The 288358-nt window shown below is 40.8% G+C and overlaps 10 protein-coding genes across 18 annotated transcripts; 4 read left to right on the forward strand and 6 right to left on the reverse strand.

The window, feature by feature from the left end:
• Nucleotides 1-2193: 2193 nt before the first annotated feature.
• On the reverse strand, nucleotides 2194-10451 carry LOC140279596 (NEDD4 family-interacting protein 1-like). 3 transcript variants are annotated; one of them, XM_072374753.1, is made up of 8 exons: nucleotides 10281-10451; nucleotides 9308-9395; nucleotides 8697-8827; nucleotides 5531-5590; nucleotides 4962-5049; nucleotides 4737-4861; nucleotides 4389-4455; nucleotides 2194-3085 (listed from the first exon to the last, which is right to left on the reverse strand). In XM_072374753.1, the coding sequence occupies exons 1-8, from the start codon at nucleotides 10308-10310 to the stop codon at nucleotides 2982-2984; spliced, it is 693 nt and encodes a 230-aa protein (XP_072230854.1). In that variant the 5' UTR covers nucleotides 10311-10451; the 3' UTR covers nucleotides 2194-2981. The 3 variants fall into 3 exon arrangements, with proteins under 3 accessions (XP_072230854.1, XP_072230853.1, XP_072230855.1); XM_072374752.1 differs by having other exon boundaries at nucleotides 5531-5593; XM_072374754.1 differs by lacking the exon at nucleotides 5531-5590 and having other exon boundaries at nucleotides 10281-10447.
• An 823-nt stretch (nucleotides 10452-11274) lies between these two features.
• Nucleotides 11275-16414, reverse strand: endou2 (endonuclease, polyU-specific 2). Its single transcript, XM_072374773.1, has 7 exons — nucleotides 15971-16414; nucleotides 14555-14715; nucleotides 14104-14209; nucleotides 13356-13477; nucleotides 12207-12319; nucleotides 11759-11912; nucleotides 11275-11624 (listed from the first exon to the last, which is right to left on the reverse strand). The coding sequence occupies exons 2-7, from the start codon at nucleotides 14654-14656 to the stop codon at nucleotides 11370-11372; spliced, it is 852 nt and encodes a 283-aa protein (XP_072230874.1). The 5' UTR covers nucleotides 14657-14715; nucleotides 15971-16414; the 3' UTR covers nucleotides 11275-11369.
• A 1902-nt stretch (nucleotides 16415-18316) lies between these two features.
• rnf14 (ring finger protein 14) lies at nucleotides 18317-23418 on the reverse strand. Of its 3 annotated transcripts, none has more exons than XM_072375233.1 (9): nucleotides 23348-23418; nucleotides 22576-22734; nucleotides 21987-22117; nucleotides 21575-21764; nucleotides 20852-21237; nucleotides 20511-20739; nucleotides 19995-20167; nucleotides 19789-19919; nucleotides 18317-19694 (listed from the first exon to the last, which is right to left on the reverse strand). In XM_072375233.1, the coding sequence occupies exons 2-9, from the start codon at nucleotides 22724-22726 to the stop codon at nucleotides 19637-19639; spliced, it is 1449 nt and encodes a 482-aa protein (XP_072231334.1). In that variant the 5' UTR covers nucleotides 22727-22734; nucleotides 23348-23418; the 3' UTR covers nucleotides 18317-19636. The 3 variants fall into 3 exon arrangements, with proteins under 3 accessions (XP_072231334.1, XP_072231332.1, XP_072231333.1); XM_072375231.1 differs by having other exon boundaries at nucleotides 21987-22120; XM_072375232.1 differs by having other exon boundaries at nucleotides 21987-22112; nucleotides 22568-22734.
• Nucleotides 23419-24528: 1110 nt separating this feature from the next.
• Nucleotides 24529-37191, reverse strand: hspa4a (heat shock protein 4a). The gene is made up of 19 exons (XM_072374684.1): nucleotides 36885-37191; nucleotides 35368-35425; nucleotides 35080-35220; nucleotides 34314-34436; nucleotides 33332-33431; nucleotides 32736-32869; nucleotides 32250-32494; nucleotides 31083-31159; nucleotides 30650-30801; nucleotides 29603-29709; nucleotides 28827-28960; nucleotides 28288-28469; nucleotides 27978-28061; nucleotides 27426-27581; nucleotides 26921-27046; nucleotides 26700-26807; nucleotides 26093-26212; nucleotides 25786-25947; nucleotides 24529-25541 (listed from the first exon to the last, which is right to left on the reverse strand). The coding sequence occupies exons 1-19, from the start codon at nucleotides 36989-36991 to the stop codon at nucleotides 25341-25343; spliced, it is 2517 nt and encodes an 838-aa protein (XP_072230785.1). The 5' UTR covers nucleotides 36992-37191; the 3' UTR covers nucleotides 24529-25340.
• Nucleotides 37192-38055: 864 nt separating this feature from the next.
• zcchc10 (zinc finger, CCHC domain containing 10) lies at nucleotides 38056-43218 on the forward strand. The gene is made up of 4 exons (XM_072375418.1): nucleotides 38056-38164; nucleotides 39651-39812; nucleotides 40556-40597; nucleotides 42532-43218. Exons 1-4 carry the CDS (start codon nucleotides 38124-38126, stop codon nucleotides 42767-42769), a joined length of 483 nt encoding a protein of 160 aa, XP_072231519.1. The 5' UTR covers nucleotides 38056-38123; the 3' UTR covers nucleotides 42770-43218.
• Nucleotides 43219-44376: 1158 nt separating this feature from the next.
• aff4 (AF4/FMR2 family, member 4) lies at nucleotides 44377-70017 on the forward strand. Of its 3 annotated transcripts, none has more exons than XM_072375673.1 (21): nucleotides 44377-44677; nucleotides 55267-55396; nucleotides 58017-58805; nucleotides 59408-59446; nucleotides 59624-59710; nucleotides 60075-60102; nucleotides 60195-60258; nucleotides 60440-60529; nucleotides 60800-60944; nucleotides 61138-61888; nucleotides 62011-62144; nucleotides 62489-62568; nucleotides 62807-63041; nucleotides 63459-63550; nucleotides 63940-64003; nucleotides 64286-64422; nucleotides 64762-64833; nucleotides 65005-65098; nucleotides 65226-65269; nucleotides 65519-65736; nucleotides 66368-70017. In XM_072375673.1, the coding sequence occupies exons 2-21, from the start codon at nucleotides 55271-55273 to the stop codon at nucleotides 66493-66495; spliced, it is 3417 nt and encodes a 1138-aa protein (XP_072231774.1). In that variant the 5' UTR covers nucleotides 44377-44677; nucleotides 55267-55270; the 3' UTR covers nucleotides 66496-70017. The 3 variants fall into 3 exon arrangements, with proteins under 3 accessions (XP_072231774.1, XP_072231775.1, XP_072231773.1); XM_072375672.1 differs by lacking the exon at nucleotides 44377-44677 and adding an exon at nucleotides 51730-51980; XM_072375674.1 differs by lacking the exon at nucleotides 55267-55396.
• Nucleotides 70018-71729: 1712 nt separating this feature from the next.
• shroom1 (shroom family member 1) lies at nucleotides 71730-99552 on the forward strand. 2 transcript variants are annotated; one of them, XM_072375735.1, is made up of 9 exons: nucleotides 71730-71938; nucleotides 88942-91841; nucleotides 91939-92125; nucleotides 92229-92281; nucleotides 92682-93302; nucleotides 93481-94065; nucleotides 94696-94804; nucleotides 95506-95778; nucleotides 97257-99552. In XM_072375735.1, the coding sequence occupies exons 2-9, from the start codon at nucleotides 89149-89151 to the stop codon at nucleotides 97509-97511; spliced, it is 4776 nt and encodes a 1591-aa protein (XP_072231836.1). In that variant the 5' UTR covers nucleotides 71730-71938; nucleotides 88942-89148; the 3' UTR covers nucleotides 97512-99552. The 2 variants fall into 2 exon arrangements, with proteins under 2 accessions (XP_072231836.1, XP_072231837.1); XM_072375736.1 differs by lacking the exon at nucleotides 71730-71938 and adding an exon at nucleotides 78467-78806.
• A 3306-nt stretch (nucleotides 99553-102858) lies between these two features.
• sowahaa (sosondowah ankyrin repeat domain family member Aa) lies at nucleotides 102859-104960 on the reverse strand. The gene has a single exon (XM_072374645.1). It carries the CDS (start codon nucleotides 104867-104869, stop codon nucleotides 103472-103474), a length of 1398 nt encoding a protein of 465 aa, XP_072230746.1. The 5' UTR covers nucleotides 104870-104960; the 3' UTR covers nucleotides 102859-103471.
• Nucleotides 104961-106124: 1164 nt separating this feature from the next.
• Nucleotides 106125-138814, forward strand: septin8a (septin 8a). Of its 2 annotated transcripts, none has more exons than XM_072375683.1 (10): nucleotides 106125-106488; nucleotides 113690-113804; nucleotides 113972-114167; nucleotides 115757-115943; nucleotides 120175-120336; nucleotides 121493-121589; nucleotides 127409-127577; nucleotides 127758-127890; nucleotides 128892-129061; nucleotides 135656-138814. In XM_072375683.1, the coding sequence occupies exons 1-10, from the start codon at nucleotides 106459-106461 to the stop codon at nucleotides 135819-135821; spliced, it is 1425 nt and encodes a 474-aa protein (XP_072231784.1). In that variant the 5' UTR covers nucleotides 106125-106458; the 3' UTR covers nucleotides 135822-138814. The 2 variants fall into 2 exon arrangements, with proteins under 2 accessions (XP_072231784.1, XP_072231785.1); XM_072375684.1 differs by lacking the exon at nucleotides 135656-138814 and adding an exon at nucleotides 130449-131564 and having other exon boundaries at nucleotides 106208-106488.
• ccni2 (cyclin I family, member 2) lies at nucleotides 138563-140981 on the reverse strand. The gene is made up of 5 exons (XM_072375685.1): nucleotides 140684-140981; nucleotides 139805-139961; nucleotides 139222-139356; nucleotides 138874-138948; nucleotides 138563-138757 (listed from the first exon to the last, which is right to left on the reverse strand). Exons 2-5 carry the CDS (start codon nucleotides 139916-139918, stop codon nucleotides 138563-138565), a joined length of 519 nt encoding a protein of 172 aa, XP_072231786.1. The 5' UTR covers nucleotides 139919-139961; nucleotides 140684-140981.
• Nucleotides 140982-288358: the final 147377 nt, after the last annotated feature.

Raw genomic sequence — 288358 nt, forward strand, 5'->3', positions numbered from 1 at the left:
ATTATGCATCTTATGTTCTGTGGCCACACTGACAATAAAACTGATCGCAAAGCTTCCTCATATTCACTGATCGTACAACTGTAAAATGAAACATAATCACTTCTAATTTCATGTGGAGGTAACAGTTTTATTTAATCGTTATGCATACGGCCTTGTTGCAAAATGTTAGAAGCACTTAGATTCTGTTTTTAATTGAAATTAGTACAAAGCTTAGTAAATAATTAGTTGTTTTTTTTAATTGATATGTCTTTGAATTTCCAGAAAGTTGGCAGTGCACACGGACAGGCACATGCACTACTCTAAATGTGAACCGAACTCTCTTCCAGTGGCCTGGTAAATGGCCACAGCGAATTATTGATTAAGATACAGCACCTAAAACTGTTTTCATACATTGTTTTGGGGACAGATTAAACTAAGCAGACAGTACAAGGTAAGGTTAGCTTGTTTTGTTATCTTCACATAAAGCCAGGTTGGCAAGTTCCATTCCTCATGCTAAGCTATCCAGTTAAAAAACTCAAAACTCTTAACAAAGTTGTGCATTATTCAACAAGAGCTGTTTAAGCTCGCCTGTCTCCCATCTGTCTGACACACCAGGCTTCTTGTATCGCGAATAAATCTGCATTTGAACAAAAAGTCTACTTAACAGAAGCCAGAAAAGTAAAGCATGTCTTTTTGGAAAGATGGCTCACTCCCACGCTCTCTGTAAATCATAAATACTCCTCTTATCTTCTGATAGCTAAAACATGCAGCCATCACAAGCACTTGGCGAGCACGCCTAATTCCCATCTATTACACCGAGAAATACTTCAGTCTGTGTAAATCGAGGGCAGCTGACAAGACATAGACTGGTCTTGGCACAATGGAATTATTTTATGAATGACATCTGGATAACAAGAAGACCTGCACCGGGTGACCCGGCGGGTGCAGAGGAAGGATGACGTCACTAAACGGCTTCAAGTGAATTAAGGCAACTAAGATGTAGATGATAAGGAATTTTGTCATTTGTATGCTTTGCCAGGGTTTCCAGCTAAAATTAATCTGTCAACATTTAAACCATCTGCACCTGGTAAAGGGAAGTTTGTTTGTCCAAGGTCATCTGTGGACGTGATGTGGACCGGTGCTGAAGGTCTGGTGGGTGACCTTTGTCTTTTTTTTTTCTCTCTTCTGCTGGCCAAATGCATGTCAAGCTAAAGTTTAAAGTGTACATTTAACAGTATGCAGTAAACCTGATTAAGTTCTTTATCATTTAAATCACAATGTGACATGAGACTGAATACACTTTCCAACTGCATAACAATCGGATTTACTTCAATGATTTCCTCTTTAATAAACTAACTAAAAGGATGCAAAACAATGATAACATATCAAAACGGAACCAATGTCAAGTCATCTGATGCATCAGGAAGCCAATAGTCATGGTGTGACACGGTGTGACACGAGGCGTCGGTGTGACACCAACAGTTTCCAGTGAGGCCAAAGACTGTTTCAGTTGGTGTGACATGTCTTCCAGGTGGGGTGACCTTCACTTCCTGTTTAACTGCACAGGAAAACACAGCTGACATGTGTAATTAGCAGCCACAGTCAGTAAATCATCTCCATACTGCACGCATCCACACGTGTCCCATGTGTTAAATTTAGCACAGCTCTGCCTCATGACACAACGTAGGATCTTAACCTTTCAGAAATCTCCTCAAGCCGAGCAAGATCATCTGTGTGAAGTTGAATTCAGACTTAACTGTAAGAATACTTTTAATATAAGAGTGACACACCCCTGGCCTGCATTGGTGTGTCACAATTTATCATCCACCTCAGTGAAATGAATGCATGATAAATCACATCTGGAAGAAAATTAATAGATTTAAATAATCCTGCAATGAAAAATAGCTCTTACAACATCCAATAGTTGAAACAATTCTCTGCAATTTAAAAGCACTTTCATTTTGTCCAACGTTTTTGTTTTGAGCTAGCTGAACATTTATTACACCAAGTATAATTTTCAAGCTTAGTACCAAGCATTTTATTCTGAACATCCCACTTTCCCTGTAATTCGTGTCAACTTAGAACAAAATGACTTGTTAACTCATTGTATCAAAGTAAATGCATCAAACTTTTCTCTTTACAAGGAGGGAAAACCCATCTGGCTGTATGGTTTCCCCCTTACCACAATGGAAACAAAAATACGTGTGCCTGATGTAGGGTGTCAGATTTATTTATTTGACCAAAAGTGTCCAATTGTACATCGTAGTCCAGAAGCAGAGTATCAACTGTCAGTCCATCCCAAAAAGCTCTGGTCCCAAGTAGCCTGAACATCCCTGCAGGTTTTGTATTGATACGCATATGTAACACATAAAAAAAAATATAGCAAATGTATGGACAGTTTATAAATACACAAGGAGACATTATTTAGGAGCACCTTACTCCTGAGCTTAATTATGAGACATCAGCTCCTAAAAAAGCAAACATTTTCCCTTTACATCTTACCTGAAATGTATATTGTTTCACAAGGATAAAACAGCACTGGGAGAGGTTGAAAGCACATTAAATTGAAATGTTTTATCTTGGATTGAGCAAATCAACTTAAAAACCCTAAATTTCTGATCCCTGGGCTGAGAAACATTTTTCTGTACAAAAGAGAGCCGGCTTGTGAAAAATAACTCAAACAAGACTGCCCCCTGGTGGCTGAACGGGAGAACAGTATATGCTGCTGCTATCAACAGGTAATGTAACAGTAAGGCATTCAATTAAACATTACACACTTCTTAAATGTATAAAGCACTTCATAGTTCACTGCTAACAACTGAATGGTTTGACTGATTTCCTAGTATACACCGTTTCACACCAAAAGGGGGCAACAGATGTCTCATTGTCCAAATTGCGTCAAGCAGCAAGAAAAAAAAACAATTTACCTCTCCGACTGGATAACAAACAGTACGTCTCACTGAAAAGATGAAGAAGAAAAACAAAATTGGTCATTTGTGGGCTCAGTAGATGAAGAGGACACGGGTGCGGGGGAGAGTGGAGAAGGTGTCAGCCATCTTGCGGATTCTGGCATAATTGATGAATCCTCGGAGAAAGAGCATGAAGCCTGAGGAGCAAAATGAGGAAGCAGTGAGACTATGAGCTAGTCAGAAATAAATGGACTAGATAAATGGAAAAACTGCATTTAAACATTTTTAAAGCATCAGATGAAGTTGCACTTGAAGGACAAACAGAATCATGTCTGCTTGACCTGAACTTCAGATAGAAGACAACTTAATGAACCTTTGTGACATAACCAGGATAACATCAACACAAGAGCCCTTCATGGACTAGTCATTATCGCCCTTGTTATGAAGTTAGAAACGGCTGAGTTCAACACTTTAGTGTTTTTAACAAGGGAGCCATAACTCCTACATGCAGTACAAAAGCATAAAATGTTCATTAGAAAGGACAGATCCAGATGTTAGGAGGTAAAAAAAAACTATTAAACAAAATATTTAAAGTGAACTGCTTTGATTTGTCAACAATTCAGGAAGAGATGATTTTATTTTAATAGTCTGAAGCCCTCTTATTTGTCGAGGTTTAGCTGTCCAGCATCAACTGCCAAGTGAGGCACATCTGGTCACAATTCTAAGTGTGTTTTAGTCTGAACAACCTAAGGAAATGTGTTTGACACATTTTGTATCTGTAGTAAAAGTTACTGGATGCTTCCTGGAGCTCAGCGAATGTGTTCAGAGACACTTGTTGCCCCCTGGCCTGCGTGTTTAACATGTTTCCCTGCTCAGCCAACATGGTTAAAATGACATATCCCTCAACATCTGATGCCGTAGGACAAAAATATGGATTCCATTATTTGCACTGATTACAACAACCGATTAGCAGACAAAGTTTGCCTTCACAAGCCAACCACAGATATAATCTTACACTGCATTTGTGCAGAAGTAATTTGATTTAACTCATTACTGAGGCAGCCTTTCTGAGATTACCACCTGAAACTTATATTTTGTTGCTTTTTTTCCTCTTAAATTCGAAGCATGCGCTGCAGGTTTGTTACTTTTACTCAAGGCAAGTTGATATGGATCAGTACCAAATTTATCCGACCCTCAACTGCAGCAGAGTGTGTATGGGCTGAACTGGAATTGGGCTGCACCGAGGCCCCTAAAAGCGGTCAAGGCTGCTAAACTGTGACAAAAAAAACAAACACTTGCAGTTTCAAGAGAGAGAGACAAATATTTTAGAAATACATATGTATTGTAGAAATGATCCCGTCCGCCCTGTTATTTCCATTGATCCTACCCATCCTGTTCCAATTACTCTGTAGTAGAGACTAAACTCATGAGAGAGCTCAAATGCATCATAATCTGGACTAAGCCATGTGACTGATTTAAATTCAGAGGTTTGCTACTTACCCAACACCAGGAAGACCCACCACAGCCAGTACTGTCCATCGAAGTAACCAGGGAAGTATGTGGAGAACTACAGCCCCAGCACAGCAACAGAAATGACTGGTTAGAACAAACATGGCCTGCGTGGTTTTCACTCAAAGAAGTCTTGCATTTTAAAAGTGAATGAAGAAAGCAGCGCTATCCCCATGAGATCTTTGAGGAAACAGCTCAGTTCCAACAAGCAACCACTACAGAGATGACATTAAAACACCACAGTGATGTTTGGGGCTTTTCATTTGTTTGTGCGTACATAAAACCACATTTTATGTGCTTGCGTGTGCGCTATGCGATGCTGGTTTCTGTGTCATGTACCCTGACTATGAGGATCCATTTGATGAGGGAGAGGCCAAAGCCTGAGATGGCCCCGTATCGTCCGGCTGCAGAGGTGGTCAGACAGAAGGACAAGAAGAAACCAATCCAGTTGAACAGGAATGCCACTGGAGATGGAGAGATGCAGGGAAAGAAATGGTGAGAGAGCTTCTCTGCACTGGTTTAGGCTAAGTGTAAATGAAAGAAGTTAGATAAGAAAAGACTAACTGAAGAAAGTGAGCATGAAGATTCCATCATTTCCTATCCTCAGCTGATCAGCATCTTCAAAATCATCTCTGGTCACAAAGTCCTCATCCTTGATAGAAGAAGCAACAGAGAAAAAAAAGAAAAGAAAGATTAATCACAGAAAAAGATGTTATCGCAGCAAAGATGGACAGTAGCAGAGCTTCCCAGAGCTGTACTTTGCAAATATGAATAAAATTCAAGCCAACAGATGGCTTGATTGAATCATTTTGATCAGGTTGTGGTTAAGCCTGGGCAAACACTTGCTAGGACACCAAGCTTTGCTGAAAACAAAGATTAAATGGAAACTACTGACAGACAAATGGAAACAACACAACACAGCAAGCTTAGTTAAGTGACTTTATCTGACCCGTCAGATTCAACGGAGGACAGCAGCAGAACGTGGGGATCTTTCAACTAAGGACAAGCTGGCACGAGTCAAACGCACAGGAGGGGTGGGATGAAGAGCACATACAGTGTAGGCACATCTGTGATTTCACCAAACTGGGACCAATAACACTTCCTCTCATCACACACACTCTCCCCCAAGTTACCTCCAGTGAACTGCGAATAACATCATCAAAAGTCTCCAGACGTTCCCTGTGCTGAGGCTGCTGCTGAGCGCGAGGCGATGTGTGGCAGAGAAAACAACCAGCAGTCAGCACAAAGTCAAGAAGCACACAGGTCAGTTAAGAAAGTCTGTTTGAAGTAAACCATGGGATATTCCTGTGTATGGAGATGTTCTGCACTGCCTTACTGTGGTTAAACTGCGCATTGCTTTAATCCAGTTAGTATTTTTTCAAAGCCAAAATGCTGAATGGACGTCTTGTACAGTGGAGGAGAAACTCTCATCTCACGTTATGACCTTACAAAGCTTTAAAGTTTTAAACTACCTCCCACATGTTCCACGAATGTGTCGCGTGAAGTTTCAACGCGTAGGACCCCTCCTCGTTCATCTTAAAGCCACTGTTGGGCGGCCGTGTTCCACACAGGCCGCTTCAGGGCCGGCAGCTTTAAATGACCCGAGCTGCTGCTGAGCATAAAAATTTCAAGAGAAGTTGATCCGAGTGGCCGAAATGAGCAATAAATGTGAATGTTGGTTGTTTAACATCCACTTATGACTGACACTTCAGAGCATGCATGCAGGAGTAATGTAATCCCTACCATATGATGTGTGTGTGTTAGTCTATTTCGTATGTCTTCTAAAAGTCCAACTAACACGGTATTTATTTCTCTCGTGTCATGTTCAACGTGCTATTATTCCAAAATCCCGTGCTTTTGCAGAAGGAGAAGTGCAGAACGGTCAGCCAGGGCAACGCCACCACACCATGCCGAGGTTAGGGTCCCAAGTCTCAGGCTGGGGCTGGGGGTCACGGGACAGTGACTGAACCCCACTTTGAAGTAAACTCCATCATGCTTTTAAACAGTGGATTGTTAGGCGGAGGAATATGGTTTAACTGCAGGGAACCTTTCTCACAGTTATAATCATCATACCCTGCTCAGCTGGGGGGGGCTGTGAGAGGCCCAGACAGCGATGGAATCTTGCACGTCCGTGGTTACCGCTCAGCTCCACGGAGAGAGAGGTGGGAAGATCCTGGGTATGATAGGTCCAGGCTTTGCTGCTTGACGTCCTATTTAAATCATGACTTATCTATTTTCATGAGACGTTTATCTAACATTCAGTACATGTACGTTGAATGATGAAAGAGAAAAAAGTGAACCGTGCCATGCTGGCAGCAGCTCTCCTCCCTGCAGTGAGCCTGGCAACAGATTTACTGTTACTGCAACAGAACTACTGTAAGCAGCTGGATAGCATCTGGGCTACATCAGCTGCACTTTTTATGCTCAGAAGAATGTGTAAGAACAACACCTATTTTTGGTTTTAATACAGCAGGTTGAGTGAGTAGCATTGAACAAAAAAATAAAGAAATAAAAACCTGATAATGCAATTGTCCACAACCACTCCTTTAAAACTGGGTCTTTATATCTTCACAATGACTGTCCCTCTGCATTATAGTTTAAACATAAGACTGGTCTTAGTGTATACAATCATGCCTTGTGGTAAAATTAGTCGTATTAACAGCTAACAGGCTTACAGACATGCTATGACTCTTTGTCACGCAGCCTTTAGTCTTTTTAAACGAAAACCTCGGAGAACAGGATAATCGCTTGTCTAACACTCGCCTTTATATGTCTGACTTACTTGTACTGGCCTGTCGAGTTCAGAGGCAACTTATTAAGAAGTGGGGTTATAGAAGTGTCTGGAAAGAGGAATTTTAAATTTTTCCAGGTTGAATTTTACACCATAGTGTAACTTGTGTCGGACGATGGCCTCTTTTTTAATACTTTTGTTCTCTGGTCTCCCTTGGAACGACATTCAAAGCTCAATATGACTTCCTGATCACCCAGATTATGTGAAAAGTAAGCAGCAATGCACCACAGTGGCCACTAGAGGGCCGCTTTGAGCTGTCATTTCCCAGCTGGCTCAACTTTATTTTATTTATTTATTTGTTTAAAATAAGATAAGACGTGGAAATCTTGCATTTACAGAGTGAATCATTCAGAATCTGATCTGCAACAAAAACTTGGTCAAATGACTTTTAAAAGTTGACTCAGTTGACCCGTCATCACGTCTTATTCAATTCAGGCATCCACATACTAATGTAATTATATCTTTGATGTTAAAATCAGGTTCCAGTTAAAGACTAAGTCACTAAAACACACTGAAACAGCGACAGCTATGTGTTACTTAACTGTAGAGTTGGACTGTTTTTTATGATCTCGGACTCATCATAGAAATGCATTTTATCTGGATGCCAGAATCTAAAGAAGTAAACGAGGAATAACATGATGAATTACAAATTAATTTCTTCATGAGTCAAGTTGATAAGCAGCAGTGCAGATGCTGAAGGTACTACAACCAGCTCAGGCAATCAGATTTTTGTTTGACGGATTGAGGGAAAGGACCCAACGAGCACGTGCTTGAGCTTCAACCGATTAATTAAGTGAAGAACCTGCATCACACTGCAAAGGTAAGACTGTAGTGTACCTCATATTTTAGGTGTACCTACAAGGGCTGGATATGTAGTGTATTGGCCATCGTGGTGGAGGTCAGGATCATGGCCAACACCCGCCTCATTTTTACAAACTTTTACAGGAGGCAGTGGGGACAAAAGGACATAACAGTAACTGCTCGTCCACGGGTGACAGATCCCAAGATATTTAATATCTGGAGTGTGTGTTTGTCAGGTCCACCAACCGGTTTGCTTCAGTTAAAAGACGCACCTTCAGCACCACTCATTCTATGACTTTGAAACCTAGTTTTATTTACTGAGTGATTGTTTTAATCATTCATGTTTTCCTGAGTTGTTTCTTTCTATGATGTGACAAACTGCATGTCGACTTACTTCTGCTTTACTCTGACTTTAATCCCACAAAGTGAGCCACTGGCTGTGATCATTATGTGCAAAACTAGAACTCGATTGCCTTTGACGTGACTGTTAATAAACGTTCTTCTCCATCTATTCAAATCACGCTATCAGGGACACAATCAGCTGTATGAAAAACAGAAAAGAAATTTCCACAGCAGATGTAAAACACTTCCTGCCTGGCAGCGAACTCCGGAAGCGTTGAGAACAACCCACGGTCTGTGCGTTTGTGTGCGTGTGAGAGAAAGAAACTGTTTATAGAGAACGTAAGAAAGAGGGTGGGGACACTTACTCTTCCAGTTACAAGGGGAGCAGAAGTCTCAGCCTTAGTTCTTTCTGCTTCGTCATAGGAAGGTAGCGTAGTTGCTACATTGTATGACGGAGGTTTAGGGAAAGCCCCGTCGTCCTTGTAGTCAAAGTAGGCTAAAACAAAAGGAAACAGCACACGGTTTTCATCTAAGTCTAATCAATATTAAGTTTTACATGTTGGAAAGGATTTTCAAGGTCACAATTTAACAGAAGTTAAACACATTCACCTTGAAACAGCTTAGTCACTACTGACAGCAAGCAGTGACTAAGCCAAAGTTTGAATTCAGTGTATCTGGCTCAGTTGAACTTCTCAGGCTTTAAAGCAGCCTTAAAGGTCCAATCGTCACAGTTTCCACAATAAGAAAGTTTACATTTCTAGCCTGCTTATTTCATTATTTTATTCACACAATTCTTTATTCAAAGTGCTGCAAAGTGTACGCTGCACTATTAATGTTGACATTATATATATTATTCATTGGTCTAAGTAACCGTGAAAGGGGCATTTTTCTCAGCCCCAGGGCAGAAAAACACAAATATAATTTCCCAATAAGCCACCATCACAAATGACCAGAGAAACATCTGGCCAGGGTTTACCAGAGCTGTCCGCTGTGATGCTGCTGTACGGAGGTGGAGCATCAGCTGCTATCTGTGGACTCTCCTCTGCATCCTCCTCATTGGGCAACTGTAGGAAGAGGATACAGCACTTCAGGGTTAAAATTGCCCAGCAAATGTGAACAAACTGGCTGCTTTCCATCTGAAATGGGCGTCCATGTTAAGAAGTGATCGTGTTCTTTGTCAGACAAACTGTTCGAATAATGAATTAAACCAACAAAAACACAACATGTTCCTCAACACCAAATCAGTTCACAAAAAAGTTCACAAAGGCAAATTTACTTCAATATTGTTTACTTTCTTTCGAAATTATAGTTACTTCCAGAGAGCATAAATGTCCCATAAAATACAGGTTTATGACTTTAAAAGGTTAAATAATGAGACACAATACAACTAAATTACAGAATGTAAAAGTTTTAATGCTTCTGCTCCTTGATTGTTACTGCACTGAAGCACATTAGCAGACATAATGACTGTCTCCCCTGATGACACATGGCTAAGAAGGTCAGCTGTGGGATTTGGCAAAGTATCCTCCGGCCAGAGGACCTGAACGCACCTTCTGCGGAAGCGCTACCCAAAAGTGAAGCGCTCTTATGACGTTTTTGAGCCAACCAGCCAGCATGAGGTTAGCTGGGAAGCTCAACTCGACATTTAACAGCCCACAAACAGAGAAAAAACGCCCCAGCCGACAGTCAGGTGTATGATGGAGCAGAATATCACTAAAATGTTAGCCACTGTGTGGCGTTAGCCAGGTAGCTTCCCTTTAGCATCATTCAGTTGATGGAAATAAGACTCGTCACATCGACATTAACCGAGTACGACACTTAGATGACAGTGGCTCAACCTCCCAAATGCAGAAGACACATTTAGAGGAATGACACCAAACTGCGCACATCTGGGTGCCGTGAGTCCGCGAGGCAACCTCACGCGTAAACTGCTGTTAAATGTCACCAACCTGCTGATATCTGGCGCTCGGTTCGGCCATTCCGCTTCGGTTTTTTACTGAAGAACCGGAAAGGATCGCGCCGTCAAGACACCCAACAAAGACAGAAATTATATAACGGCGTTAACTGAGAGCTCAGTCAGGAAACTGCTTCTGTGTCTGCTGCTCGATGCTGATCGTTTAGTCAAGCTGCGAAAGTGCGTGGCGGAGACACACCGCTTCCTTTTAGCTTTGTGAAGTCCACAGCAAACACTGAGGAGTAAATGGGAAGCGTTGCAGGCATAAATGATAGAAATATGTAGGTTATTTTCTATTCTGTCAACTCTTTCTCGTGTCTCTCCGCGTACGTTTCCAAATAAACGCGCAAACGCTTTAATTTTGGAATCCAAACTGATTTATTTTCTCCTCTTCTCGATAACTTGACTTACGCGGAAAGTGATTTGCGTCATAGTCACAACAAACCCTGTAGCGCCCCCCTTCGAAAGTAAAGTGAAATAACCACCTGGAACTAACATGCTACACATTAGCATGGCTTTGACAGGAAAATGAGGAAAAACTCTGATTTCATCCTCCAAAGAATGCATGAGGGATTTTGTCATTTCCATCCGGAGATATGCTGCGGAAATTGAATAATCTATTCAGGCCAAGACGCCTCTGAGCCACAGCATTCAGACAATTTAAGGAATACAAGTGATTTTTATGATTATGCACATTTATGATTATGCCAAGCAACCCATGTATGCACTGTGTGTTATTTGGATGCTTGAATCAGGATTCAAGCATTTTATGAGATCAAAAGCTGCCATATGCAAGCAGTTATGTTAGAATATCATAATATTATTATGTCTTTTACGCATAAATAGAAACTTGCGATAGGAACTGAGTGAGCTCATCACCAGTCTTCATATGCCTGTAGCCAGTGGTCACGACATCTTTACAATATTTCCTCATTTATGCATCTGTTCTCTTAGAATGGGCAACAAAAACAACCAAATGCAGCTGGGTCTTGAAAGGTTTTATTGTATCTTTGTGTAAAAGAAAAAGACAACAATACCCGTGACGCTTGTACTGTGTGCAAGCATTGATTGATTTCTGGTCAGGCTATTGAGGTTTATGGTACCTCATGAGCACAGGGTAGGTGGTACCTATGTGCTTCTGGTTGTGATGGTGGCAAACGATCTCCACCTCGTAAAAACTGAACTGGACTTTGACACGTTCGTTGGGCGAGGTGAGGAAACAGAGAGTGTAGAGGGCGAACTCAAACTCAGGACTCACACCGATGAAGATGCTTCCCTTGGGCTTTATGCCGTCCTTCCAGCTGAACTGTAGCGCCAGGATGTGTTTGTTCGCATCAGGCTGCAGTGAAGGGGGGAGAAAAAAGAATTTGCCAAATGATGACAGATGGTGAAAAATATTTGAAACTACATTTTTCTCCCCATTTTGGTCCATCTTAGTTAAAGCCACAGACACTTCATAAGAGCACACAGTACCTGGGGTGAATTAGCACTGACACTGTAGCCTTTATAGTCAATGTGTCCCAGCTTTTCTTGTAAGTAGAGCTGGATCCAGTTGTGGAAACCAATGACATACCGTCCTCCTCTTGTCTCGCCGACAAACACGTGCTCAAACCCTGAAGAGTCAGGCCTGGAGGCAGCGAGGAGAACATGAGAGCACAAATATTTTGGCCTGCATGTTGTAATGCTGACTCCTGGCTTTATTCTGAGAGATTTTAATGTCTTTAAATGGATATAATGAGCTTATGACCACACCTAAAGCTCAGTACATTCACAATTTTAGACTTGATGGAATGCATCATGTTAGCATTTTCTAACTGCTTCCAAGCAGAGCTAAGCCAGTTTCTCAGTAACATGGCTACCATCATGGTGCAAGATTCCTCAGGTGAGGTTATGTTTAGATGTGGTGCCAGATTCCACCCACCTGCTGGATCCTCTCCTCGCATAGAGTTCAAACCAGATCCTGTACAGCTGCTCCTTGAATTCCTTCTCATTCTCGGGAGAAAGGTTTTTCTTCACCAGGTATTTATGGGCTGTCTAAAACACATTCAAGAGTGAGGTCCACCACTTTGAACCACATACTAATAATTATTACAAAGCATAGAATAACAAACCACCATTTTTTAGGATAAAAGGTTCCGGAGTCACAAAGTAAAATCCAGCACAGAGTAAAATCGGGTGGAAAGAGAACAAGCAAAACCAAGAAAAACAATGAGATGAAAGTAATTAAACATCTCAACAAGTATTGGATTGATTCATTTATAATACCTAAGGTTTTATTGATCCCTTCACTTAATTTAGTGCCTTCAGTACAGTAATCACTCAGGGTTACCAGAATATAACTGACTTGAATTGTTCAAATAAATTAAGAAAATATTCAGATTAAAGAATACATCTACTTGTTCAGTACTGTGAAAGTCGGCATGGTAACACAGTGATGTTTGGTGGTAAACATGGTACGCTTCATATCTTTAGAATCGGTGGTATTGACATTTCAAGCATGTATGCATACTGACATTTGCAGTTTGCTCAAAGCACAGTGTTGCCAGGTCAGTGGTTTTCTGTGAAACTTGGCGTGTATGCCTAACCACAAACCAGGCAGACTTATTTCACAGCCCGAGTGCATCAACAATCTGTAACAATAAACATTTCATAGAGATTACATTAAAATGCTATGGTATTTGTCCTTTTCCATAACCCTAGAAATGGGACGTACATCACAAGGTGCAGGTGCTGCTGCTAAGCTCTCCCCACATCCAGTGCTAAATTTCAAGGTCTTATTTTGGCAGCTTCTCTGTTTGTTGCCACATAAACACGGTAACTCCGTCACTGTGTTTAAACTGCAGTCCATGGACTGTATATAAAGCGATTAAAGTGTTTATAAAAATCACTTATAGCCTGCAGTGTTACGGCATCTCGATTTCTTGAACTGACAGAAAGTGAGATATCAAACCCTGTACCACAAAACGCAATTCAGAAGTTGGAACAGGCCAAGATTTGTACAGTGAGTGTGCCCAAGATATGAGGTGTTGTTTGCCAGTTTGCTTTATTTTTCAAATTCCCTCCCGGGTACCTTCATAGTGGAGGTCTTAATGATGCAGTCCAGGAACTTGTGGTTCTCTGCCACCTCCTCCGGAGTTACAATTTCAGGCTCACCGGTGTCACTCACATAGTTATCCAGCAGGGAGATAAAGGCTGCAGAAACAAATGGCAGCGCTGCTCAGAGGCGGATTTTGTTCAGTGTGGGACAAAACATTATGGAGTGGTTAAAGCTGTCCAATCCCAGAAACATTATAGCATAAGGACAATTAAGCAAAGCTAAAAAACAGAATCAGAAAAGTCCAATTTGTGTGGGGAAAAAAAGGAGAAGGGAAATCTTTCTTTATTTCAATGGACTTCACCTTTAGAGTCCAGTTTGTGTGAATACCACCTGTTTAATCACTCAGCCTCGTGTACAGCTCTGCACAAGGGAAATGCTTTTTCTGAAGTGCAACAAATCTATGAAAAGGTAAAAAGGCACAAAAAAACAACATGACACTGTTCATCGTGGGGGGGGTTCATGGAGCCGCTTTAATTTAAGGGAAGTTGACGAGGAAGATAGTAGAAAACTGGCTTGAAAGAGAGAGAGAGATCACATGAATTCAAACATTGTTGGTGGCATAGCTGTGTAACAGGCAGTAACACATTGGTGCTGCATCCAAGTAAAATATTGCTGAATCATCCCTGACTAACAAGTCAAAGCCACTGAGGATTCATGATTAGTAATCTGAAGTCACTGATGGTACAATTCCCCAAAATATTTTTCCTACTCGGGCACTTACCTAAAAATGTCTCCTTTTTGAAAATATTCTCATCCACAAATACAAAGAGAGGAGATCCTGCTCTCTCAGTGCTGTCATCGATGCCCATGCTGTCTCCAGCTTTGCCCTGCAGAAGGAAAAGCAGATCGAAATCACAACAGAGCCTCGCTGCTTTCTTTTTCACTCGTAAAAAAGATCTCAACTTGCTCAGCAAATACTTCCAGTGACAGATTTTGCCTTCATCCAGAGCTACACTTGCTAGACAGACGCACTGCCACTGTGTTAGGATAAGAAAGCCTATTTTAATCACAAAAATGCTGCCTTCTAGGTGATGCTTTCATGTGTCAGTCACTCAAGTTTTTCAGCAGGTCTAAAGTTCCTCTTTTCACAGCAAGGTAGAAAAAAAAGAACCAATAATGAGTCCGAGATCATGCCCATGAATAACACATAATATAATGTGTGTGTGGTGCACCTGCAGAGAGATGCTGTAGTCCTTTCCAGGAGTGAGTCTGTTGACATCCTTGTCCCATAGCTCCTGCACCATGGCCGACAGCTCTTTGTCACTCTCAGTCATGATAGGACTGCTCTGTCTGCTCCTGGTCCTGTAGTTGCTGCGGATGGTTCGGCCTCGGTCTGTTTCTGACGGGAGAGGAGCCGATAATGAGACCTCTGCTGAACTCTGGATGTTGTACACTGTACTTCAGTGGTGGACAACATAAGGAAGAATGTGTATTCTAAACTATGAAAATAAAGCAGCCTTACTCTTGATATTTTTTTGTCTTCTTCTTTCAAAGAAATTATTACAGAATTAAGTCTAAATTCAAAATCTGTACACATTAAGAAACTGTTTTTTTACTTTTGTAACTTATTAGATGGTGATCAAGTAGATAAAAAACAAGGGTTGCTAATGTCAACAGTGCAGTTTGGCATGTAGTTAATTCCTTATTGGTTTAGACAAGTTCAGCTCACAAATAAAAGTTACTGAGTCATCATCAGGGACCAATTTAAATCCTTTCAGGTTGTGTCTTTGACTGGAAAACGCATAATGGGGTCTTAACTTGTTTGCCTAAGCGTTGAACTATTGTTCAGAGGTGATGAATCTTAGTGAGTGAAATCTGATGAACCTCAACTTAAGCTGCAAGTTTACAAAAGCATTTAATCTTTCTGTTTCTATCCCCAGACAACAAATGTGATGTGAGCGAAATAAGCAGAGTTTGAGTTAGCTCCAGCGGTGACAGCAAACAAATCATCTATGAGGAGAGGACAAAGGCTTCGGAGCAAAAAGGGAAGGTGTTATTGAGTGTGTGACGCAGAGAGATGGTTGTTGTTTTTCAGGATTTTCCTCACATGTCTGCAAAGACACGACTCAACATTTAAAGCCTCAGTTTGCGTTTCTGTAGTGAGATGGAGCACTGTTCTGTCATTTCACACTCCTTTCACCTTCTTCTCTCGTACGCCTTCTAAGGGATGACAAAGACTATTGAAATGTCAAAATACTGTCTAATAATAATAATGTGGTATTCTACTCAATACATTTTAATTTCTACTATCTTTTTAATCCAGCTTTAATTCATTTTAAAAAAAATTTCTTAATTAAGTACCTATAAAACCACCTAGAATCTATTTTTTTCATCTTAGAACATTTTGTGAATGATGTAACAGTAAAATCTGCCTCTTAGATAGATATGATAGCATATATTTAACATACATTCAGGAGAAATTTATTCACAGGGCTGACGACTTAACAGTGACAGTCCTCTGAGTTCTAAAAATACAAGTTTCTGACAACAGGTCCTACATTCACAGCAGAGAGCTTACAGAACTCCAGCTCGGCCATTGGAGCTCTAAAGGACGAAAACCATAAGCCACCACATGAAAATCTACTGACCTGGTGTTTTCAGTCTGGTCCTGCTTCTATGAAACCAGGAGAGAATAATGGATGGTGTGAGGTTCAGCAAAGTTTCTCAGTGTTGGGCAGGTTGTGCCAGTGCTGGTTCCCTGTGTTTCTGACAGCAGGTGTCTTTGATGGGCATAGTAAGTATCCTGTCAGTCAGTCAGTCAGTCAGTAAGCTTGTGTGGGGAAAGACAGGGGATGCGGACAGAAAGCATGAGGCAGGGGATGGAACAGGACGGGACAGGAGAGAGGGGCCATTTTAAAGGGTTATCCCCTGTCAGCAACTCTGGCCAAAGGGAGTACACAATGTTTTTCTCTTTTCAGTCTCAGGCTAAATTGTGGGCTCTTTGTTTCTTTAGTATTTCATTGTTTCTCTCTCTGTCACAGCACAATCTCTGAAAGACTGCGTAAACAAGGCTCATATTTAAGGTAGCAAGATGTTTTAGGAGCTCAGAGTCAACTCAAACTCTGAGAAAGCAAAACAGAAAAATTCTGATATTTCTGTTTGCTCCGCTTTAAATTATCTTTAGAATAAAAGTTTTGGGAAATAAATACATATATATGTAAAGGCTACATACATACACATTTCCTCACTCGAGGTTACATGGCAAGTTGAACAGAACCACAAGAAGCAGAATCATCTGATCTGATAAAATAAGATGAGACTATTCGGCCACAACTCCAAATGTGTGTTTGTGAGGGAAATCAAGCGCTGAACAACACCTCATCAACGCCATTCCCACAGTAATAACCATCATTCTGGGGGGCAGGATTTTCTGCAACAGGGCCTGGGAGGCTAGCTGGGATAGAGAGATAAAGATGGATACAGAAAAACATAAAGCCATCCTGAGTGAAAACGTTCTCCAGGCTACTCGAGATCTCCGGCTGGGGACAAAGACAAAGGACCCGAACCCAGTAAAGCATCACCGGTGAGAAAAATAAAAACAGATTGAAAAACAGTGTGGGATTAATCTAAATGGTCTCTCTACCCTGTATTGAACCAGAGTCCTTTGCAAGGCCCGTTCGGTCCTGATGGATCAGAGCCACCCTTTGGCTGGTGAGTTTCTGCTGCTTCCCTCAGGGCGGAGGTACATCCTGCCAAAATGCAGGAGGAATGGATACAAACAGGTCTAAATAAGTAGCTTTACTTTGTTTTTATTCATCATTGTCCCTTGCTGCTATTTTATTTGTTTTGCTTGGTTGTTTTTGCATGATTGCGAGACTGAATGACTGCTTGCTGCAAACCAAATTACTCCACAGGGACAATAAAGACACCTTGAACCTTACAACAGCTGTGTGCAGATGCTCCCCAACAAACCTGGCCGAGCTTTAGCATCAGTGGCTGGATGGTGTCACGTTTTATGTTTTGACATTCTTGTTTTCTAGTTCTTTATGTTTTTTCCCCGTCACTTCGTCTCACTCAAGTTGCCCGTTTCCGTTTACAGCTGCACGTCATCACCAATCGGGGGGGTGAAACAGTACTTAGTTTCCAGGTTCAGTTGCACTCATTGCAAAATCCTCACTTTCCGTTCCACGCTCACGCCAAAAGCTGAGTCTGGTTTTGCCTCATAGTCTGGTTATTTATCCATAGTCTTGTTTTTCATAGTCTGGTTATTTATCCATAGTCTTGTTTTTCATAGTCTGGTTATTTATCCATAGTCTTGTTTTTGTTAACATTTGGTATTTTTTAATCCGGCTCAGTCCTATGTTCTTACCTTTTTTCCTTTGGAAATAAACCTTTTGAGTTTTTTTGAGAAGTCTGCATCTGGGTCCTCCCTTCTACGCACCACAGTCGTGACAGATAGAAGGAGAAACTTCAAAGAACAGCTGTGCTGAGCTCCTAGGGTCAGTCCTAAGATGGGCTTTATGAGAGACTGTAATACTTACATGAAAGGGTCTTCATAACTTTTTTGTTAAAAACATATTTCCAAAACACTGCTTTTATTGAGGGAGATTATGAGTCCACTGAAACTTTCTGTCAGCAAAATAGAGACCAACAACTTAAAGTACTCATGAACATGTGCAGTGAAATGCTTCTCCATCCCACAGCAGACGGAAACATTGTTTTCGGCCTCGAGCAGTTGGCTTCAGGTGACTGTTTATTTGTTTTTTCACTACAAGCCACTTTCACCCCTTTACACTTATACACACAGCACTCCAGAGTCAATACGGTGTGTTACACAACGCTTTTCCTCTAATCACACACACTCACAGCCACCCCAAACCTGATACTGATAGTTATGGGAACTTCCCTCGATAAAAAGGATTCAATAGAAACGTATGGCTGTCAATCACATGTAGTGAGGGAAAAACTACGCATGAAATAATAAAAACCCAAAATGGTAACAGAAACCTTTATTTTCATGAATGCATTTATCAGGGTTTTTGTATTTCTGGTACTGAAACTTCAGACAAAGTAACAAGAGGCTTGTATTGGTGAGAAAAAGGGAAACCTTGTGCACGACTGCCAGTCCACACCAGCATCGACCCAAAAAGTCTGTCGAGGAAGCAGTGAAGAGCTAAACATTCAGTGCTGAAAAGAAAGCGCTAACGTGATCTGCTCATCTGCTTTCCGGTCGAATTCAAAATAAATCTTTGGTTTTCATGATATACCGTCATTTTGCGTCTTCTGTGGCCTCACTTTGACTCTAGGATTTAGCAACAACAGAATAACAGCTGTAATAAGGAGAGTGTGAACATATCTGGTGGAGCGTTACTTCAGAATCCACCAGCTGTTAACCAAGCGAAGACTTCCTTCTCACACCCCAGTGTCTGAACATCTGGTCTTTCCAAGGTTTACCTGTACCAGGATCAGAATCCCACCCCAACTCTTAAAGTACAGAGTATACTCTGTAAGTAGCAGACTGTGCAGATGTGAGGGATGCTGCTCATCAACTGAGAAAACCCTAAAGCTGAAGCAAACAACCACACTTCACTTTTGGAATTGAAGGCGAGAAACAAACCTCTGGTGCCTTAATGTTGAGTATTTCTTGAACTAGAACTTGTCTTAATTAGATAATGAAATGCACTTAATTATCCATGATGAAGTTCAGGGAAAAGCTTGCCGTCATCCGTTTGGCGTGTGACAGAATCAGAGTGGCAGGATGACAAAAAAGGTGGAAACTCGCAGTCCTCGTCTTCCCTAAAATTAAACAATGCTGACAAACTGGGAGCAAAAAGCATCTTGAATTAACCAAACTGATCTTATTCAGTGGTTCCACTTTCATTTTTGATTGCTGCAATCCTCCGAAGAGTTTTCCTTGAGTTCCGAGGTTTTTCGTCCTATGACATTGTCATATTCAATCGGTGTGTGTGTTACCAACTACTTCACTACCCCAAGTGCTGTATATACATGTCTGATGCTGATAACCAAAAGAATGATTCAAAATGTCTACAGCTGTCTGATGCGATCCCAGACAGCAGAATTTCATTAAATTAATCACTTAGATAAATTAACTATGAAGTGCATTCGTCCAGGTTCGAATGTTTTGTTACCTTTTCTATCACCTGATCATATTCCAAACATTAACGATGGCATCAGTCTGTGCTTGAAGTGGCCCCGCGGAGCCTGTTCAGGCATAGCGAGTGTCACGGATGAAGTGATGGTTACGTGAGAGATAAAGTGCGTTCAGATGGTGCATACAGCAGCGAGGCACTGTGTCAGTCCTCCTCGTCACTCCAGAAGTCGTCGTCATCCACATCTACGCCGTGGAAAAGTCTGCAACAGGCAAAACAAGGACACAGTCAACGGTGAGCGTTTACGTGACAGTTACGCGGTTAAAGTGGCGGATAAAGAGACGCCGGTCACTCACTGGTTATAACAGGGTGATTGTGGGTTGTTAAAGTGACTGTATGGGTTGACTTTGCTCAGGATGCCCAGGCACAGCCAACAGAAGTATTGTTTACAAGAGGTACAGGTCATCTTGTTGCAGCCATCCACTTTCTACAGAGACACACAGACAAAGGCATTAGTGGGGGAGGACTCGAATTATGAAGTACAACTGAGAAATAAGTCAACCTGGATATTGGTTCCACAGCGGGGGCAGCCCTTGCAGTTCTCATTGAGCCAGTCCCTGCTAAACGATTCCTCCACTGCTTTCTGGATCACCCGCTTCCCAAAGCGCTGCTCCATGAACTTTTTCCCTTCAGACGTGGCGGAGAGGTACTCATCTCTTAGATTACGCAACTCATCTGTGGCACAGGGAAAGCACTCGTTTTCAGAGATGGGAGTGAGGAAAAAAAAAATTTCTTGGTTCTTCCGGGTTTGCCACAGATCTTATTGAACTGGTTCTTCTACCATTAATAAAAGTATGTTTTTTTTTTATGGTCAATGCTAGAATGCCAGCAGTGCACACATTGAATAGCACAATTAGCTTAAAAAGTGTGAAAAACATCTAAATTTCTCATATTTAGTTCATTTTTCAACTCACACGAAACTGTATTTTTGTGATGGCCTCACAGCACGTTTACTTTTTTCTTTTTTATAAAAACGTAATCAAATATCTTTTTATGTGTTTATTTCCAGTGACTTTACCTGCTGAGACTTTACAGTGGGAGACACCGTGATAGCCCAGTTTGCACAGCGTGCAAAAAGCATACTGACAAGCTGAGCAAATGCCCATGGTCGTGTCCGGCTCCACCATTACAGCGGTGCCACAGGACTGACGGGGACAGTAGACCACATCCGCCATGAGGTCCAAAGTGGACTGAAGCAGCAAGCGATCGTATCGAGCAAACAGCTCCTCATCTACAAGCTGTTTCACCTGAGAGACGAGGAGAGACAGGTGGAGAAGGAACTGACTACAAATATTTGGATTTTAGCTGAACTTTTTTGAACAAAAACACACAAAGCGAACTCCTGTCCCACAACCTTACCTGTGACGGCGTGGCTATGGAGGTACATTTGGGCTCAGGGCAATTAAGGCACTGAACATTGCCGTCCCGTATTTGGATCTGGAAGTACTCGGTCATGCAGGCCTTGCAGTAAACATGTTGGCACTCCTTGAAGCAAAGACAGTCGGAGCCCAGCTTTTCTACGAAGCAGATTCCACAGCAGAACACCTTGCTGTCAAACGCCCTCTGCCGCTGCGCCTCATCGAAGTCCAGGAGCTGAGGTAGGGGGTCGGCACGGGGGTCCATCAACACGACGGCGCGTGGGTCCAGCAGAGACCACGATGAAAAGTGCTGCTCAGACTTTTCCTTATCGAGCTCCGTTTTCTTCTCCTCTGATTTTTCGGATTGGCTGTCGCACTGTGCAACAGCTGGAGAGGAAAGCAGAACATGTCTGGATCAATGTTTCTCTTTTACAGCTAATTGTTTTCTCACAGAAGAAAAAAATCTTGTCACGCACTGACTGTGGAAAACATGCAAAGTGGTGGAGGACACTTCCTGTACCTGGATGGAATAAGTGATTCACAGAAGAAAAGCTTTCGTCTCATAAGAAACAAAGAGATGACATGCTAACTGCTGCTACTAAACGGCAGCACGACGCTAGCAAACAGGATTTGTGCAGCTTAATGCTAACTGAGAAGGAAAATGCATCTTTTTAAAGAAACTGTGGTAGTAGGACTGTCATTGCATCAATAAAAGCAAACCAACCTGTGCTTGTGCAGTCTGCTTTCCATCTTTCACAGCCTCCCTTACTGCTGCCCCTGGTGACTTCAAGAGGAGACTGGATGCCCAGAAAGTCCAGAGCCTCCTCTTTGAGGAACTGGATCCAGGTGAAGAGAATCACACAGCCCTGGTTTTCCTCCCACAACTTATCCAGGCGTCGGCACAGAGAGCTCATCTGAAGGAACAGCACGGAAGAGAAGGAATCAGCATTTAGAGATGAATGACAAATTGTCAGGACTGCCCAGAGGCTTTTGTTTGAAGGGTATCAAGATAAGCAGCAACTCTTTCCCAAGGTAACTTTTATAACTCGATTTGAATATTCGACTGACACGCCTGGGCCTGTGCCGTCTGCTTTTGTACTGTAATGAGGAAATATATGAATGAGAATGACTCTTACCTGAGCTTTGGTCATCCATTTAGAGCTGAGAGTGAAAAGTGGTGCAGATGTGGATGGATAGTCAGCAGGAAGCTCGAAATTGAGCACCAAAGGAGGTAAAAAGCAGACATCATATTCAGTTGTCTTCTCTCCTGTTGGAAACAGATAGGAGGTTTAATCATATTCCATGTCAGACTGACAGTAGTCAAATTCTAAGGCACAAATAAAAAAAAAAAAAAACAAATCCTATAAAAGTCGTAACATGGGCAAATTTTGACTTCACATAGCCGATGCAGACTTTCTAATTTAATTACGTTTCTCATTTTAATGTCCATCTAGGCTGAGCGTGGCAGCGCCCAGACGCTGGTGATCACAGAGCGCAGCGTGGAGCGACACACTTCAGTGGACTGACACACTTCAGTGGACTTCATTTGCCAAATCTACCCTGAACCTCCAAACTCAATAAAAATGCAACAATCTGAAATAATCTTTTAGCTCCTGAAAAAGCTCTGGGTGCTGTTGGTCCACATGCAGCTAAGGAACATCTTCAGTATAGTAGTCTTTAAGCACTATAAAAATGGCTCTAATGTAGAAAACAGGACAGGTTTACCTTTGACAACTACTTTGAAGTCCGGAGGAAGCTCCAGACATAGTTGGATCTCTCCCCCCTGTGCAGACTCTGCCCGGTGGAACTCCTCCTCATCATAGATACTTGCTAAAGCAAGAAGCTCGTCCTCCTGGGCTTCCTTATCCTCAGACATTTACATTCCTGTTATAACAATTACATATGTGCTTTGAATTCACTACAAACAGAAACAGCGATGGCAAACAGTTAGTAAGTCAGAGAAAACTGTTGAGTCACAATCGAAACAAAACCAAAACTATTCAATAAATTCTTCAACTTTTGCGTAGCAAACCACGTTTTTTAAGACGTGGTTAGTGTCTGTACTTGACCAATTCACATATACAGGAAACTGAATCGATGATGTGTGTGTGAAAGTAAGCAGAAAGTGTGCAGAAGCAAATAACCAAACTTTGTTTAGCTATTGCTAAAGCTACGTTATAGCCTAACAACATAATGAGTATTAACTCTGACCTCGTTAGACTTAACCATCGTTTGAACAGGCACCTGACAGCGGTGTCTCGGTAGGTAGAGGACCGCGATACATTTAGCTAGCTAGCTTAACAACTTGGGGGAAATCAATGATTACATGTAGCCTGCTAGCAATTTTAGCGGCTGTAAACAGTGGTTTAATGGTGGTTATTACGCCACAGAACTCGGCACTGCGGCAACCTTTCTTTTCATAGCACTTCACACAACTATATCAAGCGATTCACCACGTGAAAACAGAGCGACTGTTTGAAATTAACAAGTTTACTACCTTATTTGACTCAAGTAGTGGTGACTTCTGCCCTCCGACCGGTTATTGTTATGGCAACTCTGTGCGACGGCGCCGCCTGCAGGCGAGTCAGCGCACGACAATTCAACTTTCAACCACAAACCGTGTTGCAGCCGATTTGCTTATTCACTTATTCATTTCAATGGTGGAACAAACAGATTATAAAAGCTTGCTCTAGTATTACTTTAAAATGTTGTACAGCTAAATAAACATTTTACACGATATTTTATTCCATGCATGCGACAGAATAAGTTTATTGAATATGTTTCCTGGCTGTGATAACAGCAACATATTGTGAGTAAGAACCCTCAACAAGCCATTAGTGTTTTGTCCTAAAATTAGATATGAGTTTGTAGAAACCCAACTAATCTCTTTTCTAAGAACCAAGGCTGATATGCAAACAGGGAGAGGCTTCAGAGAGTAGTGAAGACAAGTGAAGGCTGTCCTCTCCCCTCCCTGATAGACATTTCTCCTCCCGCTGCCTCAGCAGAGCGAAAACCATCACAAAGGACAGCTCCCACAATGGCTTTGGCCCGTTTGACCTGTTGCCCTCAGGCAGGCGTTACAGGTGCATCAGATCGAAGACCAACACACTCAAGAACAGCTTCTTCCTAAAAGCCAAAACCACTCTCATGCACCGATTTCTCAGCCAAACCCCCTCAACCCCCGGACCTCTTCTACCCACATACTGTGCAATATTTAACTACTTAATATTCAATAACACTTGAAAACACCGTGAACCCATTACTGTGCAATATCTGTATAAAAAAAAATGATACAATACACAATACCAAAATACAAACTGCACATTTCTCTGCACGAGCAGGTTTTATGTTGCACATATTGTGCACTATGATGTTGGTGTGTATACTTTTTGCCTAAGTGTTTGCACTGAATGAGGAGTTGCTTTCAGTCTCATCGTACTGTGTAGTGACAATAAAAGGCATTCTGTTAATGTATTATCTGCTTACTACATCTGACTATAATGCAGAATTTCAACTAAATGTGCCGGCAGTTTTTTGTGGCACGTTTATCAGAAAGGACTAACCGATAAATTCGTCTTCACTGACATGGAGTAAACCCCTGGTGAACTGTGATAGCTCTTCTTCATCTCTAGCAGGTGTACGGGGGCGGTGGCTCCTTCGCGACAAGAGACGTGACACTTTTTTATTTTTGGTCAAGATTTATTTGTACCTCTTGGTGATGAGGCGACAACAGCAGCACCCTGAAGGTGATTTGTTGCACCTGCAACCACACACAGTTGAGTAGAAAAAAAAAAAGTTTACCCAGAGAACAAACGGACCATTGCTTTTGAATGAGAAAAGCAGAACAATGAAATACTGCATGACAGTAACGTGTCGCATCTAGTTTCAAAATACAAGTGCAAGTGAACTCAACAAAAACATCTTTCTTCCACTTAAACTAAATACGTAATAACCAGGGAGTTACGACTTATTGTGAGGTGGAGAATGAGAGAAGAAAGAAAGAAAGAAAGAAAGAAAGAAAGAAAGAAAGAGTGCCATCTGACATTTACAACTGGAAACAAATGATGTCCCCTTAACCAATGCCACTGTATCTACACCTTATTTAGACGTATAATATTTTACATATTCATTAATCTATTATTAGTTTGTTATTGTTAGTTTTCTTCTGAACGGCCATTTTGCCGACAAACTCTTGAACTCTGACATTCTAAGCTTAAATCTGCTCAGGAGATACGGAACATAACAGCCATCAAAGCAGCACAGAGAAAGCAGCTTCGACCCCACGCTCACAACCTTTATGTCACAATGTAGTCCATTCAATATCAATATGAAGCCAAGAAAAGACATGCCGTGTAGGCGGACTGATGAGTCGTATTGATGAGGGATGCTGCTGTCTTGTGTTTTCAAGGAAGGCTACTGAATCATCAACAATCTCAGAAGAAGGGCAGAACTGGAGTAGCGTGACAAACGGAGGGGGAACTCAGTGACGGCTAGTCGATGTCCATTTCAGGGAGCTTGTTTTTAGCCGTTTCCTTTTCCGTGCCCGCGGATGTGGCTTTGTCTGGGTTGCATGGTTGGCTCTCTGTTCCCTCCTGCCCATTGACTGGCCCATTCTCCGTCTTCTCCTCCTTAGGAGGCTCCACCTTGGGCTTGGGTTTGGACACCACTGGGTTGCAAGATGAATAAAGCTCCTGAAAAATGAAGAAGGGGTCATAGTTTTTCATTGGAAATTATGTTGAACTTAACTAATGAAAGTTTATTTTTCTTCTCTTTTAAATCTTTAATCCCCGTTCTAAATCAGCTTAGTTTGCTGTGTGATGAAAAAAAAAAACCCAGACCACAAAGAGAAACTCGTAGGCTAGCTTTGTGAGGTCAGAAGTCAAAGCAGAGGAACAAAACATCATGTCTGCATGCATCTTGAAGCACTTTCAGTACCTTAGTCTTGGCCTGGATCTCTACAACTTTGATGACTGGGTCCAGGGTGAGGTCCTGGCTGTTCTGCTGGTTCATCTTACTGTTCATCCAGGCCATGGCATCATTGACCTGCTTCTCCACCCGACTCAACTCCAATTCATCCAGGTGATCGTACTGCTCCTCCTGTTGGGGGACAGTAAAAATCTGACAACTGTTTGGGGATTCATTGTCTGCTCATTGTCTAACTTCTGAGCACATTTCTGGTCCTAATAACAGCAACGCTTTCTACTTCTGCAGATCTAATGAGGAGGAGTCGATGAGAGCTTACCTTGGCCTTGTAAGCTTCACTGATCTTCATGTACAACTGGATCTGTCTGCCGAGCTCCTCAAACGCTTTTGGTCTCTCCTCAGACTCCATATATCTGTCGTAAATCGGCTGACCGATTTTCTGTGGAGAGGAACATCTGAGTCTCATCACTCCATCATCAAGCAACACAGCAAAGTTATTCCAACTGTCTGACAAAAGAAGGCAATAATGGGATAAAATTTATTGAGCTGTGAACCTTGTGTAGTGTGGGAGTGAAGAGTAAGCCTCCACGATATCCAATAAACATATACTGCACTTATCCTTGTAAAAAAAACATAATTTTCACCACCACAAAGAGCAGGACAGAAGTGTTCTTTAGTTAATTATTGCATAAGAATTACACAGCCCTTCTCATTTCTGGCAGAGTATTCAACAAAAAGCACTCGTTATGTTGTCTGTACAGCAAACGTTTGCTTTATCAGACAGTCGCAGAGATTTTTCCATCGCTGTAGGAACCGAGCAAAGCCCTTCAGTAACAAATCAGTAACTTTGGTATAGTCAGTGCAAGCATTGCACAGAACTGCACATCATGCTCACTTCACCGGTCCTACACCACACGTTTGCTCACCTTCAGTTCAGCCAGTTTGTCGATGTAAACCTGTTTCTGTTGGTCTTCTCCATCTTCATACAGCCAAGTCTCTGTGTCTTCAAGTTTTAGTGAGAAAGCATCACGATCCTGAAATTTATACAAAGGCGAGAAACATTAGTGCGAAGCATCAAATGTAACCGGGTTTAAAATGCAACGTTTAAACCTGCATTTCTAATATGTTCAGCCTCATCCGTACTCACAGCTTCGTTCACAAACTTCTCCAGGACTCCGTGCAGTTTATCCCTCATGTCATACACATACTCTTCTACATTGTTCTTCGCATCGTTTCTCTCCTTCTCAAGCTTGTCCTGCATGATCATCTTTCCCTGGAAGAGTTGCGATCAGTCAGCAGAAAAGGTCAACGTGTCAGACAAAAATCTCCTGATATTTTACATGATTCAAACATATGAATAAGAAGCAGTAAAGCAGAGCATTCCAGTTAACTTGTGCCATAATCTGAGGAAGATTATCAGCAGAAAAGATCAGAAAAAATACGTAGAAGCCTTCATTTACCGGATCAAGATTACAATTCTAGGTTTTTAATAAATCATTTCAGGCAAGATAACAGAATTACTGTAACCACAAACAAACCAGTGGTCACGCGTTGTTTCTTTATGTTTTAAAAAACAGCAGCGAATAAACCAGCATCAGTGAAGCTCACCAACTGACTTATGCTACGTGTTGCTAGACATTTTAGAGCATTACCTCATTCTCCACAAACGTATTAAGTTCTTGACCGGACAGCTGCCCCTGCAGTTTGTTCTCTATGGGCAGGTCCACCGTCTTCGTTTTCACTTTGGGCTTCTTTGCCTGTGGAGGCTGGTCGTTCTTCTTCTCCTGCTTGGCGTCCTCTGTCGAGGTCTGGAAAAAAAAAAAAGGAGACTCGCTGCTTTTCAAAACATTTATGATATCCAACACCAAATCTTTAAGGCGTGCTTGCAGGAAGTGTATAATTTCCCTCGGTTTACACACTGTCCCATCACCAGACTCCACCCTAAAGCTGAAACTGTTCGTGTGTAATTAGCTCGGTGTCACTCCAGATTAACTGCCTCCTGCTTTTCTTACATTAATTGAAGTGAATATGGTTTATTGTGGCATTCTAAATCAACACTGGAAATACTGACAGATGGGATCTGTGCAATCTGGGGTGCACTGTTAACACTGGTGGCAACCTAACGCCTCCATTTGCCACCCTGTTATTATCGCTCCATACACATTATCCAGCGTGCGCTGATATCACACAAAAACAAAAGCTACCTCCATTTCCTCCGCGTCTGCCTTCTTCTCTCCGTTATCTCCGGCCTGGATTTTCTGATCCTCCTGGTCCACCTGCATCTTGTTCTGGCACATAGTAAAAGGGAGGACAGATAGAATTGACATCAAGGTGACATGTGCCACTCTTTAGCTGCTTTCCTCTATTCATCTGGATTCAGCCCATTTCAAACTGGCTTTCCCGAACATGCATTTGTGCAAATCATTTTGTGGTATTTTTTTGTTTGAACTTTACACGCACCTAAACTTAACCACCCCATGTCATTTCTGTCTTACACCCAGTGCAAATACACACCTCCTCCTCCTTCACTGCGTGGTCGGTCTCCATGGGCTCCTCCCCTTCAGTTGGTTTCAAGATCTCAACCAGTGAGGCGCTGGAAACGCTGAACACACCGTGAACATTAACGCGCACTTTCACCTTGACCTTGGCGCTCTCGCCTGATGCCTGAGGAACCACATTCTGGATGAGGAACTGGCCTGCAAAACGGAGGGGGTCAAAAGGTGGAACATATTCAAAAATCACCCTCATAATAGAGTGCACCAATTACTGTATACATGCCTCAAGGTTGCTGTCAACTGACTGAAACCGGTTTCAACCACTCAGAACCACCAGACAAACATGGAGCTGGGTAATATGCCCAAGTTCAACATTAACTATCTGGTTTATTTACAGAGCGCAAACAAGTAAATGTTCTTCAGTTTGAGCTCAATGTTTTCCAGAAAAAAAAAACATTTTTCAACATCTTTCTTTTTACCAAAGTCAGCAGTTCTATTTTTTTACTTTCTGCTCTCAGTGGCATCTTATCAAGTCTTCATGAAGTTAAGCTGCAGTACCAATAGTGGCAGAAGGGTAGGGCAGCTCCTTGGGATTGTTGTAGTAGGCTTCAAGGGCGAAGGGCTCTTTCCGGTAAAAGGTCAGCACTTTTGAGAAGGGTGCTGCGTGGTTCTTTGGGAACACCTCACAATCACTGTAAAAACACAAAAAGGAGAATGTCAGGGTCCTATAATCCAAATCTGTGTCTCGTGGTGATTCATCAGTTAGGCTTTACATAAATACCCTCAAGCAGTTGGTAAATTCCCCCCCATCCCAAGAAAGGAAAGGGTTAAAGAATACACAAGAAACACTGAGGCCTACCGTTAGCGACCCACTCAACCATCCACCCACCCACACACCAACCTGCTATTAGGCAACAGTTTATAACTGGGAGTACTTTAAAGAGCTCAAAAAGCATCAAGGTTTAGACATTTTTTAGGAAAGTAAGATATGATAATGGCTTTGTTCAAACTCACACTGTGTGTCATCCAGAAAAATAATCTGAAACCAGCCTGCAGTTTAGAGATTCTCTCTGTAAATATCTAATGCCAGTTTATTGCCAAACAACATAGCCTCAATGTGTAGCACATGTTAATATGAGCAATGTAAGAGCAGGATTTGTTGTTGAATTTAAGATATCTGAACGATGTACATATTTTAACATGAGTGAAAGCATTTTGAAGTGTTACTGTGAATTACACGAACAGCTGTGAGGGAAAAAAAAAAAAAAAGAGTCATCTTCTCAATTCTTCATGAAACAAGATGTCGAGCTGGATTCCTTAGAGACAGATCATACCTCAGGCCATCCTCTGCTGATGAATTCCATTTCAGGGATATGGAGTAGGGAACAACATCTGTGATGGAGAACTCTCTGACTTTGAAAGCTGGTGACAAGATGGCACACTGAGGAGGGGAAAACAGAAGGTTTAATTCATAAATTAATACACCTCAATATCTTAAAGATTCTTTCTTTCTTTGTCTGACTAACGGTGGGAAAAAAAAAAAAAAAAACTTACAAGAACCAAAGAACTGTTTAAGTTTATGAACCATTGTTAAAGCTGCAGTGCGTAACTTCTATAAATATATAGATTAAGATGAATAGATTAAGCCGTTCGGCTCCTCGCGGTATTTTACAGTATTTGGTGTCGTGGGGCTACATTCCCGCACTAGCGCACAGGAAATGACGCATTCTACTCGGTTTTACCTGACAACGAGAAGGGAGGGGGGAGGAGAGCGCTGCTAGAAGCAACAAGGCGGAGAACCCGAAGAAGCGACCAAGAGGTACAGAAGTGGATCGCACTAAAAACAAAAGGCCGAAAAAAGGAGAAAACTAAGCAGAGTTTGCACCGCTTTTCCTCGATGGAGAGCCCTGAAGGAGGAGATTGGACTGAGGTCCGACACCGATGTTGCCCTGATACTGCTGGATGTGTTGCTGTTACATGCACTGGACCGAGTACTTTGTTTTCTTGGAAATGGTGCTATGAATGTAATGTGTTGTTAGCAGCCTGGTGTTGGCCACATGTGAGGGTTAGTGGTGGGGGGGAGGGGCGGGTTACACTGGACCATATGTCATATTGAGGCGCTGGCCGCATCATTGTAATAACACATAGATCCTCCAGGGGGCGACATAAGTTACGCACTGCAGCTTTAACTGCTGTGAGTATGTACACGACTAAAAGACAAACAAATTAAAACAAAATGTTCTTCTGAGTCACAAATGGGTCGGTTAAATGATTTAGTAATCATTTCATTCAAGTTTAAAATGAATAAACTGCCTGCGATCCAGTCTGCTGTCAGAAAGAACAGAACCGAAGAGTGGGTGCTGACAGGTGAGCGCAGCTACCTGCAGAGCACAGCCCCTGGCCACGGCTTCGTCTGCGTTCAGGGTGGTGCTCAGCTCCTTGCCGAAGAATTTACTGATTCGCTCTTTGATGGCAGGAATTCTGGAGGCACCGCCCACAATCTCCACTGCATAGATATCCTCTTTTTTCAGCTCTGGATGCAGAAGGCAGAGGACAAAGATGAAACAGGGCAGGTAAGTTGGCTTTAAAAAAAAAAACAAAAAAAAACTTTATTTTACGATGCTCGATGGAAACAAACAAAACAACGTAAAACTCATTTTTTCAGGGTAAACAGGGCATGACTCTGAAAGGTTTACACAGTTTGATTCGTGATGGACAAGCACGAGCAAACAGTGTCCAGAAGAAAGCGCTCTCTCAGGAAAACTCCTTTTTTTGAGTGTGCACGTGCTTCTGAGGAAAGTGACGTGTACTCACTGGCTTGTTCCATGACACTGCGCAGGGGACCCTCTACTTTGGCCAGCAGCCCCGAACACATCTCCTCAAACTGACCTCTGAGAACACAGTCAGAAATTATTAATAGATGTAGCCTAACATGCACACACACACGCACACTTTGGACAACTCAACATGTGCAGTCAAGCTGCATGACATAAGCAGACTGATGCCAAGTACACTTACCGGTTCAATATAATGGAAATTATTATGTAGGCTTTATATATACCTGCTAATCTAAAACGGTCACAGCCACCCAACCCGAGGAATAAAAGCTTTCTTAAGCCATTATTATTAATAATTATGACTCTGTCCTTAATGATTCACACTGGGAGGTTTTCCACCCGAGCGGTTCAGGTCCTGGTTCTGGGCCATAGTCTAACGTAGAACCAGTTTTTTCTGTTTCAACTGTCAAAAAATGGCCCAAATAAAATGGTGCTTCAGCACCAGCATTGGGGCAGGCCTAGCTAACCCCATCTTATTCTGTTATCAAAGTTTGTAACTGAAAAAAGCAAAGAAGACTTCTTGTGTTGTCACAGGCAACGGATACTCGTCCTCCTGTCTTCAGACAGGATGGTCTGGTGTATTCAACGCCAACGGAGATCATGAAGGAAACACTGGAGCTCCTTTCCTCTGTATTTAGAGAATTTGAACAGCTCTCATCTTGGCAGCTATGCAGATACTTCTGGGTCATTTCACTCAGTTAGAAAGGTTCCAAGCCAAAATATACGATTAGACCCCACCCATAACTTAGCGTAAAGCTATTAGCGCCATGTTCCAAAATTCAGTGCCAACATAGTGTCTACTCTGCTTATTCCAAGAGAGAACAAAAAAAAAACTGAGCGTCAATATGAATTGGAAGTCAAAGCAGCAGTGGAAGTACATTTTCTCCACTGGTAATGTTGACAGGAGTGTTTGAGCATTCACAATCAATGTTTAAAGGCTGTACTTGCAGCTATATTTACAAAGATTGCTCTTCAGATGCCGTTTCTTGGTCCTACCAAGCGAAGAGCTGGTTTGGTTTTCCATAGTAACCAACCTAAAAGTAGCTCTAGCACCAGCCCTGAACCAACACTGGAACAGCTTTGGTGGAAAAGGTGTAACTGTTGTATTTCTGGCTTTGCTCCTACTAACCACTAAATAACTGACCTGTTAAGTTTGCCAGAAACATCAATGTCGTTCATGAAGCACTCGATGTTGAGGGGCAGATCAGAGGAGTTGGCACTCATCAGCTTCTTCAGCTTCTCACACTCCTGGTAGAGGCGCACCAATGCTCGTGGCTTGGACTTGGCATCCAGCTTGTACTTCTTTGCAAACTCCTCACAGAAGTGGTTTACCAGGATGTCATCAAAGTCCTTCCCACCAAGGCCTGAATCAAACGCTGTAGCCAGGATCTTGTGGAGAAAGATAAAAAGTTAATATCTTGAGTAATGGAGAACTATCAAATTACAGGACTGACATTTAATTTCAAATTCCTGTATGTCTGCAATAAAGAGGGCTTCTCCCCAGGACTTTCACCTTATTCGTGTGTCTATCTAACCATGAAGACACAGTTGCCAACCAGTGATCCTTCCTTTACGCCTCATTCGCCTGAAGAATTCCTTTCTAAAATGTGTAAAATTATTCATTACTCACCTTGAGCTTTCCCTTGTTGAAGGCACAAACTGACACCTGGTAACCAGAGTGGCCCACGTCCACAAACACCACTATCCTGGGCTTTTCCTCTGGCGCTGGCAGGTCCTGCTTGTAGATTCCATATGCAAGGGTCACTGCAACAGAGAAGTTGTTTTTTTGCTCATCACTGTACCACCGCAGTTGTTAGTTTGCAGTAATATGCACTTTATTTATTGTCCTAAACACATTCTGGTGGAAACTAAAGGTGTCACCATCGGAGTAAAGTAAAATATAGTCATTAAAACGGGACTTGGTATCCCCACAGCTGCTGGTGAAGCTGCAAACTAATACATGAAGCAGAGTTCGGCAGGTCTCCGAAACTATGCTGTAGCACCATTGTGACGTTGCCATGGAATTACAACTATAGCAGGACTTAGGGCTTACTCAGCAGTAACTTATAGCTAAATAACAGATGGCGCCAGCAGCCTTAAAAACAACATCTCACATCAAATATCAACTGGATGTCATTTCACAGCAGTGTTAGAACTGAGCGGTGAAGCTAAAGGAACCATAAGATGATCCACATGCTGCGCAGAGTTCGCTGCGTTTCCATGTACCTGCAGTGGTCTCGTTCATTAGTCGTAGACAGTTGAGGCCAGCGATCTGAGCTGCATCCATGACAGACCTCCTCTCTGCGTCAGTGAAATAGCTTGGTACCTGGGAGAGAGAAAAAAATACACAAAACATTACAGTCGGTTGAAAGTGTCAACCCGCCTTGGACCACCAATAGTCAGAATCACAGATAAGTGTACACTGCATTATTAATGCACTAAAAATGTTCAAAAGCTGAAGCTGAAGCCTCCCCTCCCCCTCTTATGTCTGGATAGCTTCACCGTATTCGTAAGTATGGATAAGAAAACAAAACATCTCCTTGTGGAAAAGCTCGAGGGGCTAAATTTAGTTACTGGACACAGCAATAATAACATGTTATCAATCTTCAGGGCTGACGTAAACTGTAGATTTAGGCTTAGTGAGGGTAAAAGCCTCTCTGGGTGAGATCTATAACATTACATAACAGGTGCTATTGGTGAAAAGCACAAGAAACACTTCCCACTCTTCACCAACACGGTGCAAGAGAGGATGTGAAGCTTTCAGACAAAGACATCTGGTGAAGCGATTAAAGCTCAAAATGTCACATGAACAGGTGGCAATACATTCATACACCAGCTTACGCTCTTTCTTATTGCTAAAAATGCTTGAAAATGCAGACAATAATAGCTGTCACTCAAATGTCAGGGTGTTTGTGTAACTCAAAGTTCCATTTAAAAAAGAAAACATCAGGGCGGCAAGTCATTTTGTGGTGACTCATGGGTGTCTCGAAGCCTCATCGGTGCAAGGTCACATCTTAAAATAATCTGTAGGGATCCTCCAAGTAAATCAACACCCCCCTTAGACATTCAAAGTCAAACAGATACAAGAAGTTGGCTAAAGACATCAAGTCAGACCTTAAAAAGAAGAACTGCTCTAAATAAGCGCAGCACTAACATTTGACAGATTTTCAGACGCCGTGCCTCTGTGGCTGTCTGTGGGGATGCTTACCGAGATGACGCAGTCCACAACTGGCTTCTTCAGTGCACTTTCAGCAGTCTCCTTCAGTTTGGTCAGCAGCATGCCAGTTACCTGCTCAATGCTGAACACTCTCTCCTCCTCCATATACATCACCTGGAATTGGTGAGAACAGGTAAAGCGAATTTTATCTCATTCATGGGTACCAAGAGTCTCACATTAAGAGTCAGTAAGGCTAACAAAGCTTCAGTGGCATCTTAACAAACCGAGTGCTGAGTATGTAAATCCAATCGAGCGTTTTGTGAGAACTCGTGATGCAAAGTGGGATCTTGCAGGCAACAACAGGTTGATGCAGACTTCACTGATGCCATTAACTTCGCTCTCATTTTCCCCGAGGGCTCACATTATTTAATCATCGCAACAACACGCTGGGCCTGGTGTTTTGAGTGTGCCCAGCCAGGCACGGCCATGAATGAAACACAAGAACTTTGCTATCTGACGGCAGAACGGCATGTTGGTCACAGAACAATGCTGGAAACAAAACTGCCCCGAATGAATACAGTTTCTCTGAGAAGAGACTCTTCGTAAGATATAAGCGAAGAGAAATGGATAGAATGAGAGGCCAGAGTTGAAGATCTATGATACAGGACAAAAGAATCTGTATCTTCTATGCGTTCTCCCCGTTTTATTTATTCATTTATGTCATTATTTTGCTTTTCGGTTAGCATATCTAACAATACGGTGTTTCAGCTACATTGAGGACTGAACATCAGGGTAATATGATCAAGTGTAATCTTACTTTTATGCCGGTGGATCCAGTGGGCATCTGTGCCAGGTCGTACACCAAGTTAGACTTGGTTGACTGAATATGAGGGTCTGAGAAAGCCCTGCCATGGAATCGCTTGAAGCCCTGCACAGTGTTCTTATAGTTGGTCACCACCTAAATACAACGACAAAGCAAAAGAGGGGGATACTAGAGGTAAAGATACAAGCTGTGCATTATATGTCATACAGTTTCTGCTTTTCATGTTTAATTGTAATGAATAAAACTGTTTGTAGATGACAGGGTGGCTGAATCGACTCTTACCTGGCTCTTCGCAGCTGCTCCAATAGATCGATTTCGTGGTCCGAATGATACAAATGACCTGAAAAGGCAACGGAAAAATGCTTAGCAACATAATTACACGCTGAAGGTCTGACCCCACCTTATCATGCGTCTTACTAATGACTGCATGCAAAACTCAAGACAGATGTATTTGCCAGATGTTACTTCAGGATATCATCTCATGCCTACACGAGACATTTCAAGAGCCCAGCACACATAAAATCATAGACAAGACTTTAAGTCTGCTGTCCCAACACTGTTAGATTGTTCTGATATGTATAAAAGGGCAGTATTTCCTTCTTTAAACAAGGAAAAACAACAACAAATAACTCCCATCATTTCTCTAATCAACCTGTTCCAACTCCCCCATATGGGCTACATTCAGGCCTGTTCATATTGAAAATAAACTGGGCCTGACTTATTTTTTCCATGTTCCCTTTAACATGTAGACATATTAGATCTTGTCAGAAGTGTAAAAAACAACAATCTTGCTTTTATAAGTAACACCTGGCAGATAAATCATTTATATGTTTATGCTCATTAAATGATAAGTCAACGTGAATGAAAGAAAATAAAAAACAAGGACTTCAGACTTTGATATAATTCATCTCAAACATTGTTCAACTGTCCTTCAAAAACTACAAGGCATTAAGAGCATTTAAGAAAAACTAATCAAATAATATTCAAATCAATATTTATTTACAAACTATTGCATACTTATTATTAGTTACAGGCAGCCCAATATTTCCTTAACAACACATACATATCTACCCCTAAAATCGCTACAAAGTTGAATGAGCTCAACTTAAAACATTAAAATTAACTCTCTAACGACATTAAAAAGAAAAACAAGCATACTTGTTTTTTTATTTAACATTATATACTCTTGTAATACTTCGTTAAAGTCTTAAGGTATTAAAATTTGCTAGAATATTCTAACAGGAGATCGGATGCTGTCGTCATCGAGGAGAGCACAACGCTGGACGTTTACTTTATCACACTGCGCACACCGGTTGGTCGGAGCTTGCACCTCCCATATGTACTTGTAATTAGAGCGATAAGAAGAAACCCCGCCCGGCCCGTGTTCGCCGGGTTGAAAAAAGTAATATATCAAACCATTCAGTTAGAACCGTTAATAAAACAGAGCTGGTCTGACGAGCTCAACCGGCGCTCTGTAGAGAGAGACTGAATGTGGTGTATAAATTAAACATGCATTCTAGATGGTTCCATCTTTACCACTGAAACAAAAAAATAAAATAATATAAATAAACGAAAGGGTTTAAAGAGTTATTCACACCGAAAAGCAGTTTCTTTAGCCAACAAAGCGCATATATAGATGCAAGTTCAGCTGACGGCGGCTCATCAGTGAAGCTTCGTTCACGTGTATTACCGTGACAACAGTGAGACAACAACAGTTAAAAAGTGATACGTCTCGCCTCAGCGGCTACTTTATCACAAAACCAGAAGGAGATGTGTGTGTCTGTATTTTTGCTACTTACGGTGTACATCTGTCGCTGTACTCGTTGGCGATTGTCTCGATTCCTCCAGCTCGGGCTACAGCTACATAGCAGCTTTGAAAGCCCAAGTCAAATCCCACCACTGACATCTTCTGCTACACGTCTGTCTTCTAGCTTTAAGATTGTCTTCAGTCCGACTTAACAAAGTAAAATAAATGGAGAGCCACAGCTAAAAGCGTGTAAAAGTCAGGTGAAGTTACGCTATGTTACGCAGAGCTAATTATTGTCATAATCCACACCGCTGACTGTAACCGGTGTCTCTGATCCACACTGGCAGGCTGCAGCAGCAAGGTGGTCTTATTGTCTTCTCGCGGTCTCAATGGGAAACATCGCGAGATTTGCGTTGTTCTAGATAGCTCTGGACTTTTCCATAACCATGTGGATCACTGTTCTCCGATTCTCGAGTTTTTGCTAGCAATATCCTGAGTATTCCTCGAGTTTTTCTTTTCTTTTCTTGTTTTGTTTCTAATCTTAAGATTTTCCGTTAGAGTAAATACGACTTTAACAAATAATCTACACTTTAGTTTTTTTTTTAATTGTGATACTAAAGCAAACAAATAGTTTGCTAAACAAACTTTTACTCGTTATTAACTTTATTTCACATAAGCATTTTATGTGACGTTGTACACATAATGTGAAATACTATCCAGCTATGGACAAAGATAAGCAAAGGCAAAAAATAGAGGGATAACGTTATTCTTAAAAAAGCAGGATTCAGTAATAAACATCCATCCATTTCCTATGTCCGCTTCATCCAATTCAGAGTGGCAGGGGGGCTGAAGCCTATCCCATAATGATCAGATACTTGTGGATATGAATTTTAATCTGTGTTGTTACTTTTTAACCTAACAACTAACAAGAGCTCGTGATATAGAAAAATAGGATGGAACTAGATGTACACACAGTTAACATGGGTGGGTGTAATGACAGCTGAGTGGTGGGAGAGTACACTATGTTGGTGACAGTGAACCAAATGCTTACAAATTTAATTTAAAAAACAAAACATTTTTTAAATCTATTTGTCTTACCGACGTATAACGATAATAACTCATTTTAATTTCCGGAAATACGCACTTAACCGACATCGATGAAGAAAAAGAAACGACATTGACCAGAGCGGTGTAGCGACTCCACACTCCAGTTCAATAGGTGGCGGTAGGGAGCACTTTTAATCCGGTTTGCCAACCTGTAAAAAAACAACAGAAGAAGGAGAAGAGGAACATGGCGACTCCCATGCACAGAATAATAGCCAGGAGACAAGCGTGAGTATAATATTTTTAACTCCTTGTAACATGTCGTTTTGGAATATTTTATGTCGATACAGCTTTCGTTTGAAACTCAAACGGCAGTTAGCTCGTCGAGCTTCGCTTCGAAAGCACCAAGTTAGTAACGGTCGCTGAACAGTTTTATGGGAGCAGTCCACTGCCTCTCTGTACAATACTGTCTGTCGTCTGAGCTTAGGCGTTGCAGTGAAGCCTTTAGGTTGGAAAAATATGAGTCCAACCACCCATTCAGTTTGGTAACTGTTATATGTATGTTGAAGAAATGGGTCATTTTAAACTTTCCACTGATTAGCATTGAACGGTGATGTGTGCAGTAACAACGTGAGGTCTGGACGACGTTTTGAAAACAAATCAAGTCGAGCCAGGAGCTCCAGGCACATCCTTGGCAAACTGACTTAGATAACAGGAAGAAGGCGTCACAGAAATATAGCTTTTTTATGTTAGTAACCAGATCAGGAAACACTGATCGTGTAAAACGAAACGTTTTCACATATCAGTGACATTCACACATTTAATTAATCTTGGAGTAAGGCTGCTGGTGTGTCGGATTTTCATGACACATAACCATCTCCGATATATTTATTATCTATTTCTAGAGATAATAAAGGTGTATCTTATTTTTTTTTTTTTAATTTTTAACTTCCAGCCGCAGTAGTTGTTGCCCACTGAGCATGGCCCCCGCGGTCCGGACCGTCTCCTCAATACCACTGATCTGACAGCAACCCAAAGACAATGTCTAAACTAACCCTGAGAAAAGGAAACATGTTTCTTTGCATTTTTTCATTTTTCCTTGGATCAGTAACAATCAGAATAATTTTTCAGAAATATTTGGGATGATACTTTCTTTTAGCATTACGCACCTAAATCAATTTTTAGAGATGGTTTAGGTAGGTTCACTTCCACTAATCATTGATAAGACGGAGAATAGTCAGTGGAAAATGTGCTCTACCATTTGGTAGAGCTGGATGCTAACGGGTTAAGTAACGAGGGTCTAGATGTAGTACTTGCAAAAGGAACAAGATGGTATTGAATTAACTGACTTATTTTTAAATTTAGCATCTAGCACTATGAATATTTCTTATATTTGGATAGTTCTGTCACTATTTGAAATATGACCATTTCTTGTCACAAACCAAACTCTCAGAATATTTGCGGAACCTTCCTCTTGTGATTGAAACCTTTTCAGAACTTTTGTTTCGGCAGCTCTTGATCTTCCTCTGAAAGAGTTGTTTCAGGAAGGGATGACAGATGGCATTTAAAAACACTTTGAACACATTTGCTTGCTGTAGAAGGATTGTTTGAATAGAATAGCAAGCATCTCTACGCACTGACGAAGTCTAAGCTTCCAGCAGCTGAATCAGTTTCAAACATGTTCTCCAGAAAAATGGTGGCTTTTTACCTGTTTTACCAGTGACTGTCGTTGCTCATTACTTGAAGGCTCACTTTGTTGTTTTATGATCTCCAGGGAAGCAAACAAACAACATGTGCGTTGCCAGAAGTGCTTGGAGATGGGGCACTGGACCTACGAGTGCACAGGGAAACGGAAATATGTTCACAGACCATCGAGAACAGTTGAGATGAAAAAGAAATTGAAGGAGAATGAAAACAAACCTCTCAGCATCACGGGGTAAGGTGTCGACACTGGTTTGTTTTTGGGACAGTGGACGTCTTTTCTCAAACATTTTGACTCCGTTCTCTCTATAGTCATCGTGCACCAGTGCTAAGTGGTTTTGGTGCACGCTCACATAAAGCGGATGTTTTACGCCTCATTTGATGCCTCATCCGCTCAAATTAACCGATCACCTTACACTTCATTTGTAGGAAGAGCAGATAAATGTATGTGTGATCCAGTATCAGCAGGATAGAATGGACAACATATAAAAGCATATAAAGGTGATTTTTACTCACCAGCTGAATACGTGTTTGCCATGGCAACGTGACAAAGCCTGCGGTTTCTTTTACTGTAACCGCAAAGCTACTTTGGTGTCATAACACAGCTGGATGAGCTCAGCTGAGAATCATGGAGCACAGAGTTTATTTTGACTTAATGTTACTAACAAGTTGATAGATTAAACCCTGAAAAGGTGTTATTGCATTATGGTTAACTTTGGTGATTAAAATGCTTACATTTGATCATTGTCTAACTTCACTGAGCAGCTTTTAAGATGATGGTTGAGTTATTGATGATCTGTCAGTTATCTGACTGTATTTTAAACATGGGCTGTGATACTGAAGGTGTGTTTTGTTTGCTTTACTGCCCTTTATTTGAAAATTGTTCAGGAAATCCTTTTTCATTATTTATTACCAGTCTAGTTAAACGAGCTTGTTGTTAAGTTAATGTGATTAAACTTGTTTTTCCCCTCTTCACAGACCAGAAAGAGAAGGTTCCAGTGAGAAGAAAATCAAAAAGAAGTAAGTGATGTGCCGTCGGCAGAGTGATTTAATAGCTTAAGTTTTGTAGGTTCAAGTTGTTAAAGAATGTGAGAAAGTTACTTTTCTGGTGGCCCCTGTTTCTGAGGAGCTTGTAATCTTCTGCTTCTTCAAACAAAGAGTTCAGGAAGTGTATCCAGGAAGTTTCCTCCGATTCATCCCAGTATATAAAATGAATTTTGTTTGCTGGGAGTTGTGATGTGTGTGATAAGCACAAGTTGTCACACAAAGGATAATATGTGAGGTGTCGGGGTCAGTTGAGACTGAAGTTAAGTCAAGCTGGATGGTTTCTAAGAACTTGTCGGACTGGTGTTTGATGTGGCAGAACTCCTCCTCTGTTTTGGGACGTTTCTTTCATTTTAATGTAAATGAGCTTCTCTGCTGCATCACTGCTCGTCTCTTGCCTCCAAGTCTTATTGAAATGAGTTTAGTCTGAAGGCTGTGGAGAGGAATGCGAGTCAACATTGCCCCCTAGTGGCAAATCTCGACAGTTTTGGTAACATTTAGCATTCTTCAGTCTGTGGATATTTAATATTTATCACATGCAATGATAACAGTTTCAGTACCTGTCGCTAAAAATCAAAGCGAGGAATCCAGATTTTTCTTTTGCTGTTGTTTTGTTTTGTTTTCTTACATCATATTCTTTTTGTTCTTAAGAGATATTTATTTTGATTATTAAGGTCTTGTTATGTTTAATTTAATTTACACCTGTATTACAATCCTCATTCAAGCTGGCTCTACAGGTTCTTTACTTTAATCACTTGTGCTCTCTCTGCATCAGGTGTGTTCGGCCTGATACAGTGTTGCCCAGCAATGACTTCTGCTGGTCAGAGATCTTATCAGATATTTTCAGAACATCGCCAGCTCACATCATGTAAAGCCCTGTTGGAGCTGGGTGGCTGCGGTCGCCATTGGTCAGGCGCCACAGCTGCTCTTCTCCAGCTGATGATACAACTTTTACCCGATTGGTTGAAGATTTCAAAGACAACAATGCCGTGATACATTTTTATTCTCAGAACTTCAAATCCTTTATCTGCTGGGATTATCTCTCCAAAAAGGCATTTATTTGATCCTCCTCCAGTGTCATAAGCAGGTCATGTTGACCAGCTAAAACAAGTCAAAGTTGCCCCTAAATTCCACTCGATAGTTTCAGATTGTCTTCTGAGAACAAAATGTACTCGACCCCTGACTGTTTTCACCTGATAACATTTTTTTTTCATTCTCTTCACCTTTTCTTTTGAGAAATGTTCTTTTACTGTAGGTCAGGAAGGGGAGGCACAGAAAAAACAACAATATGGCCACCCCTCAGTGTTGAAGCTGCTGCCGCTTGAGAAATCAGTAGAAACATAGAGGCATTTAAAAAAAACACATTTATTTAGTGTGTGTTTGCTATTTCTGTGCACACGTACACTTCTGATGTTTTGTTGGCAATAGTGCCCAATAGTTACCATGGTTACCATCTGCCACAACACTCCTACAACACATGCTGGTGACTGTGGAAAAGTGTGCGTGAGCTCATATAGATGACTTCTGACACATTTGCTCCCTGCTCAAAATGGACACTGATGTATCCCTGATAGGCAAAACTAATCTGACGGCAAAGTGTTCAGAATCCAAAGGAAGATGAGAACACTTGTATGCAGAGGTCCCGGTCTGTCTCTAAGTACAACAGCCAAACAAATAAAGCTGCTCTTGTAGCATCACAGATGTTGTGTTATATCATTTCAGATGTCTGTAGGCAGGCCATGGCAGACTCTGGAGAGGACACAATTTGTAGTCATTGCGCATTTTTTCTTCTTGGCTATTTTGCTTTAATGCCTGAGTTAGCGTAACGGGTACCATATGAGACCTTGACACGCTTCGGTTGCATTCGCTCATGTTCTCTCTCTCTTTCTGCACTCTGCGACTTCTCTCAGGGCAAAAGACTCCAGCGACAGCAGCAGTGATTCAGGCGGATCCTCCAGTGACTCATCGTCGGACAGCAGCGACTCCTCCGGCTCCTCTTCAGATGACAGCGACAGCAGCAGTGACAGCGACGACGACAGCTCTTCTTCATCGTCCTCCTCCTCCTCTTCGTCCTCAGACAGCTCAGGCTCAGGAAGCAGCAGCGAATCAGATCAAGGACCTCCAAAGAAAAAGAAAAAGAAGAAATGAGCTTACTGGATTGAGTGCATTTTGTTTGTTAATTGTTTTTTTTTTTTCTCTAAAACTTTTCAAAATTGGAGCTGGAAAGATAGAACAGGTTTGCTGATTGTAGACTAAGATGAGACAAAAACGGGGTTATAATTTTGAGGCGTGTCATGCTCCGGTTTTAATACTCTTCTGTTACTTCTACTGCGACATCTGCTCTAGTTTGAACTTCTGTTAAGTGAATGAACTTAGGTTAATACATCTAAACATGTTGGGAAATAATGGGATTATTCTAGTTAAATCTGATATTTTGTACTCAAGTATATTTTAGTTAAATGTCATTTGTAGTCCACAGCCTTTGTAAAAGATCGCCAAATCTAGAACAATATGTAACCTTTTAAAGGATGAATAAAAAAGAAAGTCTTCTTGCTATGACACTGAGTTTGCTTGATAATAAACAAAACTTGGCTTTTCCTTGTTTATTGCTTTTTAGACGAAACACATCAATTTATACATAAAATTGAATGTAAAATGATCAGTGATCATCTTTTCTGCAAGTAGAATTTGAGCAGCATTTCAGCAATCATGACAGCTGTGGCTTTGAATCGAGAGAAGCAGCTTGGGAGTAAGTGGCCACCTGCCGACTTCCCCTGACCAGCACTGTCCCAGCCCACCATTCGCGACTATAATGCGCTCCTTAGCAAGGCACCTACCACCTCACTCCTTAAGCTGCCATGGGCGACTGCTCACTGTTTAACAGATGGGTTAAAGTGAAGGTCAACTTATTGCACGTGTAAAAAAAGATAAATAAATGCATATTTTGGTAATTAGATGTAGGGCATCTTTTTCGCTGGTTCTGCAGACTCCAACGTGGACCGAAGTTTGATTTGGTCTTTTAACCCAATTGCGCAAGGTGCTCTGAGGTGTGAGTGAAAGTATTACGATGTGTGGTGTGATCGTCCTGGTCGGATCTTTGATACTAACTAGCACTTGTACATTAATGCGCTAAGAATGATCGATTTTGGGCACCACAAAGTTATTGTTGATGGCCTGGTGGAAAATACATGATGTGAGTAACTAAATACGAAATAGTATTTCTTCACTTTCAAACAAAGGTACTTGAAAACAGAATCAGTAGTCTAGTTGTAACTTACAAGGTATATTATCAATGAACAGCAGGGAACAATGAGACACTCCGTGATTTCCTCTTGGACGTCAAGAATGAGCAAGCTTTGCGTCACTGGAGTGTTGCATTAAATTACAATGGGAATTATTAACATCTTTGGTAACTAGTTATTACATAAATGTAAACAGATTTTTACACATCTCAACGATTCTCTGGGCTGGTTTGTTCCCCCCTTCTCTATATTTCTATCATTGTAGCTTTTTTTTCTGGTAGCGAAGTCAAAATCAATTTTTTTCTCGTGTTGTATAAACTAATTGAAACTGGAGTTGGTGAAGTTTTAGAATAGTCTACCATCCACAAGAGAAAAAATAAACAAGTAAATGAAAATCTTTTTTTGTTCCTTTCGTGTTTTCTAAGTTACATTTGCTGTCGCGTCTCGACAGTAAGGTGGTGGGTTTGACATAATTCCGACAGACTTTGAAGGCAGCTCCGCTTGCTGCCATCCATGCATCCAGTTCTGTCTGTGGTACCTGCTGGCTGCTTAACTTAGCTAGCAGTCTTACCTTTTAGTCACTTCTGCTCAGGAGTAATAAAATGAACGAGGGAGAAAATGATTTTGTTTGTTTTCCACTCGATGTGCAGTTGCGTTTTAAGGAGAAAATGAAGACCGTCCATTTGGTTTTAGAATTTTAGCTGTTACAGCGTTTTGCTGAGTCCATTTTACGTATAACTGGAAGTGGAAAAAGACAAAGAGAAAAGAGCTTTCCAGTAGCTAGAATGGTTTGGGCCTAAAAAGAAGACAAGAGGTAAGGATGCTGAATTTCACGAAAGACCTTATTTGTTGGTTAACGGCCCTTAGCTGTTGTCTGACATTTGGAGTAAATGTTGATTAGCATTTCCGCAAATAATAAAATGATTCACAGCTAGCTAGCCGCTAGCCTAGCCTACAAACGCTACTAGCAGGATTTGCTAGTAAACGTTATGCTTAAAGATGCAGGTTGTCCGGCAGGTAGCCGGTTAGCCTTTTGGAGAAGATACGATTATATTTTGTGGTTTGTGGGTTTGGATGCCGGGTACCGTTTGTTTTTCACGGAGTGGTCATGTCAAATGTCACTTTTGTCCGTGCGCTGGCTTTTCGCTCAGATAAGCTGTGGCGAACATCGCATTGGTAGTGATCTTGTTTTTGTTCCTGTAATGTTAACAAACAGGTCATGACGTAAAATGTTAGTTTGTTTTCGTAAACCGCGGATGACACAACTCTCACACGCTTACAGTTGTACATTTGTACAAAGTCGTGTGGTCAAACAGCAGGATCACTGTTGTACACTTCTGAGAAACAGAACCGGCTGATCGCCCCGTTTACGGCACGGACTGTGGCTTAAGTTTTAGGAAACACATTCTCGACTAGTTGGAAAGGGAGCGAGTCAAGCAGACATTTTATTTGCTTGTTGTTGGACTACCGCACACATGACAGTGTAACTAATCCTAAACCCAAGATACCCGTCGGTTTTCGAGCAAAAACTTTGGATTCTGCTGCTCTGCAACATCGCACATATGTATTCTGATCTTATTACACGAAATGGCTCCCAGTGCCACTACTTAAAGAGACTTATCATTTGTATTGCGATCACTTTTGCGTCGGAATGCAACACTTTTTGCTCTAGCAAAGGGACAGCTGATTTGCTTTTCTAGGAAGCCATTTTACGTGCCACAGTTGGGGGGGAAGGGCCAGATAATGCATCATAATTCCAGTGTTGCTCTCAACAGTTAGTACTCTCACATGTTGAGGACTTCGAGACTTGAAACTTTGGGGGCAAAGATAGAGCTTCTCACTGGTTTATCTTGGTTGACACTTCGTGGTGGGGTAGCCCTAAGGTCATGAACTCTTTTATGGCAGGTAGCTGTGAACTGGCACAACAGATGTAATCAGGTGGTGGATGTAGTTAAGGGTTCAGTAGTCTATTGAAAGTGTCTTGTTAATGGTGAGGTTAGTGCAAGACTCTTTAACTCTCGCGTTGACACGTTTTAAGTCAGACTAAAGCCACCAAACTCTTGGATAAGAGTCGAAAGCTGGAGGCTACCTGCAGTGTTAGCTAGATTAAGACCTTACTTTGGACAGTATAAATGAAGTTCTCTATACACCACGAAGCTCACTCTGAGTAGATAATAAGCACAATGAATGGAAGACAAACTGAATAATCCAACATTAATCAACGCGCCCGTTGAAGGTAGCAGTGAACCGTAGTACACTTCTCGCTCGGATGTTTCACAACATTTTGTGACACAGGAAGCAATCTACTCGTGTGGTCGATACAAATTTAAGACGCTCATCTCCTCAGTGGTTAAGCAGTTTAAACCATCATGACTTTCCAAAACTTGGTTGAATATTGAGCTATGGCGGAAACTAATAGAAACGCACAAAATAAAGCTGCTTTGGTGACCAATCAGGCTTCAAAGTGGCACTAAATATCTGCATCATTCAGTAGCGTTTACCTCCATGAAGGTTAATGACATTTGAAAGGAATCTGCGATTATTGCTTCATTGTGTTTCATTCGGCCTTGTTTTTAATGACGATGTTAAGGAGTGAGGCAGAGCGGAAGCATGTGACTCCACGATGGCCGAGTGTAGTAGTTTGTGTTCGGGTAACCACTGAAGCGTCGCCGTAGACAAATGAGACGTGCGCAATGACGGATTACTTCCTGGTGTCAGTTTTGTTAAAGTACAGGAAAACAAGCAACTGGAGTAAAAGGGACATTAGCAACGTGTAACTGTGCTCTCTGTGACGCAGTTTGCTGTAAAATCCGCCTCACTTCCTCTTAAAGTTCTGCCCCTAGGCTTGAGTTGAGCCGTTTCCTCTGTTGCCAAGTCAAAAGGGCACATACTCTGTCAAGATGTTTTGGTGACTTGTTTGTCTGTTACAGACAGAGCAGAGATTGCTCGTGTTTTCCTTGGCTCGTGCACAACCTGTGCGGTTTTTGCAGGCTTAATGTTTTGGAAGTGAGCGATACCAAGTGTCAGCCAGTTCAGCCGCAGCCGATTGGAGAACATTGTTCTTTTTAAGATCGAGAAGTTCCTGTCTGAAGTGGCAAAAGGCACAAGATAGACATATTTGTCTCGTGACCTTTTACGATAACTGAGCTCAAGTTATCGAATAAAATCGGAAAAAGATCGAGCCTTCAGTGTTTTGTATCCTTTTTTTTTTTTCTAGCTATTTCATTCCAACCCAAAGAAAGAGTTGACTGTGTCAGCAGCCAAGGGGCGTGTGTTGATAATGAAATATTCCCTTTTTTAAGGCATAGCTTGTCCGAAGTAAGTTGCTTTAACAGTCTTCAATAATCTGCCTGTTTAATTAGTCTGAATCTAATCAGACATCAGCAGCTCTCTCTCTCTCTCTCTCTCTGTACTGTTGCTCACACAGCAGAAAAATCCGCTTCTCACTGTGCGCACACCTCGTGCATCTGTTCTTCCACTCTTCTTCTCCAGGACAACAGTTAAGCTGCCGTGTGGCCGTATAGTCGTGTGAAGGTGAAATTCCAATTACATTTCCCAGAGCTGGGACAGGACCGTGCTGTGAAGTGCTTTTTGCCTGTGTAGAAAGGGTGCAGTGGCGGCCTCTGTCATAGGGGCAGGGAGACGTCCTGCGAACGGTGATGGAGTTCCAGTGGGCACAGCATCTTTTCTGAGCTGGTTAAAAGCTTTGAAGAAGTCAGTTTAGTCATCAGGGAGAGTGAGACGGATGTAAAGTGGTTTGGAGTAAACATTTATGTAATGCATAGCTACACCTTCTGTGTATCTATTTTGCAAACTTGAGCTTCCATTGCGCAAACGTTTGACTCAGCAGTTAGTTTTTGTGGTCAGCTGATCTCATTGTTTTGAGGATTACAATTAATGACTAGTTATCTCTCAGATTAATCTTTTCCTCTTTAAACGTGTGGCGAAATTAAACGTAGAAATCCTATTATTATTAGAGAGGCTGAAAACGCCAACCGTTTGCTTGGAAAATGATGGAGATCATCCCCAAGTTCTTTTTAAGATATCGAAAAAACATTGTAGCTACACCTCACCACAATCAGGTTTGCTAAAGTGTAGCAGCAGTGCGAGAGGCTGCTGAGGTTCACCTAAAGTTCCAGTGTAATCATTTCTGGTGTATTTTTTGTATCATAGCAGACGTGTGAATTCTGTCGGATTTAATCCAGATTGTTCTTCGAGCACACAGTGCTTTCTTTATAATGTAAAGAGAGCTTTCAGGCTCCTCAGCTGCTTTGCTGTATTGTTCGATCTGCTTTGCTGTTTTCACTTTAGGGAAATCTTTTATTGCATGTTGCTGTCCTACAGCTTTGCATTATGGCTTAGGTCAAGTTTCAGCTGGGTAACTATTTTGTGGAAGGCTAAATGAACTGAGGAAGAAACAAATTCCCAAATGACTTTTAGATTACAAAAGGCATGTACATGAAGGGGTTTATTTATCACCCAATTTAGATATCACTCTCAAATCCCCTGCTCCTCTTGTTACTAAACAAGCCGAGTTAAACTCAAGATAGTTTACAGTATTTAGAAGAAACATTCACTTAGTCAGTGCATTAGGAGTAATTCATGAGTGAGTTAATAACTAAATGAATAAATTAATGAGTTACTCTTTCTCACCAGATTCTTTTGTAGCGGCTGAAGAGGGTCGTGCAAAGAATTAAAAGCCACTTGACAAGCTTGAGGTGGACAGTGAGGAGCTTGAATGACGCAGGTCCTTTGGCCAGATAATTGATGGGTGTGTGTCATGTTCCAGTGACAATGTGGCAGAAAAGTAGCCGGAACAATGTGTTATCTGTGTCAAAGCTGCGAGCGATAGCTTTATTAGCCTGCTTTAAGTACGATTTAGTTTGTTTGTTTTTTATTAACTGCAGAATCTAGTGAAAGACCCGGCGCTACTTTGCCTGGTAAACAGTTTGGTGTCAGCCTCAAAGCTTGCGGAGGTGGCTCCTGAAAAGGGTTTTCTTAGTTCTGGCTCTGTCGTGTTGACATGAGCATGTTATGGCTTTCGTGGAGCAATCTTTGAAACATCGCTTTGTTACTGCAGCCTGAGGGTCCTGTTTTTGCCAGCAGTTCCTCTCACTCCAGAAAAAACAGCTTTTCCAGATGTCAAACAGAAGAAGCTCCTAAATGAATCTGAGAAACTAGTTTGTAGATGCACAACAGCTCCGAGCCTTGGTTGGTTACTGCTGAAGGCTCCCTCTGATTCAGATAATGGGTGCCTGCTGAGTTTGAGGGTTTCCTGGCTCCGAGTCAGTTCAGATTCCTCAGACCTGCCTGAATAAAAGATTTAAGCAGTTTGTTTAGAGAACATGCCAATCAAGACCTAAGTCTTGTTTTGATATGTTAATTGGAGCTGGTCTAAAGGGAAAGAGAAATATTGAAGGTTGCATCACAGTAAGAGTTAGAGCTAAAGAAAGCTAACTTTGAGCGTCCTCCTTAAGCATCCAACCAACAAACAAACAAAAGAAAACACAATTCTGTGAAATTTCTCCCAAAGACCGTGCGTCTCAGCTGCGTGTGAGCGTGACAGCAGTCCTCTCTGAACAGCTGCTCCTAGAGGGAGGTTTACAGCATCAGAATGGATGCTCCCTGTGGAATTCCTGCAGTCAGCAGGTTTGCTTCAAAAACATCAGGGGTGGCAGCACTGGCTGCCCATCAGCACCCGGTGCTGTTACTCTTTTAAAACCCTGCCTGTTTGAGATGTAAGAGACCCACTATGATGGAGTTTTTTTTTGTATTTGTTTAAACATAATTAACATAACATACTTGGCATTCCAACAAGGATGGACAATACATCCAAGGTGTAACACCAAAGTCCTCGTGTAGTCCGAGTTTTAGTTGAAAGTGCCCGTCATATTCCCCTAACAACATGTTAGAGAGTCAGTGCAACAAAAACAAAAGGACAGCTGCTGAAAATAAAGTTAAATAAAGTTTCCGCTGCGTACGTGAGAGGAGAACCTGCAGTTTGGGGAACTCGGTGTTCTTTCTTATTTTGTTTATCTAATAAGGCGATTTGTAGGATTCCTCTGAAAAGTGAATCATGTGTGGACATAAGACCTGTGCAGGGAACATCTGTTCACGCGATTGCTGCAGTTTGGACTCGTATCAGGTTAAAAGTGAGACGTAAATGAAGAGATTTATGGAAAGCTGTGCAAGTCCGAAAGGATCTCAATGTTCAGATTTGAATTGTGATGGGGAGCCTTTGAGCTGTGGGAACATTAACTCTTTCATATCTTGATAGTTGGTGCAATAAGATGACTCGAAGCCTTTTGCCTCGGTTTTATAAGTATATAAAAGCACATAGTTGGATATTCCCCAAAGTGGGGCAGGGATGTCTTGTGAAACAATAATCTTGTTGATGATGGCACATCATCTTCATCTTGTTGGGTGAGGTGGGGAGGTTTATTCAGTTCAACTTTATCTCCAGATGTCACAGACCTCTAAACGCCGCTCCTTTAACCTGTAATAGGGACTTAATAGGGACTGTAGTCATGAGAACCAGTTTTTGCTGCTGTAGCCCGAAAACTGCAAATTAAAATCAGTAAAATGCATGTGACTTCTGCGTCCATGCAAAGATTAAATGGAAAAACAAAGAGAAAAAAAAAAACACTTTTTAAGATTGATTTTTTTGATAAGGAAAATGCAAGATGCATAAAAATTCTTACTACTAAGTAAAAAAGACAACATGGCGCTTTAAGACAAATGCAGTTTTTACACAAACTCTTTTGACAAATGTCTGATACGTTTGAAAGTCTGGATAAAGTTTGCTTTCCAAGCAGTCAAGTCCCCAAAACAGGCAACCTGTAGAGGGATCCATGAAGTGCAGTGGGATGACATTGGCAGGTTTTCGTAACGGAAGAAGGTTCTTGCAGCATGCGGTGATGCCACATTTGCCCGCATGTGTCATCATTGTGTGGAGCTGATGAAAATGCACCCTGTTAGTTACAACCGGCAGGCTGGAAACCTGTGCGCTGTGTCTTTAACAAGCTTCACGGGTGCTTTGCCTTGTGCTTGGGGCATAGTGGGGGAGGGAGGGACCTTGTTGATGGAAAGATGAGCTCTGATTGGCTGGGTCTCACTGAGGGCAGTGACATCACACGGAGGAGAGGCCCTGTGGTGTAAAATAACATCTCCTTTTATGGGATGAGGTGGACAGTGCCATTCTCAGAGAGAGGTGAGATTTATTCCCCTCTCAGGGATCCCTCTGGAAGATTTTCCTCTTAATCTGCCTTGTAAGGCCTTTTTCGAGCTCACTTGTTTTTTCTTTAGTGTTTTCCTCTGTTAGACCCCATCATGTCTCATCTTTATTGGCACTAGTTACCTTTATTTTGAGGTCATCACAGAGGTCTAATTTACCCCGATAACTTTTCCTTCACTTTGATAATTGTCTCTTCTTTTATTTAAAGTTATAACTAGTTCGATCCAGTTTAAAGTCATGGAGACGTGTCACATCTGAGAATTGAGCTTAAGCAACGCTTCTTTCTGATGATTCACATACTTGGTTAACTGAGATCAGAGTGTGTAAAATAGCTGAAGTTTGAGATTTGTTCCAGTCAACAGTCTTTCAGTCTTGAGGACGGGAGATTGTCTTTTGCAGACATGTTATTTTCACTCTTTACATTTAACTCATCACAGACGCCCATCTGTATACATATCCACCCCCGGGCTCTTTTCAGCTGGCTTTTGCTCCATTCAGACTTTAACCTCAGAACAACAAAACAGAAACAAAAGCTGCCTCTGCCTCTGGACCTCACCTAGCATGTGACTACCCCCACTGTTTGTTGATGTGGTATCTCCCGAGAACGAGCAGTCGCCTCCCCTCCCTAAGTCAGATTTTCACTCCAAGGAAATGCACTGTACCTTCGAGTCGAGTAAAGAAACTAGTTACACTCTTCCAGCTGGACGCCCACTCAAACATTTAGTCAAAGGCTCAGGTTGTCTTCCTTCGGGGAGACTGGCACACAAGTTTAGCCTGACAAGTAATGACGAGAATACTTCTGAATCCCTGGGAGATCCTCTGAACCTTCCTCCCCTCCTCCTTCCAATGTTTCAGTGGTTGGGGCCATGGCCTCTCAGTCAGGGTAAGAAATGTACAACTAGTTGGCTGCTTTACTTATTCTCTTGATGTCTGTAAGGGATAAAACTCTTAATGTCCATTTTAACCACGTCAGAAAATCTGTTGTGGATGAGCTGGTGTAAAAGCTGTGTCACAGAGGCCCAATCCTGTATTAATGATGCACAGATAACCATCATTTAATGTCTTATTTTTCTGCTGCTGTTTAAGACGTGGCCAGCCTGTTATGTTGTGAGTTGGAAAGCGATGAGTGAGCTGATTAGATTAGGAACAGCGTAAACTACCTTCCAAACTCTGGAGACTTTGACCTTTTCAGTTCGGCACACTGTTGAATCACTTCAATAAATGTCTGTCACACACTGATAATCGTGCTTTTTAAACTTGTGTGTGTGTGTGTGTGTGTGTGAAGAGACCTGCACAGGCAGGCTTTTTTCCTAGCTTTGAAATGATCTGCCTTACTATTTTTGCATTAGATTAGTCCAGAAGGACCAGGGCCTTGGATGTTTGCCTGTCCTAATATGCAAGTCAAAGCTGATTCGATCTGTCTGTGGAACTTCACGAAACTTAAGTGATATTTTGATTTGTTTGAGGGTTTCCCAAACAAGCTGTATAATGTTATGAAGCTGCTTCATGTGGTTTTACTGCAGCGTGCAGGTAGATAGTGGCTAAATGTGTTGTTATTGAGTCAGTTTGTGCAGTTTCAGCTACTGAATGTACAACAAAATAAGCTCAGATTGTGACCATCTCTTACATAGCTTAAAAAAGTGAATATTAACTTAGAAATACAATACCAAACAAGGTGGCATTTGCTTACTCTGGGGAGTCATGAGTAAGAATGGGGGACGCATCGCCCACAGTGCTGTAGCAGTTATTTTGACACAACTTTTTTGGTTTTTTGTAGTGTTGAGATATTTTTTTCTGCTCTGATGTCATATTGCTGCATCCCTGCTGCCTTGATCACGTTTAACACCCTTTTTTTTTTATAAATTGCACACATTGAGACATGGAAAACTGCTACTGTTTTATGTATTAAAACTTAAATGCAGCTGGCACAACGTCGTTCTTGGTAAGTGCACGATTTGTACCCAAACCCCCCCCAAAAAAAAACAAACCATAACAGGCTGAGCTCAGAATCTGGCTTTACAGCCATACTGTCATATTATGTCATCAGCTCCCATTTGCTCTTCTGTTTCTGCCCTCAACTCGGATACATGGGCGACTTTATTTATTCAAACCAAGCTTGCACTTTGATCTCTGTCTTTAAGCCAGAGTGAGTCTGCATTGGATTTTTTGCTTTTACCAATATAAACTCATCTTTTCCCACTTTTGAGCCACTAAAGTAAACCAGACTGCAAGCTCTTAAATACGAACATTTATCCACCAGCACGTTTCTGCTCCAGCTGGTCGAAACCAGCAACAGATACTTGAGCCTCACGTCTGATGGGTTCCTTAAGCGCTGTACCACAGTGTGCCAGAGGAGTCTCACCCCCCCACTTTACCATTAAAAACCAACAGCTTAGGTCATGGGCCGAATGTATTCAGGTAGAGTTTCCAAAGGATCCTTCAGCTGAGACATTTGATTAACACCGTGCTAACGGTGGATCATTCATTGTGTTAATTAGGCAGAACTTACTGAAATGTGGTTGTAGTAAATCATCTGCGCTGTTAGCTGTCGCCGTAGCTTGATGTCTGCTCAAGGTAATCGGTTCATTAAGGAAAGCGTGTGTTGAGTATTTGGTTTTGTGCAGTCCGAGCCCGGTTCTTTGCTCTGCTGCAAGTCAACGTCATTAGAAGATGATGAAAGTGTGATAGGTTTTACTTTTACTGATAAAACTGCTGCTGATGATGGGCTTTATTCGCAGTTTTTGGCTTTTGTCACTTTTCAAGCTTTGTTCGAATGGATCCTGGCCCTGTGTATGGCTGTAGTCCCGCTTTAAGTAGTGACTCACAGCCGGTGATGTAAAACAGAAGTTTTGCTAAAAGATCAGCAGGAAAATTGCAGTTTAAACTCTGGCGTATATTCCACAGGCAGCTGATCTGAAGTTGTATCGATGTTTTATGACTTAGTCCACACAGTTTAACTCCAGTTTAGCTTTCTTTTCCCAGTAGTGCCAACAGGTTTCAAGTAAGAGCCGTTTGAAATCCAGCAAGAAACTCCTGGTTCCAAATATAGATTTTATGTGTGTTTTTCCTGCTTTTCACATCTCCAGCGTGACTGTGTAAGTGTGCAGTGTTTTTACTGCTGTCGTTGTTTTCTTTCTGCTGTCATCTTTTAGTCACACATAGTAAAAATGAAAAACTCCCCTGTGAGGTGTGTTTGTAATCTAGAAGGAGGTGTGTTGTTGCTGCGTAATCTCAGTGTCAGCAGCCTTGGAATCATTGTTGTCACAGAGTGAGTAAAAAGCCATCAACTTAAACTGGGAGGCGACACGCCTCACTGACAGTGTGCTTGTTTCTGTTTTCAAAGCCTGTAGCTGCTTTCCGTTAAACAAGGCTGGAAGAAGGCTCGCTGGTTGTTTGTCAGGTCGGCTGCAGATCATGTCGGTCATTTGCTGTCTGCGCCATAAAACTGGCGTGCACAGTTTTAGGACACGCTGTTTTGGAGTCTGTATCTCTGGTGTCGATACATATGTTCAATTACCGGGACATTTCCTCTAAATGGATTTCTGCTTTTGTGTTTGCATTACACATCACGTGCAAATGGGGAAATAAGGACAGAGATGCATGTGCAGCTTAGTGTTGTGGAGCCAGTGATTCCCACTTGCATATTCTCTGATGGGATGTTTAGTGTCCAGTTAATTCTTATATATTGTGGGCTTGAGGACGCATTTCACTATATTACGATATTAAAATTATTGCTTTCAGTTGTGGTGCAAAATTACATTGACCATGTGCACAAGAGGATTATTAGTAGTAGAAGCAGGCTACTGCAATGTGTCTAGACTAGCCTCTAAGCTTATTAGAGGCTACTTTCTCCACTGGTTATCTCAGTGATTCTCCTTGTTTGCAGATAGCCAAAAAGGGAAAAAAAGAAAAGCAGAATCGTGATGTTTTTTTCACTCAGAGCACAGACTATCGAGTTGTTGATATTCTTCTATGAAAATCATAAGAGCGTGGGGGTCGTTTTAATCAGATCCTTGCAGACCTCTCGAGTGTTTGGTTCATAAACGTCTCACCGGCGTAATGTCGCCCCTTTATTAGCCGCTCTCATTCAGCTATGACACAAGGAGTCTGTTTCTAGTCTTGTCTCAGCGTGTTTTTGTGTTGACCTGTTGTTCTGTTTGTGTTAACAGCAACATGAACCGTGAGGACCGGAATGTGCTCCGAATGAAAGAAAGAGAAAGGAGAAATCAAGAAATCCAGCAAGGAGGAGGAGAAGCCTTTCCAGCTAATTCCCCTCTCTTCCCCGAGCCCTACAAAGTTGTAAGTTTGTGTAGTTTGCTTGAGTTTGTTCATGGCTGGCGTGTAATCGATCACAACAGTGGCGAGAAGTGAGAACCGCATGTACCATGAGAGACCTTCATGGCGATGAAGGTTTGTTGCCCTTTCAGGATTTTATGTCACGGTTCTGTTTAGTTTGTGTGATAAGATGTATTAAGAGCAAGATTTTTTTCCTTTACTCCCAAGATGTCTGAAAAGTATGCCGACAGTGATGTTTGACCTTTTAATCAGGGTGATCTCACATGTTTAAAGAGGTGACTGACTGTTGTGTGTGCGGCACAGAGCACGTGCTTGTGTTACGTTACCAGATCTTTAATTTGAGGTTTGAATGAAGTAAAGCTGTCGGATAATCAGTCACTGACTAACTGCACAGAACACAACTCCTGTCCTTTATTTCCTGTTTCGTTGCACAGCTGTTGAGGGTAAACAGAAGAACACGCAGTCTTTGCTGCACTTACCCTCATGTCTTCCCCCATGCGCTCACAGACATAGATGTAGGCCAAGCAGCTCCTGCTAGCCAGTATAATTGTAAAGAGGATTTGAGTTCTCAGTACTGGTGGAAATCTTTGGCACTAACCAGATTTGAGCAGATGTAAGTGGCTCCTCTCTTTAGCGAGAGCTGGCCATCAAAGAGGCAGTGAGGAATGTGTCCTGACAGGTTGGGAATAGAAAAGCCACCAGAGCTGAGTGATGAGTATTAGTGCATGTGTGTTTTCAACCACAACAAAGTGAAAGATAAAAGTTGACACCGAAGAAGCAAAGCAAAAAAAAAAAAAAGTCCTTGACCTTTCCCAATGAAATGGCCTTTTGCAGCAAATGGTTTCCCTCTTCGTGTTTGTTGCCCTCTTCTTATGGACTTGCATCTGCCTTTAGCTAAAAGTGATTTGCATGCTGTGCAGCTAACTGAGAAAAGCCTAATCTGTAAAACCTCTGGCTTTCTGTAGTTTATTTTTTATCTGCTGCTTCTGTAAATCTTACATAAGCTTCAGTTTGACTTTTCCTTCTCTGTCGTGCTGTATTAAGTGGAAGTTTCCAGTGTTCTGCATTAAAGGCCATGTGTGCACACAGCTGCAGCTGTGGCCTCCTCAAATGTAGACCAGCGCAGCAGTAACATTTTTATGGTGCAGAGTTGACGTGCTCGCTCATCTGCACCGAATGAACAACTTTAACTATCTGTGAAGCGGCAGGATTGTTCTTTAACTCTTATACATGTGGAAATAATGATATTTCCTGATAACAGTAAAAAAAAAAACTCCCTCGTGGTTCTTTAGTCGGCCCTTTCGGCCAAATCGAGCACGACTCGGGACATGAAGATGCATATTCATGTTTCCGTCTGGACTGCATCCTAAGAACAAAGAATAAGCAAATTAGATGCATTTCAGGTTAGAAGATTCTGTCAGTAAATTTTGCGTTTCTGTGTAGTTTCCTGCTTTGGAATTGTGATGTTTTGGAGCTGTTAGTTCAGTTCACGGCTGCCAGGGAACGACTGAACAGGACTGGGAATTTTTCAGGGCACGGAAACCAGCAGTTGAGCAGTGTCCCTCCCTGCAGTCAGGGAAATAAGGCTTTTGAAGTTCCTCAGTGGGTTTCTGCAGCTTTGAAAAGCCATCATCTGAAAGGGTGTTGTTACCGAAGTGCAGTACCATAAAGTAGAATATTTGCTATGCGTTATATGTGCGTTTATTTCCAGTTAAGTACAGCGGTTTCATTCGGCAGTGTATCGATCAGGATATCTGTGAACAAAGACTTTCTGTCAAAGTGTTTCAGTTTTCTGCAGTTGACCCCAATCACTTTATTTTTTTTTAAACTTATCGTGCAAATGTGTAGTTTGCATGACAGAAGCCACTGCATTTGGAAAGCTTTGAAAATGTTAAATAGGTGTATGTTAAAAAAGACGTGTGGTGTTTCTGTTCCATCAGATGGACTCAGAATAAAGTGCCATTTGTGTTCACACTACAAAGTGAAACCTATTAGAGAAATGCGTGATATTACTCTCCAGCAGCTGCACGCTTTAAACGAGGCTCGCAGGAGGCGGTGGAGTGCACGTTATGACCAACCTTGTTACATTTCCTGCTGCAGATAACGGCTGGTGTTTCCTCACTCTCAGTGTGAATTTGTAAACCAAAACAGAGGCGCTGGTCTGCATGTGAAACTGGAGACTGTTTTCAAACAGGTCGAAGGGAACGCGTTGCCCCAAAGTGATTGATTAACCTCCGTGTTAAAGTGTGTGCACGCCGACCCTTATCTGAGTCCACTGATGATTTTGGATTCATCTGGACTCAGCTGGAACAAACCAAGTGTGACTGGCTGATAAGGCCCTTTTTTCCTCTTCACTTATTCTAAAACTTAAAGATTAGAAATAATATTGTTCATTTCTTTTATTGGATGGAAATCTGAATTTCTGTTTGATGCTGTTGCTGTATAAACTTGATTCTTTTTGTCTTGATTTCCAGTGTTTCTGCTGTCGACCCAAATGTTTTTCTCCCTCTGCTTCTTCTCCTCCCTTGTTCCTTCGTTGTCTGTCTTTTCCCTCCCTGACTCTTTGTTCTTCATAATCACTCCCAATTCTTGCTTTTTTATTCCATGCTTCCTCTCTCTTCAGGTCAGCAAAGAAGATAAACTGTCCAGCCGTATTCAGAGCATGCTGGGCAATTACGACGAGATGAAAGAGCCGATTGGTGACACACTTCCAAAGCTTGGGGGTAAACCTTCCAACAGTTCGTCTTCCTCTGAGGAGAAATCAGGTCCACCTTTGTTCGGTGGGGACCAGCGTGGTGCTGGTAATGGTGGAGGCAGCCAGAGCAGTAAGTGGACTCCTGTTGGTCCCGCAGCAGGTGGGTCTTCATCTCAGTCTCAGAAACGTTCAGGACTCCTGGGGGGGCACAGCAGCCAGAGGAGCAACGGTGGCAGCAGCGGCAGCAGCAATAGTGGCCAAAGAGGCGAAGTGCGGGAGAAGAAATCAAGTAAACACAGTGGAGGATCAGAGCATTCAAAGTCGCACACATCCAGTCCAGCCAAGAGCTCCCTGAGCTCCTCCAGCAGCCACTCACGGAGCTCCTTATCTGCTGAGCAGCATCACAGCAAGGAGCGCTACCGCTCCAAGTCTCCCCGAGACAGAGAGGCCAACTGGGACTCCCCCTCACGGGTTCACACGTCCTTCTCCAGCGGACAGCACTCAAGTCAAGCTTTTCCTCCGTCTCTGATGTCCAAGCCCGGCTCCATGCTGCAAAAGCCCACAGCTTATGTACGGCCTATGGATGGCCAAGAAACTGCAGAACCCAAGCAAGCAGAAAGCTACAGTGGACAGTCACACAGCAGTACCATGGGAGAGGTGAAGTCAAACGGAAAAGCTTCGCTTTCCAAACTCAAGATCCCCTCACAGCCCGTAGAGGTAAGGCCTAAACTGCTGGAGTTGACTCGCTGTCTGTCTTTTATTTGGTCTAAACCCTTCGAAAACTTTAATTTTGAAAGAGCTGTGTGTGGCACTGAAATGGAAGCCTCACATTTAGAGACGTCCATCTTAAAACCTCAATCAGGTGCCTGTTTAATTATGTCGTCAGTTTTTGCTTGCTTTGGTTTAAACTGTCCATGCATGTTTGCACAGGAGGGGAACTGTCACTCGTGTCCTCCATCACTTACACTGAGTGCACATTGAAAAACAATCCTGTGGTGGCCAATATAAACAGGAACGATGATAACAGCAAATAGAACACGTTTCAGTGTCCACAGGAGCACCTGCCGACTGCCTCAGGACACAGTCCCAGACCTGTATTTGAAAATGTCAGTTTGAAGCATAAATTATGTTCTTAAAGACGTCTTGGCCATGTTAGATAACTTCTCAGTGTGTTACACATGGTCTGAATGAGCGTCCAGTTCTCATAAAATGCCTATAGGATGACTCATGGCACTCAAAATGGAAGCCACCCCTCACCTGCTGTACTGAGATCATGTTGTTATGAACACATCTGCTAAGCATGCTGTTTCTGTGTTTAGGGAACCGGTGATGCCAACTGTGTCGATGAAATTCTCAAGGTATGTACGCACTTGTATTTTTCTAAATATGATGTCTGTCAGGCCACAAGTTCGCCATGATTAGTCAGAGAAAAGCCATTTGATTAAAGGAGCACTTGATATTACTCACTCTAATCTGCATTTTTTTTCCCCTATGTGTGCTTCTTCTTTACCTTTTTTTTTTTTTTTTTTTTAAAGGAAATGACTCAGTCGTGGCCTCCTCCACTGACAGCCATCCACACTCCCTGCAAAACAGAGCCCTCCAAGTTTCCATTCCCCACAAAGGTCAGCGCTGCACCACTGGCTTTGTCGACTCAAGAGATTCTGTGTTTTGATGTATGAATAAAGTCGAATTGTTCATTTTTAGTTTTTTGTGGTGTAAATAGGCCTGACGTGACACATGCATCTACTCAGAGAAACTTTAAACTATTAAGGGAAGGCACTTATTACTGATTTCAGGTTCAGTTAACTGAATTAGGTGTTCATGTTCATGCTTGGACAGCTTCAAAATATAGAAAGCCACGTGCTATAAACATAAAGAGAAACAGTTTATTTAGTTTTATATTCGACGGACACATTTTATTGTGATGGAATGATACAATAAACTGGTTAATGAAGAAATTAAATGAGATTTTTCTATTTTCCGCAGGATTCCCACCCTTTTCCAGGCGGACACAGTGAGTATCCCATTTCAGACCTGCACAGGAGAATACTTTATGCACTTTTGCTGAATTCTTCTGCGTATTTAACTTTTTTTTGTGTGTCTTAGAGCGAGGCGGTTCATCAAAAAGCTCCGGCAGCCACCAGCTTAAAGATTGCAATGACCCCCCGACGTAAGTGCCCCAGTCTTTTTGTCTTTTTCTCCTCGTTATACACCAGTGCTATAAAGCTACCAACATCCACCCAACCTTTGAGTTAGGGACCCTAAAGTAAGCTGAACCACCTCAGACTGCAGCAATAACACGGCTGTGAATACCTGAAAAGATGTAACCATGTTTCATTGCATGTTCACAGTATGCTGAAAGAAGACTTGATGATCAGCAGCAGTGAGGACAGTGATGGTGAACAAGAAGCCAAGAATGCCTCAAGAAACACATCAGCAAGGTGAAACTTTGTGATGACTGTCAGCGATTTTTGACTCGCGGTTTGGCAGGACCTTAATAAGAAATATTTGTTGTATTATGTTCCTTGCCCTGAAAATGTCCCACTAAAACACTGGCTCTCACTATATTGAACACTTCTAATCTACACGAGGAGGGTGAGACAAAAGGCAACGATGCTCTTTGTGATCATGTCCCTGCATTTAACATGGCTAAAAGTGCATCTTTTGCACAGCACAGTGTAACACTGCTCGACTCCTTTTTTACCGAACAGCAATAACAGCGAAGCAGCGGAGCAATCGAGGGAGGATTCGAGCAGCCACAGCGGCTCGGAGAGCAGCTCGGGCTCCGACAGCGAGAGCGAAAGCAGCACTACAGACAGTGAAGCCAACGAGCACCCGCGGCCCGTCTCTCCTGAAGTAATCATTTCACTTAAACTTCGTCAAATGCTGTGGTTTTTACGCCTGTTTCACCTAGTTTTCTGCATGATCCAAACAGCTCATAACAGTACTGATATACAGTTTAAAGTGGGACTGTTATGAGATGTTAACTTTATCTTCCTGTATGTCGTCTTTCAGTTCATTAATTCTGTGTTCTTCTGTGCCTCTTCAGCCTGAACAGCCCATGGCCAACAAGTGGCAGTTAGACAACTGGTTTAAGAAGACAAAGTTCTCCCCTGCTTCCCCGGTGGAAAACAACAGCGTTGCACCCAAGTGCAAGAAAGAGGGCCGAGATAACAGCTCAGGGCGTGGCTACGCTAGCCAAGGTGGGGGTTCAAAAGACTCAACGGCCCCGCCCCCAAGCAGGGACCTACGGGCACCGCAGAAGGGTGCGGAGAGTGGCCGCGGCCGGCAAAAATCCCCGGCTCAGACCGATGGCAGCGCAAATCCTCGAATCCGTGTGGATAAAAAGCAGCCCAAAAAATCAGAGAAGCCTCCTGTGGTGGAGGAGCCAAAGGGAGGTCTAAGAGTGGAGAGCGAGCCCGCTCCAGAGCTACCTCCTCACCGACCCAAAGCCGCCACTAAGGGTTCCCGCAAACCCAGCATCAAGAAAGAGCCCAAATCCTCTCCTCGACCCACTGCACCCAGTGTCACCACCACTACAGACAAACGCAAGACCAAGGCTCCCACAAAGACTCCCCAGTCTCGGGAATTTGTTGACACAGACTCTTCGTCATCAGACTCTGAGGGAAATGACAGCATCCCGTCCTCATCGCAGACACCCAAGTACACAGAGAGTATTAGGACCCCTGTGTGTGTTTTATCTCCCATGGAGGAGAAGGAGCTGTTGTCTCCACTTAGTGAAGCTGAGGTGCGCTACCCTGCGAGGCAGCCTCAGCAGCAGGTTCTACTTGTTAAGATAGGTTAGTTTCTCATCAGTCTCATTGTATTCTGAGCACTTGTGCTACGCTTCAGTAGCTGAACTGAAGTTTTTCTTTAATTAAACCCTACCCTACCCTTCCTTTTTCCTTCCCATTTCCCATAGATCTCAGCTTGCTGTCTCGGATCCCAGGACGATCATACAAGGAGCCTGTAGAGATAAAAGTGGAGAGGGAAGGCTCTCTAGACAGGGACAGCAAGGAGTTCAGCAAGCAAAACAAAACCAAGAGGAAACACAAGGTACAGCCAATTTAAGTGTGCGTTTGTTGTTTCTGTTGATCACATTCCTGATCTGTCTCTTATTTTAAAATGAGTGTTCATTTCTACTGACTAGCTTTTATTCCCAGAACAGAAACTATCTGAATAATCTACAACCAGATTTCCACTAAAGCCAGAACGAGCATTTGAGCCAAAGAAGAATTGATTACATTTTGGAGATTCAGACCTGGCTTCCCCTCCTTTAGTCATAGCTAATAAACAACCAGGGAGAAAAGTTAAATGAATCCAACAGGAAATAGCATTTTATTGTTCTGTGTTTTATTCTGAGTCTGTTCTTGTTCCTTATTTCTTGTTTTTACCTTTAGAACGACGAAGAAGGGTCAAAGCCAGAGAGTAAGCGATTCAAGCAGGAGAATAAGTCTCATCATAAAAGCAGCAGTAAAGAGTGAGCATTCTTCCTTTTTGCCTTCTTTTCTTCTTCAATGTCTCATCCTCTGGTCTTGACCTCTAAAGACCATTGCCAAAGCATAAAAGGTTCATTCCACCTCAGCCTCTTCAAGCTGCACCCGTTTACCTTCATTCCATATGTTCTCTGTTGTGGAATGTTAACACGCAGCAGTACTGCTGCAAAACAAATGCATTTAATAGATGCTAAATCTATCTAATGGGTCATATCTCACCAGGTCGAAGAGGTCTTTGGAGAAGAAAGAGGAGCCAGTCCCCTCTCCTTCCATTTCCGGTCCTCAGCGGACACCTAAGGCAGAGCATCTGAGTCGGAAGAGGACGGTCAGCCAGTCCTCCACCTCGCTGTCGAGCGGGACCGGATCTGGGAAAGAGGGGAGTCGCAGCACCAAGGGCAGCTCGGGTTCCAAGCGTGGAAAAGTCGAGGACAAGAGATGCAGCACACGCGATGGCAAGGTGTGTGTGAGTAACCCTGTGGTGGGGAGTGTGAGAGCAGTCATTCATCTCAGCCACGCTGCAGAGGGCTTAAAGGAGAGCAGTCGAAACCAATGTTCATCAATGGGGGGGGGTACCTCTTTGTGTATATTTGTGCTGACCGTAAGAGTACGCATCTTTTTAAGAAAGTGATTTAAATCCCAAATCATGTGTTTATGCTGTTTCTATAAACCACGGCTGAAAATGGACTTTGTTTTATATTTGGATCCATTTCATTTACAAGTCCAATATTTATAGGATTCAATGCAGTTCTGCCACTGGCTTCAGTTTCACTCTTCTTCTTCCATTTCTTTACCAGGCTGTTATTTTGAATGCGTTTTATTGTTATTATGGTGTTCCTGAGACTTTGTGAAACTTTTGTGCCTGCTGTCTCTGCAGGAGAAATCCTCAAAGAGCTGTGATAACCAGCTGGCTGTGCCTCCTCTCCCCACGGATGGCTCCAAAAGATCCAAGCTGGTGTTTGAGGACAGGTAAGAGGAGCTCTTTCCACTGCGAATAACCTCTCAGTGGGACACAGAAAAGAACTGCTGTGGGGATCTAGGGTTGCCTTTGATGCATGGAGCTGTAGGAGGTTGGGGAGGTCATGAATAGATCTGGCTGCATGCCAGAAAAATTATGTAAATTTCCATTTTAAGAGGCCCGCTGCTGGGACTTTGTGTCCTTTTCATGCTGTTTGTAAAGAAACAACATCTTGCTTCTCATTCTTGTGTTTTGTTCCTTGTTTTGATTTAATGGAAGAGATGTTTAAGAAGCTGAGGCATTTCACAGGGTTGTAATGTTTCTGGTGAACAATTTAGCTTCCGTCTGTGGTTTAGAGAAGTCAGCAAAACAATTTGATCTGCTAATGTTTCTGTTTCAGGGTTCATTCAGCTGATCACTACTTACAGGAAGCCAAGAAACTTAAGCACAATGCGGATGCACTGGTAAGAGCCACTATTTATTGGTGTGACTGAGAGGTTCTGTGTCGGTTGTTGGAGAGAGGACTGTGAAATAAGTTAGAAACACCCCGGTTTATTGACACGGTCGTAGTATTGATTGATCTTGATTGAGAAGCCCCCTTTTCTCTCTTTGCTCTCACAGTTCCTGGGCATTACTTCGATTGATTGTGATTCATTCAGTGTGTAATTCATACAAACCATGTCAGTTTAATGCCGTCATCGGCCAAAACGCCGTTTCTCCTTTTGATTGTGCTCTTCCATTTACAGGTGGACCGTTTCGACAAGGCAGTTTTCTACCTGGATGCTGTGGTGTCCTTCATTGAATGTGGCAATGCTCTGGAAAAGAGTGCCCAAGAGGCCAAGTCGCCCTTCCCCATGTATGCTGAAACAGTGGAGCTCATAAAGTAAGGACAAGCATGAACATGCATCGCTGTCACAGATTACAATTTAAAGTTGACTCATTAATCGAGTCATAGAAGTTTGAAAATATCAGCTTTTCTACTTGTGTAACACATTCTCATGTAGAAAGACATGTCAGCAGGTAAAGTGCATTCTAGGTAATGTGATATCCAGATTTCAACAAGGAAGAAGAATGTTTTCTCTGCCTCTGCGGCGCTGATGTCGATACTCTTCAGTGCTCAGTTCAACTAGTACTGAGTGTGAAATTGAAACGTTACTTAGTAAAAATAAGTGGCATCTTGGTTGCTTCAGCAGCTAAACTTGTGCTCTGCCTTTGTGTTCAGGTACACTATGAAGTTAAAAAACTACATGGCCCCAGATGCTACTTCAGCAGACAAGAGGCTAGCTGTGCTATGGTGAGTACGCTGACTGACACCATGTTTGATGTGCTCAGCCTCCCAAAGCGCTCGTGTGCGGCTGTTGCAGTTTGTTTCTCTTTAATTTGAAACTGACCACATATCTGGTCTTTACTGCCTTCTTTTGCAAGTTTTATATAAATTTTGTTTTTGATCAATTTCTCTCTCCAGCCTTCGATGCCAGTCTCTTCTCTACCTTCGGTTGTTTAAGTTGAGGAAAGACAGTGCTCTGAAATACTCCAAAACACTCACCGAACACTTGAAGGTATTTTTATTCACTACAAACTGAAGTCCTTTCTGTCACAAAGCAAAAGTTATGCAACAAGTTAGATGTTCGTCATCCTGCTTCCTCTCAGCGTGCTTCATGTTCTTTCCCTCCTCTCATTTGACAGAACTCTCTGAGTAACACCCAGGCTCCCTCTCCTGGACTGGGAAAGTAAGTCGTGTCCTCTTTTGCACTTTGAAGACTTTTTTCACTGTATGTTAAACGAAACATCTGTTTCCTATCCAGTCTCTAATGTTTGGGGGAAAATATTGAAAGTCTCTTTTCTTTCTCCCCTGTATCAGCATGCAAATATCTTCTTTTTATATGTTGTTGTGTCATTCTGGGCAGTAGAAATTCCAGCTTGTGCTAAGTCAGTGCTTTTAAACTCAATCCCGTGTCTTTGTTTGTTTCCACACACAGTAAGGCAGCAGGTATGCCCTCTCCGGTGTCACCCAAACTGTCTCCGGGCACAGCAGGTGGCTACTCGTCAGTCAGCAGCAGCAGCAGCGCCAGCACGTCTGTGACTATACCTCAACGTATCCACCAGATGGCTGCCAGCTACGTCCAGGTCACCTCCAACTTCCTGTATGCCACTGAGATCTGGGACCAGGCCGAGCAACTGTCCAAGGAGCAGAAAGGTAAGATGCATCCATGTTAGGTTTTCTAATTGTTCGGGAAGGTGACTGTCCCTCCAGCTTGAATTGTCTCAGAAATAGCTTCAGTAAAATATACAGAGATTGGCTCTAAATGTTAAAAAATGTATTACTTGCTACTTACTTTTCACCTCATGTGGAAATGCGTAGAGAAGCAAATTCAGGTTTGATTCAGGAGCATACTTCTTGTAACATGACGTCTTCTGAGGGATTTCTCAACCATTCTGTCACAGCTGTAGTAATATCCTATGTTGAAGCGCATATGTGGACACTTGATTTCAAAATATTACCCACATGTAGTGTATTTAGGTCACGTACGTGTTTTAATGAGGTCGAAAACCTTTGGGAAATGTACCCAAAGCCTGAGTATAAGCAGAAATAGTGCTTTTATATTCCAGAATGATTATTAACGAGCATTTTTAAAGTAATTTATCAGTTAGTTGGAATGTGACATATGGGCTTTAACTCCTCAAACGCTCAGCTTTTCTGTTTCTGTGACCATTTGAATTTGAGTAGCAGCAGACGTGGGGAGGACAGGGATCATTTTAAAACCTGGTTTTCTGACAGGTTGTCTCTTCCTTTTGTCCTAACCCTCTTTCACTGTCTGATTTGCCAGAGTTTTTCTCAGAGCTGGACAAAGTGATGGGTCCTCTGATCTTCAACACCAGCAGCATGACAGAAATGGTGCGTTACACGCGGCAGGGCCTCCACTGGCTGCGCCTGGACGCTAAAGCTGTTCCCTAGCGAGGGCTCGCCGCCTGCACGCTGCTTCCTCACACACACCCACACCTGAGCCTTTTGTGCTCAGCAGCCTGTGCTTGAGGACACACACACACACATGCGCCCTCATAGCGGACGGACATAACAATTACGTACTATATGCACACACACACACACACACACAGTCCACCTCTGGTCCTCCATGTACGCTTACATGTGATGAACTTCTCAGACATATCTCCAACACTGTGTCCATTTTCTGCACCAGCTTGCCAAAAACACTGAGCAACTTAGGACTTCTCACACCTTCGGCGGCACCACACAGCGAAGCGCGTCCAAACTGCAACAGGAATCAAAAGAGCTCATCGCCTGGCTTCTTATATCGGTATTCTTACGAAGGTCTGGAAGGCCGTGTTTTTATCTCTCTGGCATGAAAGCGCTGGGTGAATTTGTTGATATGAATACACTAAAATTGGGGTTTTGTTTATAGGCTACTTTGGCTTTTAACCTTTTATTTGACTTTGTTTCACCAAAGTACCTCCCAGGAACACCAAAGGTGCTTTAAAATGAAGGTTTCTCTTTATCATTTGTGTGCCTTGTATGTGAAGCTACAGGAAAAAGTCTCCCATAATGTCTGTTTTTTTGTTATGTTAAAGCCACAGTTATCCTATATTTCTTAATCATTTTGCAGTTAGTGGAAGCTGGCACCTGTTATTATATTTTTTATTGCAGTTCCAGATTTAACTTAAAGATGGCGTTGGCCGTCGCAGATGAAGCTACCATGTGGTTCACCTCCCTTCAAAGTCTCTGCACAAGAGGATAATCTCAAAGAATGCCCCCCAACCCAAGACTTAAGAACTAAAGGAAGGGCTACTGTGCACAGCAGATTAATACTTCTGACACAAATATTTATAAAAGTTATTTTAGAAGGTATATTGATCGGTTTAGTAGTTTTTTCCTGCTCTCGAGTGAAATCAGTAGTTTCTGTTTCACTCTTTAAAAAATCGCTCTGCTCCCACTGAAGCGCAGCAGGAGCCATCACAATCCCGGCCTTAATAAAAACTCATCAGATTTTAGGCTTTCGGCTCCTACGACATTTTTCCGACACTCGTAGCTACGTTGATCTCCAAATTTCCTCAAGCGAGAGTAATTTCCACACAGTGTTATTCTTTTTTTCTTTATCCCTTTTTTTTTTTTGTTTTGTCTAGAGTATATTTTTCTAAGGAACAGCAGGGACTGTCATTAGTATTGAAGATGGTGTCCGCACGCACGTTGCAGTTATTTGCATTGCAGTTTGTAGAAACTGGGCCTGAGTTTCAACTAATTTGGCACAACAGAGCAAATTTCTCTGAAAGTTTAAAGTCGTTTAGGAAAAGAAACTCGTCAGTGATGGAGATTAGCAGTGTTGCATTTATATGAGAGTTTAAAACGTATGACTGTATGTCTCAAATAAGAAATATAATGACCAATATAAATTCTATTTATATACGAAGCAGTTTTTTCTTTTTCTAGCCAGGCAAATGCAAAATTCAGGATGGCAACAGGTGTTATGAGAACAAGTATTTCTAATGTTATTGTTCCTATTTGAATCCTAAAGCTGAAATCATGCTCGTTTTTACAGGAAAGTCAACGGTACAGCAGGCGGAGTAGCATCGGCTGAATGTGTACGCCTACTTTCCACATTTGATTATTTCTCACTGTTGACTTAAAATGAGCTGTCGTCGTTGAGTATTTTAAGCCGACCATCTGACTAAAGCATGCTGGAAATGCAAAGCCTGGGCCAAATGGGTTTTGTGTCAACTGTCACTGGTGGACAATGGGGTGCCACAGCGTTCGGGGCACGTCTTTGACTTCCTTTTTCTAGCTTCTCTTTACAACTTAAAGGCTTCTTGGCCCGGCTTTGACCATTTTTTTGTTTGTCACACTTCGTTCCTCCACTGGCTCCCTGGCCTTTATTGCAAGAGGGGATACTGTTATTTTCTCTTACACTTGAAGAAGAGGAAGTGTTGTTTTTTTGATCTATGCAGGATTTTTACAAAAAAAAAACCTTTTTTTTTTTTTTTTTTTCTTAGCTTGGATTTGTTTTTCTCCATCTTCATTTCTTCTTTCTGCCTCAGTGAGAAACCTGTTGAACTCAAGTGTCCAACGCCTTCAGCTTTTGCAATTTTTGTGTACTGGTTTTAGTATACGAGTGTATATAAATCCTTTTTTCTTTTCTTTTTTTATAACCAAACACGGATGGCTTTGAGCCATTTTGTACTTAAAGCTGGAGGCAACTTTTCTCATAGGAATTCCTCTTTGGGTTTTGCCAGCCCAGTCCATGTCTTCATACACTGGTACACTTTGTAAGTTGATGTCAGCGCCTTGTGTTCCCTACACTATCTTCTTAGTCATACGTTTAAGGAAAAAAAAAAAAAAAAAGAACAAAAAATTAGCATTAGAGCCATTTTTAACAGTTTGCTACTCACACTTATTTATTTTTCTGCCCCTTTTGCTTAATGTTTTTTTCTATTTAGCCTCTTTAAGGAGCACCGTTTTATGAAATAGGAAGATGTAAATGTACTGGGGTTGTTCATGAGATTTCATTGTAAGTAGTAATTAATATTAATTCTAACTTGAAAATATCCAGGGTAAGATGAGGTGTTTTTTTTGACATTCAGTAGGAAGATGGTAACACTTGCATGTTTCTATTTAAATACAGTTGTATAAATTGTAAATATAACATTTCTTTAAGGGTGAATTTCTACTACAGGTTGACATTTTTATTAAATTTAAAAAAAAAAAATTGCTGTAAATACATTGTGAGATACTTTATGCACATTGGTTTTTCTGTATGGGCTTTTGTCCTCCCCCCCCCCCCCCCCCATGTTGTTGCAGATCACATCTGGTCTGTTAACACTGTATATCAAGTTGATTTCTCAGTCCTTTTCTTACGTGCTCGTATACTTTGTCTTTCACTATCTCACAGTATCACGGTCGCCACATAATCATTAATGTCTCAGAATCCAAGTGCGAATATTTTTTTGTCCTCTGTATTTGATATGGAGCTGTGTACTTCATTAAGTGTATATTGTCTGGATGGATGGATGAATGCATGGATGGATGGATGGATGGATGGATGGCATGTACAGTCTGTCGTCTGTTTCTTCCTCAGAGAGATGTGTATTTACTATGTGTCCATTTGGAGCAACTGGTCCAACATGTCTTTTGAAACAGAGGTATTTCTCCACACTTCAGAACAGTTGTAGCAGTTTATACAGTATGTTGTATAACAGCTTTTCTAAAAGTCGTCTCCCAAGTGAGACCAGCAGCATACACTATGTACAATAATCTAAATTGGACTGGTTTTAAGAGAACTGATGATAGAGATACTATATATGATGGATGCAATATGACTCAAGGTACTCGTTGAGTTTGATCTTCAAACCTAGGTTATGTAATTTAAAAGCATTTTTGTGCAGTGAGTATTAATTGTGACTAATGAGAGTCTGTCCTAAATATTCTTTGTATTTTGCTGTATTGAGAATAAAATATATATGGAATATGTTTATGAGTTTTGGTTATTTTGTATCAGCGGCGTGAGTTTCGTGAATTCTGAACTCTTGCATTTGTTTCCATCTTGTGAAGACGATATAAACCCAGCATCCCACCTTTTTTTGGGTTGTAAAGTGGCTCCTGTAGCTGTTAAGTGCAACTGAGTATGACTGTATTACCATCAATAATGCATCAATAATAATGTGTTTCACGGCTCCAACTGGGGTTTCTGAGGGCTTCTCAAAGACTAACAGTTAGACGTGTGTCAGTAGGGTTTAAAGTTTGGATTGACACACGTCTAACTTTGGACTGACACACTGTTAGTCTTTGAGAAGCCCTCAGAATACCCAAGTTGGAGCCGTGAAACGCATTATTATTGATGGTAATAAATACAGGATTAAATACAGAGAAATGAATGATGGATTTAAATGGGAAAAGTAGTTTTTACTTTCTAGAGGCAATTTATGGGTATTTTAGATGAGGGCCGCTCTAAATATAAGTAACAATGTCGCATTTTCTGTGCCTAAAAGCACTCTTTTAAATCTGTCCACTGTGTTGAAACCAGATAACAGCTGTGTGGCACATTTACTCACATTTAGCTCATAACATTATGAACTATTAAGATGATTCGGCCTCGATTGTTGGTCTGTTTCAAATGGAAAAAGAGAAGTGTTCAGTTAATCTTTCTGCGCTTGTAAATACAAAAGTATTCAAAGTAATTTATATAGCTTTGCACTGCAGAGCTTCTTACGAATGATTAGCTCCTCTCAATCCACAATGTGCTGCCTCAGACCTTTAACTCCTCTGTGGACCGTTTGTTTCTTTCATCACGACATCTTTCATATTACTTTGTTTTTCCCTTGTCAAAGATGGGCTGTCTTCCTTTCACAATCATTGACTTATTATCAAACAGCACAACCGTGAGCACAGACATGTAAAAGGCCACATTGATCTCACACAGGACTCAGACACCCACGCTGAGAGAGACAAAACAACCAGAAAACATATGTAATATGGTTGTTTTGTGTAATGTGGGGATCATCTTAACCAGTCTTCCCATTTTGTGTTTCCTGTGGCCATTTTGTCTTTATGTGATTGTTTAGCACCTCTTTATGGTTGTTTCATATTTCACTTTGCCCTTTTGTTTCTCTTTGTGGTCATTCGACTTGTATTCTGTTTTGAACATTTGTATATTTTGTAACCTGTCACGTCTGGGTTATACTATCTTATTATTACTTTTTTCCCCCCTAACTTTTTTTTTAGTCCTATTCCAGTCTATTTGTCTCTCTTTGCTGCCATTCGGAGTCTGTTTGTGGTCATTTTTGCTACAATTTGCTATCACGAAATTTTCTATTTTAATATTTTAATTTCATGTAATTTAATTCAGAACTTTTTATATTACTCTTTTATGTGTGTTTTTCCATGATCTATATTTCAATTCAGTAAACTCTACATGTCCACAGTTTGTATATTTTACTGATTAAACTTTAGCTGCACGTCTAATTTGTTGTTTTTGGTGGGACGCTAAAGCTGTCACTGTTCAGATTAAGCTTCTGAATTTAAACTCATCAAAACAATACGGGATAACACACATTTTCACTGCTCCGTCATTAAAACAAACCGACCAATGAGGTGTCGTATATTCCCAAAGTGTCCGCCTCCAACTACATCTGATTGGTCTACTTGGTCCTCCGTTACCTTTCATCCGCTTCTCCTGCCAGGGAATAAGGTAAACTAGCTGCGAGGGGAGGAGGAGGAAAGCTCATTACTTAACGATGCCAGACACACTAGTCATTTACAGATAAGGGACTTGTTCCCATTAAATTGTATAGAGACTTTTTTTTCCCTCTGTTCCCGACTCGAGAAGGGGGGACCCATCACAGGGAAACAAGGACTACAAGTTGAACATCGCGGAGTGACCGAGAATCGCCAGGTACGTGAAGGGTACTCGGGCAGCAGCAGGTGCATTTAGTATCACCCTGGCTGCTCAGTTTCGGTTGTCAGCTGTCACCCTCTTGGTAAATGTTTACTGTGAAGACAGTCGAGGGATAGTTTTATGAAAACGCATCAAGTCTTTTGCAATAAACTTCTGTTCATACGTGGAGTTTTTAGAAAATGTTGTTCGTAAACAGGATTGAAAAACAGGACTGTCCTTGAACAAGCCACAGCTGCTCACAGTTAATTTCTGTTAGCGGCAAACATAGACGGGCTTTCAAAAAGTTACTGTTTTCTGGATCTGATCTTTTTTACTGACTTGATAGACATATTTATTATATTTTATGTTTTTATTTATGGTCTTTAATTTGCTATAAATTGCCACTTCTCGGTCGTAAAACATTGGGCACATGAGTGAAATATTGGGCAATAATAAACAGTAAAACTAAAATCCTTTGCCTCCACCTTGAATGATGCAGGGTTTTGGATTGTGGGGAAAAACATGCAACATTTTAAATGCTACTTTCGATGCAATTGGCAGCGTAATAGACTGGAGAGACCAACTGCTGCCTTAACCACTGTTATCACCACATGTAATTGCTGTTGCCACACTCATTGTGATGCACACAGCCTGCTGCTTGACAGAACTGAGAAAACAACATAAAATTGTCCTTACGTCACCTCATCTCCTTCCCTTAAAACTGATCCCGTGCTCTAAATTATTCACGGGAGGGCCTTTTTACCAAATGAGTGGAGTATGTTTTATTTAAAGTGGGAACAAAAGGCATCGGGGCTGTGGCACGGTGGCTCTGGGGGAAACCAGACACTGGTGTTTTGTGCTGTGGCAGAATCTGATGCACTCATGCGGCGTGTTGGTTGGATGGTGGGTGCATGAGTCGCACACTGGGCCCCTCTGTGTGCTGCTGCTCGATGCCATGCTCCGGCCAGGACTGCTGCACCCCACATGGCGTCACCCAGAGGCTGGACAGAAGTTAGTCATGGTGCTGTTACACGCTAACATATACACAAAGACACAAGAGTGCACTGAGACACCAAAGGTGCTCACATAAACACCATCTGACCCCACTCTCATTTATCTGGAGAGTCCTGTCAGATGAAGCAACAGTGACTTGATGCTAAGCCAAAGCATGCAAGCAAATGGCAATACACCCATTTGTTGATATCATCCAGCTGGTGTGTACAAAAGCCTGAGTTGGTAGAATTTGTGTTTACAGGAAGATTAAATAAGAAGGCAAGACGGAAACAAAAGCTGGAAGTAAAGGGCAGGGCAGGGCTGTAAAATGGAGAAGGGTCATAGGGGCTACGTGTAAACGTAGCCTGGCTGTTGAAACATGATCTCTTTCGTCATCCTCGTTTTTTACCGTCTCTCTTTCTCCAGGAAAACAAAGTCTAGAAAACAAGATATGTTTGTGAGCTGCAGCCCCATAACCAGCGATCAGCTTCCGGCTTAGAAGAGGGGCCTTTCTGTGGTGTTGGATTCGTTTTTTCAAGCTGTGGAAAATTACTCTTTGTGCGTGTGTGGCTTTGACTCGGATGTTTACATTCTTTATGTGACCTTTCACACAGCTCACCTCGAGACGATTGAACTAAATCTCTGTTTGGGATCAGTTGTGATGGGTTGAAATGATTTCCGCAGCATTGAGGCAATGACACACTAAAAAGTCGTTAGTTCAGATAAAGTGGGATTACGAGCATGAAAGCAGCTACAGGTTGAATAATCTTCATCAGATTATCAGATGCTGCTGTAATTGGGTCGTCATCGCTCTGTGGCAACGCTTCCAACCTCACTCAAGGTGTCAGACAGTGGAGCAGGATGTAGCAGTAAGGTGTCGTGGGCTTAAATCAGTTAACGGCTCGTTGCTTTCTGTTATCCTGACATTGAAAAGTCACACTTTCCGTAATGGATTTGTGAGGTTGTGGTAATTCCGCCTCTCCCTTTGTGGCTGTCTGGTGTGAGACCTCCCCGGCAGTTGATTTTCAGGAAAGTAGAAATGTCTTCCCTTTGTTAAGGAAAGAGCAGAAGTAGAGCGTGACTCATCCCAGTGGGAGAGGAATCCGCTGGCATCACGTTGAACAGAGAAGTGTCCGACTCTGCTGCTGTTTTTGGAGGAATAAAAAGAGAAATAGGGGAGCGGGGGGGCAAGGATGCACTAAACTACTGTAAATCGGATAATTGAGATCATGTCTGTTGGGTTTAAGGTGGAAGTAAAGGCCACGTTCCTCACCAACGTTCACCAGATGTATCATTGTCAGTGAGGAAGGAGATAAAAAAAGCGAGCTTGTGTCATACTTAAAGTGTGGTGACTCTGGGACGGGAGGATGGTGGTTTGTTGCCATAACGCGGAGGTGTGGGATGATCATTTTGATAGGGAGGCCTTGGAAAGGCTGAGAAGTGAAGGAATCTTTCTGCACAGGTAAGCTGGATGTGAAGACAGGGCAGGTGCTTTGATTCTGTGAGCAGGAGCAGAGAAGATGGAGATGAAGAGTTAAAGCACTGCTAATGAAATGTCTGCTGCTTTAATCGTAAAGCTACAGAGTGTGTGTGTTTTCTGGTTGGTGGTGATGGAAGTCAGGGCTTTTGCTACTATATGTTGCTGCCAGTTAATGGCCTAAAGTGAACCCCCCCTCCTTATCTGAAGTTTCCATTAACATCTTTTAAGAATGTGCTGGCTGAATTATTTCAAGGATATTCCCCTCATTTGTCCTGCACTCTGACCTCCACCTGCACGGAGCAGGTCTGCCAGCGAGCGCTTCCTTCTCCCTGCATGGCTGACATTCCACACGCTGTGGGAGTTCTCCATGCGATATGCTCATTTCACAACGGGTTCATACTCCCAACTTCATCCACTAAACTGGAGCCTGTTTGCTCCCTTTCCTCAGCTTTTTGTCTTGTTTCCTCTCTGCTCTTTTGAACTATTTTCAGCTGGGTGGGCCAAGTTTTTTGGGAGTTTCTTTCCCTTTGGTCTTCCAGGGTTTGACCGCTCACTTGTCTGTAATTGTGATCTGTTGTCAGACCCTCCCTCTTTTGTCCAAGGAGGAGAAAGGTCTCACAGAGTCTTGTATAACTGACAGACAGAAAGGAGAAAAAGTGCCTGATGGAGGTTGTTGCTGAGGACAGGCTGGAAAATATGAGCAGTTATGTGTGTCTGTCTGCCTCTTCTCGTTCTCTGACAGGACCACACCTACCCTATTGTACGGCCCTATAAGACCCTCATTGTGACACAGCAGTGTCAGGTGACACGTGGGTATTAGTGTTGGCTTTTAAAAACACTTCCTGTCCTTCCCTACGTTTTTCTTTCCTATGCACAGATCAAACCATAGCAGCAACACACTGCTGAGACATTAAAGAAAAACAGAATTAATGTTAATTAAACCTAAAAAAACCTTTACGTGCTCCGTGCAGCAGCCCAGCAGCTCTGCTCCCGGGTTTCATAGCCTCTGATGAAAAGGTGAGTGTGAGGGGTTGTCACTGAGACTTGAGCCGAGCACGGACGCTTAATGTGTGTGCGATGTTGACTCATGAAAGAGGCATTTACAGCCGTCTGACATGGCTGCAAGTAGAGTGTGTGTGTGTGTGTGTGTGTGTGTGTGTGTGTGTGTGTGTGTGTGTGTGTGTGTGTTTTCAGTCTGAGCTGAAAAGGCATTAGCACCTGGGCTGTTGAGTCAGTTATTCGAAAAACAACGAGAAAGTTGAGGTAAAGTGGGGATTAAATGATTGGTTGATGCCATGGATGTTTGATTGATTTTATTATTTAGATTACTCCGACCTGTTAACCTGTTTATTTTAAGCAAAGATCGTAGAGAGGTGCAGACATTCTCTGGCCCCTGCCCATCGCATCAGAAAATTTGATGCTTTTCACTTGCTTGTACAGTTATAAATAACCTTTTGTTTGTGTTATTGACAAGATTTGACAGAAGTAAATAAATGAATAAAAGATGTGCTCCAAGCAGCCACGAATGTGATCGCAAATCAAAACAATCAGTGATGAAACTTGAGAATTCGCTCAATTGGACGCGTATATTTTCCACAAAAAAAAAAAAGACAAAACAAATAAAGTGTCATTTCTCTCCCAGGGTTCAAAGTCCAAAGTGTACCACAGTGTTTTCTGGTGAAGTTTAATCTCTATGCGATTTGTTTTACAGCCCCCCCCCCCCTGCTCAGAGGTAGGAAACCTGCACTGCCAGCAGTAAAATGAGCCCATTGTGATCAACTCCTCCAAATTAACCACGGTGGCAGACTTGATGCTGGGAAACACAATAGAGATTAGAAATCACTTGACACCCGAGCTTGATGATCAGTCCTATTGGGTTACTGTGTAAGTTTCAAAAGCAGGACAATTAAAAGTTAACACCAGCTTAATCAGGCTTCAGCACAATAGACTGGATCTGTAACCAGAGGTGGAGGCGGGACTGTGTAATTACCAGCAGGTTAGACGCTCATTTGCCCTTTTGATAGAGCTCCAAAATCTGTTCTGCCGTCGAGTAGACGCCAGGTGGGTCGATTTAAAAAACGGAGACCTTATTGTAACTGTGCTGCAATATAACCAAGAACGACAGTATGAAGGATGAATTAATGACTTTCTTTCTTTAGGTTCGAGTCGCACTTACTCAGAATGACTTATTATGTGAGACATAGTGGCTCGTTCATGGAAAAGTTATTGCTTGTGATTGCTTTGTGGTGCCCTGAAGAATGCACGGCAGAGAGCACTCATTAAATCTCACATCCCAAACCTTCAGTGTCTTGGTGCCAAAAAGGTGAATGATTTCCTTAAAGGTGGAGAAAATACGTCATGTCGTGAGTGCAGTTTTCCCCGGTGTGATGTTGAAGCTGTAGCAGCACTTTGCTCAGTTAGCACAGAAAAGTCCACTGAAAAAGTGCTGGAAGTGTGAAGCCCCTGGTGTTCAGTTCTCCGTGTTCCCACCTCCGTGAGGTGCAGAATGAGAGGCCGTGAGGAGGTAAATGGATGCATGGCCTAAACTTTCTTCTCCTCTCGTGGGGCTTAATCTAACTGCTTAATAGTTTTGATTGGGAACAACGGAGGCCGTGTTGCAGTTTCCAGCCACTGATCAGGATCCTGTGTCGGGTATTTTAGACTCTGATGTCAATCTTGAGTTGAGCCCATATTCTAGCTCCATTTCAGCAGGTTTGCACAAATGCTCACGTCTTTAGACATTTTTGCAGAACGGCATATCTTGAGAGATGTTATCAAGCCATTTGCTGTTCTGAGGCTTTTATCTCGTATCAAATTATGCTTCAAAGACGGGAAAGCCTTATCTATGGTCCGATTAGGAAATCTATCAGCCCCTGCCTGGCTGATAGATTTCCCTTGTGTCTCAATGCGCAGTGTCGGAATGAGAAGAAGCAATTCTTTGGACAAATAGTAGCTAAAAGCTGGACATGAAGCGATCTCTGACCACTTGCTGTGCGACTGTGAAAACTGCTGCTTTTGTGTGGTTTGAAGTGATGTTTCACCATTTTTACTCTCAGCTGCCAAAGGAGATGAGGCACAGCCGGCTTTCCCAAACCGCAGATGCTGAAACGCGTCTGTGCAGGAGAGCAGCTGGCACTCAACTCCCCCAGTTAACGTTGGTCTCTGTCAGAGGAATGAGTGGGAGACCGAAGTGTCGACGGAGAAGAAACAGGCTGAGTAAGGTGGATTTAGAGGCTTTTCCACCTGCAGGGCCTCCGGGGACCTACTCTGCAGTTTAAGAGACTTAATTATCAGTGAATTTAGTCTCTGCTTTCGTCTGCATTCATAGTTTTCAAAGTGCAACTTTCAGGCTAACGACAACCGTACCCAGACCTAGGTTTTTGAAAATTGATGTAAAGTGTATGCCCTACAGTGGCATTTAGAAAAGGGTTTTACTTTTGAATGGGGGAATCCACTGCTGGAGGGGTTGAATGATGATTCTGCTGGCAGGTGTACGATACGAGTGGCTGCAAGGCGTTGATCACTAACTGCGACTTGTCTTACGCCCCATAAAGCGCCGTAAAACATTCTGAAACATAGTTGTGTTCAGTGTTCTGGCTGCATCCATGGCGTCCTTGTCTTTTCACCTGCGTGAAGCACATCTGGGCAAGAATACGAGCTCTGCGCTCCCCTTCAGCTCAGAAAAACAACAGATTCTGTGTCCTGCAGTAACAAAACATCCCACAAAACGATCTGCTAACTTTATCAGAAGTGCTAAAACCTCACCGCCTCCTGTACCGTACACCATGACGGAGCAACGCCGCCTCCTCCTGTTTTCCTCAAAATATAGTGTGTTGACGAAGTAAATACGTCTGTTACAGATGTTACAGATAGGCTGTCCTGCACGCTGGAAATCTGAAACTATTTTCTCTGAAAGATGCGTCCCCTCTCATGTCTGTTGCCGACGTCTCTGTCAGCCATGTTGAGGTGACATGAATGTGGGCTGCTATCCCTCACACGGTGCCCCTATCTGCCCGACGGGTTGTTTTGCAATTCAAATCTGGTGCAACACTGAGCAAATGTTTCCTTGTTGTCCCGAAGCTGCCGCTGCTCTACAGGACAGCATATCGTGTATCTGCACTGATCTTTTCATGCTTCAGATGCATCCTGACAGGTGTTAAAGGAGAGATTGGATGCATGTTTCATCAGTGACCTCGTTCCTTACAGCTTTTTATTCTTGTATTTCGCTTTGTTTTCTCCTTATTTTGCAGACATGATGTCACTGACATGTACATCTGACAATAGGAGCTCCCTGTGAGCAGTCCCTGCTGTTAGGGAACCTTCTCCCATGACACATTTTTCTGTACGTTGCTCTGTGTGGAAATGACTTGACCTTTGAGGGATCTGTGGACAGACTGAGACTGCACTGAGAAGGTAAGCTCTTACTTAGATTTTTGTCAGTTGCAGAAGTTTGATTACAAAAGAAATGAGGAAACAGGGCAAATATTTACTTAGTAGAAATGTACTGTGTCCTCGTTATGGAAAAGATTGCACAGAGTTTGATTTACAACCGACAGTCTTCCCGACTCACTTCAAAGCAAATGAAAACACTGGTGGTGAGTTCAGGGCCCATCCTTCATGGCTAAATCTCATCGTGCAGTCCTCCAGACACGCAGCAGTGGGGTCATACATTTACTACTGAAGTCTGGAATGCGGCTTTTCTTAAAAAAAAAAAGCTTGTATTACTTTCTGTGTTCTACAACTGTCCATTCATTGCCTATAATTGCCCCATTTTAGCGAGGTCCACCGGAGCAATAAGGCCAGGTGAAGAATGCAGTTGTCTTGGAGCTCCACAGCTCATTTAGTGCGGTAACCTGAATTCAGCCTCTCCAGGAGGTCGAACAATTACGAGAGGGAAAACACCCACTTCTAACAGTGCAGTGTGAGTGTCTCAAAGGGAACTGGATATTGTGTTGATGTGGAGACTTGGGATCTGTGTGGCGGCAGATGGAGAGGAGTAAAGTTTTGCGTTTTCCCATGAAGACGGTGTGTGTTATCTGTGTAACCTAAGGCTGTGCGTGTAGAGCTTACACCTGCTGCTGTATAGTGGCTGAAATGGTTGTCTAAGGAGGGTCTTTCACCCCCGTGCTATTGCTAGTTCTGGCTATTCACGCGTTCATAATTGCTGCTCAGGCGTCTCTGGAAAATTTGCTCCTGGCACTTATTCCCCTGCATATTCCTCTCACTACAGGATTAGATATTTAACGTCATTATGCAATAGGTATTGAGACTAAATCTTTGTCCCCATGATATAACAAAGCTCCATGCTTGGCTTGTTTTTGGATGGCTTGTTTTGTCAATCTAAAGGGGTCAAGGGAATTTTTAGATTGGAAAAACAAAATTGAGCTGCGTCGAGATGCGGGGATGGAAAAAAATTTGATTTACTCTGCTGAGCTTGTTTTGTTGTGGAAAGTCCTTTTAAATCATTGCGTAACAAGTCACCACGTTATGGGTTATATATTCCCATGATCCTCCTGCGTTGCTACCAGGAAGCGTCCTGCAGATAGCTCTCTTATCAGACATGCTCACCTGCCAGCAGGTGACTGGTGAGATCATTACACAAGTGAATGTCAGTTTTGCAGCATAAGTGACATTTGAGCACAGCATTGTGTGCAAAAAAAACCCAGATTACGCTATTTTTAAAGAAACCGCGTGTGTGTGTGTGTGTGTAAGCGAGCCATGTGATTGTGTGGTGCCATTGTGTAACCACTAACTAATGTGTTTAAGCAACAGCAAATAAGAGAACAAATACGGGGAAGTTTTAATCTTTGAAAAATGTGTGAATATTTGGATTTAAACAATCAAATAAAAAGGTTTGTCCTGATTGCTACCTTCCCCGGCTGCTTATCGAGCACATTCCTCTCCATGTGCCTCTGCCAAGCGCCCAAACTATCAGAGACAGCACCATGTCGCCATAAAGTGTCAGGTGTTTGGCCTGCTGATAGGTATTGCCACAGGCTTGCCCTGTGCATAGAGTTGATTGTTTTACCTTACAGTCTTTGTGATGTTGAAAGTGTCTGACAAGACTGTCATGTTCTTTGTAAAGGACATTTTGTGTGAGCGAAGCACAGAACTAGGCCTCGGATATCAGTATCTGTGCCGAAAAAGAAGTGTGAGGTATGCAGGCGGGAACTTTTGGCAAGTTTTATATAATAAGTAATACTAGAAGGTGGGAAAAAGTTAACAAACCAGGTCACGTCCTCAAGCACGGAGACACTGCTCTGCAATGAGGTGTTGAAAGTCCATTAACAACGTTTTCCTTGTGATTCACCAGCATTTGTGTATTCTGTTATTAGAACAATACATGTTCTAATAAAGCTCACAGCAAACAAGTTTCCCTGTCTGTCTACAGTCATTTACTGTTTTCTGGTCTTATTTGGCCCCCGTCAGTAGAAGTTGCTTTAGTGGAGTCCTGTTTGCACCTCCATATTTAGGTGTTTCCTGTAATAATATCGAGCCCTCCTCCCACAAAGCCCTCTGATTGGTGAGCACAAACTGCCTGAGCAGGAATCACCCGCCATTCTGCCGCAGCTCTTCGTCTTTTTGCCGTTTTAACGCATTGACACCTGAGATGTTCAGAAGAATGTGCGGACGGATCGGTCCGGACTTTTCTCCAAAGTTGCTGTTCGCCGTGTCCTTTACAGCGGGAGGTTTTCTGCTCGAGGAGCTGGAAACTCTCACAGCTGGAAAAGCGAAGCAGGGTTGTGGGTGAGCGCCGTGTCCACGCTGTCTCACCTGCTCACCTTCTTCATCTTCAGCTGCAGGTGGATGAAACATCTCTGCAGTCCGTCCGCAGATACTGCTGCAGACATTTGGGTTCACACAAATGTTCTCCCCCTCCAGAACGTCCGGGAACCCTTCAGGACTGCAGTGCACGTGAGAAAAGGGAAGATGAAATAAGTTGGATCACTGCTTATGGAATTTCCCCAGGTGCAGGAGGAGTTGACTCCTGGCAATTACAACTCTACAAAACAGCTTTTTATCTTTGCTTGGTCAGATGCTGGCATGTAGACGATGAGCAGCACAAGGCGTATTGCAGAAAAGTGCTTAAACATTAATTGTGCTCTCGTGGGGATTTGGAGTATAATCTTTCCTCAAGTGGTCCCTCTGACAGTATAACCAGCGTTTAATCCTGCAGGGGGTTTAGCAGCATTCTTGTTTGTTCAGTGTTTAAAAAGTAACAGGTTGGGCCATTGTTCATGACCTAGAAGTTACTGTAAGATTAATTAATGATTGGTTAATATCACGAGAACAATGCATGTTGTGTCACGTCAGTGTCTCTTTTCCTCGTGCGCTCCTGGAGAAGTCACCCAGTGTCACGGCTGTCACAGTACGAGCCCAGGGGCCTCCGTGGGTGAACTGCTGCCTGTGTCTGTGGCCAGCTGGTCAGCACAGCTCTGTGTGCAGCAGGACAGACATGGTTTCTCAGGGCGACACTGAGCTAACTGGTGCACTCTCCATATCATGCCTAAACTGTACTGTGGGTGTTAGATACTGTAAGACTCGCTTTAAAAGATGGATCAGACTTAAATGAGGTTCCAGATGGCTTACGCCTGTCTTCCTTTGTCATAAAAATTGTGGTCAGAAGTGGCACATGACTTGCATAGCTCACTTATTGGGACGCTAGAACGTTCTGAGTTGCATAACAGCTTGGCTAAAATCAATGTTTCATGTGTTTCTTATTTTATACCATGCAGGTCCAGAATTATTTGGTTTCAGAACTTTGCCAGAACCAAATGCAAAGCACATTAAAACTGTGTTTTCTGCTTCCCACACATTAATTTAGTAGGTTTTACAGGATTTTTCCCCTGCGTTTTTATCCGTATTTTATTAGAACAAAATACTTTCAATATTTTTTCAAATATGTGACCTGAACCATGGATAGTTTGATCAACAAACTGCTAAACTAATTGAATCGTGATAGTTGAACAATCATTGCCCCATTTGCTGTGTTCTGGCTAATGTTGCCTGAAGGAAAAGGTGAGCATGTCATCTGCTGACCAAAAAAATGCGTCTCCAGGGACAGTTGATAGATGAGGGCCGTGCCAGAGGAGCCACAAGGGACCCGAGGACAAAGGAGGCTTTTTCTCCCAAAGAATCAACTTTTTCCACGATGATGGAGTCATTGAGACTTCTACCTTTCAACAGGAAGTGGGTCGTTTGTCATTGTGTGTGTTTTTGTTTTTCCGTGTTCGGCTTCCTGCAGGGAAGTGGCTCTTCTTTCTCCCTTTCTGTGTTTTTCCCCCTTTCCTCACGCGAAATAATACTGTGAATACTTTGAACCGTCAGCCCTGTGGTCAGGTGGTTAAGGCCTGAATCACCTCTTAAACACTAATCCGTCTTGCTTCAGGTGATGTTTATTGAATTCCATAAAAACTTCTGGTATGTCCTCCACAGAACAGACTGCATGTTGCATAAAAAAGAAAAAATGTGCCAGATGGAAACTGGAAATCATTCATTTGATGCGTGGTTGCTACTTTCTTCCACATCTGGGCCTCGGTCAGCATTAGCTCAGATTCTATCACACGTACCAGACTGCTGATATGCAGAAATAACGAATTTGCAAGTCCCATTTTTAGACTGAAGCCATGCAGCCGAACGTAAAAACACACAAAGCTCAGTGACCTGCAGCTGTGTGCTATTCTAGTGCAGAGGAATTCCTACTGTATCCAGTTAAACTCGCCATGACCAGATCATATTGCAAACCCCTGGGGGTCTTTAATACAGAAGTAATTGTCTTCAGAGAAGCCAGGTGAAAGTTTTTCATTGGCAGTGGCCTGTGCTGATTTCTGAGCGAAGCGCAGTGCAGTTCTGTGTAAATGGAGGATAGATGACAGTTATTGGCAGGCTCTTGCTGATCCTGATGCATGCTATGTGTTCGTGCCACTGTACAAGCATCACTATAAGGCTGTTGGCAGTCTGCATTGTCACAGCTCCACATGCATGTCAGTAAGTCTTTAGTAGAAGCATCGACGTTGAGAAAAGTAGACGAAAGGTTGATATTTTCAAGTAAGTATTTAGGCCAGATCAGGGCAGGAATGCAGAGCTTATTAGAGTGTGACAGCTTGTCTTGGTCAGCTAGAGATTTTAGATCCTGATGTGAGCACTGCCCAGCAACCCACAGCCACAGCCCCCCCCTGCACACATACTGCAGCCTCAGTGGAATCTGTCTTTTTCTGTGTTTGACACACACATACAGGAGGAATAACGCTGCGTTTCCCGTTCCAGACGCGCTGCCCGTCAGTGTTCAGCCACTTCCACCTTTTCAAAGCCGGCTTCCTGCACCTTTCTGTTTGATCGAGGACAATAGGTGCGGCCTGGAGAAGACTCAGAAAGTCAATGTCAGATGGAAAGTCATGGATGAGCATCTGTGTCGTTGTGGGGCCTCTTGTATTTGTTTTGCCTTCTCATTTTTCAGATGTGTAGTTAAGCAGCATTTGCGCTGTACATAAGTACAGACCGTGCTGTTCTGGGTTCACACCAGCCCTGACTCAGTAAACATGTCCCTCCCATGAGTTCTCCATTATTACTACAAGTTATTGCCTGAGGGCTTAATACTCATGGGTTGAAAAAAATTAATAAAAAAGGGGATTTCCTTTTTTTAAAATCACAATGTTCCTATTGTCTGGTATTGTTAGAATATTATGGTATTGACTTAAACTAACCTCAGTCAGACCGACATATAATCATCATCTAAACTAGCCAAAGCACCTTTGTTGTAGTTCTGGCTGAATTAAGTGTCTACAGGAGTACACTTTGGCTTGATCACACACACACACACACACACACACACACACACACACACACACACACACACACACACACACATAGCTGATAACAATGGCAGTCAGTCACCTGACTAATGTAATAGCTCAGAGTGTGACGAGGGCCAGAAGGTTATTGGAACATTTTTAATCCTGCAGAGAAAGAAGCTTGAATCTCTTGTCTTGTAAACAGGAATGGTGCATGTTCGCTTCTTTTGGGTTTTTTAAAATCGTTTCTTGTGTGTGCGTGCGAGTCATGGCTTTGCTCTGTGTTTGGTCCTCTACTCCTCGAGTTAAATCTGTCACGTCTGTGTGCTGTTTTCACAGAAAAAGTCGTCCCAGTACCGGCTGTTTCTGTTCCCAATTTAAACATTCTTCTTTTCTTTTCTTCTTTTGTTTTTGTTTTTCTGCCATTTCCGACTTTCTTTTGAAGAATTAAAATCAGCTGATTGGAAATCATTTTTCAAATTGAAAATTCAGCTGTTTTCTCTCTAATAGAGATGGTTGATAAGAATCTCTCTTCAGAATTCAATTTCAGCAAAGAAAATCTGTATTAAATCAATTTCTTTTCTTGCTCAAAAACATGGCCGACAGCTGAGCAAACTGCTCAGGCCTCGTTGCAACTTTGTGAAATTAAACATTTCTGCACAGCTTCTGATTGAGAGCTTTTTTAAGTTCCTCGGTGAAAGTGCCGGAGTTCGTCGGCCCGTCATATCAGCAGATTCTGCTCAGAGGCCCGGTGGGCCAGTCTCATGGCTGTATGGTCAAGGTCATGCTGGGACACATAACTGCAGATAAAAGGGACGGAGAAAAAAAAGCAGTCAGAAAGAATCTAACACCCCCCGTCCTCCCATTTTTTATTTTTCCCTCACTACACCAGCATCGCATCATATTCTGTCTTTCTCACTGGTTGGTTTTTAGAAAACACGACCCAGGCCGACACCTTCCCCTTTGTTATTATGTAATCATGTGCTCTCTTAATTCTTGGGGTTCTTAAGGCTTTCCTCTTCCAATATGCTGAAAGAAAGCACGTGGTAACGAGCATCCCTTTTGTGTACACCTAATGTTACGGTGCTTTTGTCCTTCTCTCTGTTCCAGTTACATTTAAGCATCATAAACAATGTGTTTCAGCAGGTGGATTCGTGCACAGTCACTAACAGAACACGGATGCACCTGTTTGCTGCACGCTGAGCTAAGAGTAACAAGAAAAAATCTGCAGAACTGTGCCCTGGTGCTGTTGGCCCAAATGGAAGAGAGGCAACAGGGGGCTTGTTACTCATGTAACGAGTCCAGTTTGAAGACTTGGGTTCATGGCATGCTTCAGAATCTTGTGAATTAAGAGCATGTCAATAAAGTTTTGCTCTCATGTGTTCATTGTGTAGAGTATAGACCAATAGTTTTATTCTTTTAAATAAAAGAATAAAATGATTTAAGCACAATGTTAATTACAATGATGCACTTTTTCATTATTCAGTGCATCATATTCATGGGTATTTCTGCTGTTGGCTGATCATGAGCTGTGTAACTTTTTTAAGTTATTAAAATGAGTAAAACTTTTTTTAGGGCAACTATTGGAGAGAAAAGGGGAATCTGGGTTATGTTGGAGATAGCTGGTCTTATGACTTTTTTTTTTTCCATTGGGGTGGAGGCTGGGAGGTCATGCATACACCCACTCGCCCCACCACCATTACCACCCCCCTCCCGTTCTCCATGCTCCCTCCTGCCTTGGCTAGTCTCCATGTGCCGGGCTCAGGGCCTTGGGAATGAATGGCGCCCCAGCTCTGCTCCGTCTTTGAAGCCGGCCAGGAATGCGAGGCCTCTTTTTTTTCTCCCTTCTCTGTTGTTCAGGCAGCCGGCAGCAGTAGCAGCTATCTGCAGCAGTGAAATATTCCCTCCGCTGCGCTCATTGTGCATCAGAGAGCCGGACGTCATCGGCTGGCCAATCAGTGGCTCCCACTAGGCAGCCTCGGGTCTCAGTGGGGGGAGAAGGGACCCACTAGAAGTCTTCCCTCTAATAACTGGCTCTCCTGGTTACTTGGTCTGGTCACCCTTGAGGGGAAGAACAATGTTCTGAATAAGAAACCAGGACGGGAATGATTAGGCTAAGCAGTATTTAAGATCAAGCCCAGGAGATGCATTTCTTTTTCAGATGGGAATCAGGAAAGTCAGTGACATAGACTCAAAGTTTGGGTGAGTTTGTCTTTGGTTTTTTTCCTTACTAATGCTACTCGAAAGTTTTAAAACTTTTAATCCAATCGGCAAGTAGCCGGTCTCTGAGTAGTTCCCTGTCTGCCTGCTGGTTATCCAGTCTTCCACCTTGTCCTCCACTTTTCTGCTGTCCTTGTTAGCTCCTCTTGTTGTTGTGGTTTGCGTGTGAGAGTATTTGTCTGAGCTGGTCACCCTCCCTCCCAGCTTTGCTCTTCTCTGTACATTTTGTCACTGCCTGTCCCCTCCATCACTTCCACTTGAGCGCTCCCCTGTTTGGGAGCCTCTTTCTCTTCTCATAGGGGAGAGGAGGCCTGGAAACTACACACACACACACATGGGAACACAAAGAAATACACTGCAGATCAGAAGCCCCTACATAAATACACAGAATCCCCCCTAATACTGTAGTTTGAAAGGCTGTTTGGAGGTGGGTTTTGTGAGTATGCAAAACGACCACCTAGTATCATTTCTGGTGCAGGTTTTTCAGCTCAGCCAATAAACTTGGCAACACTGGCAAAAAGTTTGCTCTTTGAATTGATTGGAAGGGAGTTTACAGCCTAGCTTTTAAGTGTAGCTGGAATAAAACTTCCACTGATTCATAATGTGAGCAGGACTTCTTGCAGTTCCAGACACGCTTCTTATTGATTGTTCACTAACGGCTTGGCTTGTCTTTGTTGTAGTAGCAACATTTACCTTTGTACATGCATGACTAGTTTGCAGCTTCAACCGTGATAAGAAAGTCAGGGAAACGTATGCGGGTCATGGGAGAGCGCCGTCATTAGTCTTAAACCTATCATTAACTCGCTGGACCTGGTTTCAGTACCAACAATGGTTTTAAAATAGCTGCTGATGACAGAAGGTTTTCACATGTTGCAAACTGGCAGGAATGTAATACCTCTAGGTTATTAAAGTCTTTAAACTTTTTATAGTCAGTAATGAAGCTTGTGAAGAATCCATACAATACAAACATGCCACACACAGACAATGAAAATGAGATTGAGGTTAATTGGTTTCTCATCATTAAAAGACGAGTCCCTGACTAAATGAATGAAGAGTGCTACAGACTGAGTTAGAAAGGCCCTCATTCAGTGCACCTGCATCCATTTAGTTTCCGAAGAGCTTAGTCTCCCAAACTGGTTGTAGGAGCCACCATTAACATATCCACAATTCAACATGTAGCAAATACCTGGCAGAAGAGTAAAATGGCTCATTTTCCAGGGTGTGTGAAGAGAGGTTTGACTGGGATGGCAGTGATGTGCCTTCCAAAGTGTCATCACCAACTGGAACGGGTGGAGAGCAGGGTGTGGTCTGAAATGTTTGCATGGCATTTGCAACTGTTTTTGTTGCTACGTCACCGTGTCTCAGCCTGAAATGAATTGGACATTATGAGTGACTGTCGCGAAGTTAAACGTATAAATGGCCTTTTAGGAAGTTTTTTTGACCAAAGTAAAAGAAAACAAATGCTTAATCAGGGGAAAAGCCAGACCGACTGCATTACGTTGCATTATACATCATGACTAATCCTCAGATATTTCATATGGAATTCTTAGCATTTTTTTCTGTGCTGTGACATGCGCCACCAGCCTCAAGGCCCTTAATTAGAGGCCCTACTGATGCAAAACCGCACACAGCCTCCTTCAGCAGGTGGGTCGCAGTGCTGACCTACAAAACAAAGCTGCCGTAAGCTACATGAGAAGTGGCACAGCACAGAAAAAGAGGCATAAAACCTGATGTTTGGCTCTTATAACATCAGTAGCATACCTTATAATGTTATCATGAAATACGACTTTTGATACTGTCTTTTGGGTCGTCATATATTAGGTTAAAATAGCCTCAAAACTGAAATATTTGGGCTCTTATCTTCAAAATGTCAATACAAGTGAAAGAAAAACGTAAGAAATGAACTTGGGGCTTTGGTGTGTGTCAATGGGGAAGTAATAAAAAAACAATCTTATTCATCCTACATGGATTAGAAAATGTGTTCCAGGAACTCAGCTTTACCAGGTGTCACCATTTTTAGCCTCCTGCTTTAAGCTCTCAGCTGTAAAAAGGGGCATATGATGATGTTATGCCTTTACAGCATGTAACCGATGGAGCAGCACTTCTCAGGGAAGGAATTTCGACTTAAGAATAACACTCGATTCCTCATTCAAAGTGTTTCAGCAGGGAGCAGTTGGCTGAAACTATTACCTCTCTCTTTGCAAACATGTAGCTGTTTAAGAATGTCTGTCGTGCATAAAGTGCAAATAAAGTAGGAAGGCATTTCCTTTTCTGTGAAAGTGAGTGCTGTTAGGCTGCAGGCCATGGCAGGCTGTCAGTCCTCCACAAACATCTGTGTTTGTGTTAGATTTTCAGCCTGGCATGTCAAAGCTTTTTTTGTTGTTTTACTTTCCAGTTGCAGCATAAACTTGCATTCTATGTCAAACCATCGCACCTTTGAGCAGTCACTCGCCCCAGATGCACGAGCAAAGCCGAGGCCTGATTTAAGATTTCAGTCTGATAACCCGTCTGTGCTGTGTTTGTGTTTTCTCCCCCAGGAGCAGACGGTTTTTCAGGAGGCTTTAAAGGAAGCAGGAAAAATGACCTAGTTAGCTACAAGAGTAAAAAAGACAACCTGGTGCAAATGTGTTGCTGGTAATTTCCCCAATTTCAACCATAAGGAGGACACATGCATCGGCGCACATACCAGTTCACCATATTTACAAACCCTGCCCTTCCCTTCCTGCCATTTGCCCCAGTCCTCCATGGATTCCTACAGCTTCCACTTTGAGAGAATGAGCAACGTGGACCTGCATCATCTAAGCCTGCCTGTCAGCCGGCTATCCCCAGCCAAGTCCCACAGCAGCATTGTCGAGCAGCTTGCACACCACCAACACGGCAAAGGAGACTCTGCCTACAGCTCCTTCTCTGGTGGCTCCACTGCCCCAGACTACCCCTCTCCGTTCCTCCCAGACGACCTTCAGTCCAGCACCTGCAGCCACTATGCTGATTTTAAGTATGTGAAGTCCATTTACAATCCAACCCAGGTACTGCAATCGGACTCAAAGACCATGGACCAGCTCTTTCGCTCAGTTGAAGCTATTTCACAGCAATATCGCAACAATCACTGTAGTCACAATGGGAATGACACTTTTGACACCAACAACAAAGCATTCAAACAAAAGATGCATTTGGGGACTCCCTCACAGAGTTCTCTCCCTTCTGTCCATCCTCCTCCAATCCCAACACGCCTTGACAGTTTTATAGCCACTAAAAACTTGGAGAACAGCAGGGCTCACCACCACGGTACTGAATTTCAACCCCAGCAGCCACATCCTCAACAGCAGCCCAGACCCCACAATCGACAGCATCCCCGTGGCTTAAATTCCCCAACATCTGAGAAGGCCAAGCCTGATCCAGGCAGCTCAAGCTTCAATTCTGACCCTGTGTACTCGGTATGGAGAGGCTCTCAGCAGCAGCCACAACAGGCCCAGCATCCACCAAGCTACCGAACTCACCTGCAGCCTCATGCTCAGGCTCGGGTGAACCCAGAATACCCTTTCATGTCAGATAACAAAGCTGCATCCGAACAGCAGAGGTCTGCAAATATCCCAAGCCGATCACCTACCCGGGCCAGAAGCCAGTCCGAGCGCCCCATGCCCAAACAGCACAAGAACAGCGGTGAGTGTAACGGAGACCACAATGACAAACCGAGCAGCAGCAGCCATTTTGAAAGTCTCCGCAAAAGGACGCAGTCGGCCCACGATCAGCACAGTTCTGAACCAATCCGAGCTTCCAGCCCGTGGAACGCTGGTCAGAGTTTTATCAGCAGCATTCAGCATAAGGGCCAGTTCTACTTTGTCACAGGAGTGTGTAAGCTGTCTGAATCTGGTTTGAGGACACACTCTGCATCTGTGAGTGGCACCGAAGCTGGAAGTGAAATCTCCACTATGTTAGAGACACACCGGCAAAGAGAAAAGGAGAGATGCCACAGCACAATGGACAATTTGTTCAGACCTCTTCAGGAGAGTTCTCGCTCTTCCAGCGGTACGATTCCAGATGACAGGGAGGCCTTCACTTCTGTGTCCCAGGGAAAGAACCTGATCTCCAAGAACCCAGACCAGGAAAATCACAGACCACCCCTCATCTTGATCCAGTCTGCTGAAAGCCTCGAAGCCTTGGAAGAAATCGACATGATGCAGAGTCGAGAAATTGGTCGCCACACTGCCAACAATCCTATATTCTACTGTGGACCTGACAGAAACTGCCCACCACAGTCAGTCTCTCACAAAAAGGAGGCCAGCTCGCCGCTTGGCAACGACCAGCCCAACCACAACAAGAGGGAGGATCAGGCAAAGAGAGGGAAAAGGCAGCCCTTGGGGGATGTTGCCAGTGAGAGAATAAACAAAGAAACAACCCCTCTTCTGTACCACCTGACTGGAGCCAGCCGGACAGTGTTACAGCCTAAGAAGGATCGTGGTTACAGTGTAACAGGCCAGGAAGCAGCTCCAAACAAAACAGCCCAAGGAGATGTCACAGTAAGTGATAATGAGAGACCTCCACAAGGTGACACTAGCAAGAACGATAGAAGGGAAGGTACCTCTTCTGCCTGTAACACCCTCGATGATTCATTTAAAAAGTACTACAAAGAGAAGCTGAAGGATGTCCAGTGTAAAGTTCTGAGGGAGACATCATTCAAAAGGAGGGACCTGCAGCTCTCTCTGCCACAGTGCATGCAGCAAAAAGGAGAACCGAGGCCTGCAGTAAGCCACTCTTTTTCCTCCTCACAGGACTCTGAGACTTCCACAGAGACGGTCACTCTTTCTGTGACCTCTGAGGAGACAGAGAAGGGGAGCATAAAAGTCGGGGAGAGTCAGAAGGAGATGGATAGAGAGACTGAAAAGGAAAATGGGAGGCCAGTAAATGTGGCCCAGCCCCAGGTGGCACGCATCGGAGGCAGGAAGAGGCTGACTCCAGAGCAGAAGAAGATGTGCTACTCTGAACCAGAGAAACTCAACCAGCTCAGCGGCGCCTTCAGCCACTCAGCTTGCCGCTCCTTTGGCAATGAAAGCGACAGCCCGTTTGCTGCCGAAAGTGAGGGAGAGGAGCGTGTGCAGCAAGAAGAGCAGGGACTGGTCGCAGCGCGGAGGAAGATGTTTGAGAAGAGAGGTCGAGCTCAGTCAGCCTCGAGCGCCTCAAAGACGAACTTGAAGCATCTGCAACATCAGGCTTTGGTGGAGTACATGGAGCGCAAGACAGGCCAGAAAGTGGCTGAACCCCAGCAGCCAGTGCCTCAGCTCCCACCTCCACCCAGACAGAGGCACTCTCTGGGGGAGAAGCCATTTGACTGGGGTCCACGGCCTTTATCAGGAAGCCATGAAGGTAGAAATACAAAGAAGAAGCTGCACAGACCCCACTCAGCAGGTCGCATCCTGGATTCCTCCAGCAGCTCTGTCAGGTACAAAACAGAAGGCAAAAAACATCCCTGGCTCTATATTTGTACTTTGGATTAAACCAAGCATTTTAAAATGTTCTTTTTAATTTCCCCATAACAGGTATACCCAGTTCTTCTCAGCAAAGTCTTGCTCGGCCCAATATGATGGCCATCGGAATTCCTCCAGATTGAGGGAGAGTCAAGGTCCGTCTCAGGGAAAGTGTGCTTCAGTGGAGAGTCTTTTGGACCAGCCAGAACCACCTACTTTCTTCAGGAACCGATCCACATCCACACCACATGCATTTCAGGTACATTTCAGCTGTCTTTCACAAGTGTAGCTTTCGTGCAGTGAAAATGTTCTCGAATTAGACGCGTCTCATGGGTTTTCCATTGCTTCTGTCGGGGCTGCAGGCACATGACTACGAGGACGATCCCCCTCCAGTTAACGCTATGGAAACCTTGAGGTATGTACCAGTGTTGCAGGCGCATTTTCTATTGTTTTTCAGGTCATGAAAGTATTAGGTCAGTGATGTGTGAGCTTTGACACGGACCATAAATCTGAACTTGATGCTTTGTGGCGCTGGAAAGTCAACACCCACCTGCTCCAGCTAAGCAACATTCCTTTCAAAAGATTTACGCCGAGTCCACAGAAACAGAATACTAAACAGAGCCATTTTAAAGAAGTTGGCCTTTTTCTCAAAACTGTGCTGTTTTCTGATTGGAATTTCCAGTTTTTTTGGGCCCCACTGTGAACGAGTACATGTACTAACGCAGGCTGCATTGTTTGCTATCAAGGTCAACTTTTTTTTCCTCTGATTTAGTTCCTCTGCTCCTTTACATTTGAACACTGCATTTCTCTTTCAGCTCCCAGAAGAATGCAGCTGAGGAATCACTTGGAAAGCAAGCCCCTGAGGGCCACCAGTATGTCCGTGTGGTCGCACAGCGAGGAAAGTCAATGGAGGAGCTTGGAGCATCAAAGTTAACTAAAATTTCAGCCTTAAGTAAAAGTTCTGAGCAGCTGGATCAGCTGTGGAGGGATGCAACTGGGTCTGTAGGACCAAAAGGAAACGGGAGGAGCGCTTCATACTTTTCTGAAGTAAGAGAAAGACGGTGGAACAAACAAATGGGAAAAGAACCAGAGGTTATCGATCAGAAGAGCACTCAGGGACAGATTCAAAACCAAACCCAGAAAAAAACCCTTATGAAGCAGAGATCTGAGCCAGGGGGGGATGCAGCAGGAGAGAGGAGTTCTACCAGATCAAACTCCCTACCGTCCAGCTCCTCTTCCCGTGCCGGAGCTCACTCTGCCTCTCCTGGATCTCGTGGCCTTTTCGCAGATGAGGTCAGGACCAGTGGAGCGCACAATGAGACTTCTTCCAATCCACCTTCCCCCAAAGGTCAAGAGATCAGTGAGACGGAGATGAAATCCACCTCGTCCACACCCACTCAGACAAAGCTTCCTTGTGAAAACGCACCTTGTTCCAGGTAAAGTTTGACTCTGTGTGAAAGCAGCAGTTGTTTCACCTGCAGAGCAGTTTGGCTTAATGAGCCTCCCACTACAGTCTATTTCTGATATTAACTGAATTTGAATCTGTCAGGCACCAAACTAAGTAAAAGTTATGTGTTTCTGCAAACAAAGATTTATTTATGTTTCTCTCTGTAGAGTTGGGACTTCTCCTTCTGGGGGTGGATCAGAGGAGCAGACAGTGGATGAACCAAGTAGTGATGCCCACCCACCCGATTCAAACCATGAAGTGTCTCTGAGCTGCGGCGTTACCACTGATCCTTCGCTGTGGATCCTTCCACCCGAAGAAGAGATGAAAAAAGAAGTCCAGTCTTCGTTGCTCACAGATGTTTTCGACGAGTCCACCAGCTCAGTCCCTCCAAAACAGACGAGTGAATCCGCTGTGTCTCCCCGCACATCCGTCTCTGACACAGACAGTCAGCAGGCGGAAGAGCTGAAAGAGGCAGAAATGGAAGCTGAGAAGGCGGGAGAAACGGAGGAGATGGAGGACAGGGCAACACCCGAGGGTGAGACAGAAAACTCAGAGAGGCCTAATAAGATACCTCAATGGGAGGAGCTTGTGGAGGCAGTGGTCAAAGTTGACCAGTCATTGGCCAGGGTGCTGTATCCGCTGGCCAATCGTAAGACGGCGCTGATGCTGATGGAGCAGCTGCTGTCAGAGGACACACTGCTCATGGAGGAGCACTACAAGAAAAAACAGGAGCAGCAAGGAGCTGCAGAGAGGTAAATGTTCATATTATGGAACCGACTCTGAGAGGTTCAATCCAGCAGCAGATACAGCTGCTCGTCCCAGTTGTTCCCATTGTAGCAGAAAATGACCTTTTAAGCCTTCTGCCTAATTACCTTCTGAATAAATGCTATAAAATCATGAGATTTGGAATTAAATTGGAAGGTGTACTGTATATGCAACGATGTAGCTAGAAAAATGACTCATTTTACTCCTTTTCAGTTACTTAGAGAGCATTAAGTTAAGAATGCAGAGAAGTCAGAGTTAACAAGGGTTGCTAATTAAATGTGTTCCCGTGAAACTTGGCACTGGCTTGGAACTGAGCTCCACCTGTGCCATGTTTTGTTCCATCACGTGCACAGACACACCTGGTTATTTGCTTACTGCTGCACATACACTCAGATGTCTGCCTGTGTAAGCAGATACATTCAGACTGTGCACTTTTATTTGAAAGTTTTGTGATATCGAAATACTCTCGGGGCCTTGCTTGCAGTCTGCACCAGCTGAATGTACAGAGTATTGCCCTGCTGAAGGCAGAATTATACTGGTTCATTTCTGTTGTGATGACAGTAATGATTGCACGGCTCAACAAAGCCGTCTTCACACAAACGTGTTTGTTTTCGTAGCATCGAAACGGCTGAAGGGGCTGAACTGTCTGCTGGTCCTCCTGCTTCTGACTGCCGCAAATCTCAGTGCACAGACCTGCAAAGCAAAGCTGACATCACTGAAAAGAAGGTATGCAAAATAGTGGATTTCTTCTGTCTGGAGGGCTGTGGGGGGGGGGGATGATCATACAACCACAGCATAGGCTTTTGGAAGAGTTCTGGAAGCAGCCTGGTTTGCATTCATAAGCCATGACATTTAGCGTATGCCATCATTTATTCATTGAAGCTTTTTTATCTTTGTTGTGATGTTAATAGATGTTGAATATTCAGTGATTTCACCACAGATGAAACCAGTATGTGGCCACTTTTTTGATACATCAGAAATAAAAGTACAGTGTATATATGTAAAATCATCTCTCTTTTGTTGCCTTGCAATAAAAGATATTTGACAAAGAACAAAGAGCAGCCGAACAAACAACAATTTCAGGTGTAAGATGATTTTGATTTTCCTTTCTGATACAATCTGGTTGCTGTCTGGCCTCAAGTAGAATCATTTCAGCAGAGATAGTTCTGTCTCTTATCACATGATGTGCTCTCTGCCTCTTATCAGTTTCTCCCACTTGTGTAATGTTTGGCTTGGCAAGCAGTCGCCTCCTTCTTACTAGTTGCCCAGCAGAGTCTCTTCTGTTACAGTACCAATACGTCCATGATCCTGTAACAGCAAATGTCAAATAAAGTCAGTGTTTAAACTGATTCCCTTTCACTTATTCCTCTTGGCCCGGTTTTCTCATATTCTGCAGAATATATCTAATGTCTGCTCTCTGTTTGCAGCGCTTGTTGATGTCCTACATTGAGGAGCGTCTGCGTTCACTTGAAGAGGCGCGTGGTGCCCTGCAGATGGAGGTGTCGGAGAACGCAGCCTGCGGGGAGAAGCTGGCGGTGCTGGTCCGTGAGCGCTGTGCACCAGTGGAGCTGGAGAGGTACAACCTCTTCATAGGAGACCTGGAGAGGGTGGTCAGCCTGTTGCTGTGCCTCTCTGCTCGGCTGGCGAGGGTGCAGAACGCCCTGAGCACTGTGGACCAGCACACAGATGCTGAGGAGAAGGTGGGGAGCTCGAACTTGAGATTTCTATTTCATTTTTTTTCTTTACTCTCCAGTGGCTGGAGAAGTATGAGCTCAGCGTTTTCCTTTCAAGAGTGCTTTTGTCCTCCTCATGGTGTTTTTTTTTAAAAGAACATTTGCTTCTTGTGCACATGCTTGGAAAGACTTTAGATTTGCTCTGGATGAGCAATTCATTGCCTGAGGAAGTCACTGATGGATAGTTAGGTTCAAGGCAACCTGATAGAAAGGCACACGTTACCATTTACTTATCTTTTATAAGAACTTTTGGCAGTATCAGTTCAGTGTTAATTTTTTACAGCCACTTTACAGAAACAGAAAAATTACTTAGATTGCATGAATTTTTGTCATCTATGACCCGATGAGAAGAATTAATGTTCCACTTTCTCTATTTGACCCTTAATGAGGGTTAAAGATCAACCGCATTGGTTAAACAGATGCCCTCTAAAGCACCACCATGTGCTCAGTCCCTTTCACTCTCCTGCCTTTCCCCCACTGAGGCTATTTACATATACACACTAATGCATGCGAGTAAAAGCATGCTGTCAGCGAGTGCTGCTTGGCAAATGTTACGTCATCACGTTAAATCTCATGATTCACTGCAACCCATTCAGAACTTCTGGCGGACGATGACGGGCTTCAGCCGGGTGTTTGGCGACTCCCGTGCCCTCAGCAGTATGCTGGTTTAGTTTACCTTGGAACAGCAAACACTCCACTTGGGAAAGGTTGAAGGGCCACTTTAATGGAGTCGAGGTTTCTCACTGTGTGGAGTGTGAAAAAATATCTTTATCTGCGTTTGAGCCAGATGTGTTAGTATTCATCTGAAGATGAATTTTGACAAATGCCAGTTTGATGGGGTTGCACTACAGCACATTATTCCCATGAATATTTACTCATCGCTCCACATGATTCATTTTACTGTAGTTTGCTCATCAAAACAGTTAATTGCGTAAATTAGGAGTCCCGCCTCAGAGGCCGTCAGGGATTGTGTCGGATGTGGAGTGTGTTGTGCTTTATCATCCGTATGAATGTCCCGTTTCCCTGTGCCTCCCAGTATTTTCAGCATCAACTTCTGTTTGCATGGATGCATTAGATTTCTAGATTTGTCCATGAAAGAGCTCTTTGTTAGTTTGTCCATCAGTTAAAGCACGCTGCATACAGAGGCCTTGTTAGAAGCTCATTTATTTTCTTGCTGTTATCAGCAGCACTGGTATTTACACTGACTCACCGAAACTCGGGCCCAGTTTCGATGACAGTTGTACTTACCCTGCCCTCTGTTGACATAAGAACACACTGCACCTACTGTCCTGTGGCAGTTTCAAAAAAGATTCTACTCCACCCAAAGATGATCACCTGAAAGGTGACACATAATAAAGCTTAACAGTACAGGGCAGACATGAAAGCCTTTCAACCTTTTAATCGTATCGGATTAAATCGTCTTTTTTTGCCCTGCTTGACCACAGGAATCTCTGGACAGCCGTCACCGTCTGCTATGCAAACAGAGGGAGGACGCCAAAGACCTGAAAGATAACCTGGACCGCAGAGAGAACCTGGTCTCCTCCTTTCTGTCGCGGCAGCTGTCCGCTGAGCAGCTGCAAGACTACCGGCGCTTTGTCCAGACCAAGGCGTCGCTGCTCATCCAACAGAAGGACCTGGAGGAGAAGCAGAAGCTGGGAGAGGAGCAGCTGGAGGCGCTTTCCATCAGCCTGAATCTGTGAGAGGAGGAGGAATCAAAGCTTTGGATTTCTGTCTTTGCTTGTTCAGATGGAGGATGGCTTGTTCGAAAAAGAGATTTTTTCTTTTAGCAGTACTTTTTACAGGCACAGTTAGCCTGATAGCAGTCAGGCTGATCGCTCTGGCCCTTTTGCACCCAACTGTGACTTTTTAGAGTTAGAGCTATAGCGGGGCCCATGAAACGTTCCTCTCTCCCCTCGTGATTATAGGCGGTACAAGAGGTGAGCAGGAATGGCTGTTTAGACTGACAACATCTTCCGCCCAGCAGCATCTGCACAAGCAGCAGTGTGCATCTGGTCTTTGTCCCAGTAATGTACATTTTCTTTCACTTTGAACATGTATGAACTGTTTCTGTGTGCCTTGGTATCACTGTAGCTGTTGGAACATTTTATATTAGAGCTGCTGTGCAGAAACCTTTAGCAGCCCTACCATAGCCTGCCCCTGTGGAAACCTACCATAAGCTTTAAGATTGTATCTGAGCAGCGAGAAGGCTTCATTAGCCTGGCAGAGGTTGGTGTACTGTATCATGTCAGTAAAATGTACAATAGATGTAGATTTAATCTTTTTTTTTTCTAATGGTCGTATTTTTCAATGTATTTCAAATTGAGGCACTAAAAACCAAAAAAAGGTGAATGAAAAAAAAAAGCACTTTGTAAAGACACATAAATGCACATTTTGTCAAATCAGATTTCAAATCATTTCAAGTCAAAGTCTTAACTCCATCCATCTAAATATTTCTTCAATAATCTTAGATAGGAATGTTTTTTGTTGTTTATGCTGGAACTTTTCCTCTTTCACTCAGATTATTAGTCAGGAAAAGTATCCCCCCCCCCTCCTGTCCTCTTGTTGCAGAAGTGACACCGGATACTTGAAACGCTTTCTTTTTTTTCTCATAAGAGGAAACTCCGTAGTCTTCACTGCAGGTGTCTTACACTAATTTCCAGTCTTCTACCTCCACAGCGTAGGCCATTCAGACACATGTCACGTTTAGATTTGTTTCCATTTACACGGCTGTCTTGTGGTGAAAAAAGCTTTTCTTTAAAACACACTTGAATAAACCCCCCCTGTTCCCCTGCTTTGTGTTTTAACAATATTTGCTATTAGTTGTATTAATGTCCTTTTTATGAATTTTCAACCAGAGGCATCAGAAAGGTGCTTAAAGAGTGTGTGTGTGTGTGTGTGTGTGTGCATGAGATTGTGTAGAGGTAGAAAGACTGAAGTCCTGGTGTTTGCTGTGTCCAACAAAACTCCAAGAAAGTATGGAAAAAAGGAAAGAAAAAAGTAATCAAAATTGTCCCTCAGGAAATGACACTTGTTGACTGAATTGTGCATATTATGTTTGTGTAATAATGAGCACAAAGCGCATCGTCTGCAGCCTCCACACACTGACTGACACGCTCAGATCCTCAGCGATGGGGGACAGGCAGTTCTCTACAGCAGGTTTCCGTCAGGAATTAGAAGCCCCCCCTCCTCCTCCACCACCACCAGCCGCATAACATTTCTCTGGAGATTTGTTTGACTCCATCCGTCTCAGTTTGCTAAACAAACGTGTGCTTGTTTTGGCCTTTGTGCTGACGTGGGGCTGAGGCGCTGGAAAGACTTGCGTTGTTTCCTGCAGCCTGCTGGAATTCCTGAGGTATGCAAAAGACCAACATTGTGGACAAAAAGAAGACGCGGGAAGAAAGCGAGGAAAGAGGCTCCCACAGTGGATAAATGTTCATTTTACTGTTTTTGAAAACCTTTGAAAATCTCTCCTTACAATCAAAGCAGTGTTTTCTTGGAACAGGAGGAATTAATTTCAAATCCTGGAGACGTGCAACATCGATATGAACTTGTGTCGAAGCCAAGAAGGAAAGGCATTTCAGCCCGAGTTGATAGTAATGACGGCAGACACATTTCTAAAACCACAATTTCTGCTATATTTCACACCTGCTTTCTCTTGAGAGTTGCTGTTTCGTGCCTGTGTGGGGTTTTAAATTCCATGATGTTTGTAATATTGTGAATAAATTAAGCTCTCACTATCCATCTGCTGGGCCATATTTCTCCTTCTTCCCCCACTATGAACTCATTTCAACTCAAAATCACAGGTTTGCACCTCACAGTTGGAGACATATTCAGCTTGAACACTGAGGAGTAAAGCAGCACCACAAGGCATGAACAAAAACTACACCGAGAACTTCAAATAATGTCCTCTGTGGGTTTTTGTGTTTGGTGCTACGAGTGCAGTATTTAAGCCGCAAAAACAGGATTTTTGTCCCATTACCGCATAAACATGAGATCCTTGTAGTGTCACATTGTGGCTATGTCCAGGATGAGTCCTTCCTAAAACAGCTCGCCTCTGCCCTCTGCAGGCAAACCAACAAACACTTCAGCGATTAGCACCTGAAAAAAGTATAGGGCAGTTTCTCCACGCTTTCATTCAGATTTGTCCTTCAAATAAAATAAACGTGGACCAAGTGTGAAGAAAGAAAATGTTGCTTGCTGTTGAGTTAGATCTAAAAGGCCGAATCCGTTCACAGGTGCATTTCACTTCCTTTGCCACAATGGCAAGAATGTTGCGGTTCACATGGATTACTTTAGTTTCGTGACGCTATGATGTGTTCATATAGCTGCAAAAGCTCATATACCGAGCCACTGGCTTGACATTAGTCCAGTGGCCAATTATTCCTAAACCCCAATGAGCCATTAGTCTGACATGTGTACTTTTTAACTACCTAAAACATTATGACAGCGTTAAACAAAAGCCATCAAAAGGCTCCAGTCATAACAACACATTCTGGCCATTCCTCAGTGTTGACATACCTTTATTTATTGTCTGTCCTAATGCCCAACCTCGACAGGAAGACATGCCTTGCATATTTTCGTGTAGGTTCACGGACAAGTTTCAGCTCATTTCAAAGGTTCGATTTTTTAGTTCCTGAATCTTTTTTGGGGGGTCTCACACCTTCTGGTAGAGGACAGGACCAGCTTAAATGATGTTGCACTTTCAGGTCCTTTTTGAACAATAATGTGTCGCTTCAAACTTTATGTCACATAATTTCAATCAATTGTCAACATTGTGTGTCAGAATGGGTTGAACAGCTACTCTGTCTGCCAACTTTAGCTGACATGGTGGAGCACTCCTCTTTCAGTCCAGATGTTAGTGATCTGAATCCGGTGTCAGACTCCCCAGACTTGAAATTGGTGTGATGTTTGATGTGATGTACCCTGGCTTTGCTTAGTTTCATGCAGTTAAACGAATTAGAAGTCAGCTTGCCTGAATCTCTAAAGGTTTAAACACCTCTACAGATGGTGACTTGTTTAGTATACAAGTTGTTGCTTCTTTCAGTGTCCGTACAGATTAACAACAAGCGACAGCTTACTGGTGAGGCGTGTTGATTTTTGAGGCTTTGGACGAGCCAGTCTACACTTTAGACTAATCATCTGTTGGCTTTTCCTCCATGTCTGACCACATTATGGGATTATGTGAACATCTTCAGCTGTCGTTGCGTCTCTCATGTCAGTGCGATGCCTTCAACTTTGTCAGCAACAACACGTCTTCATTTATAGGCAGACCTCATGAAAAAAAGGTGTTTTCTAGTTGGCAAAAGCAGAGAAAAACCCCATGAGGGCAGTGAGTGACACCAGACAGTACCTACACTTAGTTCACATATCTAAAACACTTTCAATCAGAGTCCCACAGAAGAAGAAGATAATGGACAGACTCGAAAACGTCAGCCTAGGAATCTACACCATGAAGGTGCAAACAGGGAGTCAGTTTATTGCTTCTTGTATTGAATGACTCAATGATCACTGTGCCAGGTGCTCGGAATAATGGCTTCAAAGCTCAGTTCTCAAGCTGAACTCTGAACTCTCCGCCCACAGGAATGTCAGTCCACCTGAATACCCTGCCAGTCATATTTCAACTCAGTCCTAAAGATTAATAAAGGCTAGCTGTCGAGGCAGATGGCTAAACTTAATGATATATATATATGTATATATGTGCAACAGTTGGTGGCTCTTTCTTTTCTGTCGAAGAAAATACATTTCAGACTGCGATTATATTAAAGGCCACTTTATTTGTTAAGCTGGGCGACTTTAAACTTTGTTTTTATGACGCTGATAAATACTTGTGGATAGTTTGCTGCCACGCAGGCATGTAATCAATCATGTTTTGAAAGGAAGAGGTGCAGAAGACCCTATTGTACCTGTAGTGTTTCTTTTTCTTCTTCCTCTTCATATCTATTATTCCACCAAAAGGACTGTTTTTCATCTTTTTTTAAAGGCTTTACCCTCCTAACTGTATGCTAAACGTCTGATATCTTATGTGTCTTATGGATGTGGCAAAATTATTCAATGGCGATACACTTCTTCCCTGGTTAGGAAGACTGATACACTTCACTGGATTAATCAGTGGGGTTAATATGAAGCTATAGGTTAGCTTAACTTCACTCATATATATCCTCCATGTGCTCTCACGTTAAGGTCAACGTCAACCTTAACGTAAATATCATCTTGCAGAAATATCAAAAGGACACAACTTGCACAATAAACACTTAATTGTGTACTTTGGATGATTTCTTAAAAACTACCCTGAAAAAATACCAGTTAAACAAGCTAAATATTAACATTGCCTGCCATGTCTCACACTAATCGCTCACTCTTCCATAGATTCATCTTTATACTTATGAACAGAAAATTCTATTGTATGTGCTGCCTTTTTTAATTTTTTAAAATCAGCACTTGAGTACTTAACATCCCACTACTTCTTCCTGACTTTCTCTCAGCTTACTTCCTCACCGCAGTGGCAGAAAAGAACATTTTTTTAAATAAAAACCTAAAGACTCCAGGATGAAACATCATTTTGACAGAGACAATGTGACTGCCAGGAAAGTGACATCATGACACATAAAAGAAACAGAGGGGGAGCTCAGTGGGAGAAGGATGCTGACCAACCACTCAAGACATTACAATTGTAAATGCCTCCATTTCTTTCCCTCTGATTTCCTGCTGCCCTTCTGCTTTGTCTACCATCATGTTGCTCAGACACCTCAGACATACACAGCTAATTCCAGTCACCTGCTTATCAGGCTGAATCACAGCTGTCTCAACAAGTCGGAGGATGGATCCAAGTTTTGGCATGCACCTAAATGATTTATGGAGCTCCTGAACACACCTTCATGAATAACGCTCCTACCTTTTCAAGCAAGACTTTATATTAGTCAGAAAAATCATGTGTTTTGTGCTTCCAGAGCATCAGATCCGTGCTGTTGGGTTTTTTCTGAAAGCTTCGCTGCATTTATTAATTAATCTACTTTTCTATCACAAAAATGAACCTGTTGCATCCACTGGATTGATTCATTAATCAGTTTTATTGCCACGACAGGTTGTATTCATATGAGTCACATTCTTACCTTTTAGTCTGTACAGTTCTGCCTCGAGAAATCGCTTTCCCGCTATCTCTTACTCAACAGTGACAACGCATAAGGGAACAAGTCGTGTCTTGATCTCTGTGAATCTGCGACACATTTTTTCATCCTATATTAACTTCTTGGTCAGGATTGATTGTTTCATTCCAAACCAAAGACAGTGAAGAAGAAAAAAACTATTTTTTAAAGGATGAGAAATCTGAAAGTTATATAAATTAATACTTAACACATTGAGAATCCGCTTTAAACAAACCGCTCGGAGACAGTAAACACTGAAGACGTGAAAATCTGAATGATTCAGCTTTGAAGGGAGACATCTGTTTTTCCACATGTTGCCAAAATCACTTGAATAGTGCTGCTGGATATTTTATTATTTTTTTTACACAACAAAACCCTTTCAATGATCATAAGAAAAGGATCTTTTGTCGTCTGTGCGGTATGATTGTCAGAGAGCATAAATTAAACAGAAAACAAGAAAGATTTGACAGGAAGGAGCGCTTGCCAGATTCTGAGTGAAGTTTTGCCATCACATGAAATCACATGAAGACATCTGATGCAGTCCTGTGTCTGAAGCCGCTGTCTTCTCGCTCATCACTGGGGTCTTCGCTCAGGGAATATAATCCTGGCCTCTGCTTGTGCTTCTTCTTGTGGCCCATCACAGTTGGCTGGAAGAGACGGCTTAATGAATGTAGGCTTTTGGAGATATCTGGGAACAAGTCCAGCTCCTCTTTCTCATGCAGGACCCTGTCCTGAGTTTGGCAGGCTTTGGGTTCTCCCAGCATCTCTCTTAAAGTCCCAGAGATACCTTTGTGCAGGTAGTGGTAGGCCTTCTTTCCGCAGTTGTCCCTGATGCTCACATTGGCTCCATACTCTGCCACCAGCATGCCCATGATGTACTTCTGGTCATGTAAAGCAGCAATGTGTAAAGGAGTGTAGCCCCCATGCGCTCTCACGTTAAGGTCAACGTCAACTCCTTCCTGCCGGGAAATGTTGATAATCGAGTCAAGCATTTTACTGTTTCCCCACTTGGCTGCCCAGTGCAGAGCGGTGAACCCTGACATGAAGTCCTTCTTCTCGGCCAGCTGGCTGTCTCTGAGCAGCAGGCCAAGAACCTGGTTCCACTGGCCCGAAGCGCACTTGACCAGCCATTCATGCTCTGCCTGCTCCAGGGGAACCGTGGAGGGAATTCTGGAGTCTCTGGGCTCCTCTGACACCTTGGCGTCTCCGGCACCCCTCCTCAGCTGGGTTGAGCCACTGTTGCTGGCTGATGACGACCTCCTCTCCCTGAAGGCGTCTTGTATGGAACTTTCAGGAGGTTTATCTGGGCCCTCCTTCAGTTTGCAGATCCTGGTGGAACTAGGTGGCATTCTCAGAGGCAAGGCAAAGGGTTTGTTCTCATTTGAGGACGATCCCCTTCCTGAGCCCTTTTCTTTATCTGTTTCCCCCTTATTGATGTCAAAATTCAGCATCCTTTTGACCCTAACACTCGCAAATTTGCTCCTCTGCAGAGCGAACTGTACTGGAGACAATATTTCTGTGGGATTTTCAGCCTCAGAAACAGATGATCCTTCCTCCTCTAGCCCTCCTGTGTCTACGGAGTTTTCCGTCTTTTCATCCCGTGTAGGTGGGCGCTGCTGCTCACCTGTCAGCGCGATCTCATTATTTTCAGCCTTGTTTTCATGGCTCACCGCAGTCTGGGAACTTTCCAGTAAATAATGGTGAATTTTCCTCAAGACAACATACCGGACACCGTCGATTTCTTTGACGAAGGCAACATTGTTGACAAAGGTCTTGAAAAGGTCTTTGTTCCGTTCTTTCTCCGCGGGATCGGTACTGTCCACGGAGTCTCTGAACTTACTCATCAAGTCGGTCCTCCTCACTTTGCCGCCCTCAGAGATAAGCACGGACAGGATAGATTCTTGCGTCAAAACCATGTTGAAAAGTGTTGACCATGAAGCCTAAACTTCTGACTTTCACCAGCGGTGCTGTCACAGTACGGCCGTCTCCACCTGGCTGCACTGTTCTCCTCCCCTACCTGTCCTGAAGGAGTCTTTCCGGGAAATGTGCATACGTGGATGCAATTTGAATAATAAATGCAGATGATTTTCTTTTATCAGATAGGTTCAGGGTAAAGTTAAAAAAATAAAAATAAAAAGAGAAGGAGAGAAAAACAGTTTTCATTCACAGGCACATACAAGCTTGAATATGTTTGTGCGCGCATAGTAATGATTTAAGTCACGTGTGCTGATATTTTGAAAGTCATAGCCTACAGCCATTTGCTATTCTATAGGTATGATGGCTCTAATCTTATTTCGTCAACACGTGAATATGATCCATAGGAAAACCATAATTTAGTAAAATCAAATCTTAATATTACATTTTAACATGCATGTACAATGATTATTTCAAAGCTTTCTGTAACATTTGGAATCTAGCATTTTAATTACACATTTAAAATCGATTGTTGAGTCCTCAAAACACATATACAAAGTTTTTAAGGTATTTGTTTATTTGTAGCATTAAAAAACAGTGTAAAGCTACCAAAAAAGACTACTCTGCATAGTGTGCAATCTGGAAAACCAGTATTATGAATTGACACACGGTAAGATGTGTCATGATGATGGTGTGCCCTCTGATTGGCTGAGTCCTTCTCTAGTGAAATCAGTCTGACCTCATTCATGGATTTAAATATTAACAACGTCCCATTATGAACTATACTCTAGAATGACGTGTTAATTATATGTTTTAGCAACTCCACCTCGGATCCATTTTTCTGCTCTCCTATAGTCGCTCCGCGGTGGTATTAAGTCTTGTCCTGGCTTGCACTGTGTGTAAGGTGACATTCCTGGACAGTATGGGAGTCCCTGAGAAGAAGTGGCCATATTGGAACGTTTCTGTTACTATCAAAGATGTAAACTGAAGTCAAGATAATTCACGACATAATTTAGCGTGAATATTTGCGTCACTTGTTGTTAAACCCCTTTGAAACGCTTTAAGGCAATTTCTTTACATTCAATCGTCAGAGTGTATCAATCATAATATTGAAATGACCCTGGTAAATAGGTAAATAAGAAGCTAATTAAAAAAAAATCGTCGGTAAGAAATGCATGACGTCAATGTTCATACGCATGCGCATAGAGGACTCTATAAACCTGCCAAACTTGTTCTCGTTAGCTTGTTTTTATTGACCGAGTTCGTTTTATTGAGTATCACTTATACATTTTAGCGAAGTACATAGAACAGTTTTGCTTTATGCCAACTTCAGGGAGAAGTCGAGCCGAAGAATGCACACTTTAGAGTCTGACTGAGCGAAGAATGAGCGAAGGAGCAGGGACTCATCTCGTCGCCTAGCTAGCATCCTCCCAGCCCAGCTACCAACTCTTCCCCGCCTAGTGTCCGTTTTTCCCATCTCTGTCAGCTCGCTTCATTTACTTCAGCAGGCTTGTACGGAGAGACGAGGGCTGCTCCCTTTCGCCTCTGCTCAGTCTGCTGCTCAGCACACCGACACCATACACTCCGCACCATGGCTGCCACAGACGTTGACGTATTTTCGGTAAGTGAATGCCACGGCACACCTTGTCCGCTCTTGTCTTAAAGAACTGGAAACAGTGGAGGTGTAGCCATGGGACCACTTGGCTATGAAGTGTGTATGCTTGTGCTAGCTGGCATGAGTGGATATGTAGCTGAGCCTCCCCCGCTTTTGAAGCCTGTAATGTGGGCTCTGCCGAGATGGTGGAAGTGATTTTAATGACGGTGACTGGGTTTCTAACACAGTTGAATGACGCTTCCTTTGCTAACTTGTTCTGAATGTCGGGTCTTGTCATGTTTCTTTTAGTGATTGATCTTTTTTACCCATTCACGCGTGACTGGACATATGGAGTGTTGCGTATGGCACCTTTAATTCATTGTGGACACATAAGGTGTTTCTGTTGCAGTCTTCTTGTGTCAGATTGTAATATTGTGATTAAATACCAGGAAAGGCACACATGAAAAACACTTATTTTTCATATTTAGTGCTGTAGATTTACAAAATTGGAACTATTTTGAATACATCTGTAAAGTAAATATTGAAATGATTGCACATCAATGCGCAAGTTTTGAGCCTTTTCAGTTGCCTGTTTGAAAACCAGTACTGGCAACTCCAGTTGGACCGACTTCATTTGTGCAAAATGTGCTCTTGTGACTCCAGTGGAGGAGGCACTCAAATCATCCAGTTGATATGTCAGCGCAGATAAAAATCCTTCATTGAGAAACTGTCATTCAAGCGCCAAAGACACTGTTAGTCAAGCAAAGCCAAACAAAAGTGGCAACCTGAAAAGAGTAGTTTGCTGTGAGATGCGCTTTAACATAACCTGCAGTTAGTTCTTGTCAAATCTAAACACCTCGATGGAAACATGCCCAGCTGCATGTCTGCAGGTTTCCGTGTATTATACAGTCTTTTACTACTCGACCCCCGTGGCACAAAAAATCAAACATGTGGTTCACTTTCTAAACCCAAAATCTAATGTTCTCACCTAAGGCTATGTCAGTTTTAACAGCCAGCTGCTCAAGTAAAGTCAGGCTAAATCTCTCTATAGGCTATTATAGTAGTTGGCTCACTTTCAGATTCGTGTGAAATAAATCTTGTACTACTCTGTGGTAACAAACCATGGTGTGGTCGGGCAGGTGTGACCCGGTATGGACAGTCGGGCGAGACTGAATAATCCTGAAATATAACCCTCGCTTATGAGTGAACGAGAGACTATTTAGTGCAGTAGCAAATACACCGGAGGGAACTTAAAGAGAGTGATTAACTTTTTGGCAGATGCTTGAAAATGTCCTTGAATTGGATAGTAAGCAGCATTGAAATGCTGGGATAAGAAGATTAAGAACACGCTCCAGGCCACTCCTACTACTTACTGGTGCAACACGTCTTCAACGAGAGCAAAGGAGCAGATCCAGTGTTTCACACTTGGCGTTCTTAATTTAGACACACGATTCCAACGTGGGTCGCAGGTAACGGAGGATTCTGTAGGATTATAGATTATAGAAATGATGATTTTTGAAATACCTCTTTTAGAAGACAAAATGAGAGGGTGGATTAATGAGAAAAATGCTGAGAATGCAGTGAAACAGGCCAGTGTTGGCAGCAGCAGCAGCAGCACAGCTGCCTGACTTCCTGCCTAACTTTGTGAACTAAGTGAGACCACATTGAACAAACTGTCATGTTTGCCTGGATGTTTGTGTAGAGGGAGCGTTGCTATTATGTGTGGTTGGTTGGACTCTTGATCCACATCGATCCTGTTCAATAGAGAGCATAGCTTTGGGATACCTTTCTAGGCCAGATCCACTCGAGGCGATCGATGCAGCAAACCAATCCAACAGCTTCAATTGTTTTCACTCGCTGCCTGCAACAGAGTGCGTAGCAGGAAGGCCATGATGCTAATTTAAATGGTTATGTAATGAAATGCCCTGCAACGTATTTAGAATGTACATTGCTTACTGACCCCGAAGAGCATTGCCTTTCCCTTGAGTCATGCATGCATGAAGTGAAATTAGCTTCATAAAGCGCTTAAAGCCAAGAGACGAGGAATGAGGAATTGTATTATATTATATTATCTTAATAGTGTGTGCTCTTGCTGCAGATTTGATTTGATTTGATCTAGAGGACTGAGAACATGCCTTTTTCTTGTTTTGGTCACGCTGTGTAGCTCTTGCTGGCTGACTGTAGTGTGTCATCTGTGTTGTTGGGTGCATATAGAACATATGGGCTTACATAGAGCTGCCTTTAGGCAAGAACATCAACCCCAGTGACATGGCTGTGTAATAACAGCCCAGCTGCAGCTCCTGTGGCGATGAGTCAGTATCCATGTAAAGAATGGGTCAGAGTTTCTCAAAATTGTGCGGCATATAACTATATATTTATAGTTCGAATCTTGGCCTCATGGTTTTTTTGGGTTCTGCTCCATTCGACATCCTTAAGGTGTGCGTTTGTTTGCTCAAACCAAACTCGTGTTAAACTTGGCCGGCCAGGCCTGGCTGAGCTGAGCTTGCGCTGGCACAGTGGGCAGCAAGATGGGAGGTAAATGATATGTCATTTATCTCGCAGCGCGTCCCTGAAAACATACATGACCTGACTTGCAGAGCAACTGTGTGAATACCAGTGAGAAAGCTGGAAAAAGAGATGAGTGTTCCCTCTCCCATTATTGCATATGACTTCATAGTCCATCGAGGTTCTGTCCAACTGGAATTTGCCTCAGCCGAAAAAGAATAGCTGCATATTCAGTTGTTTATGCAGGGTTTCAGTTTTATCCAGAGCTCTACAGACACCATGAGAGAGAGGAGCATACACTACTTTTACTTTCATTGTTCAGTGGTCTGTGACTAAATCGTTCTTTCCTCCTTAATTTCATCTTTCCCAATGGCGTTCAGTGACATTCTTTGCCAGAATAGGTCTTGAAACAGAAAGCTGGGACCAGGCCAGTGTTGCCGCTCATCTGTTAAGACTTGGACTTACGACTGATTGGATAATTGACAGAATTAAGAACATTGTATTCCCCATACATCTGTTTCATAAAACGGTTGCTGTCTCCTCCCGTTTGACTCTTCTTTATTTTTATCTTTCTGTTTTTCCTGTGGTCCTAGTTGTGTGATGAGGCTGAGTAATAATGTGTCCATACAGCTGATGAACATGTCTGTGGAGCAACAGGGGGAGGGACTACATTTGATGAGATAATAAACAGCCACAAAGTAGTTTTTATCTCTGTGCTCCTGGATTCCTGATGGCTCACGTGACATCCAAATCTCAACCGTCGAGAGTTGAACCATTACAACATCGCTGCCAGCACAAGTAGCTACAGGAGAACGGCAGTATGCAAGATGAAATTGTCTAGGTGTGGTTGGAGTTCACTGTATTGCAGAAACAATTGAACTTATTTAGACTGAATTCTATTTAAAGCTTTTGTACAAAAACCTCATAAGTGTTTTTTTTTAGCATAGTTTACCATGCGGTGGTACACATGGGGGCATTTGAAAGGAAATCCAGCTATACTTTGAGTCTTCACAGCAGTCATTGGACAGGAAGCACCACTCAGCAGCCACTTCAGCTAAAGTGTAGTGAGCATGAGTGTCGGTTTGTCACTGAGGTTGAGGTTATCGTGTGGTCTCTTTTCCACACGTATACAAAGCTGATTGAAGTGCATGGTGTGTCCAGAGGCCCTCAAACTGACAGCTGCACATTCCTGACTTGCAACACACCGAGTGGTTCATCCTTTGTGAAGTTTGTGAACCGTAAAACGAGGTTCTTCTGACTCGTTTTGAAGTAAACTCACCTTTTTGTGCACAGTACTGGGCCTGAAACTGCCCCGGAGCACCTGGGGGCTAAGATACCACAGTTTATGACTTTGGTTTCCAGCCCTGCAACGCAGCGTTTTACCTTACGGTCACTTGATATTTTTCTGGATTTTTGTGGCTTCTTCAGTATGACAACAAATCTATGGTCGTACATTTGTGCAGAGATTAGCTTTTTTTTTTTTTTTTTTTTTTTTACATCCCACAGCTGTTGGGGGAGTCAAAGAGCAAATAAAATATAAAGAAAAAGAAAAAGAGAGGGAAATGTGGTATTTAAGGCTAACTTAGAGCTTCAAAGTTGACTTCAAGTTATTCTAAATATTTGAAGCATCCCGCAGGTTTTTTTCTGTACACACTCAGACGCGCACACAGCTTCATCTGTGTGTATATCAGTCTGGGACGTGGCTGCTGTCTGTCAGGTAGAGGCTCAGTGAGGCAAGCACAAGTCAGATTCAACTGGATGGAGGCAGAAAGAGAAGATGGCAGCACAACAAGAGGGGACTGCAAAGATTACCGTAATTGGAGAATTCCAGGTCAAATTGTGGCCAATCTCCAGAATCTCACTGTGGGTTCATCGATGGGCGCTTCGAGCAGATTTGTCTCAGTTTACATCACATACTTTAGGAAAGTTGATGTCATAGTTGGCTCAAAAAGCTTGCTGGTTTGCTTGACTGCTGTCAGGAAATTAAATCATCATTGTAATGTTTGAAGCTCTCAGTGCTAAAAGCACTGAAGTTGTCTTGACTTATTGCCACGTTACTTAACTGTACTGGTGTAACACATATCATTTACATTTTAGAAGTACTCTGCTAGCTTTATCCTTGTTAAGAATGGACTCTGGTATGTTTAGGTGTTCCGGTAAACCATGGCTGCTCAGTTAGCCACAGGCATTGTGTGTGGCTAACTAGGCTATATTGTTTCCTCTCATTTCACTTTGAGCCACCTGGAGCCCCTCAGTGCAGCCATTTCCTGTTGGCCTGGCGATTCAGTGGCCAGGGAACTGCATTGTCTCCTCACCCTGGGACAGTTAACCAGAAACTTTTCATTCCTGTCATACTTTATGCTGCTGCTCTGCTCTGGTGAGCAGGCAGAAGCCTCCCAGACGTCATCCCATGGGTAAACGTCCTGTGTTTGCTGGTTGTTTTTTTTAGTGCTCTTGTTATGAGCTATAAATGTAGTCAGGAATGATAAGGCAGGGTGAATATTTCTTTTAGCTGTGTCCTTCACAGGGGATGAGCTCCATGTAGTTTTGAGCAAACCATTTTGCCTGTATTTTAAGTACTTTTTACAGTCCTCCTTGCTTTTAAAAAATATAAAAACAACCAGTGGTGTCAGAGTGTTTTAAGCAGTTTTTCCAAAATGTAATTTCTCCAGAAAGGAGTGCTTTAACGTACTTGTGTTGCTGCTGTTGCTACACCAAAGGATCTGAGTACTTCTTCCACCAGTCACTGCAGTGCACACACTCGCTTATTCAGCCATCGAAGTCGCAGCTTGGGGAGTTTGTGTCCACGTCTGCAGTTCTGTTCAGTCCGACCCTAAATGATAACGCTGCCGGTCAGGTCTGCTGGCTCAGTTTGCTGCTCTCTGTCACAAACCCATCTGCTTCTGATGTGTTGCCCAGTCAAACACAAAGTTCATGCGCAGCTCACGGCTCGATCCGGTTCAGTATAAGAGGTCAACTCAGAATTATCTTGTGAGTGAGAACTCCTGTTATTCTTCTGAATTGGAGAGTTTTACTGTTGTGGTTTGGGGCAGTTTCAACTGAAACAAAGTGCAGATGGTGAATGAGCTCCTTTATGACATAAACTTGATCACTGATAGGGGTCATGTATCTCTCAAGGCTCAGTAAACAGACAAAGGCAGCCTCTAGGGATTTACAGTGTGCTTTTTCTGGATTTTTGTGGAAAAGAAAAATTAATCTGAACAGAGAAGCAAGGAAGAAGATTTACTAACTGTTTGATCCAGTTTCACGTTTAAACTTTACACATACAAAAATGTGTAGCTAGAAAAAGAGCCTTTATTTAGATGTATTTCCTAAATAAATGAAGACTTAGATCATTTGTCAACTTCCCCTGTTTAGAACCTCACTTAGGAATCCAGTTAATGCACCAGTTTCCTTCTAGACATGATACCAGAGCCCACACCCTCCTTCTCCAGGAATCTATCCAAGTATCTCAACAAGCTTCAGTGAGGAAGCTAAATACCGCAGGGAGGCATTAATGTTGTTGAACAAGCTCTGAATGGACAGCGAATAACAAAAGAAGGGCAGCTCCCCTTTCCTCTCTCTAATCCCTGTAAACACGCCACCGATTGCCTCGGTCCTTACAATAAGTAGGCAGGTGATTTTGTCCAAAGTGACTCGGAATAAGTGTGTTGTTGTTGTTTCACAATAGACCAAGACATTAATAAGGTGGACTTTTGAAACTCTGAATGTGCTTCAGCTCGGCACAGTGTTGCCTCACTCTGCTCATGTCAGATTAGTCAAGCTGTGTTGTCTACAAACCGAGCCCTGCTTCTTCTTTTTCCTCACACACACAGTTCCTCCATTATCGTCTCCTTCTGTCAGGTTAATGGGTAATCTGCTGTGTATTCAGAGTCTTTCAGTTCAGTGTGGTTGGGTTGCGTTAAGCTGAGCTGTGCTCTCAGACTGCCTGTGCTGGGTGACATCAGCCTTCAAGTATGCAGTCCTTCGTGGCTGAGCCAGATGAGATCGGGTGGCTCCATTCATTTCAAGGTGCCGTCTGCTCCCCCTCTCCGCAGCTTTTATCCTCAACTTCAGCTGAGATGAGGATAAAGTGAAAACGAGTCTGTTGGTAATCCTTATGCTTAAAGTTACAGGTTTCTCCCCTTTAATTACAGATTGATTATCAGTGGTTGTGCACCGTCTGTAAGATTTTACCACAACATGGGTGATTTGAGCTAATATTCTTCTGCTGATAGGTTTGCACAGTGTATAGAGGCTAATTTGAAGTGTTTGGTTATACATAATTATTTCACATTGCTTGAACTATTGTAGCTGTGACGATAAATCTTTGCCAAACCTGCATCTTACATCTTTTGTAGTTTATTTTAACTCCTAGTTGATGACATTTTCATTTTTATGTTCTCCATAAATCAATGAATGAAGTACTTAAGTTGGGGTGGTAGCATCCCTTTAAGTTCATCTTCTCGCTGTGTGGAAACGTCTTTAGTCCCTCATGCTTGTGAAGGATTATTCTTTAAGCTTATCCTCACTGCAGGCTCTGACTACCAAACTCATAATGTATGTAGCTGATGGGTTTTCCATCTGCAGAACGAACAGAGGGTCTTTGATGTTTACTTGCATAAGAATGTGCGTGCGTCTTCTTCCTCTGACCGATGTCTTTACCACGTGTGATCCTCCTCACGTGCAGCAGGATTTGAATGTTCTGTTTTGTGTCGCTCAGAATGAAGAAAAGCGTAGCCTCAGCTTGGGCGGCCATGTTGGATTTGACAGCCTTCCTGACCAACTGGTCAGTAAGTCGGTCACACAAGGTTTCTGTTTCAACATTCTGTGTGTAGGTGAGTACCCAACGTTGTTTGTACAGTGAAATAAGTACGTTATTCATGTCATATGTCATCTTACTGTCCTTTCCTTCGTGTCTTTACTTGATCAAAGTTCCTCCCAATTAGTCCCAGGTGATTGAATGATTTTACTCCTTCTTTCCTCTGCTTGTGACCATTCACAGGTGAGACTGGCATCGGAAAATCAACATTAATGAACACACTCTTTAACACCATGTTTGAAAACGAAGAGGCAAGCCATTACCAAAATGGCGTGTATTTGCGGCCGCGAACGTACGATCTGCAAGAAAGCAACGTCCACCTCAAACTAACCATCGTCGACACCGTTGGCTTTGGTGACCAGATCAACAAAGAGGACAGGTGAGCTGGGGGAGAAGAGGGACAAAGACTCGATGACTCGCTCCCATTAGTTACAGCTTTTGGTTAAGTGCCAGAACTGTTCATCAGTACTGGATGAAACCTTTTGGACCACTGAGTCGGATTCCAGTCAGCTGGCACTTGAAGCACATGCATAAAGACAGACTTCAGTGTGTTTTCCATTTTATTCTTGAGCGGAGTAGCAACTTTTTCCTGTCTATCTTTTTCCTATCCATCCTTTTTTTATTTATAAAATGACAGCACTTTAGTTTTGTCCACGTTGCCACAGATACAAATGAGAGAAACAGACATTATCCCTCCACAATTCTGCGCATTTTTCTCGTCTCTGTGGAATAGAAAAATAAAGAGGAAGTTGTTTATTTTTTTAAACATTCAGCTGTGGAATGAAGCTTGCTTGCTGTGGCCGAGCCAGCAGGCTGCACTCTCACGCCCTTTGATAGTAGCTTTCTCTGTATGCTGTATAAAGCTATTCGCTTAAGGACAGACCCTACAGCGGGCTGTGAATGTGCAGTGAGAGCGCTTCAAAAGGTCAGGGCCTGTGCATTCCACCGAAAACACTGAGGATGGATGTGAGGGTCGGGGACAGATGACTGTAAACGAGGTGCTGGCTGAGGGAATGGAACAGATTTTTTATTTATTTATTTTTTGCATACGTCTCCCTCTGAGCCACCGATAAAATACCACCGATGCGGTTCAGCCAGGTGTTGAAGATTAAAAAAGAAAGTTGGATTTTCACTCTTAATTGACATAATTAGCAGAGACGTATCTGTTTCAGGGTGAGGGTTTACAGCAGTGCTCGAGGAGGACTTTGAGTAATGGCTTGATGCTTAAATGTAAATGTCTGTGCATTTTTGGTGGGTTTCTTGTAAATATCTGACCTCGTATTTACTTCCCAAGGATGAGATTGATCTTAAACTATCGCACCACATCTTGAAAAGTGTTTCAAATGTTTGACATTGCTTGTAAATATCAGCAGTGAGAAATGAAAGTAACGGGACTGCAGAAATGCCTCTGTGGTGCTTTTTTTTCTTCTGGCTAAATACTGCAACATCCCCCAGACTTTGGACGGTTTTGGGGTTAAAATACACTAATGTCAGCTTTCAGGAACTAACTCTTCTGGTGCGTTTACAAATAGTTTATCATTTTAATCAAGGGCAACTGCTAAGTTAGACAAATCTCTAGGATAAGTAGCGGGAGTGTGTTGGATCATGTTTGAATTGGTGTCCCGCCATGCAGATTATACACATGCATATTTCTCAAGAGAAAAGCCCAAAGTATGAACTTTTCATACTTTATATTCCTGAGAAAACAGGAAGTTAGCCTCTGTGATTAATATCAACCAGACTTTGATAAGCTGAACTCAATTTTCATGCACGGCCGAATGGTGCGACTTGAAAGTTGGCATTGAGTCAGATCACACAGTAACTAAAAACAAAACCGCCTCGGTTCATTTCCTCCGTGGCAAGTCCACATTTCCTCCTGTATTCATTACTAATGCATGAAAGAGAAGACAAATATTTAGCTTTTTACACCCAGGCATAAATCCTGTCTTTATTTGGCTCTCTCCACAGTTACAAGCCCATTGTTGACTACATTGACACTCAGTTTGAAAACTATCTCCAGGAAGAGCTGAAGATCAAACGGTCACTGTTTAACTACCACGACACCAGGATCCACATCTGCCTTTATTTCATTGCCCCGACGGGACACTCCCTCAAGTCCCTGGACCTCGTCACCATGAAAAAACTGGACAGCAAGGTATACACCGCTTACACTTACCCTCCAGCAAAAGACACTCAATCTTGGTTACCCATTGTGTGAATAATATCAAATTCAATCTGCCTTTTACTGTGATCAGTGTGAATTTCACTGCAACGTGGGCCAGAATGTGGGTTCTTTGTTCGTAAAGAACAAAGCTGAAAGTGCCCATTATTCCCACATTCCAGTTTGATATATTTGCAGTTGAGTTGCTTGCGGGTCAAAACAAATCTGTCCACCAGTCAATGATCCCTCTCGGTATTGCATTGATTTGTGGCTTTTTTCATGGCTCTTGTGTGAGTATTACCACACATATTATTGGTTGGTGGATCGGGTTTTGCTGTGCATGTTTCTCACTTGACATGCAATCACTAGGATCCTCAGTCCTCAGCTCGACAACTAATGGAAAAAGAATCTCATCACAACAGCACAAAAGAAGGGGAGGGAGGACAGTGATTATTGAGTGGGGCAGAGCAGTTTCAGAACAGGCAAAAGGCGAGATCTCTCTGCTTCTATTTGTAATTGGGTGGAGATATTTTTCATTCAAATGATGGGCAGGTTATCAGACTATTTCCGGAGGGGGGGCTGGAGATCCTAAAACCCACCCATTAAAATACACGTTCAGAAAGGTCAGAGAAGGGAATCATTTAAAATGTTACTGTGAATCTAAAAGCCCTAAAACTCAGAGAGCTGCCTGAAAACTTGACTTTTTTTGTGTGCATTGGTGCAATTTTAACATCAAGTCACACCACTGTGTGGTTCAATAATTGAATCTTTGTTACATCATCAAATTGATCCACAGTGTGCTGCCCCGGAGGGGTTTTGTTTTCTGTCTCTGCAGTGTTTCCGTGCTTCTAGCTACTGATAACACTGAAGTAGAAATGAAAACGTTGTGCTGTTTGTTTCCGCTCATGCAGTGGTAATAAATCTAGATCAAAGCAGATGGTGATTTTTGGACTAAAACCTGCTGCCTTACCTCTGCCAACTATCAACACATGGCTACACGTCTGCCAAATGTCTCCTGATACGATTCAAAACGATAAATAGTTACTTAGCCAAATCTCCCTTTTGTAGAACAGAGTTTTCTGCCGTTCAGTTATTACAATTTAGCCCAGCACACCTAACATAACTGTTGTTTTTGTTAACGACTCTGAAAGAGAAGCCAGAATTTGTGAGCTGAAATGAAAGCTGCAAAGACCTCAGAGATGGGACAGAGATCCAAATTTAGGACTTATTGTTATGAATCCATGCTGCTGACCACGGAACCTCGATCCTGTTTTTACCAGCCAATAGGGCGATCAAAAGCTGGCACACAACGTCAGCAAGCTGTCTCCTGACGCTGTCCAAATCTGACTGCTCCACTTGAGATCAAGACGTGGTACCTGAGCTACTCGTTTTTTATTTGAGCCTCCATAAAGCAGCTCGGTTTATTTGTATAATGTAGTAGCTAACTAATAATGCTCGTACTAAATGAGTGACAGCAAAGCAGCTGACAAAGTACCTCCAGAGTAGCTTTAAGCAACAATTTATTCACTCACAACGTAATTCAGATGTAAAATGACAGCAGTGTTAGAGGATACTTTTATCCATGAGTTAACAGTACAGTGGATTCAGTTTTAGCCAGAGAGGGTCTCATGGTGAGTACCAGCCCAACTTTAGAGGCTGTGTCCCACCGATCGTGGCTCTGCGTTTTTTCTCCAGGGTGTCGATTATCTCTTATTTCCACCTGTGTTCTACGTGTCAGCTGGATGAACGCAGAAAATACCTGCTGTGGTGTCAAAAGCTCAACCCAACCAAGTTCAAATGAATGTCCGTTATTGTTTTAGATGCTTCTTAAGCATGCATTAAGTTGGTTGAAAAATAAGATTAACGAACAGCTAATGAAATAATTCATATCATAAGATTTTTTTTTATTGAACCATCATTCTAAAGATGGATCATTTAAAGGTATACGCCTGTAAAAGCTACAATTAAAAAATAAAACTGATAGATTCTTGTGTTATGAGCTCTACATTCTTAATTCTCTATTTAACGCTTTGATTCATTGCCGACGTTAGGTTTTGGTTGCCATTAAAACATGTCATTGCTATGAAATTCATTTCGGGTTTGGTTTATCTTCATGAGAGCTAATTACCCTCCACAAACACATTTTCTGGATTACAGTTAATGAACTTTCAATAACAGTCTTATAATATTAAAAAAGGTTTAACTGGAAACGAAAGATAACTAAAGAGATACTGTTTGTATCTCTGTTTGCCAGATTTCCCCATCGCAAGAAAAACCATGGTAACGGACCAGAAAGGGCTCTTCCTTCAGTCTGTATATTTTGCTGTCAGACCTTGACAATGGTGTTTTTCTTGTAAATGGGGGTACAAATCAGCCTCAGAGCTAGTCTCGGTTTGGGTGGAAGAAGGCAGGAAGAAAGATAAGAGTCTGAAAGAGATGTCTTTTGTTTTTTACGTTGGTGGAAACAGTTGCCACCAAAATATCTGATATTGGGATGTAGAGGATTCGGCGCTTCATGCTAAACTTTAAAATGGGACGTTAGTGTAATCCGTCATGTCGCTGAGGTGATAAGTTGTGCTGTTAATATCGTTAAAATGTTTAGACATGGTCTGTTATAATTCATGCTATAATCCTAATCATTAATAATGCTCCCTATACAAAGGAAGAGCTGTTTAATGAGCACATGTGGCGAAGACTATGCCAAGAAAGTGTAGAAAAAAGGGTACAAATGATAAGCTGGAAAATATCGCATGATCCGAACAGGTCATTTGCATCCACAATCACAGTTGGTCTTCGAAAGATGCTTCCTGATGTGGTCAGTTGAATTTAAAAGTCAAAGTAGTGCAGAAGAAGGGGACACAAAAAGATAATTTAACCGGGGAAGACGCCGTATGTGCTGAGCTCAAATAATCACAATCGGACGATAATCAGCCTTTGTGATAAATTCTGACTCTTTGTTAGTTCCAGATCAGAAGTTTCCAGGCTGAAGCTGAGCAGAGAGGAAGTGGCACAAAGATACTGAAAGGGACAGTTAAATGTCAGCATTCATGGTTTTGTTTGTTTTTTTTGTTCTTAATAAAAATCTGAACTTTTCACTCCTTTTCTAATAACAAAACGTGCATAAGAATCATTGTATTTTCAATCATTCTTGACTATCAAAGCAATCCAGTAAAGACTCTCTGTTACCGGCTCAGAAAGAAGCGGCTTCAAGCTCATTTTACAGACTTTTACTGCGCCAGCGTTCAGTCCCTGTAGGCTTGTTTACATTCCTCAGGGCCCTCAAACTATGGGAACTTTAAGTCCAAAAACACCGAGCTGACTGGCTCATTAGTCTGTGATTATGTCAGTTCAGACTGTAGTAATGTTCCTGGATCGATGTGACACTCACCTTCTCTGCACATGCACGGAGACTGCAGACATCCTATATAATTATCCTACATGTGAACTGCTTTAATGTGGTTACAGCTGGTGGTCCCGGGTGTTCACAACAAACAGTGAACTATTTTGGAGTGCTGTTTGGTCAGCTGGGAAAACTCAGCTGTGGGAAGTGAACAAACATCACTGTCCGCTGCTTCCACAGTGACCACATCGAACGTGCGCCTGCTTCAGTGGACGCACACGGCTGTTGTCGGCACCGGCAACCAGCGAACAGGGCTTCTTAAAAAGGGTTAAAACACCATCGTTGCTGCCCTGCTGTAGAGTAATGATCCGATGAAGTATGATGAGGTTGTAATTTGACTCCTAACGAGCGCTGCCGTTTGTTCTGAGGCGCTCTGTGGAATTGACGAGTGAATCTGTGGGAGTCCTTCCCATCGACCCCGTCAGTGATTTGGGTAAAGCAGCTGTACTGAGGAATGCAGACAAACTGTCTGTTTATTTCTGCACATCTGTTGCTGATTTTAGATGGAGCCTCATTCGTTTTCATCATCACAATTTGTTTTCTGTATGTATTTGAGTTCTGACAGAACTTATTCTCTGTTGAGCTTTGCTGTAGCTGCTCTTCACAGCGTTCACGGCGATCTTTAACTTGAATTTTTAAAAATGTATCCTTATTTTTGTTTTTTTTTCTATAAGAGTGCTAAGATCTCTTATTCTTACGTGCTCGGCTTCTCTTACTGTAAAGAGCCTGACAAACTAGAACCGCTCTTATTAGGTTCTGTGTGCTTGTTAAACCCAGAACAGCTTTAAGTGTTTTTATTTTTATTTTTTTGCTCTCTTTCCTTAGGTCAACATCATTCCTATAATTGCCAAAGCAGACACGATCTCCAAGAGTGAGCTCCATAAATTCAAAATCAAGATTATGAGCGAGCTGGTGAGCAATGGCGTCCAGATATATCAGTTCCCAACAGATGACGAAGCCGTCAGTGAGATCAACGCCTCCATGAACGTGAGTCACATCTCGCTGCTTTACATTTCTCACCCCAAAAATCTCAGCTGGTACCGCAGATGATGCCATATGCAGAAACAGTTTGAATGTTGAGGAAAATGCTAAATGTTGGTTCTGAAACGTGTGTGTGTGCCTTCTGACCTGATTCTGCTGTTAGGACCTCATGTGTGATGCATCTGTCAACAGCAGCACATGTTTACACCACTTTCTGTGCTGTTAACTGGAGCTGAAAAGTTGTTTCCCTTATGGAGACGGGAAATATTTGCAAATACGAGCTGATTTACTATGTGTGCTTTCACACACTGTAAATGTAACCATTTTTAATAGTTTCACACATAACAAATTGATTCAAACGCATCACTGGTTCATTTCTTTTCATATTAAAAAGCGTATAACAGTATAAACTTGAAGACATGCACTTTTTTTTGTACATTTTTCTGCTGTATGTCCAAAAACGGAAGAAGAAAAGCAAATTGTTAGCCAGAAGAAGCTCTGAAACAGTACAGCCTTTTACTCTGAATATTTTGGCCATTTTAGTCCTGCTTTGATCACATCGATGATGTGTAATCGTGATGCTCAGACACACACCCTCTGATGTACAAATGCCCAAATGGTATTTAATTCTCTCTGGCACCATCCTTGTACAGTATCCCAATCTATTCCTAGTCCGTTACATCAGTGCCCACACTCACCAGCTTGTTCCCCTCTGCTTCTAGCAGCCAGCTGGTGTCAACTCGCAGTCTAATTGTTGAGGTAGCATGTCAAGCATGTTTTCCACATGACGCATTACTGTCAGTCCTAATGAGGCGTAGTAGCTCTGAGAGCAGTAATAAAGCGTATGTTCAATCGCTTCAACTAAAAGGGCCCCATCTGAGCCACATGTTCAGTTTAAGAAACGTCTCTGTGGCGTGGCTGTCAAACAGAGCCGACGAATGCAGTGAAATAACTTTTATTTGACAGTATTAGTTGCTGTTCTTTTCATTTACAGCTAGAACTTCGTTGAATTAACTTGCAAAAGCGTTACTTTGCCGAGAAGAATGCAGAAAGCAGGAGATTAAAAACTCTTCCGAATCTGTTACCTGGAAGATGGAAAGGTCTCCAGTTCCAGCTGGAGCTGTTGGCCTTTTTAACACCTGTAACCTCTCTTCCTGTGCAGGCCCATCTGCCTTTTGCTGTCGTTGGAAGCGTGGAAGAGGTCAAAGTGGGGAACAAAACAGTGAGGGCCAGGCAGTACCCCTGGGGTGTTGTGCAAGGTAGGAACTGCTCACGGAAAGTCACTTGTGATGTTTGTGTTTGTTTTTCCCAAGCGTACGTTAGGAGTGTGCACATCTGGGGTCAGAGCTGTTTAACTCCTTTTTCCAGGCTGCTTCCAAATGGAGACACAGAGCGAGTGCCAGGCTGTAGGTAGTCCAAAGGCTGTTGTCTATTACTATTGGAGTATTACTATTTTCATTCACAATTCTGTTAAGTCAAAGAGCCAGTTATGAAAAGCGTAGTCCATGCAGTGCGCAATGGCTGCTGTTACATAAAGTCCCTTTTTTTAAGTTTCTTAGACTAGTCACTGCTAGTCACAGCTCTCCAGTCAGTTACACCAGCGGCTTCTCTTTGAAGCAGCAGAAAGGTTTGATGAGTAGTTACCTGTGGCGCTGTCATTGGGAGACGGCTTACCACCACCTGAAAATGCAAAAGATGCTGATAGCTGAATGGTTTCTGTTCTCTTTAAAGCTGGTGAAGCTTATTTGTTGGCATATGCACCCACTGTTGTGAGATTTGAGGCACAGAAACGGTGTTTACATTAATATTTACCGTCCAGTATTACTTTGAACGTGACAAAATTCAGAATTTGACCAGGATGAAGAAGACAGCATTTTCTGTTTTCTAAATCTGTGTGCAGCGCATACATGGAGTAACTCATTTGTTGTTTTTACAGCCATCTGTGCCCGCTGACACTCAGCTCTGTGCCAACAGTTTTGTGAGGCAGAGATGCATGCTCAAAAGAAAAGTTCACAGGTCTGGTCAGAAGGAGAAACGCTCTCCTTTGAACACGATGAAAGACTCGTATAGTAAAACAATTCAAATAATTAAACACCAAGAATGCAGCTGAAGGGATTAAAGTGAGAAGTTGTGTAACACTATGGTTTTGTCACCATGGCTACCTGCTCTGACATGACTGCTTTTTTAGTAGAAAACACATTTACATTTGTCCTGTACACAGCTTAGTGGGAGTTTATTAGAATAAGGGCAGAGATGAGGACATAGCTTGCATGTAAATGCAGTAAAAGTCTTAGTAAAGGTCTTAGATTCAGGGAGATGCATTAATATATCATGAAAGAGTTTTGGATTGATTAGACTTTTGTTTTTGAGGAAGTACATGACTTCCTTGTGTCTTTCTTTCTCTGTTTTTGGTGCTCATGTGCTCATGTGTCATATTAAGAGACATCCCAAGTGACGAGTTTGTACCGGAACAGCACAGTCAGAAATAGCTACAGCTGTTAACTGTTATAAAGAATTCATACTAACTACATTAATCATCAACATTTACAGTCTTTACAATCCTTTCTTTTGTGTTAAAAAAATGACCGTTTGTCACTAAACGGGTTGAGTTGTAGGGATGTGACGAGCTCTCGTTAAACTCGACGGTATTTCTCGGAGCGTTAAAAATCTGTCTTTGCGAGATTTGTGAGCTATCCAAACTTCTATTTGTGACCTGTGGAGGCAGTAATGTGCCTTTGCTACGTCGAGCCTGCCAGAACCTAAAGAAGAAGGAGAAGAAGAAGAGATGGGGAAGTGGCCAGCAGCCAGAATGACGTTGGAAAATACGGGTATTACTGTTGGAGATGCCCCCGCCACTTTCAAATTGTTTGTTTGGCAGCATTTTGGATACCCGGCGGAAGTGATAAATGGCAGCAGAGTGACTGATAAGACAAGCATATGCAAGCATTGTATGAAAATAATGCCGTACACCGCGGCAATTTAGTTTCAATTTGTGGAAGAAGAAGTTTAATAAAACGTCAAAGCATGCAAAGAGTTAGAATAAAACATTTCAAAATGCATGTGCAGCTCGGTTAAATAAAAGTCTGTTGGTCCAGGCATATATTTTGTCATGGTAGTGTTCTTAAACTGTCGTCTGTGAGCTGAGTGTATCGTCACCCCCCCACTGAGTCGTGCCATTTGTTGGCTGGACGCACTTGAGCTGAGCTTCTCCTCGGTGAAGGATGTGTTCTGCCTGTGGCAGTGTGAGGGCTGCACCCCGCTGTTTCTCTGTTTCTCTGCACACACCCTGTTAGTGCTGCAAGTGTGACTTCCTGCAGTGGCACTGAAATGAAGGACGGCTGATTCTTTTTTTGGCATTGCTGCTGCATCTGTGTTATCTGTGCATTTGATATATTCCTATACGTTATATCTGTTTGTTCTGGTGTGTTAACAGCTTTGGATGCACGGCTGTACATCATTTCCCACGCAGACGTCGGCTTTCTTGGGGAGTTTTGTTTCCCACAGCTCATTCCTCTCTTGTTTGTCTGTGGTAGTAAACAATTTAATTCAATAACGTGACAGAGATGTGCTGTGAGAATATTATTGCTCACGTGGGAGTTATCCTCCCAGAAAGCTGCCTCCCTTCCTTCCTCCCTGCTTTGCCTCTCTTTATGGCTGACCCTCTCTCCCTTTCCTCTCCCCATTACCCACTGACCACTCTCATTCCCCAACTCTCAGAGGACCCTGGTTATTTCTGAAGCCTGCTGCGTGTCTCCTGGGGGGCAGATTACTCTGGAGTCACTATTAGGCCACAGTCCAGTCCAGTAACAGATTAAGAAGTTATCACAGCTTTCCTTTAAGCTGCTCAGAGGTTTTTCTCCATAAAAATCTTGAGCAGCAGTTGACAGGAGGACAGGACAGGACTTGATGCTGATGCTTAAAGACATTGGTGGGTGATTGTGGATGAGGGTGTCACGATCCCGTAACATAACATGTCTGTCAAAGACTTGTTTGATAGACATGTCTTTGACCTATTGCAACACAGCTTGCGACTCGATCCGTACTTGTCATTTTTTGCCAGTGTATCGTAAAGCAGAGCAGTTTTTAAGTGGATAATTAGTTTAGATAAAGCAACACAGAACACTTGCTTTTGTTTGGATGCAATTATCTTATCAACATTACCCATCTCTGCCTAGCAACAAAAGTCTAGCCTGATGAGTCAGGGCTTCTTCCACACTCACGGCTCGTCGTTGCAGACATTTCTTTGTTGTATCAGAAGATGGGAACAGAGAACAGCTTTCAGTTGACCGAAAAAGAGAATCTCAGTCCATGGAAACAGTTTTTTATGCCAGATGTCATATAGACGGGTTATGGTAACCTCTCATAGAGCCATGAGAAATTTCCGTCTGCTCAGAGAAGACAGAAGAAGTGCTGTGCTCTGAAAGAAAAAGAGTAATTGAAGGGGGCTCAGCCTGTGTGTGCTTATCGTCCCTCAGGATCTCACGGCTCTCTTATCTCAAAACCCCTGCCATCTGTGACATATAGCAGAGTCATGGCATTTCTTCTCTGAAGCCTACTGCTAGTTTGTTCTGCTGTGAAAACATGTTGCACTAGATGTTTGTATGTGAACATGCAGGACATTCAGCACCAGCTTCATTTGATTCTTTGGTTTGTTGAGCTCGTATGTTCGGATAAAAGCACGAGATTAAAACAAAATCCTCTGGTACAGTTTAAATAACCATCAAACCTAAACTTTAAATTTGACCTTATTAGAATCCATCTGTCATCCTGTAGCTGTGGGACACTTGAATGCATCCTCAGTAGCAGACTGAAGAGAAAGGGGCCATTGTGGTGGTTTAGTTATTGTGTCATAAGTCAATTTTTTTTTTTTTTGCTTCCTTTTCTCTGCTCACTTCTGCTTGTATGTTGCTGTTTCCATGATGTGTGCTTCTCTGTGTGTGTCAGCAGATCTCTGTGCTTGGGCGATTTGAGGGCTTAACGCTGCAGTTGTTGTCTCGTTCGTCTCCATGACGTTGTACTGCCGTTACATGCCAGGGGCCCAGTAAGCTGCAGTCAGTCAGAGGGTTGGCCTTCATTCAGCCCCTCATTGGGGGGGCAGTGCAGAGAGGCTGTTAGAAGCAGTTTTAGTAGCCTCACAGAGCTGTTCGTTCCTTTTTGTAACTTCTGTTCTTTCACAAACAACGTTTGGTTTGCCTGAAAATTATAGCACAAATGCACCCGACTCTGTTTTTTTTCTTTTCCTTCTTTTAAATGAATGTTTCTCATGTGTTGAAAGTCACGTTTGTGTTATTCAGTTGCTGTCTTGTCTTAACTTGAGGAAATATTCTTATTTAAAGCTGCTATGTTTGGGTTAATAAGCTGTTGTTGTCGTGGTTCACTATCATGCACTGCAGAGAGCTTTGTCATTTCCCACCATTAAAGCTAAAAAGCTAGTTACGCCTCCTCAATGTCGCTATTGTTCTTGTAGTGTCAGAGCTAGCAGCTTTTGCTGTTTTAAAATACAACACACATCCCATTTCCCATCACTGTTTTCTTGGGATTTGTGGTAATACCACAAAGGGTAAGTGCCTTCAGTCTGCATGTTCCCTCCAGCTTTCAGCATGTACTTTTTTTAGTCTTCTTTCGTACTTAGCAAAGCTTTGCAGTTGAACGTCCAATCACAAAAGGGCAACGCTTTTGGATGACCCTTCTTTTTAGCTTTGTCACTCTTTAGGTTCTGCTGTAAACATGTGATTATTAACAGTCATTCAGCTCAAAAGGGAGCTGAGAAAAAAGCTAAAGTACTCCTCAGAGTGTCTACCTCAGGTTTGCCAACTGCTGGACATGAATTGTTTTAGCATTTCTGTTGTCCCACGATGATAAGACTGGGAGTTTGAGACTTTGCAGAAGTTTGGCCTTCCTTTAGAATTGGCTAACATTGAGCAAATCAAAAAATTTACAGTTTTCCAAGTTTCCACACAAACCCTAAAGACATTATTGAGCTCTTAATCAGGGGAGAAATAAGAGGGAAAATGTAGCTCTTGAAGAAGGAGGTGATTTTTCTTGATGAGCGCAGTGCAGAGTTGGAGCCAGCAGAAAAGTTTCTGGCTACAGGGTATCTGCTGGTATCAAAGTCCGAAAGAAAAGCAAAAACTGTGCATTCAGATTCCTCCAAAAGGGGCTCAGAAGGCATTCAATATTTTCTCCTGCCTGCCACAGGCAGTGGTGTAGGTTATAAAGGGTTTCTGTACACGATTGCAGACTTTTGGGAGCGGCTGCACACTTGGATAGAATAAGCCAAAAGAGGGATTGTTGGGCTTTTTTATGGAGTTTCAGTTACCAACATCTGCACTGCAAGGATCATTTAGTCATGGACACATTTCTGCAAAACGTGATGAATGCTGGAACTCGGCTCAAGTCGATCCTTTTTCCACAAGTTTGTTCCCGAACAATCCCGAAACTGGTTGTACAGTTTACATTAAACGGGCCTTGAAAAGTTTCCAGTTTTACTTGGTGAACGTTATCTTCCCCACCTGTCTTCTTTTTTTGGTTAAACCATCTGAGCAGTGAAGGAACAGTTGACGGTCCATATTGTGGTGGTGGGCTGAGGTGAGCCATGAATAAAGGCCTCAGCAGAATGAAAACTCCTCAGCTGTCAGTCTGTCAGGCAGGACACGCTTCCTGCCCTTCTCCACCATGAAGACATTGACCTGTGAGACTCCCAGACATAAAACTAAAGTGAGGTTGTTAGAAAAAAGGACACGAGCAGAACAGTCTGTCCAAAAGAGGCAGTGGATTTCCTTTGATTTGATTCAGTGCCTCATGATAGTGTGAATATTCCAAATGTAAATTCTCCAGTGTGTGTTATGCAGACTGTTTCACATTCCTGAACAGATGTGGTATGACTTCCTGCTTTTGAGAGAATATGAGTTAATCATTGCAACAGATGTGGCGTTCAAATAAGTCGGAGGTTGTGAAAGAGACATCCAGGCATGCGGTGAAAGCGAGAAAGACGCTGCTGCACATTTTCTGCTCTGACTCTGAATCTGAATATGAATCTGGACCTCTGTTCTAATCACGGTGTTTGTTTCCTTTCTAGTTGAGAACGAGAGCCACTGCGACTTTGTGAAACTCAGAGAGATGCTGATCAGAGTCAACATGGAGGATCTGAGGGAGCAGACGCACGCCCGCCACTATGAGCTGTACAGGCGCTGTAAGCTGGAGGAGATGGGCTTCAAAGACACAGACCCTGACAGCCAGCCATTCAGGTAGAGAAAGTGGACACATACAGCGGAGCTTGTACAGTCTGTGCATGCACAGAGATCCAGAACCGCAGACTTACTCAACTGTTGACAGCAGGGAAAGTCTCCATTGTTTAAGAACAATACCTACTCTATTTTTGTCTGTTTTCACTCACTGCCCTCTGTCTTCCCTTTTCTTCCCTGCAGTCTTCAAGAGACGTATGAGGCCAAGAGGAAAGAGTTCTTGGGAGACCTGCAGCGCAAAGAAGAAGAAATGCGACAAATGTTTGTGAACAAAGTAAAAGAAACTGAAGCTGAACTGAAAGAAAAGGAGAGAGAGGTCAGTTTGAAGAAGCTGATGTACAATTCCAGTAGATTTGACTTTAAATGACTGCTGGTGTGTTAACATATCAGCCCGAGAAGAGTGAAAGCTTTGTTTTGATTGCAGCAGGTCATTTTAGAAAACTGTGGTGGGGGTGGGGGTGTCATTCTCTGCCAAGTCTGTTTCCCCATACAGTAGCTTTAAGGGACTTCACCCAGATCTGCACTAAAATGCAACCCGCCCTTTCTTTTGTCTTTTTTCTGTGTTTGGGCCTCACTGTTGCGTTGGTCAGAGCTGAATTAATGCCTTTGTGTAAGATTAAGAGCTCTCTCTGCAGATGCAGCATTAGACGCTCATGCTGCTGCTGATTGTGAGACGTTGGCCTGCAGTTTCAGATGCTCTGTTTGGTCAGTGTGAAGGCGTTAAAACAAGCTGTGGGGGGGTAACAGGAGGGCTTTATCTGGGTGAAAATTCTTGTGTTTAGCCCTTGAAAACAGAACTAAAGAGCTATTTCCATGACATGTTACTCCCACTTGTGTTAACAATCCTACCAGTGTGTTGCCCCTCATAGTGTACATGCCACTGTGCCTGTTATGATGCACTGTTGGCTGGTTTATTATCAGAGAAAAATGAGTGAGAGAACAAGGGACTGATTTTGGTCAAATAGTTAGTAAATAGCAGTTTAACTGTTTTATGCCAGTCAGCCTGAGGTAGTTTTCCCACTCTGTGTGGTAATTTACTGTTTTTTTTTTGGGTTTTTTTTTTGCCCTCTCTCATGAATAGAAGAATGTTAAACAAATTATTAGAAGCACCTCAAGGCATGCAACAGTGCTCCAGATTCAATGAAATCAATTCTTCTCCAAAACAGTCTGAGGACTGATGAGGGTCTCGTATATTAACCCGTTATCAGCATGCGGACAGCAGTCAAACTAATCATTTCTTTGTGTTTTGTTCGTGTTCCTCTCGTCATTTTACAATTCTGTCTCCTACTTTCCTCTCCCGTCACCTCCTCTCCTCAGCTGCACGACAAGTTTGAGCAGCTGAAGCGGATGCACCAGGAGGAGAAGAGGAAGGTGGAGGAGAAGCGGAGAGACCTGGAGGAGGAGATGAACGCCTTCAACAGGAAGAAGGTGGCAGCCGAGACGCTGTCCTTATCTCAGCCGCTCAAGAAAGACAAGGACAAGAAAAAGTAAGGCTTTCGGTTCTCTCCATCACTCACTCCCCTCCTTCTTCTTTCCATAACGGGATGCTGCTTTTTACCAACCATTCTCCTTGCTAGTCATTTTCTTTCTTCTTTTTTCCCATTGCGTGCTGTTAGCATTGAATGTTGCCTTCTGTAGATTTGCTTCTGCTTCTCTTGGCCTCTCTTGTTTTGTTACATGACCTTTTTAGTAGTAAGCAGGAGGTGTGCATTCTGCTATGTCCGGTGGTCAAGTGACTCATTAATGAGGCTCTAAAGGAGTGTGCTGGGCTGCTGTCAACTTCTCTCCAACACACAAGCGTTTGAGCTTTACAAGGGCCTGGCATGCTCTAAGGAAACGTCCTCCCTTTTGTCCTGCCCAAGCGTACCGTTTCCTGTGCTTTCACTCTTTCCTTTTGCGCTCCTCTAATTATTCAGGGTCCACGAGGAAAGCTTTTAAATGGGTGATGAGGCTCAGAAATGACAGAACTTCTCTGAAATGAGAATATGTTTATGCTGCCCACAGTGCCACAGATCTACAAATCCTTAGTTACTTTTTTTCGTGGGTTTCTGTTATTTCTCTGTGATGAGACGATAGCACGGTGCGTCACTGAGTGTTCATCAGTGTTGTGTATGCTTTCCTGTCAAAGCCCTGATTTACAGAAAAGATTCAAATGCAGTGGCAGGTTGCTTCTGAAGGTGCCTCTCCTGCTGAGTCATGAGTGAAACCTTCATACTTCTGGACAAAGCTCTGTTTGAACCGACACAGTCTGTCAAAGCGAATGAAACGCTGACTCGCCTGGTTTCCAGGCTCTGAGGAACATTCAGATTCTCTTCTGCACACACAAACCTGTGCACACACTTTTGATCTGGGCCCGTCCTGTGGACAGTTAATTCACCAGCGAGCAAACTTGTAGGTTTTAAGCCTTTGCAAGTGAGTGTTGATATTTTATTTAGAATTAGTGATGTGAAACCAACGGCTGCCCCAGAGTTTAGGCCATGAGTCTCTGTGGGCTGCACATGACTTATTCTGTGAAAGCGGGAAAAAACAGCAAAAAGCCGACCTGTGGCGCCATCTGGTGGCTGGTCAAACACATTGCTGTTGGTGCTGCTGCCAGAAAGCCATCTTCCATTTTGTGAATTTGTTAAAGCACTTCCTCAGTTCTTCAGTTTGGTGTTTGTGGCAGTTTTCCCGTCTGAGGTGTAGTTCTGATCAGGTGTCGTGTTTCAGAGGCTCCCCTTCTCCGTTTTCTTTTCACTAACGCTGGCTTTTACTTTGACTTCAACAGCTCTTTGCATCCATGTCTGTAGAATTGCAATCTTTTCATTTGCTTTTCAGAGAAATCAGCTGTTTGTTTATTCACTTTATTTTGTTTATTGTTTCATTGTTTTTCAGTTAATTTATGGGCGCAGCACACCCATCCACACACGACCATGGATTTGTCCTCCATCACCATAGCAGCGACAACATCTGGTTACTTTTCGTTTGTCTTCTGGTTTGTTTTGTTTTTGTTTATTTTGACATTCCATCTTGACATTGTGCACATGGACCAAAGACACTGAGGATGATGATGGTGAAGCCACAGGAGAGGAGAGATGGTGAGGAATAACAAACGAATATGGAGAAATATTCACTTTCCGACAGTGGCCATCTCATTAATTCAGGATCTTTATTTCTATGTTGTTTTGAAGACTTTTATATATGAATATATGCTTTTTTTGTTTTCCAAGTTGTGATTTGAATATATTCTGTTGGTTTTTGAGCGCGCATGAGTGTGTGTGTGTGAGAGTGTGTGTGTGTTAGTTTCACCATCAACTATCCACACAGACGAGACATTAAATCCCTTAAAACATTTTCACCTCTTGGTACTACAGCGTAATGCGCCTGGGCAAAAGAAATAAAAGATTGTATTAAAAAACAAAGGCAAGATGTGCTTTTACAGGACAGACATTCAAGATGTCAGTGAAATGTAAGCTGTCCTTAAATTCTTTTTCAACATGCGGCCCATATGTGAAGAGTCTGCCAGCGTTTTGTAGTAATGAGAGGTTAGTTCAGTAGAATAAATCCCTGTAGTTTGGGCCCAAATAATACATTAAAATAGCAGTATGTCGAGCAATAACCGAGTACCCGGACAATGCATAACCTGCATAACCAGCAAGGGTGCTGACGACCTAAAATGTAGTTCTAAAAACCTATGCAACTTTCTGGTGCTGTAACTCCGTAATCGTATGTGAATATTTTCTAGCGCTTTCAAAGCTTATTATGCAAAATGTACAAGATTTAAATATGATATTATTATAAGAAGCTCAAATAACGGTGACCATTGTGTGTAACTGATTTAACATGATTGTAAACCATGAGTGATCGCCACGGTGTGGTATGACGGTGGACTCAGACACGAAGCCAGTAAACGCAGGATTCAGGAAAAACATTCAAGCCTCAGCTCGACGGAGAAGAGAGCAGCTGTATTTACTGTCTGTTTTTGGAAAATAAATGCAAACCCTCTCCTGACTTTGATGTTCCTCTTTTGCGTGATTTGTTTCGTCTGGTTTTCACCCCGGAGGGAGACGATGGGGGAAACTCAGGCAGGTGAAGACGCACTTAGATGATGCTCGCTGCTCCTCTGGATGCCAAACAGCTGCCGGCCTGAGATGCTGTCGTTTTCTCTGCCTTAATGAAGGGCTCTGTGACGCTCTTAATTCATTTAATTTTTCAGCATATAATCCTTACAGCTCTCATCACTGTGTGTGTGCCTGTGTGTGTGTGTGTGTGTGACTCACAGTTGGTAAGCCTGTGAGACAATCTTGACTCGAGTACAAATAAATGTGCCTTTATTTTGAAATGATAAAAAAATAGAATATAAATGTGAAGGTATTGAAAAGTAACCTTTTAACATTGAGAATTGTTCCTTGAGCCAATGACTTCCAACAGTTCACCGAAATAAGACGACAGACGCGGAATAACTGGCTCTGCCTGCAAAGCGTTTATCCACATTTCTCGTCCCCGGCTCTTCCTGTCACAGAGCTCACAGTTGAGTCTTCCTCTCGTCATCACGACATCGTGTCACGTCTGTCGCTTCCTGGCGGCCACACTCTCCTACGGCGCTGTCATTGCTAAAAGGGACGGGAGACCTTTGGAAGATGTAAGGAATAGAAAGCCCAAATATGTGTTAAACTGTGTAAAAGTAGGAAGTTGTCAGGAAAAAGAAGTGCTCAGTCAAAGCATCGATTACTGAGAACTCTTTGCTGCAGATTGAAAGTCTTTTTACTGTATTTCCAGCCTCTGCCTGTGAGTGCTGCATAAACGGCTGGAAAAGAAAGCTTAGCGTAAAATTAACTTTAACAACCTTTTAATGTTGTCAACTGGTGGCTTTTTCACATAACCTGGCAGCAAGGACGAATGATCAGCTGTTTGCTCTGTAAATCAGCAGGAAGCTAAAAAATGCCAAATGTTTCATAGCAGCATTTCTCCCAGAGGACGTGTTTCGCACCGCAGTGCTTGTGCACGTCGCTTCTGCCAGACGGAAGAAGTCTGGTATTCTCTTTCCTGTGCGCTCTCATTATCATTATTCTGTCCGCCACCTGCAGGGCTGACTGGATCTCCCCCAGCAGCACAGTATGTTCTGTCCTTTAACAAACCAGCTCACAGAGCAGTGACGATCACTATGACGATCTGTTCGACAGCAGCTGCGTTCATCGGGTTCACATTATGACAGGTGAAGTGCACCATTTTGTTGAATTAGTTTTGACTGCACAAGCGCAACCATCCTGCCCAACAGTCTTACTTTATTTAAGAGGCAGAAATGGGCCTCTGTCACCAAAGTGGTTTGTAAAGGATTGAGTGAAAGAGTTAACATCTTTTAGACCTTTTAAAAAAAGTTTTAAACTGCAAGAGTCACCAGAGGACAACATCTTGTGTGTTCTCACCAGAGAACCCAGCTTCTGAAGTTTCCCCCGAAGAACATCTAAATAAACTTTAGATGTTTATAAAGTTGTTGTTTTTTTAGTTGTTTTTTTTTAAAGTAGATATTATTTGGCTGCAATGAGCAAAAGGTATGTTTGGAAGAAAAAAAGATACCGGATTTCATGGGGTGAAAAACATTTCCAACTATGGAGCTTGAGCAGTGGATTGATTCAGCCCTTCGTCCTTGTTTTGCAGCAAGTAGCGTTTCACTGGTAGAGAGGAAAAAAAAGGTTTAAATACCAACAAATTATGTCGATTAAGAGGATGGACCGTTAGGAAATATCTTTTTTAAAAAAAGTAACAATCTGAGCACAGCTCAAAAGAGCAGCGCAAGTAAGATGAGCAATAATCTCAAATAGCTTTAAAGCTTTCCTCCAGGAAGAGTCTAATTAGAAAAACTACAAAAAAAAAAACAAAGGCCTTCTGGGAATAATCTATTTACAGCAACACAAATGTTGGCTTGGATGCAGCTGCCTTTAAATTCTCTGCTCAGGAAACTGGAGCCAAACGGATCCGCAGAGATGCTCGTTGGCATCCACACTTCTCTGAACCACGGACGAGTTCCCATGAACAGCTCGTAGATGCAAACCAAACGCTTGGAATCAGGAAACAGAGCCTAAACACTGCCAGGTTAGTTGGGATTCTCGGATCTTGATTGCCTGAAACCTGAAGAAAGCTTAGAAACAGCAGAAAATGACACTTTGGACTTTTGAAGTCGTAGCTTTATTTCTGTGGTTGACAAAACGGTTTGATGTAGCTGCCTCAGTATCTGAAGGAAAACTGATGAACAAGATAATACAGACTTGTACATTGGTCGCCATGTAGGTTGGCCCAGCTTAACTTACTGGTTGAGAGAAGAGTGAGCAGTTCACATTAAAAGACAATATTGCTGAGACCGAGCATCTTTGGCAGTGGAGCTCAAGTCCTTCAGGGACACACGGCGCTCATCTATCAGCCGACAACAGAAGCTGCTTTTGTGTCGTCTCATTTTACCGTAACAAGGCCGAACTGGCAGCGTGGTACGGTTTCCACAAAAGAAACATGGGATGTTTTCACCCCAAACTGCAATCTCACGTTTGTGCTCGATACAGAATGCAAATACTGGAAATTAAGTCGTCACTAATCAGGTGGCCTCCTGTCACAGAGACCCTAGTGTTGAACTAATCTCCCCAAGGTGCTCGTTTGATATGTAACGGGTGCATAAAGCTAATCAACACATAATGGAGCACAGCATAAAAACACTTTAAAAGTAAAGCTTTTAAGTAAAGTGGAGCTACTGTAATTGAGAAAAAAAAAAAGCACTTAAAAATATTTAGGGAAAAAAAAAAGCACGTGTTAATCTCAAAGTGCTTGAGCACCAAGATACCAAACAGCAGTATAAATATATATAGTTTTAATTTAAAAAGAAAACTCTTTATTTCCAACCTAATGGAGCCACTTTTGATCAGTATGACGGACCGGTTGGATAAAGAGAACCTAAACAGATCCATAATTTCACGAAGAAGAAACATTCAAATCTCGTTTCAGTGATTGACCGCAGTTTCTCCTCAGCCGTCACGACCAGACTGGAATCCAGTTCATCTTGTACACCGATCCCTTCCACGATCAGAGTGGGTGAGGACCGCTGCACAAAAGGAACTGAAGCGATAACTACACCTGACCTTAGCCCAAAACCGTAACATTTGGAGTTCAGGAAGTGGACGGCGTCAGCGAATGTGCTGCTAGTTAAGAGCGGGGTGTAGCGGCGGGCACGGGGACACGCCTTCCTGCTGGGACGCAAACAAACCCTTGATGTTGCTTGCCTCCACCTCTGAATCCATCTCCTCATCATATAAACGCTTCAAGCCATCACAGTACTCATCCATATCCCCCTGCTGGCTGCTACCACGCCCCCTCCTGGCCAGCCGGAGGCGCTGCGAGGAGCTCCAGCCTCGCCGCTGCTCCTGGATCTGGGCGCTGTCAAAGATGTAGACGGCGTTGGTCGGCAGGGAGAACTCCAGGCTGTGTAGGTACTCGTCCACCATCTCTTTGCAGTGGATGAATTCTGCACTGTCCACCTGGAAGAAGCGAGACGAGAATTGAAATACATTCACCGGGATCCAGTGAGGGAATAATCTGAGGTGGTCTTCTGTGTGAGTTTTCACTTTCGGCAGCATTAACTTTTGCTCAAACTGCGTTTCAAGAACTAAAATACAGTTTAAGATTGACAATCGTTTGTCAAAGCTCACTCGTGTTTGCTCAGAGTTCATTACAGTGGTTGGACAATAAGCCGTTTTCACGGACACACACACACACACACACACACACACACACACACACACACACACACACACACACACACACACACACACACACACACACACACACACACACACACACACACACACACACACACACACACACACACACACACACACACACACACACACACACACACACACACACACACACACACACACACACACACACACACACACACACACACACACACACACACCTGTTTAGCAGACAATATTTGGATACATTTTAAGTAACAGATTACTGAAGGGAAAAAGTATGAGCAGCTTCTCATGCATCTGCTTGAAGCTGAGCCTTCCAGCAGGACTGTGGCTCTCCCTTACTTGTGCTTTCTTCAACAGCTCGGTGAGGACTGAGAACCAGTCGGGTGTGAGCGCCTCCAGCTCCAAAGTGATGATGGCCAAAGCCAACGTGGAACCCTTGAACTGCCAAAGCTGGTGGCAGGCCATACAGTGCTGCACCTGCCTGGTCCACAACGCCACCTGGAAGCCCGAAGGCCTCTTCTGACGCTCCGGCTCAGCGGGGAGCGCGCTGGGGTCCGTCGCTGGGTCGGCGCCGGAGCCGAGGCCGATGGAGGGAATGAGGTGTGGGTGGCTGCAGATGAGCAGGGCATGGAACTGGACAAACGGAGAAATGAGGCCAATATGTTAGCATAATTATGTCATTGTCGTCTGTTTGTCCATCGCCCCCATTTTAACGTAGTCCTGACAACACGTTAGTGATCACCAAACTCAAACCTCCCACTCATCCAGCCACAAAACTGTCAGTTAGCAGTTGGTGATCTCTTACTTTTCCAGTGTTTACTGCCACGCTGAAAGTTACGGTAGAGGCCCAGACCCAAAGCTCCCACTCCCTGCCTCACTGTAATCTTGTTAGTTTTGTATTGTATGTGCAGTGCTTTTCTGTGTTGCCATTTTCAAACCCAACCCGAGTGGGTCTCAGTGTAAAAACAAGCAGAGAGTAACACACATCTTAGGATACGCCAACCTTTACATGAAGACTAATTAGTTATTGACAAGTGGCCGGTTAAGAAGGTCACCATCAGCGCATCCTTCTGTTCACCAGAGTCCCGCGTGTTCCTTCCTTCCTTCCTTCATACATCTTTTGTTGACGTGCTTTAGTTTGTGTCCAGCAGAAATACGCCATGGGTTTAACAGAAAGAGAAATGGTACTGGGCCTCATAGGGTGAGCTTCCAGCATCAGCAGCTGAGCTTTTATTGGACGCAGAGAAGCACAGAGGTAACAATGGTGAATCTGTAAATCCTCTTATTTATTCATCTCAAAGTGTCATGGTGACGAGTCTGTGACGAATTGCTGTTTTGTAGATAAAAGGGGGAATAACACTAAATATTTAAGGGGGGGGGGGGGGTAACTGTGAGATATTTACAGTATAGTAAAAAGCATTTATTTGATATATATTTATTTGAAAAGTATAAAAGAGAGAAAATGTCTTTATTTTATTATAGTTTTTAAATTCTTCTTTTAAAGTCTTGGATTTTGTACTTGAAGTTAAGTGCTTGGACAATAGTAGACTGACGAGAACTCTGCACTCCTGTGACAAATATCAGTCAGTCGATCAGCAAGTAATGGAGAGGAAAGAGACAGTTTTAGCTTTGCAGAGGATTCCATGTTGTTATGGTTTGTGGCTTTAAAAAGAAAAGAGGAACGTTTGAATCCTCCGCTGATCGCAGCGTTGCAGACAAATCTGGTGCGGCGATTTTCTCACTGAGCGAACGGAGTTGGTTCTTGAGGTCGGGGACGAAGAATGCAAGCTGTGATCAACATGAGTTTATGTTCTAAAGCTCATTGATTATTATTAGTTTGTACAGAGGGTGTCAGTCAGGACAGCCAGGAAACCGTCTCATGGAAGCTTTAAGTATTTCAGTACACCACGGGCTGTTTTCATAAAATCACCCTGGCCCACGCAACAGTTACATTTGGCTTTTACTCAAGAAGAAAGCATGTCCAAGATATGAATACTACCATCACTACTCACCAACTGTCCCTGAACTGTGTCATAATAACAGGATTCTTCGTTAGAAATGAACGACTCCTTATAAACTCTGCAGGAACATCTTTCAGATTAATTAGTCCCCTTTAAACGATCACATCCCGTCTTCACTGAACCCATTATGAACACAGCCCCAGGCCCAAGTGCAGGCACGGAGCTTCATGATGTTGTGCGCGTCTCTTTGTTAGCAGTCAGTCAGCGGTGACTGCCTTGGGCAACGAGTGGGGCGGGTTTAACAGTTACGCTATTGTGCAGAGATCCATGTTGTAGACTGAAAAACAAAGCAAAAGGTTTGTTTTTTTGAAAAAAGAAAACTGCTACGCCCATTTAAAATCAGAACTGGACTCCATAATCAGCTGCACATTCCAGGTTTCAACCTAAACGATGTTAGACCGGCAGCAGGGTTTACTTTCCAAAGTCAGGCTGCAGATAGAAGTGCCTTGGCCTGATATACATGCATGTTGTATTTGCTGGCAGCTTGCAAATGCAGCCTTGCATTGTTAAAATAGTCTCATGAGGCTCCATTTGCCAATTTCTGTTCGTATGCACAAGCTCTGGACAGCGAGGCTAAGACGGAGCGTCCCTCTTTGAGCATTTACAGTGGAACGTCTGAGCTGCAACAACAACGCTGCAGCGACCTGATAAGGTGGGCAGTCCAAAGTTTGTTAAACAATTTATGCTTGGTCTGTAATTAACACTTCATTTATCTAGGAACATTTTCTGAATCCTGCTGAACCCAAAGATATCCAGTTCATGCATTCCAGAAGCTGAAACCAGCAAATGCTTCATATTTTAGCTGAAAACAACTATTTGTTTATCAGGAAAATACTCCAGAAGTCAACCAATTCTGTGCAAAGACAACAAAACATCTTCGGCTTTATGACAGTTAAGGTCAGATCGTGTCCAAATGCAACTCCAACATCCTCTAATCAGCCTTTTTGATCTCAGTTGTAACACTAAGAGGCAGGATTTGTATCTGCTCATGGCTGCAGTTATTCTTAATCGTTTTAGGCACATTGAATTCAATCAGCTAAATGCACAATTTTGTCTTGGACCAATTCTTTTTTTTTTTTGCTGGGGTGGGGGGGTGTGAGGGTTTGTAAACACCATCTTGATGCAAGTATGATGGTTTATAATGTGTGCTTTTTGTACTGCTTGTGTTTTCTGCAAGACCAGGACCTGATTTCATCAAGCATTTCAAAGTTCTGCCTGCTCACTCTGAAATGCACAGGTCCAGTTAAAAAACAAAAAAAAATACAAATTCTGTTTGCCCGTCTGATCTCCAACTTACGATGTGAATGAAGTCGACTGGTGTTGCTGTGTACAAGTCCCAGTGCAGCTTGTCTAGAATGATCCTCTCCATGCGAAGAATCTCTGCTGCTGAAAAGTTGCATCCACCCTGCACAACCAGGTCTTTAACAGATCCGATAACCTGTTGCAAACAGACACCGACAGAATGCAAATAAAAACTACGGTTTTGAAAAATGCATCGACGTGGCTTTTCTTTCTCTTTGCAGCTGGTTTTCCATGTCACTAAAGAGCAATTACCTCGTCTTCCTCGTTGATTTTGGCAGCCAGGACCAGTGAGGTAAAAGCAATGCATTTCAGGTATTTTGGCTGAGCCTTGAGAAAAAGAAAATATATAATTGAGCTTATATTAAGAACCAAAAAGCAAATATAAACAACCAACATCAATCTGCGCCACTCAAAAAATATAGAAATGCAAGCTCTACTGTATGATTTGCATTAGCGGCTGAGAGATTGTGTCACCAGGCTCTGGATGCAAGGTCAGTTACATTTAAATACACAGAATATTGCCAAAGTTGCAAAATTGGATGTGCGAGTTTGTACTCTTTCAGGAAACTCAGGAGAACATTTAACGTGGAAGCCATCTACCTTAACAGTGGACAGCAGTCGGTTGAGGACACACACTCCCAGCGCAAAGGTCTCTGGACAGAACTGAAACAGCCTGCTCATTTCTCCGAGCCAAAGGATCATTTGCTGGTGTTGGGATGAAGAGATGTCAGCGCCCTGCGTGGTTAAGACAGTTCAGTGAGACGTGCCCTTTTCACAATACAAAACATGCAACTGGGGCCCCCCCACATCGTGTTGGTTCTGCCCTGCCATAGCATTCTGTATGCATAACAGAAAGGAGGCAAAGGTCTCTGGTAGCAAAGGTAGCTGTGAGGCAGGGAGGGGGAATTATTATTATTTTAAAAACCTGCCATGGGGCAGCTAACAGTATGACTTGGAGATATACGCAAAATAAAGTACATTTTCTATTAATCTTGCCAGCTCTTGTCAGATAAAATAAGGTTTTCTTCTCATTTTATTGAAAGGATGATGATTACATTGTTGGATGGCCTCATTCCTTCTTTGTCTTTATAAAATACTGCTAATTCACTGACATCACTGCTGGTTTTTAAACAGGCTGGCACAGCAGACGATTTCCCTAAATATGCACCTACTTTTGGCTCACCTGAATGCATCCGTTCTTGAAGACGGGCACCTTCCAGAGACGAGCCTCTCTGACCAGAGCGGCCTCCAACAAGCCGACCAGCCGCCGGCCCTCTGCAACTCCCGGGTTCTTCATGGCCACCACAGCACAGGCCAGGCTGCCCCCAGGGCACACACACCTGGAGGAGGAAGAGGTCACAATGTTCTCAGACTGATGAAACCACACACCCATTCAAAAAGGCACAATATTCAGTTAATCCAAGGTTTCATTACTTCTGCCAGTAATATACTTATTCAGCTCTATTCATACACATTTACTTGAACGTGAAGGGTTTAATAAAGACGATTTTCTTTTCTTTTTTTTTTAAGTGAGGGCTTCTTTTTTTTCTTCCAATTTTTCAAAATTTTACACAAAGTTGAGACACCAGAGGCTGGGATCAGGACTCCTGGTGCTTCAGCTCAACAACGCAGCAGTTATATATCATTCCCCTGCGGTTTACATAAGTCCCATCCACACACCGTTTGGGCATTTTAACAAAGGAAGCAAACTGTTAACTCTGTCAAAGAGCCGAGAGTGCGGTAGGAAACGAGCTGCGCGTACACTTTCATCAACAGCAGCGCCATTTTTTCTTTTTAGACGGACTACTTTTGCACGTCTACGAAACCAATGCAAACGTCAAAGTCACTCGTTTAAATTCAGAAGAATTCAGTTTGTTCAAATCGGCTGCGGATGCAACGCAAAGCTCGCTCGCGTGCGCGTTCGCACGCACACACACACACAGAGGACCCAGGCGGGATAATGATCTGCAGCTGCTGCAGCCTTTTGCAGTTGCTTCTGCAGACAAAAGCATTTCGTCTTCCGGTTATTTCCTCTTTTTTAAAAGCGTTTGATAAGTCTTACCTCTTCGATTTTAAAAGCAGAGAAAACCGTCAACGGCAAGTGCATTTATACGATTTATAAAATCAGTCCATATCCACCAAAAGAGGCAAACCAACAAACAGTGGGATGCTGTTTGGGAAAACAATCTCGGACCAAATAGCGTTCCGCAAGTAATTTAAGGAGAGCAGCCGCATTCTATAAAAAAAGTACAAGCGCAAGTGTAACCAAAGGCGGAAAAAAAACTTGAGAAAGAACAGAAACAAACAAACAACAAAAAAAAAAACAAGCGCAAAACAGGCAGGAAGCAGAGATCGGGCAGAATTGAGGACAGGCTGTGTTTTGAACGCCGCTGGCTCCGCCCCGCTGTGACGTCACCCCGTTTAATAAACTGAATTGTGTTAGTGGGTCAGACGTGCTGGAAGACCGATACAAAATGGTCGAGCTCACACTGAAAATGGCAGATTTCGGCAGTCTGCGTGTGTTCTGTGCAGATGTTTGTTCAGGTGCTGAAACACCGCCAGCTGCATCACGGCCGTCATCATCCCTCCTGTCAGAGCTCATCCCCACACTGCCCGTTTTCAATTAATCATTAAGACGTCTCAATCAGGCCCATCCCCGTCCCGTTATACAGAGATGCGGAGAGCGTTTTAAGTGGCTCGTTTATTTTGCTTTCACACGTTCCTCCCTTGAAGCGTAACTGCTTCTAACAGGAAGTTTGTAGACATTTGAGGTCATTTTCAAACACGTTAACTTGACACGGAAGCGTGAAAAAGTCGTGCTGCGCACCGTGAACATAATGCTAGATGCAACAGCTGTGAATCATTGAAACCCGTTTGAAAACAAGATGAACGGTTGAATCTGAGATTTTTTGCAGAGTGGAAAAGCTGTGCACAGGATTAAAGAAAAGAGAGAGGGGGGGTTGACTGAGGTAATGTGTGGATCTCATCAGAGAAATTTCTATATGCTTGGGAGAAAGCCATAAAATCAGTACTGACCATATTGGTTGGGTCCTAAAAACTTGCACGTTTGTGTTGTGGGACTCATTACATTATTATTATTATTAAAAAAGAATGCTGTCTTCTCTTAGCCCGAGCTCACTTAATAAGTTTGATTCAGGGAAGGCTTTGATTATTTCAGCAAGACGGTGCCAAACAACGTTCTGGTTTCACAACAGCGTGCCTCAAAGGAATCCAGGTGCTAAACTGGCCTGCCTGCAGCTCACACCTGTCGGTCTCTAAAAAACGGGCGTATTGTGAAGTAAAACACTGTCACTCAGATGGTTCAGAGCAGTCGAGCAGATTAAATTCAAGAAAAGGAACTTTTTGCTGTCCATACAGCAGTTGACAACAGCTGGCGGTTTTGTTAAATCATCACCTGGTAAACATGCTCCGTCTCAATATTTTTAAAACATGCTGGCGTTGAAATATTGATTCAGAATTTTCAGTTTCAAAATCTCTTTGTGCTGTTTCTAATTTTAAAAAAGTGTGAAATAATTTGCAAATGTTATTTGCATAATTTCAGTTAATTCGTTGCATTTCTTTTTCATGTTTTTTGTTAAAATCTTGCTCTCTAAAGAATTAAAGATTTTGATGGATGAATCAAATCTATTTTCATGCATGCCGTGGGGGGAGAATGAGAAAGAAAGAGTGACAAATGTGAATATTCCTCATAGTGTTTGACATGACAAGAAACTGAAACCCAGCATATCTCCCATGTGTCCACAAGAACATCATTGTGTAGGACACGGTTAACAGATCCGTGGAAAAGGGAACTGGGGGTGGGTCAACAGGAGCCAGTGGCTCAGTTTTGATCCTGGGCCCCAGTTAATCTGCCTGCGTTCACAGCTTATCCTAACGAGAAATGAGTGTGACCATGTAGAGCTGAGCCCAACACAAAGATAATGGAATTCTTGAACAAAACACTCTAGTTATTGTGGGTTTCTGCTAATCCCTCAAATGTGTTCCTCCCAGTTTTATCCAGTTCTCGAGAATCACAGATATTATGTTGATGCTCAGCGCAGATTCCACCTCCTCGGTTAAGCGGCTTGTTGCGTAAAGAAGCACTGTACATGTTAAAAGCTCAGCAACATGTTATTAACAACCCAGATTATCAGATGATGACTAAGATTAAGATTTCAATGAGGAAGTAACATACTTTGAAGCTAAGTTAAACTGATGAGTAAAGCTGCATTTCCACTGCAGGAACCAGGGTCTTTTCAGGTTTCCATGGGTCTTTCCCACTGTCCCCTCCAGGGGCTACAGGAAAATCCCAGAGGAAAAATTCAAGCCTAAAAGAGGATGCTCGTAGGAACTGAGTACTTTTGAGATTACCCTGAACTTTTGTGATCAGGCTTGCATAGCTAAACATTAATCTTCATAGCATTTTATTTCTGGCTTTCTGTCTCAGTCGTGACAGACTTCGTACCCACCACAGCTTGTAAAAATCTAAGAATTTTAAACTCTACCACAGGAAAAGTTGTGACAAGTTAGCAGTGACAGCATCTGTGCAATAAAATATTATTCTCTGATTGTTTCACGGCATTTATGCTCTAAGGCACAAATAAAAACACCCAATATCTCATGGAAATGTGTAACACTGACAGATTTAAAAGAAAAGAGCTGAAGCACATTTCCAGGTTTGCAGGGGCAGAGGACAACACAGGCAGCAGTAGCTGTAATAACAAGGATGTGACTAAGACCAATTCAATTAAATTTTATTCATTTTGTGCCAAATGTCCACAAATGTCATATCAAGGCACTTCAAATATCCAATTCAAGTCAATTAGAATTAATTTGATTTTAATCCAATCAATTCAATTCCAAATTAGTTCAATTCATACATACAAAGCCAATTTAAAAAAAAAGTAGCCAAGCTAAGCAAACCAACAAACTGCACCGAAACTTCTAATCGGTCCAATGCCCCGTCCTGAGCATTCATGAGGCGACTGTGGAAAGAAAAACCTCCCTTTTAACAGGAAGAAACCTCTGGCAGAACCACACTTAGGAAGGATGGCCATCCGCCTCGACCAGCTGGGGTTTGAGAGGACGGGAAAGAGGGGACAACAAGCACCGTAACACCAGGCCAGCGATACCTGCTGAGAGAGAGAAACAAGTTAATGACAACAATGATGTCATATGTACATCGAGAAAAAAGAGAAGAGAATGAGGAAAGGTGCATCATGGGAGCTCCTCCAGCAGTCTGGGCCTATAGCAGCATAACTATGGGATGTTTCAGGGTCACCTGAGCCATCCCTAACTATAAGCTTTATCAGAAAGGAAAGTTTTCAGCCTGATCTTAAAGGTAGAGAGGGTGTCTGCTTCCTGAAGCCAAACTGGCAGCTGGTTCCACAGAGAGGGGCCTGATAACTGAAGGCTCTGCCTCCCATTCTGCTTTTAGAAACTCTGGGAACCACAAGGAAACCTGCAGCCTGAGAGCAAAGTGCTCTGTTGGGGAAATATCCAACTGTGAGATCTTTAAGATATGATGGAGCTCGGTCATTAAGAGCTTTATATGTGAGGAGAAGAATCTTAAATTCTATTCTGAATCTAACAGGGAGCCAATGAAGATAAGCTAAAACTGGAGAAACATGATCTCTGCTGTTAGATGTAATCAGAACTCTGACTGCAGCATTTTGGATAAGCTGGAGGCTTTTCAGAGAATTTGTGGGCCAGCCCAATAATGAAGAATTACAGTAGTCCAATCCTGAAGCAACAAATGCGTGGAGCAGTTTTTCTGCATCAGTCTGAGACAGGATGTTCTTAATTTTGAGGTGTGTGTAGAAATCCCTCCGTTAGCTCTCCTATAGCTGCAAGTAGCCACATAACAGCAGCTATGAGCTAACAGAGCTATAGCACACGTTCTTTCATTCATTCTTCTTAAAGTATTGGTGAAATAAAGACAGATAATGCCTTCTTTAGAGGCTGCATCATCCCTGCCCCGTTCACTCCGTTATATGGATATACGCCGATCACGAGTTATCTAAATAGCTCCCGAAGGACGCCGACTTTCGCCAAACTGTTCTCGGTGAGCAGATAAACGTATTTCATGCCAGAAATAAGGTCTAGGTTTAAAAATTTAAAGGGAGTTCCCCTTTAAAGCATGCAGATGTGAATTATACCAAGGTGCCAGCCTCTTCTGACTGATTGCCTTCATTTTCAGGACGCAAACATTGTCCAGTGTTGTATGTACTGAAATTGTTGTGCTGTCAACATGACAATCAAGTTCTGCTGGAGTAAAGTTTAGGTAGTTGTCCTCTGTTGTTGCACAAGTAATAATGGATATTATTTCTTTAAATCTTCTTCTAGCTTTATCTGAGAGACACCTACTATAGATACATTTATTCTCAGATGCTGTATAGTCAAGTAATGTAAACTCAAAAGTCAGATAAGACAGAGTTATGAGGGAATACTATTAACTGTTCACTCTCAATGCCATAAGTCAGCACAAGATCAAGAGTATTGCCTTAAGGATTAAGGCAGTAAGTAGGTCTGTAAACACTTTGCGCAAATCCAAGTCTGTACTGCAGGTATCTCCATACCGTTGCTAAGCCATAACAAAACAAGGTAAATTTTAATGACATTTAACAAGAATTACAAAGGCCAATTTCATAAGATTTGGTGGCAAAGAAACAACACACAAAGAATTATGTTACATTTGACAGAATCCTTGATTTGGTTCAACGCTTCTTTCCCTCAGCCTGACCATCAGTGACTGAAAATCACAATCATTACCTTCAAAGGAAGCCGTTGATGGAAAGTGTTTTCAATAGAAAAGTGGCAGTATGTAAACCCATCAGCTGTCAATGTCTGACTTAGCTGCTCGTGTCAGAGGTCAGTGAGTTGGGGTTTTGAGTGTAGCCAGCAGATATCTAGATAAAGGAATAGATATTTATACTACGACTTCCTGTTCTGTGTCCCAGTTATTGTTGAAACATTGCCTCTTACAGATCCAGAAAGCTTTTGGTACCGAGACATTGTCCCTTGTCTGCGGAATATGCTTATAAAATTTGTAAGTTAGTAGTGTGTCACCACAATGTCAATAATTCATGTGCATGACTGTATGAGTTAGGAGACTGTGAAGAGTCATGCTCACAACTTTGCTGTTGCATCATCCTGACTTTCAGTATGATATTGAACAATATGAGGAATGCTAGTTCTGCTGTCTGAAAACAACCGACCTTAACCCTAACCATCAATCACATCCATCCTGTTCTTATCCCTCCGGTTGATCCAATTTGCATCAGCGATACAGGAAGATCCTGCTGACTGTTAACCAAGCTGGGAACTTCAACAAGCCTGATACAAGACAGGCTTTAAAATGACATGACTGCAGATGGACGCATAATGCAGGCTTGAAGATCTTACTCTTCAGACAAGTAATCTCACAGGTCCTTCTAGTTCTTGATCAGTGCAGCTGGCACTGTTGCAGCATCTTATCTGTATTCCACTCTGCACTGTAAGGAGCCATGATAGGTGTCTTTCACTAACAATGACACTGTGCTGCCACTAAATTATCACAGACATTTTTATTGCACTACAGGGCTTGTCACTGAATAGTAAATTGAGTCTCTTGTGGCTATTCTTGATGTAGCTGTAGCTACGACTTACCGTCTAATTTAAAATCTTTACTAATTCTCGGTCATGCAACATTTTCCCACCTGTGTCTCCAGGAAGCTCCATACAAATATGTTTCATGCAAATAACATCATAAAAATATAATGCAAATGCAGATACAGTCGAGAGAACGCAATGTTACATAACATGTATTTTTCTACATTAATAAACTGTGGTGTTAGAATAATTTCCTCTAACTCTCCTGCTGATTTTGGATAATGCGTGAATATATTATTCATTGTTGATTCCAGGCCATTAGCTGAACTAAAAACCTGCGAATTGTCAGTGGCAATTACAGATTGCTTCATGCCACTTTAAACTGGTGAGCCCTCAGGAACTAAGCAGCCCAGCTCGGATGGCAAACTGTGCAGCAGATTTGTAATGATATTAGAAAGTGTGTTCCATATCTGATCATCACTAAGGTAGTCAAACAGCACTGACTATAACAGAAAAAGGGAAGATTTCTCACTTTATACCTGCTGATGCTGCCAGGAAACATCAGAAATGGCTTACAGGTGTACTGAACCTTCAGTGTCTATACATACAGTTAACCAACTTTGCCTACCATCAGATGGGCAGAAAGTATTTACTTTCTATTCCCAGTCATCTCACAGCTGACAGAAAAGGAAAAAAAAGAAGTCCAGTATTTGAGAGTCGAGGTCATAACATGAATGTTGATAAGAAGCAAAGGTCACAGCAAGCAGCAATATATCTGCATGTTGACAGAGTGTAAAAAGCTGTGGGAACACAGTGGTTATGAACTGCATGAGGTCAGGCTGTGTTTGACATAAATACATCCTGTTTGTTCTGGGGGCTGAGATGAGGATGATGTGTTTGAGCCATTTAGGATAGAAAGGTTATTCATAAATACAGGATACTGTGACGCTTGTTCTTCTCTTATCTTTTTCTCTGAAGGTAAATTTCCTTCTATCTTCATTTGTCTCCATTCCCTGCTATCTGAACCGTGTCATGATGCTGGATGTTACGCTTGCTTCCTGCCTCGGCTGATCAGACATTTCAGGTGTTTTCATGGAACTTGTGTGTCTTTTCACACAATAGTATGAGTACAACACAACATAAACTTTTCCATAAGCCATCTAGATGGAAAAATCTGACTAAACTGTGTATTCTTTTGGCTGTGTGTACAAACCTACTTAACAGAAGGCATATATATATATATATATAAAACTTGAAACTTCTTTCTTAACATTTAACATTAAGTGCCAACACTTGACACTAAATCATTGACTAACTGAACAAAAATATGAAATAAGACAAGGACAAATTGTTAATTAAAGCCTGAACAATTTTCCAAACAAACATGCGCATGCAACATAATATTTTAGCTTATTGTGTGAAATGCATATGAGAAATCAAGTCTGTCATCATTTAAACATGTGCTTCTTTTCAAATCAATTTTTCCCAAAGGAATAGATGCATAATGTTGTTCATAGTTCCACAGTATATTCACTGGGACCCTGGCAGGACTCGTTGCACAACAGATGAAAACACTTCCAGAGCTTCAGTGGCACGCTGACCTCAGCTTCTTGGATCATCAGTGTGAAAGTCAGATGGAGACTCTACATGTTGATCGTGATGTTTCAGTAATGGTTGGAGCACACTGTGCTCAGATCAAGAATTTACAGAGTGTCTGCAAACCTCCTGCGTCCCCTCTGTTCACTCGTAGCCATAGAACGCTCCAGATCACCCTATAAATTATTGTCAGCCCTGAACTAACTGTGTCCTGTCAGGAATGTTTTGTGCACTTGGCCGAGCATATTATCTTCCTCACATCTGGTCTCTGACTTTTATCACTGCCTGACCGGCCAAACTAAAAGGATTTTTCTTTTCTTTTTATCTTGTGAGGGGCCCTGCCAAGCACTGTTGATTCTGCATTACTGTAGACAGGGTTGCTGAGATTTTTAGGAATTCATAGACTGCACATGACACATGCCTATAGAAAATGCTGATAACATGAAAACTCATCCCATGTTGGAAGATTACATTCACAAGCATTTTATAGGGGCCAACGTACATATTGAAAAATGTGTAACATTTTCTGCTGTGCAAGCAGGCTCCAAAAATGGCAATATTGGTCATTTAGACAGGGAATTTCTGGATTTAAATGCCATGATCTCCAGAGTATGAATTGTGCTGGCTATGGTTAACTCTTTGACTTTTTTAATGCCACTATAGACAGTGTTGGTTTAGACAGGTCCTCTTGAGGATTAACTGTAATTATGGTAATCCCTTAACATTTTCCTAGACTGTCCAGTACTTTGGTTTAAGACTAAATCTCCAGCATGTATGACCTTTCAATCAGCTTTAGCTCTTCTTTGTGTTTAGTGAAGCAATAAAAGTTGGCTCTGGAACATGCTTCACCACAATACTCACCATCGAACTTTAGAATTGTGTATTGTAATTATGAGAGTGTTCACGTGATTTTATTGGTGCTTAATATCATTTTAAAACATTTTATGGCAGATAAGGACGGTGCAATAATGTTTTGCCCTATGCACACATGAATTACAGTAAAGGGCTAAAGAATGCTTCTTTTGTGGAGGATGCTGTAAAGTCTTCCCCCTAAAACATTTATAAAAAATGTCCACTTGTTAAAACCACATTTTTAATCTTGCTAACATGTCCATATTGTGTTTCTATATACTGCACAACATACCATGAATTAAACAAGCAGTCATAATGGCTGAACATGTTTCATTTTGGAACTGTAGTGTATCAGTGACAGTCTTTAAAACACTGATTCAGGCAGCCAGGCAGTTGCTCGTGTGTGAGCAACCAAAGGAAGCAGTCCCGTCAGCTTGCAGTGTGAGACTTGTGTGAGCTCCTCCTCAGCAACAAAGTTCACTTAAGATTCGCAACACATTATCAGCGGTTTGCTAAGATAGTTTAGTTGAAGGTTGGCTGTGCAGTGGATGAAGAGACAGGATTAATTTGCAGGTATGCACAGATTTGAGCATGCTAAATGAGGCAACAGTATAAGGTTTTATTCATGCAGCTGACGCAGCTACAGTATCGGACTGACACTGGAGTGTTGAGTGCCTTTCTCTGGTAGCATTTCCTTGTAGCTTCTCACCAGGATGAGCTACATTACTTCTTCCTCTGCCATAACTGCTCTATAACATGCAAAATATTCACAGTGCAACCTGGTTGCAGAAGGTATACCCAAGCATCCTATTGCATGGTATAATAATGTAAAAACACTGTTTACTGGGAAAACAATGAGAACATCCAACAAAAACAAATATCCCTTGAAATGAAATGAAAACATTTGCCATTGCACATGAACCCTTTTCAAATGAATTAATGTGGACTTATAATGAATTGTGGGTCTCCGATGTTTAAAGATACCTAAAAATATATTGAACACAGACCAGTAATAATTGACCTCTCAAACAGCATCTGATGTGTAGCCTTTGCAGTTAGCTATGTTGCTATAGTGACAGTGACAGTGAAGCTGCGTCAGTCTGAAAGTAGACTGCCTAAATGTTAACTGGAGACGGCATTTCAGTTTCACTGTGGTTAGTTTAGTTTTGTGCTTCAGCGAGGGTGACAGAAAACAGAAGCTATTGGACATAACCACAGTTCCATGAGCACTTTGTGGGCTGCGCTGAGCAACAGTCACATTTGAAATTGAAATTATTACAAAGTTGACAAGATCAACAGACAAAAAAGAGCTCACAGCTTCACTGTAAAAATCTTAGGCACTGCGTAAGCAAGTCTGATACAATCAAATCCAATTACATTTTCTGCTTAGTCTCTCAGAAATGCATGAAATAAGCATGAGGGGTTGTAGGGTAGCACTGATGCATGTCTGTTAAAGGAGAGACATTTGCTTAGCCCATTTTCCTGTTTTACTCCCCCTAGCCTTTTTTAAAAATATTTTTTGTTGGGTTAGGTTTAGGCAAAAAGAAAAAAAAAAAGGATTTTTTGGTTTAAGCATAAGAATACTTAGACTGATTTTGTACCATGGCATATTTTTTATGTTGATCATGTTTACATGTGCACATACATCGATTCTCTTGGGAAAAAAATCTGTAGTAGTAATAGTAGCTTTCTGGCTGCCCAGAGTTTGGTGACATTGTCAATTTATCCAAACATTCAAGTTCAGTTCAGTTCACAATGACGTGAAGGAGACATGTCTGAAAAGATTGCAAAGTTATCTGAACTACCTTGACCTTAATTAAGTGTTGTAATGAATTGTTTTCAATTTAGTCTATAATAAATAACTCGATTAACTACTTTGATTGAAACTTATGAGCCTTAACCAACACCAGCCTTGTGCTACATGATTGGCATATCAATGCACCCAGAAAGCACTGATTTCTCTTTTTTTAAGTCTATGTTACACTTAGTCTAACTTTGGTCATCATTTCATTTTCATTTCATTACTACACTCAGTATGCTTAAAAATACATTGAATATGTTAATGTACATGTAGGCCAACAAATTAACTTGCTTTTAACTTGGACATCTAGTCTTTTGACTAGAAAATCACCAAATCAGTAATGAACAGATTTCACAACCAATAGATTTTCTTTTTTTTTTTTTGTCATAAAAAGGTTTGTTAAATGTATGTTGAAAAATGTCATGAAAACTCAGTTTGTTTCTACTGATGTCTGGTGCAACAGTCTTATGTTACAAATTCTACCTTCCTGCTCTGCTGTTAGCGAACAGGAAAGCTATTTACACAGATTAGCAGATGGTTCCTGTAAAACCGACCTGGTTCAGTACGCTGCACTTAGAAGAAGACTGATGGGAAGCCGGCCATCAAAAGAGTGCCTCAATCACTACTGAGGCCGAATGGCTCACATCCTCCCAAGCTGGCGTGGAAATTATGATAAAAATCTTGTTATATCTACTACCAGCCACTGGATGGAGACAGAGGCCAGATTATGGCTGTTAAAACGTCTGACCATGGACCAGCTTCCTTTAAATCCAGTCATGTCTTCTTCATTGACCCTGTCTTCTAAAAATGACCATTTCGCTCTCATTTTGTTCCTTCTTGGCTTCCTCTGAGCAATTTCACCTCTCAGATGATCACCCTGCCTGCCTTGAAAAGCCTTGGTGCATAATTTCCAGAGGGAGAGACTTCACATTGTTGAAGATGAAAGAAAGTGCTGATGAGGTGAGTGCAGGGAGAGTAGCCCTGAGCTTGACCGTCATCACAAAGTCAAAGTGAACAACACGAAAACATGCTTTCTTGACATTATCAAAGGTTGTACGCTAAGGGGGAAAACATCACGACAACAACACTGAGGCCAACTCAATCAGTGTCACCGTCTGCTTTAACTGAGAGGTGGCTTTGTTTTGCAGAGTCTAAGCGCCTGAAGTGGCACAGTGGATGGAGATTTAACAGTGGGAGGTTACGTCACCAGACCATGTCTTCTTAAGTCCCTGGCAAAAAGGCTTTAAACGAAAATGAAATCTCATAAATATGTCATTTATTCAAGAACAAAAGCTAGAGATGGAGTCACAGTTTGTTATCTCTGTGGTATAGTACATCCAAAAAATCTCTACCTGCTTTGTATAGTGACAGCCTTACGCTTACCCGTTTGACAGGGTATGAGTTCTGTGCATGACCTTGCATATATTTTCAGGTCTTTCCTCTTATTTGAATAAGAGGAACCGACATAATAGTTTTGTTTTCATTTTTGGACGTAAGATATGATACATGAGGAAACTGTGAAATATGCCTCACAGAATCAGTTTGCTCTGGAATCAGAAGAGCAGCGAGGCTGACGCTGTGCTCGTATTGGTCAACAGGGGGCAGTGTGGTTTCACAGGAGCTGTGCCGGTTTCAATAAGGGGTTATTGAACAAAGCTCTCTTGAGTACAAAGACAGGAAAATATTATATAATGAAATCATCTTGGAAGCAGAGCAGCAGTTGCCTAAGAATTTCTGGAACTCAATATCTTTCATTGTTCAAGTTAGAGTTTCTATCTGCGATTCTTGTGTTGCATTTTGCCTCATATTAGAAGGATCTTGATGCTTCAAAACATTCTCATTTTATTACAGTTACTAAGTTTGGTTTGCGCTTTCTGTCTCTCTCCTGGTGTTTGATTCTGTAATAGGAGCATAGACCTTTGATTTTCATCCTCTCCTTTGATTGGGAGCTTGTCCTCGGTCTCTACTGCACTTTAAAGCACATCTGGCTGTTCGGATTGAAAGCAGAGACTCAATAACTTACTTTGTTAAAGCAGTTAATTTATTCTATCATGTCACACTTTATCTTTTGCAGTTCCAGCAGAAAAAGATTTGGTTCCAGTAACATTTCTGTTTGGCTGAGCCACACGTGGAGCTTTTTTCTTTTTTTTTTAAAGTACCTGTTAACTTTGAAATTAAATTCTCATCACCATTCTCATACATAAAATGCACTAAGCAAATTTCCATTTAAATCACTTCTCTGTTGTACGGCACCTTAGGTGAAGAATTAAATTTAGGCCTAATCAGTATTGAGTGCGGGTTTACTTCAGGCATTAAACAAATTAAAATTTATGACATACGATTGCTTGGCAGAAACCACCCACTGTATAATAATCATTATGGCACAGTTAATTGTCCACCACAGTACACATCATTATGAAAAGTAGTACCTGCTAGGGCATTCTGCACTGCTATCCTTAGTTCACTGCAGATTAAAAGTGAAAATTCGATTAATTATGGGAATTATTAGCATTTTCAGTGCAATTGTAACTGAACAATGCAATTGTGTGGCCTAAGTGGCCGATTAATAAATAAAATCTGCATTGTTGCTGCGCTATGTAGATACCCTTTATGAAATCAGCTGTACATTCATTTTTAAATATCAAAGAACCTTCTGATCTAATTTCATCCAGGTGAAGGAGGAGTCGCAGCTGCTGATTTTTCATGCTGCACAGCAAATCCCTCCAACTGTTTCTCGTCTTGCTTTGCCTCATTATCTTATATAAGCAGCCTGTACTCATTCAGAATACTGAAAATGTGAGACACTGCTGTTCTGAAGGTGAGATTTTGGTCGATCTGATGCTCATTTACCTTTATTCCTGACAGAAATATCTCAGGAATCTAGTGAGGTATAGTCCTTTTGAGTTTGTGTCTGCTCGTTGTCTGTACCCATGTCATCCTTTCATCCTTTAGATTTATAACTAAACGCTCAAAACAAAATCAGTGTCGTTATATTGTGACTGATGTATGTGATGACATGCAAAAGCTTGATCAAGATTTCTGTTACCGTGACAGGAAGTGTGTTAAGATGTCACTAGAAGAAATATAATCGTTTCAGCTTGGCCAAAACAGACTGCAAAACTAAGATGCATGGAAACAAGTTAGTCCGACCAAAATCCTATGAAATGGAGCATCTGTCATACCCTGATGATGCAGTTAGGGATCTAAACACATCTGCATGTATACGCTCAGCTACAGTCAAATGATCCCAAGTCCTTCACACATGCTCTCAGAGTCCAACTTTTTGTAAAAACAATAAAGCATAAGTGTATTCTAATACATCCAAATTCCTGCTCTAACTCATATATTTCCTGTTTCTTTTGTCGGACAGCACACGTCAGACTGAAAATCAGCCCATTAAGACTATGTGTCTTCTCCTGGTTGTTTAAAGCCTTTTTAGACTCGTTTTGCTCTGATAACATCCTGATTTTATAATTGCTGAGAGAACTCAGAGAACATTGCACATTGGATGACGCATAGAGAACTTATCTCTCAGAGAAAGTTAGAAACGGTAGAAAGTCTGAAACATTTTCTTTCACAGTCCACATCATCACACTGCTGGACATACTTTGGTCAATAACTTGATTCTGCTTAATTTATGAACTTAAAGAGTCGAGATGAAGAGATAGCCTCAGCAAAGAAGGAGTTAATACAATTAAGCATGAACTTGCAGGAGACCCATATGTTTAGTTCAGGTCCTTCTCCTTTTTATCGTGAAATATGGGGAAATACATTTAATGCTGCATTATATGGAAGAAATTCCTTTAGCTAACCATAACTTCAACTTAACTCTGCTTATAGGTTTGTGAACAGTATTTCCAACTGGGTCTTTTCTTCCCATTGAAATGTCATGAGAAATACTGCAATCAGCATACCTGAGTAGAGGAAACTCAGAATCCCACTTTGTAAACTTTGTGTTCAAAATAAACCAAAGTATCCTTTGTATTTAGCTTTTGTGAAACCCAGGGAAATATGATATCCTCAGGTGTTGTCTTTGATTTTTCCCAAGTAAAAGGTAGGAAACCCACAGTTACCAGTTGGCACTGAACACAACATAATGACAGCTCGGTTTAATGAAGTTATAAACAGACAGCTGCCAGTCACAGACGAAAGCAGTAAATCAGAGAAGTCAGTGTCCCACAGAAAGGAGTGTGAATGTGAAGGCAACATTTTCTTTATCCTCACACACGTATGGTTAGTGGACACATCCCCTGTTCAAGCCAAAATGTGACCCATTTACATGAGAAAATACACTTGAAAATCACACTAACTTTCACCTCTACTTGGCCATAATACATACCTGAGAAGTATTACTAAAATGTGGGTATAGATTTTGTCCAGGCAATAGTATTTACACTGTTTCTGTTCCTTTTTAGCCCTTTAATCATATTGTGACGTCTAAAAAAAATCTTTCTTTCAACTCAGGGGAACTCTGCCCTGCAGTTTGACAACACTGGAACACTAACATATTGTACTGTGATGGATGTGTGATAGAATATTCAGGACTCGTACCACACAACGCAAAAACCTCCTCCCACATGCCTTTTAAAGAATAGATTGAGCAGCATCTCAAAATCTTGTCTCTGCAATCTGAAAACCATGACAACCAACTGGTGATGTCATTATTTCTTGGAGAAGGACTGGGGGAGATGTATCAAAGAGAGCGGCTATTGTGTAGGTGTAAGAGGAGGCCAACCTTTCAAAGGAAAAAAGAAAATACTTGAAAGACAAGAAAATAAAAATTGGAGGACAAGTTTGGCTCTTCTCCTCAAAGGCAATAAGCTCTGAGAAACATATGAACTGATGGCTTGTAAGGCTTACTTATATAATTAGACTTTGGGGCTGCTGCCATTACTGCGCTGGTCCTCATCACACAAACCTGCCTGGAAGGTGCTCATTAAAGAAGTGACACACACAGACACACACACACACAGGAAAATACATCTACACTAAGCAGCCATTTCTGTTTTATTTACTCCGAGAGCTTAAATAATTGTTTATCATTTCATGTTAAAATGAGGACAGGTTCTTTTAGCAGCTGTGCGATAATGTCTGCCTCGCTAATCTGAGCATGACGGGACATACGCTGTAATGAGGAAGGCTCAGCATCTTAATTATCACGATGAAGTCCCTTTAGAGGATGCTAGCTTCCGTTTCTATATTTGTTATTTTCAAATTCCCTCACAGACAGATAAAGGGTAATATACAAACAATGAGCCGTGCTTGGTCATATCCTTATTTTAGTTTTTATTTTTCCACCTTCATAATCTTATGTTCAATGCTTCCTGAGCTGGTGACCGTCATAGGGGCACGAGTAAAATCATCCATCGTTCACATCTCTATCAGCTTTTGCCGGACTGGGGGAGTTACTGCTCAACTGGACAGTTTTGAGATACTGTGGGACAGAAACAGTATTGGTTTGGACAGGTGAACAAAAATGTGGGCATCAAGCTGGTTATTCAAAGACTAAATTTAAAGTTTATATGCTTGTTTTGATCTTATGCATCAAGCTACTTTTGTTTGAAATCATTTAGATCTTGTTGTGTGTGTATCGGCTGAGTGAATTTGGGCTTTTGAAAAATTGAGCATATCCTGGGGGGTATGTTGCCATTCTGTCCAAATGGTCGTTCATTTTTTTTTGTTCTCTGCAGTCCAAAGGTGGTAATAATGTACATAGTGTGCTGCTGTGGGGGTGCTGTGTTGTGGGTATTTATAGCTGTAGGAACACTGTAAGTATGCATTTCTTCTTAAAGAGGCCTACTGTTTAATTGGTACAGTCACCAATATAAAGTTTGAGTGACCACTTTGGGCAGTTTTGTGTACGATTTGCCGGTTTTGAACTCTTATTTTGGGCTGAAAATCCTTGGCTGTACATGGCAATACTCAATCTCTGTGCTGCATGCTTTCAATTGCCCCTGTAAGCTAACCACTATGGTAAATGCTCTGAAATTACCTTGGGCCATCTGATATGTTTAGTTACCAACTTCATTTTGTAAATTGCTGCAAAGGCACGTGATAAAGTATGTGAGTGTTAGTATTTCTTGTAGAAAGGTGACAAAAAAGTAAGTATACTCAAAGAAACCTCATGCAGTTAGGTAAAGTTAGCAGAAGGAAAATAGGGTGTTGGTTTGAATAATACAGTACTGTACTGTAGAGTTGTTTTCCCAGGAAGTATTGAACCCTTTTTCTTGTGGTGAAAAAAAATGAATAATTTTGGCTAGCATGCCATTTCATAGCCCATCTAGGTTGCTAGCTTTGGCATGTTAGTTACCCGACTTAGAGACTTGACTGGGCAAGTAGAAATTCAAGTTTAATTCTCGTTTTCTACATTAGGTGCATACATTACCACCTTGGTGCACACCAAAGCCAAAATTTACCCCTATAGTTCAGACAAAGAGACACTTGAACTGAAATAGTTTGCTACAGGTTGTGCACACAGTAAATGACAGAAAGTCATCTGCTGTGCACGAGACACACAACTAGAAAATGAGTTGGAGATGCCTCCCATGGCTTTGTCGACATGTAGAATCGCTTGTGCTGCAACAGCTGTGAGAGACTAAATTAGATGGACACACAAAGGCATCATCTTCACTTACATTCAAATGAAGGTCATGGTAAATCAGTCATATGTGAACCAAATATATGTAGATAAATAAAAACCACAGGAGCCCATTTTTTGCAGCTGGTTGCCAGTCACAGAAAAAATCTGGGTTTGCATTGACTGGCCTGTCAGCCACTGCTGATGCAATAATGTTTCTGTCATGTGGCGCCTAGCAACTGGTTGTGTAGGACAGTTTATGAAAAGAATACAGATTCCAGTTTGTTTAGCAGGTAATAAATGCTTCTGTTAATTTCAATATGTTTTTTCCTTGGCTTGAAATGATCGAACTCTAAAACAGAATAATCTAAAAGTTACTCTGTTCTTGCAAAAGAAGCTTACTTTATGTGTCAATGCTTTGCTTCTGTAACCATGTTGTGTTATTTGCATTTTACCCTTGATTCTCTGACTTGTTTTCACTGCCAAATTCATAAGATCTTCATACAGTGTCATTTGAATGTTTTTGGTGGTTTGAGTTTGCCATTATTTCATTGGATTTATCAAACACTTCCTCCTATGGTTTGGGTAATGTTAAAATGATCATTTCATATTCTAAGATTAATTTTTAAAACATAATGAAAATTTAAGGAACAGCTTATTGGAAACATTCATAATGTGGATATATATGAACATTTACTCATATTTGTCAGTTTAACTGCAAATAGCATATTGTACCTTTTGGCATTTGGAATATTGCTTGACTATTTTTATGACTGAGCACCTCATGTTCGTGACATTACCAACATTTCTCATTGAAACTAAAGAGTAGTGACGGCTTCATCCTGCCTTTGGAATTAAAAAAGGTATACAGCAACGTGCATGCATACAGTACATACGCATGATTAAAAACCCACTTGCTCAAAAGTGACAGCGCTGGCCAGCGCAGCGGCCTCTGGCAGTGCTCATCCATGCTAATGTGATTCTTGCCTCCCGTTTGTCTCAGCTGCGACAGTGCCAAGCAACTGCTTCAGGACATGTATGTTTGGGTTCTTCTTAATTCCCTTTTTATGCATCTCTTATAGATTACTTGCGCACAGGACTAACAACTTAAATGCTAGCATGTGAGAACTGAAGTATAAAAGCACACCAAGTATCTGACAAATACTTTTCTCTTTAATCTAAACCATCTGACAAGCAGAGCCCCATCAATCCACACATGAAGAGCAAATAGCTATTAAAGACCATGTGACTGAAGATCAATCAGATGATTTGTGAGTTTATCTCACCTGACGTGATTATAAGTTATTACATGCATCTTTTATGAAAAAGCTTTTTAGCTAGACATGCTATAACATTTAATCTCATTAAACCTTCATTGATGTTGCTGTCATCCTTTTCCAGTCCCATCATATCAGTCACTGAACATGGATTTCCAGCCCATAGGCCAGCTGATGTTTTCAAACTGATGCACGTAACATAAACTCACCGACATCTAAGTGATGACTATCATATTTACACCTTTGGTCAGCTCTGTAAGGTCAGAGCAAAGAGGCCTGCAGAGTTAAAAGCAGAAATGGTTCGATTGTTAACCAGGGCCAACAGCAGATCACACGTCACATCAGGGCAACAGTGGAGGACCAACAACTCCTGTTTTCTCAAACAGAAGCCTGTGAAACGATCTTAAGACAGAAAATCAGAACAATCTCAAAAATACTTATTTTCTTTGTAAACTCTCTTTAGATGTCTTCCTCTGTCATTTCACAGGTTTCACATGGCTACAGTGATTTATAGCCTACAGTTACTGGAAATAAGAGAAAAATCAGAAAATAAGGATCCCTATCATACTGAGGAAGCTCAGTGAAAATGTTTAATTTTACGTTGAATTATTTTGCTTTTTTTTAGTTCTCATGGTTACACTGCTGTAAAAACACGAGTATGCACACGTTCCCATCTCTCTTTCTTTCTTTATATATATATTAGCTTGCAAACAGGAGAAGACATGCACATGCGTTTCATTCATTGTTTATACATCAGGTGCCTGGCATGGAAATGTGCCACAAAAAATTATAAATATGTAAAAGATTAAAAAATGAGTGGAAATAATGTATGATTTAATGAAATGAATCATTGACGTGGCTTTGCTGTTTTTGTGTTGCTTTTTGCAATTTCTCAGATGCTTTTTATTTGTTGCTTTTATCTTTTAGTTGCTTTTGTTTTATTCCTATTTTATCAATACTTTAGCTTTTTGTCAATAGCATTTGCCACTTCAAATTGGTTTTGCTTTTTGCTATTTCTTACTACCAAATGCATTATTTCATACATGTTAGGTTAACCACTAACCTGTTCCATTCACTAGAACTATTGACCCAGGATTAGTTTAAAATCTCTACCCACATCAGTTTTTCTTTATTCTGGCAAGAATTTGGTAGCAGGGACAGTAGGATGTGACACAGTCATACCCTGTACATGCAGCGTGAGAAACAGACAGTAGTTTTGGAGAAACAGGATTATATATATATATATGTGTATGTGTGTGTGGGCAGGCATTAGCAGAAACTCTAATAGTTTAAGTTTCGGGTACATGCTGATATTCTGACATGGGCCTCAAATTGTTGGAATGGCAGCACTTAATTTTCTATTAAAAAACATCCCATCATATTACCGATATCCCCACATATTTCAAATCAAACTCACACGGATACAATGACACATCTTCTATTTTCAACATTCTCAAGCCAAGATTTCTTTAATTGACTTGTTAATTGACTCCTCTCACAACCACCAGAGCCAAAACTCAAGATTTTACAGGTCCTGTAAGGCTCTTTCAGACTATTTGGTTTATTATCTGTAATTTGGAGTGGCATCGTGAGCTCCTGCCAAAGGCTTCCTGCTCGACTTTCTGAGCAGCATTTTATTCATAGCATTGTATTTGTAGATGGTGGACCTTGGCTGTTGTCAGCGAAGTACAATGCACATCCTACCTAAAAGAAATCTGCAGTGATCCCTACATTTACTTTTAATTCATTGCAGACGTTATGAACCCAAGATACTTCATGATTTGCACTGTCAGCACCAATGAATGAATGTGATGTAAGCATTTTGTAATGAAAAAAAGATGTCGATTTTACTTCAAGCTGAAATAAAAACAAATGATTGTAATCAAGATTTTGTACAAGAACAGTATGATAAAATGAGGACAAAAGAAAAACACAGACATGAAAAACTAAAGTGTTCTTCGAGGAAAGTATGGAAGGGATTTGCCTATTTCTTCCTCTACATTGCATAGTTTCATTAAATTATTCAAGGAATCAAGAGGAATTCCTATGAATAAAGGGCAAGGTTGGAGACCTGTGATCTCTCAGACAGCACTTAATCATCAATGATCATTCATCAGTGGTTAATATAACCAAATGGGCTAAGGATCACTGTGGGAAATCTTTATCAAACACTACAGTACAGAATTGCATTCACAAAGGCCACTTAAAACATCATTGTGCAGCATTAAACATTATTATTTTAATCTTGTCTGGGCAGCTTCAACACTTTCTGCACATTTTAACAACTATTTTCATGAAAAATATGAGCTAACCTTGGATCTGATGGTGGAAAAAATGTTGGGACAGGGAGAGAAAAGGCTAAAAAGTTTGTATTACTGTAAAGAACAGCTGGAGGAACAGGCTGCCACTAATCAGTTTAATTGGCAATAGGCCTATAACATGATAAGGTATACAAAGAGTGAAAGTGAAAGTTTGTTTGAAATTCACAAAAAATGCCTTTACAAAAGAGGCAAATTTCAAATAATGATCCAAAATATAAATATGCAAAAACTTTGAATATTCCATATATATAACATGATATTATGAAAAGATTCCAAGAATCTGTGCATAGGGTACAGCTGATAATTGATATTGGATGCTCATGAACCACGAACCCTCAGGTGGCACTGCATTAAAAACATTATCCTGAAATAAAAATCACTGCAGGAGCTGAGGAACACTTCCAGAAATCATTGCCTGGGAACACAGTCCACTGTGCCATCCACTAATGCAGGTTCAAGCTCTGTCCCATACAGACACATTCTAGTCCTTGCATATTTTAGCAAGACAATGCTAAACCACACACTACTTCTATTACAGCAGCATGGCTTCATAGTAGAGGAGCCTGGGTGCTGGAATGGCCTGCCTCCGGTCCTGACCTTTCTCTGCCTGAAAACATTTGGAGCGTCATGAAATACACAAAATACGACAAAGAGGACACAGGACAGTAGGCAAGAATGGGACAACACTCCCCTCCCAAAGGTCGAACAACTGGTCTTCTCAGTAACCTGACCTTTCCGGGCTGTTGAAATAACAGGGGATGCCACACAGTGTTGTTGCTATCAAATTCAGGGTGAGCAGATAGTTTTCAAGAAATAGTAAAATAGTCTTGTGCTCTGTTATGAATAATGTGTTGATTTATGAGATTAGCAAATGATTGCATTCTGTTTTTGTTTTAATTTTACATTGCTTTTCAACTTTTTAAAAAATATATATTTTTCCCTGTACAACATAGCATACAACAGAGCCAGAGTGGCTGGGAGGATTCCCAATAAGCTGCTTAACAGTTGGCTTGCTTTTCTGGTAGGGGAGCAGAAAAAAAAGGAAGAAAAGCCTCATTTGACTTCACCTGTTCTATGTGTACATGTTTAACCTTTTGCACTTATAGTGGCACAATGTCAGGACTACAGTACCTAAAAGCACTTTCTCTGTCCCACAAAGTCCAGCTCTATAAGTTTGAGTTAAACTCACATAGATAGTGTAAAAAAGGAGGATGTGGATATCATAAGGATGTGAGGAGGGGCTGAAAATCTCAGGGTTTTAAAAAGAAAAAAACTTAAGGTGTTCGAGGGTGATGCAGCATCAAATGTGAAACAAACGGATATTTTCCAAGCGGACAAATGTGTGTTAGAGCGGCAACTCAAAGTAAACTCATGTGAAATACAGTATTCAGTTAAATAATCTCTTTATCAATACTTGATAAAGTGGCCTTTGGCCAACACCGAACTGAATCTGCAGAAACCACCCCACTATTTTGACTGAACCAGTAGACCCCATTTGAACTTGAATAAATTATATGAATAAAAATTGTAGTATAGTAGCAACTGAACTGTGAATTTATCCAATTTCCCCCTCACTGATAAGATGTGGGCTGGTCTTGGATGTGAAACTGTGTGTTGCCTAAGAACCTTTGATGCCAGAGGAGCTAAATATCAAATTGTTGACCAAGATGACCACCCTGCTCCCTAAACAAGAGCCAGTCCAAACAGTCATGGTAACAAAGAGTGCTGGGATTGTATTGTTTTGATGTCCCTCTTTAATTTATCACCCCATCGCATCCTACACACTAGATCTGGTTGCCGATAGCAACCATTGCTGTAGTTTGCAGAATGATCTCTGTTACAAATGTTGGACAGTGTAGAAAAAGTTGTAAAGGTACAGTGAAAAAGAATTGTGACACTTTTTACTGAGGAAGGGGTGCTTTATGTTTTGAGGCAACAGAGGCATATAGAGAGGAGGGAAAAAGGCCACCATGAAGCAGAGAATACAGGTCATCTGCACATTCTGTGATCCAGCTGTGCCATAATTTGTATAGAATTAAAAGACTCCAGCATTACTGTTTAATGGCCCTGAACCAAATTAAACATTTAAAAGGCTCCACCATCAAAGTGATGTAAAGGGAAATGAATATTAATGAATGAACCAACACTTGGTTCAAAGGGCTGGAAGCTGGGAAAATTAAAAGGAAGCATGGGTCTGCCAAAGGAGGGAAGAGATTGTAAAAGAGGTTTGATTCCCTGTTGACAACACATTTAACCAAATGTATGACTGCAACTGTGACCCATTTTTGTTCAACGTACACTTATTACAGAGAATTGTAGAACTCTACACACTTTTTTGTGATCCTTTTAAGCATGAAATCCTATGTGCATTGTGTCAAGCCTTTCATTTCTTACAAAATAGCCTTTTTTTTTCTTTTTTTGGAAACATTTTGCAGTAGCAAACTAAACTGGGGTACATGCTGCAGGTTTTTGCATTCCTGTTTATTTGGCCATTTATACCTGGTGACCCTGTTTGTTTTTTGACAGCAAGCACACTTCCTTTGTATAAATGCAGATAGATCACAAGCTGTCGCCCTCCCTGCAGACTATTTTATCAAAAGTCGGGGTGAAAGAAGTTACACCACACACAATGTTATTTTCTATGGTCTACGAGCAAAATCTGACAAACCATCTTTGTTCTCTGATCTATATGCAGTCCTTATCATAAATCAAAGAAGAATGTTCCTCATGCGCCAGCAGAGGTTAGAAAAGACTGAGCTCCACACAAGCAGAATGACAAAATATAGTGAAAGTTCTGTCTTTTATTTCCTTTTGAGGACAGCACTTTGAATGTTACTTGTGTCACGACTATTCTGTTTATGTCGATGGCTGGCTTTGAATTTTATTGTCGTTGTCTGTACATATCTTGAAATAGACCTCCAAGGATTTGCTAACATAGCTGCAAAAGACGATGTTCCTTTGCAATATATTGCAAATTCAGATCAATATTAAAATGAAATGTACTGTGTTTTACATCATCAGTGTGTGTTTGTCGGTAGCTCAGAAGGTCTAGGTCACTGAACATATGGCAAAAAATAGCACTGTGAAGAAAAAGGTGGAACGGCAGCGTTACTTTTCATCTTAAAGAATTTGTGGCAGCTTTGAAAGAGATGTAGGCGAGCTGGACAGCTCATCACTGTAGGATGACATGTATGTGGGCGTGAACTTGACCAAAAGAGGGGAAGAGGTGAAGACTAATGACTATTTTTTTTCCTATAACTTGAGGTAAAAAAAAACTTGTTTGTGTGTGAGGCTTCCATGTTTTACACCAGCAGAAACTGTGATATTCTGGACAAATGAAAGCGTTAAGTGTTGGAGCTTGACATTTCTGTCATTGTTTATATTGTTACAAGTTACAATTTCATCCTCCAATATCGTCTCAGCCCCATTTCCCAAAACGATTCCAGACATAATAAAGTGGACATGAAAACACAGCGCAGTGATGAGCAAATCGTTTCAACCTTATTTTGAAGGAAAATGCCACAAAAACAACTACATGACTGAATGTATTGTTTTAGAAAATGGAAATTCAGTTTAAATGTGATGTTGTGCCACTGTGTTCTTTCACATCTGTGGGCTTTTACCCATTCTTTCAGCTCAAACAGAGTTAAAGCCTCTTTTGCAATGTTTTCTTATTCATAATGATCTGGCTGTTTTTAGTTAGTGACGGCTCTACACCGCAGCTCTTTTGCTACAGAGCCATGGTCTTGTAATACATGCTAGATGCCTTGTTGGCAGCATATGTCGCTCTAAAACTTTTACGTTTTTATCCTTCAGCATTGATTTTTGCAAGTTAGCTGTGTGCACTGATGCACTGCCTCCCGTCATCATCCCTGATGCTGCCTTTTTAACCATGTGCTGATAATAAGCTATGCGGTCCCTTTTTAGCCAGATGGATGCAGCTTCCATGAGCTACAAAAAAATCAAACCACATGACAGTTTTCCACTTTGCCACAGTCCAACTCAACCCATAGGTGTTTCAAAATCGTGTTTTTTTTCCTCGTTGTATTGTAGATTTAAAGTTGCCTTCATGGAAGCAGCAACACAATGATTTATCTTGATTCTCTCTTCCCAAAGTCATTCATTCTAAGTCTCCGTATTCTTTGCAGGTATATGTCGAGAAACATTATTCTAAAAATTGTCTAACTGCCCACGCAGTCTTCCACAGAGTGGTGCATGCCTTCCTATCTCTGCCTTTGAAAGACCAAGCCTCTCTGGTGTGCACCGATCAGCAATCATTACCCAAATGACCTGTTAGATGTCCACAAAGTTTGTTCAGAAAACTTTTCTAGTTTTTTATTGGCCCTGCACCAAGCTTTTTTAGGGGAATTTTTTAGGGGAAATGTAAAGCTTAAGTTATTTGCACATCAGGGTATTTTTCTCTTAACTTACATCAGGGCGATGGAAACGGTGTTGGATCGGGTCTTGTCACAGCAAAAGTACAGTTTAATGAAACAAACTGTTACAGCCTTGGTCAAATAAATACACACAATGTCATGTCTATTTATCAGAAAGCTGACAATGCTTTCTTATCTTGGGAATCCAGATCTGTAATTGTTCATCGTGGTTAAAGCACAGCCAGTTACACACGGTGGTGAAAGCATGAGTGGACATGTGGGAAATATCAGAACTGAAGCAGCGCTCATATCAAAAAGGCTTTTATGGCCATTTGCTAACATGTTTTCCCTGCTGCAATGAACAAGTTATGATGATGATGTTGTTGATGATGATGTGTCTGATGGTGAATAGTTGTTATGCAATGAGCAGTTATCAAACAGCACTTATGTACTCGGTGAATTGTCAGCTGTAGAAACCCAGTCACCAGAAAAAGATTTTGCTCTATCCCTTATGGTTGGTATGCCAGCTTCTTCTTTTGTGCAGTGATAGGAACTGTGGAGCTTGCATCTAAGCCAGTTTGAGTTTATCTATAACTGCAACTCAGCCGAACCGTGTATGTAAATGTAACAACTGTGAGGTGAACGAGAAAATACACGTCCTGGGTTGTATTTAACTTCCTTTGTTGCATGAACAGATATATCTCATGTTTCTTTCCCCCTGTAAATAGAAAACGTATTGAATGAACGCAGCCTTTGGAGACGGGCATCCATCCACTGAATAAAACAGTTTTACAAACTTTCAGTTTTTCAACTCATGTGATGGACACAAGTCTACTTAATAAATCATCATTTCGAGAACATTTACTCTTTGTGTGCATTTTCCCTTTTCTCATGGGATTGCCTAATTTTTTTCTGCCTAAGCATCTAATAGCACCTTGACATATTTATATTCGTGCCCTGAGGCATAGAATTATGCAGGAAAGTAAGCTTAGTTCATCCATGACTCAGCCAGATTTGAACTTTATCTTTAACAAGTGAACAGGACACGTGACATTAATTGGGGAAAATTAATGAATCATGCAACAGAGTCTGCTGGAATAAACACTTACAGACTTCTAATGTGTTTTCCTGCACACATTTAGCTTTTGAAGAGGAAATTACTGCCTGATTTATGCCCATACAGTGTGCATTGTTATTACAGTCAACCGTGTGCTGTGTTTTTGTACTGAGTGGTTGTGGGAAGGCAGTGAGGATATATTGCGGGGTCTAATTTGAGGAAGTCTTGCCTGTAGTTAGGCTGGGACAGAAACAATCGGAGTCAGTTATTCTGTGCTAACAGTGTTGAGTATGTGAACATGAACGTTCTATGAAAACCTGATTGTGGACTGAGAGAATAATGCTTATGTTGCAATTTGCTTGTTCAGTGTAGAAAACGGTTAATAAGTTGTGTATAATTTTATTAGCTTAAAAGGTAATATGTCCATTGAAAAAGATAGTGCTGGTTTAAAGTTTTTTGCTGTAAATCTCTTTTGGCTTTTTTCTTTTGACCTTGATCTGTTGCCCTTTATTGGTTAGCTATAAAACAAAAAGGGAATTATGGTTTAGTAGTTCCAAACAATTATTTTGTGGCAATTTAGTCAAAAATGTGCAAGGTCAGAGCTGACACTGCTGCTGAAATATTTATATGCAAGACATGGGATTAGTCCAATGTAGTTAAATCTCCAGAGAAACAAAAACATGCCCAGTGACCAAAATTTCATCTTCATGGGGCAGAATACATTATTCAGCAATGCTGGCTAAACTGCATTTCATGTCTGTGAAACCTCATCCGTTGGATGATTAATTCACTGGGAGCTGACCAACACATCTGGACTCGCCCATGCATTAAAGCCAGCTCGTATGGCGGGATGGTGTGCATGTTCAGTCCTGACTTTGAGAACATGATTTTGCTTTTGCTGTTGTTATCAGAGCAGTTCAGTTCAGGTTCAGGTTAAAAGTCATTTCTTCTGCCAAACTTGAACATGAACACTCAACACAGTCTCACAGCAATTAATGGAATTGTCAAGAAAAGTATGTATGGATTTGTGGTCTTTAATATGACAGCTTCTTCATGCACACGGACTTTGCAAGTTTAGAAGAAGGTGTTGGTGGTCTGACTTCCCAGAGCTGCCATCCAGGGGACAAACTGAGTTTGTTTCCTGTCTGGACTAGTTTTTGCAAACCTTATCTTATTTTACACTTCACAATAAAAAAAAAAAGTTTCTTTTGACTTGCTGTTTGGATAGATTTTGGCATCCCATGATTAAGGTTTGTAAAATATGATTTTGCTAAATAAACTGATTGATAAATAAGTCTTATCTGCAAATGCCACAAAATGGGAATCGGGCATTGTAATATACTAATTTGAAAATCCTTCTGGGTATCTTGAAAAAAAAATCCCACAATTCTCACCCATTTGCACAAATGTTGTGATTGTCATTGCCTGCAAATTCTATGATTAACCACAAGTCTGGGTTGGACTTTTACAGTATCATTAAACTGATCTGTTCATCATCCCCAATAAAGACTCTTTCACAGGAATCATTTTGACCAGATTTTTACTCATGATACAAACTGTAGCTCACAAAAATAAGATGAGTTTGGATATGGGGCTGCGCAACAAGTTATTACAATGCAGATTACTTTGCATTTACTATGATAAAATAAATTGGGTTCCCTGCTCATGAGCACGTTCCCCGTCTTGGTTAGTTGATGTAATCTTCCACATGATCAGTATTTTTTCTTCATCTCATTTTTATTTTCTCTCAGTCCTACTGTCATCTTTCCAAAATCCCTTTTGCCATTACTTAGGAATTAGGAAATATCTGCAGACATCCTGCAAGACAGCAGCAGCCAGCCTCCTGTGTGCCTGCTCTTTAAATTCTCCATGATTTAAATTCCTCCATCCTTCCATCTCCATGGCCCCAGAGAAGTAACTGTAGTGATACTGTGCTGTTCTGAAATGCATCCAGGGAGTATTTGTGTTGAAGGAATGCACTGTTGCCATTTAATTAAGGAGTACAGCATGACAAGGTTTCAAAAAGAACTGCGCTCATTTAATTTGAGAATTGAATTTCAAGTGGAGGTTTATAACTTTTCTTTCACTCAGTGCATTCATATTTTCATAATGTTTGAGTTGTAATTTGATGCCATTTTTATGCTTTCAATCAGTGTTTTGACAAGCATTTTTTTATTAAGTCTTTTGAAGAAGCATTTGTTTTTGTATTAATGTGTTCGCCATTACTGCAATTTTTCCACTTACTTGACTGAACATTTGAAATCTCCAAAAGTAAAAAAAAAAAAAAAAAAGTCTAGAATGACTGCACAGTGCAAAAAAGAGCAATAATAATCTTGAGATTTTTAAAAAAAAATAATTACCTACCCCCACCAGCATCACCATTAATGTCACTGGAAGAGGAAAATGAAAAGCTTGGGATGGTCTGCCACCTCTCAGAATATTAAAGTGCAGATGAGTACATTTGAATGAATAATGCAAAGAGAAGAAACGAAGCATGAGCAGGCTGCTCAAATGCCCAGATATGTTTTGTGTAGGTTTGAAGCTGTTACTGCTGTGAGGGAAGATGGTTGCACTGCTTCATTTACCTTGGACTGATGTGTGTGAGCTTTTTGGTCTGAAACTCGGCGCCTTGGTAAGATGTGAGTTCTTGCCATCCTGAAGAGGGGTTTATCAGAAAGAAAAAAATGTTGCTGCATGGCTGCCAGTCAAAAATGAATGAAGCATTGCAAATCGAAGGAAAAGAAGACAAAAATGTTGAAACCTTGACTACAATACCCTGAGGTGTGGGAGCTGTGTATGGGCATACTTTTAATGCAGCCACTGCTATTTTTTCATAGAGTAAGAAAAATCTCCTTGTCTTCTTAAGTCAGCAGCATCATCACTGGATGCATTGTTAGCTTTTCAGGAAAAAAATGCCATCTGTGTTGCTGTCAGCCTCCACAGATGGATACATACCTGAAGGCATAAACCGTCTCTTATCCTGTCACCCCTCTTATTAGGGGATGTCCTGGCTCTCACTCATGGGTCTTCTGATGTTGCCTGTTGCTCTCATCTCAACTCTCTGTTTTACCCAAGTCACTGCCATCCCAGGAAAAGTGGCAACAAGATCAAAAAGCTTGTCATTTTCAGGCACTTTGATTTGCTTATCTCAAGTGTCATCTTCTTGGCACCATCTTTACATTGGGTTGTTTTACCCATGGCTGTTTAATAATCTGGGCTCCAGCTCCATTTTTTACATTTTTATTTTCAGGTTTTTGCTCCTAATGTTCTTCTCCACGGGTTGTGATAGGTGCAAAGATCCCTAATGAGTCAAACAGCCTGCTTAAGATGCTATTCAGTTGTTATTCTCCAAATCCCACGGCTAGTGGAGTTAGCCATATGAAATGGTTGGTCATTACCAGGGGCGTAGCACCAAATTCTGGGCACAAACAGTGCCCAACCCTATCAGCCAAACATAGGCAACAGTAAAACACAGCATTATTTAATGTTGCTAAAGACATTACAGTATAAAGAGCTAAAATGATGTGCTTTCTTTTTCAACCAACCTTGTCTCAAGTCCACAGTATCAGAGGATGATCAGTGTCACACTGAGCCTACTAAGTTAGGCTATCAGCCTAATTATGTTATGGCCCAATAATAAATCTTAGTACAATTTTTGTATTAGTATACTATTGCAATGGTGTGGTAGGCTAGACTTTAGAGTACAGAGGAGACGTCATGTTATTTCTTATTTTGTGTTCTGCAGTTTTTAGCACTGACACTCGTTGGTATTGAAGCGTTTTATAACCACAGGAGTTAATTTATGTAGAATATTTGCTTTCACATTTGTGCCCACCTTTTTTGGGAAAGAAGTAGGTCAGCAGTTGCTTTCCCTCATTTCCTTTTTTTTCTCTTTCTCTTTCCTGCCTCTGTTTCCTTTTTTGAAAACCTGATTTTGCTTTCTTGGGCATCATCTTCAGTGTGTTGCGCACTGCTGCTTCAGCAGAGTGAACGCCGAGTTAAATGCGTGCACGCCGGGGAAAAGTTAACTGGCTATGGAGTCAGGACTATTTGATCAGCTGTAGCCAGCCAATTCAAAAGCTCCTTAAGTCCTCCAGAACTGATCAGGATGTCAGCACGAACTGACTCTGTACTCACATTTTATTCCAGAATACAGTTAATTCAAAGTTAATGATAAGATCTGTGTGGAATTCATTTTGGGGAAAACCTTATTTGCGTCTTTCCAAATATGAAACGAGTTCAACTCCAACCCTAGTCCTTATGGTCCTCCCTGCAGCTGTGCCATTTGTACCCTATTTTCACTTTTTATATATTTCATATTCACTAAGCAATTATATTCAACCCTCAGCTGGTGGTGAGGTCCATGCTGTGAAATATCATGAATTACAAGCTGAAGCAAGCAGAACAAAAAGCATGACAAGCACGAGAAGAAAACTAATTTATGAGCTGCAATAATTTAAGAGATGCACTGCAGAGCAAGTAGCAGTTATGCGGAATACAGTAGGATGGAAGAGTTAACAGCCCCAGGTTGATTTTGAGCTGCATGATAACTGTGTGAGATAATAATACTTGTCAGTGAGTAAGGAGCTGTACAGACTTATGATCACTGGGAGGAAAGATCTCCTGTGGTGTTCATTGTTGCCCTTTAATGGCATCAGTCTGTTGCTAAAGGTGCTCCTGAGTTCTTCCAAAAAGGCTTACAGCAGGCTAGAGGTTTTAATCTCCCAGGTGGACTCCCTGGTATTTGTAGTCCAACCAGTCCTACATCAGTCTCTTTGATGGAGGCACCGGGGGAGTTCTCACTCCTGATCTTCCCTCCCAACCATTTTTTTTTTTTTGTTGTTGTTGTGATGTTGAGCTGCAGGTGGTTCAGCCCTCACTGCTCAGGTTCCTGCTGATTCACCCCATGATAGCAGTCATCCAAGGACTGAGTGTTGTCTGACATCTGAGGTGTGATGGGAAAATAGAGAAGATGGGTCTGCTGTTGGGCTACAGTGCTTCTTGCTGTATGTTCGAAGTACATCCCTGGCATGCTGTGTCTGACCAGGTATCTGTATGTCCAAAGAGAAAGAAAAGCTTTCTGCCGCTCGAATGTATTTCTATCTTGTTGGTAAACTTTTCTAAAGGTATTTTGGGCTACAAACTTTACATATGTTTCACCGAAACACTGGCTAATTCTATATCGACAGGCCTTAAATATCAAAATGTGAAATGACAAAAAACCATCTATTGCACAGCTTAGAATTTAAATGGTTAAAGGGCCACAAACCAAAAGTTAGAAACCAATGAGATGGAGGAAAAAATTACACCCAATTAGGCATGCAGCACCAGAGCTGTTTTTGCCTTTTGGCTGCTTTTTGTTTTTGTCTGAATGTGCTCACATTTTAAAGCAATGCTAAAAATAGATGAGGTATAGCTTCACTGACACAGTTAACACTCGCACATCCCACCTGCGTCATCACCGTTCACGTTTCTGTTACATAACACAACCCCTCTGGAGCCTTGCAGCCTCTTAAACCTCACAATTTTCCATAAATCAGTGCAATATACTGTAGTCCCAAGTGTGAAATAAGGAGGTGCTTGATCTAACTGCCTGAGGGACACTGTTACTTTGCAAATATGAAATATGCTAATTGCAACACATTCGCAGAAATGAAATTTTGTTTTAAATGAAGCAAAAATGTGCACACCATACACACACAAGAGGTGAACTCCAGCAGTTTGAAAATATTCACGCATACATATTGACGGTAAAAAGCATACAAAAGAATGATTTATGAAAAATGTTCCCTCTCTGCCCTTTTCTCCCTATTTCCTTTTCTCGATTGATTAAGTTTTAGCTGCTCAGAGCATAAACAATAACTCAAGGGAAGTTGTGCTCATGGCTCTCTTCGGGGAACTTTTGAAAAGTTTTCAACTGTCCAATAAAAGTTCCTACCATACATTCTGTATTGTATTTTGATCAAATTCTTGAACAAACGTACTAACATGGCAGGGAGTCTGGGCTTCAACACCAGGCCGCACGATCAAATTCAACGAGCACCTTCCTATGAACTGAACGAACCGCAATTCTGTTTACAAAATCCCTAAAAGCAGCAGAGGGTGCCTTTTTTATAACCGAATTAGTCCCGTCTTTCTACCGAAGCAACAAGTGGTAAGAAAAAACATAACACGTAATCAATGCAGTATTTCATAGACCCACTTCCCTTTATTTGATTTAGCATCAGCTCTGTAAATCAGATATTGTTATCTTCTAATCCAAAAAAAATCAACATTTTTATCCATAAAATCCTTTTCCCGGGTTGCAGAAGTGGCCAGTAGTAGCTTTTTTAATATCTATTGTTCGAATCAATTAGTTGATGTGGGTGAGAAAGCAGAGTCTCCAGCTGAAGTATTTAGAGAGAAACCTGACATTTCAATTATATGATGTTCTGCACAAAGAGGTAAAGCTGCCAACAGTCTTCATCCATTAATTTTATATGACCACCGTGCCTCCTGATGGTGTGTTTTATTCCATTTGATTCTCATGAAGCAGAAACATAAAGTCGTCCCATAACCTGTCTGGATAATGTAAGAGCCTCTGTAGGCTACTTGAGAAATACATTCAACTGACACAAATGACTTTTATGGCCTTTTGATATATTGGAAAGTAAAGCAATTGGACGTACTGTTACCAGTACACCATATGATCATCCTCAAGACTTTTCTTCTGTATTACAATGAAAAGAAAAAGGAACAAAAAACGCTAAAGCATACATGCAGACAATTCAAATTCACCTGCATGTGCTGCTAAAGACAAGCGATGAAAGATAGATTATGTCATTAGAAATATGTTTCTATTATAACATAACAGCTTCACTGGCCATATAACTGGCATAAAAGAGTTACAGAAGAAGAAAACTGTTCAGAGGGTGACAAAAAAGTGGATTAATTAGAGGTTGTTGAGGGTGTGAACAGTGTGAGGCTGCACATTTGAGAAATGGAGGATCTTTCACATTATGTAATGCAAATTAATCGGAAATATGTAGCGATGAAGCAATTATTGGACGAAGGCCAGAAAACAAAAATGAACATTAGTGGGGCTCTTCCCAGATGGCAGTTGCTGATGAAGAACTTTGTCTTTGGCATGATGCTAATATGTCTCGTTTTTCTCCTCCACAGCTAATTTAACCAACCAATATAAATGCAGTTTGTTGATAAATAGTGGCTGGATGCTACCTGACGTGACTGCTACCTCTAATTTGACCACCAGATATCAGTAATGGTCTCACACTGTTTCTTTAATGTTTCTTTAATGAATCTTTTTTGGGGCTGTGCCTTATCCAACCATTCTGAGTGAATTAGTAATTTGAGTAATTGCTCATTTATCTGAAGCCAGCAAATGCAATTTTTTACACTTCAATACATGGCAAAGCTCTTCCAACACTGTGCAAACAGGTTTGAATGTTTGAATAAACCTGTTTGCTGAGAAAATTACTTCTGGCATTGAAACATCATCGTCAACAACAACAACAACAACATACCCATTTTCTGTTAATATATCACATAATAATAATAAATGGAAATTGAATGCTTTTGGCTTGTGCCCGGAATTTCTTATTTTTTATTTCAGAAATTGATGTCACTTGTGCCAAGCATTTGGTCCAGAGTCTGCAAAAGTGACAGTAAAACGAAGCATTAGCATAGCAGTATTAAAACAGTGCATATATGACATCAAATGTAATTTGTGCCAGAGTTGTACTTGAAAATGGATTTTCGAGAGTTATTTTCTCATTGAATTACGAGAAGCTATGAAGACCAGAGGCATGAGGCATCATTACTAACAATTACGACCACAACACTGCAGCTGATTGATTATGCATGGCTCCTGCCAAAATCTAATTGACCTTTTCAGCAGAGTGGAGGAAGCTGATTGGCTGATTTTAAGTAATGACCTATTGGTAGAAGACAGGGAGTACACAGGAACCCACTGAAGCTTCCCACCATTATAATGATAAATTATTTTCAGGATACATATAGTAATGGATATGTTGTGTATTTTAAACCAGATGTAATAATAGGTGTAAAAAAAAAAAAAAAAGAACACTGCACCCTTGCTGGGTGTCCTGTACCAGCTGCACAAAACGGACTAATTAACCAGGCCACTGACCGCTTCGACAATTAACCGCTAGTTTGCTCAATGCCAAAAGTTCGGATTCTAAGATCTCATCCTCACACAAGCGTTTGAAATCAGTTGATGTTTGTTTCCTTCGCTGAAAGGACAGGAACCCCATCTTCACAGAGCTACCGTAAGTGTTTGCCACTAAAAGCCTTTGCAGTGGTGCGTTCACTTGCGTTAAATCTGAGCGTGTTATGAAGTATTTCAATTTCCAGCAACCAGACTTCGCTATTTTTTCAAGAAAAAAACACAACTGTATTTACTGAGTACAATCCTTATTGCCCTTAATCCCGCTGGTTCCGGCTACGAGCCTAATCCTGCTCTTTTGCTGTTGGGAAGAATCTCAGCCAGGAACCCCCCCCCCCTCAGGGAGCACATTAACTATGTATGTCAGCTCAACTGCAACTCCGTAATGTGACAACCTTCTTTACTGTCACATGTCGCCTAACAGCTGAGCTCCACCTGTGTTCTGAAATATTTGTACAGCTCCACCCCCTTTCCGTCCATATATTAGCGGAAGTCTGCTGCTTATCACTGTTGCATAACAATTCTTAACACGAAACTATCATCCGCTCCAGGCTATGAAATATGACAGGGGTAGCCATTTAATATGCGTCATGTTTTTTTTTTTTTTTTAATCGGCTGCACATCTGATGTGACTTAAGCAGGGCAGACATCGCGATAACTCACACTACTTGTTTAACTGGCTCGTCTGCTCACATGCTGTGAACCCTAACTGAGTTTGACCAATGTAAAACCAATCTCTGCTTTATCTGCTCAGGTATTCCAGTACTTCAGCAAAATGTTAAAGTTTCTGTTTTGTAGAGAGTTAAAGGTCTCCATCCCTGAGTACATTTAACCAAATTGGAGGATAGATTAGGTTAGTAATGAAAAGTAATTGAGGATCCTGTAATTAAAAGCAAGACAAACGGGCTTGCCATTCCCACTTTTACTCAGCATTTTGCCATATTTAACATTTAATTACTCCATTTGTCAAACTCTTAAGGTCGCTCAAACATTCCACATTTGTAGAGGCAATAAAAAGTAAGTCATTATCTCACTCAGTTGGAAATGGGGGCCCGGGTGTCTGGCTGTTTAACAGGTTTGATTTTCTAGACTGGTGGTAATTTTGAGCTTTGCTTTGTGTTTTTGTGTCACTGTCTCGTCTTGTTCTCTCGTCAGAGACTTAATGGCGTGGCATTACGGCCGACCTGGTTTTTGACAGGTTTCACAACAGGTCATCTGTAAAAATGACTGACTGTCTGCTTTTCTTACTGACTGGCACGATCAACTCAATCTAAATGTCCTCTCGCAAGATGTGTCAGCTGGCAGTAATAAAATACAGATTAGTTTTGACAGCCACACTTGCACATGCTAATTCATCCCGCCTCTGTATGACCTGCATATTATGGAGCAGTTCAATTCAAGCTTAAATGTGATTGATTGCAAGCTGTTGAGCTGTGACAGCTGTACATTTGTAATGATTGTGTGACTTTAATGGGCTGAAAGTTGACAATTTGTTGGTGTATCACTCTCTCTGTGGAGCTGTTTACTTTAGCTCTGGGTGTATATGCTTCTTGAGCAGTTTAAGTGAAAAACAAACCCTCTTTTCCCTTCAGATTGCTATAAATTCCCTGTGCTCTTATTAGGCTGTGCTGGATTGACTGGCCGTTGGTCCTAAAAGAAAATGGGTCCTAATGGGCTTTCCTAAATGACAAGAAGCTGGCCAGCGGAGGAGAAACACAAGGTATGTGCACAGAGCTGTCATACATAAGAGTGACAGAAAGAGATTGAGGGCTCACGATTGGAGTGCTGTGAGTAAGCGAGTTGTTTCCTGCACTAAGTGGCTCTAAATGGTGGTGGAATACAGTTAACGAATCTGACCTGGCAGGGAGCAGAGCAGAGGCGACTGTTAAGTTGGGTCTGGTATTCTGGGGCTGTGAGTGTGCATGCCTGCCTCTGTGGGCCTTGTGTGCTTATTTGTTTGACTCTGACACCAGCAGTAAAAAAAAAAAGAAAAAAAAGAGAGAAAGAAATTGAGTTCACCTGTCGATTAAGTATCCAAACATTAGCTCCACTTTGCTGGTCACAACTGGGCCATAATAGCCTTAATAATTGCTTCTCAAATGCCAGTTTGACTTAAAATGGGATATTAATTGTGATGCTGATTTAGTGTGACAGGCATGCACACCTACAAACATACTCTAACTATCTGCAAATATACACTGTAACAAAGCAGTTGTCTGCCATCGATTCTAATTAACCCTTGAGTAAGGGTTAATCAGTGAATAAGATGTGAGAGTAAAATATTGCACCTGGAGCAAAGAGCTCTTTTTTTTAGTCTCTGCCTTCCACATTCTAGTTCAACACATTGAAGCTTTATGTTCATGTTTCATTCACGTTTTCTGCAGAGATTTGGACTTCATAAAGAGCTAAAAATGGCCACAAAGTTGGCATAACAGTTTGATTTTGTTTGAATTACCAACAGGCAATTTAAAGTTGCTCTGTGGCTTATTTATGGCTGAAACAATCTTATTTAGATTATTAAACCCTCACACATTGTTATCCCCCGGGCCATCATATTCGAAGGCTTTATTTCTACACGTCCTCTGATTTTCCTGTAAGATGCAAGTTCTAATTAGTGGCTACATTAATTGTAGACTGGTTTCATCTTGTATCAGTTGATTATTTTGTGGATAAAATGTTTAAATGTAATGTCATATAACTCAGGCAATTATGTCTAAAAAAAATCTTAGTTAAAGAAAAAAGCCTTTGTTTTTATGACCAATTAGTTACTAAGTACCATCCAGAGTCTCTGGTTATTGATTTGTAGGGACTTATTTGATCTTTCCCCAGAGATGGGCAATTAAGTTTCCCACCAAGGATGAAAGCACTCAAGAATGTGGCTATTTCAGTGTGATATTGAGATGGTAAGAAAGGTCCCCTGCCATCTTGTTACAAGCTGTTAAGCCTCTAATGAAGACTGTGAAGACAATGAACTAAAGTGATGTCCTGCTGTGACTGTGCTGATTGAACGATCTTTGAGGCTGCGTCCTCAGACCTGGACAAACGCACTGGACAGGGGTTGTTATGATACTAGAATTTCAAACTTATTCCAGTAGCTGGGAAAATTACTCGTTTATCCTCGCTTTTTTGATACAGTTGAGGGGAAAAATAACAAATTAAGTATAAAACATTCTTAATAGGGGAGCTTCAGACTTGGCTGCACAGGAGCACCAGCACAACGTTTAGAAGCAACTCTCAAATTGCCTTTAATGCAACAAGTCACTTTTTTTCTTCTTGACTGCATTACAGATAAATTAATTATTTGGTCATGAACAAGCAACTTAGAGAAACGACTTGTTTAATTTTGAAGGTAAAATGTCACAGAGTAATATGAGATGCCAGATGATTAGGAAGACGTGATATGCTATATCATTGTTGAAGGTTGCGAAGATGACTTCAGGTGTATAACCAAATACTTAAATATATGATGCTAATCTGAGAAATATTAAGGAGGGCTGAATTTCACTGCTACATGCATAAAAGTAGAACAACTCCTGAGGGGAAAGCTGATCATTATCATACTGTTTGTCCTGTTTCAAGTGAAAATGTCAGTTCCATGAGGCACTTTTTATAAATAAAAGCCTCTGCACATTCAAGACCAAGAAACACGGCTGGTCATTACACATTGCTTTTTCTTTTCAAATGAAATGTTCTGTCGCATCTTTAGTCTTAGATGTAATTTAAAATCCTATGAATACACAGCTGTGGACAATTGTAGTTGAGAAAATAGCAAAATGCTTCTAAATGTAGGCTTTTTTTTCTGAGCTCACAGCAGAAAGTAAAAATTGCCAAGACTTGGTTTTCTAAGTATTCTTTTATTTACAGATAATTGCTTGCTTGGACTGTGACACAGAAACATGTATTTGTTTTTCTAATTAGTTTACTGGAAGGTCTCCAGGGTATATTGTCAAACTGGCAAACACCTTTTGTGGAAGTAACTGGGAACTCCACTCAAGAACCTCATGAGTGCACTTATTGCTTCCTACAGTACACCACACAAAGAAGAGTGGTCCCTGTTATGTGTTGCATTCACAGGTATTGGTATGAAGCTGGTGTGCTTTAACAAGTGGAATGTGTCGACACTTTCTAGGTTATGTCCGTCATGAGCAGGAGAACTGGATTGGACAATTACAGTGTGAGCATAAAAATTGAAGGTCATAGTTACACAGAAAAGCTGATTGACATAAAGAGTTGAGGAACAAAACATGACTGACGAGAAATGTGTAACGTCTGACTGAATTCTTTGCACCCTTTGCTTTTTCCAGTTCACTGTTCAGCCATTGTTTGGATCCAGTATTCAGAGTGCACGTCTTAGTGCTGAACATATTTTTGCATTCACATCAGAATTGATGTCATTAGGAGAAATGAATCCTTTTATCCACTCAGCGCTCCATGAAAGCAGTTCAGTGTATTAGGTACGTTGTCATGTTGACGTGGTAAGGTATTTAAGATTCATAATTTGATCTTTAAACTGAAAATTGTTGCCACTGGTTTCAAAGTCAAATCTTCAGATTTAAGAAAAAAAAAGAATTCAGTTTGTCTGTGTTTTGGTTTTAAATTTATTTTCATTCATATTTAAGCACGGCTGAGTTTACAAATGTGGTGTGTGTCACTTTATGAATTCACAAGAGATTGGTAAACATGTTCACATCTGTTTGTTTGAGATTTGACATTGTTATGCAGATTCAGTCTGACAGCGGTAAATGCATACAATCACACTGACATGCACCAACAGCTGCATGAAAATTTTACTTACAAGGCAGTTGTGTTTGCTCTAGAAAGCGATTAACCTTGAGCAGAACAGCTGAAATTTGGAAGCAAAGCACTGAACGATGCATGTAAAGCAGGCAGTTCCTGCTGTTAGTCGTTAGCGATGTGTGCAGAAATGGAGCTGTGCCACATGTTTGCATAAACATTCAGTCTGTAACTGTTCAAGGAATCTGTTTGTGCCTCTGTTCTTGTCCAGTGTTCATGTCGGAGTTATATGCTGATGGATGGTATCAATCGGTGCATTTAGTTTCACATGAATTGATATCAGTCTGGGGCTGCACGGTGGTGTGGTGGTTAGCACCGTTAATTGATGATTGGTGGTTTGACTGATTTGTGTCTGTGTGGCCCTGTGATGGACTGGCGACCTGTCCAGGGTGTACCCTGCCTCTCACCCAATGACAGCTGGGATGGGCTCCAGCCTCCCCGCAACCCTTAATTGGAATAAGCGGGTATAGAAAATGAATGATATCACTCTGGCTGTATGTGTTCTTTGAATTTCAATGCGTTGGGTGTTACTGTATGGTGTCCCATATTTAAAAAAATAATGGTATCGTGAAGCAGATGATACTGAGGGTATCATCATTATTATCTCTGCTCTGACAGACTTGAAAAGGACACAGAGACTGGGGGTAAATTGTATGAATCAGATGAATCAGTCTTTTTGAGGTGTAAGACATCCCCAGAAGCATAGTCAGGGCCAAACAAACAAAAAGAGGTGATGTCTGTCTGGATCAAACTGAACTATGGTTTTATTATATGTGAAAACATTTTAAGGATGGTTCGGGGTTTTCAGTATTACATCTGGAGTTCCGATATTGCCGCTCTCATTGTTGTTGTTAATGTATATTTCTGTTTTGGTGATCTGATGGTAAATCAAGTTTGAAGTTGTGACTGAAAAGCATGTTAACCTGTTTTTTTGCCCCTGGCCACTTTAAAAGTATCTCCAGACTGCTCCTCTGCTCCACTTGAAACTGAAAAGGATTAGGAAGGCAAACAACACGACACACTGGACTTCTCAATTACTCCCAATGCTAGTTTGTTGTTCAAGTGGCATTTTCCGTAGCCCCTTCCCTACGAGCTTTAGCTTGGTATCTTTCAATTATCTTATATAAGCTGTCTGCAGCTGCGTTCTGAATGTGTAGGTGGAGCACCTGGATCACATCTGCATTAACCTGCATTTGTGCCTTGATTTCTTTAGTCATTATCCATTGTAATTTGTTTACTGCTCCATTTGGGGAAAATTACATGGCTCACAACTGTAAAGGATAGCATGATATATAATTATGTTAACCTTTTAGATGTTGAAATCATATTCGTCAAAACAGAACTGCTTTGTTGAGATTTGTGCAAATCAGATTTCTTCTTCTTTTGTTGCCTTCGGCAGTTGTGTAAGCATATGTTAGGACACTCCCTGACACTGGAAATAACCTTGATTTGCTTTCAGTTTTTAGTAATCTGCGGCCAATGCTGATTAGAATAAACAATTACATCACTGTGAAACATGACCATCAAGTCCAGGTTACTGTCAAACATTACTTGACAGCAGAAAATGTATCGGTTTTCTTCAGGATTCTGTGTTCATGGGTACTTATATTTGTAAGACCCTTTCTTGTTTTTTATCCACAGAGATCTAATCCTAGAGTGATTACATTTGATTAATTACCTTACCTTCATGATAAGACCAATAGCTGCTGATACGAAAGTAACTACTGGTGTCACCGCGATGACCTGCCAGTGGACTGGGGAAGGAAACTGTGCAAGAAGAGCCCTGGGAGAGCCCCGGAAGCAGGGATGAGACTGAAGTCCCGTTATCTTCCAAAACATCCTACTGCACCAGTGATATATGGAAGTGGTTTGGTTTTTACCAATCTTACAAAGAAGTAAAAAAAGAAGGGAATATTTAAAGGCAGCATGGCAAAGCCAGGGGTGTTCAAAGTAGCAAGCTACTGTGATCCATTTAAAGTTTTAAGAATGGTTTGATTCAAATGGTGAAGAGAATTTCACTGTTGCACTCCATTGTGGATATTTGTGAGGCAGTTATTTTTATAAAACTCCACTCACAGAGAGGGAATTTACACAGTAGTTATTTTGGGTTTGTAAGAAAATAACCGCTGCGTAAAGTCCCTCGCTGCACAGTCCTAGAGGGTTACACTTTCGGTGTCACGTCAGCTTTGACAAGACACCAGAAAACTAACACCACTTGTTTAATGGTCGGAGTTAACAAACATGAGTCTACTCTGTCTTCTCCATCCGTATATTATTCTCTCATTCTAATTCTAAATAAAAAAAAAAAAAAACAGTTTGTTTCCGAAACCATAATGAAAAAAAACTTTTTAATGTATTTATCTTTATGTATGTGTATAGACATATATTTCAAATTTTGTGCTTAGATAAAAAAAAAAAACAAGTGTAATAGTGTTTTTTTGTTGCCATCTGTCAAAGTAATTAACCAGCAGTGACTGCCAACAATTTACACCGTCTGTGAGTGCATGTACATAAATTTATGCTCACTGCTCTTTAACATAAAGTAAAAAGACATAAAGTTAATTATTTTACCTGACTCTATTATATTACTCAATTTAACTGTTCAATATCACACACTCTCAAGAGCAAAAGTATATAAGTGAGACCAGTGGCTTAGCAAACTCTGTAAAGCTGAAAGTCAGAGTTTTCAGTGTGGCAAAGTTGACTATTTTAACCTGCTAATGACCGTGGAACTGATGCTGGACTCATGACCTGCTATAAAGCCGTTTATTCTGAGTTTAGCTGTTCACTGTTCATGTTTAGGATGATCTCCCTGATGGCAACGACATTTAAATGTAGGCAGACAGAACTTTGAATTCCTGCTGCTCTGACATCATACCGACACTGAAAGTGTCAGGTGACGTTAAATAAAAATTTTATTGATCAATTAACTGATAGAAAATCAACAACTAAACCATCATCTTAAAAGTATGTCAGTGACTTTAGATCAAATGTTGGCATTCTGATTTAATCTATGAATTGTGTTGGTAACCTGAACTGAAAATGGACCAGAACTCAGTGTTGGATTAAAAACTTTATTCTAAATGTCAGACAAAAGACATGCGTTCTAAATGAAACACGTTGAGCTGTGCATCAGAACAAAGAAACCTCACAATTTGCAGGCCGTGCATCACGTTGCCGTGGAAACCAAATTCTGAAATAAACAAGCAATGTTTTTTTTTATTTGTCCTGCTTGGCTGGTAAATCCGTTCTGCACAGCCAATATTGGAGTTAACACAGATTTGAAATGAGTTCATCTAAAAGCCATTTATAGTCTGTTTAATCAATGAAATTAGTTTCAATTTGATTTGCTCTGAGACTTGGATGATTCCCTCCTTAGGTTGTTATGAGACACAAACAGCAGGTAGATATTAACTTGCTATGTTGTACAACTAAACTTTCTGATGACAGTCCTCTGCTGTCTTAATTGTTGCATCTTAAATATTTCTATATTCTACACCTCCCTACTCTCACAACCTGCTTTTTTTATATGCACAAAGAACGATCAGAACCACCATTGTGGTGTCTGTTTTATCTGAATAATGGTTCAGGTTTTTCTTCAGCACTGAACACAAACAAAGACCGGCTATGTTGAACTCTTCTTTGTCGTACACCCCATCAAACCTGTATCTCCATCATCTGGGCATCTGCAAATTCTGGTTTAATATTACCTGCTGCTTAAATCCACCCTAACTGACTGTTTCTTTTTTCATTTTGCATTCAAGACAAAACAATAAAACAAGCTGCCCATTTGTTTTTTCAGTGGCAACAAAGTGATGGAAAGCTGGTAAGATCCCAATGTTGCTGCAGTAAAGAGGAAGGCCAGTAGACGAGTATTAATCTAGCAGATTTGTAAATTAATATTACACACGGCTGCACCTGAAGAATTCAAACTTTTAAACTCGATAGGCCTACATTTAAATGGAAACTCTGGAGCATGTAGTTCTGACTCTTTGACCTATTTGATGCTATATTTACTTTTTGGATGAACAAATTGTTTTCTGTGACAAATACCACAGACTCATTAAATTCCATCCATTCATCCATTTTCTATACCCGCTTAATCCATTTTAGTCCATCACGGGGCCAAACAGGCACAAACGAGGCACCATGCGTGCTGATTTGGTAAATCAGATTAAAAAAAAAAAAAGAGGCATCTTTGTTATACTGAGTTTTCTGGTGTGATATCTTAACACTGCTCATTAATTTTGCTTTGTAGGCGTGCGCCCCTCTGATTCGTGTGGGCTGAATCCAAGAATTTTCATATTTCAGTTGGGCTGTTGTTGGCTCGACACTCTGTAGGCACACAGACACTTGATGGAGTGTGATTTGGCCTTGTGGGGTGTGTGATAGTTTGCATGGGAAGATGCGGAACATGATTGTTTATTTTCTCAATGCACATGACAAAGAAAATAAGCAAATATTGCATTGCACATGTACTGCTCATGATGAGTTCAACACAGCTTTGTGCGTGTAGCCAACGCGGCGTACACAGAGTAGATCTTTTGGTTTAGGGATGATGATTAAAGAACAAGAGTTTTATTTCCGGGTTTTGAAAATGAAATGAAGGAAACGATACATGAATTAATTTCTCTTATTTTTTATTTTTTTTTGCATGCACAAGAAATATGCAACTAGTAAAGAAATTTGCATTTAGATGTTCACTGAAGTTTTAATCTCATTACAGTAAACGTCACAGTGTGACACATGAATCTGCTCACATACTGCAGACTACAATTATTGGTCACATTTTTCATAATTGGCCCCTCCATCCATCTTTCACTTCCCTCATTTTCAAAAAATTGCCTGCAGCTAAAATACAAGAGCTGGTCTCTCCACTGCTGTAATATGGTCCCAGGAGCAGATCTGACATTGTTTTTTCCTGCGCTTCCACTGGTTAGACATGTCAAAACTGTTTAACATGTGCATATTTAAGTTCATAAATGTGCATAATTAAAATATGTATTTTCGTTTTTTTTTAAAGGCTGATTCAGTTTTTTCGATGCTGGTAACTACCAGAATATCTTAGTTTTTGTTACAAATCGAGGGCTTCTGAATACTTTTCTCTGTGCTCAGTGCAGTTTAAATAGTTGAAAATGTACATCTTTTGCTTGCCACTCCTGCACACTAAGCTTTTTATGTCCCACCCGCTGCAGCCACTTTTTTTCTTTCTATCTCTGTTTTCATCTCGAAGTCTTGAAGTGGCTGCTGCTGAGAAAGGATTACTGGTGGTGACAAAAGGTTGCCATTCTACTTGTTGGTGGCAGCCAAAAGAAGTACACCAAACTTATCCTGCATTTCTCTACAGAAATTCCACATTTGTCTTGACGACAGAGCTTTGCACACTTGCCTCTTTTTTTTTTTTTTCCCCTACCAGTCTCCATGGCATCAGGAGCAAATCTTGCTCCCTACCATGTACCGAGCCTGTGGGGAGTCTCGTCAGTCACCCAGACCTAGGACACCTCCTGACAAGGTCACAGAGGTCTGCCTCTCTGAGATTAAAATGGCTCCATCTATCCAGACAGTCTCCCCTCCAGGCAGTCATTATCATAGCAGATCGCCATGCCAAAAAGCTCAAATGGATATGTACTGCACTTGCCTTGACCTTCCGACAGATTTGTGTGGTTGGTGGCCGTGGTGCCCCACCTCTTTAACTTTTAGGAGGCAATGAAGATGTTTTAAGTGGGGGAGAACAATACTGTGTGTTTTTAACATTTATGGAAAATTTAAAATAAGAAGTAACCTCAATAATTAAGATTTCTTATATGATTTGAGCTGTTATTGGTGTTTCCATGTTGTAATTTTAGTGTGTGTGTGTGAGTGAGACATCAGCTTGAGCCAGGGCAGCAGCAGAACTAGGCAGGCAGCCTGGCCAAGGTGAGACCTTAGCCAGGTCCAAAGCTTTCACACAAGCACAGCTCCTCACACAACCCTGGCACGCAACCCTCATTACTGGTCACTAGAGTGTGTGTGAGTTTTGTTCAATTCACGATTCTCAGTGGAATTAGGAGGGCAGTCTGGCAAAGGCAACCTAGAGCACTCAAGCACTTTTATCTGTTAATCCATTATTTTGTTCATGGGTTTAAAACTAAAGTCTGATGGGCATCACATATATTTTTTTTCTGTGTAGGCAAGAAACATATTCCAGACACTACAGTGCCACTTAATTGCAGTTCATTATATCCTCATAAGGAACATGTAAGACTGCTATACACCACCCCCTTGGTCTTGACTAATCGCTTACATTATGTTTTACTACAGGAAATGAGTATTTTTATGTTATTTGCATGTTCTTCACATGCCTGTGTGGGTTTCCTTCAGGTGCTCCAGTTTCCTATACAGAAGATTAATTGATGACTCTAAATTGCCTGTAGGTGTGATGCAAGTGAGAAATGTTTCTGTCTTTCAGCTCTATGATCCACTGGCAATATAACCTAGTTCTCTGCTGTTCAATGTCAGTGAGGTTGGGCTTAAAGAATAATTGGATCATCTCAAAAGATGGATGTTTACTCACATTGTGTTCTCTTATCTTTCTTGTCAGACAGAGGAAACTCCATCAAGACCAGTGATCTAATTTATAGTTTCCTGTGTTTTATTTTAGTGTAAAGTCAGAAAAACACAGTAAAAAAAAAAACGAAAAATAATTTTCAACAATTTAATTCACGAGTAGCTCTGCACCCATCATCAGGTGGAGGGAAAGCTTTCTTTTGGGTAAAACGTCGTCTGAGAACTAGAGGATTTGGCATCTTCTGAGTGGGCTTTGCTGAGGGGGCAGAGGAGAAGATGACTTACTAACGCCTACAAGTCACCACCTGAGCCAACATTCTGCCCGTTATGTGTCAGGGAGCTACAACATCTCATAAACAAAACAAGCTGCATTTTTTTAGCTTGACTACACCTCAATTCCAGCCATTCATGTTCAATATGGAACTGGATGCAGATTATGAGAGTTGGCAAGAGGATGAACCGCCACAGAGATTACAGCAGGACGTCCATGGAAATATTGGTAAATGTGCTCATTACCTGCAACTGTGCAACATTACGAATGGTCCGCTTTCAGTTTCTCACAGTGTATATATTTTTCTTTATGCTCCCTTGTTAGTAAGTGCAGTTGTGGGAAGGGTGGTAAAATGTCAACTGAGGCAAGAAACGTATGCTGCCAAGAACTAGAAAAAGTAATGATGCTTACACATCCTCTTGTTAAGCAGGGCTAGGTTGCTAATTGTTTTCTTTGTACAAAACGTGTGAAGTGCAACGGTGGTGGCTTGTGTGAGTAACTATAGTTTTGGTTTTCCATAGAACAAATGTATTAAGCCCCTGAGCTGCCTTTACACTAAAATGATTGTGTTTCTATGTCTAATGCCAAGACAACACACACATCTGAAACAATGTCACTCATTGCTTGAGGTTCAGAATTGTGGCCTTGTACAGTTGGATCAGCCTCTACTTTCAGCCTCTACTTTCAGTCTCCCTGCAAAGCCAGCATTGTCCTGTTTTTTGTTCATTAATGTGAAGTGTAGCGAACGAATCCAAACATTTTCACAACTTTGTTCCTGACCAGAACCAACAAACTGCATCTACTGATCCAAGACTGCTGGGTCTGTGGCTATGCTGAGAAGGGTCAACTTACCTTTACAACCAAAATTGAAATTGGCTGGAAAGTTGATAGCCTTTGACTGGGAGAGGCAATTCTGTGGCTTCATCTGTATCTGTGCAATTAAAGTTTTTTTTAAAAAGGACCATTTAAAAATTAGAGGAATGTTGATGAACCATGGCAGACACCTGGGCCTGACACTGCCCTGGAGCTCCCACTGGCTGAAATACTGAAACGTGGTTTCCTGCCTGTTACATTATTGTCATTATAAATAAAGTTTATAAAAAAAAGAAAGAAAAGAAAACTACTCCATTGGTTGAGTGGGTGCTCCATGTGCAGTGGCCGGGGTTGAGTCCCGGCTCGGGCTCTTTACTGCATATCACCTCTCTCTGCCCCCATTTCCTCACTAGTGCCAGAGGGGGAAAAAAAACACAAAAAAACGAAGACAACGCTATGACTGATGTTAGGAAGAAGAGAGAAAGTGTATGAACAAACCTAAGATTGAATTTTACTACAGAAAAAAACAGGATGTCAGACAGAAGCAGAGTTAGTGTTGCTTTTGCTATCGGTAAGTAATAACTGATTAGCTCTCTTGTTCTGTCACATTTGCTTTGCTCTGTCTGTAAATGTACGGGTTAATGGTTATGAAAGGAATATGATCATGAGCATTTCTGCTCCTGCTCTGTGTAGGCTGTAAATCAGAGGTGTTGAGGCTCCTTTAATAAAACTAATGAAACATGTTCCAGACATTTACTTCAGTGCTCTGTATCATGCCTAACAGGAAACACACAACACTGTAACAGCTGCTTGTTCATCTCATGTTATTTATCAGAAGTTAGAATCTAAATTATAACCTTATCATTACCATCTCTGCCTCGCAGATAAAGCCTCAGTTTGCCACCTCGGTACCATTTAAGACCAACACAGAAAGTAAAATGTCAATTTAGAACCATCAATTAACTTAATGTGCATGTTTTCGGTGGGAGGGAGGAAGCCAGAGAACCCCCACATGCATGGGGACATCATGCAAACTCAATCCGTATAGGCCCCAGCTAAGATTCAAACCAAGACCCATCTTGCCGTGAGATGACAGTGCTAACACCACACCACTGTGCTACCCATAAGATCATTTATACATTAGATATCTTTGGTAAAAATGAAATCAGTGAGACACGCATGCCTGATATGTTTTATTCTTGGCAGTAGTCTAGAGAGGGACACTCCAAATCCTGTTTAACAGAGAGGCATAACCTCCTGATATTCCTTTTTTGTAAACCACAATAAAGAATGACAACTTGCATAAAGGGATTAAAAGCAGGTCCTCAATAGCCTGGAGTCAGGCGATTGTGCATGTATCGTCCATACGGAGCTTTTCCTGACTCCTTTCTTGCTCTCAAGGCGAGTTCTTCTGGTGAGGATTTCAGATTAAATATGTCTTTAAAGGCAGTTGTACTCCTCAGTGTTGGCCGGACATGAAAAATAGCATTCAGTCCTGTGTTATAACGTCTGATAAGATGCCTGTGGTTTGTTTGATGCCAGTGGAAACATGTTCATAGGGTGCTGTTTCAAAGCAATCTGGCATATCATTGATAATTTTATTTAAATTGAATTGTCAGACAAAAGCACCTTTGACAGAGCCTTTGTAGGAGTATTATTCCTATATTTATATGCAAATAGAGGGTGAAGGTCTTCACCGTTGTCTGACATTTCTTTTGCTACGAGGTAACTTTTGCCAGCCTGAATTTTGCCACCATCGTTTTGAAAACCACTTTAACACAGAGAAGCCTTATTTCAGGTTAAACCCCCTTTGAAGAGACCTATTTTTTTTTCAAAATAGACCCACCCCATCAGCATGTTAGCATCGGACAGCTTCAGTCAACAGATTATGCCGTCCCGCTAATGGCTCTTGATGTTATACCACTCGGATGGAACTCCAGGAACTTTTATACCCCTTTTTTCTCCTGCTCTGATGGTTAGCTATGGTTTGCTCTTACTGAGAAAGTGATCTGTTATTCCCCTCAAATCCTCCAGGTTGTCTCTTTATTTTAAGTGTTTTGGAACCACTAAGTAGCTCTAGCTGTGTGGAGTATTCTCTATAAAGATTGGCTCAGGGCATGTCCATACAGACTTGGATATTTTTTAAATGTAGCCTTTTGTTTTTGTTCTATGTATGTGCAAAGTTTTGGGGCTCTGAAAACAAATCTTTAAAAAAATGCCATCCAGGGAGAAGAGGTTAAGAAACTATGGTTGCCAAGGTGACATGTAGAATAGAGAAGTATGTTTAAAATAAATTTAAAAAAAAAGTTTAGCATAAGGCAAAAGGCATAACCTAGTGTACTGGGTAGCTAGTAACAACCATTTATTTTCAGTCAGGTTTACTATGTCGGTATTAAAAACCATTGCTTATCACTATTAGACAATAATGTTCATGCTAAGGCTATTAGCCAGTGCAGTTCTCTCCAATGCCCCAAATTCTTCCCTATGTAGACATTTTGCATTGTTCATTTATAATCTATGTCTATCGTTGGATTAGCACCTGGCATCTTAATATATATGTATATATATATATATATATATATGACTGCAGAACTCTTCATTATAAATATTCAAATCCTTGTTTTGACTGTCTCTGTCTCGAGGATTATATTATTCAAACTTTAACCATGAAATCAAATTCAACCAGTCTTACCCATAGTGCCACTAAAATCATCTGTTTTTGGGTCAAACATGATTTCCTACTAACTGCATTGGTAGGAAATACTATGGAAAACTATGTACTGTCATGAAAACTTACTAATTTGTTTTTGTTTTTTAAATTTTCTGATGCGTCTTAGCTTTTTTGTGCTTAGTTGTCTCTCCCCGTTTTCATCACCATAGTTTGTTCTGTGTTTACGTGTTATTAGATCACAACCGATGAAAGGGAGTTTGTGTTAGCCTTGCCTGGAGCAGCAAGGACCAAGTGGGGGCAGGGATTTAGGGAGATTTGGGGATCTAATGCGAGTGTGAGGATGGTGTTTGCGCTCGAGTATGAACACTGTCAGAAGGGTTGCCAAGGCTCAGGCAGCATGTGCCCGTGTGGCAAGGGGAGCTGGGATGAATTTGTTTGGAGATGAATATGAGTATGCATAGACTTGCACACAGATCTGTATACACATGCACACACAATACATCTAATTGGCAGATAACAGCTGCTGCCAACCAGAAAGCACATGTGAAAGTACTCATCATGCTTTGGCCCCCAGGCAACCACGCACACTGAACAATTTTCCATCGTCATAATGACTGTAAATGTGCAGCAAATTCATTTCCTGTCCAAAGCTTTTTTATTACAAGTCATGTTATAGCACAAGTGCTAACAACCTTTGTCACAATCCTCTAATCATGGTTATGGAATATTGCCTTTGTTATAACTCATCAGTTAATTAGACTGGCGTCAAGTTGACATAGGGAAAAACTTTAATGTGCTGTTGATTTCCATTGAAATTTAGAATAGTTTCTCAAGCACAGAAACTGTAGCAAATTATGGGATACATATTTTGTTTACACATATGGTGTATACTTGAGTTGAATGGGATGTTGCACTGCGGCTCCTAGTTTTTCAACAACCGAAACTGTCAGGTTCTCTATGGCCTCTTACACACCAATCCAACAATCGGCCGTCAGTGTCTGAACTTTTATCTCTTGTTTTTTTTCCCCTTCATGTAAATAACCTGTCTCGGTTTTTTTCAATCACCTTGTTGTATTAAATCACCATTTTTAATACAAGACTTCCTGAGTCTGGTTCTGCCAGAGGTTTCTTCCTGTTAAAAGGGAGTCGTTCCTTTCCACAGTTGCCACAGGCACGCTCAGGACGGGAGATTGGACTGAAGACACATTTCGGTGCAATCTGTTGGTTTCCTTAGCTAGGATATTAATTTTTTGAATTAGCTCTATATGAATTAATTGGATTATGATTACAATGAATTGAATTCCAATTGGCTTGAATTGGACTATATTACTTAAGTGCCTTGAGATGACAATTGTTGTAATCTGGCGCTATATAAATAAAATTGAATTGAATTGAATTGAATTAATGGTTAGGGAAGCTGGTTAGGGAAATGGATAACTCTAATTGGCTGTTACCCATTGTTAATTAACTCTTTGAACTTATTTTTATGAAGATAAACAAGTCCATAGATCTGTAGCTATGAAAGCTTGCCTCTGTGGGTTGCAGATAAAAAAGTTAAAGACAAATTCTACGCTGACCTGGCTGGCTGTGACCAGAGGTCAGGGCCAAAATGAATGAAGTGGTTCCTCATATTTGTGTTAACAGTGCAAGGCAGATTTGTACCCACTTGCTTTAGCTTTGACTGACCCCAAGTCTGTCAAATCTGTCATAGGACACTGAGTCATGTGGCCTTTCTGATTACTTAGTTTCTTAGATAAGTGCTTAACATACAATCTTTGTCCTGAGGTAATAATTGCTGATGTCTTTTTCTCCCCTTAACACGAATACATCAGTCTTCAGTGTATACAGCTGTAAATCGTGACAGCACTGGAGCCCAGATGACACGGCTCTGTCGATGTAGCAGCAGCTGCTTTGCTGAAGTGGTGATTTACAGTGATAGAAAGTTGTATTTTAAGCGTTTCGTCAGGGTTGTCTCTGACACACACCAGCCTTTGATTCAGTTTGCTGCCTTTAGATATGGAGGGGTTAGACAACACTTTGAAGAGTTTGGCCATGACTGCTGAGCAGAATGTAAAACAACTTATTCAACATAATTCTACAGAGATATGGATTTTAGTCCAGATTGCTCAGCACTATTTTCAAGCCAGTTTGTGACCTCCTCTGCTCTGATTTAATGACAACATGTGTATGTCTGTGTATGTAACATTTAATATGTGGTAAAGAGAATTTTAGTGTAGGTCTGCTGACATTATGGTACTGCTTTCAAACTTTCATAAAATCAATGCTATTCTTTCTCATACTATCATCCGTCTTTGATTGAAGTTGGCTGCATAAGTTCTGACATCAAGAGAAGATGCATTTCTGTTATGAAGGCAGCTAGTTAGCTTGCTAGTTGTTTGATGAACAGCTAAGTGGAGAAGCTTGTTTGTCTAAGGCCAGGAATATACTCGATTTTCAATCAACCACATAAATGACATGCTCCATCATGGGCGTAATTATTCTCATACTTGCTTGTGTAAGATGACATTTATCGAAGGATTCCACAAGGGGACAGAGAAGCTCACTCAGGCCAAAAAAAAAAGTTTCCTTTGCGCATGGATTTTATTCCAGAATGGCACGGATCTCTCACCTGCAGTTTTCACAGGCAGATTCGTTATTGTGCAGTGGCAAAGGTACATCATAAAGATACTGATAATTGTGGACTTTCTGTAAAATCTTCAAAACTTCCCGCCATTTTTACCTCTGACTCTATGACCCTAGATCCTATCAGAATTGGCCCTACCAATAACTTACATATTGCAGCTTGCAAACGAGTTGCATTAACTTTTTAAGGCTTTAAAAAAGATCCTCCAAACGAATACAGGATACATGGGGGAGCCACAATAAACACACATTAATGTAATTAAAAGCAAGTCTATTCCCTATCTAAGGCTAAGCAGGGTCAGTTTTTGCTTGAGCAGTTTTTGATTTCAGACTTGAAAGCCCTGAAACCCCTTGTGTTAGTGTTGGTAGCAGGTTTTTTAGCCTTGTGTTTATCTTGATGGTGCTTATGCAAAATACCAAAGTGAAGCCATCCTCTGACAGGTTTCACAAGAATGTATGTTATGATGCAATGTCTGTCATCCCCTTCGAATGTCACCAATTTGTCATTGCTGACAGTCTTGCATACCAGCTTCGTTAACCAAAACTCAACAACTTTTCATGCACTACACATGCCGAGATAATGTGTCAAATGCATGTGAAACAACACTGGGTTTGAATGGAAGCAACACTGAACAAATATAGATTTGTGGACAGGAGGCAGGTGATCTGGTTGTTAACAGGACTCAGCAGTAAATGTGATGAGTTGGTCATTCATTATGTTGATTATTTTATTGGTAATAAACTCTTACAGGCGTTTCCTCTCTACCCAGTAGATGGAAGCAAAGTCACACAGACCGGTAGAAATGGGAAAACTTGGTCTGAGTTTTTACAGATGTTGAGTGGCACACTTGAAGCTCCTCTGCTGGCAGATAGGTCCTTTAAACTCTCTTCAATCAAGTTTCCATAAAGGCAGAAAGTGACCTAGTTCTCTTGCAGCGGGGAGCTTTGCATTAGCTTCATTCCAATGTGACAGATACTGTGGTTTCAGATCCAATCGACCTGCACCTCGACAGGGAGAGCAGGAGTGGAAAGAAAATGGGCTTGGGGAGAGGAAAGTGAGAAGAAAGGTACTGGCATTGTTAAACTACTGATTTGATTAGCAAATGCAGTTTACAGGAAACCCTGGAAAACACAAATGAAATAAAAGCAGATGGTTGACTTAGGCTTTCTGTACATCTTTTTCCCTTCTGGCCCTTGATCCAACTGTGAACTCGGGAGTTTTAAAGCCTTAGGTGCATGTGATACCGGCTCTTTCTTGTTCTCTCCACATTTCCATTTTTCTATCTAATTAATGCTCAGCTATGTGAACCCAGGATTAGATCAGGTCAGGGAAATCAATGGCTGACAGCACAGAGAAGAAGAAAAGAGGAGTAATAGGCAAGCTGTCGCGTTTTAATCAGGGATGGTAAGGTTTGTAGATAATGGTAACCATTCCCCTTTGAGGTTGTGTGTTTCTGTGTCCGTCACATACATGCTTGTGTGTACTGTGTGTGTGTTTGTGTGTCTAAATGTATAAGCAAGCCTTTAAGGATGATGTCTGTGGGAGAGTTTGGACATCGAAGTTCCCACAGAGCTCCACCTGAGCTTTGAAAGTCTTGACAGCATGGCTATACAGATGTGCGACCTCAGCAGCAGCAGTCGTGGGAATGGAAGCTCTCCTGTATCGTGCTTTTACAAACTGGTATCATAATGAAAACATAATCCATTGCTTTTCATCTGGGGGCTGAAGCTGAAACCTGCTAGCATCATTGTTTGATGATTATGTGTTAATGGGGGATATTCTGCAAATTCTTTAAGTAGAACAAGCAAGTAACAAAAAATAATCTGTATAGTAACCTGGAGTACTTTCGCCCAATTCAAATTCCTCATTGGGAGGTTGGTAGATGGGATTGTGCCATTAATTTGATATATAAATCTATATTGATATATATATTTGGCTGTGTTTAAGAGGTGGTCATATGGTTTTACTGTGGTTTTAGAGTCACTCACACATCAGTGTTTCATCATGAAAATCCAGTCAGATTTCACATTGTTACAAATAAATGTTTGTGGATGCTGTTGGAAACGGTTCTTGGAAATAAAGAAAAGGAGAAATGGCCAAAATTGGGAGCGTAGAAGAGTATGAATTGGAAAATGAAAATTGCAATCGGAGCAATGCAAAAGAACAAATTAAAATTGAACTACTATTTCCTGGTGTTGACATGCCTGATGAAATTCTTATAGTAAGCTAAATTTCTTTTATACTGAATTTGTTTGGATTCTCAGTTTGCCTTTAAAACCAATAAGTTAGTTATAGGCTACGGTTTGGCTGTTTTTCAACCTTCATCCTAATAAAAAACTCTCTCGGTTGTAGCACCATTATTTTTTTCCCCCCATGTTTAAGACAAAAGTCTTATTTTACAAGAAAGTGAATGCATGTAGCTGTAGCCAAACTTTCTTGTTGTTAATTACAGTGGTTGTTAACCATTCAGTAGTCACTGTGGTAATGGTATAACCTTTGTGTGGTATTTGTTTCTGTGTGGTTGAATCGCTTCTTTTAGCTGTATATTCATTACTGCCAGCTCCATTCCTGAAAGAGACTCCTGGGAAGAGTCACTGCCTTTACTATTCGCTTGCTAAGTGGTACCCTTGCATTTATTATGTAGTTTGATGTAAACCAACATATGTAGCAAGACCCTTCAGGACAACCTGAGACAGAGCCTTCTGTTGCAAAAGCAACTGTGCAGGTTCTTGGAGAAACGGAAAGTTGTGTTCAGATAGCTGAAGTTGAAAGAAATTCCCTTTGTCTTACTGTTGGCTGGAATATTATTCCCCTCGTGAGATTTTTATGTTTCAATCATGTAAAGGAGCTGCATGTGCAGATTAGACTTTCAACATACAGCATATCTCAGTAGGCAGATGATCGCTTATGCCCTCTGATATGCAAACATGAAACATAATACTTCCTAGGATGATATGTTAGCACTGTGTGTAAAAGTGGGAATGAGTTATGGGTGAGATGGCTACTATTAAAGTAAAATATGATGCAAATCCAATCTTCAATTTCCATCATTTCTTCGACTGTGAGCTACAGCATGAGTGTGCTTGATCTGTTCACTGAACACGTGAACACACTGGGTGTGTACTTGTGTGTTGTATACTACACATTTGGCAGGATAGACAAAGATTTTAGATGCATGTGAGCTGTGTAAACTGTTAGGCTGGATTCACATGGACCCAAAGCTTTAACCCTGGATAGTGGCTGGGCCAGATAGTTCGAATCTTAGTTACAGCCTCCAGATCAGACATGTGATCTGTCCAGTGTGTTGATTAGCTGGCTATCCTGCTACTTGGAAAGTTGACCTATTCTCAACTTTCCAACACAAGCTACAGCAGCAAAACGAAACAATCCAACCCAGCTTTCAATTTGGTAACGCGTAACACCACCTCAGTTAAAGTGAACGAGAAACAAGAGGGTTATCGCCTGTAATGTGTATGTGTGAATCCTGCTTTAGTTGACTGCATGTGCTGCTGTAGCATCCATAGCCCAAGCAAAGGGTGGATGGGGAGAGATGGTGATCCACAATGACAAATGTAAAAGGAAATGAGGAGAAAATATCATAGAGAATGCGATAAGATGGAATAGATTCCATCAGTTTATGTGAATATAATGTTTATCTGATACTGTTAAAGAAACTTACCATGAAAAACAGATTTAAATATTACATTCTCTGTAAAACAGTGAGCCTGAACCATCCGCTTCTAAGAGTCATGATTCTGCAGGTTTTATTTGAATAAACTGTGAAACTAAACTTCAACTAATGAGCGGAGACTTATCAGTACGACCAAACTTACTTTTCACATGTCTTCACAAAAATTCAAATTCAAGTGCCTCAGATGTTTGAGGATGTGCATGGTTAATGGATAAAATTAGAGGTAGAAAAGGGAATGAAAATGTGGAAAGAGCTTAAGTGTAAGAGTTGGTTAAGAGGGAACAGAGATTTGAAAATCCACATAAACCTGAGCAAACACATGAAATGGAATGCAGTACACTGGCTCCACCTTGGTGTTTATTTATGGTCTTTCTTCAAGATTTAGTTTGAGCTCAAATTTTCAACAATGTGCAAATTGTCTGTTAAGATTGTGTATTTTCATTATTTTTGTTGCACTAGATAAGTGTAACTGTGCAAAGTCTGCACAACAGATTAACCCTTTCACCCTGAAGCCATGGTGTGCACCAAAGGTAATTAGGCTCTCCTATCTTAACCGTAAGCGATTTTTACCCATCATTTCTATTTTTCATGAGAGATATCGGGGTTGTTGTGAGACAAATTACTCTAACACACTTTAAGAAGTGACGAGAAGCAAAAGCAGAAGGTTAAACTAGCCTAAATTAGAAAAGAGTTGGGAGAGAGGTGGTCGACATAGATTTTTCTTCAGTGGGAAAAGATGGGGAGATTTTGACTGGTTTTAGTATTGATCAACACTTTCTCGCCAACATTGGCCTTATGGGGTGGAATGTTTACCGTTGCTAGGCAGCCACCCTGCACGCACCCTGTCATTTTAGGGCAAAGCATCCTGCTCTAATATGGATTGTCAAAGAAAGACATGGCAGTCAAGAGATTTCCACCCCAGTGTAAGTGAAAAATAATATCAGTTGAAGCTTGGGGTCTATTTTTCACAGGGGATCAATAGGTTTTTCATTCGGCGCTCAGGCTGACCCAGCTTCCTCTTTGCTGTATTTTAAGTGACATTTTTTGCCAAATGTTTTCAGTTGAGAACAGTTTGGACTGCAGGCAGACATGTCCTGGACTCTTCCACTATGAAGCCATGCTGTCGTTATAGATGCAGTGTGGTTTAGCATCGTCTTGCTGAAAAATGTATGCCTTGCCTGGAAAAAGTGTCTTCTAGATGGGAGCATATGTTGCTCTACAGCCTGATAAGCACTTTCAGCACTCATGGTCCCTTTCCAGATGCGAGTTGCCAGATTCCTACTCAGTAATGCAGCCCCCTTCGTCATAACATCAGAGATGCTGGCTTTTGAACTGAATGCTTATGACAAGCCAAATGGTCATTCAGAGAATGTGTGGGCCAAATGAGTTTTGGGCCAGACAAGATGGTGGCATTTCTAGGTCTGGTTCTCATATGGCTTCTTCAATGTTTGATGGCACTTTGACTTGCATTTGTAGCCGGTGCGCGGTTTGTGTTCACAAACAATGATTTCTGGAAGTGTTTCTGAGCTTGTGCTGTGATGTCCAAGGCAGAATTTGTAGATGCTGGTCTTTGAAGATTGCTGACCCTCTTCCCATCTTTGCTTCTGCCTCTCTTTTTGTTACGTCCAATCATGTTATTGACCTGTTGTCAGTTAACCTAATTAGTTGCAACATGTTCCTCCAACTGTTTGATTTTGGTACCATTTATTCAGCCTTTTTTTGCGAGCGTACCAACTTTTTCAGAACAATATAAAATATATTGTAATATGTCACTTCTTTCAATTGAAATAAAAAAGAAACTATCTTGTTAAAACAAGAGTGAGTCTTGAGCTCTTGAAATCTTAATTGATGATTAGTTGCATAGCAGTAACTGTATCTTTTGTACAGTAAAATATCATGACCAAATATTGAAAATACTTTTATCAACCACTTCATCCTATAAGAACTAAATGACCCACAATACCAACACATACAGGATATTAAGGATTTAAACCCTCAGAGGATAAGGGTCAGTGTAACCAAGTTCGCTTGCAAAGCTTCATTGTTACGGCTTGAATCTGAGCCAGCTGCACATTTCAATATCACACTAAATGCCATATTTTCAGACACAGACAGCCCAAACTAAGACTCATGATTTTGCCTGCTGTGTCACTTGAGATACCCAAATATATGTGCTGAAGAACCGTGATTTTTTTTCCCCACATCTTTTCTTTTGTAAACATCTTTTTTTTACCAATCCATTTTTCACACAAATCTATCAATAAATCCTCAGCAAAATTGCTGCTTCGAAATAGTTTTTAATGTAAAGCCTTGATTTTTTCTTCTTTTCTTTTTAAGTTTAGTGTGCTCTGCAAGTGAAATAATAATAATAATAAAAAATGTACAAAGTTTGGGTCTTTCAATCAGCACAATCCAGAGCGACACAGTGAGTGTTGATCATACACTGACTGCAGGTTTAACAGAAGCAACCGTATATGAACGATAGGAGCATGTGAAATTATTTCAGCATGTAAAAAATCCTTCCTGTAAGAGTTCTGTTGCATACAGTGACTTAATAGTCTCTTTTTGTTGTGGTTACATGCACATATAATATTAACTGTTTTTGGCCTGGTCTGTTGAAGAATCATCCAAGATCCATATATTGTAGTGAATCTCAATGCATTCATTATTTTTATGGTCTCTGAAACTAAACTAATAAAATTCTCATTTGGAGTATTAAGAATGAGTCACCTTACCCTTCTAAATCTCTGCTGAATCAGCTCTGCCTTCATCATCCAGAGACTCACCTCTTTTAACATCTCCTGCCAAGCAGCAATCAATTTTCCGGTTAGCTGGAAAACATGAGGAGGACAACTCACAGGAATATTGAGGCTGGAGTGTATTTTTTCTTGTCTTGTAGGGACTAAGTGGATAGTGTTAATCCATGCATGCATTGAAATTGAGTTAAATAACCTGATAGAAGCGCTAGGTTCTTTAATTACAATAAATGATGTTATTTGATTTCCCTGTGATTCAATGTTCTTTGTCTTAAATGACATTAAATGTAACATAACATATTTTTCTATTTTCTAACATTTTATAGATTTAATTTGAACAAATTGATAAATAAATTTCACATGAATGAACATGTGTTTTCCCCTTTTTATCTTGTGAGTGAGCCTGATAAGATATTTTGAAGATTCCAATGAAGACCTTTGATTTGTCACTGGTGAAAATAACTTTTCCAACTAAAATCAACCAAAAACCAACAAAAATAACGCGATCATCAAACGACCAATAAAAACAACAACCACCCTACAATAACTATATAATAAGGAGGCAGAACAGAAAAACTTCAGTCATTTAGCTAACTAACTCTCCTCTGATGCTCTATCTGCTCGCCCCTGTTGAAAGTAATGCTGCTTTCAGGTGCTCCTGGTGGCGCTAAGGCTGGATTCCCCTCAGAGGCCATGGATTATTGTCTGTTTTGTTTTTTACAGGTGTAGCAGCTGGTTGTCTGGTTTTTGTTTCTATTTTTGTTCTGTTTCCTCTTCTTTCCTCTGCTTCTTTCCTTGTCCCCCGGTCCGGTTCAGTTCTATTACATGTCATATATTGTAAACAGAAATAAATAAATGGGCATCAAGGGGAGCTTTACATTTATAAAACTTCCCTTGGCAAAGCAAATCTGTTTGGCATCAAAGGTATTCAGACTACAATTCTGCTGCCATAACGCTGAACAGGACAAGGGGGAAAAAAAAAAAAGTAATGTCGAGTCATAAAAGTTTGTTTTAGACTTGAAGTTGAGTCAGGTCCAGAAAAAAAATGACTGTGGATAAAATGTGCATGGCATAAGAAAAAAGAAAAGGTGAGTAGTTTTGCTCGTGGCCGCCTGCTGCCAATCTGCTCGGCCAGAAGGAACGTATGTGTGGTACGGCCAAGAAAAAGTCACCTCTTTCCTGCTGAGCCAGCATAATGCCCGACTTTGAGATGTCCTCACACCTTTGGCCAAACATCAATCAATAGATGCTGCTGTTGTTTTAACGGCACTACAGTGTAATCACCGAGCTGTGAGTTGTCTTCAGGTTTCCTTGAAAGCCTCCTGTCTTATACAATATACCAAGGAATTTTGATCTTGTGTTTGGGGAAGACAAACTTGATTAATACCTGGTACCACCATGGTCGAATGCTGAGATAGGTGACATTTACCTGAGATATTTACGTGTTGATGTGTGTCAGCTTGGTGTGGAAAGTCTAAGGGGCCTTTAAAGAAGCCTTATGTTGAAAAACAGAACCAGATGATCGATGCGTTGTTCCGCATGTACATTTTGGTATGAAAAACAAACGGTCTTCTGTGTTCTTTGACATACATCTTCAGCACGATTACTGTGAACAGTATTCATGAACACTCTCCACTAAAGGCTCCAGCCTCAGTGCTTCCAGTCTCCTTTGGGCAGATGTTCTGATATTGTTTGTACCAAGAGGCAAAAGTAACAAAGAAAAATTCCTAACAAATGTAAACCTAGAGAATTTAATTCCTCTTTGCTGTAAGCCTACTTTTGTTTGCTGCCAGCACCAATCAATCTTTGCCTAATTAATGTCAGATCTCTTTCTAACAAGCTATAGCCTTTTTTTCTGCTCTCTTGCTGCCTCATCTCAACTTCAACCCCCTCCATCCCACCCCTTGTCACCTTTTGCACTGGTTTGAAAGGTATTTGAGACAGGGCCTTAAGTTCCTTAACCACACGCCTGACCACCTTACTCTACATCTTAACATATTGGCCTCAGCAATGTTTATCTCTGAATTTATTTGATCCATTATAATCTATTGTAAATTTCTTTAAATTCGATGATGAGAAGTCAGAGGTCTGTTGGTTCTAATCTTGGCAGTTTCAAATCATCACGATATTAACGCAGGCTGTTTGGAATATGGAAAAAGGAAATAGGTCACTTCCTTATAATTCGATTCGGTTTATAAGCCCCTGGCTCACCCAGGTCTGGTAATATGAGGAGACCTGTGTGAAAATGATGAATTTCAGTATAACCCTCAGATGTTTTACTTGTGTAAAGGCTTTGGAAACTTTCAGAATGCAGTCGAAAGCATTGACATGACAAAGTGCTCAACTGGGAGTGGAAACAAACAAATTCACTGAGCAATCCATCAACTTAAATGGACATGCAATGTTGCAAATGGGCAACATTTCCACAAATGTATTAAGCGCTTCAAATAACAAAACTCAGAGGAAAAGATATGCCCTCCCCTTTTCATTTATTTCTGCTCGATTATATGTTTGTACAATATTTCTAAGTTCTGTTGTGCCACAAAGTAAGTCCTTAGATTTAGTTTAATCAGCGTCATACACAAAGTGTCACACAATTTATTTCAATACATTACTTTTATCTATAAAAAACCCTCATATTATTTTATAGCCAACAGAAATTAAGCCAGAATATTGTCATGGCACAAACTAATCTAGCTATTGCCTTGCTGCCAGTGTTGGCTTTCCTAAATTGACTCAAATATAAAGTTCTCAACCATGAACTGCAGTAGCTTGATGATCAGTTCAGACAAGTAACTCCAGTCAGATTTGCATGTCAGTCCATTTTAGAGTGACATATGTTTTGGGGCTCGACTCTTGTTCAGCGATGCTTTGGAACAAGATCAAGCACGAAACAGACATTCCTAGAGATGCCAAAGCCACAGCTGAGCCTGAACACATTTAAAAGAAAATTAGGAAGCTGAGAACAAAAAATGTGTTGTTTTTTGTTATGAAAGAGGAGGAATTCTAAAGAAATGAATGGTATTCTGGCTGACTTGCATATGGACACAAAGGTTATGGAAACAAGGCGCACGACTTTATGTGCATGTTGCCAGATTTATAAAACATTTTTTAGAGGTATTAAAATGCAGCATTGTAGAAAAACACGACAGTTCATAACGTTAACAACGGGAATTTGAAATAAAGCCCTGCCTCTATTACAGGCTCGGCACCCTGAGAAGTTGTTGTGAGTAGCTTCTTGGTTCCTATCTGAAGAAATGAGGTTGATACATTTTTCTTTTTGCATGTTTCTCTATTCTGTCTAAAAATGCCTCTCACCCAAAGTCAGAGGGTTATCTTCATTAACTGGACTAAACACTATAAGCGGTCAGATGTCAGTGCCATGTTAGGTTAGCAGAGCCTGACGATGTTCATGGTCGTGACAATGAAATCTCCATTAAGGGTGCATCAGTATTGCTCACAGTACAACTGTCAGTTACTGCTGAGTCTAATGGCCATTCGACACCAGTACAGAACGGGCCCAGACAGCTGCAGCTGCAGATGACAGTGTAATCAAATGCTCCAAGCAGCTTGGGCTTTTACACTTTTCACTGCATGTAAGACTGTTTAAACCATAATGGAGTACTGCAGTGTACATGTGTGTGCTGTGTGTTTCGGGCTGATATTTGTTCCTCTTGTAACGTTTACCTCATTAGAAACTTCATAAGAGGATAAGGTAACTTTATCTTCATTATCCTCCGTCCCACGGTTTAGATCATCTTGGACTCATCATACATGAAGCATTATAACAGCACAGCTAAATTAAATTAAAGTAATTAGAGGACACAGTAAGCAGTTGAGGCTTCTAGTTTTCACGTTCTGTATGCAGCAGGTACAATTTTTTATTTTATTTTTTCTCCTGGAACACCATTTTGCTCCTGCATGCTCTTAATTTGAGTTTATTTGATATGAGCACAAACTTAACACAAGAACTTTTTCAACATGAAGTATCAAGCAGAACCAATCTCAAGGGTTATGTCGTGTCAGTTAATACTTAGTACTCAAACATTTGTCTCTTTCCATCCGCCTGTCTATCCCATACTGTTGGAAAAAAGAAAATAAAGTGTTCAAACATCCTTCCATTGTGCTTTGCCACAACAAAAGGAAAAAAGAGGTGCGGTCATGACTAATTCTTGGTCATTTAAAGCAGTTTACCTTAGTCATTCATTCATTCAAATATTAAAAAAAATAAGAATAAATGTGATATTTTATAGTAATATGAAAATATGTAAATATTTAGTTACTTTGCACATAAATGGTTTCATATGAGATGAAATCCTGGTTTACAGTGCATGTGTGGATGGTTGGAGAATGATAATTTCTCTTTTTATGAAGGCGACAGAGGGTGTTTGCGCCCATTTATGTGCATTATTTTTTGGAATTGCAAATGGTCAGTCACCAAGGACATTGGCGGGCTGCAGATATGACTGATTTATTGAATCTGGTTTTCATGAATGCTAAAAGGCACAAAGTCGTTAAGATGGCACAAGTGTGATAGGTAGACAGGATGGATAACAGCGACCAAGTTGTCATAAATAGATGGCCTGTTTCTAACCCTGCTGTGACTGCTTATGACTTCAGTGGAGGTCACTCAGCTTTGGATTCTTGACAACATGAATCTGAATTTAAATTAAGTTGAAAGCCTTACATTGGAACAGAGATTGTTTTGATGTGATTTCACTGAAGCAAAATTCACAAGTTGTAAATTATGAATAAATATTGAAACTGCTTGTGACTACTCAAAAGTGGGACCTGCAGTAGAAGAATACATGTTCTAACACTCTTTGTTTGGAAAAGCATTATGAGAACACAGCTTTCATTTGAATGAATTTGCTGAAAGAGAAAAATTAAGATAATTGCTTGTCTCTGTAGTCAAGTTTTCTCAGTGAAATATTGTCAATTTACACATTTACCTCTGACTGCAGCTGATTTGATCTTGTCTGTTTTACAAGTGGTTTCTTGAAATCTGATCTGTAATACAGTCTATTCACTCTTGGTATGCCATCCTTAGAACAATAATGGCCAAATAATGCAAAGGTAGAGGTTAATTTTATTTGAACAACTGTAATATCTAAAGAGTGTAACCTGTTTTAAGTTACACTGTCTGGCCAGGGTACACATCTGCTGCTGTTCTTGTTGGTTTGCACTGTCTCCATTTTTAAAACTGGAGATATACTAGATTGTTCTGGGTCAGTTTTTTTGGAGCATCTTTGATCTTCCTTTGGCATGTGTAAATAGAGATGTGTATTTCTCTGCAGCTGAATGAATATGAATGACAATGAATACATTAAATCAGATGAACATGTTTTATGAGAATCTGATTTTTCTTCATGTTTCAAATGAAAACAAGAAAAGCAAGTTCTGTCCTCTCCTGCTTTTTATGATTTAGATGCAGCCAAATTCACACTTTGTTATTAATGTGTAGATATATATATATATATATATATATATTTCATTTTATTGTTAGAAAGTAGAATATAAGCTAATTTACTGTAAACTAACAGTACGTTTACTGGCAGTAATAAACCGGATGATGAATTGTAAATATAGGTTAAAAAACAAATCGGATGTGATCAGGAAGTATCTGCACCGCTGGACGCTTTGGTCGTTGTTTTTTGGTTTGAAGTTTTTTCTCCTTATTTTCACCAAAGGACAAGATATTGACTTCTGATGGAGAACTACTACTACTTTTTTCTTTTCTTTTATTTGCACCAAATGAAAATGTTAAATCTGGAGACTTTGTCCTCAGTTCCCACAAAAACTTTGCCAGCAAAAGCAACTAATGACCATGCCTCTGATTGGGACATGGGCTGTCACAGAGGCACTGAAATTACAACTGGGTTGCTCCAATGCTCCTTCTCTCTTGCCCCTACACTCCACCTCAGCCTCTTTGTTTCCATCCTTCCCTTTACCCTCACCTTGCTGTTCCTGTGGGATAATGAGTTTAATTAAAACACCTTACTTCCGCATGTCAGGACAGGGGAGAATAAGAGGTGAAGATGATGAAATCCCTTGGAAAATTCCTTGCCTCTGATTTTACCTCTTTCTGAGACATCTTGGACATTTATTTTTGCTACTTCAAACTTCACAGCCACTCCTCTGACCCACAAGCACAAAGTTAATCACAGCAGCATTCAATGTGCCAATCTGTGTCATCAACGTTCTGAACCTCCAGGAGCTCTGCAATTAAATGTCTGGATTTTCTGTTCCTTTCTGGTAAAAATGGACCTGTATACTGGACATTTATTCTTAAGTATTAAGAAAGTTTATTTTTTTTACAGGTCTTTAAAATGCTTACACTTTATTTCTGCAGACACTGTTAATTCTCTTAAATCTGTATATACTGTCATAAATACTCCAACAAACTACACATATATTTTTCAAAAGCCAATTTTACGTGCAGGTCAATGTTGTCCTCTGAGGACGTTTTGTCTCAAAACGATTGGCACTATCAGATGACCTGTCTTTTGTAAGAATCATCTGAACACTGATGTATTCATTGGTATACTCTATGAATAAAAACAAACCACATCACAGGCAGAAACTTGTCCCTGATGACAGTGTACGTGGGCATCTCTGGGCCGTCTGTCTGCTCAGATGGAGTGAAAATATTGTGTTGTGTGTCCAGAAAAGTGATAAAATGGGCAGTACTGTTGGAGGCAAGGGTTGCACACTGATGTGGGATGCCTTTGTGATATTATTTTCTCCCCCGCTAGCCTTAACAATAGCAGGCTTTGTAGGGAAATTCCTTCCTTGTTGCTGTTTTTCTTTTGCCAGATTGAAATTTCTGTAATGAATAACTATGAATTCTCTCAGGAACTATGGCTGCATCTAGCTCAAAAATTCTCAGGAAGAATCAGCACAAAACAGACTCTTAAGGGGGACATATTGTGCCTTTTTTTTTTTTTGTAACAAGTTGGCACAATTTCCTGAAGTCTTATTAAAATGTATGAGACACACTTTGATCAAAATACCTCTTGGTTTAAGTGCAACATCCCTGTTGAAACAAAATTCCCTAGACCAACCCGTTTTATGAGATTGGGATTGGGAAGTGAGCAACTTCTCACTCTATCCACCTCTTCCTGGGGTTCTGACCGATGGCTTCTTCCTACCATGGCAACTGCTGAGCTATGTTGGGAAGAAGGAAGGTTGCTGATTGGAATGTGACTGTCTCTGACAGACCCATGCTATAATATATCTGTTTGCCCAGAGTCAGACCCTGAACAAGGAGCTCCTGCAGGACTGCAGTCATCCAGGCTTCAACTGGACATTGGTGAATTTGCTGCAGGTATCGGATTGCAGAGGTGTTGGATTGACTTTCATAATACACATGAGCCTCACAATACACCTTATCCACATCATTTTTTTTTTCTGATTACAGAAGGTAACTGTTCAACTAGAAAGCCTTCACTTACACAAGAAGGTGACTTCTTACCTTCTTAAGCAAATGATGCCCCTCTTTTCAACAATTTGACACAATTTCCTGAGGTCTTACTGAAATGTATGAGATAGGCTTTGGTCAAAATATCTATAGGTTTAAGCTTAGTGACCCTTCTCTCACTACCTTAATGAAACACCTCTCCTGACACCAGGCTATTCGGAGGGATGAAGACCAAGCTGCAATTGAGCAGCTACTCACTCTCTACCCCCTCCCTCTTTGGGGTTATTCTTGAGAAATTAGTCTGCTTACCATGACAGCAGCTGAACTAGCTGAAGGGAGGAGGAAACTTTGCAAACTGAAGTTTACTGTCTCTAACAGTACTGTGGAACTATTTTAATCTGAACCGGAGTCAGACCTAGAAGAAGGAGCTCCTGGAGAGGTTTGACCATTAAGGCTTTAACAGGATGTCAGTGAGGGGTTAGATTATGTATCATCGTCCATTGGCACAATATCATTCTGGCTGTTGCCGACAGTCATAAACATGTCGTAAACGCAAACATAGTCGTTGGTAAACAGTGCTTTCTCATCCACAAAGCTGCAGATGTAAACAGCCTAACTCGCAGTAATACATGTATACCATTAATTACTGCATTTAAACATTTGGTATATATCAACGTATAAAATAATTGTTTTGAGACCTACACCCTTATCAGAAACATGCTGGTAATGTTAACACAACGAGAGCTGCACATGGATTTTAATGTAGGAACAACAGTAAGGAGAGGACCGGTATTGTGCCAAAAACACCAATTCTCCACAGAGTTGCAGGTTTTCTGGATTACAGAATGTAATTGTTCAACTAGAAAGCATTCAACTAACTAAGTAATGGCATAACAACAATGCTAGTCTTTCAAAAAGTAACAGCAGAAACTCCTTAGAAGTTGGTGTATGTCCTCCTCATTACCTAAGCCATTAGCATTTACCACTGCAAAACAAAAGAAAAACAAATTATTGTCTGAAGCTCAGGTACTGAAATTTGGAACTAATTCCTCCTTGTGGCTCAGTTTCTTCATAAATCCAGCGTTGAATTAGACCAAGTTATGAAAACAGTCTTATGAAAAGCGATTGCTGCATATACAATCGTTTGCCATCTCTTGTTGGAGCAGTGCCCTTGAATATAGTTTATCCACTGGGCTCTTATACCCTCTGAGGCTGGGGGTAGATGTAAAATGTATGCTCTTCAGTACAGCTGACAGTAGAACATCTATGCACAAAACTGGCTTTACTGGCCTGTATTTTAGATCCCTTCAGGGAGGACTCAGAGTTAGAGGCTTAGCAGAGGAGGTGGAGGGAACTTGAAAAGTGACGTAAGTTTTCTCTGGAAATTCGATGTCTAGTTAAGTGAGACATTTTCGAACTAAGGGGACTCAAAACAAAGCGTGAGTGTTGTTTTTTTTTCTCTGAATTTTTGTGTTGGTAGTGACTTTTTGATTCCATAATAGGCCCTCTTTGTATAAAAGAAAAAACTAGCAGAATTGTTTCTCAAATAGTTACTTTTTCCACAGACATTTTGGCCACAGAGAATTGAGCTAATCCCTATTTGATTCACAATGAGACCAGCGTTGTGCTGGTCCAGGTTGATGAAGTGGTTGTTAGACACACTCAGTCTTTTCCTACCTCTTGCTGAAACATTAACCTAAAATATAAAGATTATCCCCTGGGCACTAGGCTGGGGTTATTGTAGGGTGTATGCTGCTCAGTACATATTACGAAAGAATATTTTTGTCATTGTTCTAGCAGGTTGACTGCGAGCGGGCGGGGGTCAGAGGTTGAGGCTAAGCAGGGGAAACATGGTGAACTTGACGAGTGACATAACTTGTCACAGAAAATCTGAAGGGGTCACTGAATGAGATATTTTCAAACCTATGTGGGGCACAATACAAAGTGCCAGGTTTGTGTTTTTTCTCTTGGTAAAGACTTCAGACACTCAAATGTATTCTCTCTTGTTATTTATCTCAGTTGATCGATTGATTCAACTCTCAAAAACTATTCACTGTTGATTAATTTTATGCTGATTTTAATATTTTCATACATGGCTCTGTGCTGTAATACGCCCCTTTGATTAGATATACCCTTGTTTTTGTCTGCTCTAAGCTCCATGTCTAACAGCAAAATAATGTCTGGTGAAAGAGCATCCTGTCTCGACGATATACAACACGTGTCAAAATACAAATATATGCACGCATTCACCTTTCTCTATACAAGACGTGATGAGAGCCCAAAAATGAACATGCAAATGTGAAAAGATCTTGGTGTATATGTCTCTATGCATAGTCGCACACTGACACACGCACGCTCGCACGGACATTCATGCTCACTGTCACGTGAACTGGCATGTGCGACGAGAGACGCAGGAAGAGAAATGCAAATGCTCATCTCTTCAAGTCAGTGACATGGAATCCATGGGGAGATGAATGTGTGTAAGAGAAAGAGGGAGATAGTGAAAGAGAGGGAGATGGCGCTGATTCACTGTGTCTCCTCCTGCCTTGATGCTGTGAAAGAACATGCTTGTCAGGCAGCGAAAATGGATGACACGCTCTCAGGAGGATTTGTTGTTGCCAACAAGCGTATCTTTGTTTACTTATTCTTCTCGCTTCTCTTTTACTCTGCATCTTTTTTCCAATCTAATGTGCCTGTGCATTGTCATCCTCGAAGACTGTGATCTGTACCACAGACTTTCCTCATCCTCAGTTTTTCTCTTTAAACTCCTCATTCTGCATTTCTTTCATAGTCAGGTTGCAAGTCGTGTGAGAGCAGGATTTGCAGGAGCACGTGAGCTGGTGAGACTCAATGACTGACCTGAATGCTGAGAAGAAAACTCCAGTAGAGGAGGAGATGACTGGCACACATGCTGACACAAAACAAGAATATATATATATTTTTTAATTTTAGCATAGCATTTGAATGCTGTAACTGTTACATTCCCAGATAGTAGTTTAGTCTGATTAAAAACAAGAATCGCTGTATCTCTCAACAGTATGCGGTCAAATCGCATGCCCCTCAAAAATAAAAGGAAGGCTGAGGCTCACTTGATTCTTTTTTACAAGTTCTAATTCTTCAAAATGACTGATATTTCCACACGTTTAAAATGCGTGGTCAAATGTGTGTAAGCCATTGGGCAAGTAGTTGAACCTAGTTAGAAGCCTGTTGGCTTATACATGGATGGGGAAGCAAAAATAGCCTTTCAAAGTTAGAGAGATAAAAGGGGAAAATGCAAACGTTCTTAAAATACAAATGAAAGCAACAAAGTCTGATCTCTTTCTGACTAGCAGCAGGAATGTAGGAATAAAAGTGTCAACATCTGACCCGTTTTTATTTAAATTTAAAGTATTCATCCAATATGCTTCTATGCGAGGCAGTGAGTTGACGATATTATCGCTTTGAGAGGTTTATATTATTCAGAATCACACGAAGAGCACAGAATCATACTAAATTCTGATCCAATGATCCAAAAGTTGCTATTACTGTAGAGTGCCACACTGAGCTGGATTGGGGGCTCTATTCTTCAAGGGCAACATGGTAAGTGCTAATATTGCTGTTTGCTGAGATGAGCCGAGTTCAATGCAAATCTGTCTAAATTGAGAAAGATCTATATGTTGTGTTGAACAGTTAAGTCAACAGCTTTTCTTCCAGCTGGAGCACTGTGTAACAGATGTCTTTACAAGAAGAGCGAGTTGGCTCAAGCTTCAATCGAGATCGAATCCAGATAATACCCGACTTGACTTTATAATGACACAGTGCATTGTACCTGATCTCACAGTATTTCTCCCTCATGGCTACTGTGAGTAACTAAACGCGAACAAACCCTAAACTAAGCTGTCATTGCTTGAGAATGTTGGAATTAAACTAACACAGGAGGTAGAAGTATTTCTCAGAATTAAGGCTGAGTAGTGCAACTTCTTTAAACGCTAGTGTCTTTAAAAGATATTGCGACTGAGTTGAGCTTTAATATAGCAGCTGTATGAGTTGTACTCCATAAGTAACTTTAATTGTTTTCATTCTGCACAATAACACCACGGCGTGTTCTTTTCTTAATTTCAACTCATTTCCTGTCTCAGTTGCACTCCCACATTCATAATTTACTAGCAATAATTTTGTATGGCCTCCACAACTCATTTCTCTTCGAGCTTGCTGTTGCCTTTTCCCAATAGAAATAAAAGAGAGGAGTCCTAAACCTTTGGCAGAAATTAGAAGAATGTGTTTAGATTCAGGCCAAATTCATCAGGGATGTATTTGAGTCTTGAGCCAGCGAGATGAAATATTTTTCTGTCCCAAGGCCCTTCACCCATCGTTTTTCTGTCTAAACCACATGGCACTCTTGGTCCTTTTTCTCACTCCAGCAGTTCAGCTCCTCTTCTGTAGGGGTACAACAGTCTTTTTTTCCTCATTATATTACCTAAAATCTTTTCTGCTAATGAAGATCCAATTTCAATCATGCCTTCAAGGCCAAATTCACATTCTTTGTACTTCGCTGTTCTAAAGTTTTTGAAATCTTTATGTAAAGTATCACGAGTTGAAATGATTTATATATCAATCATTAAGAAACCACTTCCTGTAAATCACAAACACTTGTTGTGGGAACACTAGGTGAAATTAGCTTAGATCATGATAGGCCAAATTCACAGAGCATTCACTCCATATTTTCCTTTTTTCTTTGCATAGTATAGAAGTGTGATCTGTGAACATGTGTGCTATCACACTAAGTGGATATTTCTGTGTTGTTCCGCTGAGCCAAGCTTTGTTAGTTCAGTGAGCCAACCTACTCACCTGTGGTACCATACATCTCAGCTCCTTAATCTGATTTGACTGCATTCCTCCAGCCTCTCTCTGCCAACATCCCTCAGTGTGATTCTGTTGTCTGGCACAAAGTAATGAAAACACATAAAGCTCTCATTTTGTGCCAGTGGCTGTGGAGCGGAGCGCTAGTAGACCTGTACACTCACACTCGCACAGAAGAGAAGAAGAACGGATGAGGATCATGCTCTCACATAATATACAATCATACGCACATGGACATACACACAGCTGCAGATACACACACATCCGAGCCTGAGGCGTGCTGCAGTTTAAATTACCCAGCTGTCACCAGCCGCTGATTGATGGCTCTTTCTCTTATGGTCTCTATGATAAGCTCTTGTAGGCTGTGTAATTTTTTCTCTGGCCGTGTTAGGATGGGTTGGAAAACTGATTTGCTGTAACGGAAGCAGTTTCACATTCATACAGATTATAGCTGCTGTACACTTGCAGTGATATCTCACTTTTAGAACATCTCTATTTGTAGCTGTTGTTTGTAGAGTATGTAGGAAGTAGAAATAGTTTTTTATATAATTTTTTTCTCATACACACTCATTACATTGATATGGAGAAATTGTTGTGTTTCATTGGAACTGTTCAAACTTAACAGATTTTAATAATGGTACTAAATGAGAGAACTGAGCCAGCTCTGAGTTCCCTTTTTAATGTCCACCCAAGTTCATTTGCCATTACTGCAACTTTTTTTGACAGGAAACTGCAAAAGCTATTGTTAGTTCAGATCATTAAGCCTCACATTTGAATTAAACATGGACAACCGTCCTTTAGTTGTCTGCAATTATAGAACATATTTGTCATCAGATCTACATTTAATACACACTTGTGTCACACATGCTCATTTGATGCTACACATGGTCTTGTGTGTTTTTCCCCTGGCAATTCACCCATAGTTTAGTTAACAAAACATTTTTCCAGCAGTGTTGTAGAAATTTTAGGGGGGGGGGGGTGTACAGTCATAGCCTGAGATGACAGCAAGGATGGGGAGGGACGTCCAGACCCGAGCTTCCTGGAAAGGAGAGAGAGAGCTGTGACCTCATCATTTCTTTTTAAGCTATATAACAAGTAGTTGAAATTAATATGAAATGCATTGAAAGGGTATGTGTTAAATATGGAGTGATCCACCGTCTCACAATGATTTAGACAGTCTGACAGGATCTGAGACTACATTCAACATAACTCAGGAGGGGGGGTGGTGAAAATCAATATGGTCATTTTTCATGTGAAAAAAAGTGGATGAAATAACATGTCTGCCTCCAAGTTTACTTTGTTACTTTGCCATTTACGGTACAACACATGCTTATCGGCAGCTATAGGGTACAATAGCAGAAGAAAAGAAGAGCTAAATTGCTCTGACAGAACTTTGTGTACGATTTTATCACTTTTTTTACGTGTACATGGTAAGCTGTCTCTTTGGGATTGTAGAAGACAGGTTTGAGAAACTGTATCACAGTTACCAACTCTTACACTTCATGTGGCATTTTCTTTTGTTTGCTCTAGTTGGAGTTGGAGAAATCCAAATTCATGGTCAGTGAATGCAGTCTTGGATACGGCAGCTCTCAATTGAATCATATCCCTTTTTGTCAGAAAGTCTAGTAGGTAGCTACTTTGCAAAGCCTAATGTACAACAAGGGCTGTATCATACATCTGAGATTATCACCATATCTAAAACGGTTTGCTGCTCTATCACATGCCATATCGTCACAGCAGTATTCAACAATGATGATGCATATTGCATGTTTTTTACTAATTTTGTGCAGCTCTACATTTTACTTCAACTGTAAAACTGATGCTCCAACCTCATCCTACTTGCATGGATTAGTGTCTGCCAGATTGTGTCAGGACATCCTCTTAAAACCCAAAGGCATTCATTTTACATTTAGTAACTTATTTTCATATCAAACTTCACATTATATATTAAAACTGAAGTTGGTGAACAACAAAGAACCACACTTCTGCTATTACTGCTCTGTGTCTCTCTCTTCTTTATTCCCATATGAAAGCTGACGTGCTGCACAGCATTTTGTAGTTTCTGCTGTTCACTGCACTTCAGGTCACAGACTGAGGCAGTGTATACATCGTTAAAAAGGCTATAGGAAAAAAAGGTCTGAAGTGAATTATGAGAGGAAATACTACAAGGCTGACAAAACATTTGGTGCTGGGTTTGTTTGCAGGCTGAAGAATAAGTGCCGCTGTAACCACTGCAACATATTTTACTAAACCCAGACTAACTCTAAAATATCTACAGAGGAACTCTGGACTTGCATAGAATTTGAAGCAAATAAGCTTTAGCCTTAAACTCATTATAAAGAAGATACTTTGATATGGGAACAATTGGTAGATATTAGAAAGTTGCTATTATTCCTCTGCCACTACAAGATCTGACGAGGAGCACGTGTTCATCGCTGCTGGGATATTTGTCAGCAAGGTTAAGCAAAAGCTGGACAAATGAAGACACATTTAATTTGGATGTGAATCAAAACTTTTTGTTAAAAATACGTCAATATCTCATTGGCCTTTTAGTCTCTGTCTAGTTTATCTTGAGAAGGTGATGAATACCAAAGAGCTATTTCTTTGATTGAACACAAATGCATTTTATGCCTGTACAGTATTCAGTGAGTGTAATTATGAGTAAATATCTGCTTATACTTCATTATGTCATTTCAGGAATAACATAGATGATTTATTATTCAGCGCTGACTTAAGTAGCGATTGTTAATTTAATGGCTCTGAAGATAAAATGTCCCACACTAAATATTGTACAAGCAGTTGGTTTAGGCTTAACTCCAGAGCTGCTGAAAATCTTCAAAGCTCATTTGACTTTTTGTGTTGAATTATTTTACAGATGTGAGAGAGCTTCCACGGCCAGTAGTATTTTGAGCACGTTCACATTTAGTCTGGGGCTTCTGTTTGGTCTTTTTAATGTTTTAAAGTCTTACTGTCATATGTTATAGTAGTTAGTTTCCTTTTTTAACACAGTTGGAAAAGACCAGGTCCATAAAGAGATTTCTAAGTATGGAATAGGTTGTCTGGTTCCAGCACATTTTTGATTAAGTGGATGCTTAATGGGAAGCATGTTTTTGCTCTAGTCAAATGAGCTTAGGGGCTTTGCTCACGCTCAAGAACACAGACCGAGGAGCTGGTAACTACAAAGAATAACCTCAAGGCATAGTGTGCATCTTTCTGTCAAACTGTGAATTGTAAGTGTACATTAATATTGACACATTCTCCTTGAAGCAGCTCTAATTCAAATATGTTTGTTTCTTTTGGCAGATGACTAAACGTGTCAGAAATTGTGTTTGAAATCAGCCCAGTAAGACTATATGTCACTTTCAGTATTTCTAGTAAATTTGGCTATACTTAGCTGTATGATCATCTCCCACAGAGAAAATGGCAGAATGTCGTGACCATGAACTCATACAGTCCACAGCATTATGACGTCAAACATACTTAAGTCAATAACTCAACTCCTCTCCAGTACATGTATGTATACTGGTACAAGGACTGTGGTCTGATTGAATGGCATGTACTCAGTGAAAGAAATTGCAAGTGTGAGGAGAAAATGATCTCAACCATGAAGCGTGCGTCGTTTTTTCCTTCATCGTAACTAGGAGCTTGCAGAGAGTGCAGATCTGGGACAAAAAGGGAAGCCAGTTCTTTCTTCACCTGACCTCATGAGATTAGTGGAAACGCATGACGCTCTGATTATTGTAGAATATCTGTCCCTTGTTCCTGGTGGCTTTCATGAAACTTCATTACCACCACTCTTGGTCACACTGCAGATCGGTCCCCGGTCTTGTTGGTAGCTATATCAATTCTATATAGCTCTTCATCTTTCAATCGATGTGAGCCCAGGCAAGTTGTGTCCACCAAACATCTCAGGAATTCTTTTTTCCAGTAAAGCACCTCCTTTTGTTTGTTTCAAATCTTGAAACAATATCTTCTTTTATTGTGTGGATGGATTGAGAATCTGTCTTGGGTTAGCTATGTCCACATCATCATTGTTAGGATCAGTTTGCCAGCTGTCCCAGACTAGAGGAGGCATCTGGTTTAGTGGGTTTTCAAGGTTAAGAAGGCTTTTTTGTTGGCATTTTAATTGTTACTTCAACTGAGACTCAGAAGTGACTGTTTAGTAGTTTATTGAGGCTGCCTGACTGCTATTCTCCAAACTTTGTACAGAAGAGCTCTGTGTCCACTTAACCGGAAGTCCCACACATAGGACTTCTACCATTTTTAAGTGTGAAACTGCAGTGTTTTGTGCTGTGAACCAACATAGCTATTTCATGATCTATCCTGTGATCGGGTTGTCTCAGTGTAAACAGTGGCTTGTTTTTTAGCATATGCTGAAGTGACTGAGTGGGTTTCTCTGAAGGATAGTCACAATAATTCAACTGTAGGTGGTTCACAGATTTTTCATCCGTAGGCACAAACTTCTCAGAAAACTCCTCGTGAGAATTTAAACCTCCACTAACTGTCAGTGCATCCCTCTGATCTTCCTTCCTTCCTCTGGGTAGCCTTCAGGGTCCTCTTTATACCCTCCGAAACTTTCTATTGTTCTTCCCTCCCTCTGTCATTCAGTTGGGCTGTTCTTCAGTTGTTTCTTATTACTTCCTTTTTCTTGTTCTTAATCAACATTATTTTTTGCTGCTGGATTCTCAAGCAAAATTATTCAACGTTTGAGGGCATTTATGTAATCCCTCTTTTCTTTCCTTTGCTGTCATATTTCGAGGCAGTGCTTGCCTCTCCAAATCTCCCCTCTCTTGCTATGTCCCTAAGGGTGTCATTTAAACCACTGGTCAAATTAATTGTCCTTTCTTCATTGCCTCTTCCTTGCAGTGTTTTATCTCTTCTTTTTTCAATCTTTCTTTTGTTACTTCAATCTTTCTTTTGTTACTTTGATATTTCTCGCTCTTCTCCTCTACCCACTGCATTTCCCTGAGGATGTATTTTTATCCTATGGTTGTAATATGCAATCCTCCTTCCGATTCATTATATCTTTGGCATTCCCCTCTCTTGAGTCTTTTCTTTCCTCTCTTTAAAAACGTTTTCTTCACTATATTTTTAGACATTTTTTACCACCTCATCTCTACATAAACTGTATGTGCTACAGTACGTGTGTGTGAGTGCAGCTGGCATGAATCTCACATCTTCTGTTTCTTTGACAAGAAATCCATTATCATCATATTGTTAATGGCCTAGGAAGTAATTGAGTTATCCACCAGGCTCTTTGGGACTTGGAGTACTCTGAACTAACTTAAATCTCTCTTTTTTTTTATCTTTCTCTTGTGCTTCTTTTGTAGCAGCTGTGATTTCTTTGATATATTAGACAGGGCCGCTGAAAAAGATGTTTCTCTGAGATTAAAATTCTTTTTCTGGTACTTGTCCAATAATTCCACAAGTGACAAAAAGACACGCATAAGGGAAAAATACCTAAGAAAAATCTAAGCAGATCATATCAAAGTGTTCAGTCAAAGAACATGTTCATTTGAAGGTAATCTGCTGTAAATACATTTCCCTGGTGCTTCTTTGTTTTCTTAGATGCTTGCTTACTTTACTGTATTTGGCAAATATTACATTAGCATTGCAACAGATTTTCAATGGAAAATTGTTTATCTTTATAAATCATAAATGATGGCCAATAATGCAACACTCTTTGTGTGGTGGACTGAGCATAGGGATGGGAATCAAAGACCGGTTCCACTTGAGAACCAGTTCCACAATTTCCCAAGCTTCTGAATCTTATGCCTCTGAGCTTTACAATTCCTGTCAATGCTGGTAGGTGCTGGCAAATGACACTGATAGTAAATCATCAGTGTCTACACTGAATGCGAGACTCAAACTCCGTCAGCAAACAAATTCATTTTTCTCCCACAGTGAAAAAACATATTCAGGATTCAGGACGTTATGATCTAAAAAACAAGAGAAAAACCCATTATTCTTGCCAACTTGGTGATTTATACATGTGATAGATGTATATTGTCAAGCCTAGAAATGTTCTTTGAGTAACCCTGACTTGATGTAATCTTAATGGGTTGCTTCTTAGCAACAATTTAAACTCTTTTCGTAATGTGACGACTCAAACATAAGAACATGTGAATGGCAGCAGCTTCATTAAGGAACATTGTTATGATGTGTCTGTGATGCGAGTACAGGGAGTAGAACAGAAGCAAACATGTAGCGGGCTGGAACTAAGCAGAATATAAGTGCCATAATGACACACTTTCCCACGAGCAGCAGAACAATCAAATGGGTCTTCTGGATATCCTGTGTTTTGTATCATTAGGCTAAAAATTCCCATGAAAACAATATTATTTAATTTCCTCCTTTTCATATGTTGACCGAGAAACTGTTTTTCTACAATGTGATTGTGATCTACAATGATGTCGAATTAAGTTGCTTGTTGATATTTTATCCTTGTCAGCGTAGCATTTTCTTCACATTATCCGTATGACGTTGAAAAAGACAAATTTCAGACAGTAAGCGGGTGTGTTGATACTGAAAACCTGTTTTCTTGTATAGAACTGAGTCAATAATCATTAAATGGAATTGATAAAGAACTGGATATATAAGAAGCATCGATAGATAGATACATTATTGATCCCGAAGGAAATTCAAGCATCCAGTTGCAAAAAGTAACATAACATACATTCAATATACATTAGGATCTACACAAAACTATTAGAAAACTAAGAAGTAACTGTAGAAATAAAATGTTTTGTACAACTATAAATGTTTTGTTCAACTATAAATTATTTACAAATGTAAAGGGACTGTAGAAATAGCAGAAGTACCATCACTCAGAGCTGTTGTACAGCCTGATGGCCAGAGGGACAAAAGAGTTCTTGAGTCTGTTGGTGGAGCAGAATTGAGACAGCAGTTTGCCACTGAACACACTCCTCTGCCTGGTGAAGGTGTTGTGCAGAGGGTGGTGGGTGTTGTCCAGTATGGACAGCAGTTTATCAAGAGTCCTTCTCTCTGCCACTTTCACCAGAGAGTCCAGCTCTGTGCCCACCACTGAGCCAGCTATCCTCACCAGTCTGTCCAGTCGGGCAGAGTCCCTCTTCTTGCTGCTACCTCCCCAGCAAACCACAGCGTAGTAGAGGACGCTGGCCACCACCACCTGCATAATGGCATTGGTATCAAAAACATGTTATCAATTCCTATCCCTGGCTCAGCATTTTAACTTGAGAAACAGAGAAGGTTGACTCTCCTCATATGCAGAGCTTTACCAGTTCAGGGACAGAGAAAAAACCCACAATCATATGCTGACCACTGTATCTTACCTTATCACAGTTGTTTGATGTTTGGCTGTGTTAGCAAAGTTGTCAGCTGATTAGATTCCCATCATAAACAAAGTCAGCTTATTTTGCCAGAGGTTTAGCTTCCAGCTCCACATCTTTTTGTAGAGGACTGCTATCCCCTAACATAACCCCTACAACCGGCCTCTGTGATATATTGTAAAAGAGGCTGAATAGGTAATGTGGTGTTGAAAGCTGCATATTTCTTTCATTTCTGCTTCTGGGTTGGATTTACTGTCATAAAAATTAGAATAAGACTGGTTCAGCATTTTTTTTTCAATTTTTTTAGCTGTATTAAGCTAAAAAGTTTACAACTGAAAAAAAGAAAGCACACACATCATGACATCGTTGAGATGGACAGAACAACAGCTGGTTTGCATATTGAAAAGATGATTTTATATGTTGCATGAGCTCTTCTTGGTTTTTTTCAGTCTCTTACTCTTGATGCAGAATATTGAAATGAACTGCTGCTCTATAAAGGTCCTGCTATAAGCAGCAGGCTTCAGGATAGTCTGAATCTATAGAAAAGATATGAAAAAAATGAGGTAACACTCTATGAAGCTTTAAACAGCAGTGGAACTCATGAACATGACATTTATGTAAGTTTTCAGCTTGTCCATTGACTACAGTTGATGGAAATACCTTCATTAACTGGAACAGTTTCCTTTTCATGTAGCTATTGATTTGAGAAGCCAACATCTTTAACCTCTGGCACAAACATCTGTACAAATCAATTCATTCTGACAGAATAAACTTGCTATAACATTTGTCTTTGCAAAGTTCATGTTTACTTAATTTTGTCCCAACTACTTAAATTGTCTACATGAGGAGGGCAGAATGATAGAGACAGCTTTGAATATGATGTGGTCAAATATATCACAACACTGTTACCCGAATCCTTTAGCTTTAATTTACACCTCACTGAGGGTGTCACTGAAACAACAATATAATCCTCATCATATTTTCTGTGCACTACTGTAGGCTTTCTGGGAGAACAGCTGGGTTGCGATAGATTGTACAAGTGTGCCTAATGAAGAATAGACTGTGTGAATAAGCAAAGCTAAATTGAAAAATTTGCTTTATGTGTTACGGGTGATCTCATCTTTTAAGGGCAAACATTAGCGAACATGACTCTGACAGTCATTAAGACATCTCTGACTAGGGTTGGTTTATATCACTGAACCAGATAGATTGATGATTGTTAACAACCAAAAGGTTAATGTTGTAAAATGATTAAAATCAGCCAGTATTTTCATCATTTAGGCAGGGCTAATTTACTGACAAATTATACTAAAAAACAGCAATTACTTATGCAATCAAACTTCACAGGGTGCATCTGAGCACCAATGCTGTCATTTCACAGGAAGAGGATTTGCATGATGCAGATCCTGACAAATCATTCACAACAGATGACTCCTGAATGAACCATGACGACACAAACAGCGATTATTAAAATCATGGACTATTGTTAAGCTTGGATAGAAGTTGTCATTAATTTCTCCTGCCACAACAAGTTGCGCCTGGCCCCCCGCTGATGATGCCTAATTGGTGATGTGCTGGGTCTGTTCTCACATCTGTTAACAAAGGATCTGACAACTTGCGAACCTGAAGCTAACAAATGGTTCGCACCAAACTGACAAGCTCCTGTCCATGTTTCTCACTTGCTCTGTGAGTCATGAGTGTTCAGGCTGGGCTTTTCAATGAGGGTGAAAAAGATGAGAGGATAGACGTCGATGAATGTAGTTTAAAGAGATGGAAATGTCAATGCCTCATTCAGTCTCTTTCATCCCTTGATTTTTGTTTCTCTGTAGTGTTTGGCTCAGTGATAACAGAATATCCTCAAAGTCTCTGATGCTTTGACCACAGTTGCTTCCTCACAGGTGATATTTTTTCCAGCTGCCAAACTGATGATGGTTTTTATCATGGATTGGTATCCATCATTATTTCTATTTCTCAGTGGTAAAAGGGGAAAATTATTGTCAGTAAGAAAAACACAGTTCAAACTCTTAGATTTATCCTTATTCCCCCCTCATCAGTAGTTTGACAGCATGTTCACAGGGCTCAGGCTTACTGTCTGTTTACTGAATTCAAGTGCAAGATACTTAATGTCACATTATTTATTTACTTTTTTTTTCTTTGATTAACTCTGTGGTAAGGCATCTGAAAAGTTTAGTTTAGTCATGACAGACTTCACTTTACAGCTGGTAGCTGCATGGCTTCTCTCCTAGTTTTACCCCCACACCATCTCATTAATAGCCCAGTCATCACAGCCAAATGGATCTGTCAATATGTGCTGCTCATAGCACTTTGACCACAAGAGAAAGTTACAGAAGGTTACAGAAGTCACACGAAAATCAGTCCCCTATTTACACATAAACTGAACGTCCTGCGCCACTCATTGCAGTAATATATATAAATTTATATGGAGTCGTTTCACCACCACAGCTGCCCTAAACTACAACGTTTCTCAGTTGACCAACAGACACAATTTTAAGGAAATAGTCTGCTGTTTGTTGTTGCCCGAAATAGATGTATATCAGGTTTTACAGTCGTATTAGTCGTGTGCAGCGTTCACTTCACTTCAGACAATCATTCATTTCCTTTTCTCCTTCACACACACGTAAAATATCAGCCCACACTGCAGGTAACTGACCAGTGAAAATTTGGCCGACTAAGATTTTTATTGTCCGCTAAAGCTTAATCGACTACGAGGAGCAACCCTGTTTGCCACCCTGTCATGTTTTATCACTGGCCCTTAAAAGTAGAGCCCATTTAAGAGGTGAGGTTCAGGTGAAAGCCTATGAGAGATAGAGCCGGCCTTGACAGTAAGCTGGTGCTCAGGTGCTCGAGAAAACTTGTTAAAGTTGTCAATGCTCGAAGTATTCACAGCATCAGAATGTTTTCATGTATCACTCTTTTTTTTTTTTGTGCTTGATGAATTCTATAAAGGGCTAATTGGTAGAAACGGCGCAGAAGTACCAGTTTTTTAAATAACAAGGCAGAGAATATCTCTCAAGACAGTTATTAATATATGCGAACAATCTTCAGACATTATTTTTCAACAGCTCAGGTCTATTAGATGTTAGACCTCGAGGGCTCTCATTTGTTATTTTATGTCCCTTTTGGGAAATATTGTCTTTCTCGTCTGCTTCTTCGTCTGCTTCTTTAAAACACCAACTTACTTTGGGAGCTTTGATGAAAGGGTATTAAATGTGTTAATTTATGGCCTCCTCTCTTCTCTCTTTGAATATCATGAAGGCACTAATTTTATGATGAAACTCCTTTGAAATTGAAGTAATGTTCCAGTAGTGAAATTTTGAAATTTGATGAGACAGCTAATTTTTTTTTTCTCCACACAAAGTGAAGGTACATGTGAAATACAGGAGCCTCAAGCTAAAGGCAAGATGACTTTCTTGAGACAGTATGGATGTATCCCAAGAGACACGAGGGGAGGAAGATAGTGAATGAAACTCTGTTTATGACGGTAAGCAACATTTGACCTTACTTACGTGAAAAGAAACCTTCCTTTTCAGGTTCAAAGAACTAATGAATAGTAATGAAAGACTTTGACAAAAATGAATCGGCTTTAGATTAAAGATTAGAGCCCTCTGTAGTTGTGATTATGCATGCATTTACCCCATCGAATAGATGAAAGATATCAATCGATGGCAAGCGTCAGCACTTTCTGCATTTTAGATGCCAATAACCTGTCCTCTTTTTCTCCTTGTAGGCTTGGAAGTCATTTTTGTTGTGTGTGCATGTATGCGTGTGTGTGTGTGATAGTGTCTTTTTGTGTGGTCATTTTTTAATAACTGAAATGCATCCAACATATCAACATCTGTTTGACAAAAAAGCATTGCTGCTTAAGTAGATGGCACTTGTATCTCTCTGTGTGTGATCAGTCTCTCTCTGTACAGCTATTGCCCCATTTTTCTTTGAATAGTCTGTGTGTGTGTCTGGATTGATATCAGCATCTGTCAGTTAGCCAGCAGGACTTAAGAAGGTGCTGATCAGCAGGACCAGTGATGGGTTAAATACCTCATGTCTTGATGCTTTGATCTTATTGCTGACAAAGTGAGAGATGTGTGTGTTTGTGTGTGGGGTGGAGGTTGCCAACGTAGGAGATGAAGGAAATGGGGGCGGAGGGAGTAGATATGGAGGCTGATGAGAAGAAAAGAGTTGAGAAGAGACTGTGCTTGAAGTGGAGGGAAGGGGTGAAAGTGTTGCACTGCAGATAAAGAGATGAGAGACTGGGTGATGACACATAAAAGATGCATTCATATTACAGAGAGAAACTTCAAGAACAAACACAAATAAAATACATGCACATGCAATTTCTTTTGGCATCTACATTGTATGTTTAAATTTCTTTCCAGCCATCTATTCTTAACGCAACATCTGATGTGTCCCACATTCATCCTGGAGCCTGCAAACAACTCCATACATAAAGCCAGAGTAACTGTTCTGAGAGATGAGAAGAACAAGGAGCTCGGCAGCAGATGTCATCTATCCCACAGAGCTGTGATCTCAACATTATCAAGTCAGTCTAAAACTGCAGAAGACACAAGCCATTTAGACACCCTTAAAGTACAGAAAAAAAAGCTTTACTTTGAAGTTCTACTCGGTGCCTCAAACTTCTGCTTTGTGATTGTACTGTGGGTGTTGTTTTAAAGCCAAAGGGTGTTCACAAAAATATATTCAGTTTGTATGAAATTAATTAATGAGGCTTCTTTTTTCTTGCCCCAAACCATTGCGTTGTGCTTCAGATAAAGGGAAAAAAAACCCCCAAAAAACATGATTTGATGTGTTAAATCTGTTAATGTTTACATCCAACAAGCCTAAACGAGACTGAACAGCTGCGAAGCTGTAACACAAAATTTGCAAACACAAAATGGATTTGATGGATGAACTCTGAACACCAGTTGTGTTCCTCCGGGCACCAGTAAGAAGGTTATGTTATTCATTTACAAAGTAGCTATTTCGTGACATCATGGATGTGTCGTGTACAGCTCTAGAATTTAATCTGAACACGTTAAAATGATAACTATTGACATGAATTACTCAGTGATTTGATAGTTGCATTCTTATATATATATATAGTATATATATATATATATATAAACTGGAGGTGCTGGAAGGCTTGAGAGGGTGTCCCATCTATAGTGTCAAAAGTTTTTGCTTCAGCTGGCCCTGGTTTGAGCCCTTCATTGCATGTCTTCCCCCTCTCTCACCTCTCACACCTTCAAATAAAATGTTACGTTAAGGTTCTCACGTTATTTCGGTTGTTGTGCTGAAGTGTAACAACATTATGCAACCCTCACCTTCTTTGACTGAGAAACTTTTTCTTAAAATTGTTGGTTGGCTTGTTTGGTAACAGAAACTCATGTCTGTTCAGTGATGATTTTCTGTATTAAGGTGAAGCTGCCTTGACCAGCAGTCTGTACTTCAACTCCTGATACTTTTATGTGCTCTGGTGTCTTTGGTAAACATGTACTGCTTGCTTTTGACAAACCCTTTTTGTGTTTTAGGCTAATTTATTATCTTGTATAGCTTCATTGTATGGACATTGGAAACTGTTATTCACCAAGAAAGTGGTTCATTTATCCAAATTTCTTTGAAAAAACATTTTGACTTGCGTGGTTTTCTCTTGAGAACTCAGGAAACTTTATAAAATCACAAGTTTCTTCCACTTTGTTTTCATGTTTATTTTTTCCCGTGCTTTATTTTATAACTTTGCATCAGGAAAAGTTTCCACAGTGAATCATTAAAGATTCATCTTATCTTCAGAGGGAACAGTCAGCCAGACAGAGAACAATAGAGACAAAGACGCAGAGAAAATAGGACAAGACAGAAAAGGGAAAGAAATGTGCCCGCTGAGAAGCAGCCTGGCAGATAGACAGATAAAACGACCCAGCCAGCCGAGTCAAAAGACAGATGCTTGCTCCCTGTTCTCCCTGTTCTCCCTGTCCTATCTGGTTCTGTGCTCTCCAGCCCCAGTCTTCCAAGCCACAGCAGGAGGTGACACTTGCATCTCTGCATCCTGGCTTCTTTCTAAAACCTCCCTGGTCTATTTACCTTTTGCAGGGATTACACTCGGCACTCATCTTTCACGTGTAGCTCATGTGGGCAAATCCCTCTTGCGTCTTTCTGGTTCTGCCTCTGTATGCCTTTTCGTGTGTGTGAACAGGATGGAGGGAGAGTGTATCGCGTGGTGTTTGTCAGTGTGTGTTTCTTCTTTAGCGGTTTTAAATCTACCTGTGAGGCCACTTTCATCCATAAGTGTCTTATTTGGCACAGACAGCATTTAAGTCATCTTGACTGCATCCTCAGTGATTTCCTTGGCAGCCACATCCAAAAGAACTGACAAGGTGGTTGGTGTTTGTTGTGAAGATCACAGTGCATCAGTGGAAGTTGGATGTCAAGGGATGATTTGCTTTTAAAAAAACCTTTTAAAAAAGCTTCATTCATTCATTTATTCATTTATTTCTTTAGTTGTGTAATGCAGTCGGAGTGAAGTTTTACAGTATCTGGGGTGGTCTGGGCAGAATTTTTGCATTTCAGGTGGATGGAGGATATCAGTTTCCTTAATAAATAGACTTTATAATAACAAAGAGCCTGTCAGTGAGCTGGGCAAGTGACGAGGACTTCGTGTATTGTGGGTTCTTAGCAGAACAGCATGACAGATATCAGAAGAGTTCTGAAGTGTACACCCATGTGTAGACTACATTGTTGCTTAATATATTTTATTTTTGTCTCTTATCTATGTTGACATGGCAGTTAACATTAACCTGTGTGTAAATGACCCTTATTAAACAATGGTTCTCTTGAGTTAACAGACAAGGCCGGCTGTGAGTCGAACTCTTCGAACGCTTGGCTTGAAATGCTGCTGTAAACTCACTACTTCTTGTATCTAATGACCTTCACGTGGGGCATTTTGGTTGAAATATTTTTTACATGTCATACTTTACTTGTTGGGGAAGATTTTTAACTTGCCTTCTGCATTTTTTGAATTTTTTTTTTAAAGTCATCCATGTTATCATAGCTGACTTTGAACAAATCATTCAAAGTGAGGACCTGCTTAATCATTAGAAAAAGGCCTCCTCTGTTTAAAGGAGCATTATTTTGTTTCACAGTGATGAGGAATACACCCTGTGATCACCTTTACGCATTGAATAGAACTTTTTCAGTATGCTGGATATCTGTTGTCTAGGTGATCAGGATTCAGCCTCATTCTCCTGGCCCTGCTTTAGCACCAACTGTTAGCCAGAGGGTATCTGAAGGGCAAGAGTGGCTCTGGCACTATAGCCAGTTTTCCTCGCTGCTTTTGTTGACAAAATCTGCGGCTCTTTGTAGCCATTTGCTTACCCCTTTGCTTGGGTAGTGGAAAAAAACACAAACCGAACATCTCCTGGCTACTCCACAGATGCAAAAAGGCCAGAATTGTCCCAAAAATGAACTTCCTGTTGGTGTTTCAGCTTTTTACTTGTGCTTGGGAAGGATCTCTGATATGGCCTTTCAATACTTGAATCCTGAGAGTGGCACACGTGCCTCTGGGGTTGTCTGTTATGGCTGTGCAGACGAACAACTATGTTTGTGTACAAACCATCATTTTCCAAACCAAAGCCTAAGGGTTGGGATTCTGAAGGAGCTTTGATTTGTTGTCAAAGCCTTATTGGTGTGAAATGACCAATAAGATCAATACATTTGACAGCTATGTGTCCGTCAGCCATTTGCTCTAATGCATGAAAGATCTGGAGTTTGAATGTTTTGGCCAGTTCTTTTTGCCAGAAGGATGTCCTGCAGTATTGTAGTTGTAAACATCCAGTGAGTCCAGTTTCACAATATCTCTGTATCTGATTTATTTGGTTCTTGAGGCATGTTTTGAGATCACTTGAAACTTGATTTCATGTCTTCTACAACTATGAAGAAACTGCATGCCCTGCCAGTTGGTTCCGAAGTATGACGATAAGAGGATGTCTGTGTCAAGTGCCTCATTCCAAATCTATCCTTTGGTAATTGAGATTTAAGCTTTCTATCCACATGTCTGTGCTGAGATTGCAGTGTTTAAATGTGTGTTGGCTTCTGATAAGGACTGAAAGCCACATTGAAGGACACAAGACTTTTTCCTGTAGGGGCAGTGGTGTTGGTTAACCCAATTTCAGCTGGCCCTTGCAGCCAATGTTCTGTGACTTCACCAGTGGGGAGGACATTTTGAAGGGCGTTAGTTGTTTTTATTCCTGCTTGCAGTAGGCCTTTCGCAATAACCAGCGACGATGTGTTGTCCCTGAAATAACTGTAATGAGTGTCATTCCAGACAATTTTGCCCATTTTTGTGGTGATACCAAACTAAATAGCAACACAAATAATAGCAAACGTAGTCTGCTTTCCTGTTTGCTGTTGATTTAGCTTAGATGTTGTGGACCAAGTTTTTTTTCTGACTCATGTATCATCATTTTGGTTAAAATGCTGTGGACATTCTAAATGAGACTCGCATATGAGCACAATGGGCAGTGCCAAGATACAGTACATTATACCATTATTCAGTATATGGACATGTCTTTCACAGTAATTACAGTATATAAAAGTTCAGGTCAGTAAGGTAATTAGCAAGATCAGCCTAGTTGGCCCAGTCCTTACAGGCAAGTGTTGTAAGTGATTTATGAATCGGAAGCTTTTCCCCCATATGGCATGGCTCGACCTTAACTCTTCTTTTCTCTATGTTGTTTTCCACTACAGAGAATGGACAGGATGTGGGCAGCATCAGCTGGGTATCCTAGCAGTGCCATGTGAAACTACAATGACACCAAAGTGGATACAAAACTTCTATATGTAAGTCTGTACAGTTAGTATTGCACTTTTGTTCACACAAGGATTTGAATTGCTTTAAAGCAGCGGGTAGAGCAACAGTTTGCTACACAGCTCAACTCTGATCAGCAGAGAAATCTGTGGATCTTTAGTCTTGGTGAATAAAAATGCTCATGGATTGATAACTAATGTGTTCCCTGCATGAAATCTGTATCTTATGTTTTTTTAAACTGTGCACACAGATGCAAACAGTTTCTCTCTTCAGAGTACAAAGACGTATGCTAGTGTTTGCTGGATTTCAGGGCTGCTGCGTAGACATTAATGTTACGCCTGCAAATTCTCTTTGACCAACAATGGTCAACAAACAAACAAAAAAAACCTGTAAATCCAAAATGCAAATCCAAGTCTAGCTGGTATACCATGAAACGGAGAAGTTATTAGACTTTAAAAGTTACCCTTCAGTTCCACTAGTTTCTTCAGACCCTTTTGATGAGGAGCCACACTACTTTTGCCATTTGGAGCTTCCAGTATTTTCTGTAGATTTAATCAGGATGATGGAACCTGAATAGCAATCAACTTCAGTGTCTTAACCCCATACATGGTTGCGTTTCTTGTGGTGCTTTATAAATATTTAAAGCATTTACAATGCAATAATTATGACAATAATCTAAAAGCTACATTTTGTGCTCTACAGAGCCTCTGTAATGGAAATGGGATATAAATGAATGCAACGCTTAATTTCACAGTTACTTGCTGTAGAGAATTCTGCTAAAACAAGGGTCATGGTCTAGTAAAGGTTGATGAACCTTGCTTAAGCCTTGTGAGAGGGCTCCCTTTGAGATTACACATAGCTATCAACGTTAGCTTTACTCTGTTCAGCCTGACTGATCACACTATTAAACATAGCTCTCTGTTTTCACCGCAGAGCTGATCTCTCTTAGCATTGTTTCACTCCGATGGCCACTGTATTCACAGTCCAGATTTTACTGGACTTTATACGTGCATGTGCGTGTCTGTTTTGAGGCAACTTTTGCTGTGGTATGTCCAGTACATTTGCAGGAAGTTGACCCAAATTGAGGGTTGGTTGTTTCACACAAACAGAATCATTCACAAGTTTTTTTTTGCCCTTCGTGAGGAGTGAGGAGAAGTATGTTAAATTCTTCTTCTAAAACTTAGAACTAAACTTTGTGACGACTCTGTGAGAACAAAAGCAACTCTGTCTGACACAAATGCATGAATGACACAAGAAAAAGTATTTTTATCAAGTTTGACGTCTGCCACCTACTCTTTCAACAGATACATCTTTACAACAAGAGATATCTAGAATATTATATATTATGTACGGTATTTATTTTTATAAGCACAATGTTACTCCTCTGTTAGATTTATTTGGAAGGTCAGATTCACGCAACCTTCAACATCCTGTATAACAAAGTGCTGAAAAATGGAAAGTGAGAGAGACCAGAATGGGGCGAAGAGATGACTTTGCAGGTGAATCACCTGCCCTCTTCTCTCAGTTGGTCTAACTCACTGCCAGCAGTGTGTGTGTGTGTGCTTCTTTGAGTGTGCAGAAGTGGATTTCGCTGTGTGTATGTTTGTTTGTCTGAAAAGTGGAAGGTGGCCAAGGATATGGTTTCTCTGTGGCCAAATACACACTACCCTCTCACATTATTGCCTCTTAGTCAGGTGTGACAGGGGCAGCAACGGAAAATAAGATAAAGTAAGAAAGCCTGAGTGCTCAAAAAGACATTCCAAGCTCATAACCTAATTTGATATCCAATTTGTAGAGCCATCCACACCCTTCTCCTCCCCCTTCCAGCTCCTATGCCCCCCTTGATCCTTTTGTCTCTGCATCTCTTTGCTCCCTTCTTTTCTTTACTCCAGCATCATGCTCCTGCCAGGTTTCTCTAAGTGTATAGAGAAAACAGATTTAGCTTTAAGTATGCTGCTCACTATGCAGCATTTCTAAGCAGCTGTGTGTGTGTGTGTATGTGTGTATGTGCAACCTTGGTTTGCTGTCTTCTTAGCTCTGCTTGTCAATGAGTGACAGTATGTGTGTTACAAACAGGATTACAAACAATATGAGAGGAAAAGGACTGTATTTATGGGTTCAGGATCATGTATGCTTTCTCTTTAAAAGGGTGCATCACTAATTTGGAATAAATGTTGCATCAAAAAGGTGTTGCTATTTAAATATAGAATGACTCATGTATGACATCAATGGCTTTGCGGAAAGATTACCTTTCAGAGTCTTAAAAGGTTTCTACTTATGCCAATTACTTATTATGGACCACATGTATACACATACGACTGAGTAATAGTCAATTTATATTTTTCACCTCTTGCAGTTGTACATAGCTCATGGTTTCTTTATACATTCCAATTTGCGCCGCATATATTTTTCAGGCTCTTCAATGATTTTGAATGTATCAAAATAAAGTAGCGCAGTGCTGTCCTTTTACCACCAGTATAAACATGTAGACCGTGGTATATTTTAAATGCAGGTGCACTTGCTAAAACAAGACAACTAAATTCCTACTTATCACCTCTAGAGTGTTTAATGTCATTGTACCGAGGGCTACAAAACATAACCTCAAAACTGGAGTTATGTGTAGTAAGTGCCTCCCAGGGAACAAGCCTGTAAGCCTTCGAGACAATAAACAAAAATAAATGCCACGGCACTGAATCCCACAGCTGTCTTTAATACCTGCATCTATGGAACACTGCTGTTAGATGCTTCATAGGAAATTTGTTTTAATAAAAACAAAAGGAACATGTGCAACATGGGCTGTTATGTTCACACCAGTGCCTGTTGGAGCTGGATCTGATTAACAGTCGTGACTGCTGCAGAACCATTTGTCACTGGGCAGAATGCCAATTAACTGCCATGTGTTAGCAGCTTTTTTAAACAGTCGGAAATGATGTGCCCTCAGCACCTTGTTGATGTAAGAAAAACCTCTCAAGCTTTTTGGGGAACTGCTTCACCCAGAAAGCTTGTAGGATGCTGGTTTAGTGGAGACGTGCTACACTAGCCAGTCGCAGTAAAATGCTGTGATATATATTCTCTCGGTTTCTTTATTTGAATTTGGTCTCTGGGCTTACTCTCTGTAAGTTGATTTTCTGAAGTGGGCTAACATTAAGCCAGGAAACTTCCGTTGCTGCGCAATCAATCAAGTTTAATTTCCGCTCAAAATTTTGGCTCAAAATTTTAAGATAAAAAATGATTGTTCTGCATCTTCTCGTACACCAGTGTTCTCATATTGTTATGTATTAAAAACAATTTCTCCCATTGTAGGGCACATTTATCATCCCTGAAATCCCACCCAGCTCTGGCATGTGTTGTGGGTGTTGCTCAAACCAAGATAGAATGACTGAGTTACTGACATCCATTCAGAGGATGTTATAGCTAACAAACTTTCCGTAGGTGAGTCTGAGGAGGGATCAGTGTTTTTCTCACCTGACTGCCTACAACTCATATCAGCTGCTTTCAGGCAGCACTAACTTTTTCCAAAGTTCTTATGTATGTAAAAGCAAGTAATCCCTCTCTTTTCTGTACAAATCGATGAAACTGTAGATTTTGACTGGATAGTGTAGTGGTAAGATTGCCACCTTTCATGTGGGTGACCTGGGTCTAAATCCCCTGCATGAAAGGTATTACCTCCAGCCTACCAATGTAAGTCGCTTTGGATAAAAGTGTCTGCCAAATGCATGAACAGGAACATAATTGGGTGAATACATGAATGCAGGATAGAAGTTTCTCATTAAGAAAATAAATTAATTTTGGTGCAAACACTGGTAAAGTATTGCAAAACCTTGTAAAACTTTTCGGCAAGTTTTGAGTAAAAACTGATAACGCAACAAGATAACTGCTCAGTGGCATCAATTTTTGTGTCTGCGTTTACTTCACACAGTAATTGTGTCTTGTTTGAACTCCATGAGAGAAACCATTATGACCTTTGGGCAGATTTACAGATCAAACAGATTCTAAAGAAACTGATTTTGGTTTTAAGGGATGATGTGTTCAGCTCTTTGTGGTTAATGGATTGAACATTATGAATTTGAAATGGTGAAATTTGATCTTATTACAAATCCCTTTTTGTATCATTCAATACAGAGAGGGGCAGGCAGACAAATATAGCACATTTGCTCTCTGTAGGCCTTTTACTTGTGTTCACAGAGCAACTGTGCTGCACCTGCTAAGGGTGACGTCAGCTGCAAAAGGGCACATTGGGAATTCGTGTTGACATTTAAACTTGTCACCAGCTGCCCTATTTAATTAAGGTAAAATCGTTCTCTTAAGTCTCCTATTCTCTGTGCTTTTAGATATTTTTTTCTCATTTCATCAGATTTTTACCAAGTCTTCCTGTCAGATTTACTGTTCAAGAGCAGAGATAAAGTCCCAAATCAATGTGTTTCTCAGCAGCTTCTAGAAATTGGCCAAATCAGCATTGGTTGATACTGTATTTGTTTGAGAAGGTCGTACTTTCTTCAAGTAATTAGCTCCCTCAACAGTTTTGGTTTAATGAGACATGCAGTTTGTTTGTGGTAAACTGGGAGCAAACAGAAAATTCTGCATAATTTTAGTAATTTAACCAGTGTCATGTATACCCTGGTATGAGTTACTGATTTATGTTTTAGTTCAGAACTCTTTAGTCATTTGTAAGAGGATATGTCAGCATCTTCTATGTAATCCATCAATGCCACAGCAGGATTTGAGCTGAGGCTGATCAAGTGCAAGGGAATACAGTTTGGAAACGTCACCGCAAACAGTGCCGTGGCTATTTTTTGTTGTCATTAATGACACCCTCATTCTTCTTTGCCTAAGGTTACTCGTCTGGTTGTCATATCTCGCATGCTAATGCAGAGTAAGACTGGCCCAAGACGAGACTGACGGTGCACCAGAGGTAAAGTCAAAGCCATAAAGTAAAGTTCATGGCTGTATTTCAGAAGGTTTATGGGATTTACTGTCCAGCATGAATATGTGTGTGTGGGTCAGATGTTTTTAGTTTGAGACTAAACTTTATTGTTCAAGAACAACCTAACATATCTGCTATGCACATACATGCAGACTAAACGTTAACCTTTGCCACCATGTTAATTTCCAATTTCCATTCAGGGCCACTTCCTCTGAGATAACAGTGGCACAAATGTAAAAAGATTCCATTGAATGTTGATATCATAAACTTGTTTTTACCATGCTCTAAAAATACTTAATTCTAGTTGGCTTTGGTGATGTACATTAAATAGCTCAGAATCGCATGGTTTTGATGCTTCTCTAGTATTGATTTCTGTTTGTCCCCTTGCTGCCTGGTAGTGACCTCATATATAACCTTTTACTCCTGCTGTTTGACTCAGTGACATATTACAAACTGTGAAATGACATGACCAACCTTGTGCAAAGCTAAAAATTCCCCAATCTGCAGCTTAAATTAAATGTGTAGAACTTCAAGGCCAAATTGTAGAAGTTGAAGTCAATCTTATACTCATGGTTTCTCATAATATCTGTATTTCAAAGTACACTTTAAGTTGAAAATGGAAAATAAATGACTTCCTCCCGGCTCCTTATCTTAACTGCCAACGATTGTTGCATTTCACTGTGGCTCCTCCTTTTTACATCTGGCTCCCACATAGACCTTGTCAAAAATAAATTAGCTCAGCTGGGTGCTATTTTCAGAGGAGGGAGAACTTGGGTGTTCGATGCTAACTCCAGACTTACCGTTGAGGTAAATCAAAAATGACCAAGCAAGTCATAGGCAGCTTTGACCAGGGCAGTCACTGCTAATTAAATCTTTTGCACCGTTCACGCTTTGCCTCAAGTTGAACAAATTAAAACTTTTTTTTTTTTTTTTCAGTGATTCAGTTAAGGTCCCAACTTTCTAGTGAACATATCACTGATCTTTTTTTACCCCGTTTTTCTACAGCCATGGATGAAATTACAAGAGACATATATAGAAATGTATAAAGTTTCCAAAAAGAAGGGCTCCAGGGCATGAGTAACGGCAGCCTAGTTTCAGTGGCCAAGTGACTCTCACTGCATATTACAGTTGGTAATGTTGGTGAAATGAAAGGAATGCACACTGTTAGCCACTGAGCACGCTTGACCACTAGTTCTGTCCTTATTTCAGATGTCGGCTGTTTCGTCAGTTTTGGCCCATCAGTCAGCGCTGATAGGACATTTCACAAACTGTTGGAATTATGTTAATGAACACACACTGGCAGTTTTACATGGAATCTACACACATCTGAAGTCAAACTAATGTAATTGGGTGCCAAGTATTTTTAGTCCTGTCTTGCTGCAGTGTTTAATGCATCACTTTGCAACGAGGATAAACACATGGTTGAGAAACATATTGATCTTTCGTAATTTAGAGTTTATCTACATGTGTGGAAAATTAAGCTGATCATATGTCTGTTCTTACCTGATGTTTTGATTTTGGTTTTGGTTAGGTTTCTGTTCTCTATCTCTGCAGCATGGTTCATTTTGAGAGTCATGTCCTGTTACCTGAGATCAGAGTTTCTACATTTTGAGACACAGAGGTGAACACTGCAGAGACGTTCCTGGCTTTGGGACATTATGGACATGAGTCGGCTCTTTTACTGGCCTCGATCCACAGTCTTCTTATGCATTTGGCTATATGCTGAGATCCCATTGGAATTTTGAACAATTTCTATCCATATTTTAGGCGAAGTTTACTGACTGTTTATCTCTGTTTAGGAGCTTGACTCTGCCAAACTAGTTGGGTTGGGTGCTGCTCTCTGCCTCCTAGAACACTGTTGTAATGACATTGCACAGACACCGATTTGTAGGTGTTTTTTTTTTGTGTGATATGTGTTTATGATTAAACTGTTGGGTGTAAAGATTCATTTGACTCGTGTTTTCTTTGATGAAAATTGTTTAGCTTTTTTTTATTCAGATGATATTCAACTACTGCTCTTTGAAGAACTACAACCTTTTTTGGGGAAAAAAAAACAGGTTTAGAGTTTCGTGACATTTTTACTGTAAAGCAGTATAAATAGAATGTAAAGATGTATTTTGAATGCACTGGAGAAACACCACCACCAACCAGCTGAGAGTGAGCATGCTGCGGCCCCGTGACAGCATCATTTATACTTACTTGAGGGTGGTACGCAAACTGTTAAGTGTCAAGAACAGGATTTACCAGGCCAATATGGACCAGAACAACTCTATCTACCTCCTTCATGACATGTAAGCTAACTAATTTCATTGAGGGCACTTGACGTGGCTGTCTTATGTACACTGAGTTGACAGTGTGTTTTACAGACTGCAGACTCTGTTTAAAGGTGTGTTGAAGGATACCAGACAACTGGGTAGCGATACCCATCAGTACACGTATTCACTCGGCGTGGTGCTTTTTGGTGCGCGACAGGTCTGGACTGGCCAGTTTTAGCGTCAACTTTCTTTTACTACAGAGCTATCTCAGATGTCAGCTTATATCACATCAAAACTTGTATATTATGTACTTTTACAGATGTTCAAAGTACCTGTACTTTGTATACTAATACACCCCCACAGTTTCATGCAAGCTGGCTTTTGAACTCTGAGCTGGCAGCAAACAGGATGTTCCCTCCAGACGAATGGCCTCTTCCCCTTAGTCCATCTTAAACTCAGGTAGAGGAAACAATAACCTGTTTTCAGTGACAGTGGTTTTATACAAGGGTTGCTGCCCTCATGCATTTTCTATTAGACATTCAGATTTTTTTTTTTACCGCTGACTTCTTTTGTTGCCCATAGAAAAATAAAATTCTTACTTCCAGCTATTAATGTGTTTTCTTTGTACCATTTTCAATTAAATATAGGATTAAAATGATGTGGAAGTCATTACAGGTGCATGCTTTAGAATAAAAACTAAAGTCCCAGCATTTCTTCTGATTTATCCACACAGTGAACGCATGTTTGTCTTCATGTCCCTCTAATGGATATTCCATTGAGGCTTTTGTTTAGTACCACATGACTGCTATACAGAGTGCCTGGATTTCTTTGTAAGTATCAACAGATTTTCCCTGCTGCTTAGTCTTTGTGAGAATAATTTGTAACATGACAAAACTACAATAGAGCTAGAATTTCTGTATTAGCTATACAGGTTCTTCAGTTGGATGTCAAGAGAATATAAGTCTTGTGATAGACAATTTCAACATCAAACAAACAATAACCCAAAAAAGTACAATTTAAAACTGACAATCATCAAACACTAAAAATAGTGTCAAAAAATACCATTTTGATGAATAATAAACCTGAAGAAAATGTAAAACTGTCATTTTCTACAAGAAAAACTATATGCTGAGAAATACTGTCATCATATTTGAAGCTCCAAGTATCAGGTGAGCTGAGCTTTGTAGACTTTGTAAGTCGGGTCCTTGTGGCCTGTTCACCAACCAATAACACAGTTCTGATCAGAGCAGAGCGAACATGAAACTATCAAGAGTTGTTTGTGCAGTCAGTATACAATAAGTACAAATATTGGTTTAAGAAATGATTAAGTGTATCTTCTATACCTGCTCAATTCAATTTAGGGTTGCGGGGGGGCTGGAGCCTATCCCAGTTGTCATTGGATGAGAGGCAGGGTACATGCTGGACAGGTCGCCAGTCAATCACAGGGCTACACAGAGACAAACAAGACACATAACCATGCACGCAAACTCCTAGGATCAATTTAGATTCTGAAATTAACTTGATATGCAAAATTTTTGATGGTGGGAGGAAGCTGGAGTACCCGGAGAGAAGCCACGCATGCACGGGGAGTAAGCCTCTACATGTGTTACTTAAACAAATTTCTAATGGTTGAAACGTGCACACTAGATTATAGATGATGATAAACAACTGATGAAAACCCCATATACAGAGGAAGAGATCAAGAGAGTATATAAAAGACGATGTGCTGACGATGGCTAAAGAATAACGACCGCTTCCTCTTTTTCAGAGTGATTGCTTGAACATCTGTTCCTCGTTCTGCCAAGCGTGGAGAAACACATGGATTTATATCCGATCACCACTGTCCAAAAACATTAGAAAGTCTGCCTTTCTAAATTATATTGGCATATTGTGGAGGATAAAATATGGTAGAGTTCTTCTCGTTCTCTTAGTGTAAGAAATGCTTCAAAGCCATCACAAAGCAGAAGGTTTTAAATATATCTACCATTGATTTCAGATGCTCTTGAGGTTAGACCAACTCTTTTAGCAGCTTAGAACATGAAAACACAAACGCTGAACTGTTTCAAATGATATCATAAAGAAATATAAATGCCCTGCTTAAAAAAAGCTGGAGTTATAGGCCAAAATTAAGTTGACCTAAAGTATTTTGTCATAGGTTAGCTTGTAATAATTTTTCTTATGCATAATTGAGATGCAGTGCAGTCCTTTTTATTCAGTAGGTTTTGACATGCCTGATTGTTTTTTTATCAATACCCGCTCTCTCCTCTTTAAAACAATGGTTTTCTTTCCATTTTTTTCGTTTGTTTGAGGGATAAATGTTACTTTTATCAGCCGGAATAATAGATCCTTCCCATTATAGCAATGTCACCTCTCATCTCTGTGATAGACTGATGCCCTTTGTTGTTAAGGCTACCAGAATGCTGAGAGGATGATCAAAAGCAGAAAGAAAAATCAACTACTTTGCTAAAGAAATAACATATTCAGACATTTTCAGAATGCTTTTCTCATGTTGACATGCTGAAGTATATGCTTTTTCAAGCTTGTCATCCAATTTATTTCTCAGATACTTACACACAGCATATGCATCACACACAATGTCAAACAACACCAGGTGGTTTTCAGATAGCACATTTTAGATTTGACTCATAACAAGAAGTGAATCATAACTCCCAGAAAACATTAAATTTAACTTTTTTTGGACCAGTAGACACTGTTATTACAAAAAGTAGAATGGGAGGCAGAGCCTTCGGTTATCAGGCTCCTCTCCAAGGGACCAGCTGCCAATATATGTGTGGGAAGCATCTATACCTTTAAGATTAGGCTTAAAACTTTTCCTTTTGGTGAAAGTTATAGTTGGGGATGGCTCAGGTGATCCTGAAACATCCCATAGATGTCATGTCATATTTTGGATTTTGTTTTTTTTTGTCATGTCTTGTTTTCAGGTTTTAGGTTTTGCTATGTTTTTCCTTTTCATATCATTAGGTTCACTCAAGTCACCTGTCTTTGTTTCACAGCTGCACCAATCACCTCACCACAGTATTTAGTTTCCAGGTTCTCTTCAGTTCTTCGCAAAATCCTCACCTCACCTCACCTCTCCTTTCCTTTCCTCACGTCTTGCCTCGAGTTCCATGTTCATCAGGTTTTGTCAGGCCAGGTTTTTGCCTCTTGTTTTTCCACAGCCATAGTCTTGGTTTTTTTGTTCCACAGTTTAGATTTGTTGTTAACTGACTCAGCCGCGCTTTTTGATCTTTTTTTGTAAATAAATCTAGTTTATTCTTTGAATTCTGCATCTGGGTCCTCTCTCCACCACATCACGCCCCTTCCACCAGTTGTGACAATAGTCATGCTGCTATAGACCCAGACTGCTGGGGGGCCTGCTATGTCACACCTTTCCTCTCCTTTCCCCTCCTTTTATCTCCTCATATGACATTATATACTTTTGTTATGATTGTTGTCATTAACTCTGTCTATATTGTATATATTATTACAGCAACAGTAATATTTAAAACAATTTTTTTAGCAACTGAGTATATAATGTGAAAACCCTGCTTCTTATATATTATGCTTTTCAAGACACACCTTAGGTCAAAATGTGAAAGAAATAAACAAATAAAAAGATGCAAACTTGAGATGATTTACCATAAATATAGGATAGCTGTTATTTCCAAATATAAAATGGGATTTTTTTTACAGATCATGGTCTACTGAGATAACTTCTTCCATTTTTTTGGACCCCCACCCCCCCTACATTCTTTTTGGTTATCCTCCTCCTCTTTCAAATTAGATTTTTCATTATTATCACTCGTCTTCTGTGGCTTCTTGCTTTGTGTATGGGCTAGAATGTAACCCCTCCGTCTTTTATAATAACCCATTTATTGGTCAATCTTTCACTATTTTGTGTGAGCGGCTCATGGTGGCTGCATCTCTAAAGTGTCAGAAACCGAGACACACTTTGCCAGAGGCACTTGTCACAGACCGACTCCATTGAGTTGATAGCCTTAAAGTTATTTTAGCTTTTTTCAGATTTGATTTATTCCAAACAAGTAATACGTCAAAGATGCCCTTCTAAAAAATTGTCATTGGATGGAGAGGGAAAACGCATGAATATAAAAACAAGGACACAGTCCAGAGCAGTTGCAAAATAAACGGGGTGAAAATCAGTTTAAGTTCAGAGGGTGAAAATAAAAGAAAGTGAACTTTTTATGACTCTGTATGTCCTTTAGAAAAGAAACAAAGATAGGGCTGTAACAGCAGGCCCTGGACATGATGGGCTTCAGTTCAGCAGAGCGGGATATATTTATCACAGGCTCATAACGGTTGAGGATCATTGATCAAGATCATAAATCTCAGAGATAATAGCGTTGTTGTGGAATTTTGGTATGCTCAGACTGGAATACTGTGAAGGGCATATCGTGTAGCTGCTTTTATCACCTACATACTGTATGTATAGCTAAAAGCCACCAATAAGAAATATCATCACAGACATAGAATGATCAGCTTCAACAAGGTCTTATTTGATTTTGAACTTCTGGTCTCATAATACACGTTATTCACAATACAAATTTCAGAAATGTGTATGACCTGGCAAAAACCAAAAAAATGACAAGACTCACCAGCTGTTACCTCCCTGAGCCAGGAAACAATAAACCCATGTGGCTGATTGACTTCTTCCCCGGTATTATATGATATTCCAGATATTATAAATGAAAGCAACTCCTGAGGAAAATTAAATTATTTTTAAATCATTAGTAAACCACCAGCCTATACCACTGCCCTCTGGTGACACTGTGCAGTCTAGTTAATTTGCTTAAAAATCAGACAATGGAGTCAATTATATGTGATTCCCATTTCGTTTTTGTGGCTTTTCAAAAGCTCATTTCATATTCTCTTCACTGGTGAATGGAATCCTGGCTAGAGAGCACATGTTATGTGCATGTAGTGTTTTTTTCTGGACAGTAACACACCAATAAGCATACTGGGAAAATGTGTGGGTCATTGTCTTGCTGGAGATTTTGCAGCCAACATTCAGTTTGGAGAAAAACAACCCATCCCAGTGCCCTGAAAAAAAAGAAGAAAAGTTAAAGCATGGCCATACATATTGACACAAGTTTGCACAGTAATATTTTGTAGCTCCCCTGACATCCAAATATTTACAAAATCATTAGGATGTCTTTTTAAAAAAAGCAGTTTATAAATATTTGTGGTCATTCAGCTACATCAGTTCCACATTTAAAGGAAATCTATAGCTACGACTATTGGCTTCAGGAAGCAAACAGAAAGAATAGTTAATGGATATAACTCCACTTCTGTGAGTAAATGTGCAGCATGGAGGAAAAAGAACATTGCTGGTTACTGTAAGCTGCTTGCTTGGTCCCCAAATCATGGAAAGGGTTATTGTGAAAGTTATATAAATGAAACCTACTAACATGATCTAATAGCTATAGATTTAATCTAGTTCCATCACAAAGTCAAAATTTTCAGTCATCATTTCAAGTACAATATGTAGCATCTACAGGCTGACTTCAGATTTCCTACACTCTTTGTTGGTTCACAGATACTGGATTTCAATAGCCACAACAATCCAGTGATCCACTATTTATCTGATTTCACCATGCAGTGTTAATTTGTGATTTTGGATGAGGCGTATCCCATTATATGTTGTGTAGACAGTTCTGTTTGTCAGATGGTAAGTTGAAATACACTATATTGCCAAAAGTATTCACTCAGCCATCCAAATAATTAAATGCAGGTGTTCCAATCACTTCCATGGCCACAGGTGTATAAATCCAAGCACCTCAGCATGCAGACTGCTTCTACAAACATCTGTGAAAGAATGGGTCGCTCTCAGGAGCTCAGTGAATTCCAGCGTGGTACCATGATAGGATGCCACTTGTGCAACAAGTCCAGTCTGGAAATTTCCTCGCTGCTAAATATTCCACAGTCAGCTGTCAGTGGTATTAAAACAAAGTGGAAGCGATTCAGAATGACAGCAGCTCAGCCATGAAGTGGTCGGCCACGTAAAATTAGAGAGCGGGGTCAGCGGATGCTGAGGTGCACAGTGAGCAGAGGAACTTTCTGCAGAGTCAATTGCTACAGACCTCCAAACTTCATATGGCCTTCAGATTAGCCCAAGAACAGTGCGTAAAGAGCTTCATGGAATGGGTTTCCATGGTAACTGCATCCAAGCCATACATCACCAAGTGCAATGCAAAGCATCGGATGTAGTGGTGTAAAGCACGCCGCCACTGGACTCCAGAGCAGTGGAGACGCGTTCTCTGGAGGGATGAATCACGCCAACATCAATCTGTTGGAGGAGTCTGAGTTTGGCGGTTGCCAGGGCAACGGTACTTGTCTGCATTGTGCCAAATGTAAAGTATTGTGAAGGGGGGATTATGGTGTGGGGTTGTTCTTCAGGAGCTGGGCTTGGCCCCTTAGTTCCAGTGAAAGGAACTCTGAATGCTTCAGCATACCAAGAGATTTTGGACCATTTCATGCTCCCAACTCTGTGGAAACAGTTTGGGGATGGCCCCTTCCTGTTCCAACATGACTGCGCACCAGTGCACAAAGCAAGGTCCATAAAGACATGGATGAGTCAGTTTGGTGTGGAAGAACTTGACTGGCCTGCACAGAGTCCTGAACTCAGACTGCAGCCGGGCCTTCTGTCCAACATCAGTGTCTGACCTCACAAATGTGCTCCTGAACAATGGTCAAAATTCCCATAAACACACTCCTAAACCTTGTGGAAAGCTTTCCCAGAAGAGTTGAAGCTGTTTTAGCTGCAAAGGGTCAAACATCATATTAAACCCTATGGATTAAGAATGGGATGTCACTTAAGTTAATATGCTTGTAAAGGCAGATGAGAGAATACTTTCAGCAATATAGTGTAACTTCATCTGGTGCTACTGTCCTCAAAACTATCTGGATTTTGCGTTTGTGTTGATTCCATAATATTGGCATGTCTACAAATAAAATAGCTGGTATACTAAACATTAACTTGCTAAAGGGCACGTGGTTAGAAATGTCAATGTTTTTCTGCAGATGTGAGTAGAGATTTACCTCTAGTGAATATAATGATCTCATTTTCAACTTGCTCACTGACCACCAGATACATCGTCCAGATACACGAGTCCCAGTATTGTACTCAACATAACTACAGTGACACAGAAAGTTAAGCAGACACAATGTTTTTGACAGTTTGGTAAATTTGTGTCCACCAGATAAGTGTTTTTGCAGTCACTCTGAGACAAAACTCTCTGGATCAATAACGTTAACATTACATAAACAGAAAACAAAGTCTTTGTTGCCATACAAGGGTAGAGTAAAATATGCAAACTAGTTTCAAGAGAAGTTGTTCTCTAAGCTCACTAGTAAGGCTGGTCTCTGCATGCAGGCTGCTGCATGTGAATAGTGTTTACAATTACTCCTCCTTAGAATAACGACTAAAATGAGCTGACTCACATTTGAATTTAGAAGTTTCTAATACATCCTCCAAAACTATGACTTTTAATTTTTAGCAGTCTACACAGCTGCATTGTTTACAACAAAGCTCCACCAGTCGGACAGTAATTGGGCCTCCAGTACTGCTGGCATGATATTCATTACTTCCCATCTCTTTTCTGTGTTGCAGTGTGCTGTGTGTGTGTGTGTCTGTCTCATTACGCAGTGTTTCAGTGACATTGTAGATCTGCGCAATCCCTTGCGGATAAAGAAAGTGACCCTGCTTCAACAAAGGAACAGATGACATGGCACACAGGTCCATGTTGTCTGGAGAGAGTGGGTAATTAGGGTTACTATTGGTGTTTAACAGCCCAACACTGTGGCACTTGTGGTAGTGTGGAGCGATTCACAGAGAAAGGATGAAAGCAGCTGCCTTTGCTTGTGACAAAATAGTTGATTCAAAGATATTAAATAAAGTAATTTGTAACTGTGTTTTGTGGATAAAAAGTTTACTTTTAGTTACCGTTCAGCTCACACAGTAGGTCAAAAGATGCCAATGCTGCAGACCTTTTGAAGATTTATCGTGTTCTGTTGCATCTCCCTAGTTCTTAGATTTACTAAACCGCACACTCAAACAGCTTTGGTAATCAAGTCATGGTGGTAGGTAGACTGATTGTTGAGTTTAATTGACTAGAGATATTTCCACAAGCAATAGTAAATAATTTCTGCTGCAGCATAATTATTCAAAGATAACAACAGAATGTGCTTTATTATGTTGACTGAATAAAATTACCAAACAGACTGACTAACAGATGTTTTTAGCAATTTATCAAAGAAGATACCAATAATTTTCTCCTAACATTATAAAATGAATGTCTTTGTGGTTTTTAAATGTTTTCCAGATGTTTTCTTAAGAAGTAGTAGTACAGTCACCCTCCTATACAATACATGAAAGATAGACATAGTTCATACATCTGAGTTTTGCAACTATGACTTTTATTATGGTGATGAGTGTATGACCAACTTTACACGGTCATCTGATCACGTTGTCCTTTCATTAATGAGGCAAATTGGTGATTGATTAATAAAGAAAAATATGATAATCTTCACTAACAAAAGATGTAGCACATGAGATAAACCACCAAAAAAAGGACAAAACTTCATCAGTTAACATACCTACAGATTTGGCGACTAATAATGTTGCACAATGTTGTGCAACACCTAATAATTGAAATAATTAACATTTAAGTACAGTCTGATAGACAAACAAAGACATGATATTCTCTCTAAATTCTCTCAAACAATAGTGGCCCTATTTTTGCAAATGAATACAAATGAGTGAATTGTACTGAAGGCCAGAAATGATGTCTGGCTCTACCTGAATCTAGCTAAGTGGTGTGGCGTCAGTCACACAATATGTTGCCTCACAGTGCAAAGAGTAGAACTTGGCTCAAAGAGTTGTTTTGCAGCTTTTGAATTTGTAAGTCCAATGAAGGATCAGCATGTGTGTTTGCTTCAGTTGTCCCCTCAGAAACCATAATGCTGCTAAACCCACTGAATTCATAAATTCAGACCTTTATGCAATTTGCAAACAAGCCCAAGTAGAAATGTAAATTGGTGATTAAAAGGCCTTGATCTGGAATGCTCAGTATCCACTGCCAACAGCAAGATTCATTCAGATTGACTAATTGGTTGTCTTACTCACTCTTACATGATGCACATAGCAGTGCATGTTTATGATGAGTCATTTGACATTCTCATCTCTGCTTACACCATCAGCCACAGATATTAGGATTACATCAGACACACAAACATTATGTGAAAGCTTATGCCACTGCATGAAGTACAACAAAGATTAGGAAACTTCCTTGCCTTTTAAACAATGTAGAACATGCTCTGTAATTACAGAGCCGCTTGTGCCCTGTACCCTCATTGATTACACAAGTAATATTAACAACTGCTGGAAAAATATGCTTTTAAGGAAGCTGGTTATGTAAATCCAGAGTTGCTGAAATTTCGGGACATAATAAACAGCTCTGACATTGAAAGTATGCCATGTCCCACTATGAGCCTTTAGATTTTATTTTTAAGTCTCCATGAAGATATCCTGAGGTACATAAAACTTTCAGTAATTGTGATAAGATGCTTTAAGCTGCTACATAACATAATGTCATATCCCCTGTGAGTACAGGAGTGTGCTAACTCTGCATGTAGCTCAGACACCACCCTGAATACTGAATCCTGAATAACGATGAGTTGTTGGTGGTCGGTGTTCAGTGTAAAGTATACAGCAGTGCCTTGCACAGAGGGGAATATGCTAATATCCATGGAGTAGTAATGGAAATGCTGATTTTTGTGATTGCACTGCAGCTTTGCGAAAAAAAAAGAAAAAAATCTTGCCACCTTAGTGCTTTGATGAAATACCTCTTGGGCACATCTAAAACATGTTCAGTCAATACGTAAACCACTACGATTAGATTTTATTCACATCCCAAGGAAGGAAAACCGCTTTTTCAACTTCTTGCCTTGTTGTTTTTTCTCTTGTCAGCACCCATCGTGTTCTGGTGTGGATGATGTGAAGTTTGGGTGTCAGAATGTTGATGAAAAAGTGACTTTTAAATGCTTTTAGAACGTTTGTTCTCAGGAGAATTGTCATCGTTAGTTAAAGTAACTGTGTAAAAAGGTAAAGCGGTGCCAATGGTTATGCAAGTCCACATCCATCACAGTTGATTCTAGGTGGTTCTGAAAGCCCGCCCGTGGCCACATCTACTTGCTGACTTAACAAATGACTAAACAGATTTCTGTTACTTTACTACAAATAAAGTCTTACTTATTTCACAGAATGGGATATGCTTTAAGGTGTAAATGGATTTTTTTCAAGAATAAACTATAAGCTGATAAATGTCAAGCCCCTATTAATCGTGGCTCATCATCCTTGAAGGTAAGGACTTTGCAATTTAAGAATTTCAGGTTTCGCTTTTCTTGCCATGATTGGACTTGACGCATTTTCTTTCAGAGACGAGTCGTTTTCATCTATATTGCAGCTTTTCTTACAGCTTACATTTCTCTGCCGTTGCTGATATTTTGGCAGACTGCTGCAATGGTATCCATGCCTGGACAGTCATTTGAAGACTCAGCAAAACTGGATTAAAACACTCGCAGGCAGCGATGTCTAACAAGAGTTGTCTCCACTTCATATTTATGAATCTCATTGATATAAATTCTGATTGAGAATCTACTGAGACTATATTCAAAGTGAGAATTTTTAGATGCCTGCCAGTGGAGCATAACAGATAACTGCAGCTCACTCCTCATTGTCAAAGTAAAAGAACAACTTCCCTCAAATAAAAGTGTAAAAACTTCCCAAAATCTTTTTCCAGAAAATCCTAAATATAATCCAGTGATTTAGGCATTATAGGAAATATAAGAAAATAATCAATTGTTAACCTAAACATTTTTGAGAGTTAATTATAATTGTTTTAACATCTTAAGACCTGGAATAGGCATGCTTTTTTTGTTGCAACAGGTCTTCGTGAGGCAAATACAGAAACTCTTTGAACATTATTTGAACAGCACAGATCGAAGAGGAAATCCTTAAACCATTGGACTCATTTGGTCCGAGTCCTTTGGCCCTTAGGGGGCAGTGTTGATTCATACTTCATAACAGAGACTTGTTGAAGGCGCTTACAATGGCTGTATAGAAGAGGAGAAGACTGTGAGCGGAGCCGATGGAGAAGAGGCAGGGAAATGTGGGAGTTTGGAGGAAGAAGAAATGTGGAAGGAAGAAAGACAGAAGCAGATGCAAACTAAAAGGTGGGCGGAGAACAGAGGAGGAGTGCTAAGTTTGAAAGGCTGCAAAATGATCACCATTAGGATATAATGGTGATGAACAGAAGTGTGATGCAGCAATGAGGAAGTTAATTATGATGTGTTTAGTTGGTATGATTCCTATCCTCATCTCTCTTCCCTCCAACTCAGAATAAAAATCATGATAAAAAAAAGAAACACTTGCATTTCACCCTTGTTAGGTTGCTTATTAGTACAGACCATGGATTCTATATGAGAAAAAAGATTGGAAGAGGAGCTTTTCCCCCTTTTTTTCAGAAAGGCTCCCTTCAATGAAGGATAAATATATAGTGAAGGGTGGCAGTCAGTTACCAAGATGAATGTTATCCCTTCTTCCCTTAAGCTTCCTTGTTTCCCCAGTTCTTCTCTTCCTCAATCTCCCCCCGTCCTCTCTCCTCTGCGCCTGTCTCCCTTGACACAATCTCTTCTTTGCTGTTTTTTCCAGGTAGATAAGGTCATTGATCAAGTGGAGGCATTTACGTCAAGCTGGGAAGTTCATGTTGAATCAAGCAAAATTAATTCACTCCAAACAAATTAAAAATCAGAAAGCCTTGTCTTCAAAAGTAGGTCAAGGAGGATAGAGAGACTTGTTCATATTTTTATGTTGCCATAATCTTATCTTGCTTTTATAATCCCTACTTCCTTGGATGTTCTGGTGAATGTAATGACGGAGGATGATGAAGAAAAGCTCCGGTTACACATGAACAGAAGTTTTATGTCTGCATTTGTACCAACTTTGCTGGGTTTGGGTCTCAGAGGTCACATCCTTCTTTGGAACAATCATGACCTAAAAACAGCATGAAAATGGGATATTAAAGTAACCTACCGAAGAAGCAATAAATTCATTGTAGGTAATCTGATTACACGTAGTCAGCTTTAGATACATCAGTTTTACTAGTGGTAAAACCAGTGACCACCATCGATTGTATCTCACGTCTTTGGTTGTAAGCAAATAAAGACAAACATCATTTAGCTCACAGAGATCAAATCAGTGGTCAGTGTTATTTATTTAGGGTGCAGTGTATATAACACAGATGTATAATACATAAATTGTTTATCTACTGTGGTTTAAAGTCTTGCAGAGATTGGGCAAATTAGTTTGCTGACATACAGTCCTGTGCAAGAGTCTTGAGTCACCCCTCATTTGTCTATATTCTGCCTCCAAGGAGCCTACTTTCCTGGAATCTATTAAAGTGGTTTTCTGAAAGTCTTTCAAACTTTTTTTTGACATTGGCTGCTTTTTCAGCCTTTTTCAGTCATCCTATCAGACCATTTTCAATGGAATGTTGAGTCAAGTAACGGCATCCATCCATCTTCTATACCCGCTTAATCCAATTCAGGGTCGCGGGGGAGGGGGGCTGGAACCTATCCCAGCTGTCATAGGGCGAGAGGTGCGTACATCCTGGACAGGTTGCCTTTTAACACTGATTTCTGAACTTTAGATTAAAAAAGGCATAAAACTCAAAGGATGAATCAGTATTTTGTCTATGCATAACAGACAGCCTCACAAGAAAACTGTTTTATATCGTAACTTTTGATACTGACTGCTTTTCACAAAGACACATAATTATTTCCCATTTATTTTGTTGCTTCCACAAAAAATGCCTTAGATAGCTTAGTTTGATGAGAATAAAAATAGGACTTTTGCACCAACAAAGTGATTCACAAAGCACGGTTATTTGAAAACTTGGCATATCTCTGCATAATGTACAGTGTATCATTTAAATTGAGAGGTGGCAGCAGACGATATCTAAAAATTATGCCTGTAGGAAATAGTAACAATTCCAGCAACGACCTGAAACAGGACCTGTGAGAGGCATCTGGCCCCATCAGCTGATCTATTTGCTGTTTCCTGAAGCCTCATCACAAATGGTCTCCATGGGTGACTCATGGGTGAAGGGTGGATGTCAAGAAAAGGACATTGTGAGATATGCCATATGACACAAGAACTCGATTGAAAATCAGTGGCAACAGGTCTTATGGAGTGTTGAATCCTCCCCAGAGCCCGGACTTCAACATTACTGAAGTGTCGGATCATTTTGACAGAGAATGAAACAGAAGGCAGCCGACATCCGAAAAAAGAGCTTTGGAATGTCATTTAAGAAGCCTGGAGAACTACTCCTGAAGACTACTTAAAGAACTTACAAGAAAGCTTGTCAAGGAGAGTTCAGGCTGCGTTGAATAATAAAGGTACTTGTGTAAAAGATATTGACTTTCAAGCTTGTTAGAATTGTACAAGCTCTGATTTTGCCTTTTATGCTGTCTGAATATTAATTAGCTCACTTCTCAATACATCACTGGCATCAACGGAGATCTTTAAATGTTTTTTTACATGGTCACAAATACCTAATTTTTTGTACAAAGAAATACTTTGTAGGAGCTTGGTTAAAGTTAAATCATTTTACTTCCCCTTTCAAGCTTCGCATGCACATAATTCATATGTGTAGTTTCAAGAAACAAGAGTGGTGAAGAAATGTATTCAGATCGTGACCTTTCAAGTTTGAAAGCTATCAGGTTGTTTCCTATTGCAGGAAAATTAGGACCTTTTGGCTCAGTAATGACTTGTCTGGACATAAAACAACACAAACAAGCAGAGCAATTTTACTGGAAGAAAATAAAGCCTGTAGCTCTCAAGGTGGCGTTAGGTTGTCACCCTAAATCCTGACAGAAAATAACAGAAAAAGCTAAATCTGCATGTATTCGTTATATTTGCTGTATTAATTCCGAAGATGGGAGCCAGTATCAAACATCTATTTTTTACATCAGGAGAAGTAACTTTAAATGGGGCCTCCTGACAGCACTCTGTGCAGCATTCAGGCGACTGTAATGAAGCCAGTCACTTTTAATTTAGCTTCTCTACATCAGCACTGTGATGGTGTAATTGGGTTACATAATTAACACTAGCAGGAAAACAAACCACAGTACTTCTATCAGTGTCTTACAGGAGGATGAGGAGCTAAGAGCGGCTGTTACCACAGGGGGATACAGTGTGTCTGCGCGCTGACAGCTACGCTCTGCCGTATCTAAAAGGTGAAGGGTGGAATAGAGGGAAAAAGAGCAGATGACATTAAAATAATGAGGAGGAAGAGAAATAAGGAAATGAGATGGGATTAGAAGAAAGAAGAATGAAGCAGAAAAAAAGGTGAACAGACCTGATGATGGAGGACAGGAGAGGTGAGGGACTTTCTCTGGGTGTAGCTGACTTTAAATGTTACTTGCAAAATAAATGTTTTAGCTTGAACGGTCCCCATGATGTTCCAGTGTAAGTATTCAACCATCTTGTTTTAATCTCTGCTGCTTTTTCTTACTCTTACGTAGGTGTTCAATTTATGCATTTTCAAATAAAATCTCAAGGTTTTGCAAAAAAACTGTGAAATAAAATCAAAGTTATTACTTCTTCTTTCTTTGTTACAAGAACATGACACTCCAAATGAAGCAACACAGGAATCAGTGTACTCATTAGTGGAAAAGATGAGCCCATATTAATAATGGAATCGCCATATGCGATCCATAGTAGAAAACTGGTAGATGAAGAAGAAAGGTTTGATGAAATGGAATGCAAGGTCTTCATTAAGCGCAGTGACAGCAACCTGTTCTCGATATGCAGAGAGCTGGTGCTCAGGGACCGCTGGTGCTCTGAGGCTACAACATGAACTGCGGGAGAAGACTGTGGAATTTGCTTTGAAGCTCGACAAGACGTGGAACTGCAGCAGTGTTGGACAAACTTTCTGCAAAATGTCTCGTGGAAAACAGAAAGGAACAGAGAGGAGGAGAGCAATCAGTCGTCACTCTGACTCTGCAGCATAAAGCAGCCAATCAGAGGCCAATCAGAATCTCTGCTCTCAGAACATCAAAAATAACTGGAAGTAATTCAGCAGCACAGGCTGTAGAGATTCAGTTCATCATCATTTCATCAGCAGTGGCTTTGCTGGGAAGGCAAAAAAGTTAGTTCACAATCCTGACTCACGTTTGAACTAAACATTATTGCATCCCTATCAGTTCCACTTTATATGCTCACACGTCCTGCGAGATGTTTATGCTGTTTGAAGCGCATGATGTGATATATGGTATTTTGCGCCACTTTGGCCGTTTGAGCAAAAGGGTGCTTTAGAACACAAGAGGAAAGTCTAAAGCATTTAGTGTGGTTCAGCTAATGGTTCGGGTTCATAGCTTTCCACTCTGCAGCTTGTTTACTTTGTCTCTGTGCCACATTGGTCTGGAAATGTCAGTGTGGGTGAAAAGAAACTTACATTTTCCATTACTCTGAGGACCCTGAGGACTGCAAGCCCTTTTTGAGCTTACATTGAGCTTACATCTTGAAACTGAAAAAAGAAGCTGATATCTCCATGGTTTTTGGACCACTTGCTTGTCGTGGCAAAATGGAGTCTATTAAAGTCGGCGTCCAGATTACACCTTGTCAAGGAGGACCTTAGACTGATAATCTGCTTAGAGACAGCCTCTATAGAGGAGAGGGTGGGTGTTTGGAGACACAGAGACACATCGATCAGAGGGAAGAAAGTAAAAGGGGAGGACACATTTAGATACCACAAGGGAGATTGTTGAGAGAGAGCACAAATCTGACAAGTGGAGGACATGACAGCAATGAGAGACACCTGAAACGCAAATGGTGCCTGAGCACGACTCCCTATAGGAATAGACATTTTGACTATATCCTCTGTTTGTTCAATGGCAATCGAAACCGATTTAAGCCCTTGAATTACTTGTGTTTGCTGTTGTATTAACGAGATGAAAATATTTAGAACACATTTAACGCTTTGTAAAATGCAACTGATATTTGTTTGCATTTGTAGAGTCATTCGTGCGTGTTCACCTGACACAACTATCACCCAGTAATCGAGGTGTGGGTGTATGGGTTTTGTTTTTCCGTGCAAGTTTGAGTTTTGTCAGCATTTTTCCCTCTCAGCTGCTGTCAGGCCTCATTATTGAAAGACTAGGAAAGAGCGTTAGTTACCGATATGGTGCCTGCTGTTGTCTGCCTGTATGTTACGGATTGGAGCAGCACGCCATTAAGTTAGCCCTCAAGGGACTGAGACAGAGAGAGGTAGACAGACTTTTATGTACCCATTAGCTCTGCATTGCTGTCTTTGTCGGATGTCAGACGGTCAGCACACGTCTGGCATGCGTGTGTCGGTGTGTGATTGGTTGTGTTGCTCTATCCTGCAGGCTCAAAATGTTCATTTAACATATTTCATCTTGATGAGGATCAGCAGCGGGGCTTTGGCAGTTATATTGTCTATCTATTTCCTTATGACAGTGCACAGTTGTGCACCTTTCACTCAAAAGTAAACTGGCCTTCAACCTTGTAACTGGCAGCTGTCATGTGAAAAGAGTAAGGGCCACATACACTGTGGCAGTTGACTGACTTTGAAAGTAAGAGCACCTCTACAATTATCACACCTTCACATTCATCTAGGATGATCTGTTTTGTCTACTATTAAGCCAAGGCATCATCATACCAGGAGGTAAGGACTTATAAGGCCTGTATGCCTTCCAGCCAAGCAAGATATTTAACTATCTCACTGTTATTTTAAACAAAGCATTCTGCTGTGCAGGAATTATCTATAGTGGTGTTCTAGATTTCATACATGACAGTTTGACCAAGACGTAAGCATTTGCAGTAAGCATTTGATCAAAAGAATCCTAAAATTACATGAAGATCTGCAGCTAAAGTTGGTATATCTTCCTGATTGTTGGGACTACAATCAGAAAACGAGTGCCCAGCTTTGGTGTGCCATGGACAAATCTTTTGCTGTCCAAAACGAGCATTAGAGCGAAACCTCTTTCTGTTGTCGTAATGAGTCTTGGACAGATGAATCACAGATGGTTGTTTGTCCACTGTAACAATTGTCCTATAGTTCTATTCAGACTAAAATAACCATTTCAGGAGACGTTTTTCAGTGTGCAGCTGCTGTATTGTCACAGTGTTATTGTTCAAGCATGAATTTGGCATTGTCTCAAAGTGTGGTTGAAGAAATTGTACAGCCATCTTTTGGAAAATCGAAGCTGAATTGGATCATGACTTAAACCAAATCCAACAACGACTGACTCAAACATAAAAAATGGAGATTTATGAAATAGTCTTTATTTGCCACTTTTTGAACAACTGGTACATAGAATTGCTTGATGAATCCAAACTGTAGCTATATGCTCAAACTACGCTTGGTTCTCATTTTAATAATTTGATTACAGCACAAGCTCAAATATTGCTGTGTGCAATGGTTTGGACATCCTGGTCAGAAAGTCTTTTAATACTGTGAGGGTGAAAAAAGGGTAAAAGATAACCTGATTTCCAAAAGACAGACAGTTATGACACATTTGCTTCACATTTGTTATGTATTTTTCCTTTTCATATTTTTCTCTTGGAAAATACCCAAAAAATGAAAGGGCTTGCAGCAGAAGAACCCTAAAGCATCACTCTGACCTTGCAGGGTGACAGCTTACTAACACTTCTTGTAGCCAGCTCACACTCTTTCATTTCTTCTTTATCCATTCATTCGACAAACGCTTCTAGTTTTTTGGGGATTGTTTTTGTTAGTCCTGCACGCTCTTTTTGGAGTCGGTTCATAGATTTTCATTGATAATGTGATCCTGGATTGTATGGTTCCTGGCAAGAACCTCTTGACATACTCAGTTGTTGATGTGTGTTTAGGATCATTATCCAATTATAGAAGCCATTTTCTTTAGTTTTCAGCTGTTTTATTGCTTGCAGGACAAACCAAGACTATGATCAATCCACTCCCATGCTTTACCATATGAGATGTGGTGTTCTCATGAAATTTTGAACCCTCTTTTCTCCCAAACATACTTTCACACTTGCATTCTGAAATTTTTGATAATTTAGGTCATTAGCTCATAGAACTTGTTTCCACAATGCACCAGACTTGCTTAGATGTTCTTTTGCTAACATTTGGGTTTTGTATTAAAGACACAGAACGTGACTCCATGAGGATCATATTTTGGACTCTTAAGTGAACATGATAACTAGCCCAAGGCTCAATATACCCAATGTAATTGAGCATCTGCAGGATGCACCTGACCCAGTCTGAACCATAAAAGTCCCACCCCACATTCAACATGAACCAAATGATTTGAGATAAACGTTCCAGAGATCCCATGTCCATGCCACGTTGTCAACTTATCATATTGTCATCAACATATGTGGATCTTCAGTAACTGCAATGTTTTTTTAGTCATCACCCTTTCTCCTTCCTGCTCCCCCTCTGTTGGCCCAACAATGCCACATCCATCAGGGGTAAAAATACAATCTCTGCTGGAGCTTCATAATCCTGTTTGAAGGGATAATTTCCTTCACGGTTCAATAGAATAGTGTTCAGAGTCGCCACAGAAAGGAAAATGTGAAGTCTTCTGAGTTGTTGTTAATGTGGACACTTCTATCAGAGAGCCAATGGCATTTCATAGAGTAGACTCCCTGGTGAGGATGACATCAACAGCATTAAGAAAACTCTGAGGTAACACAGAGGGTTGGCATCAAAGCAGTGTGACAAGAATGAGTGCGTTTTACCACAGGGAATAAAATATAGTTTATAGCAGCATTCTCTATCCCAACATTTGGTAAATGGACTTGTACTTGTATAGCGCTTTTCTAGTCTAACTGACCACTTAAAGCGCTTCACTACATGCTGCATTCACCCCACTCACACACGCTCATACAGCACGTCTTAAGATTCATAACTACGTGCTTTTCTAATCATTCACACACATTCATACCCCCAATGATACACTGGGGGGGCAACGTGGGGTTCAGTGTCTTGCCCAAGGACGCTTCGACATGTATTCTGGGGAAGCCAGAATCAAACCACCGACCTTCCGATTGGTGGGCGACAGCTCTACCTCCTGAGCTACAGCCGCCCCTTTGTTTTGAATGACCAGGTTATCAAAGCTGTAGAGGTGTGAACAAACTTAAAGTTTACAGGTTTTTTTATGTGTATGTCAAGATCTTGTTTCTTCAGATCAGTAGCTCGTACGAACATGATTTGTTAGCAAACAGCACATAGTCTCTTTCCAGTTTCTCTGGAAATGGTGTTTAAAAGTTAGAAATGAAAAAGTTTACAGCATTGATGAAAAATGCCTCAAGTAAGACAAGGAAAAAAATTGTAAGCCAAATAAACCAAAAGGCAAAATGTGCATGTATTCCAAGTCCCTTGGTACAATATCTCCAGAGTAATATGTCAACTACTTGCAATGAAAAGAAGGCAGTAGGTGGAAACCTCAGACAAAATGCAGAGCTAAGGTGAAATGCAGTCAGGTGGAATGTACCATGGTTCTGCCCTGAGGCCTGGATCTGAACAAGATGTTTTCCAATAACTCCCCATCAGCACAACTGGTGGAGGAGTTTGACAAACCTCACCCCCACAGCCCAGTGGCATGGCAGCAGTTTATACAGCTGTGTGTGTAAATATGCAGTCACAGTGAGCTTTTAGGCTTCTGTAGATGTGCGGGTACACAGTTTATTTGTGGCAAAGTGTGTGCATCTCTGCTTTATTTGGGTTTATTTGTCACGACAGCTATTTTCCTGCAAATACTTGTGTGTGTTTGTAAGTGGAGTTTTGTGGGCAGACATCACTGCAGTGACATCACTATTTCTCTTAATTTGCTCTAAAACAAAAACTTTTTAACTTTTTAATCACATGTATCTTATGGACGATCAAAAGAAACAGCGTTTAGATCAGCAAGAAATTAAACAACCGATTAATAAAACGTCAGTTTGACTTCAGACCGGTGCTCGTTTTTAAGTGTTATTGATGAACAAAGATCTGTGGCAGATCTTTACTTTTTACAGGCTTGTGCCCCCTCCATTGGCACTTCTTGGATTTGAAACCATTGCATATTCACAAGATTCAAATTCGCTTAAAAAAAAATTCAAATTTAGATTTGGTCTGATCAAATGCCAAATGACGGTGTCTGTTTTGCAAGTTGTAAGCATGAGTATGCATACATTCAATCCATTCTTGTGTTCATTCATATGTGTCTCCTGTGTTGCAGGACTTCACAGTCTCTGTAAGGCGCTTTTTCAGCATAGCCCGTCCTCATCTCCTGTCTGCCTCCCCAAGTGCTATAATTTCTCCACACAAATGACTCTAGATATAATTATAGATAGCCATTGGCATACATACCTAACAAAAATCGACTGAGAGCAGGCAGAGGATTGCCTCAAAAAGTAGAAACAAAATTCCCAGAATCTGTCATTGCTGCTCGAAGTCATCATCGTTTTTCTTTGTCAGGACTAACCATCGAGTGGATTTAAGGTTTCCATTGAGATGGTTAGACATGATCAAAATGGTGGGATTTACCATCTCTTACCAAAGAGAAAAGAGAAAATTAGCCAAAAGAGTAACTAATTTGAGGTCAGTTCATTGAGTAAAACTACAAACTGAAAGTTTTATATTGGAGTTACTGAAGAAAGTATCATGTAGACCATTGGTTCTTAAATGGAGGTCGGCGTACCCCTGGGGGAACATGAGGGCACTTCTTTAAAATATTAAAGAAATAGAATACGTGCAAAAATCCCTTGTAATAAATGTTCAATAAATGTTTCAATAAAATATAAGTGAAAGTTAAATTGAATTTCATTATCCTAAAAGAAAAAAGTGCCCCCCATACCAGGATGGTTTGACCCAACCTGGTACCACCTGTCAATCACTGCTGCTTTGAAAACCAACAATGGAGTCATGGTCAAAGTGTAGCAGCAATGATGCTGAAAACACGGAGGGACAAGGACTAAAGAAGGCAAAGCTAGAGCTGGAAAAATTATTCAGAAGAAAATGTTTGATTGGGATTTACGTCCATCAGTTGCACGTCCACCCAAGGCATTGTGTTATTTCTGTGGGGAAGAGATTAGCCAACAGTAGCATAAAACCGGCACATCTTCAGCGGCATCTCAAGACAAAACATGCATGTCATGTTCACAAGCCAAGTTTTTTTTAGGTGGAAACTGTATTCAGGTCATCTCAAGACACGATGCAGAAAGCCTCCTCGACATCAGCCAGAGCCCCGGAGGCCTCTTATGTGGTGTCTTTGCTCGTAGCAAAAGCCAATAAACCATTAACTATAGCTGGAGACCTGCTCATTCCTTACTTGTTGTGCCGGCGGAGACCATGTTGGACACAAATGCAGCAGAGAAATTAAAGACTGTGCCTTTATCAAATGGCTGCAGAGAAGGTCAAATGGGAACAGGCATTGTCGAGCAAGTTGCATGAAAAGAGAAGACTCTTTCACTCCAGCTGGATGAATGCACAGATGACAGGGGAAATGCACAACTTGTTGCTTTTGTGAGATATGTCGATACTGACTACATTTATGAGCACATACAATTCTGCAGGACACTATTGTTCCAGGACACAGACTTGCTTGAAAAACTGTGCTATTTGGCAGATATATTCAGCAAAATGAACAAACTAAAGATGTCTCTGCAGAGCAACAACACCAGTATTTTAATTCTGTATGATGAGGTTTGTGGCTTCCTGAAGAAAGCAGAGCTGTGGAGAAGGACCTGTGCACCGGGGGATTTCACCTGCTTCCCTCAGGTGGATGATTTTCTCTCTAGTGAGCATGTGGACAGAGCTCTGGTCAAGTTGGTCTGGATTGGGTGGGAAACCTGTTTCTCTTGTCTGAAGCAAACAGAAAGAAGCTACCTGTCACTTCTCAGGAAAAACTCTTGGAAGTGTCACATATTTATGTGAAGCCTCCTTCTCTGCAGTGATCAAAACAAAGCAAAGACACAGACTGTGCCTGGAGAAGAGCTTGATCACAGTAGTTGCCTCCCTGCCACCAAGATTCACAAAGATCCTCAGGCCCAAGTTTCTCACTAAAATGTAAATGCAAAAGTGTTCAGTTCAATGCAATAATACAATGTTCAGTGTTACAGTTTGTAACTTTAAGATGTAAGTCTTCTTTTTGAAGGCATTTTAAGTTAATATTTTCATTTATCCTCATTAGCAAATCTTTTATTTAAATGTAAGTTAATGTTTTTGTGCACATTTTCTATGCATAGTTTTGTTAGTTATTTCTTTTTTTTGTGAAGAAATGTGTATTTATCTATAATTATGTTCATGAATTCAGTTTCACAGCAGATTTTTATTATGATCTCAAAAGAGGGCACTTTTAAGTTAATAATTATTTTTATGTGCTCAAATCTTTATTTATAATAACAAATCTTTAGGTATCTTTATATCCTTTTATTTCCGAATATTTCAAGAGAGACCAGTACAAATAAGCAATGTTTGCCACAATGTTTTAATGGATTTGTAAGTGTTTTGTGCCTCTCCGTTTTCACTGTTTTCAAAATAATTTTTTGTCATCCATCCATCCATCCATCCATCCATCCATCCATCATCTGCCGCTTATCCGGGGGTCGGGTCGCGGGGGCAGCAGCTTGAGCAGAGAAACCCAGACGTCTGTCCCCGGCCACTTCCTCCAGCTCTTCCGGGGGGACTCCGAGGCGTTCCCAGGCCAGCCGAGAGACATAGTCTCTCCAACGTGTCCTGGGTCTCCCCCAGGGTCTCCTCCCAGTGGGACGTGCCCGGAACACCTCCCCAGGGAGGCGCCCAGGGGGCATCCTAACCAGATGCCCGAGCCACCTCATCTGACTCCTCTCAATGCGGAGGAGCAGCGGTTCTACTCCGAGCCCCTCCCGGATGACTGAGCTTCTCACCCTATCTCTAAGGGAGGCCCAGACACCCTACGGAGGAAACCCATTTCGGCCGCTTGTATTCGCGATCTTGTTCTTTCGGTCACTACCCACAACTCGTGACCATAGGTGAGGATGGGAACGTAGATTGACCAGTAAATAGAGAGCTTCGCCTTCTGGCTCAGCTCCTTCTTCACAACGACGGGTCAGTGCAGAGCAACACTGCAGACGCCGCACCGATCCGCCCGTCAATCTCCCGCTCCATTCATCCCTCACTCGTGAACAAGACCCCGAGATACTTGAACTCCTCCACTTGGGGAAGGATCTCATTCCCGACCCGGAGAGAGCATTCCACCCTTTTCCGGCTGAGAACCATAGTCTCGGATTTGGAGGTGCTGATTCTCATCCCATCACATTTTTGTCAAATGTTTGAAATTTGTGTCTATCAGGTACAAAGTTGAATAAGTTATCCATCCATCCATTTTCTATACCCGCTTAATCTGTCGGTCGGGTCGCGGGGGGGCTTTAGCCTTTCCCAGCGGTCATCGGGCGAGAGGCGGGGTCACCCTGGACAGGTCGCCGGGCCATGTCAGTGAATAAGTTCTAAATAAAGTGAGAAATCAGACACTGATGGCACAAAGCTTTGTTTTAACTGCTTTGACCTGGTAGGGGGATACATTACTGAAAGCGGGTTGAGAATGTTTGATTTGCAGACAGTCCACATTTTTAAAGACACAGTTGGATCTTTTTTAAGGGGCCCCAACATTTAAAGGCACCTGGCGGTAAAAGGACGACTCTTTCCATGTGTCCAGTTTGAAACGTAGGCTGTGAACTCTTTGTCAACTGCAGAGGTGCATAGGCAGGAAAATTTGTGCTGATATCATACCCAGTCCTGCATCCTGTGTGGGTTTGTTGCAAAAAGACATCCATGTATTTGACTATAGGACAGCAGATGAATCCAGCAAGTGAACATCAAAGATATTGTACCAAGCCTTATTTTACCAAAAGGCAGACGCCCACCTCTTGACAGCTTACAACAGCCTGGTGGAAAATTGCCTAGTTAACAAGCAGGGGACAGTATAAAGGAAAAAAAACCTTCTTTTGTTGGGGGACATCATTATTGTACTGTATTTTCCTTGACTACAGAGATCTGAAGCATTTCACCTGATTCCTCCTGGCTTGTTCCCTTGAGTCTTCCCCCTCAATTTTGAGTAGTATTCTGAGTATTATGAAGGAATACAATAAAGAGCAGGTTCTGTAGATTTTTGTGTGTCTTTCACCCACAACAGTAGGGCATTGACATGAAAATGATCAGAAAATGGTTTATTTTTCAGATGTATAACTAAAACTCTAAAACGCAAAGAAGCCATTATCCAACCAGCATGTGAGACTTACTTGTTCAGGGATATGAAAACGAAGCACAGTTCGAATATTTCACCTTCAAAGAAGTAAAAGAAACAAGTGAAGGTGTGATTAACAACAGTGTTAAGTCAGCTGGTGAAAGCAATCTTAACAACAAAGAGGAAAGCAGCCCACACGCCACGCTGCACATCAAACAAATGACAATTATGACATGCAAAGTAGCGTTAATATTGTGAGAAATGAACATCTTGGTGAAATATTTCCCTTATTTTTGTGTTTTTTTCATCAAATGAGGAGAACCTCAAAGGTCGAGTTTGATCAGATAGATGTTGAGACTCTGAGATTTTTAAGTCACACTCCTCCTCACTTCTCAGCTCACCCTGTCATGCCTTGAAAACTTTAGAAAGTGGATATAAGAGAGCTCTGACTTATCAAGGCTGTGAATTCTCACCTCGGTGAATGTATCCATTACAATAGCTATTTTTAGTGCTGTGAGATTGAATGTATGCACTGCTGGACACACTTCACATTCATATTGCATATAGATATTTAGCTCTGCCATGGAAGATGATGCACATAAGAATCCTTACTCGTGTGAGGTTGATGACCCAAATAAGAGAAGCAGGTAGGTGTGTTCCAGAGTTCCCGTGCTGATAAACATGCCGTAAACTTTCAATGAGACAAACTGTGGACTGCACAGTCACTGGCAGCTGTTCTCCTCGGACAGAACTAGCTTCCTAATAAATATTTCACACATGACTGTCCATTTTATACTAGAAGAGGATTTTATATCATACAAAGTACTTTTAATATCAAATTATCTTTGTCAAATGGAAAATGACTAGAGTAACACGGACATTGATCACGCAAAAGCACATCTGTCTGCCTCACCTTATTAGAGAGATTTTTTTTCCCTTTAAAAAAAAAAAAAATTCAATTCTGATTTCTGTTTTCTACTAAATTTGCAGAGGATTCTGATTTTTTTAAACATTTTGTTTCCAATCTCTGTAGATGAGAGCATACTGTACAACAATACAACTTTCAGTCCAATCTTACATATCTGCACCCCTCATCCCCTCAAACTACTGATCACTGACTAAATGTATTATAGTAAAATGAGTGCTGGACTGTTTCCCAGACAAAACATGACCTGTAAAGGTGTGTGAGACTTGACTCTATGTGCCGGACAACTTAAAAAGTTCACCCACGTCTGTGAAATCAAGTGATCATCTTTTAATCACTGAAATTGATTTAGTTTGATTAATTACAAATTAGCAATGAGTTTCAATCCAGGAGGAATCGATTTCCTGCATAATTCATATTCCGTTTATGATGTCGAACAATATTAAACACACAGAAAATGATTTGCCTTCCTGGGAATGAACTCTTCCATTAACAGTGACTCGGCCCTGCTAAAATGATTCTGCTGTGCATCCACATCCACCCTCAAAATGCAGGTAACAGAGTGTGCTTTATGTGGTGGTGTGCTTGTCTTTGGCATAGTGATGTGTGCGTTTGTGCAGGTCACATTTGTATTACTCATTATTCACACTTACTGTAACCCCTGCAGAAACAAATCTCTTTGTCTACTGTGGCACGGTCATTCAAAATTTATGAATAGTTCACATCATTCAGACACCAGAGTGAAATATAATTCATTCACTGTGAAGCAAGACATTCATTTACTCACAAATCAAATACTTTTAGGGGTAACCTCTGGTGGTTTACATTCTTTTCAGAAAGCCCCAAAACAAAGGGGGTGGAAATACACACATGCACAGGAACAAAATAAGAAATAAAAGATAAAGAAAATATTGTGTTATCAAAGAGCCACAGTCATGAAGAAAAAGATGATATTCTTATTAAGATGAATTACTTTGATCTCACCCTGGAAGTTGAGAAAATACACTCATTTTACCTTTTATTCAAGTTAATACACTCACTCACTTTTTTATGCTATATTAGTCTTGAATAATCTGATCTTTCTCTGCAGTGCTTTTGGCAGCACTGTCTGTGCATTCTAGGGTTGGGAGAAACAACCCCATTAATCCATGTATCTATCAGTTTGAATAGATTGATTAGATTCTGATCATTTACCCTAAGCTAAAGCCAAGTGTTGGTGCCCTGTAGTAATATGGTGTTGAGTGGAAACACGTCTTGGTGACACAGGATTACATGAACAAAAAGTCTTGAAAATGTAAACATTAGTTGGTTGAAACGTATATGTACGACCAGCCAAAGAACGAAGCGTCCAGAACAACCTGCCTTATTGCTCGATTTCCTCTCCAAAACCTGCGTGTGGGTTGCAGCTCTTAGATTGCTGATCCTGCTGTGAAGGAGTTTTTAAAGCTGTAACATGCAGAGAGGGAATCTGTGCGTTCCGCGGAGATGTTGGTAATTCTTTGGGCATTGCAGTGGGCTACAGAAATGGGATCCTTGAGAGCAGTAGCATGCCCTAATTCTGTTTCATCAAGCTTGAAGCCGAACCATTGAGACAGCAGACCAGATGTTTATCAAACTCTGACTGGAATTGGAATGACAGACTAAGTGATATATGTGTGAATACTTTCACGTCGGAATGAAAGGGAAGAAATGCAGGCCTTGACATTAAGCTTTTTCAGCCACTTGCCCTTCAGGCAGTGGACTGATATGCTGCACTTTCCCAGCAGCCAAACTCATTTGTCAAAAATGGAAATAAACATCACTTTAGACAAAACAAACAATTAACAGGGATTTAGGCAGTTATTGTAAGTCATGTACCTATTAAAAATACCATGGGTGCCACAATTTGTGTAACTGTGATGCACTGCATCACAAAGATCGTCAGTTTTTCCTTCTTTATTTTATGACCAACATCTAATGTCAAGTCAACTAACAAATTGTTGTGTTTACTAGTGACTGAAATTTAAATTTAAACAAACAGATTTCTATCTGGCTTTTTTGTAAAATAACATTTATATGAAACAGTTCTATGTCAGGATAGGAACATTTTATTTGTATTTTCATCCTTCCTAAACAAAACAAACAAACAAAAAAAACATGGTAATCTGGTAATACTTGCACAGCATTAACATTGTTACAGATGTCAGCTACATCGAGAGGGTTTTAACACCCGACCAACACTTCAGTTAAGAGTCAGTTAACTCCTTGGGTGGTTGGAGAGCAGGTTGGTTAAAAGATTAGTCTGAAGACTGCAAATATGCTAGTGAAATTGAACTATTAAGAGCTGTTGTCGTAACCTTATGCTGACGCTGACACTTGCATATAAAAATGTCAGCACTGATGAATATCTTTAATAACTACGCTTATATTACACAGCAATATACACTTTGTTATTAACATATTCATCCTTGTTGCATGCAATATCAAACTTGAACAACTTATTTGTGAGTGCTGACACTGTATCTTTACGTTGGGGTCTTGGGACAGCACCTGTCCGAGTTTCCCTTTTTTGTGATGTCGTGGTGCTTTTTTGTTTGTTTTCATTTAGTTGGATTACCCCCCACCCCACAACAGAACAACAGTCTCAACCCAAGTGGACAACCACTAATGTCCTGAAAAGCCCTGAAAAGTCTGACATAAAAACAAGGGAAGCCTATAAAGGGATGGGGAAGCCGCTTAAGCAAGCCTTATTAACAGTCCGTTTCTTTCGATTGAACTGAAATGAATTACAAATTAAAGCTTGTAAAAGAAAGATGGCTTAAGCCTGTACATGTGAATTTGTCTTCGTGCTTTAGACGCTGATACAAAACACAAACAAAAAACATCAAAAATAGGAAACACCTTCACCAAAAATGTTAAGAGATGTTACAGGACCTAAATCAGACTGCATGTTTTAAATACCGTGATATATATGTGATGAGTTGCCTTGAACTGTTGATTGGGTGGATGGAGTCACACTGCTAATTATATCCATCGCACAGTAACAATGAATGGAATTTCTTAAACACTATCAAACCCCAATGAAGCGCAGTCACAAAGATCAAAAATGAGCTTCTGGAGGACTCCAGTTCAAACAGAACTCTGTGGCTTTTCTCCCAGCTAATTATAGGGAGAACAAGGCTCAGTGTGCTGCCATAATCCTTGGCCGTAATGACCGGATCTATTTAGCAATTTAGGACTCATCAAGCAGACACAGCTCTGAGCACAAAGGGAGTCTACTTCATCGATGGAGCCATTGCAGCGTTATCTGTGCCTTCACAGGACAGGGGAGTGGGAGACAAAGAGAGATGAAGGGCGAAGAAGTCGAAGCGTAACTGTGCGCAGTGGAATATCATATTAATTACTTTTCATTTGTATGTCATGAAACTGTCCATCACCACATCCAATTTCCCTCAAATGAAAGTTGCAAATTAACCTTGGGCTTAGATAAGAGTAATCTAGCAGAGTTGAATACACAAATACCAAGACACTGGTGCTCTACATATCACTTGTTTCCACTGTTACTAGTAATTGTGATCAAATATTGTTGATATAAAGTGAGGAATGGTATTGTTTTGATGCTAAAAAACAAGAAAATAAATTATGTAAATTCTCAACTTGGAAATGATCGTCTCAGGTCCTCTTTAAGAAACTCCTGTGAATTGTGTTGTTTCGAATTATAGTTTGTAATAGTTTGCATATGCTGCATTTAGGGACCATCTTTTAATTCTGTAGTAGACTGCTGTAAATAATTATATACTGCATGGCAGATTTATGAAAAGTTACACAAATAAATATTATGTTCAAGTGAAATTTTATTGCGTAGCATGGAGGAAAATATGAATATAATCTGACGTAATGATATACGTAACTGAATATTTCAAATGTCGTTAATTAAATTATTTCTAATAGTAAATCAAAGAAAAGAAAGATTTCTTATTCAAATAAGGAATTTACCATGGATTGTCATAGGTAATAAAACTCCATGTTGGTTTGTATTCCTGATAAATATCTTGAGCCTTATTTAATTATTCTATTTATTTTTTTTGGACTAATTCCTGGAGCAATCTTCTTCTTTTGCCTCTAACTTTATACATATCTGGTAAATTTCTGGCATTTCACTCACAAAATGCTCTTGCTCATCTGAAATAGCAATCCCCATGATTATCCATTCATTATTTATCTGGGAGGAGGGAGAAAAAAAGAAGAGGAGAGCATGAAAAAACAAGGTCTGAAAGTTTTAAAGATAAGGCAAAGTGCTGACTTGTGAGCAATGAAATCAACATGAGCATAAATTTGTACAGTCAGGTGGGAGGGAGAGTTGTACAGGCGAGTGTGCCAGAACCCTTTGTAAGCATTAAGCTAGTGGTACTGTGGTACACAGTTTAATTAGCTCAAGCCAAGCAAGTGGTTCAAATTAGGATGAGACATGTGAAGAATGATAATAAAAAATAGGCAAGTCAGAGGGAATGAATGGTCACATTGAATATGACTCAGCCAACTGGATGTGTATTAAAAATGGCTTAATAAGGTCCCATTAATTCAGTGGAGCAGAGTTTGTGTCTTTTGGATTTCCTTTCAGAAACAGAAATATATGATGAAATAAAATAAAAGAGGGAATGATCTATTTTCTATATAAAATTATACATATGTATCTGTGAACCTATACATTAATCCAACTAGAACTGATGAGTGGACCTGGTTTGTTGACACCCATGAAACAAGTTAACGTACAGTATTATGTTACTTACTTTTCCTCTAACAAAGTTCTCATAATACCCAGTGATTCTTAATGCAAAGGTGATGCTTGAGCAGTTTTTATCTGCCTTTGTGTTATACAGGATTGCACATTCTGCACTAAGACTGTCTGCAGCTTTTCATACCAGCTCAAGAGGAGACTTTTCTCTTGTACTATTGCTGCAACATTTAAAATTTAACTGCCAGGTGAGGGCACTGACCAGGAAAATGCCACTCTGCCAAGACCAATACTTTGTTTGTTAAAAATTGCACAGCTCACAAAGTGATGCTGCCATTAATGGGAAACACTTTGGTTTTCTGGTACCGCCTCAGAAAAACAGACAGTGTGGTTTGTATGTTGAACTGGGACAGACTGATATCTCGTAGCAAAGTTGCAGATTGTAACCAAATATATATACACATTTTTCCTGAAGTGTAGGATAAACTGTGTGTGTTGAGGTAGTGCTTCGTCTGTTCGGAGCTACTAAGGTAACATTTGAATGCAACAGTCATACTCCTTGGAGAGGAGCTGCACTTTCTGGGGATATACTGAAAATATTTAATATATGTTATATTGTATTTCTGCCAACAGATCAACACTAAGGCTGGGAGATCATCATCTTCGCAAACAGAATGACTCCTGTCATTTAAATAAGACGACAATAGCCATTTTCATGAATTTTTCAGGAGAACAATTTGGTCCAGAATTTTTTCCACAGTTTCCCACAAGCACGTCACAGTGAAAGGTTTTCTGCTGGAGATGTGCTGAGTTTGGGTGAACGGGTGCCAAGAGTGCACCGTAGGCAGCATGAAATCGCTGTATTTTCATCATAACGTGTTGAGAATAGCAGATTATACTCATTATTGTGATGATATGAGTACTGCATATATCTTCACATATTCACAACAGTGGGGGTCGAATGAAAACCAGCATACAGGTCAGTAGAATGGCCAACTCTCACCGGCATACACCTGCTCCACAGCGACACCAAAAGTTCAGAATATTTGCAGACATGTTTATACATCGTTTCACCTGCTGATGTTCCAGAGGTTTTATAAAATTATATGTTTTATAAATGTATACATAGATTTTGGGATACACACTGATGTGTTCTTCTGGTAATTTTTTCACTTAGACAGCTAACTGATCATTTACATTTCTATTTGTATCTTACAACATGCTTAGAAGTGAGTTTTAGATGTGTTGGTGGGTATACTTTTCAACTGGCAACACGGTAAGGCTAGTTGGTTCCCCCCATGTTCCGTTTCCAAGCTGAGATAATCATCTCCGAGCCCCCCAGAGGTATTGATTTCCTCACCTTACTCTCTGACGAGGTGTTTTCCCAAAACAGAGAGCAGTCCCAACCAGTGTGCTGAAGCAGTTTTCCATTTTACGCCATGTTTGAATGGGAACTGGCTGGAAGGGGGAAAGGGCGAGTCCTCACCTAACAATGAAAACATTTATATGAAGGTGGTGTGATATAATGAATTTCTGAAGCCTTATGTTCATCTTACCCCATTTTTTTCAGTAGTAATATTGAAAATATTCTTCGCAAGTTTTCTCTATCTTTCTAAAAGGCTGTGTTCATATCTCCCATTGTGCGAGAGAGTAGTCTGATTGGATTTCTCTATTATGGGGACCTTTCAGTTGATTCAACTTGTGATAGTGACGAGAGATATAGAGAGGTGCTCTGAGGATTTTTCTATCGCAAAGAGCAGAGATTGGGCCTCTGGCTCAACAGGGAGGGACAAATGCTGGGTGGCTGAGTGGGATAAGGACAGGTTGTCACGAAGAGAGAGAGCGTGAAAGACAAAAAAATGATTAATGTCTTTTCTTTTTTCTATTTTCTCAAGTAGAGGGTCAGAAATCATGCAGCTGGAGATGCTCATTACTGAACTATGAAAGTCCCAGACTGTATTTTTATTTTATTTTATTATTATGTTTTTTTTATTTGAAACAGGTCTCCATAATAGAATGAAGTCAGCAAAGCCATTCATTGCAAAATTAACTAAAATTAACGTTCAAATCTCACCTCTCTGTAGCAGTCTAAGCAAAGCTAAATATTCTAACATTTATGTGCATAGATTTATTGAAGGTTTGTTGTTTGACAACTGATTGTACATTTAGCATGATGTCTTCTGTTAAAACATAGGTGCTAGTTTGATCAATCCATGTTCACTGCTCCTAGAGTGAACAGCATCAGTATATCAGAAACCAGTTGCAAAGGGGAAGTGACACCGGGGAACACTTTTATCTGAACGATTGATTTGCGTGGATTTCTTAAATGCTAAACACAGCAACTAGACAGATTTAGGACAAAGCTGGGCTGAAGCAAGATTAGTCAGGAAGTAGCAAAATGCAGGAATGTATGACTGCTTACATGTTGATGTAACAAGTCCTCAAACCCAGGAGACCTTATAGGTTGCCCATACCATTAAATATAACATGCGGAAGCATCCTTTGGGGAGAGTTAAAATATTATATCGAACAGCTAAACCACCGCATGGGTTGATTCTACCCTGAAATATGACTTATAATAGTGGTTCTAAAGTGTTGTACAGGATTCTGACTCCAAGGACCTCAGTGGAGTAACACTAGAGAAGTATGATCCCTGGCTCCTGCGGCTTGGCTGGGTCACAGCCCAGAGAAGCATAGGAACCCACCTTCACGTGGGCTTACCATTTGTGGGGAGAAAATTCTTACTTTGGTGCAGTGGTAGCTGGGCTGTACAAGAAGGCGGAGGCCTTAGCATGCTGAATTCTGGCATTTCAAACTGGTTCTTGCAGTTGGAGAAAGAGCCTGGAACGGTCCCGAATAAATACTCATACTCAGGAATTGCCCAGGGAGAAAGGCATCGAGCGAGTGTGGGATTACTCACAAGCCCCTGACTGTACACCTCGGTGCTGGAGTTCTCCTTGGTGAGTGAGTGGGTCACCTTTTTTGGGGGGCTTTTTCCATTAAAAACACCATGCTCAAGCATACAGAGATTCATTACTTTACTTGGTACAAGGCCATTGTAGGCCACAAGTAGTTTATCAAGTTTTTAGTTGTATCTGACCTGAGGCCAAATTTCCAGGAGACTTGGGTAAGGAGAGGGGCAGAACTGTCAACTGATCAAGACTGGTGGTAAATAGGATCTATTGGTGGGTGGGGAAGACTGCTGGACAGACGAGACCAACTTGCCTGTTAACACAAGATTTTCACACTGGCGGAGAGGGAACCGTCAAACTGAAGAAGGGTGACTTTTGGGCCTGATTATCCCAGAGGCCACCTGAAGCAGCTGACAAGTACCAAGTGAACGAAGGGCAGGTGTCTTGATGGTTGTGGAAACTAAAACTGTAGCATGGGAGGAATTCAGCGTGACCACAGAGTAGGACTTTTGGTTAGCCTCTAAAATGCTTTGGCAAATGACTCTGTGTCTCAGAGAAGGATAGCAGCACCTGTCCCAGGCTGTGCTTGGCTTAGGTTGAGAACTGCTGACCCTGACTGCTGTGGGGGATGAGCAATTTGAGCATCTCATTAATCTGACCAACATGTGCTCCATTGAAGAGGCAGTCTGATGTCTTGTGGGAAGACTCTCCCATAGCAAAGTAGTTAGATATGTATATGTGTTTATGTATGTATGTTAGGGATGTCAAAATTAACTGGATAATTAATGAGAATCCTTCTAACATTTTCTGACACAAGATTAATATTACCATGTTCTGCGAATATGACCTTTAGTCTCCCCTTAGTTCCGAAAAACAAGAAGAGATGTTACCTGATCTTGTGGATCGTGAGCTTAAATGGATAAAGAAATGGGTCTTTTGAATGGCAAGTTCATCTTCCAAACCCTGCCACATGGTTCTCTTGACAAGACCAAAGTTATCTGCAGTTACTGTCAAAGTGAATTATATTATCATGCAGCCATGGAGTCTTAAATATTACTTGTTAGATCCCCACCACCTCTTGCTGAAGGCAGACTGCGTTAAGCAGCTTGTAACAGAGATGCCTGGACAAATGCGTAAAGGTTTGATAGTTACAATGAGTAAGATCATTTTCCTAAAGTGCGAATGTTGCACATCTAAAAAAATTAAAAATGTATTCAATATTCCCTTCTCTTGTGTGAAAGTAATTAATATGTTAATGTTAATTAATATAATGACTTGATCTGAAAAGAATGATAGTAAAACTGATGATAAACAAGCTGAATTGCCTCAAAACTGATAGGAACCGTGGGGCCATTGGGACGGCTGTAGCTCAGTGGTGAGAGTGGGTCGTCCAATAACCTGAAGGTTAGCAGTTTGATCCCCATTCTAACTGCTCAAAAGATTGGTGAACTGACAGTTGGGGGGGTGGCAGTTCACCTCCTTGTCATGGCTAAGGTGCCCTTGAGCAAGGCACCGTACCCCAATGCTCCCCAGGTGTGTGAATGGCTGCCCACCGCTCCAGTGTACAGCATCTGTCTCTATGATTGTGTGACCCTATGCATGTGTGTGACCATGTGCCAACCTGGATGGGTTAAAAGCAGAGGACAAATTTTGTGTGTATGCATGACAATAAATCTGATCTTAATCTTAATAAAAACCACCTCTGTGACACTTCGCTGATATAATTTTTTTTCTTCTTAGCACCGAAGCTGTTATTTCTTCAACCTTTGAAAAATCTGTATTGGAAAACGTGCTCACAAACCTCCATTGATTTCCTGGAGATGCCTGACCTCAAACACTTGGCTTGGACAGAGGCCATCCAGAGAAAAATTGTACACTCTGATCAAATTCCGAATTCTTACCTGCCAGACTTGTGAGAGAAAATGAAGAGGGAGTCCAGCTCCTATCACAGCTACTACTTTGTCTGTAGTTGGTTCTGTCAAGCTGTCTACTTGTCTGCTTTCCTGGTGGCCATAGTCGGCAGCATATAAAGTGATTGTGTTCCTTTTTTTACCCAAGAGTAACATAGTATTATGGGGTAATTAGGTGTGCCTCCTTTGGAAAGCATATACTCATTGTGTTACTAAGACTTTAATATGGCACACACAAGGATTTGAGTGAGGCAGCTCTATTCTTCTAAGACACTTTCTTTTTCTCCTCGGATACTTCTTTTCAGTTTCTTATATTTATCTTTTTCTCAGGGGCGTGACCTCAGATCTCTTTCTTCGCTTGCATCAGTTCTAGATGGCTCAGTGGGGTTTCAGATGGCACACATTTTGTGTTTTATACAGTAGGGAAATTCCCCACATTCTTAACAGACTGTGTTATCCTCATGCTGCCTTATTGTTCCTGAGATGCTCATGATTAGGGGTCCCTAAGAAAGTGATTAGGATCATTTTAAAGTTAATTTATCTTCTTCGACCCATTATCGTGAACATACGTTCTGCTCTGTCAGTAGGGGAAAGTCTCTTGTAAAGAGCCGATGTACCTGAAGTTGGCAAATCAATTTTTTTCAGGACTAACAGAAAGGGCTGTGATTTATAGGTATTTTTTCACGTGTTTCTCTTTCTTAACCTCTCATACTGCAAAAAAAAAAAGCACAGTACAAACAGAGTGAACACTTTTCTCACGAAAAATTGTTGATTGTTGTCCACAATTTTGACAGCAAATCTTTTGTCAAATTTTGAGAAATTGCTCAAAATGTCTGTAATAAAAGATGTACATTTCCTTTATATCTACCTGAAATCCTAAACACTATCAAGTCATAAGCTTTGTTATGCTGTCTGGTTCCTTTTTGGTGTGTAACACAGCTCCCAAGTGTTTTCTTTTGTCCCTGCTCTTTCACCACAGAAGTTCAGGGACTAGCACCCTCCAAATGACGACGACCTTTAGAACAAGTGACTAATTTAAGAAATATTATGTGACATTTGTTGTGATTTGGAGCTTTTGTGAGGTTGGAGATGTGATGACTATGACTCAGTCTTTTTTCCTCACTGTCTGGTCCATGTGACCATGGTTTTGTAACACCATTCTTATTTATTTATTATTCTTTTTTTGTTCATTGTGACTATTTCCAAGCTGACAGTATTACCATACAAAAACTTGTTTGATTTTTACATTAAAACTTAAATGTTTGCATTGATTTTACACAACTACGAGACAATAAATGTCTCTTTCTTGGGAAGACTCATTGTATTTTTGCTTGAAGTCATGAATTCTCATTTGTGTCAGCTGCATATCAAAGCACGACAGGCTTCAGTTTTTGAGACTCACGTTGAGCAATAAGAAACCACTACTCTCACTAAATGCTGGTATATATCTTTTTTTTTTCATTATCTGATTCAGCATAAGGGGGTAAAAGCTGTTTGAATTAGGTCTGCAGTGCAGATCCCACAGGAACATGCACATTAGTAAAATGTGAGTACAGCCAAACCTTAGAGGAATAAGAGAAATGAAAAGTAAGTAACAGAGATATGCGGAGATTAAAAAAACTAAAAAAATCAGGAGACATGTCTGCACGTTGCTCTGGGTGTGGAAGGATTTTGAGTGATGACGATAACCTTTCATTTGGACAGAAAGGTTGGTTTGCTGTCTTTGTGTCTCTCTGACTACAGAGGAACTGGGACAGAGAGACGTGGATGCATATAAGAATCACAGCAGATGGATAGATAACTTCAAATTTTAAAGTTGAACCAGATTTTCATTACAATTATCATGACAGATAGTAATTTATAGAATAGCATCTGATTTTTTAATTGTATAGGTTTTTTTGGACTTCTTAGAAGCAGCATCTCCCTGCAATTTCCTGTGTTTCAGTTTAATTGTCAGATCAGCTGAAAACTTAACTGACACATTGTTTTCTAGATAATATCCTAGATAATTGAAGCACAAACTGACATTGATACTCAAATGTGAAAATCTGCCTTTTTCTTCATCCTTCTTGATAGTACACTCAAGACCTTAGCTTTTGGAAATTCAAAACTGCTTTCAATATCATAGTTGAAAAAATCAAAGTGCAAGAAATCATTCACGGCAAGAAACTTTCTACAAAGCTTTTCAACTTGTCTGCTTTTTCCTCCTAAAGACCTTTTCAGTTGACCAATTTCACAAGAGACTCGTGTTTTGAGACAGAATAACATTCACACACCTTCATCTGTCTGAAGGGATGACTGCTGAAGCTTATCAATCCAGTCATCTGTGCTTTCACACGCTGTCAGGGAAACTGCTTTCAGATTGAGTTTGTCTCCTCAGTAATGGTAGAATTGCTTCAGAAGAGAGGGTTTCACATAAATCACAGATTTGTCTGTTGTCAAGCACACAAGAGATACACAAATTACTATCGAATGAGAAAGTTATGCTTCATCAAACTCTACCCTACCATATAAGGAAATAACATTAAATTATTAGTAAATAAAAAATGGATCCAGCTTATTTATTCTGCCTAATTGATTCATGATTGATGGGCTTCACAGTAAAGACCACCATCGCTTTGTCACAAGGAACAAAAGATACACTACATCGTTGTCTGTGTAGAGAAATCATATCTTTCGAATTGTTATTAAGCCGTACAGGTCTAAAAGCTAATATTATGCACACCCTAAGGCCAGGGCTTGTTAAAAGAGATAAAAAAAATAATCTCTATCCCACATCAGTGTGATTTCACAACCGACCTCACTGGATATTGCTGGCATGAGACAAAACAATTCACTTTGCAGAGGAAAAATAATAGGATAAGAAAACCAGTGGCAGTCACTCCTGAATGGCAGTCAATTCAGAGATATTTTGGAGAAAAACAAATGGGGAAAGAAAGAAGAAAAGGAAAAGAATGAAATGATAAAACACGCATGAATTCTGCAGTCTTTGATGGTGGTGAAAAGGACGTGTTCTGGATAGACAATCCGTGCCTTTGGTGAAATTCTTTTTTTCTGCTTCAGTTTTAAACCAGATATTCTTTCATTCCTCCTCTTTTTTCCTCCTTAACTTTCTCCCTTTTCTATTGCCTTGTTCACATTCTTCTCCCTTCCTTCTATGCCTCATTCCACTTTCTTTCAGGCCCTTTCCCTCTCTTGCCCTTGTCTCTCGGTCTCATTTTAAACCATCCCAGTCTCCCAGCTTTCTTCTTATTTCTCTCCAGTCATTTGCAAATTCTCTTCTATTTTTTATGCTCCCTTCTCCAACTATTCTACCCCACCCCCCACAAGCCTTTGTTGTTTTCTTCCCTTTTCTCCCTTTCTCCTGGGTGGATGGTTTGCTGTTCTCATGCATGCAAACCACATTAAAATCTTTCCCAATATCTGACCAAGCACCTGGTCTGTGCTAAGCTGCAGAGACCAATCCGTTACCTTAGCTGGCCCTTAAGCTGAAGTCCTATTCAGGGGATCATTATAGTCCAAGCAATTCCGACAGACAGCTTTCCAAAGGTGTGTAAGATGAAGGGGAAAACGAGGCGTTTCTGTGTGTTGGTGTTGAGAGAAGGAAGGCAAAAATGCATACAGTATGCACTAAAAATCGGTAGTGTAGTCAGTGTCCTTTTGTAGCGGTCAAGCTGTATAAGACCCTGTAGTTGGGTCTTATTGACTGTTGGCTGAGCACACATGCCCTTGAAAAGTCAGACAATGACCTAATTGAGATGCAGTGGCAGAAACTGGTTGTTTCAAATTGAAATTCTGAGAGCTGGAATGAAGAATAAGCAGATCTTGGACGGATTATGTCAAGATAATGGAATCATTCAGATTGAAAATGGAAGACGACAGTTTAGCCATCATCACGTCTCCTTTCTCAGTTTTCCTCTCTTTGCCTCCTTCTATCACAGCTTCTCATTTTCTTTCAGCCGCTCTGTCGTATGCATACAAACACACATGCCCTTCTCCATTTACTGCTCCGCACTATTATTATTATTATTTTTTTCGAATTCCCAATGTGGCACTATGGAACAGAAGCTGCATAGAAAGCAGCCTCCAATTAGGCCTGCTCTTTTCATGTCGAGGCACTGCAATGCATGTAAAAGGGAAGAGGAATACATAAATAAGGAGGAGGTGAGCTGAGGCCACACTCGGTGACAGCATGCACATTCTTGCACTTTCTTGCACTCAAGCAGGGAATACAGACACACACATGCATGCACATCTGTGAAAGCTCAGCCTCCCTCACCAATTTTATTTAACCTCCAAGGCTATTTGAATATGAAACCGCTGCATCATTTGCTGTGGAGAAGGAATAAAACATTAAAGGAGCTTTTCCAGATACATCCATAGTCCCTGCACAAGAGTGCAAATTAAAAAGTTTATCTTGGCGAGTACTTCCTGGAAAGTAGATGCACAGAGCCTGAGGTGAGATGAAATCATTTCTCTCGCAGGTGCAGTAAAATCAATTCACTTTTTGTATAAAGACTTTTACGATAAGATCTGGTGCAGCTTAGTTTCCTCTAAAGGGAAGCAGTACTGAAGTTTAAAATGTCACTGGAAATTAGAGCTCACAGATTGGTAATGTAGCTCTCAAACCTCATTGCCATTCCTGCTGCTGATTTGTCACATATTCTATTCGTACACTTTTAAGTATCCCCTCATCGGTTAAGCTGGAAAAAACAAACAAAAAGGTACTAAGCTTAATGTTTGTTTGGTGGCATACTTTGTTATTACTGTTATTACCACCATACCCTCTTTGCATGGCACAAGCCATATGCTTAGTTTCTCTGAATCAGACGAAGCCATCCGGTAAACCTCTATGGGGCTTTTCTACATGGTCGAAATATATCAAGCAGTAAGGGAAAGCTAGTGGGATTTGGCTGTTTTCACAACCATGAGGGGGGGAAGCAATGAGGAGCCAGCTGGGAAAAGACAATAATTCAGAACCTGCCAGAATCTTTCTTTCCTCCCTAATTCCCTGCAGTGGAGGTGCACTTAGTCACAAAAGCTCTCTGACCATGTATTATGGAAGCTCTGGATAGCGTGGCCTTCTCCTGTAACGACGGCAGATTTAGATGTGAGCAGTGGGGCTTAAGATGCCCTGCTGGCTCTTTAAACATCCTTTTTGGCTTCCTGATTGTTTCATCACAAACTATTAAAATCGAGGTCTGAGCTGAAGGCTTAAAAAGTGAATCTGACAATATTCAGTGCAGCCTGCTGAATCAGGAATGTAGAGGATGCATCACTCACCCATCTGCATATTTGTTTCAGGCACTCTGATAAACCTTGGTTTCCTAGATAAATACTCTCGTCATGCACACACAGCAATCACTCCAGTAAAGGACAGTCTGTGCTGATCCATGGCTGTTGTTCGCCAGATAAATTCAGGACTGAAAAATGAGGAGGCTTTGTACTGAAATGTGAATAAAATGAATGAATACTGTTTTTGAATAGAAAAACTCTTAAGTTTGAAATAAAAGCTGCACCCAGGTGCACTATTTTCTCTTTCTTTGCTTTTGATACACAATGAAGGATCTTTCAGTTGTTTTTGTCTCATTTCTTCCTCTGACATTTTGAAAATGTTAATGTTTCTAAATTTCACATTGATCATGTTTCTTCCAATGTGCATTAGACACCAGACAAATTGAAACTCACTTCCCTTAATATCAGAGATAAATAACAAAACCATAAAATGCTCAAAGAGAAAGCTGCAGATGTTCATGAAGGTCATTCTCATGCAGCGAGACTATGAATGGATTATTGAACCTGTCCTTCATGAACAAATGGAAGAAAGTGAGATCGTTCATACGATTCAATCATCTATTGAAGACAATAAGCCTTAAATGAGTTATCGATATTGAATGGAATTGATATTGAATAAGACATGAGGAAATGAATTTGAGCCTCCCATTGCTGGATCACTTTACCTGCCTTTGTTGTTTGTAATGGTAACAGAGTGAGATAAGGATGAAAACATCTATTTACCACATGTGAAATAAGCAAATAACCATGTTTTCCTTACAATTAAAGATCATGGTTGAAATGTTGTGAGACTGGGAGCGTAGATAACTAAATAAAAGTAAGGTAAAGTAAAAAAAAAAATAGATTTAAAAAATGCTGAAAAAAAGATAAAGCTTGGATTAATTTAGGTGGGGTTTAAAGTTCTTCTGGAGTTTGCATGTGAGGATTTGAGTTGAGAGGGGAAAGGCTGATACGTCTTGTTTCATTTAACACATCTCCCAGCCTCTGGCATCAGATAAGCAGTATGCAGCAAAAGTATTCAAAAGAAAAAAAGGAAATCTCAGGGCTTATGATAACTCCTGTTGAATCTGCTTATAGGTAGTCTTGAAAGATTAATATGGACCTTTAAAAAGGGATGATAGAAATACTGAAGTTGACTAAGCTCATTCCTGCACCACAGATAGTTTATTTCATATAGTCCATCTTTCAAACAGCCTTTTACTGTTTCCGTGTTAAGTAAATCCTGAAGATGCCTCTGTGTAGATGTAGATGCAATAATCATCTGACAGTTTTAGAGTTGGCCAGCACAGTGATGCAGTTTACTTTGGAGTTTATTAACTGGGAGTTATATCACTAGGCTATATTTTTCCTTTCATTACTTGTTCCAGCTACCAAGTTTCTCTGTTCCAGAAATTTAAAGTTATTACTCTGTTTACACTATGAATTTCTCCTTGGAGTAACTTTACCTCACAGGCTGAGGGTGAAAACATTCAGATATTTAATAAACTCAGACATATTCTGACAAGACAATTCATGACATACAGTTTCTTAATGAAACAGAAGCAGTGCTTTGTTTTTCCTCATACAGTTAAGCGGTATGGGTCAGAAATTATTGATTATTTTGAACATAAGTCATACGTTTTCGATTTACAAAGTGACATTTTTGGACTTAAGCCTGGTTTTAGTGTCAGACCAGTTCAAATTTATTCAATCCACAGTGCTGAAAAAACTGTTCAAAAGTGTTCTTATTGTTTATTGTACAATATGTTATCATTTAAGTTTTTTAAGTGCAATGGTTTACAGAAAAGACAAAAAAATGTGTATTTTACTGTTGTTTCCCTATATTTCTTCTATGTTGTCCTTGGTATATGATGCTACTTTTAAGACTAACTCACAATACCAGACACTGCTACAGCATAGAAACTGTTCAACAACTAAGTTGCATGATCATCTGTTGGACAAGCCGTGTGATTTCAGCTTCCTGTTCAGACCGAGCCTACCGTCAGTTCTCCTCGCCAACAGAGAAGATGTTGTAAGCATAAGCATGACAAGGCAGTGCTGATCCATACGAAGGTAAAACAAACCCAGGTTGGGCAGTGATTGTCTTACTCATTTGACCTCCTGAGAGCTTCAATCATTGTTGTGCTCGCAATTTCATTAAACTATTTGTTTTTCATCATGAATATCAACAGAGTCGAAAATGTGAGAAAAATCAATTTCCTGGAAACACTGCTTTCTTCAATGTTGAACAGATTGGATGCTAAAGTAACCATGGTTGTCACAATGCTAGAATTTAAAGTCTTTTATTGATATCCTGGAACAAACTGAATGTTTTGTACAGTTTTAAATACCATTGAGGAAAAAAATGACTGCTAACGTGTTCATAAACAGGCCCCTGGACTGACTTCTTAAAGCTGTAAACTTTTTTCTCTTCTTCTTCCTTTTTCTTTTTTTTTTTAAAAAGGAGCACCAGCACAAATAGGAGCAACACTTGCATCTATTTTGATACAGCATTTCGATTTTTTTTTCCATATTGACTGCATTACTAATAAGTGAATGACTTGATCAGAAACAGTTCATAATGAATATCACATTCATGTTGTCAGACTAAACATACTGTATTAGTCCGAGAAGAAAATGATGAATTTAAAATAAATATTGATGCGTTGAACTGAATCTCGTCAGTTATTTGGTAGACTCATTAGTGTCACTTCCAGTGAACTGCACATATCACTTCAGATGATTGTTTAAAACAAATAATTCAACATGACTAATGCATGTAGAGAATGGCAGCTCTTCCTTTACTCCAGGTTAGATGTACTGAATTTTACTGTCATTCCAGTCTCCTCTGCTGACCTTTTAGTGGATTTTTGCCTTTCAAATGCTTGCTTTTTATCGATGTATCTGTATTTGTGTGCCATTCTGCTGCACACTTCGGGAGTGCCTCTTGCTTAAAGTATGTGGCCGAGTCAGTAATCTAGTTATCTTTGCCAATGTTGAGTGACAGTGATGGCAAATATACGAATCAAATATACAACATTCCATTCTTTGCAGGATTTCTATTTCTAAACTATGACCGTTTCATGTCAGAGGGAGATCTCAGCCTGCTCATTCCACATTCATTCACATTCTCTGCCCACCAGTTGTTGAACTGTTTTCTATGAGTTTCTGTTCATGTTGTCGCTTGTGTTATCTGTCAACGCTGTGTATGACATCATCAGCTAAGTTGTTGCCAAGCTACAACGACCCAATGCATTGATGGTGACCTCTGAAGATTTCTAGCACAACTCTCTCTGCTACTCTTTTGCTTTCAAAATTGTCTGTCGAGATGATTTTCATTCTATTTTGTTATCCGTTTATAAAAATTGAATTTCCTTTATAACAATTTATACTGCAGCAATATAATTTCCCTTTGGGGATTAACAAAGTATTATTGGATTAAATTCCATTGCAAATGAGTATCTAATTAGATACTATCAAGTGGCTGCACATAATGGTCAGTACAGCAAACCCTCTCTTCAACGGTGTGACACAAAGGAATGGTACAAAACCAAGAATGGCACAGGATAGCAGCAATAGCCACACACAACAACTGACTATGAAGAATAATACTGATATTTCACTTAATTTTCGCACTTGGTGGTTAGTAAGCTAATTTTAGGAGAAATCTTAGCACCAAACAGACATTTTGAAAATGTTTGAAAATATCAGTTTATGTTTTGTGTGCAGTGTAACATGCTTCTAAATATGTAAAAATGTTTTTCCTATGTTTTAACTGGCATTTTTGTCACTACAGTCATATTGTCACCTTCAAATCATATTGTACAGTTGTTGTCCCAATCAGCTTTTGCATGTAGAATCATAGTACAATCAATATTTTCTTTGTTATCTTAAAGGTTATATAGACAATATTTTTGATCTTTATTACTGTGTGAAATAAGTATTTGTAATTCAAAGCTCTAACAGTGTATTGAGGTACTTGACAGAGAGTACCTTTGTATGTGAGTCCCTACCTTACAGTACAGCCTTCCAGATCTTCTTCCACAGAAAGAAAATGTGTTTCTCTCACAGAGTCTACGACCAGAGACCAGTAAGACCAGAGACCAGTAAGACCAGAGACCAGTAAGACCAGAGTCAACTTTGTTCTGGTCTCTCTGAGACTAAGATTTGTACCATCTGCTTGAGGCTCTCCTCATCAGATTAGATTTTTGGCTTGACTTCGTTGTTTCATACTATTGCATTTTGGACTTTTGAAATGACTCACATGAGATTGTTTTATTGAAAAACACTCGGGTCTGAGGACATCCGTTTTTCACACACTGAAGACCTGCAGACAGTGCAGCGAAAGCACTATTCAGGCAGCACACAGAGCCTCTCACAGTGCATGCTGTGTTATAGCAGAGAGTCCATTTTTCTCCTTTGTCAAAATAAGAGTAAATGCTCCACTTAAACTTTGCTGGCTTCATTAATTTGAAATAACATGGAATCACTGAAAAACATGAACAATCATGAAAAAACCCAGGGAGAGCTGTCAGCAAGGCTCGGTCTTTGTTCAGTATGTATGTACTTGATCTATGTGTGTGTGGCATTATGTGGGTTTGTGTAAGCCAATGGTGGTATTAGAGGGCATCCAGCAATGTTTCTGTCTGGCTGAAAGAATAACTGGAGGCTGCTTCCAAGCCACCTGCAGTGAGTTGGCGCTCCACTTGTCCAGTTCATGACCCCATCCTCCATCAAAACACACTGATCCTCAGGGTAGCTGCAAAGAGGTCCCAGTGTTTGTTTGTGAGAAATGATGTGTATTGTATGTGTGCTGACAACAGTAAGTCAAGTAAAACTCCCTTAACAGCTGTGAAGACAAGTTGTGAAAACATCACCAACCTTTTTGAATGAATAAGACAAACTTGATGAAAAGCTTTTCATCATTTGCAGAGATTAGATTGTATACATCTTATATCTTAATTACTTTTTTGCTTAAAGTTGCCCTGCACTTGTGGCAGCTTAACAACGGCTGAAACCTTCCATGAAAAACTGTATAAAGCTACAAATTAGTAAACTTAAAGATTCCTGTCTTGTGGGATCATGGTCACTGGTGACAGAGTCGAGACTTTTCCTTTTCCATATTTCCACACATTTGTGTAAGATTAGGAGAGTGTAGGATTGTGGTTAGGGGTCACTTAGATAATGCAGGATTTCTCTTGTGAAATAAAGTAATAGCTTGTAAATGTGAGAAAACCGTGTCGCCAGACTTCTGGATTTAAACTAAATTATGTTTGATATGAATAAATTCTGAAGAAATGATTTGGCAAAGATAGAAATATAGCACAAGGGAATGAAAGCAGTTGCTGCAGATACATGTGGAAGACAAGAGAGGAGGAGATTACATCAGTATTTCCTGTGCTGAACAGCTTTTCCCACACCTCTGTTATCTCTCAGCATCCCTCATCAGCTTTGGTTGTTCTTTAAACTGTTATTCATGCAACGTGCTGGGTACCTCTGGACAGAGACAGTTTCTCCTGGGAAGGAAATATAAGAACTGAGAAGAACCTTTGCTACTTTTTTACCATTTAGTGTAGCAACTTAAAAAAAAAGGTGCAACTTTTCATCAATGATATGTCCCTCGCTGCATAGCAAGTATCGTAGTCGAGCATCCGCAGGAGATATTGCACACTATAGTCAGTGTGTAAGGTTGTCAATCAGAATAAATGGGAGCTCTGAACTGGAAGAACAGAGTTTACAGTATCCTCAGATCAAATGCCAATGAACCAGTTATTGTATGATCAGACTTTTAAATAAAATGTCACATTTCGGCCTCGGTTGGTTTATTCCATCAAACAAACAAACAAAAAAATAGAAGAGCTCTTTTTGACAAAGCTGCTTGATGCCCACAAGAAACATTATGAGGCCGTCATTGCTTCCAAAGATTCTGCATCTGAATGTTGATTAGTCATTTATAATTGCATGTAAGGGCAGATTTTGTTTGCATTTCTGATTTTTATGCAAAGCATGTTTTTCCTTGTTCAGTAACCTTAGACACTCAGGCTTAGGTGTTTATTTATGAATATTTTATTTTTTTTTATTCTTTAGTTACAGTTCAGCAATCCCAGTAATTATGGCCAGCACTGTGGCTAATTAGTTAGCAAGCTGATGTTCTTCAGGCCTCCTTATTTACTGGTGTGGTCAACACCAATGCACAACAATGCCCATGGATTGTGATATGGCCTGCAAGTTTATTACTTTGTTGTTCCCCTGCAGGGCTACTGCTGCCACTCCGGCTGTTAATCACACATGTACGCTAACTGCCGTCTTTAGAAATGGAGGAATTGGAGCACTTCAGATTTTATCTGAAACCTTTTTTTCTTTTTAAACAAAATATCACGTTTGCATTATATTCTTTGAAGACCTTTTTAATGAAGATTGTATGTTTGTAAATGTAGCATTGTTCACAGCAAGACATTTTGAGATAATTTCTTTTCATGTGAAAAATCTGCATGATTTCCAGCGATTTATCTGCTTCATACACTGTAATATAGTGGAAAATCTTTAGGTTGGGCAATGCTGACGGCTGCTTGACTGCCTGATAGGGGCTACTAACTGTCAAGTTGGATATATGTCCTAAATTAAACTTTTTTAAATTCTCAGACCCATAGGACACACTCACAGACCGACACAAACACCATTTTAAAGTTTATTTTAGTTTAGTTGCAGTACTAATCTCACATACTATAAATTTGTTATGCCATATTTTCACACATAATCTTTGGGTGAATATATGTACACAGGTACTTAGAAGCAGCCCCTGGCTGCATATGAAAGGATTTAGGCTTATGCTTTGGATTATTTTGCTTGACATGAAAAACAAAATCATGTTATTGCAGAAGAGTAAAACATTTTGCTTTTATTGAAGTTGAAATAGATCATTCATGAGAATTTGATGAAAAATGTGAAACATAAATTTAACAGGAAATGCAAACGATTTCAGAATGGAATAGAAAAGATTGCTAAACTGCATTATTTTACCAAATATCCCCAAACAGGAGAGACAATATAAAACCCTTTTTCTCAGATTAGTATTGTATTTCAACACAGAATCCCCTAGTGCATCAGTTTTAGACTTATTGCTGTTGCTTTTGGCAAACTAAGCTTCGTGAATTTTTCAGTGTCTTATAAAGCCACCAGGTTGAAATTGTCAGGTTTTCTGAGTCAGACAGTTTCAGGTTCAAACTTTGAGTTGGAGAGTTTCATGCAGCAATTTTCCACAACTCTTCAGTGTCCCTAAAGCTCTCAATTCCCCCTTTCCTTTTTATCCACACTATTTTATGTATGGGCCTTGAGGGCAGCAAAAACCTGAGTGACTGACAGACACTCCTCACTCTCCTCTCCCCTCCTTTACCCGCTATATGCCAAATCCTCTGGTCCCATTCTCTTCACCTACCTCTTGTGTCCCTCTGTTCTCAGTATTTCTCTGCTTCAATATCAATTTCTAATTGTCCCATTGCACCTTGTGCTTTCTCCTCAGCCTTTCTTCTGTCTTAGCTAGTGTTTGCTTCCACTCAGTCTCTCATTTTCTTTTTCTTGCTCCATGCTGTCCTTCACAGATAATTTACCGAGAGTGACATCCATTCACCTTTTAGCCCTCAAGCTTTCAACACCATTTTTTAACACAAAATCCACAAAGGTAGAACATCTTGAGAAGGAGAGCTGGGTGAGCGAGAGCTAGAAAGGAAGAATGAAAGATTTGATGGAAAAAAGTAGTAGTAAATCTGGTTTTGCAGCATGGAGTTACATGGAGAATTATGTGTGTGCCTCTGTCAAGTCTGCACCAGAGTCTTTTATCATTCTTTGAGACTCGAGCACAGATTCTTTATCCTAAAGGCCTTGTCAGTCGAACTCAGTCTAATACACTACCTGGACAGAAAGCAAGATTCCTTGCAATTATTTTGTGAATAGTAGTCGAGCTTCATGAAAGCTTTCCATAGTGAAAGATACCTGACACAAGGTCTGAAGCGAATAATTAGTATCATTCAAAAATGTGTTATTGTTTCTTCACTTGATCTATAAAAGATTTAAACTTGTAACTATTGAAACATGCCATCATACTGTGAGCTCAGAAATACCTATATTAATGTCATCAGATTGACATCAAATAAGGAAAAACCAGCAGATTCTCACATTTATTAAGCCAAGAGTGAATGTTTGTCTTGATAGATGATTTAAAGAAATGGACATGTAAGTCAAATAATTCGTGCAACAATGTTCCCATCTGAATTCCAATTTCTTCTAAGGTCTAAAGTCTTCTAAGGTTATGTATGTTTGAAAGAGAAGAAAATCAGTTTTTAATTTTACTTAATCTAATTAAAGTAAATCAGGCAGACTGTAAAACCTACAAGGCTTAGGAATGTTCCCTTTGTAGCTCAAGATTTCACGACTGCATGTCATGTGAAATTACATTTAAAGCAGTATGTAAATGTTTCCTGATCTACTTAATGCATCAGCATGTTTAGTCTGACAAGTGCTTGGCTGAATAACCAATCACAGCTCATGCCAACCTGAGGCATCAAATGAATATTTATGACAATACCTGTAACCCAAGGAGAAACATATTACATAGACATATCAGACTTAGCCTTTATTTCCACCTCCTGTCCAAAAGGCTGAAAGCTTATCACAAAACTTCTCTGTCATAATAGAAGCTTAATGCTTCCTGCATGGAACAATACAGGGAAATGTCAACTTTAACTTGATTCCAAATCAAGAAATTGGGGTTACTAACATTCCCCTCAGACTATGTTAATCGGTTGCTTCCAGTCGTGCCATTTTCAAGATACAGTTAAATTTAAAGTGATGTATGAAGGCTGCAGGGAAGGAGCTGTACAATCAAATGAAACCAAAGTAAGGAGAAGATGTAAGTAGGTGAGACAAGATAAGTCGAGACAATTCAGGGTGAGGCAAAAGACGAAGACAGAAAAGGGCACAAAATGTGATAAGTGACGTGGAAAGTTGCACATTATGATGAAATGTGGTGAGGTATTGTAAAGGTAGTGCTCATATTTCATGCCGGTGATATTTTTCAACAACCATTACAATACAAAGATTACCATTTAAACACAAGAAAACATTATTCTGGCATGTTTGATTTTTTATTTATTTATTTTTTTCCACTAAACTGCAATTCATTTTCCACAAACACATTCTGGCCAAGATGCGCAGACAAGTTTAATAGTTTCCTGACATTCATTCAAAAACAGTCACATAAAATTTACATGAAAAAATTTGAATAAAACTGCTGCCTCAGTTTGTCTGCCTCCACGGCAGAAATGCACTGAACAAGGAAGTACATTTTAGCTAATTTAAATCATTATGCACCAATTTACAAAGGTTTTGGATGTTTTTATTTTTGCAGAGGAATCTAATTGTGAAGAAATCGGTTTTATTGCCCCGATTCGATTATTTCTCTGCCCTGATCGGCAGCTCTCCCTCACCTCACATTAGTTGTGTCTCCCCAGCTGACTGAAGCAGACATAGGTTTGAGGGTTGAAGGTTGTGTTGCTATGGTTTATGGATGTTTCTGTGTATTTTAACTCAGATTCACAAACACTATTGCCTACTCCCTGCTGTCTGTTCAAGAAATGTCAGCTGAGGGAACTTCCATCAACACAATTCCATACCTTTCAATGTATGCGGTGAAGACAACACTCCCTCTTTACTGCTCAACCAAATCACCTGAAATATTTCTTACAGCTACTGTTGCACTTTTTGCATAGAAAAACTGTCCTTAATATTTAGTTCCTTCATCCTTTTCCAGCTAGCCAAACTTCAACGTCAGGTTAGCTGGCTAGTAAGCTAGTTGTTTGAGAATTTTTATTGTTTCAAACATAGATATTTTTGAAATAGCTTCTTAAATCACATAAATAATAATGATGAAAGCAAAACCCCGAACCCATCAGAATACATACTGTATGTAAACTCTTTACTTTGTTATTTAAGAAAGCCAAAATGACTGATGGGTAATCTCGCTATTTAGCACATTGTCCAATATCCAACACTATTAAAAGTTCCCTTTGAGTTCAGGATTTATAAAGTTTTACTTTACATGGCTGAATACTCTGTGGAGTTCACTTACAGATAATTAATGGGTAATCAGAATGCACCCTGGTCAAATGATTGGATAATACTTTGCACTACACAAGAATAATGACCTAAAACTTGCTGTGAAAGCAACCCAGACGTTTTGGAGGGGAAAGGAGTGGAGAATTCAACATCGGCAGAGTCAATTAGCTAATGAAGAGGATCTCTTTCACTTAAAGTAAAACTAATGGCAGAAAGTCCCATAACAAACCATCAGCACACTGTGTTGTCCAAATATATTTGGACCTAAGTATAATTTTCTTACATTTGTCTCACTCTGAAAGTGCACAGAGTCATTAGTTATATGCTTGTGTCCAAGTCTCTTCATGGTGTAGCGCCAAAGTACATCTCTGACATATTAGAGCCATATGAACCCTAAGACCCTGAGAACCTCAGGGAGGGGTCTCCTGCGGGTGCCCAGAGTCAGGACTAAACAAGCTGAGGCTGTGTTTCAGTTTTATGCTCCTAAAATCTGGAACAGTCCTCCAGAAGATGTGAGACAGGCCTCAACTGACAATATTTAAATCCAGGCTGAAAACAGTTCTATTTAGCTGTGCATATGACAAATGAAAGTGTTTTATCTGCACTCTTCACTTTTAATTTAATTAATTAATGATTATTTTTATGTTTTCTCGAATGTTCTCATTTGCCTTTTGTGATTTTGTGTAACTGTAAAGCACTTTGAATTGCCTTGTATACAAGTTACATCCATCCATCCATTTTCTATACCCGCTTAATCCGTCGGTTGGGTCGCGGGGGGGCTGGAGCTTATCCCAGCGGTCATCGGGCGAGAGGTACACCCTGGACAGATCGCCAGTCCATCACAGGGCCACACAGAGACAAATGCTCCTAAGGACAATTTTAGCGACACCTATTAACCTAATATGCATGTTTTTGGATGATGGGAGGAAGCCGGAGTACCCGGAGAGATTGTATACAAATTGTGCTCTACAAATAAACTTGCCTTGCCTATATTAAGCACAGTCCTTCCATTTTGAAAAATGTCTTGTTGTCCACATTTTCCCATGTTTGAATATTATAATACACTCCCTCAAAACTTTGCCCTCACACTGAAACTGCCCTTGCTCACATTAAGATAAGCCTGCTGCTGCTCAAAACAGCAACTCTAAAGGCATCTACACTGCTGCTTGCTAATCTTACCTTTGCTCATACTTTATACCTATCACTTGCATTTGAATTGCTTCTGAGATTTTTGTATAACATTGGATGACCTTATACTTGAGTGGTTAGTGAGCTTATCACGTGGGTACATAGTCTCTAATGGGTGAGTCTCACCTCATGAAATTATCCTGCCCTTAGATGGCCTTGGTTAGCCCTACCGGGCTCCCTCTCTCAGGCATCTCATGGAAACGAGTATTTCTGAGCCACATAAACCATTGGATTGAGTGTATCAGCAGTTTTTTTATTCAAAAGGAAGTTCAAAAGGAGTTACATATGTTAATGTCTTCCAAGGTAGGAGACTTCCTGCCCATCAGGTATGCTCTTAGAAGTGAACAAACAATGTGGCAGAAATAATATCTTAGTTATTATTACATAGCAGGGCTGGGAAACTCTATGATGAAGAGTAAGGGAGGCAGGAGGAATCAAACTGAAAACTTGGTCCTCGGGACATATTTATCCAGTTCAGTCAGCTGTCGTGTGTGAAAACGAGACATCATTCTCATAGCCCATGCAGACCTAAGGCCTTGTTTAAAAAGCTTTCTGACACACAAAACTGTTGCTGAATTCTTTTTAGATTTTCAAGAACTTTGAAACGAAAAATAAAAAGATTTCATGGTAAATGAACGACTTTGCCCTTATTGTCACATTTTAGGTTTTGATTCATGTCTTGTTTCGTCATTTCCTGTTTTATTTTGAAATATTAACTGCCCTCTCGTTTTAGGTACCTTGCCCTTCCTCCTGTGTCAAGTGTCTTATTGTCTTCCCTGATTCCCAAAGTGTTTCCAGCTGTTCCCCATGGGTCCTCATGTGCTCAGATAGTCTGCGTCTCCCTTGTCTTGTGACATTGTGTCGTAACTTGTGTTCTTCACTCTAGCGCCTTTGAACCACAGAATCCACAGCCTTGTTTCCTCGAGCTTGTAGCTGAGCGATCCTCCAACAGAACGATATTTGTTTTGTAATTTATTCCATAGTCATAGTTTAACCCATAGTCTTGAATCCTTGAGCCTGTAGTTGAGCGATCCTCCTACAGTGCTATTTTTGTTTGTAATTTATTCCATAGCCATAGTTTTCCCACGGTAAGTTTATAGCCTGTTTTGTTTCCTCCATTAAGAAGTGTTTTTTTGTTTCTTGTAAGGTTTCACAGTACCTCCGATAGAGGAGAGTTGAGTTATCGTTAAAGTTTCATAGTTTCTCCGCTTGTGGAGAGTTTTGAGTTTTTGTGTTTTGATAATTTTCATAGCTGCAGCCTGCTCAACATAGTTATTGAGGAGAGTACCTCAGGATTTTTGCAGCTCCTTGTTTTGCTCTGTCTGGAGATCCTCAACCTGTTTATTTTGAATAAACCTTCTTGCCTTGAAAATGAGCCTGCATGTGTGTCCTGTGGTCCGTGACACTTATGCAGTATATTTAGAAAAGATCTCAGTGTTTTGTTGGACAAGAGCCTTACACCATGTCTACTGTTTTCTGTCTCACAGAGATACACAAACATCTGCCTTTCACCTGCAAAAATAAACATGTGTCACAGGCATGGAGTTTAGAAAAAAAAAACATACTTAAGAAAAACATCCTTGTTCCCTCGTGTTATAATTCACAGCAATATGAGAATGATATGGAATAGTATCATGGCATCCACTTGCCTGACTTCCTGAACCACTGCTATAAAAACATTACTCAACTTTTTCTGTCACTCTTGCCAAAGACCTCACAGTTTCAAAGTGAATCTCGGCTTTTCTCGGTTTGTAAAGATGAAAGAACACCACCTTCAGCTAAACTTCTTTAACTATGAACTATTAACCATCCCAACCAATCGGTCTTTGCAGTCTATCTATATGAAAATTAACTCTCCTCCTAACTGAAGCTTTGGGGAACTAGAGTGACATGATTGGTTGCCAGTTGTCCTCTGACGATGTTGCATCTGTTTCATGATCATGTCCCATTGCATTGCCATATCACACTCAGTATACCAACTAACTCCTGGTACAGACGATGGTTTTCTCTGACCTTGACTACTGCAGTGCTCTACTAGCAAGTATTCTTGCAAGATCTGTGACACCCTTACAGACACTGACCGTCTGGTGGTTAATCGACCAAAAGGGGCACATGTCACTACAGTACATTAATCTTAAAAATCCTTTAGTTAACCATGGTTGCCCAAATTAAATTCCCATCAGCAATTCTTGCCTACAGAGTAACTTTGAGTTCTGCACCCAGCTTTTTATACTCAATCTTGATGACTTGCTCTTCTTGACACCCACTCTCAGGAATATTGACTGGTTCTGCCACCCCTTTACACCACAATGGTGGTTGCTACTAAGTGCTGTCATTCCAGGGTCACCCCTCTTTATCTTTTAAAATCTCTATACCATTAAAATCTCTATACCACTACCACACTTCACTTGCTCTTACTTTTTTTTTGTTCCACTTTCACTCATTCCTTTAAAAAGAGTCACAACTTATTGCTGATACCAGGGATTTGTTAGATGAATGAATATAATGTACATCAACATTCATCCATAGAGTAATGTATCAAAGACAACTTGGTTTTTTAGTTTTGAAACATGTCTCAAAGTTTTTTATTCACAGGAATCAACTCCAGTCATTAAAACTGAAGAGACTTACTGGAGGACATACCTTCTCGTGGCTTTTTATTTATTACTCATGAACAGGGCTAAGGTAATACAGGTATTTGGGTAGTTTTTAACTTAATAGACCATCTACTGAGAGTTGTTTCAACTCTGCAGGTAAAAGTTAGACAATTTGGCCCATTGTGTAGAGTGGTTCTTAATGATTTTATGACTCTGCACACTCCCTCAAAGTCGTAAATACCAAGCTAAATAAGTCAGTTTAGATATAAAATCAGTGAGCACTTCAGTTATTGAGACCGCATCAAATCAAGTGATTTTTGTTGGCTCTTCAGTGGCCGTAGCTCAATTTGTCCATTAGTGTGTGATTCTAGAGAAAACAAACAATCCATGGATGTATGGTGAATATATGTTGAGAAGCTTTGACTTTGTGTTAGT

Source organism: Leuresthes tenuis, unplaced genomic scaffold (assembly GCF_036924035.1).
Source record: "Leuresthes tenuis unplaced genomic scaffold, fLeuTen1.0.hap1 SCAF_21, whole genome shotgun sequence".
NCBI lineage: Eukaryota > Metazoa > Chordata > Actinopteri > Atheriniformes > Atherinopsidae > Leuresthes > Leuresthes tenuis.

Bases quoted from the DNA above. Each gene is read 5' to 3' on its own strand.
- hspa4a (XM_072374684.1), bottom strand. From the start codon at position 36,991: ATGTCAGTGGTGGGATTTGACTTGGGCTTTCAAAGCTGCTATGTAGCT. The intron at 30,802-31,082 runs GTGAGTACACGT...TTCTGCATCCAG, and splicing joins CAGTGTCATGGAACAAGCCA to AGCTGAAAAAAGAGGATATC. The intron at 26,808-26,920 runs GTGAGTACGGAT...TATAAATTTCAG, and splicing joins AGAAGTTTGTGAACGAAGCT to GATCGTGATGCTTTCTCACT.
- LOC140279596 (XM_072374752.1), bottom strand. From the start codon at position 10,310: ATGGCCGAACCGAGCGCCAGATATCAGCAG. The intron at 5,050-5,530 runs GTAACTTGGGGG...TCTTCTATCAAG, and splicing joins TTATTCGCAGTTCACTGGAG to GATGAGGACTTTGTGACCAG. The intron at 3,086-4,388 runs GTAAGTAGCAAA...TTTGCTCCTCAG, and splicing joins GTGGGTCTTCCTGGTGTTGG to GCTTCATGCTCTTTCTCCGA.
- rnf14 (XM_072375231.1), bottom strand. From the start codon at position 22,726: ATGTCTGAGGATAAGGAAGCCCAGGAGGACGAGCTTCTTGCTTTAGCA. The intron at 22,121-22,575 runs GTAAACCTGTCC...ATCTGTTTCCAA, and splicing joins CTTCAAAGTAGTTGTCAAAG to CAGGAGAGAAGACAACTGAA. The intron at 20,168-20,510 runs GTAAAGTCACTG...CCTGTGCCACAG, and splicing joins CCACTGTAAAGTCTCAGCAG to ATGAGTTGCGTAATCTAAGA.
- sowahaa (XM_072374645.1), bottom strand. From the start codon at position 104,869: ATGGTTTTGACGCAAGAATCTATCCTGTCCGTGCTTATCTCTGAGGGC.
- endou2 (XM_072374773.1), bottom strand. From the start codon at position 14,656: ATGACTGAGAGTGACAAAGAGCTGTCGGCCATGGTGCAGGAGCTATGG. The intron at 13,478-14,103 runs GTAAGTGCCCGA...TTGTTTCTGCAG, and splicing joins CAAAAAGGAGACATTTTTAG to CCTTTATCTCCCTGCTGGAT. The intron at 11,913-12,206 runs GTGGGTGGAATC...CGCTGCCTCCAG, and splicing joins GCGAGGAGAGGATCCAGCAG to GCCTGACTCTTCAGGGTTTG.
- aff4 (XM_072375672.1), top strand. The intron at 63,551-63,939 runs GTAAGAGGAGCT...TTTCTGTTTCAG, and splicing joins AAGCTGGTGTTTGAGGACAG to GGTTCATTCAGCTGATCACT. The intron at 65,270-65,518 runs GTAAGTCGTGTC...TTCCACACACAG, and splicing joins CCCTCTCCTGGACTGGGAAA to TAAGGCAGCAGGTATGCCCT.
- ccni2 (XM_072375685.1), bottom strand. From the start codon at position 139,918: ATGAAGAACCCGGGAGTTGCAGAGGGCCGGCGGCTGGTCGGCTTGTTG. The intron at 139,357-139,804 runs GTGAGCCAAAAG...TTAACCACGCAG, and splicing joins TCAAGAACGGATGCATTCAG to GGCGCTGACATCTCTTCATC. The intron at 138,949-139,221 runs GTAGATGGCTTC...CTTTTTCTCAAG, and splicing joins GACTGCTGTCCACTGTTAAG to GCTCAGCCAAAATACCTGAA.
- zcchc10 (XM_072375418.1), top strand. From the start codon at position 38,124: ATGGCGACTCCCATGCACAGAATAATAGCCAGGAGACAAGC. The intron at 38,165-39,650 runs GTGAGTATAATA...TATGATCTCCAG, and splicing joins ATAATAGCCAGGAGACAAGC to GGAAGCAAACAAACAACATG. The intron at 40,598-42,531 runs GTAAGTGATGTG...GACTTCTCTCAG, and splicing joins GAGAAGAAAATCAAAAAGAA to GGCAAAAGACTCCAGCGACA.
- shroom1 (XM_072375735.1), top strand. From the start codon at position 89,149: ATGGATTCCTACAGCTTCCACTTTGAGAGAATGAGCAACGTGGACCTG. The intron at 91,842-91,938 runs GTACAAAACAGA...TCCCCATAACAG, and splicing joins TCCTCCAGCAGCTCTGTCAG to GTATACCCAGTTCTTCTCAG. The intron at 95,779-97,256 runs GTGGGGAGCTCG...GCTTGACCACAG, and splicing joins ACACAGATGCTGAGGAGAAG to GAATCTCTGGACAGCCGTCA.
- septin8a (XM_072375683.1), top strand. From the start codon at position 106,459: ATGGCTGCCACAGACGTTGACGTATTTTCG. The intron at 127,578-127,757 runs GTAGAGAAAGTG...TCTTCCCTGCAG, and splicing joins CCTGACAGCCAGCCATTCAG to TCTTCAAGAGACGTATGAGG. The intron at 127,891-128,891 runs GTCAGTTTGAAG...TCCTCTCCTCAG, and splicing joins TGAAAGAAAAGGAGAGAGAG to CTGCACGACAAGTTTGAGCA.